This window comes from Emys orbicularis, chromosome 2 (genome assembly GCF_028017835.1).
Source record: "Emys orbicularis isolate rEmyOrb1 chromosome 2, rEmyOrb1.hap1, whole genome shotgun sequence".
Lineage (NCBI taxonomy): Eukaryota > Metazoa > Chordata > Testudines > Emydidae > Emys > Emys orbicularis.
In genome coordinates, this window is record NC_088684.1 from 81,586,760 (window position 1) to 81,827,622 (window position 240,863).

At 42.9% G+C, this 240,863-nt stretch overlaps 4 protein-coding genes across 8 annotated transcripts in view; 1 reads left to right on the forward strand and 3 right to left on the reverse strand.

Moving 5' to 3' along the window:
- The window catches only part of HRH4 (histamine receptor H4), an 11,150-nt gene extending 8,202 nt beyond the window's left edge, over positions 1 to 2,948 (reverse strand). Inside the window, exon 1 of the mRNA XM_065399617.1 lies at positions 2,711 to 2,948. Within this exon, the coding sequence (XP_065255689.1) occupies positions 2,711 to 2,948 (238 nt within the window). The remainder of the gene's footprint in view (positions 1 to 2,710) is intronic.
- Positions 2,949 to 14,677: 11,729 nt separating this feature from the next.
- IMPACT (impact RWD domain protein) lies at positions 14,678 to 60,219 on the reverse strand. Of its 3 annotated transcripts, none has more exons than XM_065398540.1 (11): positions 60,153 to 60,219; positions 56,462 to 56,590; positions 55,514 to 55,566; positions 54,829 to 54,891; positions 47,186 to 47,271; positions 44,528 to 44,656; positions 44,092 to 44,186; positions 29,998 to 30,071; positions 24,810 to 24,900; positions 20,513 to 20,647; positions 14,678 to 15,453 (listed from the first exon to the last, which is right to left on the reverse strand). In XM_065398540.1, the coding sequence occupies exons 1-11, from the start codon at positions 60,186 to 60,188 to the stop codon at positions 15,385 to 15,387; spliced, it is 960 nt and encodes a 319-aa protein (XP_065254612.1). In that variant the 5' UTR covers positions 60,189 to 60,219; the 3' UTR covers positions 14,678 to 15,384. The 3 variants fall into 3 exon arrangements, with proteins under 3 accessions (XP_065254612.1, XP_065254611.1, XP_065254614.1); XM_065398539.1 differs by having other exon boundaries at positions 44,528 to 44,659; XM_065398542.1 differs by lacking the exon at positions 20,513 to 20,647 and having other exon boundaries at positions 44,528 to 44,659.
- Positions 60,220 to 72,516: 12,297 nt separating this feature from the next.
- Positions 72,517 to 214,001, forward strand: OSBPL1A (oxysterol binding protein like 1A). 2 transcript variants are annotated; one of them, XM_065397957.1, is made up of 28 exons: positions 72,517 to 72,583; positions 80,878 to 81,000; positions 93,258 to 93,343; positions 101,557 to 101,631; positions 105,756 to 105,867; positions 110,266 to 110,351; positions 113,049 to 113,193; positions 114,881 to 114,948; positions 115,037 to 115,081; positions 116,490 to 116,563; positions 116,664 to 116,727; positions 120,687 to 120,785; positions 122,301 to 122,423; positions 129,113 to 129,194; positions 132,386 to 132,492; positions 165,784 to 165,946; positions 181,349 to 181,526; positions 188,261 to 188,336; positions 191,774 to 191,908; positions 192,645 to 192,742; positions 195,186 to 195,368; positions 196,166 to 196,273; positions 196,358 to 196,447; positions 196,741 to 196,867; positions 202,768 to 202,884; positions 204,107 to 204,230; positions 206,013 to 206,103; positions 212,860 to 214,001. In XM_065397957.1, the coding sequence occupies exons 2-28, from the start codon at positions 80,880 to 80,882 to the stop codon at positions 212,960 to 212,962; spliced, it is 2,880 nt and encodes a 959-aa protein (XP_065254029.1). In that variant the 5' UTR covers positions 72,517 to 72,583; positions 80,878 to 80,879; the 3' UTR covers positions 212,963 to 214,001. The 2 variants fall into 2 exon arrangements, with proteins under 2 accessions (XP_065254029.1, XP_065254028.1); XM_065397956.1 differs by lacking the exons at positions 72,517 to 72,583; positions 80,878 to 81,000; positions 93,258 to 93,343; ... (11 more) ...; positions 132,386 to 132,492; positions 165,784 to 165,946 and adding an exon at positions 137,076 to 137,419.
- A 1,550-nt stretch (positions 214,002 to 215,551) lies between these two features.
- On the reverse strand, positions 215,552 to 223,598 carry CABYR (calcium binding tyrosine phosphorylation regulated). Of its 2 annotated transcripts, none has more exons than XM_065398987.1 (6): positions 223,543 to 223,598; positions 222,462 to 222,643; positions 222,300 to 222,353; positions 219,373 to 219,666; positions 216,449 to 217,093; positions 215,552 to 215,694 (listed from the first exon to the last, which is right to left on the reverse strand). In XM_065398987.1, the coding sequence occupies exons 2-5, from the start codon at positions 222,607 to 222,609 to the stop codon at positions 216,453 to 216,455; spliced, it is 1,137 nt and encodes a 378-aa protein (XP_065255059.1). In that variant the 5' UTR covers positions 222,610 to 222,643; positions 223,543 to 223,598; the 3' UTR covers positions 215,552 to 215,694; positions 216,449 to 216,452. The 2 variants fall into 2 exon arrangements, with proteins under 2 accessions (XP_065255059.1, XP_065255058.1); XM_065398986.1 differs by having other exon boundaries at positions 218,710 to 219,666.
- Positions 223,599 to 240,863: the final 17,265 nt, after the last annotated feature.

Here is a 240,863-nt window from a genome sequence, read left to right on the forward strand (position 1 = left end):
TATGGCCAGTGGGGTTACTGTTGAAAGCTGAGAAGTGTTCCCTGCTCTTCAGTGGATTGAGTACACACTATCTACAGCATTCCCAGCCTGATAGCTCCAGGGCCTGAAGTCTGGGTGGGACCAGAACCAGAACCCCATTAATGGGAGCTCTTCAGCTAATTCCCAGCACTGAAAATGCACCCCTTCCCAAACAGTGCATATTATAGGAGTATATATTGTGTATGTCTTAAATCTAACATTTAAATTATCCCCATTAATGCTGTTATGTTCTGAGGAGCAAAGACTAGTTCCTTTTAAAATGTATTACAGCAACTGTGCATTCCTAGGGCTCCTTTACTTATCAGTACAGTACAGTACACTAGAGCACTAGGGTCTAGATCAGGGGTGTGCAAACTATGGCCCGGGGGCCACATCCAACCCTCCAGCCAGTTTAATCCTGCCCTCTATCTCCTGCTGGGGAACGGGGTCTGGGGCTTGCCCTGCTCCCGCGCTCCAGCCGGGGACCGGGGTCGGAGGCCGCTCCACACACGCGTGCCGAGGCTCCTGGAAGCAGCAGCATGTCCCCCCTCCGGGTCCTATGTTTAGGGGCAGCCAGGGGGCTCCGTGCACTGCCCCCACCCCAAGCACCACCCCCGCAGCTCCCATTGGCCAGAGGGGGGACATGCTGCTGCTTCCAGGAGCTGCTTGAGGTAAGCCCAGAGCCTGCACCCCTTCCCCAGCCCTGATCTCGCTCCCACACCCCAGCCCCGTACCCTGAACTCCTCATTTCTGGCCCCACCACAGAGCCCGCACCCACAGCTAGAGCCCTCACCCCCTCCTGCACCCCAACCCCAATTTCGTGAGCATTCATGGCCTGCAATACAATTTCCATACCCAGATGTGGCCCTCGGCCAAAAAGTTTGCCAACCCCTGGTCTAGATCCACAAAGGGATTTAAGGTGCCTAAATTCCTGAGGTGCCTAAGTTTCCATGAGCAAAGTCCCCATGGCAACTACATTTCTACTGGTACGCATGTGCAAAGCTACCTAAGTTCTGATGCCCAGCTCACACCTAAGCCACGTTGGGATCCTGAAACTGCATTCCCCTGCCTACCTCACCTATGGGGCCTGATCCAGTAGGCAGTGTGAGAGGCTGCCTACAAGCAAGCCTACTGCATCAGGCCCTGTCCAAAACAGAGGAGGAACTATCACCCTCAATTATACACAATAGGCCAGTGGTTAGAGCACTCATGGGATATGGGAGACTGCAACTCAGATCCTTACTCTGCCTGATTCAGAGCAAGGACTTGAACCTCAGTTTCCTACCTCTGTGCCCTAACCACTGGGCTATACAGCATTCTGAGATTCTGAGTTTCTCTCAATCTCTGACCTGGTTTAGGTGCCTAACTCCAGGAGGGGTTCACAGCTGTGAATCTCAAGTGGAGTTAGGTGCCTGCCTCTGATCCAGACTTAGGTGCCTAATTCCCTTTGAGGGATGGAATTTAAAGCACACACCTCTCTTCAGCATTTCACTCCTCATTAGCTTAAGTGGTTTCTTGCTCAGAATGCTGGCTTCTGAGAATCCCATTCCTAGGCACCCATCTCACCCCGTGCATTGTATAGGGAGCCTAGACACCTAACTCGGGGCTGAGGATCCAGTGGGCAGCAGGACACCTAAAGACAGGCATTGCAGCGAGGAGCTTATATCCTTTTTGTGGCTGTAGCCTTAGGTCTTCAGCCTCATGCCTCTGAATACCACCTGAGGCATACAACAATCACCCAGAACTTCATTGCTGATCTTGTGTTATTGCTTAAGTAAAATAAGCAGGATGTAAATATGTTAATGACAGAAAATTCAGTTGTGCCTTCAAAAAATATTTAACATTCTTGAAATATTAACGCTTGTTAAAAACTATTGTTCTGCGTTTACAATGATTTAATTCTCTTCTACCAATGATAACTCTTCTACATATTTGTTTAAATGCTATAGTGGAATAATTTTGGATTCCAACAATCAATTTTAATTTATTTCAAGCATAGTTTTTTAAAAGGGGCATATGTGTGTGTGTGTGTGTGTGTGTGTGTGTAGCATCAACCCGCTGAAATGATTAATAATTGATTATTTATTCTTTTCATATGTCCTTAAGCCTGCAGCCAGATACAGAGATGAACAGTAGAATACTTGCAAAAACTGCCTAGCGCTAGTCAGTTGGCTGAATCAGTAAATGGAATGATGTTGTGTATGTACTCCTGGAAAAAATAACTCATAATTCTTAAACTTTTGGCTACTAGTTAATTTCAACCGAATACAGAAAAACTGAATGGAATTTGCAATATATACAAGATCTACTGGTTAACATATACTGTGCTCCATCTGACAATCTATGATGAAAAGCAAAAATTCCAAGTTTTAAAGATGAGTGGAAGTTAATTAAAACCAGTTACAAACAATAACCCCTAGGCAGGAATGGTTTCACATCCATTCTACATAGAATAGTTGCTCTCTTTTCTGGAGCAAACATCTTTCACATTGCTAAAAGATCAGTTTCTCTTTCTAATACATTTCTGAGAACTAATAGCCTGCTAAAGTACTTTATGCAGCTTCCACCCCGTTATCTGATCTTAGCTATATGTTCAGGAAATTTGCTTAAGAGAAACAACATAATGAAATAAATCTTTCTTTGCCGTAAACTATAAAATGAATATTACATTTGCTTCATTATTGTAACTTACCCACTAAAAAGTCTGAAATAGCAAGATTAAGAAATAAATAATTACTCCGATGCCGAAGATCTTTGTTCACCAAAAAAGCCAGGATGACCAAGCCATTTCCAAGCACTGTAATAAGAGCTATCAAACCCATAAGAATTCCCAGAAATACCATTACAACCAATGTAAATTTTGAATCCAAGTCCGATGTGATTGAAGTCATGTTTCGCTCTTCAGCACATTTGTCATACATATTGCCCATCTACTTCAGGCTCTTTTCTGAAGAAACAATACAGTAACTGTTTCTGTTAATGAAGATTTAAAAAAAAATAAGATACTGTATACTGAAAAGCAAATATTGAGCATCCAAAATGATTTCATAAAGTAAAAAAAAAATGATTGCAAGATTCTGATGCTTGGTAAATCTAGATTTTGCACAGCCTCCTTGTTTTCAAAAGCATGGTCCATATAGCTGAAATATCCTGAAAAATGAATCTGCAGAAGTAGCACCAGTAAACAGGAAGTAGAGTTTTCAAATGCTAGTTTTAAAATGCAGTGACTGTGTGACGTTCCCCTCTGGTGTTGTGTGGACTGGTGATCTGGTAGGTCACTCCAGTCCTTGACTCTGGGAGTCAGCCTTACCCTGCTCTGCTGTGAGAACCCCCACTCCTGGGCTGTTCATGCACAGCCTCTGGCTTGTAAGCTGCTCCCAGCTACTTGCAACCGAATGACACTAGTCAATATCTCTGGTCCCAGACACACCCCTAGGAACCTCCGTCTTGCAGTGTCCAGTTATGCCCGCTGGACGCTGCAAGCTTATATGAGTTCATCAATTTAACAAAGAAATTGATATGTACCAGGCTTGTTATCTCAAGGGGAGTCTCTGACATGCTTCAAACCAAACGCACTGCTTCAGGTAGAATAAACAGATTTATTAACTATAAAGATTGATTTTAAGTTATTATAAATCAAAGCAATAAGTCAGATTTGGTCAAATGAAATAAAAGCAAAACGCATTGTAAGCTGATCTTAACACTTTCAATGCCCTTACAAACTTAGATGCTTCTCACCACAGGCTGTCTGGTTGCCCTTCAGCCAGGCTCTCCCCTTTGATCAGTGCTTCAGTCGCTTGGTGGTGGTGTCTGTGGATGGAGGTGGAAGAGAGAGGAAGAGCATGGCAAGTATCTCTCCCTTTTATCATGTTCTTTCTTCCCTCTTGGCTTTGCGCCCCCCTTCAGAGTCAGGTGAGCATTACCTCATCGTAGTCCCAAACTGACCAAAGGAAAGGGGGTGACTCACTTGAGAGTTCAAGAGATCCTTTGTTGCTGCCTAGGCCAGTGTCCTTTGTTCCTGCCGCTCTGCTCTTGGAGAGTTTTTGCCTGGTCTCGTTTTAAAACATGAGGACACATTTTCAGCCTCATAACTATATACATGAAATTACAACCTATCATAGGTGCTGACTCTGTGGGTGCTCTGGGGCTGGAGCACCAACAGGGAAAAATTAGCGGGTGCACCGCACCCACCGGCAACCAAGCTCCCCGCTCCTATCCTCCTTTTTCTCCCCTCCCAGCGTGCCGCATCCCCGCTCCTCCCCCTCCCTCCCAGCACTTCCTGCCCCCCTGCCGCCTAACAGCTGTTTGGTGGTGCTTAGGACTTTCTGGGAGGGAAGGGGAGGAGCGGGGACGTGGTTCGCTCGAGGGAGGAGGCGGAGAAGAGGCAGGGCAGGGATGGGGACTTGGAGGAAGGGGGTGGAATGGGGGTGGGGTGAGGGCAATGCAGGGACAGGAAGAGGCAGGGCCAGGGGCGTGGGGGGTATCGAGCACCCACCAGGCAGAGGGGAAGTTGGTGCCTATGCAACCTATAACATTATTATAACAACAATCACTATAACATCACTATAACAACAATGCTCAGTGCATTATGAGCCTTCCAAAGACACCCAACATGACAGACTTTGCATTGGATACCACGCAATCATATTATAAGGATGAACATGGGGGTGCTGGGTGTTCCCTCGAGGTACAGAGTGTCACACTGTGTTTCCTTCAGGCTGATCCTTATCAATGGAAGTCGGAAAAGCTGGCTTGAAAAATTGCTTTCTTGCTCACTCTTTCTTATTATACGCAAGAATTTTTGATGTTTAGCATAGTGTGTGCACCAGATTTTCTCTGGAATTTGTTTCCCATTTACATGTATTTGCAGGGACTTAATTCTAGGGAAGAAAAATAGGTTTAATTTTGAATTTCTTCAGTATTTATTTAGCAACAACAAATTATTATTTCTATTGCTGTAGGACTGAGGTCCCATTTGCTTGATGATGTACAACCATATAAAATGATGTTGTCCATGTCGTGGAGATCAGAATTTTTTTATTTTTTTATTTTCCTGTTTATGCAGTCTATTGTTCAAAGCTCACATACAGCAAAATTATATCTGAGATCTCTTGGACTGATGTTAACCAATACGGGTCTAATCCTGCACCCACTGACAGGCATTGACTTCCGTGAACTAGAAGCTAACTTCCTAAAAACAGGGGAGAAATCCTGGCCCCGTTGAAGTCAGTGGGAGCTTTGCTTTTGGCTTCAATGGGGCCATGACTTCGTAGGGCTGGAGATAGAAATGGAGTGCCAATTGTGTGCACACATTCGATTTTTATTTGTATATAAGCCACTCATTAGAAGCTGTGAAACAACTCTGAAAAATCAAGCCACTTTTATTCAGAAGCTTAAAAATGGTTTATAGGGTCTAACTTTAAGTACCCAAGTTTGCAAATGCTGGTCTCAAGCTTTGACTCTAGTGACCCATCTTCAAAATGGGAATACAAAGATTTACTCTATAGGGTGTTGGAGTAAATTCATTATTGCTTGCAAAATGCTTTCAGATAATCATTGGATAGAAGGCACTATAGCAGGGTTGGCAAACTATGGCCTACGGGCCAGATCTGGCCCGTCAGGGGTTTGGATCTGGCCCGCGGGATTGCCAGCCCCGTGGTGCCACAGACCCTGCGCCGCTCCCTGAAGTGGCCAGCACCACGTCCCTGCAGCCCCTGGGGGAGGGGGGACAGAGGGCTCCGGGAACGGGGAACCATGGCCAATGGGAGCTTCAGGGGAGGTACCCGCAAGCGAGGGCAGCGCATGGAGCCCTCTGCCCCCCCCCCCCCCCGTCCACAGGGACGTGGTGCCGGCCACTTCCGGGAGTGGCGTGGGGCTAGGGGCAGGCTGGAAGCCTGCCCTAGCCCCACTGTGCACCGCTGCCACCCAGGAGCCGCTCCAGGTAAGTGGTGCCAGGCTGGAGCCCGCACCCCGAACCCCTCCTGCACCCCGCACCCCAATCCCCTGCCGCACCCCTCCTGCACCGAGCCCCCTGCTGCACCCCAACCCCCTGCCTTGATCCCCCTCCTGCACCCCGAACCCCTGCCCTGAGCCCCTGCCACACCCCACACTCCTCCTGCACCCCAACCCCCTGCCCTGAGCCCCCTGTTGTGCCTTGCACCCCTGCTGCACCCCAACTCCCTGCCCTGAGCCCCCTCCCACACTCCTCCCTGCACCCCTGCCCTGAGCCCCCTCCTGCACCCCAACCCCTTCCCTGAGCCCACTCATACACCCCGCACCCCTCCTCTGCACCTACCCCTTCCTCTGAGCCCCTTCCTGCACACTGCACCCCCTCCCACACCCCCTCCCACACCCCAACCCCCTGCCCCAGCCCTACATTCATGGCCCTGCATGCAATTTCCCCACCCAGATGTGGCCCTCAGGCCAAAAAGTTTGCCCACCCCTGCACTATAGACATGCAAAACATTATTATTCATACAAAATCTGCACACTATGTAAGTAATATCAGAATGTAAACTATATACGATACTCACTTCTGTTTTGAGCATTATCTCATTTCCAGGCATCATTGTGCAAACCACAGATCTTAACAGCTGCTAAGCAGTGCTGCAAACTGTTTTCTTCACCTTGCTACCATATACTGAAGTTTGATCTAAACTAAGCTAACTGGATCTAATTCAACATGGGATTATCTGGTTGAAAATGAAAAGGAATAGCATCCCACTATTTCCATATATAGTAATAGAAATGACAGCTTTCATTTAGACATGTGAAAATGTAAGAGACCTGCTTACCACTAGAATTTTTCTTCCTTTTATGCGTACATTAGCAAAGAAATCCATTAACTTAGACACCCAGGTTAACCTTGTCAGGAGTGTGGAAACATCTTTTTGTTGGATGTTTGCCGATTATAAGACTCAAGCAATGCTTAATAGGACAGAAAAGTACCAAATACAGAGCTAGTTCTGCCTTCTAACTGCTCCCTTTTCAGATCAGTCTTTAAAGGCAAAAACATTACAATAACTCCTCACTTAGTGTTGTAGTTATGTTCCTGAAAAATGCAACTTTAAGTGAAACAATGTTAAGCAAATCCAATTTCCCCATAAGAATTAATGTAAATGGGGAAGTGGAGTTAGGTTCCAGGGAAATTTTTTTGGCCAGACAAAAGACTATAGATAGATAGATACACACACGCGCACACATATACACAGTATGAGTTTTAAACAAACAATTTAATACTGTACACATCAGGGCCGGCTTTAGGCCGATTCAACCAATTCCCCTGAATCGGGCCCCGCGCCTAAGAGGGCCCCGCGCTGGAGCCCCAGGCCCTTTAAATTGCCACCAGAGCCCCAATGCTGGAGCCCTGGGGTAGGGCTGCAGGGCTCTGGGGGCTATTTTAAAAGTCCGGGGCTCCCGTTGCTTCTGCCGCTCCGGTCCTTTAAATAGCCGCCGGAGCCCCGCCGTTCCCCAGGGCTCCCACGGCTATTTAAAGGGCCGGGGCAGTAGAAGCAGGGGAGCCCCGGGCCCTTTAAATAGCCCCCAGAGCCCTGGGGTAGCGGGGGGCTCTGGGGGCTATTTAAGGGGCCGGGGCTCCAGCTGCCTCTACTGCACCCCCGACCCCCTGCCCGCATCAGCCCCGCACCCCCTGCCCTGCCCGCACCAGCCCCACCCCCCCGCCCTGCCTGCAGCCAGCCCTGCACTCCCTACCCGCAGCCAGCCCCTGCTGCACCCCCTGCCCTGCCTCCAGCCAACCCCTGCCGCACCCCCCTGCACCCCCTGCCCTGCCTCCAGCCCTGCACCCCCTGCCCTGCCTGCACCAGCCCGTCTCCAGCCAGCCCCGCACCCCCTGCCCACAGCCAGCCCTGCCGGGGCCCCGCCGAAAATGTTCGAATTGGGCCCCGCATTTCCTAAATCCGGCCCTGGTACATGATTGTGAAGCTTGGTTGAGGTGGTGAAGTCAGAGGGTGGAAGAGGGTGGGATATGATGAACTAGCACTTGGCTAAGCCCTCAAGGGATAACACATTGTTATTAATATAGCCTCACACTCTACAAGGCAGCACGAATGGAGGGAGGGGAGACAGCATGGCAGATAGAGACTGAGACACACACCGTGTGGGCATGTGTGTGTGTGTGTGTGTGTGAGAGAGAGCGAGACAGACATACACACACACTGCGTGTGTGAGATGCGCATTGCCCCTTTAAGCACGCTGACACCACTCTATGTACATTGCCCTTTTAAGTAGATCAACAAGTTGAGACAGCAGCTGCTGCTAGCAAGCTCCCTCTCTCCTGAACACCCCTCTTCTTCCCCCTCCTCCCGCACAGCAAGCAGGAGGCTCCTGGGAGCAGCTCCAAGGCAGAGGGCAGGAGCAGCACACAGCAGTGTGGGGAGGGACAGCTGAACTGCCGGCAATTGATAGCCTGCTGGACAGCTACCACACAGGGAACTTAGGGGCGCGGGGAGCTGATTGGGGGGCTGCTGGTCCACCCTGGTTCCAAGCCCCCACCAGCTAGCTCCAACCGGCTGCTCTTTCTGCACACAGTGGACAAAGCAGGTGGCTGCCAAACCATGTTATAAGGTAGCATTGCACAACTTTAAATGAGCATGTTCTCTAATTGATCAGCAACGGAACAACGTTAACCAGGACAACGTTAAGTGAGGAGTTACTGTATTAGCTTCATAGCTATTATTTATATTATCACGGAGCCTCGCAGTCATGGCCCAACAACCCATTGTGCTAGGTGCTATACAAACACGGATGGTTTCTGCCCCAAAAGAGTTTACAATCTAAAAGTAGGAGACAATAACTTCTTCATTTCTAGTAATGCCCTTATGGAAGAGTCTGCTGCAGGTTGAAAGGAAATTGTATAAAGACCCCAATCTTGCAACAAGACCTATCAATGGAACACTATGCTAAGCAGTTTACACAATATGAGAATCTGGACCTATTAATTTGAATATCTCTAGTATTGTTAGAAATGAAGCAGGGTCTTGGGTCCTGAATACCAATTTTAGGAGGGAGAATGTAGTTCAGTGTGTATGGTACCTCAAATCCATGGCTATAAGGAAGCTAGTTAGTGCCAATTATCATACAGGTTTTAGTGGTATGATAAATAGACCAAGCTCACAAACTTATTTCACATAGGCCAGTAAGCAGCCATCAGATGGATCAGCAGAGTGCTGGAAAAGGTATTGGGAGCAACAGGCTGTCTATACTAGGGCTCCCAATACTGTTAGCAACACTGAGAAATGTTTCAAAAATATTCCTAATGTAGTCACAATTTAACCGGGGATCCATCCCATTAGTTATTAGAAGAGTTCTGCTGCAGCATTGTAACTATGATGAAACTGGGAGAGAAAATTAGTAGCTAGACAATTACTAACTATACTTGAAAGCTTAGAATTAAATAAAATTGTAAATAACTAGGAGAATTTCTAAGGCAGCTAACTGGTGCCTAATAGATTGCTGAACATGTGCCTCCAGCAGGATATTGTGTGAAAATTCTATAAAAGTGACAATTCTATAAAAAGAGTAACTTTCATTCAATTCAACATGCTAGATAGTAGATGTGAAAATCTAATATGCTCAAGTGAGCACAGTCAGTTATGTATATTTTTTCCTTGTAGGCATTCTTAGTGAAATTATTCCTGGGGGAATTCTGCACCACTGCTCACGCACAGAATTCATATCCCCTGCAGAATTTTTTCACCCACCAGGGCTACTGTGGTGCCAGAAAAGAGGGAAGCCGCTCCTGGTAGGGAGCAGCCAGCTGCAGAGAGGGAAGTGGGAGGAGAAGAGGCTGCGTTCCTCAAAGTGCCTTGCTGATGGGGCCAGGTGAGGAGGCATGGGATAAGGTGGGGACAGACAGCGTGGGGCACATTGGGCTGCTGCAGGGGGTCGCAGACTGGGGCTCAGAATGGCTATAGCAGTGACAGACAGGGGTGCGGGCTGAATATCGGTGCAGGGCCACATGGGGACAGGGCAGATGTGTCTGACTGAATGATAGGCTAGGGTTAGCCAGGGTCTGCATGGGGGAGGCTCCGCAACTCCCTAATAATCCCTTCCTCCTCCCCCAAAAAACTGTTCCATACTTCTCCCACCCACATCCAACGACCTTGCAGATTCACTCCAAGGCTTCTTCCCAGCAATTACTTCCCTCTCCCTCAGCTCCTCCATTAGCCCTGATTCCCCCAAGCCTTTGCACTGCAGGAAATACATTTCTATATTGTAGTTTAAATGAATTGTTACTCAAAGTTCTGTATTAATATGCCTACTAAGGAATCTATTTGTCAAAAAACATTTCCTGAATCTTTTTTTGTTGTCTGTATAATTACAGACATACTTGCTGACAGGTATTTTGAAATAAATTACCAAAATAATTGAAACTGGTGTGATTATATTGTGGTGTTTTGACAAATAAAATATGCAGAATTTTACAGAATTTTAAAATAGTGTGCAGAATTTTTAATTTTTTGGTGTAGAATTCCCCCAGAAGTATGAACTGCAAACATAAAACTGTACAGTAATAGGTAACAGAACTGCACTGAACGCCTTTTCAAAGTATTAAGACACTACAAGACCAAACTATTACTACAATTCACAATTTAAAATTGCCATGTTGGGATAATAAAATGATTTTATCTCCTGTAAAAAATAAAAATGGTTTAAGAACTAATCCTTTTTAGATTTATGTACTGAAAAATTCTGAGTACATGGTAGGAGTGTTGAATTAAATGTTTTATGCTTTTTTTTCCCCAACCTAAATAACTTTGCACTGAGGGTAATCAAAGCGCATCCTGCAAACCATCTGGCCGTTTATAAGACTAGCAGGAACTAGCTCTCAGTATTCTGTCATTCCTTTTGAATTCACCTTGGCTCATGGAGAACCCAGCATTTTGATAGAAAAGTCTTTTCTAACAACGTTGGGTTTGTTTGTTTGTTTGTTTGTTTTAAAATCCTTATCAGAGGGGCTGTTGGCAGAATGACAGCATTTAAATTTTCAATTTAAACACCTAGAAAAAGGAATGCAGATACTGTTTCTAGGCACTTCGGGGTCCTAGAGTGGTCAATTGGGTTTCAGGTGCAGTCTGATTTGCTTCCAATACAGCAAAGTCATTGCAATCAAAATAATAAAAACATATTAAAGCACCCTTCTCCCCCTCTGTTCTCCAACTGCTGTTTGCACCCTTTTATGGGCATATTGATATGGAGGAGGCGGCTGTATTTAATGACTTAAGTAGTGATTAATGCCATATTAATTTCTCTCTCTGAATTTTCTTCTGATAAACAGATCACTCAATTTTTCCAGCCTGCTGGAAAATCCTTTCACGTTTATTAGAGGAAATATGTATTTACTCCATAATTTGGTATCTGAATTACAGTGGTAGGGGACATTTAACAGCATTTAGTTTCTTTGCTTATTTAAAAGCACCATTATATTTTATTAGAAGTATAAAATATATTTGGATAATGGGTTTTAATGTAAAGGAATTAGAATGACTTTTGCACATTTCTTCTTGTTTGATCCTATTTTCCAGTTAAAGTCCTACAAGATTTGTTTAAATCTAGGTGATCCCATAGTAAATGAAGCATCGTTGTGTTCAGAGGGGGAGCATTGTGCTGTATTTAAATTTTGTTTTGTTAATTTTTAAATGCATCCATCCAAACCCTTACGAAAATACTGTAATATTTTGCAGCTAAGTTCCAAAGCACTACAGCTTGCAATATTAAATAATACTACTGCAATGTTTTGGGCTATTACTTTAGGATATTGAAATTCACCTAATTAAGATAATAAAATGTTTCACTATTAAACGTTCATTTATGGAACGTCCATTTATCTTGGACTAGATTGTGTCTTTGCCAAAAGCCCCGATGACTTAAGGGGCAGACCAGGGACCAAATTTTGACTCAGTCTCAACATACTGCCTTTTTCATCCCGTGCTCCATGGTGGGAGATTACACTGTGCCAACCCTATCCCTGACCCAGAGTGTTTCCCCACATGCTGGCTGGCACAGCTAAACTGGCATGGAAAGAGTAGGGTGAAATCTTCATCCATTCCCTGCCAATCTGCATGGGATGGGGGGAAATCAGTCTTGCAGAGGCTGCTGTTCCCTGAGATATCCTTATCTCACACAGAAGAGACAGAGGGTGTGTCTTACTCCCCTGTACATCTCTGAACGGGCGCATACTACAGACCACAACTTTGCCTTTTATTGCCCATAGCCATATCTCAAAATCACAAGAAGTTGGATTGCATCAGAGCTGTAAAAACTAACAGACTATCACGGCTAGAGAGATTAAAGCTAGAAAGGTTCCCTATAATTTATTGATCAGAACAAAACTGACATCCATCTAGAATTTACTAGCACATTAAACAGCACATTCTCAGAGTTACATAACTTGTACTCCAGCAGAGTATCATTGAACACCATGCACATCTTCACTGTCAGATTTCAATAAACATCTCACTTGTCTTGATATCTACATCAATCCTAATCCTTTTGACATCTGACCTAGGCTGCCCTTCTATGCTTTAAAGGACAATGAAGAGACAATTGTATGCAATCAAATGATTGAGCCCAATCCCCTTGAAGGTCTGTCAGCAGTCCAAAGTATCACAGGGAACACAAGTTCTTTGTCTGGAAGATACATTGGAGCATTTCTCACAATGTTTGGAACAAAAATCTACTCTCATGCTATGTTGCAAAACAAGCGTTTTGTGGAAAGCTACAAGTAAAACTTTGTTCTCAATCAAGGCAGCTTTACATTAGAAAAATACTTTTTAAAAAAGAGGATATAACTTCTCTTATCTTATCAGTCCAGAAGAGGTAGTTTGCCAGCAGCTAACATTCTTGCAGAAGAAACAAATGCAAGCATGATGGCCACCCTCCTGGAGGGGACACAAAGGGGACTGAACTGGGAACGTCCAGAGCTAAAAGCAGGAGCTGCTTGAGCTAAAGAGACAAGGCTCAGTAGCTGGCTGCTGTAACAAGTCGTCTATTCTCTGGACTGGCACAGAAGGGGATTTACACACCAGTGGTTACACAAACACATACATACTGTCATTTTGACTATTTGCTCTCAGAGATGTTATTTGCTACCTCAATTAAATGGGATTGTTTTTGCTCACTGATTCGTTGACAAACTTTTGTAATGGGAAAATAAACGGCAACCAACACTTATCTGAATTTTCAGCTGAATAATTATTTGGGCAAAAATTAATGGAGCTTTTGGGATTCTCTAACATCTTCATAAATAAATTGGCATTGGTCAAGGTATTCAAACTACAAACCATATGACACCATGAATAAGAGCTTAGCAAAGTTACCACATTTATTCACTAAAATATCTGCAAATCATTTTTAGTATTATTTGAACAGCTCTAACGTAGAGACTTCCATGTCAACCTTTCCTAAGGATTCTCAAGTCTCTTAGCTTTGCTAGTCTGCTTTCCAATCTCCTTCAACTTGAGGGTTGATTTGTTATAGTTTATTTTAGGAGGAATATAGACCTAATTTTTAGAAGTGACCAAGGATTATGAGTTCCTCAATTCTGGAGTGCCTGACTTGACACTCCAGAAAGGGACTTGCTTTTTAGGGGGTACGGGCTCAGCATTTTCTGAAAATCAGACCCCTTTAAGGTATCTCAACTTGGGCATCTAAAAACTTAGACGCTTAAAATCACTAGTCACTTTTGAAAACATAAGCTAAAGTGTGCATTTTGGAAGGAGTGAATGAAACATACATATCATCATGGGACTGGAATCGATAGTGTTTGTAAAATATCTGAAGCCCAACCTATTTTTACATAAAATAATTGGAGCGATTTCTACCTCTGAGGAAAACACTGGAATATTGGGAATATTTGTCAACAGTTTACCAGAAGTAAAGGACAGTATTTTTGGCTTTAAATGAATCCATCTGTAAGATAACAGAACAGCTGCAAAGGGATCTGTGGGTGGTCTGTTCTTTCGGAAATCGGGCCACTAAATGACTTATGCATAAATTTAGTATGCCTAAACAGGTTATGAGATTTCTCCATTGCTGTGTGACACTCTGGTGTAGCTAGTTTAATCAGCCCAGGTCTATGGTAGAAAATGTTTGTGGATATAACTGTACCAGCAACTTAAGGGCAGATTCAAGTTATACTAGCAAAAAAGTGCTTTTGCTGGTATATTTTATATCAGTTTGGTGAGCAAAATAAACTATGCTGTCAAAGCACTTTTTTTTCCTGATACAACTACATCTACACTAAGGTTTTTGCTGATATATAAATGCTATTAAAAAAAAGCATACCTCTCACTGACAGTGCTATACCACTAAAATTTTCTAATGTGGACCAAGCCTATGAAAGTGGCTTTATTGTTAGAACTCAAATAGAAATTATCAACCCTAGCAATTAAAGATCATAAAAGTTAGAGATGAAAAAGACCTTCAGCTAATTGAGTACATCCCTGCAAGTGAGAGATACAGGAAAAAAAACCTCAGGATCCACATGGCAGGTCCTTAATGCATAAGAGGAATCCCATTGACTCCCTTTGCAGGATCAAGACCTAAATTTTCAGTATAGTAGAGAGAAATCTGGAAGTTCTATGAGAGAGGAAAAATTATTGGCATGAAAGATTCTACACAATTAACAAAACAGAACCACTTGTACAGATACTTGATATTTAATATTCATTATTAGGTGCAATACATGATGATTTCAAAATTGCTGTTTCCTGTTTCAAAAACATTGGTTCTTCCAATTTTAGGGCGCCTCACCTACACAGGTTTCAGCCTGACACACATGCAACAAAATTCTCAATGGATTGACAAAGTGACTTTTATAGTCTGTGGATTGCCACCTTTTCTTTTGTTTTCTTCGTGATAGCTCTTGAGACTCCATCAAGCAGACTCCAAATTGTATGCTCAAGGACTAGATACACCAGAGAGCCTATCTGCTTTTTTTCTTAGGTACAGAAAGCTTTAAAAGACAATATTCTTTACCAAAGTTTTCATGTCTTCATCCCAATGTTGAAGAACCCTGCTGACTGAGTCCCAGTACAAGACAGGCACTTGACTAGTGACCTGATGGTATGGAGGCCAGTTAATCCATGTTCTGCCTGAATCAACTGTAGTTGACAAAAAAAAATGGCTCTGGTTATGCACAGGACCCAGTTTAAAAGTATGAGAGTATGGAAAACTCATTTGTTTAAGCTCTCCATTCCAGAGCAGCTGAGGCAACCATAGAACAGAAAGAAAATATTGCTAAGTCCTTGTTGAATTTTCTTCTGAATAAAAATATATATTTCTGAGGATCATGTTTAATTTTATATAAATATGTGTAAACTAAACTTTTTGTTATTTTTAAATGAATTAATGTTCAGTTCTCTTCTTGTCCTTTCTTACTCTTTTGTTCTTTCCCAATTGCTTAGATGATTCTTCCTGAAAGAAAAAAAATCACACAAGTATGATTTCAGTAATCTCTTGCCTTCTAGTAAAGTCCACCTTGCTTTTCTGTGCATTGCTAACATTCTTTTGAGGTGACTCACTACACTACACTTAATAGTGTAATCAGTTTAAAATATTCATAATTCAGAGATTTTGTGATCATTCAGACTTGGATATTTAATAAGCTAACTTGCTTATTTAGTAAATGTTTGTCTTGAGCAACTCTAAAACCTATATTCATAGTTACAAAAGGAATTATCGCCCTGGCTCTGACCTCGCTTACAACAGCTAAGCTCTTCAGGGCAAGGATCTTATCCTCCTCTGTTTGTACATCAACTAACAGAATGGACCACTGAACCTAACTGGGGGCTCTGGGCACCACCCCAATAAGCACTCAGATACTAAGGAAGAGAGCTGAATGAACAGATAAGATAGATATAATAAATAACTTCACACTGGTGTGACTTCATTGAAGTTACACTGTGTTAATCGGGAGTGGATCAACATGTGTGCTTCACTCACTATCTTGCACTTCGGGACCAAAAAAGAAAGGAAGTGCTCACCCCAATGGCCAGCTGGGGTTTTGGTAGAGGCAGGAGCAGTGGAGACAGTTCTCAACCAGAAGCAGCTAATGCAGTGTTCCACATGCCCCCTTGCTTCCCACACTCCCCCTCATCTCTGGTGGGTGAGGGATGATGCTTCACTCTTCTCCTTTTTTCCCTTTCCCCAAGCTGCCTCTCCCAAAGGTGGAGGACTTACATGTTGCATCTGTGTCCAAGCTGTGGGGCATGACAGGTTCACTCCTGCTGCCACTGGGTAGGTGGACGGAGGAAGGGTGCAGGGTTGGATGATTGGCTCCCACCTGGTGCAGTGGGGGAAAGGGAGTGACAAGATTTGCTTCCCAGGTGGGGAAGCCTTGCAGGCTCTCTGTTTCAGCCCCACGTTTAAGCTACTAATGCTGGACCTCCTCTGATGCCAGGGGCTAACCTGACTGCCCGTTCTGGAGGGGATATTTTTCCCCATCTGGTGAAATTAGCAAGTTGCTGTGTGAGTTTTTTCACCTTCCACATGGCATCCAGGAGGTTTGGCTGTGGCAGATTTAATTACAATTGTTATAACTTTGGTGTGATCTTGAGTGGCTGGTGGATTAGGAAGGGTACAATTAAAGGCCCTAAGCCCAGCAGGCTGCCTGGGCATTGGTCCTGAGCACTTTCATGGAATAGCCAGGGGGTATGCCTATCTGTCTCATGGAGCTTGTGACTTCCCTCATCTCGTGTCTCCTACCTCCAGCATGGAGGAAAGGAGGGGGCCAGGACTCTAGCTTCCAGTCTGGGGTGCCTGGCAGACCTAAGGGTGGCCTTCACTCTCATGTTCAGGTTTATAATACATTGGGGTGTGGGGTGGCTTACCCTAGTATGGTGTGAGTTGTTAATAAAAATACAGCATCCACATTTAATCACATTATGGTGTCTGTGTCTCACTGTTTCCGTGTTCAAATCAACACACACTGTTTACAAGCTGACCACTATGCAGGGCCTCCTGTTTCTCATGTCTGGCATAAGTATCAAACACATCTGAACCTGTTGTAAAAACCTGTTGCCTTCCTACTGGCATGCAATTCTCACATTTTATGCATAATTTACAAAATGCCTTTGATCCTTTACTGGAAACTAGCTTTTAAAATGAAACAGAAAAGTTCATTAGTGGAACACATTAAAGAGTACTTTTGCATCCTGATTACTACGCTGAAGACAATTAGCAAAAAAAGAACACTTTTCCAAGAACCACAATTGCTATCTACAGTACTAGTATCTTTAGCATTCATTTGATAAACATTTCACTGAATGATGTTAACCTCTACAAAGCAGATCAAATTACACATGCCTTAAAAGGAACAGAGTCAATCTGAAATGAAGTCATTAAAAAAAACGCACCAAAAGTAAATCCTGACTCCCTGAGGACAATTTTTTGTTTTACAATCACATTTTCCTATTTAAAAAAAATATTTTTCTCTCCCCTGCTGCTGTGTGAACAATCCACAACCCACGCAAAAGAGAGGAAATGGACTGACTATACGTATAAGGAAACAGTGAAATTCAAGATACACAAAGTTCTGTGAAATGCAAAAACAAACAGAAAAGGGGGAAAGAAAATTCTTATCTCTTTCAGTTATAACCATCTTAGATGTACTTTGTATCAGAAATAAGAGAAAAGTTTCATGCAAAAAGTGTGATTTTTGAAGTATCCCTTAAACAATTGGTTCCAAGTGTCTGGATCCTTTTAGAGTCGGCAATTACATATCATATACATACATGCATATATACAAACATGATTTATATCTTCTAGAGTGAAAAGGAGGAAGGGAACAGAAACATTAAGAGACAGGAGAAGCTGGCATGGATGGTAAGGTGCCGGAGGTAGGGAACTTGAAGTTTCAATATTTGAACTGTTTGGGAAAATTAGAGAAGGATATAATTTTGATACTTAGTACTTATACACATAGGTGCCGACTCCGTGGTTGCTCAAAAATGGTGGGTGCAGCCAGATTCCCCCCCCAGCTCCTCCCACCCGCTGGAAGCCCCGCCAATCAACTCCTCCCCCTCCCTCGCCGCGCATCCTGCTCACGTGATCAGCTGTTCCGCGGTGTGCAGGGGGCACTGGGAGGGAGGGGGAGGAGTAGCGGTACACGCTCAGGGGAGAGGGCAGAACGGGGCAGGAAGAGGCAGGGTGGGGTGGAGCGGGGCGGGGTGGAGGTGAGGTGAGGAGAGGCGAGGCGGGGTGGGGGCTTGAGGGAAGGGGTGGAGTGGGGGCTGGGGGTGGGGCAGAGCCGGGGGGTGGGGCAGAGCCAGGGAGTCGAGCACCTCCCCTCCCCCCCCCCCCCCCGGCACATTAGAAAGTCGGCGCCTCTGTTTATACATAACTTCTATTTCAGTACTTTGCAAATATTAATTCATCCTGTATGAGCAAATACTATTGCTTACCACAATGTATTACATAAGTAAGAATTATTATCTGAACTTTACAGATCAGGAAACAAAACCCAGAAAAGTTTAAGAGACTTTCCTATGGTCACACAGGGAGTCTGCGCAGAGGTAGGACCAGAACTCAGATCACCAGACTTCAAATTAGTAGAGCCCTGCAAATCCAGAGGTATCTGCTTTATATCCGTGGACCATTTTTGCGGATAGCAGCATGGATGAGGATACAAATTTTGTATCTGTGCAGGGCTCTGACGGTAAGAGACGGGCAGGCAGCTGTGAGGAACCGCGACACAGATCCTCCACCTGCCCTGGGCGGGGGGCTGGGACACAGGTCGGAGGCTGCTCGGGGCTCCCCACCCAGGGCAGGTGGAGGGTCCGCAGCAGCTCCCCACAGCTGCCAGCGCAACTCTACCCAACCCAACTCCAGCTGGGGAGGGGAGTGGCTCGAAGCCGCTGCCTGGCCACAGTAAGAGCCTCCCCTGGGCAGGAGGCCCGAGCAGCCCCCGGGCAGCTCCACAGGTCTTCCCCCTTCCCCTGGCCAGGCCAGCATGGAGCCCAACCGGGGAGCCGTGGGGAGTCGCAGTGGACCCCCACCTGCCCATGGTGCAGGGGTGGGGGGCTGAAAGCAGCCCACGGCCATGTCCCCGCCCCCCAGACTCTCTGCCCGGCCGAGGGCAGGTGGAGGGTCCGGGACTCCGCGCGGGCTCCCCACAGCTGCCCACGTGGCTCTCCCCAACCAGGCTCTGGTGGGGGGGATGCCTTGGAGCCTTAGCCTGGCCCCTGGTGTAGAGCCCTGCTAATCCGTGGATATGTGCAGATATCCGCATGCGCGGATGCGGATATCCACAGATAATTTTTGCGGATCGGATGCGGATACACATTTGTGTATCCTCGCAGGGCTCTACAAATTAGAGACATTAACCATAAGCCCAACCTTACTCTTTTTCATGGCCCTGTTAAGAGTAATGCCCAAATTGGAATGTTACTCTGGAAGACTATTTAAAATCATATACATTTTATTGCTGGGATTCTGTGCTAAGCAGGAGTGTGGGCAGTTAAGGGAAGATATAGGAGAGGGAATACAGTTTCACCCTGGACTTGAGAGCAACACCACCAGGTGGTTTGTTATCAAGCTGTAAAATGTTTATATCAGTATTGTATAGTGCGGAAAGGTAAACATTTTCAAAAGCAACTAAGTGATGTAGGAGGCTAAGTCCCATTCAAAGTCAATCCACTTAGGTGCTTGTGAAAAATTTTACCCTTAGTCTTTTCTTTGATCTTGATTTCCATTCTTCTAATCTAGTTTTAAAAAGGGGAAAGTTTGGTGTTTTATTGTTTATGAATTGTTTACATGTTTTTCTGTCCATATACATTTCTTCTGAGAGCTGCTTTCTCTTTGATAAAGCATCAAAAATGTTGAATTGTACAATCATCGTACAGTGAACTGTATCATTTCTGAAAAACAGCTCACTGTAGTTAAATAACCTGAGATTCATACAGTGTATCAGAACAAATTAGGTGTTTAAAAAAAACAGATATAAATATCAGACCAAATCCTGACCTCTTTGAAATTAATGTGAAAGCTTCCATTGATTTCAGTGGGACTAGAACTTGGCCTCACTCAATCTCAGGGTCATTTGAGGATATGTCCCATGATAGTGCCTATCATGAATTTGGTTATCAGGCACGTACTCTAACTTGGGGATCTTTAACGCCATAGTCTTTACCCATGTAAGTCAGTCAGGTATTTACAAATAAACGTTTTTTCTTTTTTTACTTTTACATTTAACAAGCAATAAAACCAAAATTACACAACACAAGGGAAAATTCCAAAGAAGTAGGAAAACAAAGGGGAGTCTATGGAATCTTAATAAGGAGAAAAGTAGTGACGGAATCTTTTTAACTGAGCTCTTAAGTTTAGCATAAGCACTCAAAAATTACCATGGGGCAGATCCTCAGTAAACTGTCATAGCTCCATTGACTTCAGCTGAACTATGACAATTTACACGAATTGAGTACATGGCCCTATATGTTCAGATATTGACATTGTCAATCTACCAGTAATAACTTACAGCTGAATTTGTATAGCTGTATTCCACTAGTATATTTCTGGCACAATTGTTGATGTGTTTAAAGCGATCTGGTCCTAGCAGGATACCTCCATACCAGCGGGAGACCACAACCAAAACATTACGGACATTCAAAATCTGTTTAAAAAAAAAACCCAGAACATTATTTTAAATAGATAAACACATAAGTCAACAGTGAAACTAGTTTCTTTTGTATAATGAAAGCTTTTTCTTTCCCAAAGGAACTTGCAAGGGATATTTTTAAAGGGATACTTGTTGATTCACATTTATTATTTTTTAATATTATGCATTTTTAGTTACTATTTGTATTGAGGTCTGAATCCCTGCCCCATGAGCAGAGCTTCTATCTGCATTTTTAACTTTATCCTGAAACACTGTGGGGGTTAGGGTAGGTAATTGTCTTGGGCTGGTTCTCAGAACATGCATGTGGGGCATAGTCCAGGTGAATGCTTTTCAGAAATGCTCCAGGCCTGGGCTGCTGCCACTTGCAGGGCAGCAACAATAGCACATGGAGAAGACATTAAAGGTAAGGAGGACTTCACGTCTGAGTTAGGTTCTCTTCGCACCCTGAAAAAATAATTCTGGTGAGGAGGACTTGACTCTCATCTCTCCACTCAAACAGAAAGATAAGGCAAATATTGGCCATTTGCCTCTTTTTGTCCCTCAAAAATACCCTTTCCCAGTCCCTATGTTTTTCAGTTAAGTTAAATGTATCTTTCCGCTTTACTCCCCCCCCACCCCCATTCTCTTTTTATAAGTGCACTGGAGCCAGAGAATTTTGCCTAGCAGTACTTGTAGGAGGCAGTGCTTGTGCCTCCTGCTCATAGCCCCTCCCCTGGCTTTATGGGGCTGTGCCGCCTCGATCCCCCTCAGTTCCTTAGCACTGAAAGCCCAGACACTAGACTCGGATGAAGAGGGGATGGAGGATGGGTTGTGGAATACACGTCTGCATCACATCTTGAAGAACCAGTGACAGTAAGTAACCACTTCTTTTTTAAGTAGATGCAGCCATTTATTCCACTTAGGTGACTCACAAGCAGTACCCATAGGAGGCAGAGTCTATCTAAATAAGGATTCCAGGATTGCCCTTCCAAAGTTTGCATCAGCTCTGGAAGATGCGGTAATGGCATAATGGTTCATAAATGTATGTATGGACGACTATATGGCAGCCCTGCAAATGTCCAATATTGAAACATCATCAAGGACCACTATTGACGTTGCTTGCGCTCTCGTAGAATTAGCTCACACCCACTCAGCGGGGTAGTTGAAGCTATTTCATATGAAGACTTGATACAGGAGGTTATCCATCTAAAGATCGTTTGTGAAGAGACTGCTCGATCCTTCATACGATCCCCGTACAACACAAACAGGTGAGGCAAAGCACGAAATGGTTTAGTCCTGTCAAGATAGAAGGCTAGACATCACCTGACATCTAATGTATGGAGATGCTGCTCCTCTAGAGATGAATGCGGCTTAGGAAAAAACACAGGTAAATATACTGCCTGGTTCAAATGAAACCAAGAGGCCACTTTCAATAAAAATGTTGGGTGCGGCTGTAAAGTCAATTTGTCCTTGGAGAACTGTGTATAAGGTGCTACTGCAATCAGAGCCTGCAACTTGCAGACTCTACTTGCAGATTTTCTCACAACCAGTAACACAGTTTTCTCGCACAAAAGCGGAAAGGAACAAGATGCCAGAGGCTCCCAGAGGTCCCACTACGGCTGCCAGAACTGTGTGAAGGTCCTACAGAGGAACCAGCTCTCAGACTGGAGGATGGAGACGAAGAAGCCCTTTTAAGAATCTTGCTACCATTGCATTGGAAAAGACTGATCTTCCAGGAATGGAGGGATGAAATGCTGAAATTGCCGCCAGGTGCATTCTCAATGAGCTACGCACAAGGCCCAGCGACCAATGATGCAGGAAGTACTGGATAGAAACCAGCATCAGTTGAGCTCTGCAGGCCGACAACCACATAGAAAATCATTTCCATTTCACCAAATAGGCAATTCTGGTAGAGGACTTTACACTGTTGAATAGAACCTGTTGAAAGCCGCTGAACAATGCTCTTTCTCCTAATTCAGCCATGAAGCAGCCACGCAGTGAGATGGAAGAGAACTGACTACGGGGTGCAAGCTGTGACCGTGATTCTGCATGAGGAGGTCAGGAGGGAGAGGAAGGGATATGGGAGGCTGAATCAGGAAGGTCATACAACCAAACACTGCTTGGCCATGCCAGGGCAATGAGGATGAGCTTGACCTGATCCACTTTCAGCTTGAAGATGACCTATGGAATGATCGGGATCAGAGGAAACGTGTACAGAAGAGCCAATTGCCAGCGGAGATGGAAAGCATCAGTCAGGGAGCCTGGACCAAATTGCACGTAATGATCAATATAATGAACCCAATTCACCCCTGGGTGTAACTCCATGAACTTCAGTAGTTACAGTATTGCAACTCAGGCATAAAATTGGAAGTTGTCCAATGGAAAACATATATGGATACAAGCAATCCAACACAAATTCACCTGCAATGGCTCAACTATCGCTACCTAGCCCAGATAGATATGTTTTATATGGCAATTTATACAGAGAAACCTTATTTATGTAATTGTAAAAATATTGTCAAATTGTTCTGCCTTTGTATGTGGAAACAAGAATTCAATAAAAATTCCAGAATAAAAATGAATAAAGGGGCTATCTACAAAAGAAGTGTTGAGACAATTTCAATACAGTTCATGTTTCACAATATACTTATACAACACTTGTGAGCTCAGTGAATTAACTCTAGCAAAGCAACTCCGGATATCAATTCTTCATAGTAAGCAGGATGCCAAATAGCATTAGGAAATTTTTGAGCTCTCTATCATTTTAAATCTAAAAAGTGTGTCTAAAATATTGTTTCTTCTAACTGGAAAGTACTATCTTGATTGAAGTGGTTTTAGTTTATCTTAGACAAGATAAGAATCCTACAGAAGAGAAGACCACATCTTCACCGATCATATCACTAGAACACAGTGATATGATCATAGCACTAGAACCTCAGTGATAAAGAACTATGCTCAAGTTGTGCAAGAGCTGGGGTTGTTGTTTTTTAAAAAATGGTGCAATACACACCAGACTTTCCTCAAAACTATTTTTATTCATTCTTCATGAGAATGGGGAAGGAAGGATGAGCCATAGTATAGTTACTGCATAGAGTCCAATCCTCCTCCTGAGGCATGAAGTATAATACTTTGTTCAGTTCTATTAGTGGTAGAGGTTAATTTAGTCTACCTTGTCATTTTGGGTGGAGTATCCTATAGAGCAGCTATAAGAATATGGAAGAGTTAAAAAAAAGATAGGTAGAATTTATGAAAAAAGACGAGGAGTACTTGTGGCACCTTAGAGACTAACAAATGTATTTGGGCATAAGCTTTCGTGGGCTAAAACCCACTTCATCCAATGGGTTTTAGCTCACAGAAGCTTATGCTCAAATCATCCGATGAAGTGGGTTTTAGCCCACGAAAGCTTATGCCCAAATAAATTTGTTAGTCTCTAAGGTGCCACAAGTACTCCTCGTTCTTTTTGCCGATACAAACTAACACGGCTACTACTCTGAAACCTGGCACCATGCAAAGTAGAATTTATGGTTTAACTTCTTGCCTCATCAAGTTTCAGTAGAATAGAGACTGCTTAGACTGCAAATGATATACTAACCTGCAAAAACTGCAAACCCCCAAATGAAGATTAAAACAACAGAAAGCGCAGAAGTGGGTGAATTTCCCAATTTACATGATCAGTCATAAGTGTGTTTAAGCAGGAAGTCAAGAGATCTCACTGAAGAGCTACAAATAAACTTATGAACTGCTACTACTCAAGTGCTCATACACTTTTCTTTCCTCTGGGAACTATGCTTTCCTCATCTACACAGAATAACTCTCTCAAATATCTAATTGATGTGGTGTTAAGCAAAGTGATGGTCCTAAGTAGAATCTTACAAGCTGGTTTGTACTGTTCCTTTGGGAACAGCAGGCCTGATAATTCAATGAGTATTCAGTGGATAAGGGGCTGGACACTGCAGGGAATGCTCTGAGAACCTGGGAGTTGGTGTGTGTCTACCATTACCTAATAGAACTACTTTTTTTAAAGCCAGGTAATATACAGAATACTAAATCTACAGGGCTATTTGCAGAGCAAGAATTAGAATCAGCTTAAGTGCGTAAAGCTGTGAGCCTTATTTATGATCTATGATTTTTAAAACACATTTAAAACTATCTAAAGACAAAGTTTGTTTCCTTTAACCTGCATAAGATGGAGGAGGCGTCCACCTGCTGCTGTCTCCCCATCATCTTCACAATCCTGTAAGTACGTCTGTTTGTCCTCACAGTATATTCTGAAAACAAGCAACAGTATTAGAACCTAATCCAAAAATATCAATCACTTAATATTTTTACAGTATGACACCCTGGCACACCCCAATATTCACCACTGTCATGTAATTAGGATATGTTTTGTACAAAGTATGCCTTGTGAGGTATCATTCTAAAAGTCTTGATCTGCTAGACAGTAATATCTCGTTGGATTGTATATGCTATCATCGTATGTGAAGTTATGAAGTTTGGCTATGTATGTGTTACTGAAACATGTTGTGAAGTTGAAAACACCCACAAGCAGCCTTTCAGGTTCAACAGTAAAAAGGCCAATTTTAATGGCTTGTTGAGGAAATGCACACAAGCACAAGTATTACCCCAGAAACCTCTCAGAAATAGCACTATACAATGGGAACTATTTGAGCCAGGTCACAGCAAAAGAGCTTTCAAGCAAGTGGGAAGAAGATATAAAAGGGGGACAATGACATCATGATGGTACCTCACTCTCCCTGGAAACACCTCAGGGGCAAGGACTGAGTTGTGGAAAGTGATGGTCCCAGGTTCGAGGGGTTTTTAGCCTGTGTATGAAAACCTGGGAAAGCCAAGGCAGCTTGTGCCTTAAGAATCTACCAGCCTGTTTATCATCAGGGTGAGAATTTGCTAATTCATATCCTACCTATCTAGTGTGTTAAGCTCAGTTTGCAGTTTTGTTTATTTACGAAGGTAATATGCTTTGATCTGTTTGCTATCACTTATAATCACTTAAAATCTATCCTTGTGCAGTTAATACATTTGTTTTGTCTAAAACCAGCGTGTGGAAATTATAACTTGGGGCAGAAAACTGTTGCATCTCTCTCTCCCCACACTGAGAGAGGGGGCGAATTTTATGAGCTTACGCTCTACAGTTCCCTGTGCAGCACAAGACGGTATAATTTTGGGTTTACACTCCAGAGGGGAGTGTGTGCCTTAGCAACAGGAAGGTGCCTTAGCTAAGCCTTCTCATGCAGAGCTAATCTCGGCATGTGTGTGTGAAGCTGCAGCTGGGTGTGTCCCTATCTGTGTGTATGCTGATGAAAGAGCAAGCTTGAAGAGCTTGGCAACTTATCACAGCACCACAGTGAAAAAGGAAGCCCAGGCTGGTTGGTCAGGCAGGCTCAGTGGTACCCTAGTTCCAAGTGCCACCCCAGGGGGAACCTATCACATACAGAATTACTGATATCTTCGAAAACTTTCATAAACACTGTGTAATCAACAACTTTGTTTACCAAGGACATCTGCATGAAAACAGGATTGCTGTTTCTTAAGACCCCATCTGTAGGGACTGACTGTCTCAGGAGGTTGGTAATGGAAAGCATAGTTTTTCACTTCTTGGACACTGGCTCACATCATCCAGGTCAGTAGAGAGTTATTAGCATTTGATGACTTTTCTGTCTGATAGGACTAGGACTCACATGGACAGAAACTCATCTGAAGTCCCAAGCTAAGCAAAGAAAACCCTCACCAGAGTTCTGAATTTATTTACAACTTTTTTAATGTGACCAAAATAAAACAAACTAATAGAATCTGTGGCCACATTCTCTATATACAGCACAACAGATTTTAAACACTAAATCAAATAATACAAACAAACCAGCTCTTATCTCTCCCGTGATCCCTGCCTTGGCTCTCAAATGCCCACCCCAGCACCTGGAAGGAGCCTAAGACTTACATCTTGTCTTTACTGTGAAAACGGTGGGGTTTCTACCATGTGTTAGCTAACAAATAGCAACTAATGTGATACAATTCTAGTGTGGACAAGGCCGTTGTAATTTTCACACATTAGCCGGTTGAGGTAAACCCTAGGCCCCCCACCATAATGTTTACCTCAACCTGCAAACACATGTGAGAACTACGAACTGCCTTGTCCATGCTAAGAGTTTTCCATGTGTTAATTACCCAGTGTTAGCTAATACAGAATAAAAACACACCTTTTTTCCTATGGGTCCCCTGCAGAATGTCAAAATGTTATTTTGAGAATACAAATGTTTGTGGTTTACCTTAGTCTAGCATTAGAGTACATCACAAACATTTATCTGTACCACAGAACAAACATTTGGGGAGTGTCTACCCTTGTTTCTACAAAAGCATTAACCACATCAGGTTAACAAGCAACCAATTAGCCTGAGATAAAAACTCTAGTTTAAACAAATCCTTAGGTTCTGAGCCTAACTAGGTTTAGCTGAACCGAGTTACATGACAGTGCAGGTAGAAGTTATAGATCAGAAAGGGAGTCTCAAGTCTGGTCTACACGGAAAACATACATTGGCATAGCTACATCTCTCAGCAGTGTGAAAAATCCACGTACAGATGTAGCTATGCTAACCTAATCCCTGGTGTAGACAGCACTAGGTCGACAGAAGAATTCTTCCGTCAACCTACCTACCAGCTCTCAGGGAGGTGGATTAACTACAGTGATGGGAGAACCCCTCCTGTCGCAGTAGTGAGTATCTACACTGAAGCACTACAGTGGTGCAGATGCAGTGCTGCTGCTGCGTTGTAAGTGTAGACAGAACCTCCAGAACTCTAGTAAAACTATTTTTGACATCAGTGGAGTCATGATTTCACTGTCAATCTGAAAGTACGACTGAGTTTTAACTCAGATTCCCCAGGCCACTCTTTGGCTCTGTGGGGCTTCCCTCGCATCCAGGAACAGCTCTGGGGCAGGTTGTGTCATGAGTAATGCTCAGATTTTGTCACGGATACAAAATGGGGAGGGAGGATGGTCCAAATGGGCCACCGTGACTTCCATGACATAATCGTTGCCTTAGTCATGCGTGAGAGGCTTGCACATCAGGCACTGTAGGAGCTGTACACCCTGGAACAGGTGATTTATCTTGATAGGACTATGGCCTCAGTCTAGTTCCAAACAATTATCCACACAATTGGCATCATGCCACTTGTTACCCAAACTATTATAGAAGCAATGTAATCACGAAAAGAGAATTGTGTCATCGGGTGAAGAATATGAAGTAAAAATAAGATATTTTTGGTTTTGTTTAAAGTGTATGTAGCTAGTGACGGAGAGAGGTGTCATATTGGCAATAGTAAAAACTGAAATCTTCTGTTCACAGACAGATATAGCATGGGTGGTATTCAAGCCTCCTCTTCCTACCATTTTGCTCTTTGGTAGTACCACCAATAGATATAACTGTCTGGGTCAGTTTCCTTGCATGGTGTTTCAGATCACTGGCTTCTTTGCTAAGACTGCCAACAAGGGATAACTGTTAGTATCAGTTGTAGTGATGGTGGTTTTTGTGATGTGGATCTGGACTGAGATCAAGTCATCTATGAAGCCTATGTGAAATGAGTTTATGATAGGTAGGGCTACTGGTAGCACTCTTTATTAAGGTTGCCCAAAACTTCCCATATTAAGACCCCATTTTCAGTTACTTATAACTTTGCCAAATTTTTACCATTTGGGTGAAAGTTTCCATGGCAGGTGTCTGCCTCTGGCTGAATTTTTGGGGAAAATTTCAGCCAAAATGCTTCATCTGCTTCCAAGACCGAGGCTAAGGAATAATACTTTTTGCCCATATTCAAAAATTCTGGCGACCTTTTTTTGAGACGCTCCAGTGTCCTCATGTTTTGGAGAACGGACTTGAAATTTGACTTTTACATCAAGGGCGTACTTTTTGTCATCCTCATTAAAATATGCCCAAATTTGGTCAAGATATAAGCCTTTTAGAAAATCACAATTGGCACATGTTCAGCCTTAGACCTTCTCAGCAAAACCTCTGAAGATTCCATTCACACTGGGCATACTCCAGCCCAGGGATGAGCAGAAATGTAATGTGCAACCTTAATTCATCCCTCTGGTGCATATGAATTATGATATAGTTCTTAATAAAAAGATGACATCATTTCCACAGGACCCGTTTTATTCAGTGCACAGGATGGACAGTACTCAATGACTAGCTGTTCAATATTTTGTTTCATCCTCATTGTTCAGTGTGTGACGCTAGGCCTTATTTACTGCACACTATTCAGACCCCGCTATGAAGACAGGCAACCTAAATTCTGGTATTTCCTAATTTTTCAGTGCTTGACTTTGCAACCTTAAAAATGGTTCTTTTAATGTCATTTTTTTGCAAGTAGTATACATAAAATGTATGTTTGTGTATATGTGTTTCTCTCTCACACACACACACAAACACACAGTTTAACAAACACACACAAATCCACTGGAGTGTCTTTTTGGAAAACTGGAAATAACCTTCCTCAGCCGAAACCCTGCATGCAAATATTCAGCCTAGAATATTTTATCATCAAAATAAAATAAATGGAAGTGAGGACACATTTAAATGTAGGCCAGGAAAACAGTTTATGGGATGTTTTACTTTATATTTTATTTATATGTACAATACAGTAATTGCACATTATCTTCAAAGCAGTGTGTCTCTAATGGATTTTGACCATGGAAATGTGGCTGAGATAAAACATTGTTGTCCGAGTACCATCCACACAAACTGATTTTAGACATTTCCTGAGTAGCTTTTAAATATACTGTCCTCTATGTCCCTCTTCACCATGCTTTGTCCACATGTATGTGGTGTGTGCGAGTGTGCATGTGTGTGTATATATTTATTTCTCTTCCCACTCTATTTCCGGTACCATACTTATTTATTATTTGTATTGCAATAGTGCCTTGGGACTTCAGTCAGGGATGTGGGTCTCATACAGATACATAAAACAAAAAAGAGGTTTCTGTCCCAAAATGTTTACTATCTATTTTTCTTTCTATTTTCATGATGAATTAGTGGACTCTGCTGGAAGGACTGTTTTCATCCAATAGCATTCCAAAGGTGTATGAGTAGATTCAGAATGATCAGTAATGTTCAGACCATATGGAATCAATGTGTACACTTTTGACTTGTAGTTGTAGATCACTCTTAGGCATTGTTTGAATCCAAATGCATTGTAAGAAGATTATACGATCCTATAACACAATTTCTGATTTTTATTTTATATCTGTGATCTTCATGGGTTCTATGAGTATGTTTATCCATAACAAAACTTAATACTCTTAATGTATAGTTAGGGTCAAAGTTACTGAGGCTGAAAATTCTCTACTCTTCACTCACCTGTATGCATATATGTTGTGGGTAGCACTCGCTATTTTCTTATTCTCATACAATTTGGCAAGAACCATTTTCACCTTGAAAAACAACAACAGGGTTTGTAGGCATCATTTGTAAAGGATCTGTATACAGATGTTAAAATAAACAATTATCTAACATTAATCTTGAATTGTTTTAATGTATCAAAAGAAATTGGTATTTAAAAAAAGTAAGTAAACTATCCAACATAGAAGAACAGATACTTCTATCCCTATATCCTCTCCATCGCCCTGATTCAGCAAGGTACTTAAGTATATGCTTAACTTTAAGCACAAGATGGGACTATTCAGATGTTTATGTAACTTGCAAAATCAGGGCCTATAAGCATTTCTAGAGCCCTCATCATCCTAGAATTTAAGCGCTATACAGTCTACTGCATACTCCCTTGACATGCAGGTGTAACTACCTAAAGCAAGCAGTGGTGATTATACAGAGCATGATGTAAAGAAGATACAATAATTTCTATAACATCAAAGGTGTTTACTTCTGGAAGTTAAGAATGAATTTGCTGATATGTCTCTCCTATATCAATATGCAATGCATCTGTTGTTCACACTGTTCATGCGAAACAGTCACATAACATATGGGATGGTCTTTAGAGTTGCACATTACACAAGTTGCACAAGCATAAATTTTGCAAAGTCAGCAGATAACTAGAATTCTATGATGTATTCTGGGGACAACGTGAGGAACAGTACTAATGTTTTCTTAAAAGGTGATGACCAGTTCATTCAGTAGAGCTTCATTTATTCATAGAGCTTCACTCTATGAGTCGAAAGCATTTAAAATTGCTTTTGTAAATGTGGAGGAAGCAGATTTCTCTCTTTTAACACATATAACACAGTATGTGAATAGCGGAGCCAGGCCATCTCATTGACTATTGTTCCAATTGAGCATACTGTTCACATTGTAAGAAATTGATAGACTGAAAAGGATAGACCTATTTAAATATATAGCATTGATGACTTTGTAATGTTCTTGTTTTACTATGCAGAAAAATAATCTCTTAACAAGTTGCTATCTCTGTTTTTAACAAATAGCACTTTTTAAAACATCATTTAGTAAATCAATATTAGTTCCTCTTCTGTGTCTAATTAAACAAACTTGCAATTGTTCTGCCCTTATCAACTGGGTCTAGCAAAGAAAAGAGCTTTGCTAAAGACACTGTTTTAATAAACAATGCATAATTAATACTACTTTAATCAAAATATTATTAAAGTTGTGAGAGCTTAAGAAAGCATCCCTGGCAAGCAAATTGTTTTTCATTCAAAAGAAAAAATGTCTGTTTGGAGTAATCAATATACATCTTCAATATTAATCTTTGCAGTATAGTGCTATTCCCATTTTTTTCCCACAGTGAAATCAGTACATGCGCTGCAAAAATAGATCTAATACATCTCAACAAACCACTTACTGCATCTCGGAAGAAAACGCTGCTTCAAAAACCTATTTTCCCTCAACAATTTTGTTCCTTTTTAAAAAAATATATGTTGAAGTACTATTTATATCACTTTACACACTTTCAGAGCTTTGTCTGAATGGATGCAATTAAATTATATAATGCACAGAATCACCAGTTTTGAGACTGCTTACCTAAAATAGTTCATTATTTATTATCCATCAGGTTCCCAAAAGCATGTTATAAAGGTTCATTCTAAAGAACCTTCAAGACATGCACATAAAACTAAGCAATCACATTTTTTTTTGTAACCCATGTCCTCTCTCTATTTCCCCTCCCCACTGATCCTACTTGTTGCATTTTTTGTATATTTAAAACTGTAAGCTACAAGAAGCAGAGAACTTAACTCTGTATATGTCCATCAGGCACCTAGCAGAGTTTTAGAGAACTTGATAAATAGTAAACAGTAACAAGGTGAGGGTAAAAAGAGGGAAAATAGGAGCATTCAGTTATCACAAAGTCAAGATGTTGAAAACAAAATTAATCAAAGAACTAAAGGACATGAAGAGAAGAAATTCTTTTGAATTGCTCACACTCCAATGCTAGGAGCCCGGGTAATAAATCAGAGGAATTGAAATAGCTAATTTATGAACATAAATTCAATCCCATTGATATTACTGAAACCTGGTGGGATGATCTGCACAACTGAATGTTAAAATCAATGGTTATAAGCTATTTAGGAAGGATCGAGTGAGCAAAAGGGAAGAGAGAGTGGCACTCTGTCAAAAATAGCATTACCTGTTTCCGAGTCACTGATAACTCTGAAGAAAATGATCTTAAATGCATTTGGATCAATGTCCTAACAGATAAAGCACAAGACAGGGTACTAGTTAGTGTCTGCTACAGATCACCAAATCACACTAGAGACAGAATGACTGACTCCTTATGTGTCTATCTACACTGTGTAGGAAAAAAAGCAGCATGATCATGAGGGACTTTGATGTGAATGACATATGTTGGAGGTCTTATGCTGCCAATATTAAAACATCCTTGGAATTTCTAAACATTATAGATGAGAATTTCCTAACTCAAAAAGTGTTGCAACCAACACAGGGGAATTCTATATTAGACCTTGCCCTAACAGATAAATAGGAACTGATCACAGAAGAGAAGGTTACTCATCTTGCAGTAACTGAGGTTCTTCGAGATGTGTGTCCCTGTGGATGCTCCACTCCAGCTGTCCCTGTGGGTGCTCCACTCCAGGTGTCAGTGCATCCTGGCGCCGTTGATCGGGATCTTCAGTAGCAGTGCCTGGTTGGGACGCACGCGCCCAGCTGTTGTCTCGTGGCATCGTTAGGGTGCATGCACGTCCTGCACCCCTTCAATTCCTTCTCTACCATAGAGTCATCTGATTCATACTCCAAAGTAGAGGGGAGAAGGGTGGGTAGTGGAGCACCCACAGGGGGACACATCTTAAAGAACCTCAGTTACTGCAAGGTGAGTAACCTTCTCTTCTTCTTCGAGTGCTGTCCCTGTGGGTGTTCCACTCCAGGTGAATGTGAAGCAGTACCCACTACGGTTGGTGGGACTTTGGAGTTGCATCGTTGATAACGGTGGACAGTACTGTGTGGCCTACTATGGCGTCTGCCATATTGTCCTGTGTGATAGCATAATGTTTGGTGAATGTGTGGTCTGATGCCCATGTGGCCACCTTGCATATGTCGGTAATAGGTACGTTTTGCAGGAATGCAACCGATGTTGACATCGCTCTAGTAGAGTGTGTTCTGATGCCCTCTGGGGGTTGAGCATTCTGGGTCTGGTAGCAGGACCTAATGCATTCAGAAATCCACTTGGAGAGTCATTGCTTGGAAATAGCAGCACCCTTCGATCATTTGGTAGTGGACACAAATAGTCTAGGAGATTTTACGGAATGCCTTAGTTCTGTCTAAATAAAAGGCAATTACACGTCTGACATCAAGAATATGTAATGCCGCTTCCTGTGGGTTCTTATGAGGTTTGGGGTAGAATGCAGGTAGGTGTATTGGGTGATTGAGATGGAAGGTGGACGCCACCTTGAGAAGAAATTTGGGGTGGGGTCGCATTGTAATCTTGTCTTTGAAGAAAATCGTGTACAGAGGGTAGGCCATTAGTGCGCTTGTTTCCCATACCCTTCTTGCCGATGTTATGGAGACCAAGAATGCTACTTTCATGGACATGTGTAGTTTGGAGGAGGTAGCCAATGGTTCAAAGGGAGGTTTCATAAGACCCCGAAGAACTAGGTTCAGATTCCAGGTAGCTGCAGGTAGATGAATCTCAGGGTAAAGGTCTTGAAGGCCCGTGAGGAAGCGTTTTTATGGTGGGGTGGGTGAAAACTGAAAATCCATCCAGCGTGTCATGGAAGGTATTAACTTCCGCAAGGTGTACTCTGATAGAGCTGAGTGATAGTCCGTCTTTTTTTAGTTGTAAGAGGTAGTTCAAGATATCAGGGAGAGGCGTGGTATGGTGTGGCAAGTTTCTGTGGGAGCACCATATGGAGTTTTATTTTATTTTAATTTTGCAGTTAAAATTTAACGCAGTAATCGTTAAAAAATGTATAATGTTTTCACTTTTGAAGGTAAGTCTTACGAGTGGCGTCTCGTCGACTGTGCAGGACGACGTGTTGGACCTGCTCCGAACAAGCTAGGTCGTGTGTTTGGAATCATGAAGGAACCATGCCGTCAGATGGAGCTTCTGCAGTTGCGGATGAAGAATCCGACCGTTGCCCTGGGAGAGCAGATCCAGTCTGTTGGGAAGAGTTCTTGGAGGGTGGATGGACATGTACAGCAGGTAAAGATACTACATTTGTCTTGGCCAGGCTGGGGCAATACGTATGACACTGGCCTTGTCCTCTTTGATCTTGCGTAAGATTCTGCATATCAGTGGGATGGGCGGAAAAGCGTACGTGTGTCTTGTTCCACGGAATGAGGAATCCGTCTGGGGGGGACGCGGTTCCGAGTCCCACTCTGGAGCAGAATAGATGGCATTTGCGGTTTTGTGATGTGGCAAACAGGTCTACCGACGGGGTGCCCCAGTGGGAGAAGAGCTGTCACAGTATCATGGGGTGCAATTCCCATTCGTGTTCTTGTGAGAAGTGTGTGCTGAGTGTGTTGGCGGTAGTGTTCTGACACCCAGGCAGACAGGAAAGCAGTGATCTCTATGCGATGTTGTATGCACCAATTCCATAGTTGGATGGATTCTGTGCATAGGGAGTGCTATTGCACCCCTCCTTCCCCCCACCCCCATCTGTTGACGTAGAACATGCATGCTATATTGTCTGTCAAGACCCAAATAGATTTGTTCCTTATGATAGGGAGAAAGTGAAGGCAGGCATATCTGACTGCTCTAAGCTCTAGAAGATTTATGTGCAGATGCATCTATGACAGGGACCATCAGCCCTGTGTTGTGTGAGCTCCCAGGTGCGCTCCCCAGCCTATCAGGGAAGCATCTGTCGTGAGCATGAGCACAGGGGAATTTTGATAGAAGGGGATGCCCATGCATACATTTCCCAGTTTTGTCCACCATTGTAGGGAGACCAATACCTTTGCTGGAGGAGTCAGCATCATGCAAAGGCTGTGCCTGCTGGGTTTGTATATGGAGCTGAACTAACCCTGAAGGCACCTCATATGTAGTCTGGCATATTTGACCACGAAGGTGGTGGCTGCCATGTGACCAAGAAGCTGCAGGCATGTTCTTGCCTCTACTCTGGGGCAAACAAATAACACATGTATGAGGTGTATGATGGCAAGGAATCTGGTGTGTGGGAGTGAGGCTCTGGTCAAAATTGAGTCCAGATGAGCCCCAATGAACTCGATTTGCTGTGTGGGTATCAGGGTGGATTTTTGGAAGTTTATTTGCAGGCCTAGACTGTGGAAGAGGGAGATGGTAAAACCAGTGGCCTCTAATGTCTCATTGTATGAATGGCCTTTGATAAGGCAGTCGTCTAGGTAGGGGAAAAGTATAATTCCGGGTTTGCGTAAGTGGGCCACCACTACTGCGAGAGTCTTGGAGAACACTCTCGGTGCTGTGGAGAGTCCGAATGGTAGCACTCTGTATTGGAAGTGTTTGTGCCCTACTATGAATCACAGAAAGCGTCTGTGCTGGGTGAATAGATATATGAAAATAGGCATCCTGTAGGTTGAGGGCTGAGAACCAGTTCCCTTGTTCCAGCACAGGTATTATTGTGCCCAATGTGACCATCTTGAATTTCTGTACGCGTACGAATTTGTTCAGTCTGCGTAGGTCTAGTATAGGCCTCCATCCCCCACCTTTCTTCTGGGTCAGAAAATAGTGAGAGTAAAACCCTTTTCCCCGATGTTGTGGCAGTACAGGTAACACTGCACCGAGCTGTAGAAAATGAGTCACCTCTGCTTGAAGTACGTGCTTTTTGAGAGGGGTCCCTGAAGAGGGACAGGGAAGGGGGAAAGGTGGGTGGGCATGAAGTGAAAGGGATGGAGTAGCCCAATTGTACTATTTCCAGGCCCAGCGGTCCTGTGTTACCTGTTGCCAGACATAGTGGAAAAACTGGAGGCAGTGGCCAAATGGGCAAGTAAGCGGTGGTGCCAAGGGATGGTCACTCTGACCCCCGACCAAGGCTTCAAAATTGTTGTTTGTTTCCTGATGTGTGGGATGTAGTCAGTTGCGCTTGGCTGTGTCTGCGCCTGGGGAGGTCTGTTGCGGTTCCTCCCATTATCATATGTTCTCGACTGGGGCCTGCACTTCCTCTAAAGCAGTGGTTCTTAACCTTTACTGCAGCCTGCACCTCTTTGGTTCTCAAAAATATGTTCTCGCACCTCTTATCAAAAATCGTTGAAGTAGGTCAGTTCTTTAAACCTAGATATATCACAACTATAGAATGAAAGAGATATAATTATATATTTATTTTAATTTTGCAGTTAAAATTTAACGCAGTAATCGTTAAAAAATGTATAATGTTAACAAATACATAGGTTTGATGAAACAAAGTAGCTGTACTTACGTGACTGTGCTTAATTTGAGTTTTCGATGATTTACCTTCTAAAAAAATTTGGCATGTTTTGCACCCCCGGAAAGGGCATCTCGTACCCCCAGGGGGTGCGTGCGTGAACCCCAGGTTAAGAACCACTGCTCTAAAGGATTGCCACTCTCTTAAAAAGTTCCTGGAACTGCTTAAAATCATCCACGTTCTGTGGTGGTGGTGGCATGAGAGCTTCATCTGCAGCTGATGGAGAATTATGATCAGATGATTCAGGGAAAGGTTCGTAGCCCACTTCTTTGAGGGGGGGCTCAGGAGCTCTAAATGTAGATGGAGCTGGAGATAGAGATGCAGAGCGGGTCTGAGGTCTGGTAGAGGGTCCACAAGGAGGACTGGCATCATGGGCAGACCAAGGGTACCACTGTGGCCACTGCATAGGGTATGAAAAGTGGGGCCCTGCCCATGGGGGGACAAAGCAGGGAAATTGAGGCTCATTCTTGTGGGGTGCCGTGCCTTGAAATAGGTATGGCTCCGGAGGGGGAGGAGAGACAGGTGGGGAAAACTCTTCCTGCTGCGGCATGTCATTCTCACTGTCAGTGAGTGCAGCTGATCAAAGAGTGAGTGCTCGGTGCCTAGGAGAGGAGAGTCAGGCTCTGGGGCCACGGAGATGTCAGCATGATTTAAGAATTGTTGCTGCTCCATGGGCTGCAGTGCCACGGGTCTCGGAGCGTGAGCCGACGTCCACAGCGATTTCTGTTTAGCCGGCAGCCGCCTATAGGTGCCCTCCGGCGGTGGCGCGTCTGCAGCGGGGGTTATTGTCAGTCTCGGTACCAACGGTCTTGTCGGCGCCGGGGTGGACCGCGCAGCCAGTCCCGAGTCCGTTCGCGGTGCCGGCAGGGTCGGTGCCGAGGAAAGCTGACCGCAGTGGGGGGTCAAATCCTTGTTTCTGTGCCCTGTGTGAGCCATGTTTGAGGTGCTGGGGCAGTCGGCTGTGCCGGTTTTTGGTGCTGTCAACACCGGGGGAAGTGACTTCACCGGAGACCTTTTTCGTTTCTGTAGGTCTCTGTGTGGAGAGGTTGGGGCTTCCTGCCTCTTTGCATGAGAGGGTGAAACCGCACTCCTGGTCGGTTCCGACCTGGCAGGGGAGCATGCGAAAGAGTGTTTACTTGTGCCTGTCTCTGCTGATGGCTGCAGGGATTTCTCCATAAGGAGCATTTTCAGCCACAGGTCTCTGTCGCGGTGAGCCCTCGTTTCCAGGCTATTACAATGCACACACTTTGTGGGGACATGTGTCTTGCCTAGACACTTCACACACAGTGAGTGTCCATCAGACCACGGCATAGATTCATTGCAGGAGCCGCATTTTTTTAATCCAGGGTACCCCGCCATCATGAAGCGATGATTGCCTGGGGGGGAAGTCTCAGTGGGAGATGAATGTGAGAGAAAAAAAAAGTTTTTTGAGGGGTTTTTTTGGGTTTTTAATTTTTAAACTAACGAACAATGAATAACTATTCTAAAGGAAGGGAAAGAACTGGGATATTTCTAGCTAACTATTTCTACTTGTTTCCTTCAGTGACCGGGGAAGAGGTTCAGCACTGCCCCGAGTCCCAACTTCAGCCGAGGACGGTTGAGAAGGAACTGAGGGGGTGCAGGACGCCACCGCGAGACAACAGCTAGGCGCGTGCGTCCCAACCAGGCACTGCTACCGAAGATCTCCAATCAACGGCACCAGGGTGCACCGACAGCTGGAGTGGAGCACCCACAGGGACAGCTGGAGTGGAGCACCCACAGGGACAGAACTCGAAGAAGAACTAAAAATTAATGGTATCTTAGATATAAATGATCATGACTTCATCACATTTACAATGTGCAAGCAGAATAAAGCCCAGAACAGTAATATATCTACTTGGTACTTCAAAAGGGCCAATTTCACAAAGATCAAAACAATTGTATGGCACATCAGCTGGGAGGAACAATTTAATCAGAAAAATGTGAATGATAATTGGGAATCATTTAAGAACACCTTATTAGATCTCCCAAAAAAACAGAATCCCACAATCAAAGAAGAAGGCTGTGCTGATTAAAAAACCAGCCTCGGTTAGCAGGGAGATGATGGCAGCTGTAAAAAACAAAAAAATACTATATAACAAATGGAAGAAAGTTGAAGCAATGAATGTAAATCAGAAGTTAGAAATTGTAGAATACTGATAAGGGAAGCCAAGAGACACAAGAAATATATGACCAGCAGAGTTAAGGACAATAAGAAGGAGTTTTAAAAATATATTGGGAACAAAAAGAATCTTGACACTGGTATTAGTCCATTACTAGATGGAAATAGTACAACTATCAATAATATAATGCAGAAAAGGCAGAAGTGTTCAGTAAACATTTCTGTTCTATATCTGAGGGAAAAAAAGATGTCATAGTCTTATCATATAGTGATAACACTCTTTCCATTCCACTAGTATCTTGGAAGGATATTGAACAAATTAGACATTTTTAAAATCAGCAAATCTAAATAACTTGCATCCAAGAGTTTTAAAAGAGCTGCCTGAGGAGCTTGCTGGAATGTTAATGCTGATTTTCAATATGTCTCAGATTACTGGGGATGTTCCAGGAGACTGAAAGAAAGCTAATGTTGTGCCAGTTTTTTAAAAGGGTAAACAGGATGACCCAGATAATTATAGGCCTGTCAGCCTGACATCAATCCTAGGCAAGATAATGGAGAAGCTGATACAGGACTTGATTAATAAAGGAGGGTAATGTAATTAATGTAAATTGACATGGGTTTATGGAAAATAGGTCCAGTTAAACTAACTTAATATCTTTTTTTCTTATGAGGTTACAAGTTTGGTTAATAAAGGCCACAGTGTTGATGTAATATACTTAGATTTCTGTAGGGCTTTTGACTTGATATCATATAACATTTTTATTAAAAACTGGAACAATATAAAATTCACATGGCACACTGCAAATGGCTTAAAAATTGGCTAATTGTAAATTGGGAATTGTCATCAAGAGGATCCATTTCCAGTGGGATTGGTTCTTGGTTCTACACCACTTAACAATTTTATTAATATCCAGGAACAAAATTATTACTGATAAAGTTTGCAGATGACACAAAACCTGGGGGAATGGTAAACAACGAAAAAGATAGGTCACTGATTCAGAACAATCTGGATTGCTTGGTAAACAGGTCACAAGCAAACAATATACATTTTAATAGGGCTAAATGTAAATGTATACATCTACGAAAAAAGAATGGAGGCTATACTTACAGGATGGGAGATTCTATCCTGGGAAGCAGCGATTGAAAAAGATTTGAGGGTCATGGTGGATAGTCTGCTGAACATAATCTCCCAATGTGATGCTCTGGCCAAAAGAGCTAATGAGATATTGGAATGCATAAACAGGGGAATCTCAAGAAGCAGAGAGGTTATTTTACCTCTGTATTTGGCACTGGTGCGACTGGGCTGGAACAGTGTGTCCAGTTCAGATGCTCACAATTCAAGACGAATGTTGATAAATTGGAGAGGGTTCAGAGAAGAGCCATGAGAATGATTAAAGAATTAGAAAGCATGCCTTATAGCAATATCCTCAAGGAGCTCGATTTCTTTAGCTTTATAAAGAGAAGGTTAAGGGTGATTTGATTACAGTCTAAACGTATTTACAGGGGGAACAAATATTTAATAATGGGCTCTTCAATCTCACAGAGAAAGGTATAACACGATCCAATGGCTGGAAGTTGAAGCTAGACAAATTCAGACTGGACATGAGGCATACATTTTTAATGGAAAGAGTAGTTAACCATTGGAACAATTTACCAAAGGTTGTGGTGGATTCTCCATCTCTGACAATTTTTAAACCAAAATTGGATGCTTTTCTAAAAAGTATGTTCTAGGAATTATTTTAGGGAAGTTCTATGGCCTGTGTTATACAGAAGGTCAGACTAGATGATCATAATGGTCCCTTCTCCCCTTAGAATCTATGATGTACTATTTTAGGTGATATTACACATAACAGAGTTTCATTCCGTCCATTCAGATGAATCTTTGCAAACGTGTTATGGCACAGTTTTAAACTGTGATCCAACATATTCAAACTGAGAGTGAGTGCAGTTATTTCTAGTACAAGTTTTCCAGGATGCTCCATGAATTTTATTTACAGGAGATTGTGAACAAAAGCGTGGGGGATTTTTTATTTTTAATCTCTAGACCATTATTTGGGCAGATCTCATCTGTTATTTCAAACAGATGTATCTGGAATGTTTTATATTTCTAAATGATTTAATTTTCCATACTCGTTACTAGGATACAAAATTAGAGGCCTGAAGTTCTGTTTATTTCAAATTTTGTATGCTCCTCTCATAATAAATTCTAAAGAATTTCCATTAAAAATGTTGGGTTTTTTTTCCCACACATATTTCCCTCCTCTGCTTTTTCAACTTTTTAACTCTGCAATAGAGTTAAATACATACACATCTTTTTCATAACAGATTTAAATCAATTTCTCCCTTATAAAGGCATATTCAGTAGCATACAGTGTGATTTTACTAAATCAGCTTAATCTGATTTCACACTAGTGGCTAAATTGTTCCCCACACTTCTGTGGGCAAAGGAATGGAACCCAGTAGCTCTCTCAGTTGGGACATACAGGGAGATAAGTAGCCACTGCTTGGCATTTTTTTACCTGGTGTCACCCTAGGATCCCACAAAAGCTCTAGTGGAGCTCTGAAGGGTCCTCCTTCCACATTATTTTGGAGGTGGGACCAAAGGAGGTGGAACAGCACCAGTCTTCTGATGCATCATCCCTAGCTGACCATGCAGATATCTAAGTGGATATCCAATTGAGAGTTAATACAGCATTAACTCCTTAAGAGCTTGGCTTCTCTGTAACTGCTACTGCACAACTCCAGAGGGACTCAACCAATGGATGCATGGGACCTGAAGGAAACATACTGCCAGGGCTGGGATGGAAGACAATGGAGAACCATGGGGAGAAGCCAGCCCTCCAAGTGGACACCTCTGAAACCACAGCAAGAGGGTTCTCTTTCACTGTGAACCATCGGAATCTGCGAGATTAGGAGCCCAAACACTCAGCCCAATCCTTACTTCCTAAACTCCTCCCAGTAGAAGGGACAATCATCTGACAATCTGGAGGGTAAGCACATATTTTCCTGGCCTTTTGCCCTCCTCCTGTAGGTAAGCACAAACTGGCTTAGGGAATTCATTATTGCTTTTTCATCTCACCAGTAAGAATTTATGAATAATTTTTTCAGTGTATCTTGTATGAATTAATTTGTTTGGTGGAGGAAACGAGGATACTCAAAGGTAGAGAACACTTTCAAACTGGATTAGTATTTTATACTTTCAAGTATATTTGTGGAAAAGATGCCAAGTAAAGATACCTTCCAGAATGATCGAACAATCCAGTTGCATAGACTATATATGCAATGTGCACGTTTTGGTTTTTTAAATTTCAAAAGAATAAAGTTAACACAAAATATTAAATCAGAATAATAACTAACGCCCAATGAACGTAGACCCAGGGAGGGTAAGGAAGCCCCTTTGCAAACTCAAAACATAAAAGACCAAAAGTTATCTTCCAAACACCAGGTCAACTCTTTTTAGCATCTTTCAAAAATTTAAATACCAACCATGGAAGCTTTTTGGATTTTAAACACCTAATCCCTTCAGCAAAAGAAGAGTAGAAAAAGTAATGCTACAAAACATGTTAAATTGCAGCCATTACCTTTGTTTTCAGTTTTAAAATAATAATTACTATACCAATTAAAAGTACCGGTAATATTATTTAAAACCATATTAAAAGTTAATTGAAGCTGTTAAAAAAATGTTAAATACTGAACAATAATTAGAAGTTACATAGCACTTTACATTTTCATAGTGCTTTACAAATATTAATTAATATTATGAAGTAGGCAAAGTGTTGTGAATAGATGCTACTCCCTCCATAGTTACTGATGAAGCTAGTTTTTGTTATGATCCCAGTTTTAACCACACATACCATCACTTTAACTTTGCCCAATCAAAACCCTGTCTGTCTGAAATTTCCTAAGTATTTCGAGAGGAGGAATGAAGGGAGGAAAGGAGAAGAATTATTTAATTTTCTGCACAGGTAGCTTTAAAAACCTGTTCAGATGAGTACATCTCTGTGGAGATACTACTGTGCACATCACAAATATATGCTTTAGGAAGCGCACACCCACTGGTTATGGGCTTCCTGTAATCAGTATCTGTGCTATGCATAGCTTAAGAACTGTGACCAATAGGTGCAAGTATCCTAAAGCAAGAAGAGGAAATAACATTGGTGGTACTGATTCCCTCCTTTCCTGAAGCCATATTATCCAGAGGGATTGAATTTTAATGCCCCTCTAGCCACCATAGTCAAAATAATATGTATATGTCAAGTGATAAAGATTCTGTAGCTCACATTATGCCTGCCATAACAACCATACAACTCTATTACCTCCAACAGGTTTGTTCTATATATCTTAAGTACTCATATGGCCCCCGTTGCCACAGAATCTGAGCACTTCACAATCTTTAATGCATTTTATGCTCAACATGCCTGAGAGGTAGGGAAGTACTATTAGCCCCATTTTACAGGTGGGAAACAGAAACATTGACTAAGTGATTTGCCCAAGATCACACAAACTTCTTGTGGTGGAGCAGGGATTTGAACTCCCAAGTCCTTGGCTAATGCCCTAACCATCATTCCCCTCTTTGTAGCAGCTGTCAAAAACGTAAATGCCAACCACAAAAGTGTTGTGCATTTTAAACAACTAATCCCCTTATGAGCAGCCAAAGAAGAGCAGAAAAGGTAATGCTACAGAACAGACTAAATTGCACCCATTACTCTTGTTTTCTGTTTTTGTTCAGGTATAATAGACACAATTTTGTTAATGATGCACAAGACTCCAGATCACTTTGCCATAGTTGTATTGGCTACATAGTACCAAAGAGACTGAAAAATAATTATTATTTGCATCACTAAAACGAGAAAATGTGACTAAGAATACAAAAAGATTACAGACGAGCTAGGAATTTAATGTGTATACAGTCCCTTTTCAGAGTAGAAACACACTTTAACTGATTTGCCCAAGGTTACACAATATGTCAGTGTCACAACTAGGACTAGAACAGGGGTTCTCAAACTGGGGGTCAGGACACCTTGGGGTCATGAGGTTATTACATGGGGGGTCACGAGCTGTCAACCTCCACCCCAAACCCTGCTTTGCCTCCAACATTTATAATAGTGTTAAATATATAAAAAAGTATTTTTAATTTATAAGGGGGGGTCGCACTCAGAGCCTTGCTATGTGAAAGGGGTCACCAGTAAAAAAGTTTGAGAGCCACTGGACTAGAAACCAAATCTCCTCACTCCCAATCCCATGCCTAGTCCACTTGAAAGCAAGTGATAATAATACTTACCTTCTTCAACAGTGAGATGGGACAACTGCATTAATGGGAAGTATCACAGGGAATAGATTCAGCAAATAGTGAATGATAATGACTGGTTCTTATCAGAACAGTATTAGCATACATTTCACAAAATAGAGATGCATTCAGATAGTTCCAAGTACATCAGTGGTATTTATTCAGGCACAAAACTGTAGGATACAAATCTGTCTTTTACAAGCTTTACTAACCTGTTTGGGGCTCGCTACAGGAGCCAGATGTGCCTGAAAAGTACTCCTTCGGTCCGAGATTGGGTTCCCATGATTAATTGGTGGCAGTTCTTCATCTACCGATTTAAAATTAAGACCTCTTTGTTTATATTTTTATTTTGGGGAGAAATATGTCTACAACTTCCTAACAGTGTATTTAGCTAGCTAGGAAATAAGGCATACCTCCAAATTCTAAAGAGCAACTCAGAAAAAGCTGAAATGACAATATCTCACACACCACAAAAAAAGGATGTTTTATAGTTACTATACAGTCTATAAGCTAGGGAAACAAAATACTTTTTTTAAACCAAATATTACATAATTATTTGATAAAATATAAAGGATGGTAATAAAAAGTAGAAATATAAAGGTTTTCTCTTCTAAATTTTTACATCAAAATTAGCAGAGATTCTTTTACCTTCTTGGCTTTCAGATATAACAAAATTCAGTGTTTTAATTGTATCTTCTTGAACTGGTTGATACTCGAGGGAATAATCATCTTCATTATCTTCATCAATCTCTTCAGTAATTTTCTCAATGCTTGGTCCTGCTGGTGTAGACAAATAGAATTTGTAACAAATTTTATCAGGGTTGTCTGGCGCAAAGTATAAACTCCAATCACTTTGCTCAAAAGTCTCTAAAACCAACAGTATCAATCAGTTTTATGACTGTGATTAAACTATTAAATGTATTTGACAATAACATTAATTAAATTACAACTGGCATTTTTAGCGCAATATTTGTGATTGCAATCTTGCTAAAAAGTATTATTGTAATACTGGCAGTATGGTAGACATATGCAATAGATTATAAAATATGTTCTGTTTTAATATTGGTTTTAAAAAACTGAAGAAAATCATTGTCTACTATTTAGATCAAAAGATTAAAATGTTATTGTTGTTAAATGAATAGTAAGATCAGAATGAAAACTGAAGTTTAGTCATCCAAGTGTGATCCACATTAGACAGGGTTCCATACCACAAAAACAGTCCACATAATTTGGCAAAAATTATATGCTTTGGTCAAGAAAGTGTGAAGACTGACTTACTCATAGAATCAGAAATGAGATGAAAATGTCCTGGTAGGTTATTAAACCTATCCCCCCTGCTAAAGTAGGATTGTTCCCTACAGTGCACTTTTAGTATTTTGTCTACTCTATTTTTAAGTATAAAGATTAAGCTTTTTAGACCTAGTGACTGTTAGTGTTAGTGACTTTTCCTTCCAGCTCAGGTGATTTTTTGAGCATTGTAGGAAAGATCTGAACCTAATGCCCAACTCTAACTAGTATGGGGTAATAAAATCCTTCAGTTTTTACTATTCCCAATTCCTTTCTGGTCACGTTTAAGTTCCATGTTGGTGAAACATGCTACACTGACAGTGTTGGAGATTGAAGTCTTTTATTCACTGGAAAGATAGAGTCTCTTATGGTTGGTGGCAGTGCCAGTTTCCTCAGTAGCATAGCTACAATGGTGTGAGAGGTGCTGTCATAGCAAGGCCCATAAGGTTATGGGGGCCCAACCAGCAGAAGCTGCTCTACCTTAGGGATCGCTGTACTTACACCATAGTCTACCTACAGGCTGACTTGGCAGCTGCCAACCAGCTGGGGCTCCAAGGAGCAGGAAGCAGCCCCTAGCTGGGCTTCCGAGAAAAATGCTCCCAGGGGCTCTGAGGACCAGGAAGCGGCACCCAGGCAGGCTGTCAGAGAAGCACTCCTGCCCTCTCCACAGCCACTTCCTGCTCCCAGCATGGTACGATCATGGCTGTGGTTCAGGCACCGAGCAGCTTGGAGCTGCTAATGGAGGTACCACGAATGCTGCTGGGCCTTCACGTTAGCGTCCCAATGCACATGCCACTCCGAAGCCAGCCCCCATGGGCCCTGCTGCTTGGCAGTCCGCAGCCCCTGCCCTAGTTGCTGCCTTGGGTTTGCACTATGGTCACCAGTGAGAAGCTCATCTGGAAAGTTGTGTAGGGAGGACTGGTGGTTCAGGGAACCAGACAGGGAGTATGATCTGGAAGAGGCAGAGGGTATTTGGGGGTGTGGGCTGGTGGTGTGAAGTGCAGGAGGCCAGGCAGAAGATGCATGCTGGGATAACCTGTGGGAGTGGAGTGTTGGGAGGCGAGTTGGGGGTACATGGTGCAAGTATGAAGAGCCAGGCAGAGGCTGGGATGGGCTTGGGGTGCAGGGGGCCAGGCTGGGGGCTCTGGGGGTCAGAAAGGGGATATAGAATAGGAGCCAGGCTGGTGGTGTCCAGGTCCCATTGTGGTTGAGCTGAGTGGCTCCAGGGGCACGGATTGGAAGCAGCCCCTGATTAGAATTAATCTCTTAACTCTGTTAGAATGTGTTTCTCCTAACTAAGCTATTTTCACTGGTGTTAGGTTTTATAACATGGTAACCTGTTGAGAAGAAAATTGACTGAGCCAACTAACGTTTTTTAAAAAGCCAAAAAAATGTTGTCATATGAGAGTAAGTAATGACCAGAGGTTGTTGCCAACACTCTTGGAGTCATTAAAGCCTTAATATCTCATTATTTATTTCTACATTATTTATTCCTACATTATTTGGAGTCATTAAAGCCTTAATATCTCATTATTTATTCCTACATTATTTATTCCTACAGACATCCAGTTGCCTTTTTAGTTCTTACACCCAAATATTCAAAAATTTCACTTTTCAGTTTATTGTGGGCTACTGAAAATTAATACTAGATTTTTAATGAAAAAAAAGAGTGGAACTATATACAATTAGGAACAATGAAGCACAGAAGAGAACTCCTATTGCAGTTGCAGACATAAGACGCAGATGCAAGAGGACAGGCGCTCCGACCAACCGTCACGGGCAGTAAGAAGGAATGGAGGGCACAGGGCCGGTAGCGCCTCATGTACCGGCGTGACGTGGGACTCGAGAGCATCAGAGCCAGCCCTATGGATATCACTATGGCAAAAAATTCCAACAATGGGTGCACGTGGACGCGCACACATCTAGAATGGAATCGACATGAGCAAGCGCTCGAAGAAGAATCTTACTTTAAAATTAAAACAAGAGTAAACCGAAAACACCACATATTTTCTACATTACCTGCATCAGATGACTGAGATTTTTCTATCAGAACTTCTCGTATCTTCTCCACCCAGAGGTAAAGGATGCTTTCACCAAGATTCTTCCTGGAAGTTATACAAAATTCACAGTAAGTAAAAGGGCCTTTTCGGAGGCTTCACTTGGGAAATTATTTACATTCAATAAATAATATGAACAAATTTTAGAAGTACATTGTAGAAACATTATAGATTGAAATGCTGAAGGATTTAGACATGCATGTGGGAGTAGAGTTCTTTTCTGAGTGGTGGTTTACAGTTTGAAATTCTTGATCACTTCCATTACAAGGTGCTGCAACTTAGGCTTTCTTCAGCTCCAAGGGTACCACTCAGATTTCCCTTAGCATCCTAGGGATTTATGTACGTTCATGACTCCCATTACCACATTGTACATGAAGCCTCTTTAAATGTCTCAAAATATTGTGCAATTCTATAGTATAAAACCTCAGTAGAATATTGTCCCTACTCAGAAGGTGATGGTCCTATTTTTGACTCCCATGTTTTTTCCTAAGCCTCATGATCTTCAAGGTAAAGCAAGATTGCACAGATTGCAATCTATAAGAACACTCAGACCCTGATCCTGCAAACGCTTTGAACATGCTTAACTTTAAATCAGTAGTTCATATCGACTCCAATGGAATTATTCATGTGCTTACAGTTAAGTCTGTGCATAAGTGTCTGCAGGATTGGACAGTTAATAGTTACTACACCTCTACCTCGATATAACGCTGTCCTCGGGAGCCAAAAAATCTTACCGTATTATAGGTGAAACCGCGTTATATTGAACTTGCTTTGATCCACCGGAGTGCGCAGCCCCCCTCCTCCCCCCCGGAGCGCTGCTTTACCACGTTGTATCCGAATTCGTGTTATATCGGGTTGCGTTATATCGAGGTAGTGGTGTATTTGGAAAGAACAAAACCTTTCCCAACTCTTTACAGACTAAGGGGAGAAATCCCAGGGAAAAGCCCTTCAACATAAACTTTTATTAAAATGGATCATTGACGGTGTACCTGTACTGGATGGGTTGAAATTAAATTCTAGGAGATTTATTATTATAATCAGCTACTACTTCTATGAAAAATCTCTACATTCTTGAAATAAGGCTGCCCTGTACTTGAGACTTGGAGTTCAATTCCTACTTTAATGAAATATTACTCTCAATTCTAGAGCTAGATCAGATTCTTGGTTTCTGAAGCTAATCCTTTAATATCTGTTTTAACTAAGCACTCCTCAACCCACCTCCTGGACTGTGATACTTCTAGGTAATCTCCTATAGTGTGGATCTGCAGAGGCAATTCAGGATGAAGAAAGAAAGATTACCCATCAGTAAATGGAGTTCCGGCTGTACTGCTTCTGCAGATCCACAGTGATGATTCTTCCTTACTCTATTTTTGAAGGCCTTCGGTGAATATTTGAAGGTAGAGAAGAACTGAGAACTGCTATAAAGACTGCATTTAGCGTTTCCTGGTTCTTGCACTTTCAGATCTTAGACAGACACAAATAGCTTCAAACAACTTTATAACTATCAATGGTTCCATTGCTCACAAGACATGGCACAAAACTTCTATGATGTGGATCTGCAGAGGCAATAAATTCGGAAAATTCCAATTATTGGTTATGAATCGTGTTACTTGTTTTATTTACAGGTGAACAGACTTGCTGACAGTACAGTTATTCTTTCATAAGCAATAAAGGAGAACATGACATATGTACAAAAAAGTAGATTGAATGCTGCAGCAAACAAATACTATTATAAAAAGTTAAATCAATTATTTGTTTTTAATTATTTTGTAATAGTTGATCCATCTTTCCTCCAAACAATTCAGGAGATCCAACACATGGAATAAGTCCCTCAATTTCTCTCAGTTTTTTCTTGTGAGTCACAATTCTATAGTGTAAATTTATTTTTATAATCATGTTGATTAAATATGGAGTTATTTCAAGGAGTCATACCTTAAATGCTTTTTATTATATATGAAAATATCCTAATTTATTAAGATTATACAAAGTCAGACACAGAAATCAAGAAAGTGTATTGATAAGGGTGAAACTTACTTCCAATAATGAAAGTTAAATAATCAATTAGAAATAAGTTTATAAATGTACCTCAGTGTCTCTGGGTGTTACAGACATGGTACTGCATGTTTACCTTTACCTGTATATATTCTTCCTTTTCCTTCACATAATCATATTTTTCCTTGAAGTAGTTAAACTAATAACATGTAAAATTGTACTTGTAATTTACACAGAAAGGAAAATACTTATTAGGAACACGTTTGTATTTTGCACAGAATTCAAAATCTATTACAAGCTGAAACCGCATGTAGTAGAAAATGAAAATTTAGAACACTGTCAAAAAAATTTCCAATTATGATTTTTTTAAAAGATGCTTAAAATTCATGTTTGCCAGGGTCACAAGACCAAAATGCATCAAATGTGCAAGCTCAGGCTTCACTTTCAATAACTTTTTTCAAGCTACTGCCACCTTCAAGCTACCCCACCTTCTTTGGGGGGAGGGATAGCTCAGTGGTTTGAGCATTGGCCTGCTAAACCCAGGGTTGTGAGTTCAATCCTTGAGGGGGCCACTTAGGGATCTGGGGCAAAATCAGTACTTGGTCCTGCTAGAGAAGGCAGAGGGCTGGACTCGATGACCTTTCAAGGTCCCTTCCAGTTCTAGGAGATGGGATATCTCCATTAATTAATTAATTCTGGAATAATAATGCATAAGTAGAATTCTGTGGCAGAAAAATAGGTTTAAAAATGTAAACTTTCAGTAAATCTGTATATTACTACTGAACATAATCAAAATATTTAGGCACTAATATTATTAAGAAAAGACTCAAACAAAGAATCAGGAAAGTATAGACTTGTAACTGTGACCTCAGAATCCAGACATACTCTAGAATGAGTTAAGTACCCTATTTCATGCTCCTTTCTGACTAGTATGTATACCAGTACCATTTTTTAATACTTGCAATTTATTACATTCTGTATAATGAAGAGCAAGAATTTTAACTATAGAGTCATGAATAATTTTGTTCAGCAGCTCTATTCATTATATTCATTATATTTAATGTTTCCCACTTCATAGCAGATTTCATATTACTGAACACTCATTAGGAAATGTTTTGGAATGGATGAGATCAGACAAATCTCATGCAGTGTCACCGATGAGTCCAGGGAACTCCCTGAGGACTTCTGGAATATTAGACACACCTTAAACCCTGCCTATATCTATGCTACTCCCATTCTGGTTGTTCCTGTTCCCAGCCTATGATTTTCTTAGCATTTGTACCAAAGATGTTAAATTAAACTGTTCATTTAACACAGTAGTTCCCAAATTTTAACAACCTGCAAACCCCTTTCACTAAAATGTTAAATCTCACAAACCCCCTCCTAAAAATGAATATTTCCAGGAATTTTCTCCCTTACCCGAGCATAAATTATAACAGCAGTGATCTTGGAAATATAAAATTTGTTTTTATGACATGCTTATTACACACTATTTATTATTATTCATAATTACAGTATTAATTTTATTACATTATGAAAATGGCAACACTCTTCCAAGATCTCACTTTTGTAGCTTGTATCACTTTGATTAAGCCTGTTATAAGACAAGACTCCTATGTTTCACCAAGGAGTATCAGATATGAAACAGCATGAAAGATGTAACCAACTCAAATAAAGTGTTCCTACACAAGCATTCGGGTCTTGAGTAGTCCAGGCAAACAACGCACATTACAACAAAGCTTAAACTTGTTCTTCATAATAATTTAAAAAAAAAAAAAAAAACACTAGCAGACTATTTAATTTTAAAAACAGAAAAAAATATCCATCTTCCTTTCCATTTCTTATAAGGAGTCTTGAAGTTTAAATCTCCTCAGTGTGATGGATGCGCTTGCTTTGATCTGCATAGCTCTTAGAAGTCCCCAGGACTCTGGGCTGCCCTAGGAACGGCTCTGTCCGCCATTAGGGAATTTTTTCCCGAGAACCTCCTGTAACATTTAGTGAACCCCCAGGGGTTCACAAACCCCAGTTTGGGAACTACTGATTTAACAGAAGTCTGATACTGAGGGTACGTCTTCACTTACATCCGGGTCCGGATGTAAGCAATCGGTTTTCTGAGTTCGATTTATCGCGTCTGGTTAAGACGCGATAAATCGATCCCGGATCGATCCCGGAAGTGCCCCGGATCGATCCCGGAAGTGCTCGCCTTCGACGCTGGTACTCCAGCTCGGCGAGCGGAGTACGCAGCATCGACGGGGGAGCCTTCCTGCCGCGTCTGGACCGCGGTAACTTCGGACTAAGGTACTTCGAATTCAGCTACGTTATTAACGTAGCTGAATTTGCGTACCTTAGTCCGAAGTGGGGGGGTTAGTGTAGACCAGGCCTGAGAGTCTCTAGGAAAGGAATAAGTATCTACACTTGTTGAATGTGTAACTTTTAATATATTAAGGGACCCAGCGTTCTGTTTGTGGTTTGTAATTCTTCAATCTAAAACCAACATTATGCATATCTGTATTGTCAATGACTAAAACTTTTTAATGAGATAGGAAAAAGCACTTAAACTGCAATGTTCATGGGCAGGATAGCATAGGGACCAGTTTAAGAAAAGGTACACGTACACTTACGGCAGTGTGCAAAGGAGACACTGCACCCCAGCTAGCACAGGTATAAACAACAGTGTAGATGGCAAGGCATGGCTTAGGTGAGTAGAGTGCCTCACGCCCCTGAAATCCCAGGGATGCTCTTACACGCCCAAGCAGCATTTCCGTCTACACAGATATTTTTAGCAGTGTGCTCTCCTACTGCCCCCTCCCCACCGGAGCCTTTCCCTGGCACTGCTTCCTGGCTGCCAGAGCCTTTCATTGCCGCACATAGTTACACACCGCAGTGACAAGTGTGGACGCTGCTTGCCTTCCACTGCAGCGCGTAGGTACATGTGTAGAGCCTGTACTCTACATATTGCTATACCTGTAGACATAGTCAAATACAGAGCCTTTCACCTCTAGATCTCTGATTGAATCAGACACAGGTTGGCAGTGACCAAAAGTCAGACAGATCACTTAAAATAATTAGTGAAAGATTTGAGAATAATATAAGTTATTTATGTTTAACAGAAGATTATCCAAGGTTTGGATAAGTCAGAGCTCAGAGCCCTCCAGAAATAAGTAAGTGCTGTAGAGCTATGGTAGTCAATCCTCCTGCCACCAACTTAAAACTGAACCAGGGCAGGCCCAGCATGTTAGAGACCACCACTGCTTTTAATACAGACTGCCGAATAAGCTAGAAGGACAGATTTGTTGCTGCAATCAGTTTCTCCTAAGCAAAACAAAGAGGGGGGTGGAAATGTCAAGTAGCCAGTTACATTTCCCACATTCCCAGCCTGGGGATAGTTCTAACTTGCACCAGCTAACTATCATCCACAAGGGTCCATGCACCAGCTAGGAACAGTCAGAGTATATCACACTCTGGCCACTGCACCCCAAACCCTGATATGGCCCCTGTTCCAAATGCTGTGGGTCAAAAGGTGCAGAAGCCAGCTACTGTGTATCTACACATGCTGGAGACTCCCCCATGCCAAGCATCACCCTGGCTGGGGAATCTCTGTTCCATCTGCACTGCTGGGGAATGTATGGCCATTAAAGGTCCCTATAGCACTTTTCATAGGAATAGAGCTGTTAACCCACATGCTCTGTTCAAATTTTAACTTTGGTAATTACATTCTGCCTGCCTAGATTCTCCAGGGCTTAGTTAGATAAGGTATCTGCTTCCAGTCCCAAACTAACTACGGTGTTGTTTCGTGCCATTTAAAAGCTACCATAGTCCCCACCAAAGGTGTTTGTATTTCAGTACTCAATGACATGACTTCTGTGCTTAATGTGTATTTCACTTTTGTTAGGTTCATATCACGCTTTAGGATCTGATTGGATAAATAAACTATATAAAACTGTTTCTATTATCCCATGCTAACACCAATAAAACCCGCAAAAACACAGTCTGAGCATTTCTAAATATTTAGTTATTTATTCTCACACATTATGAGAAGTTCTGTTATCTGCACATTACGTTAACAAGCCTCTTCTAGCTACTGAGTGGCTTTATAGTTCATATTTTCTAAAGCTACTTTTATTTAAAATTCACTTTTTCTTTAGCTGAAACATTTGCTTTTAATAAAAACTGGTTTTCTGCCTGCGTTCAAAGGTCTGAGTAGGTATTTTCAGATCCTGCAGTTTAATATATGGATATAGATTGGACATAAGGAATTTGACTTCCTGGGACCAAACGCTAAAAGTAACCTAACATATATTAGAAGTCAAAATAAAGAATTCTATATCAATGGTACAAAGGGTTTAAAGAATATAATTATAATACAAATTATCCATCAAGATTAATGCTTGTAACTTTATATAATGCCCTGTTCTCAACATAATTTAAGATACGTACAAAATGTACAGTAAGTATCTATTATATTAGACTGTTTTATTTATGCACAAGTCTTACTTCATTTCAGCTGTTGCAGCAATCACCTCAGTCCTTCCGATTCATGCATCTAGTACTCCTGGGGGGAATTTTGCGTCACTGCGTGTGTGCAGAATTCATGGCCCCCACAGATTTCTTTGCTTACCCGCAGAAAAATGACTTCTGACGGTGAAGCAAAGGGAAGTCGCAAGAGTGGTCATGCACCCACTCCCTGGCAGTGCAGACAGGTCAGTTTGGGCACCCAGAGCAGCCGGTAGAGACATAAATCACTGCCTGGGAGGCGTGAGGGTTGGGTAGTCGTGTGTGTGAGAGAGAGAGAGAGAGAGAGACACGGTCCCTCTCGCTCGCTATTGCAGCACGCTCGCTGTGGAGGGGCAGGACTTCGGGGTATTTCTGAAGAAGTAGGCGTGGTGCAGGCTCTGTTCCTTCAGGCAGAGGAGAATGTGGCAGCCTGCCTGCTTAGTGAATTATTCCCATTGTTCTTAAAGTGAATTCCCCCAGAAGTATAAAACAGGTGTAAAAATTTTAAGGGTCCTTTACATTGCCAGAGTGGTGTAAAGGAGCCTTATTGTAAAGGACAGTATGACCTTATAAATGCTTATGGTGCTTTAGTGATTAGATCTGGTCGAAATTTTTGGACTGAAAAAAATTCCTATCAGAATGTGCTCCATGAATTGTTTGCTACTGACCTTTTTGGAGATGGTCAGTAGCCAGTATAAATTGTGAGTTTGTGTCCCCAGCTCTCCCTTGCTCTTCAGTTACCTATGATGTAACACTGAGCATATGGCTGCATATATTTGTTGACTAATAATTAGAAGTAAAGGGTCAATACTATCTATATTACTATTAGACAGAGGGGGGTTGGAGATTTCCTCCAATGTTCCCCACTCCCATTCTCCATCCATTGTATTGTAGTTTAAATAAATTACCAAAATAATTGAAACTAGACAGATTATATTGCTTTTTTTTGACAAAAAAATACAGAATTTTGAAGAATTTTAAAATATTGTGCGCATAATTTTTAATTTTTTGGCACAGAATTCCCCCAGGAGTAATTTAGTTAACATGATAGGTTTAGCGAGATGTGCAACTAAAAATACAATAAGTAATTTTTAGAATTTTCCATCTTCTGCCACTTACACATAGATTTCTTCCAGGCTATTTGTTAGTTCGATATAATCCTGTCCTCGAAGCCAAGGGGCACTAGAATGACAAAAAAAAAAAAAATACAATGAAGTTAGTGCCTACAAACTGTGAGTTTTGGTGTCTTTGTTTAGCTTGAAAAATGACTGATTTAAAAAAATTACACTCAAAAGTAAAACCTTTAAGACAAAATATTGTCAACTGTTCCCACTGATAAAGATTTTCGTTTTCTAACATCTCAGGGTAAGCAGTCTTCCAAGATATTCTACTGCTCCCCTCGAACACCCTACTTTGGGATTACCCCATCACTCCATTTGAAGAAGGCTCAACACACTTGCCATTAGCATGGTTCCAGAGTTGCTCTGAGCATAACGTAAGCTCTCTCCACTGCCTCCCCAACAGCTGTGCACGCTGCTGCTTTTGTTCTCTCTGTCCCTGCTGCCATCCTGGCCTAACACACTTGCCCAGTGATCCTTTAACCCTGTAGTGCTAACATTTCAATCCCAAATTAAACTGTAAATTTTACAAAAGTTTGTTAACATCTCTAATTCCCAGGATGTATATTCAATTCAACCAGAAAGCTACCTTAAACTTCTACAAGCAGCTGCAATAATAATAATTTGAAAAAAAAATGCAGTAAATGTTTAAAATAAAAATCTGTTGACAAAGAGACATCACTTACTTCAGTTGATAAATAGGTGGGGCTGAAGCTGGATATTCAGAAGGCAGAATCACCTAAAAAGAATGTTAAATATAAATATTCATCAAGTTGGACCTCCAAAACTAGCTAAATTAAAAATGGACCATGACAGAACCAATTAGAGTATTTGGGTGGTAAGCAGTGCTATAAAAAAGAAGAAATAGGTTGCTCCATTATTATGTGATGATACAGAGGCTGTATTTCTATCGTGAGTGTATAATTCAGGCTTTTGCCCATCTGCGATACAAACAAAGTGTCATATGGTCTACTCTCTGTGCACAGATAAAGTGGCATACGATATATCCTTTACTATAAAGAAAAAAGGTTAGAAGAAATGTAACTGTTTAGGTGGCTATTTGATTTATTAAGAAATATACATAGATACTTCAGCCCTCTCTACACTAAACAAAGAAGTATTGCAACAAACTATTGTTTGGAGTTCTCTTGGCTTGTAATACTGTACAAAGCCATATAGGACAGATATCCTAAACATTTTACAAACACTGATTGCAACACCTAGTAGAAAAATCTTTCAGTCAGGTCAGGCTGAACTGTAATGCAGTCTAAAATGGTTTCTTTCTAATTCTGGAATAAAGCAATAAGAGAACCAGCTGCACCAATTCAGCCTGTCCTTCTATGCAAAATACAGTATATAAATAGATAAATAGTGAAAGGACTATCTGGGAAAGACACTTAATTAAAATATTTAAGGGTGTGGAATAAGCAAAAATAATTACTGAAAAAGTTAGCAGATAGTGATATTTTAAAGAGACAATAACTGAACAGATTGTGAAAAGCCTTTATCCTACGACTGGATCCATAGAAACAGACCCTTGAGCCTATATGGAGCCCCATTAAAAAAGGCACAAAGATCCACCCTGCATGATTCCGATAGCAGAATCAGGGCCAAACTCTGTACCAACACCATACCTGCAAACAGAGAGTCCATTTTGGCTGCTCCAAACAATCACCAATCTTAATGCAAAATATCCTTTCATCTTCATCAACAACACACCAGTCATCACCATATATAGATGAGAGAGCGTCAATTTCATCAATCTACAAAAAAAGAATGTTAAAAGACAAAAAAACCAACCCTCTAAGGTGCTGAGCACTCTTGATTCCCAATCACCAGAATCGTGCCCCTATCTGTACATGAAATGAAAGTTGTCAAACACATAACTTTCTGCACTGATATGATTTTTGCATCTTTTCAGTGTTACACATCAAACATTTTAAATGGACACCATCAACTTGAAAAATCACATCTGAAAATGTCATACTATAGGTTTCCATCTGCATGGAGCCCAGTTAAAGTCAATGGAGCTGGCTCTATGCAGTCACTGGAGTCTGCAAAGAACTCATTGCAGGATTGGGGCCCATGTGAACACATTACTCTGAATTTACCAATTATATTGACAGGACAAATGGTTCTTTAAAAATGATACAGCGGACAAAACATTTATATTAGATCAGGGGTCTCAAACACGCAGCCCGCAGGCCGCATGTTATTTCTTGCAGCCCGCCAAGCTCCCCTCCCCCGCATTCCCCCTGTGCCCTCCCAGCACGCCGCGTCCCCGCTCCCCCGCCTACCTCCCAGCATTTCCCGCTGCCAAACAGCTTTAACAGAAGTAATTCTAAAAGTAAGTGCGTGTTTTGTCCTTTGAGGGAGGTGCATTACTGAGTGTTTATATTTTATTAAAACCCCTCAGAAATGACTTCGGCATCCAAAAAAAGAACACTCATGGAAGAAAAAGAGTTTTCCAAGACAAATGGGAGAATTTATATTTTTTCACAGAGGTAAAAGATAAAATTCAATGTCTTATTTGTCAGCAAATGATTGCTGTTCCCAAGGAGTATAACGTGCGTTGGCACTACGACACGATGCACCATGAAAAATATGATGCATTCACCGGAAAAATCTGAGAGGAAAAATTTAAAGCAGCATTTGCCAAGCAAAGAAATTTCTTTTTGGAGATTAACAAGTCTAGCAAAGATTCAGTAAGAGCAAGTTTTGTGATAAGCAAAATGATAGCTAAATCATCATGACCTTTTACGGAAGGCCTATTCGTAAAAGAATGTCTTGTGAAGGCCAGTGAAATTTGATGTCCTGATAGGAAGAAAGTTTTTGAAGATATAAGCTTGTCTGCCAATACAGTGTCTGCAGGATAACGGATTTAGCAGATAATGTGCAAAAACAATTGATTCAAATGGCAAAAGACTTTGAAGCATTTTCAAGTGCAGTTGATGAGAGTACAGATGTATCAGATACCGCACAATGTGCGGTGTTCATTAGAGGTGTGGATTGCAATTTGAATATAACTGAAGAATTGCTAGACTTAATGCCACTGAAGGGTACCACAACGGGATGTGACATATTTCAAGGACTGCAAGAGTGCATTGAAAAAGCTGCGCTGCCACGGAACAAACTCGTATCTTTGGCTACGGATGGTGCACCATCAATGTGCTCTGAAAACGTTGGTGTGGCTGGATTATTGAAGACCAAACTGAACAGCCTCAATATATCAGGAATTAGCTTCACCATTGCATTTTGCACCAAGAAGCCCTGTGTTGTAAAAGTCTACAAATGAAGGAAGTTATGGATGTAGTTGTTAAAACTGTTAATGTTATACATGCACGAGGGCTGAATCACCGACAGTTCACTTCTTTTCTAGCAAGTATGGACAGCGAATATGGGGAACTTCTGTATCACACTCAAGTTAGATGTCTGAGTCGTGGAAATGTTTTGAAGCTTTTTTTTTTTTGCACTTAGAGAGGAGATTGATTCCTTCATGAAAATGAAAAACAAGGAGATTCCACAGCTTCCTGATTCCACTGTTATCTGCAACCTTGCTTTTCTAACAGATATAACTGATCACCTGAATGCACTGAACTTGAAGCTTCAGGGTAGAAAACAGGTGATAACACAGATGTATGACAGTGTTAAGTCATTCAAAGTCAAGCTTGCTTTGTGGGGGGGAAAACAGCTTACTGCTGGCAATTTGGTCCATTTCTCTACTCTGAATTCCTTAGGAAAAGTTGAACCCAAATCCTTGAAAGAATATGCAGATATCATTTCTAACTTACACAAACAGTTTGATGTGTGGTTTAAAGAAGATTTCAAGGCACTTGAACACCATTTGCTATGGAAATTGACAATGTTGCAGAGGAAATGCAGATGGAGTTAGTGGAGCTTCAGTGTGATACCATTTTGAAGCAGAAGTATACAGATGTTGGAATTCCAGAATTCTACCGTTTTCTTTCACAAGAAAGATTTCCCATGTTATTCTCTGCTTCCGCAAGGGTAATGGCAATGTTTGGAAGTACATATATATGTGAACAGTTTTTCTCTTCCATGAAGATTAACAAATCTGTGTTAAGGTCAAGGCTCACTGATGAACATTTGAAAGCAACACTGAGATTGGTTTCATCTCAGGATATCAAACCTAATATTGATGCTCTGGTTGATGCAAAACACAGCCAGCTAAGTGGCCAAAAATGAAATGACTGTCAAAATTAGAACTGACTTTTTGCATTACAGTTTTAAAAAAGTTAATACACTGACTTTTAATAGCATACTATATAACTCTTCATTTTTTTCATTTTTGACAATACTTTTGTATCATTGTATGAAAAGGTTTCAGTGATGTGGCCCTCGGGCCAACATACTAGTCCTCATGTGATCCTCGTGTTGATTTGAGATCCCTGGATTAGATGCTGGTGTCTTGGGAAATAGTAACAGTTCGACGGCTTAATTTAATGACTTTTCTGCTTTTAAACTCTCAACAACAAAACTTCCTTTATTGTAGCTTTATGCATTTGATTTCCCTGATTGTACATATTTTTAACGGACAAAAACAAAGGTGGTGCCTACTACAGTAGTGTGTTTGGTAAATTTCCCATTGCCCCACCTGTGGTAACAAATCGTGCCATTCCTAGCATAGATGAGGCTCCTGCAGCCACTGGCGTTTTTAATACACAGTGGCTCTACATAGCATAGGATTGAACACACAGACATGCAAAGGTGAAACTGCACCAGTGGTAACAGCCATGCTGGGAAACGTTCCAGTGGTTCTCAAGCTTTCTGAATTGGGAACCCCTTTCACACAGCAAGACTCTGAGTACAACCCGCCCTTATACAGCTCACGACCCCCCAGGTAATAACCTTGTGACCCCCCTGAGGGGTTGCAACCCCCAGTTTGAGAACCCTGCTTAAGACAAAGCTTAGTGGAGCCAAGGACCTGGACCCAGCACCCCTGGAGCAGGCTGCCAGGCCTTACAACAATACACATGATAACAATGTGAATAGGGACTGGCCAGGCCCCCGGTCCCATATAACTGCGTGGGTGGGGCGCAGGGGGAAGAGGCTGGCGATGGAGGGGCAGGGCCAGGCCTCTCAGGCACTGGGGGGGGGGGTGAGGCTGGATGAGGGGCAGGGCTCGCAGGGGGCTATAGCCTGGCAGAGCTCGCAGGGGGCTGGGGAGCTGGACAGGGTGGGGCTCGCAGGAGGCGCCGAGCCCCGGGCGCCACCCCCGGCGGCGGGGTCACCGCGCCCAGCCCGGCCGGAGCAGGCTCCGGAGCCGAGCCCTGTGGGTTTAACTCCCGCGCCCCCGTCACTCACTTGTCTCTGGGCCGTTTCCGGGTCACTCGCCGCCATTGGGCCCCGGGGCGGGGCGCGGGGCACCCCCCCCACGGAGGTGCACGGTGCGAAGGCGCATGCGCGGCTGGACTGACAGGTGGCGGCGGAGGCCTTGATCCGGGTGTTCTGCTCCGCTCCTGGGCCGCGCAGCGTCCCGCGGGCAGTGGCGGGAGGGTGGCCCCGGGCCGGGGAAGGGGATCAGTGACCCGAACAGATGGAGCCGCCCTAGAACAGCTGCAATCGGATCTGCCAATTAGTAACCCGGCCGCGTGCGTGACTGGGCAGGCTGCGCTGTTCGCTTTGAAACGTACCTAACCCCGCTTAAATCCATCTATCGCCTTCGGGGCCAGCCTGTGTGCACGCGGTCTTGTAGCTATTTCCCTGCCTGCCCGCCCAATGTTTGCAACACCAGCCTCTCTTAATTCAGTTGTAAACTCTTCAAGGCATGAACTCTTTTAAGGTGATCTACCAACACGCAGCACGATGGGCCCCGATCCTGATTTTAGCCTCTAGACTTAATATATGGTGAAAAACTCAAAATGTTTTAATTTCATTAAAGCTGCCACATAATTCTGAGTCTGCCATAGCAGAAGGCAGGGAACTGGTGTCACAGTTACAGGGCCAGCTGCACCTCTGTCCCCTTCCTGGTCTCTCCACAGTTGTCTGGCCTTGTGCCCTTACCTTTTCTGGGATGGAATTGTGCAATTCTCCCACTCCTAGACCAGGCTCGGGGCTTCAGTACCCGTTATCAACCATGCTTACGCAATGATGAGGGTTTGGGACATGTAGTTCTTTTCAGGAGTCTGTGACCAGTAGAATGCAGTGATCAGGCAACCTTTTTAAACAAAAGTACTGTTTATTTTAACAGTAGGAAAAAGCATCTATTCTTATATTACTGTAGCAGAGCTAGTCATTGACTAGGACCCGGTGCCCAGCAGTGCTCAAGCACAACGAAAAGACAATCTCTGCCCCCAAAGAGCTTACAAACTAAGTAGAACACAAGAGACAACAGACAGAGACAAACAGATGAGGGAGTACAAGGAGTCAGCATTATAGGCAATGCTCTCAATCCATCAGCAGCCTAACTTGTCAAGTTTCTTGTAGGCATCACAGCAGAGGAGAGTTCTGAGAAGGGGTTCAGAGGAGGATAATTAGGCAGCTTTGAGAATGTTTATGGGGAACATCTCCGAAGCATGAGGGGCAGCATGGGAGAAACCATGAAGGTGCTTATTTGAAAATGTAACAAGTGGGTGATGGAGGCTGGCATGGGCTGATTGGAGGTAAGCATCAACTTCTTGATAGTGAATGAGAGATGATAGGTAAGGTGGGGATTACTCATGAAGGACCTTGAAAATGAAGACAAGCAGCTTATGTTTAATGCGATAGAGAAGGGGAAGCCAGTGGAGGGATGCAAAGAGAGGAGTGACATGCTTAAAGCTACAGCCTAGGAAAATGATCTTTGCCAAAGTATGCTGAATGGCTATGAGAAAAGCAAGATGGCATTTGTTATGTCCAGAAAGATGTTGCAGTAATTGAGATGCAAGTTTATGAGAACTTGGATGAGAGTTTTAGCTGTGTGAATGGATAAGAAAGGCTGTTTTATAGACATTATGCAGAAAGAATTAGCAAGATTTAGATATAGTCTGGATATGGGGACCTAGAGAGAGAAAAAGGACTTTAAAGTAACAGTCTACACACATTTCTATTTTACCATCCTATGATAGTGACCAAGGCAGACCTAGCTTCTTCAGACACCATAGGTCAGGGGTGGGCAAACTACGGCCTGCTGGCCACATCTGGCCCTCAGGACTGTCCTGCCCGGTCCCCAAGCTCCTGGCCCGGGAAGCTAGCCCCCGGCCCCTCCCCCGCTGTTCCCCCTGGCCTGCAGCCTCAGCTCGCTTGCTCCGCCACCGGCGCAATGCTCTGGGCGGCGGGGCTGTGAGCTCCTGGGGCAGCTGCAGAGCCCAGCCTGACCTGGTGCTCTGTGCTGTGTGGTAGCAGCGGCGGCAGCGTGGCCCGGCTCCAGCCACCGATGCTCCTGATCTGATCTACGTGATCTGGCTTTTGGCCAATGTGCTGCCTCAGTTTCCCTCAATATCACACCTTATTTTCTCCTCAGATAGTTTTCTGGCTCTCAGTACCATTAGGTTGCAGAGGTAACTTAGCCCTCTGGCTAAGTCATGAAAGTCTACCTCTTCAGAGAGTTAATCCAGCCTCCCAACAGAAACACAATCCCCCACCGCCAAATGTTCTGCCCCAGCCTGTGCCAGGGGTTAATTTCAGAGATGCAGGTTCAGGCCATAACTATCTACCTAGCTATCTGGCCTCCATCACCACAGTTGAAAACAAAAATTAATTATTACATAAACACAGAATATAAAAATACTGTTAAAGCTTTTTTAGTTAATAGGACTACTCATGTTCTCTAAATTCCAGCACAAGCTTCATTGCTGAATCATGGTCTAAAGGCACAATTTGGCTGACTTTTTATATTTTAAAACCAACTTATGAAAAATAATAATATTGTCTTCAGTTTAATCTGAAATATCATTTATCTCTCTAATAGTAGGAATAAACAGCTCACTGCATACACTATACTTACAGCTTTAGTAACTGATAAAGACATATCATAGCTGTTGAGGTTGATGTGAAATGCTGAAGCTGTGCACATAAGATGGGCTACAACTTGCTGAAGTTTGTAGAGGTCTCTTCCAAATATCCACTTGTCTGTGAGGGCATAAGAGATACACCTCTACCCCGATATAACGCTGTCCTCGGGAGCCAAAAAATCTTACCGCGTTATAGGTGAAACCGCGTTATATCGAACTTGCTTTGATCCACTGGAGTGCGCTGCGCCCCCCCCCCCCCCGGAGCGCTGCTTTACCGCGTTCTATCCGAATTCGTGTTATATCGGGTCACGTTATATCGGGGTAGAGGTGTATACACAGGAATACAGAATGCTTCTATGGAAAGAAATCAAATACAAAATGCAGTTATTGTAGTCCAGGTTGCATGTGGTGCTAACAGAGAAACAGAACCATTAAAGATACATCAATACAAATTTCAGATTGGAATTTATACTGAAGTTCTTGTGTTCTCATGAAATCAGTGTGTGGTTTCCTACATATTAGGGGTAAATTCCTGGCTCTGTTGAAGTCAGTGGGAGTTTTGCCACTGATTTCAGTGGAGACAGAATTTCACTTTAGGTCTAAAAAACATTTTTTGTACTTTATTAATTTTCTATCAAATAAATGTCACTGCTTATTGGTTGTACTTTCCATACTATCACTGTTTAAGAGGAACAACTGAGCTATAGAAGTTGACATTTTTAACACAGTTTTGAAATGTTAGAACTAAAACAGGGTTTATTAATAATGTACCAGGTATTGGAATTAGATAGTCATTCTGTGGTTTGATTAAAAATTAGTCCTCCAAAATTAGTTTTCTAAAAATTAATTCCTATTACCAACTTTATGTCCGCTAAAAAGCATGATACAATATCTTATGTTATTCCAGAAGAAATAATTATATACTTGCACTGCAATACCTTGGTCTGTCTTAAGTATTATTCAAGTATTTTCGGATTGGTACTTAATTTCAAAGTAGAAAAAACAAGGAGGTAAATGATCTACAATATTTGCAAGGTTGACTAGTTAATCTCTACTGTGTGACAATCCACAGTGAAAAGTGAAATTCAAAATTTTAAAGATATATGATTCAATTCATGAGCAAAACTAGCTTCAAACAACAAATTCTAAACTGAGGTGATTTTAATATCTATACTACTACAATTGTTGCCTTTTTTTTACAAGGAAAATATTGCATGTTGTGATGTGATAAAAAAGATCATTAATGAGACACACCTAAGAACTTATATCCCTCTTAAGTGCAGTATGCAATTTCCTGCACATTAGTCTGCTAAGTATACCGTATACTTGGTAAACTTTCTTAAGTTGAGAAACAACTTAGTGACATAAACCTTTTTTATTTGCCTTAAAGATATCTTTAACATTGATATTATAAATAATACATTGCTTCATTATACTATTATAACTTACCCATTTCAAAACCCAAAATAGCCAAATTAAAAAATAAATAATTACTTCTTTGTCTAAGATTTTTGTCCACCACAATGGTCCAGATAACCAAGGCATTTCTAAGAACTGTAATAAGGACTAACAAAACCATAGGAACTGCCAATAATATCAAAACACCTAATGAAAAAGTTGTTCCTAGGGCCTTACTGAATGAAGTTAGATTTTTGATATGTGTTATATCCACACATAGAGCACTAGCACTGTTGTTATTCATATTTTGCATCTACTTCAGCTCACTTAACCAAGGAATTCAGCATAGTAAATTAACCCCATAAATTAATGCTGAAAAATATTTTTTTCAGTAAGATACATTAAAAAAGCAATTATTGGTATACCCAAAAAAATATGTCTAGTGCAAGAAAATGGATTGCAAGATTGTGATGCTTGACCATTAAAAAAATTGTATAAGTCTTCCAGGTTCTAAAAACATAAGTGTAGGTATAATTTCTTTTAAACTCAAATTGCAGAAGTGTCACCACTATTGTGTAGTTTTCACATCCCCTTTTAAAATTCAGTGTTTCTTTCTCCATTGTAGACCTATTTTCGGTATCTGTGATAGTAAAGATGTCTTGAAAATACATTTCTATTAGTAAATAATTTGATTATTAATTTCTCCATTTTTTGCAAAGTATGTGAGCCACCTTTTCTCTGCAATTTATAATTTGACTGTTTTCTTTTTGTATATTTTCATAGAGATTCAATAGTGAAGAATTAAGATAAGATACATTTTCCCTTTCCTCTAAATTTCTTTGGAAAGAAAGCAAATAAATATACTTTGTTAATATGTTTCTGTTTATATTGTTATAGTTGAAAGCTCAGATATAGCAAAATTAGATCTGACTACTTTTTTGTTCTGACACTAACCAATGACTCCTCAAAAGAAGGGGTTGATGATAGAAATAGTTTTGCATTGGCAAATGTGTGATTTGTGTATGCAGTTTGGGGGAGGGGGGAATTTGCTGTGTTGAGAAAGTGAGTATGAACTAATTCAGCAGCTGGTCATCTGCTTGAAAACAAAATAGAGGAGCCCAACTGCTTCTATACACAGTAACAGAAATTAAAGTTAACTGTGTGGCAATATTTTTTTTCAACTAGCCTTCAAAAAATTATTACTTTGTTACATGGCCATGTTGTCCTCAAATTTTTTGCTTCCTCTCTAAGCATTAGTGACAGCAAGAAAATCAGCTGGCTTGGGAACCATGTCAAGATTTTAGAATACCTTTTTGACTTTGACGATTAATTATAAGGTTTGAGCCATATTTGACAGAAGAGGTGGGGAACAGTACCAAAGACAGAGCAAGTTCTGATCTCTGCTCCGATTGCTCCCATTTTAGTTCAATCTTTGTGTAAATAGACATCTTGCCCAACTCTTGACCTATTTAAGAATGACCTCTTGATTTACACTGGCAAAGTCATATCTGCTTGCTTTAGCACCAGAATAAAGTTGAACTATTTTTTGTTCCTTTTAGCAATGTAGGCAATGGTTTGAGACATAAAACTGGGTTCTGTTCTGGATCATGCATCATTAGAATGATTGTTAAGTAAGTTCTCATTGCAGGGCCAAATCTTGCCCCAAGTTATCTCCATGAATCCATACTGAAGAGAATGAGATTGCAAGGGTGTATCTCCTCATGACTTGAAGACAATGGGTTGACACAGATATAATTAAGGAAGAATTTGGATCGGCATTTAGAACTTACTGAACAATTCTGCTGAGGTTTCCTGAGTCAAAAAGAACAAAACTGGATCTCAGATCCTAGGCTCAGTTTGCAAGGATGGCAGTTTGAAAAAATATGTTTTCATCTGTAAACAATCAAATCTGATTTGAAAGCAACCGAGATACGAAAAATGTAGAACCTTATATGTATGGAGAAGTGGGTTTTTTACCCACGAAAGCTTATGCCCAAATAAATCTGTTAGTCTTTAAGGTGCCACCGGACTCCTCGTTGTTTTTGTGGATATAGACTAACACGGCTACTCCTCTGATACTTCTAAGCAGTCGCTTTTTTGAGTAGAAATGCACTGTAATGTACATAAATACTAAACAGTAGAAGCTCACAATTACAAACACCTCAGGAATGGAGGTTCATAACTCTGAAATGTTTGTAACTGAACAAAATGTTATGGTTGTTCTTTCAAAAGTTGACAACTGAACACTGATTTAATATAGCTTTGAAACTTTACTATGCAGAACAAAAATGCTACTTTTAACCATCTTAATTTAAACGAAACAAGCACAGAAACAGTTTCTGTATCTTGTCAAATCTTTTTTGAAACTTTCCATTTATTTTTTTAGTGGTTTACATTTAACACAGTACTGTACTGTATTTGCCTTTTTTTTTTTTTTTTGGTTTCTGCTGCTGCCTGATTGCGTACTGCCAGTTCCAAATGAGGTGTGTGGTTGACGGGTCAGTTTGTAACTCTGAGGTTCTACTGTATTCAGCTTTCTCATCCTAGATTATATATATAAAATATCTTCAATACTTGGTCATTGGGAAGCTAATTTTCCCAAGATGGGCAAGGCTTCAGATTCGAGCTATGACCTCAGTGCCACGATTGTTTGGCCACAGTTAATATAACTGTTCTTTGAACTGTTCTTTTCATTTTTGTTACGTTCTGTGTTTGTATACAGTTAAAGGACCAAAACATTCTTTCAGTGGCCTAAATTACCACAAGGAATGCAAGCTCTTTGTTCAGTGTGGTAAGGGTAAGATAATACATTGGGTCAAAGCTGATGCTGTTTGGAACAGGTTTATTCAAATTTTTTAATCCTAAACTTAGAACACACAAAAATCACCCAAACCTTAAATTGGATACAATTAATATTTCTTAGTTATAAATAAAATATTTACATACAGGTGCTTAATCTATGGATTGACCACTTAAAAGGCAAATTGGTGTTATGAAACAACACCCTTTTGTGGAAAACCGCATGTAAAACCTACCAGAATAAAAATTATTATTTAGGGGAGAATAGGAGAAATTTTTTAATTTATTTTTTTAGTTCTTAATTTCTATTACCAAACATACACAAAGGAACATGTAATTAGCCATCTCCTTATATTCTTGCAAAAGAAAAGGAACACTCAGGGACTAGATAGATAGATATCTTTGCATCACATAATTTTACTCTCCAAATGTCTTTGATCTTTGGTAGACAGTTTCCTAATATGGTATAACTCATGTTAGGAGAACCATATTTCAGTTTGTGAAGTCAACGTTTGTGCAAAATGAATGCAAAGTGGATGTAAAATGCTACAGCTGGTGTGAGCGGAGAATTCTGATTTGGTAGTGTTTATGAACAATTTGCACAGGTATAAAAAAGTTACACAAGGTGAAAGGCAGTAAAAATCAAGTGCAGAATATCCAGTTTTGTCATTGACTTCAATGGGGCCAGGATTTTACCCCTAGTACCGGGGTGGCCAAACTTACCGACCCTTTGAGCTGCATACAATAATCTTCAGTTGTTTGAGAACTGCAAGACACACACAACCTGCCCCCCCATGGCAACGCCTGCCGGGAAGTGGGGCTCCTCCCCTTTGGGGCGGCACCTGCCAGGGCATGGGGCTTCTGCCCCGACACCCCCACCCCCGACTTAGGGGCCGCCGCAGGTCCTAGGGGCCGCAGGGACCTGGCGGCCGCTTCCGGGAGCCACGCAGAGCTAGGGCAGACACGGAACCTGCATTAGCCCTGGGCCCCCACTGCGCCGCCGACTGGACTTTTAACAGTCCAGTCGACGGTGCCGACTGGAGCAGCCAGGATCCCCTTTTGAAAACCGGACACCTGGCAACCCTAATAGGGGAGGAGAGTTAAAATGGAAACAAGAGACTAATACATATGTATAAGAAAAGATAACAAAAAGTTATAAATAAGTTTGTGTAAGAAAGGGAGATTGAAGCTGTATTGTCCAGTGCTAGAAGCGACTGTGATGGCATCGTCCTAATGAGCTTCCCACTTGTAAGTAATGGATCACTACTTGCTGAGTGTTTTTGCCCTAATACGTATTTGTTAGACCTATCTGTTGATTAACTGAATCTCAGTCCAACTTCAGTACATGGTTAAGTACTTTGGTGGATTAGGGGCTAAATCACTGTGAAACTGCTGTAACACCATTGTATGCACACCTTATTCACTATCTTGTATTTAAGACCAAACCAAAACTGCTTCTGTTATTTTAGCAAAAAGACACAATAAACAGGCCCAGATCCTGGGCTGTGGCCAAGGACCATTTGATGCATCTCAGGAGAATTGTGTGTAAAGGTGGCTTTAAGCCACCTTTTTGATCCACCCCCCCTCTCTGATCTTGGGGCCATCTGTGTGCCAGTCCAATCTTCTGTGTAACTTAGAGAAACCTGAAAGCTTTTCTAAATTGTGGTGGCTGTCAATGGGCCCCAGGGGCCACCCCAGCAACTGAGCATTAGTAAGTACGGGAGCCTTGGCCATGCACGCTTTCCTCTGGCCATGCCCATATGTCTTTTGGGAAGGGCATGGCATAATAGCCAATCCAACAGCTCTATATCACCTGATTCACCTCTTCAGGAGGCCTCCTCTAGCAGCTGGCTAAGCTTGCTTTAGTACTGTTTTGCGCAGTACAAACTAGTCCTACCCCATCAGTAAGTTGGGCTCACAGTGTTCACAAATAGACCATGCAGCAGGCCTTTCCATTTTGTCTTCCTGTTGGCATGCATTCAGATCTACTTTACTAAGGTTCATAGAGGGTTCTGTTGGAGAACGTGGGCCTGACTCTTCACTCTGTTATGCCAGTGTAAATCCCTACACTGGTATAAAATGTGTGTATTGGAGTAGAGGACCAGACCTCATGTTTGTATCCTCACTACTATGCTTTCCAAGCAAAGGGGAACTAGAAAAAAGGAATAACTTTCCCAGGAAACATACGCACAATGGCTACATACTAGCTATTAGAGCACAATTTGTCACACTACCATTTGACAGTTCATTTAGAAAACATTTTACTGAAGGATAGCATCTGTACAACAGATCAAATTACAATATTTCAATAGTGAATTACTAGTGTCCAGTTCCTTGTAGAGTTGGCAATAGTGAATATATGTGACATACATTTTTTCTAGTTTGAATATGAAAAAGAGAACAAGATCTGGAGAAGTGCACAAAGAAGATGAGGTTTCGGAGGCAGAACTGCGGACGTTTTGTGGAGAATACAGGGGGATATAATACTTAGTAAATCTTAACCCTTTTCAGTTCAAAACACTTTCCAAATATTATTCCTCACTTCATCCCTGTATAAGTAAATATTAGTACACTTAGTCAATTGTGCAATGCTATAAAGGGTGTACATGCTTCTTCCTTGCCTGTCTAAGCTATCATTGGTGCCCTGAAGCATGATAAATTATCACCCTTACACCATCTTGCCTTGTATGGCTCCTATTTTCAAACCATATCCAAATTAACTAGTAATTAACACTATTATTTTAAATTGTCCAACCCTTTTATAAGTCTTGTAACAGGATTTGACCTCCTGCGGCAGTGAATTCAACAGATTGATTATGTGCTGCATGAAGTAGAAGTTCCTTTTATTGATTCTGCATTTACAACCCATTTAGCCAAGGCTCTCTTTGGTCTTGTATTCTGGAGCAGGATGAAGAGGTGGCTTGATCCTTCAAAACTTTGAATTCTGCAGTCAAGTTGCCCCCAGTGCTTTACCTTTCCAGGATAAATAATCCCGGCAGAGGAGATGGTGTAAAATATATTCTGCTACAAGAAAATCATTGACAAAACCAATTCACATCATACACATTAATTTTATCTAAAGGTGGTTGCCAACACACGCAACCCCAACACTCAACCCCAACATAACTAACTGCAGTAGGCCACCTGAAAAAGAAAGAAAAAGATGTGCCTAAATCATGGGAAACCCATGGTCATGGCAACACTGCTTCCAAACTTTAAAGAGCAAAACTCAATAGATTATTATTCTTTATACAATGCTGGGAGTGTACAACAAGGGGCTGTAAAACTGGTAAACTATGATGAAGAAATAACAGGACTCTGCCTTGAAGAATTTGGAAACATGAGATAGTCTAGTTGGCTGCACTACAGACACTGTGTTGTGTGGTAATTATAGCTGGGAAGAGGTAGATTATTGACTTTTTTTTGAAGAAAGAGAATGTGGGGGCTTGGCTTTAATGGGAGGCTGTTCCAGGCAGTCAGGGTGTTGTGAAAGATGGCACAGAGCCATGAGTGGGCTAAGGAGACAAAGTGAGAGAAGCTTAGGTGGAGCCAAAGGTGTGGCTGGATGTGTGGGAGAGAGGTACAGGCAGAGCAGTTATGGAGTGCTCTGAAAATGAGAAAAAGGCTGGAGTTAGTATGGAAGAAAAAGAGGCCAGTGTGAGCATGCAAATAAGTGAACCCCTTCAGATAGTATATACTAGAGCTAGGCAGGAAATGGGTATACTGTCCTGGGAAAATGTAGATTTTTTTTTTTAATTTCCATCCGAATCAGGACAAAAATCGCAATCTCAAAAATGTTCACAAACTAAAAAATTTTTTTTAAAAAAGGTTAGGTCAATTTAACTGTTTCCTTTTGATTTCAACCTTTTTATTTAATTTTTTTTACTGTAAATTAAATTTCAAAATGAAAAAAATTGTTTTGAAGCAAAAAATTGAACTTTCTGTTTAGAAAATGTTAAAATGTGTAGAAATCAAACCTTTCCCATGAAGTTTTGGTTTTGACAAATCAGCATTTTTTGACATTTAGTTGTAAAATTCCTGACCAACTCTATTGCATACCCATTGCTAAAGCCCATCTGCAGAATGATGCCTTACTTAAGATCAGAAAGAACTCATTCACTAGAGACAACACAAACCGGAACACAAGACCAGCAAATTCTGATTATTCAGCTGTATAGATAGGGAACTACTATATTTCTTCTTTTTATATGTTGCAATTTCATTTTTAGAATTATCATATTTTAATATATAGAAAATAAGTTAAGCAGAGACAGTAATCTACAATAATACATGCTTTATTACACCCTCTTTATGTCATCTTGGTTTCACAATAATTGCTAAGGTTTAAATTTGCCCATTCCTGGAACCCGATGATCCACCCTATTGGGTTGAATGGTTTTCTGACTGCACTTGTAGCTCCTGACCTTTCACCAAATGCAATACAGAGTCACTAATGTCTCAACACTGTATACTACTATTTAACGATTTAACGATTTCACATGCTCCTGCAAGGCTTCAAGCAGCATCATGGGACCATTCTCCAGTGCTGAGGCAGAACTGCAAGTTGCCAGATATTACGGGGATTAAATATGGGCAAAAAAGTGGAACAGATCTGGGAAGAGAGTGGTGGATGTAAGGCTCTTGAACCAAAGTAGTACTTCAGCCCCTATGGCTGTAGTCACTCAGAATTTCCTTTCGGTGGTATTGTATTTGTATATAAACTGAAGTAACTGCAAAAAAAAAAAAAAAAGCGTATTTTTTCTGATGACTTTATATTCTTTTTTGAGGGGTTACATTTGTCAGAGTTCTTGTATCTTCAGTTTTATTCATATCTGGATCTGACATATTGTGCCCTCTTTGTAAGATAATAGATGGTTGGGTCCGCGACTGATAGATGGGAAACGTAACTCTGTTCCCCACGGTGTGTGGCCTTAGGCTAATGACTTAACATCTTTGTGCCCCCGTTTTCCCCCCTCTATAAAATGGGAATACTCATAATTTTAAATGGCTTTGAGCTCATCAAATGAACGATCCTATATAAGTATTATTTATTATTAAGGTCACTAGGCCGTTTAATGTCAGTATGCCGAGCCTCCCTCACACATCAAGGTCTCTTATTAGTTCATTCCCTGCAGTACTCCCAGGGTGTTCACATGCAGAGCTTTTGGAGAGGGCTCAGATGCAGATCAGACCCCCTGTTACCCAGTCTGCCAGGATCTGCAGCAGAACCACCCTTTGGGGCATTACCCATCTCTCTCTCTCTCTCTCTCTCTCTCTGTGTGCGCGCGCGCGGATGCCTGGCTCAATAGAACCCATGGCCCAGCTGCTGCGGCTCCGAGCACGCGCAAGGGACACACACGGGAGGGGCTGCGGCGCCGAGCGCGTTGCGAGGAGCTTTGCCCCCTCTAGCTTCCCGTTGGGAGTGTCCGTCAGCCGGCCGGGGCGGGGGCAGGGAGTGGGAATCCTCCCGGCTGGGGAGGGCGAGCCCCGCGGTCGGTCACGTGCGGGGTGGTTGAGTATAAAATAATCGGGAGGGCGGCCCGGCGCTTGAGGCCGGCCGGGAGCGAGACGCGGTGGCTGCGCGAGGGAGCCCGCCTGCTTGCAGCGGTGAGGCGGCGGCCCGGGACCGGGGAGGGGAGCTTGCTGCCCCAGCGGCGTTGTTACCCCACATGCGTCCCAGCCTGCGGTGGGTGGCCCTCCCCGGGGGGCGCGGCAGCAGCGGTTACAAGCCAGCGATGAGCCGCATTGTGCAAGGGGCTGCGGAGCTTTCCCGCCACGGCCCCGCTGAGAGCCGCTGTGAGGAGCGCAATGAAAGCGGAGGGGCGGGTTAGATCTCCGCGCCGCTTGCTGCCACCCGAGGGACTGCTTTAGTGACCCGTCCCGGGGCTGAGGGATCTTCGCAGAGCAAGCGCCTGTTCCTTGCGGAGCACAGCTGTGTGCTTGGCTGGGTTTCCAGGACTGCTTACTCCTGTAGTGCCCAGCGCGTCCCCCAGTCAGCCTTAGGCGTCTCAAGTGCCCAGTTTCCCTAGTTAGGTCAGAAGTGTTGGAACTATTTGTATAGTGGGGCTGCTGAAAGCCGTTGACCCAAGCTGTAAACCCTGTACCTAATGGAAACCACTTCCAGCCAGAGGGTGCTGCAGCACCCCTAGTTCCAGCACCTGAGTTACATGTTTCAGAGTAGTAGCCGTGTTAGTCTGTAACTGCAAAAAGAATGAGGAGTACTTGTGGCACCTTAAGTACTCCTCGGTTTTTTTTATGACCTACCTGAACATCATCTTTACAAGCTGCAGAGCTGTCCCCAGAGGCTGAGCCCTGTTCCTTTGCAATAGGAAACATACCCTCCCCTATGACTGATTACAACATACTGCTGGTTAAATGTTCGTTTATAGTTGCAGGAGAGGATGCCGGCACAACGTGATGCGGTATTGGTCTGTCAAATCATAAGACTCGCTATCAGTAAAAAAAATCTAAACTGGCTGCTTGATGCTCAGGCCCTCAGGAAGTATCTGGCTGTGTTAGGCTAGCCCCTGCACATGCACATACAAAAGAAAGTGAATGTACAGTTCAAGTGATCCCTCCTCCCATCACTGTATAGCTCAAACAATAGGAGTTATGCACCTGTTGAGTGGAGAACTGTCAGGGTGGAGGTGTGTCCAGTATTTCTGGTGTTTAGGGCATGACAGTCCATTGTCTTGTCTTGAACGTGCTTGTGTGTGTTGCAGCTAATGTGATCTGTAAACTTGTTAATCTTCCAAAGATCACTATAAATCTTTCCAAAATGACCGAAACACCACTACCAAAGTAAGGCTTAAAGTCAGTTTGCTACTGATAGAAGATCTTTACATCCTCAACTCTGAACTTCCTTGCAAACTGTACTACCTTCTGCTCTGCTATTAGCTTGCTGGGTGACCTCAGGCAAATCACTTTACTTTTCTGTGCCTCAGTGTCCCCATCTGTAAAATGTGATCATGGTACTGACCTCCTTTCTAAAGCTCTGAGATCTGCTAATGAAAAAAGCACAATGTAAGAGCTAGGTATTTTGCTGTGATCATGATTGATCTTGTTAACTGTAGTACAGTTGGTCAGATTCTTGGCTATTCTTTAGAGGTATATACGGTTCTGCATGGATTAGTGCTGGTGGCTTCAGTAGATAGCACTCTTCCCATGGCATGGAAGTGAACTAGTACCTTAGAGTGGTCAGCTCACTGGCCTGAGTGAGGAACAGTCTTCCTGCAGAGAGGTGAAGCATCCTGGCTATTTGTGGAAAGAGCCAGTAGATCTTTAAGAGTATAGGGATTAACCTAAATATCTGGGCCAAAGTCAGTGAGATTGCTGTCAAAGAGGTGGATTGTTTTCACCCAGGTTACTTATGCTTCAGATGTGGGTGAAATGATTTCTATATAGTCTGACATTGAATACTCTGAGACTGTGCTATGAAAGGGCACATCTCTGGATTTTAGCCTCTTTAATTTGAGACTGAACACAATATAGTTGGACACTTCCAGAGGCGTAGCGAGCGCCCTCCGACCGGAGGGGGCCCCGCAAGGAAGGGGACCCCTAAAAGTGGCACAATAAATACCGCATTCCAGTTTCTGCATTGTAAGGGGCCCCGCCCGGACATATGTTCGGAGGGGGCCACGTTCTTTGTTGCTACGGCCCTGGACACTTCAAACTTCTCTCCATTGCATACCTAGTAGCAGCTGCAGCAGCCCTAGAGTATCTGTGTTAGTAGACTACTTCTGTTTGTCCTTTTTTAAAGCAGGGGTAGTAGCTGAGTGCCATCAAAATCTATAGAACTTTAACTTTCACTTAACTCTCTGTTTGAAATATCAGGTCCTCATGGTGCTGTGTGTGTTAATCTACCAGAGTGTAAATCAGTGTAGTGTTATTTTAGGGTTATTGTTCATTGATGTAAATGGAAAGCTTCCTATAACATCAGTGGTTACTGGGTCAGATCCTTTGTGTGATAATGGCCAGTTTCAGGGCCACTGTTGCTCATAGTCTTGTCAAGCTGCAGCAGAGTGAAAAGCAACTAGATTCTTGTCAGCTTCTAGTGCTGTCCACAGAGTTGTGAACAGTAGCTGTGAAACAGAAGAATCTAGTTGGTGTTCAAATTAGGGCTGTCAAGCAATTTAAATTTTTTTTTGCAATTAATCATATGATTAAAATTAATTGTGATTAATCATCTGGTTAATTGTGCTGTTAATAATAAAATACCATTTATTTAAATATTTTTGAATGTTTTCTACATTTTCAAATATATTGATTTCAATTACAACACAGAAACCAAGTGTACAGTGCTCACTTTATATATATTTTTGATTACAAATATTTGCACTGTAAAAAGAAACAAAAGAAATAGTATTTTTCAGTTCACCTAATACAAGAAGTTTAGTGCAATCTCTTTATCATGAAAATTGAACTTGCAAATGTAGAATTATATACAAAAAATAACTGCACTCAGAAATAGAACAATGTAAAACTTTAGAGCCTACAAGTCCACTCAGTCCTACTTCTTGTTTAGCCAATCGCTCAGTCAAACAAGTTTTTCATTTGCAGGAGATAATGCTGCCCGCTTCCTGCTTACAATGTCACCTGAAAGTGAGAAGAGGCATTTGCATGGCACTGTTGTTGTAGCCAGTGTCGCAAGATATTTACGTGCCAGAGCACTAAAGATTAATATGTCCCTTCATGCTTTGACCACCATTCCAGAGGACATGTGTCCATGCTGATGACGGGTTCTGCTTGATAATACAAAGCAGTGCAGACAGATGCATGTTTATTTTCATTATCTGAGTCAGATGCCACCAGTAGAATGTTGACTTTCATTTTTGGTGGTTGTGTCCATAAAGAGACTTTTGTGTGGGAGAAGAACACACACTTCTAATAAGGTGAGAGAAATACAATAAGGAGATGTAGGAGCAAGAGTAGGAAATGGGCATTGAAGACAACACATGGAAAAGAAGCCATCCTCTATCTTAAGAAGAATTCCAAAAGCAAGAGGCTTAAGTAGGAGTGTCTTGAGTAGTATTAGATATAACATTTGACATATGCCACTGATCTGTTAAATTTATTCTGACAAATACTTTCTTGTAATATTAACATATAAAACTATTGCATTACTATTTGGCAAATATCTTTATGCCTTTATAGCTACTAGCATTCAAATACTTTTTTGCATCGATGGGCAATATTACACTGAAAGATAGTACACACTTGCCTTAATCCTTTAAATTGTTGGTAGTATGATGGAGTTGTGGGTAAGCATGGTTGTCCATACATATTTTACCCTGGCTAGTCAGTTTGGTTCTCAAGTTGGTAGGTGTTGGAGGGGGGAGTTATAGGGGGATGACTAATTAAAAGTTATAACTTACAAATTATTCTTGCTGTATTGATCCACATTTAAATAAACTATGAATCAGTCCTTCAGCTTCAGTTGGATTGTACAGCCTTCAGGTGGCTGGATGGTTCAAGGAATATGGAGCTTTTTCACCATTAAACCACCTGGTTTAGGAATTGCAGCCTCACCTACAATGGAGAGTTTTGGGTGTGATTAAATAAAAGTATTGACCTGTGCAACTCCTAAATGTTATCCTTACCCAGTGCTCTTGTAATGAGTTACTAGCGTAGATAAGAAGCATTGGCTGTCTACTAGGAGTATTACAAATGTCCTGCAGCACACCAGTCATTCAAGGGCATATTAATTTCCCCCAAGCCAATGCACATAGTGCCAAGAAATGTTGGATAAGTTTCCAGAAGGCAATGCACTTGCAGTGTCTGTGGGGATAAATGCAAGCAAAATAGGATTGGTGGTGTGAACTCCCTGTAATGTGCCAGGTACACATGGGCCAGTAATAACACTTCACTTTCATGTGGCACAATTCTCCAGTGTAAACAAGACTTAAGCTGCCACCATTCAAAGACTCTCTCTGTATGTGAATGGTCTCAGCCTTCATGTTAGTAAGTGCGCACGTTAAACACCCACCACTGGCTGGCATTTTGGTAGTTTCAAAAGAGGATTGAATGCAATACATATTCCCCTTTTTCCCTTAAAGGTGGCCTCTTCAAGAAAGGGATAAGGCAGTCTGGTGGAGGACTATAAGGAGATCTTTAGTACTCCTGCCAGGCTGTACCTGATCTGTAGATGAAGAGAACTTCAGTAACCAGGACTGTCAATGTGGCACCTTCTCACAACTGCTAAACTTGGTGAAAAGGGTTTGGGAAGCACAACTTTTTCTCTCTCCTTGCATGCCTCCCCTTGCCCTAGGAATTTCAGGGTTGCCTTTAAACTCATAATAACTGTAACTTGTATTGACTGTTACTCTTTGCTCTCTGTTAAAACTAGATAGACTTTCATACCCTATCTTCAGTCCCTTGTCATAAACTATGCTTTGTGGGCATGCATACTAAACTGAATAAATGTCTTTAGTTCAAATGTAGCTCAAATCTTAAACTGGAAGAGTGACCACAGGCAGATTCACTTAAATGTGTAAAATTTTCCATATAAATAATCCCTGAAGTGGCTATGATGATTAGCCAGTCAGCATTCTTCTGCACCAGTTCATATTTTACACTGTGGCTCTAGGTGCTTCAATAATACAAATAAATAATAAAGCTCATTCTAGGAGGAGAAAAAAACCAATTAGGGAAGTTCCTGAGTAAACAAACCTTGTTTAATTTTAGCACAATATTTTTATTACTCTTCCAGTGTATACAGTTGCAAGAGCAGAAATTGTTTACCTTGAGATAGTAAATCTTGATTTAAACAAACTCTGAATTCTAATGTCTGTTTCTCCTAGGCAAGTGATGCTTGCCCAGTGACTCCACAGCCTTGCTGGTTCTCAGTAGGTCTTGTAACACAGGTTTTTAGCAGAGTGCTGATCAAAAAGCACCAATTTTTGCTGCTGCATAAGCACGGAGGAGTTCTGAGCAAATGGACCATTTACAGGGTTCCCTTCCCAACTGTCCGAAGGCAGGGGAAGGGAAGACATAGTGCCAAACGGAACGGCAGAATTGCAACAATTTGTTGAAAGTGTACTGCAATGTTTGCACATTGTCAACATCCCTTGTTGACAAATGATGCAATGTTGTGATATAAACATTACAATGGAATGTCCCTCTGACTTTAAATGGATTGAGAGTATACCTGAAGAACTGACTTTGTTTGGACAGGTGGCTTTCCTGCTTTTTCATTCTGCTGACCTCTCCATAAGAGATTTCCCTCCTCATGGCCGCCTCCTCTTAGGCTCTCACTGCGTTCTGGGGGCCATCAGGAAAGGCATCATGCTTCATAGCTTGAGAAGCAGTGTTCCAGACTATTCACTGATCACACTTCGCTCATATTTTCTTGGCTTAAAATAAGGCTTTTGTTCCATGACCTCTGTCACGGTTTGGGTATTCCTAATATACCTGTCCATTATTCCTTGTGTGTATCTGTTCTCAATGTGTGGCAGACTTGTCTGTGGAAGAACTCCTAGTCTGGTATGATGGTATTGTTAAATTGTCTGTATTTGACTGGCATGTGCTTATGAGTTCCTTCCCTTTAGGAAGTGAGTTTTGTAACGTAGTTTCTAGTAGTATGGGTGTTACACAACTAGCATGTGTTTAATGGATACAGAAACTCTGCAGCTATATTAGTTCTCAAAGACAAAGTAAAGAATGGTACCTTACTGAAGAGGGCTCATTCAAGAAAGGCTAGTTCCAGGGCCTGAAGATTACCAGAAACCTGTTAGTCAGAGATAGACATAAAAGATGAGTGGCAAAGCCCCGCCAGCAAAGTCCAGTGGCAGTGCCTTCTGAGAAGACAAGTTGTGTGCACGACGTCCCCCTTACAATTCCAGTCTGCTGGGATTTAAATCAGGTTACTCTTCCTGGACCCTGCTTGGGGGAGAGGGGTTGCTCAATCTTCCATGCTGGCTTCTGGCAAGGAGGCTTTTGATTCAACCTGAAGATTCCTCTTTTCCCCCGTCTCAGCTGCTAATCTATCTTCTTCAGAACCAGTGTCTTTAGAAGGCTTGCCTCTGCTACTGTACATTTCCCCAGCCTCTTAGGGTGCTGCAACATGTGTGGTTTTATGTGACTTTCACAGTTTACCCCCAACTCTACTAGCCTTCCTCTTTCTGGGTCCTTCCCATGAGTAGCTCCCAGGCAAAGGGAGTCCCTTCTCTGGCTATGGTCCCCCATTGCTGTCCCTCCTCTTTGGCTGGTGCAGTGAGAGCTCCCTCCTATTTCAATCTACTGTAAACACTGCTCACCGAACTCTGAATAAAGTGTTGCGTAACTGATCAGTCTTGTTAGCTTTCCCAAGCAGCCAAGTGAAATTATGAGAAGCAGCAGAACTACTGGAGATCTTTGCTGGCAGGAAAACTATGCAGAATAGTAAACTCAGTTAACACTTGGTAGTCTCTTTGCAACCATAGGGGCAAAAAGTTAACTTTCACTTACTGGAGATTTTGCTTCTGCAGGATTCAGTGTAGGCAATCCTTGCATGTCTAGTGCAGGGGTCAGCAACCTTTCAGAAGTGGTGTGCCGAGTCTTCAGTTATTCACTCTAATTTAAGGTTTTGCGTGCCGGTAATGCATTTTAACATTTTTTAGAAGGTCTCTTTCTATAAGTCTATAATATATAACTAAACTATTGTTGTATGTAAAATAAGGTTTTTAAAATGTTTAAGAAGCTTTATTTAAAATTAAATTAAAATGCAGAGCCCCCCCCCCGGACCGGTGGCCAGGACCCAGGCAGTGTGAGTGCCACTGAAAATCAGCTTGCGTGCCGCCTTTGGCACGCGTGCCATAGGTTGCCTATCCCTGGTCTAGTGGTCTTGTCAAGACCTGGTTTCTATCGTCTGCCAACTTGCTAGTCTGCTGATGCTCTTGGCAACAGTAGCTTACTGCATATTGCAGAAGGACACTCTTTGCAGGCTATTGCATAAAAGCGGCTCCCTGACTCTTTTCAAAGAGGTCACACTTCACTTATGATTTGAGGATTTCTTGCAGGTAGTTTTGAGTTGTGCTGTATCTTGAGGCAGTTTTGTTGTAGTAAGCAGCAAGCCAGGAATACATTTTCTGGTGTATAATTCATGGGACATGTGCATGTGTGAGGATAACAAATGGACTCAGTCTTGTTTATATAAGAAAAAAATGCAACATTTAAGAGAAGAATTTGAGTAAATGGTACTGTTGCCCACCCAGTTGCTTAAATTTTTCCATTGGGCTAGCATTGTGCTATTGTCCCTTTTTATGAGGTCCTAAGAGTACAACAATCATACAATCTTGGTAATACAAGACCCTGTAAAAGAGCTCCCAACAGTGCTGAGCAGGGCCAGTTCTAGTTCACCACATACTGATGGGCCTTTTTAAAATAAAGGATTAAGTCTCTTGTGGATGCTTATTTCAATGGCTCATCCTTCCTGTCACCTCAGGTAGCCAGTGGACAATTGGAATTTCCATGCATTCTCACCCCACAAACGCTAACTGGCTCTGTTCTCCAGTTGATTTCTGTTGCTAAAAGGACTCCGATTAATCCCCAGCCACGCACTCAGACTAAACAGTATAAACTACTTATGTTGTCTCAAAGCTTTAAGAGGTGGATGGAGGAAAAGGGGAAAAGTCATTGATTATATATAAATGACATCTGTAGCAATAGTGTTGTTTGCTCATTAGGTATCTGAACTGAAAGTGGCCAGTAAGTAGAACATCTTTTTCATCTAAGCCATATCCGTGCAGTCTTTAGTATTCTAAATATTCATATCCCAAGCAGAATGAGCCTAAGTGAGCACATAGCCAAAAGTTATAGTATAGTCTGTTTTATCTTGGCATGAAGTTATGCTATAACTTTTGTCCTGGGGTGGAGAGGAGGAATGAAGCTATAACAACTAATAGTCTGTATTTATAATCTATTAGATATGATCACTGAAGCAGAACAGCAGCTTCTCCATGATGCTAGAAATGGAAACTGTGAAGAGGTTAGACAACTACTGGAAACCATGGACAAACAAGAAGTAGTTGTTGACATCAACTGCAAAGGTTAGTATGATTAACTTTTAGCCATTAAGGTTATAAACCTTAAGTGATGCAGTGCCCCCTCATTTTCCTCTAAAAGGTACAACATCAAACTATAACATACCAGGCATGTATTTTTGTGTGGATGTATGTACGTACAGAGCAGCGTGTATACAAGCTTCACATAGTGGGTACGGTACAATGCTTTCATAGATTCTAGGACTGGAAGGGACCTCGAGAGGTCATTGAGTCCAGTCCCCCGCCCTCAGGGCAGGACTAAATACTGTCTAGACCATCCCTGACAGACATTTATCTAACCTACTCTTAAATATCTCCAGAGATGGAGATTCCACAACCTCCCTAGGCAGTTTATTCCAATGTTTAACCACCCTGACAGGAACTTTTTCCTAATGTCCAACCTAAACCTCCCTTGCTGCAGTTTAAGCCCATTGCTTCTTGTTCTATCCTTAGAGGCTAAGGTGAACAAGTTTTCTCCCTCCTCCTTATGACACCCTTTTAGATACCGGAAAACTGCTATCATGTCCCCCTCTCAGTCTTCTCTTTTCCAAACTAAACAAACCCAATTCTTTCAGCCTTCCTTCATAGGTCATGTTCTCAAGACCTTTAATCATTCTTGTTGCTCTTCTCTGGACCCTCTCCAGTTTCTCCACATCTTTCTTGAAATGCGGTGCCCAGAACTGGACACAATACTCCAGCTAAGGCCTAACCAGCGCAGAGTAGACCGGAAGAATGACTTCTCGTGTCTTGCTCACAACACACCTGTTAATGCATCCCAGAATCATGTTTGCTTTTTTTGCAGTAGCATCACACGGACTCATATTTAGCTTGTGGTCCACTATAACCCCTAGATCCCTTTCTGCCGTACTCCTTCCTAGACAATCTCTTCCCATTCTGTATGTGTGAAACTGATTGTTCCTTCCTAAGTGGCGCACTTTGCATTTGTCTTTGTTAAACTTCATCCTGTTTACCTCAGACCATTTCTCCAATTTGTCCAGATCATTTTGAATTATGACCCTATCCTCCAAAGCAGTTGCAATCCCTCCCAGTTTGGTATCATCTGCAAACTTAATAAGCGTACTTTCTATGCCAATATCTAAGTCGTTGCTGAAGATATTGAACAGAGGCGGTCCCAAAACAGACCCCTGCGGAACCCAACTTGTTATACCTTTCCAGGAGGATTGGGAACCATTAATAACTATTGTCTGAGTACAGTTATCCAGCCAGTTATGCACCCACCTTATAGTAGCCCCATCTAAGTTGTATTTGCCTAGTTTATCGATAAGAATATCATGCGAGACCGTATCAAATGCCTTACTAAAGTCTAGGTATACCACATCCACCGCTTCGCCCTGATCCACAAGACTCATTATCCTATCAAAGAAAGCTATCAGATTGGTTTGACATGATTTGTTCTTTACAAATCTATGCTGGCTATTCCCTATCACCTTACCACCTTCCAAGTGTTTGCAGATTTCCTTAATTACTTGCCCTGGCACAGAAGTTAAACTAACTGGTCTGTAGTTTCCTGGGTTGTTTTTATTTCCCTTTTTATAGATGGACACTATATTTGCCCTTTTCCAGTCTTCTGGAATATCTCCTGTCTCCCATGATTTTCCAAAGATAATAGCTAGAGGCTCAGATACCTCCTCTATTAGCTCTTTGAGTATTCTAGGATGCATTTCATCAGGCCCTGGTGACTTGCAGGCATCTAACTTTTCTAAGTGATTTTTAACTTTTTTTATTTTATCTTCTAAACCTACCCCCTTCCCATTAGCATTCACTATGTTAGGCATTCCTTCAGACTGCTCGGTGAAGACCGAAACAAAGAAGTCATTAAGCATCTCTGCCATTTCCAAGTTTCCTCTTACTGTTTCTCCCTCCTCACTGAGCAGTAGGCCTACCCTGTCCTTGGTCTTCCTCTTGCTTCTAATGTATTGATAAAAAGTCGTCTTGTTTCCCTTTATTCCTGTAGCTAGTTTGAGCTCATTTTGTGCCTTTGCCTTTCTAATCTTGCCCCTGCATTCCTATGTTGTTTGCCTATATTCGTCCTTTGTAATCTGTCCTAGTTTCCATTTTTTATGTCTCCTTTTTATTTTTTAGATCATGCAAGATCTCGTGGTTAAGCCAAGGTGGTCTTTTGCCACATTTTCTATCTTTCCTACCCAGCGGAATAGCTTGCTTTTGGGCCCTTAATAGTGTCCCTTTGAAAAACTGCCAACTCTCCTCAGTTCTTTTTCCCTTCAGGCTTGATTCCCATGGGACCTTACCTATCAGCTCTCTGAAGTTACCAAAATCTGCCTTCCTGAAATCCATTGTCTCTATTTTGCTGTACTCGCTTCTACCCTTCCTTAGAATTGTGAACTCTGATTTCATGATCACTTTCACCCAAGCTGCCTTCTACTTTCAAATTCTCAATGAGTTCCTCCCTATTTGTTAAAATCAAGTCTAGAACAGCTTCCCCCCAGTAGCTTTTTCAACCTTCTGAAATAAAAAGTTGTCTGCAATGCAGTCCAAGAGCTTATTGGATAGTCTGTGCCCTGCTGTGTTATTTTCCCAACATATATCTGGATAGTTGAAGTCCCACATCCTTTCCAGCAGGATGGGGCTTTGGATGATTTTGTTAGTTGTTTAAAAAAAGCCTCATCCACCTCTTCCACCTGGTTAGGTGGCCTGTAGTAGACTCCTAACATGACATCACCCTTGTTTTTTACCCCTTTTTAGCCTAACCCAGAGACTCTCAACACTTCCGTCTCCTATATCCATCTCCACCTCAGTCCAAGTGTGTGCATTTTTAATATATAAGGCAACATCTCCTCCCTTTTTCCCCTGTCTGAGCAAGCTGTACCCATCCGCACCAACATTCCAATCACATGTATTATCCCACCAAGTTTTGGTGATGCCAACAATGTCATAGTTGTATGTATTTATTTATTAGCACTTCCAGTTCTTCCTGCTTATTACCCATACGTCTCGCATTTGTATATAGGCATTTAAGATACTGATTTGATCTTGCCTCCCAGTTTTGCCCTGACCCTCCTTTCTCTCTGTCATTATAGCCCACGCTCCCTCCTATTTCCAACCCATCTCCCAGGTCTCCATATTCCCCACTTACCTGTGGGCTTTGCTCACCTGTCCCCGTCGAACCTAGTTTAAAGCCCTCCTCACTAGGTTAGCCAGTCTGTGTCCAAATAGGGCCTTCCCCTCCTCGAAAGGTGAACGCCATCTCTGCCTAGCAGTCCTTCCTGGAATAGCATCCTGTGGTCGAGGAAGCCAAAGCCTATCTTCGCAGCCAGGCATTCACCTCCATGATGCACCTGTCTCTGCCCGGGCCCCTACCTTTGACAGGAAGAATCGAAGAGAATATCACCTGCGCTCCAAACTCCTTCTTTGAAAGTTCTCTTGTAAAAGTGGAGTGAACTACTATATAAAGGACCAGAAAGACTACAGGAATCCAATATGTTGGACTGCATATAGTTTCTTGGCTTCAGTGAGTAAGTGGTGCCATTTGCAAAGAATACTGATGCTATCTGCCAGCATTTCCAGTGATGGACATGCCCTAATAAGTCTTGAACGTGTTCTGCTTGTCTGTATCTTGCATCTCAGTCTTTGTAGTACAGCACGCCCCCAGTCAATACTTCATTTATAACTCACTGGAGACAGAAGTCTACATATCTGATATCTGTAGAAGTTTGAGATAAGTGTAGAACTATAGACCTTGGGCAGAGGAAGAGGGACTCTAGAAAGGGAGGGGATGGGAAGAGATAAATAGCTGATAATGTAGTGTTAACATTACAGTAGGGCCTGGAGACCCCAACTGGGACTAGGTACCCCATTGTGTTATACACTGTACAGACACATGACAGTTGCTATCCCAGCAGCTTCTGGTCTACTTGGATGAGACACAGGGTGGAAGAGTAAATGGAGGTTTCAGGGAGGTGAAGTGACTGACTTGACCAAAGTCGCACAGCATGTCACTGGCAGCAATGGCAATAAAAGCCAGATACCTTGAGTCCAGTCCAGTGCTTTGTCCCCTGCACCATGTTGTCTCTCCTGTCCATTAATAGGCCATGGATGCTTCACTTATTAATGCCTCCACCTGTAAAATATCTAACTAGCTAATCTCCAGAAAGAGAATATGCATTTGTTCCACTCTTCTCGCTGGGAAGTGGGGAACAAATGGCTTAAATAGCAGGGTGTTTTGTTTAAGGCTGATGGCAGGATAAAAGCAAAGCCCTCTTAAAGAAGAATCTTGTGTATGACTCAAGCCAACAGTATGTACAGTGAAAACTTACACCTATAAACAAATGGACTAAAAAGATTCTTGCCTCAGCTGGATTTGTCATAACAAAAAGGTACAGATATATCACCATTCAGCTACCCGTTATGAATTAACTTCCTCTGTTATACACATGTATCTATCCACTATTGACATGGTATTCTCATTTCTTTTGAGGTGTGAACATTGAGACTAATGCTATAATATTGTTAGAGAAAAATGTACATGCTTACCCCATTTTGGGAGTTAAAATTTGGGACAAAAACAAAGTAAGCCCTGCAAAGTCCACTGCAAACTCCACCTTGGGGGAAGAGCTGGATCTCTTATAGAAAATAGTCTTTATAGTCTCCTCCTCCTCTCCCCCTCCCCCCCCCCCCCAAAACAGAGGCTGCAGTAGTTGGGCCAACAACCCCAATTTGATCTTCCAATGCATCTCAGCCCTTCTCTTGAAGGGCCCTCTGAGGTGTGGTTCAGGTACCATGCTAGTTCAGTTCCTGGTCTCTGCAGAGATTGTCAGTAGCATAATTCCACGTGGTGCTGCTTTTATGAAGTGCCTACTTGTCCATTGGAAATGGACTGAAAGATCAGCTTATTTTTTCCTTAGGCTAATAAACATATTAGCCAGTAAAAACCCTGGCATCTATATTTAATACGAATCTCAAGATTGTACTAGGCACTGTAGAGTTAATAACTTCCCTGCCCTATATAACTTCCTGCCTAAAACAAAGGAGGTGGAGAAGGGATACAACTTTAACTTTTGATCCTATGCTCTCTTTTTTTTTTTTTTTTTTTTCCCCTATCCACTTTCGTGGTCTGACTCCTTAAACTTCTTCCACACTCCCTCCCAGTACTCCTTGCCTCCGTTTATTCCAACAAAATGAGTTCAGTGTAAATGAAAAATAGTGCTGCTGACACTGGTGGGCTGTACATAAATTCACTGTCCAGTTATTGCCTTTCCAATTTCATATGTTTCTGCTTTCCATTTAGCTACTGTGTAGCGGATATAGTGACTTGCACAAAATGTAAACAGGAAGGATGATCTCTTTTGAGTGGTGGCTAATGAGAACTTCCTGAAAGTAATGTTTCTATTTGAACATCAAAGGATTTGATGACCAAGAGAGCTTGGGGTTTTCAGTTCTAGGGTTTTCCCCTTGACACCTTCTTGTATTGTCTGCTCTTCTTGTTAAACACAAAGGTTTAATGTGCAAGTGTGACAGCCAACTTCATTCTTGGCTACCTGTGTGCGCCCCTAAGCCTTCTCCTAACAGATGGTTTACACCAGGGGTCGGCAACCTTTCAGAAGTGGTGTGCAGAGTCTTCATTTATTCACTCTAATTTAAGGTTTTGCATGCCAGTAATACATTTTAATGTTTTTAGAAGGTCTATTTCTATAAGTCTATAATATATAACTAAACTATTGTTGTATGTAAAGTAAATAAGGTTTTTAAAATGTTTAAGAAGCTTCATTTAAAATTAAATTAAAATTGCAGAGCCCCCGGACCAGTGGCCAGGACCTGGGCAGTGTGAGTGCCACTGAAAATCAGCTTGCACGCCGCCTTCAGCACACGTGCCATAGGTTTCCTACGCATGGTTTACACCTTACTACACAGTTTGAGATGTCTGATGAAAAACATTGCTGACCCACTTCAGTTTGGGTATAAGAATTCAGACTTCACTGGAGTTACAACAGCTTGCACCCGCTGAATTTGGCTCACTCTTCTGTGAAGCAGTTTTTGCCATGCTACAATGGCATAACCCTTCAGATGACTGCAGCATGATACTTCAAGGCCATTTGTGCTAGCTTCCTTCTCATTTTACATACAAGCACTACAATAGAGCAAACTACAGTAACTTGCAGCAAGAGCTTTCAGACCCTAACCTTAAAGGGCTTCAAAAATGCTATACAATTGCTGTGGGCTTTTAATAAGCTTACTTATAGGAGGCTTATTTGGTAGAGAAGTGACAAATTACTTACTTTTTATAGTAGTGATTTAATGCTTCACTTTGCTAAGAATTCCCTTCCTTTATTCTGTACAAATGCCTCAGTGGCATGTCAATATTCCATAAAGCTACATTTAAAAACTACCTGAGCGACAAGCTCCCTTCCGTGCCCCCTCCCCCCCCCAGCAGTTCTTCAAAAGATGCACAAAACAAGGAGCCTGTTGAGTCTAACCAAAGGGTTCTGCATGAGGTTGAGCTGGGCAAATAATCTCAAATCACTTTCATTTGAGAGGAGATTGCACAATGCTCTACTTTTCTCCTGGATGGCAATAGGAGCTGTAGAGATACAAGGAGGAGAGTGTGAATTCCTGGTTCATCTGTTTCAGGGGCTTGTCGCAGGAGTCGTAACTCAGTTTGACTTGAAGCACCCGGTTGCTGCTGTGGCATCACAGCCTCTTGGATAAAGGGGTTGATGATCCAACTTTCTTGGATGAGTGAGTTAAACTGTGCCAAGATAGTTTATAGAGGAATGGCTTTTCAGTAGGAACATATCTAACAAATGCTAGAAGCTGACAGCACCAGACGCCTAATTTGAATTGCTAGTAAAAGTTAGTGGTTCGGTGTTTGAAAGTAGTTGGTCTGATACCTTTGGTCATATCATTAATGTGGGTTGTTTAACAAAAATACAACTTTTCACTCTAGCTCGGGGGTCGGCAACCTGCAGCATGCATGCCAAAGATGGCACGCAAGCCAATTTTTTTGATGGCACGCTGCTGCCTGCCTGCCAGGGTCCTGGCCCCACTCAGCCCTGCCCACTGTTTTCTCCTGCAGGGGCAAGAGGCAGAAGCTTGGTCCTACTGGCAGCCAAGCTCCCCCCTCCCCTGCTGCTTCCCCCAGCGTGGTGCTTTCTTGCCCCTCCCACTCCCTCTCCCTCTCCCTGCCGCCGATCAGCTGATCGCCCTTGCGAGGGGGAGGGGAAGCAGAACCACAGCGTGCTCGCTGCTCCAGGGAGGAGGCAGAGAAGAGGTGGGGATGGGGCCCTGGGGAAAGGGGTGGGGATGGGGCATATCCCTTCCAGCCCCCTGCCGTGAGCACCCTCACAAGCTGAGCACCCCAGCTCTCTGCCCTGACCCCTGCACCCCCTCACACCTCCAGCCCCTGTTGTGACTCCTGCACCCCCACACATACCCAGCCCCCCCACACCCCATGCCCTTACTCTTTCCTCCCACATCCCCACCCCCACCCTGAGCACCAAATGGGAGCTCCTGCACCCCCTCCACATTCCCACCTGCACCCCTGTTCTGGGGTCCCAGCTGCCGGCCCCTTGCTAGCCAGAGTCCCGCAGGCCCCGCTCAGCTCGCTGCTGAACTAGGTGAACGGAACCCCAGGCCGGCAGCGGGCTGAGTGGGCCGGTGGCGTAAGATCAGCATTTTAATTTAATTTTAAATTAAGCTTCTTAAAAATTTTGAAAACCTTGTTGTATGTAAACTAAACAATAGTTTAGTTATATAATATAGACCTATAGAGAGAGACCTTCTAAAAAACGTTAAAATTTAACGCAAAACCTTAAGTTAAAATGAATAAGTGAAGACTCGGCACACCACTTCTGAAAGGTTGCCGGACCCTGCTCTAGCTGCTGCTTGCCCTTGAACTCCTGAAACTCTCTCTTGTGCAGAGAAGAAAAACTTTCCGGGTTAACACAATACTGTTGGGTGACTTGTAGAAGTACGTGAGATTGGGGTGTGTTTTGTATTACTCAGACTGGCAGTGAAGTCTTGGGTTTTTCTCCCAGGCTTTAAATTTAAATGAAGGCTTCATACTATTGTCATCTGGGACTTTAGAATATGCTCCTTTCAAAACAATACATTGTAACTATATTTCCGCATTTGAGTTATTGCAGCACAATTTGCTGCTACCCTTTTAAAAAAAATAAACATGCTGGATCACTCTTGATGAGTGTCAAACTCTGGTAAAGGCTGACCAACATGTGCAGTTCAATTGAGATTCTGCCCTTGGGCCTTAGCAATGACTGCTCTCTCATGCATGGCATTCCAATTCTGTCACATGGATGTCATGTTTTGTGTGTTGGGGTTTATAATAAAGGGTGCTGGGTACAGGTTTAATGCTGTCTTAATAGAGGTTGTAACGGTCCATTTACTTACATTCTACACTGAACATACCAACAAGTGATTAGATGGAAACAGTACAAGTCCTGCCTGAAGAGGACATTGTTACTATGCTACTTCTGGCAACCTTTATGCTTTTTCTTCTTCCTACCTCCTCAATGATTATGATCCTGCTTTAGATAGTGAAAATGGAACATTAAAAAAATAAAACCCTACAGACCTTGCACTTCCGTTCAGTAGGCTCCTGTTGTGGCTGATAGTTGTTGCTCCAGATCTAATATACAACCTGCTGGTGGCATTCAACATGGAATCCAGTATATCGTGGTACTAAAGGAACAAATACTTTTCCCTTAGAGAAGCACAATGTCAAATTGTAACTGACAAAAATCAGTAGTAAGGGAGAACAAGCAGAAAGGCAAACGTGCAGCAGAATGCACAAGTCCTAGTAATGCAAGATGGTTACCATGCCTTCTTAAAGCTTACATATAGCATTGTGTTCCAACAGAACATAAAAAGGTAGACTTAACAATTGTGCTTGCTTTTGTGGGTTTATATTGGGGACCCCAATGTTACATATAACTTATTTCTGCTGGGCTGTCACTTTAGTGGAGGATAGCTGATCACTACCCAGTCTGCTTCTACCCTTGACTGAGGATGTTGCCTCTTTTTAAAGCATGAAGCAGGGAAATGCCTTTCTGCCACATCAGTCTGGTATGAAAACACGAACAAATTTTAACTAGCCTAAATCTGAACTGAAACTAAAGTTGTAAGCAAAACTGGCCACATGGGAGTCCCATCAAAACTTTCTTCTGAAACGACTTGCTTTTTTAACATGTTACTCAGACTTTCAGTGTAACTTACTGATGTGCAGTAATGTTTAGCAGAGATATTAAATTTAATCAGATATACGCTTCAATCACTAGGCCTCTCATTTGAATGTTTGTCCACTTCTAACTAGGATCTTGAGTGCGTTTGACACTCTAGTCATATTCTTGTTTGGAAACTTTACATAAAGTAAGACACTGAAAGGTGAGACTCCTAAAGAAACAATTCCATTACAGTAGACCAAAACCAAAAATTGGTCTAGTTGTGGCCCAAACCGTGTGCTGAACTTCCTGATCTCCACAAGGGTTATTTCAAAGCTCTCTGCATGCAGGCTAGAGAACATCTGTTAGGTCTTTCCAGCTTCTAATATCTTTAAAAGATGTAGGCATGGGGATGTAAAGCTAGAAGGCCCGAAGTATATGTGAGGGGGTCTTGGAGGAGGGGAGGCAGCATACTGGCACCTCTGGTTTACTGTAGACCTTGAAATGCTGCATACCTAGACTGTTATCTTACACACTGTTATCTTAACCAAGAAGTCTGCCAGTATGGTTACCACTGTTGGAAGGGACCATAAGGAGCTCATTTGCTTCACTGTCTTACAAGCAAATGTGTAAATAATAGGAAGGCCTCCATGTAATGCAGCTGTTGATAGCTGAGAAGCAGTGATGACTGCATGGACACTTAAAAGTGAAAAGGACAAACTAAGGTTGTCACAAAAAAAGTGGCATGGCCTAGTCTAACGTTAGAATCCTGAAGTTCTGAACAACTGATAATCCCATTAGAGGATGCACAATGAGGTAGCTTTGAATCTTTCTGCCAATAACTTGCTATCCTTGTACTTGCCAAATAGTGGTTCACATGGCATTTATTTGTGCTGAGGTAATACTGCATAACATTCAAGGCTCAGCTGCCATTTTGCAGGCATGCAGTAAAGAGTCCTTTCCTAAGGAGCTAACAGTTGAGGCTACGGCAAACTGCAGCTGGTCCATGAGATAGACTGGAGGTGGGGACAAAAATGGAAAGGAGAAGACAAGGTAACAAAGTAAGCCAATATCTACAATAAGAGGGCTCATCTTGACACTTGAAATGAAGGTGCAGCTGGGCCTGGGATGGGGGTCAGCAATCTTCAAAGCTCTAAAAGTGAGAACATTTGGGTAGGGGTGAAAACTTCTTAGTTTAATATAAGACCTCCTTATGGTTAAAAGGCCCTTAATGGTGTTTATCTATGCTGAAAATTGTTAATAGGGCAACTACAGGAAAATAACTGATAATTCAGTTAATGCTTTGAGCCCCATCTTAAACACTCATTTTTTTAAGAAAGGTGTAGGGTTCTGTGGTAGTGTTTGTCTTCTCGTTGGCAAACTTGCATGGGCTGCAGAGGCCTACTTGTAAGGCATACATGAGATGAAGGAGAACTTGATGATGGTACTACAACTTATGCATTAAACCACTAATCTGTGTCCCCTCAATACCCCCACAAGTAAAAAGCTTTGTGGCTGGTACTTAAAAGCATCTTTAATATACAGTTTTTGTGAGAACAGCTCTGCTTATTGTTTACATGTAGCAAGTAGAGAAACTAAACTCAGTTACCAGCTCAGTGGAATTTATTTCACTGTAATGTACATAATTTTAACCTAGAAATCTACCAGTCAACATTCACTGCTATTTAACAAAAGCTGAAATTTCAGGGACTGTCTAATACAGCTAGTCACCACTTCTGGGTAAACTATTCTGAATCTGAATAAATAGTGGTTATCCAAGAGCTTTGCTCTGTCTTTCCAGCTGACTGTTCTATTAGCTCCACCACCCTGCCAGTGAGATCTGAACATACAAGCCTTGTGGATTGCAAACGCAGTTGGTAACTGCTTAACCTAGAAAGCCTTGCCAATGACAAGGCTGTTGCCAGTGCATAGTATTCCTAAACATAAAGATAATTCGGGTTATAAACCAACTTGCTTCTCATGTGTCCTATGCTCTTAAGTGAAAGGGTTAGCCCTGACTCTCTAAGGGTTGTGTAAGAGGAATGGACCCAGTTAAACCGGAATTGGCTTTTTAGACTCTCAGATTTAAAAAAAAATCTAGTTCTTAGAATGCTCTTTTCATCCACGTGTCAAAGCACAAGAGATAAGAAATATGGAAGCAACAATGTAATGCTAGGTTGTTGCCCTGTTAGAGATGCTCTAGTTCAGGGCTTCTCATGACAAATTTTTTGGCGGCCTCAGAGTGCTCTGACAATTTTAGGAAAAACAAATATGCATATTTACATGATCAAATCATTGTTATTTTTTTGTAGACTCAATAGTAAAAATAATGTACAGTTACATTTTGGTGCCCCTGGCCCCCACTGCCTCCCCAGGCTCCACTGCTTCCTCCCCATTGCCTTGGGCGCCCTTCCATGGCCTTGGACCCCAGGCTCACCCCACTTCTTGTCTCTGGACCACAGTGCTTGGTAAGGCTGGCCCTTCAGAAGCCCAGAGCCCCAGGGCTGGAGTTGGGGGTGGGCTGAAGCCCCGGCCCACAGGCGGAGCCCTGCTACTGCGAGGGGGCTGAAAACCAAAGTCCTGAAGTTGGGGGGGGGGAAGGGGAAGAGATGCTGAAGCCCACCTCAGGAGGCCTGCAGCTGCAGCTTGATGAGGGGGGACTATAGCCTGTCGCCAGAGCCTCTGGCTGAACCGGGGGTGGTGGGAGGCTGAAGCCTGCCCCTGAGTGCTGCAGGGAGGGGCCACTGCTTTGCTCCCTCCTCCATCTCTGCACAAGAGGCTGTTGTGGCTGCAGGAAAAACCCCTGGTGGCCACATGCGGCCACAGTGGCTGCATTTGAGAAACGTTGCTCTAGTTCTGCCACAAGCTACGGGCTTGGTGCAGTAATTAATGGGTGGAAATTTTTATTTTATTATCCTGCAGGAGGTCTGACTAGATATTCATAGTCCTTTTTGGCCTGAAATCTATAAATGGCTGCTCTCACTGTAGAGACTAACTATGCCTGTTATTTGTGTGAGAGTTGGCAAGATGTTACAGTTTACACTGAACTGTTCCTACTGTCTTGTATTACAAAAGCATTTGTTTACCTGATGTTCTGTTTCATATTTTTAGGCAGAAGTAAATCTAATTTGGGTTGGACGCCTCTTCACCTTGCATGCTATTTTGGACATGGCAATGTGGTCAAGGATTTGCTGAAGGTATACTTAATGTTGTCTATATTTCTAAATGAGTCTGAAGATCCTACATAATGTTTTTCATGATACCACCTTATTTTAATACTGGTTTTTTTTTGTTTTTTTTCATGATACCACAAGTTGTTGTTCAGGTGACCAATAGCTAGTTGTCTTTTTCTGAAACCTCAAAATAAACAGGAAAAGTGGTTTTTCTACTAAAGTGCAAACCGTTTGCTTGAAGAGAAGCAATGCAATTCTAAGTGAAGGCAATGAACTATCCTTCCCACTAGTCATGTGCATGCTTGTATTTAATTACATGCTTGCACATGTACATATTTGCATGGGAAAATAGCAGGGTACAGATTATCTAACATTCTTGGAATGCATGGGAGACAACTCTGTTACAGAGGGTACGGAAAGCAACTAGAAGAGGCTATTCTGGTTTTGATACTGACAAACGGAGGAACTAGTTGAGAATCTGAAGTGGGTGAAAGTGATCATGAAATGCAATAGAATTTGATTCTAATGAATGGTAGGAGGGAAAACAGCAGAATAAAGACGATGGGCTTTAAGAAGGCAGACTTTAGCAAACTCCAAGAATTGGTAGGAAAGATCCTATAGGAGGAAGCAAGTCTAAAGAGAAAAAGGTTCAGGAGAATTGGCAATTTTTTAAAGAAACATTATTAAAGGCACAAGAGCAAAAGATCCCAATGTGGTAGGATAGATAGGAAGTATAAAAGACATCTTTAATGACCTGAAACTCAGTGTCATACGAAAAGTGGAAACTACATCAAATTACAAAGGACAAATATTAAAAAAAAAAAACACCCACAAGCATATAGGGACAAAATTAGAAAGGCAAATGCACAAAACAAGATTAAACTAGCTAGGGACATAAAGGATAACAAACATTTTACAAATCCATGAGAAGCAAGGGGAAGACCAAGACCAGGTAGCACATTACTCAATGTGGAGGGAAAGACAATAACAGAAAATGCATCAATGGCTGAAGTGTTAAATGGCATTTTTTGTTTGCTTTCACCGAAAAAGTTAATTAGCTGTGATTGGATAACTAACACAGTGAACATCACTGTAAATGGGGTAGGATCTGAGGCTCAAATAGGAAAAGAACAACTTAAGAATTACTTAGACAAGTTGTGTCTTCAAGTCTGCAGGGGTGGATGAAATACTTCCTAGAATATTTAAGGAACTAGCTGAAGAGAGCTCTGATCCATTAGCAATTAAGACTACATTTTAGTCATGGGTATTTTTAGTAAAAGTCCTGGACAGGTCATGGGTCATAAACAAAAATTCATGGCCCATGACCTGTTCATGACTTGCACTATATACCCCTAACTAAAACTTGAGCTGGGGGTGCTGGGGGAGGGGAATGGCCAGGGAGGGTGGGGGAGGGAGGGAGTGCTGCCCCTGCCACGAGCGCCGGCTCCGCAGCTCCCGTTGGCCAGGAACTGCAGCCAATGGGAGCTGCAGGGGCGGTGCCTGGAGGCAGGGGCAGCACACAAAGCCCCCTGGCCCCTCCGCCTAGGAGCTTCAGGGACATGCCGGCTGCTTCCAGGGAGTCCCCCGAGGTAAGCGCTGCCCCAACCCCATCCCTGAGCCCCCTCCCATACCCAAGCTGCTGCTGCTGGGGGGGAAAGGGCACAGTGGCCCAAGACTGCCCCAGCAGCAACTGGCCCAGGGGCTATCCAAGAAGCTGCATTGGCTGCTGCAGAACTCACGGCTATCATGGAAAGTCATGGAATCCATGACCTCCATGACAGACATGCAGCCTTAGCAATTATCTTTGAGAACTCATGGAAGTTGGGGGAGAGGACTGAAAAAGGCAAATATACAGTAGCACCTGTTTATAAAAAGCAAATCTAGACAACCCAGGGAATTATAGACTTGTCAGCTTAACTTCAGTACCTGGAAAGATAATGATGCAAATCAATCAATTTGTAAGTACCTAGAAGAAAGTAAGGTGATAAGTAATAGTCAGCATGGATTTGTCAAGAGCAAATCATGTCAAAGCAACCTAATATCCTTCTTTGGTGGAATAGGGGAGACAGTAGAGATGATATATCTTGACTTTAGTAAGGCTTTGCTTCTGTCTCAATGACTTTCTCATAAACTAGAGAAATATAGCTTAAACAAACCTCCTGCAAGGTGGGTGCACAACTGGTTGGAAAATTATTCTAAGACTAGTTATCAAATGGTTCACAATTGAGCTGGAAGGGCATATCAAGTGGGGTCACTCAGGAGTCTGTCCTGGATCCATTTCTATTTAATACCGTCATAAATAATTTTGATAATGGCATAGAGTGCACTTATGAAGTTTGTGGATGATGCAAACCTGGAGGGGTTGCAGTTGCTTTGGAGGACAGGATTAGAATCCAAAATGATATAATCAAACGGGAGAAATGGTATGAAGTAAATAGGATGGAATTCCATAAGGACAAATGCAAAGTACTATGCTTAGGAAGGAATAATCAATTGCATAAATACAAAATGGGAAATGACTGTCTAGAAAGGAGTACTGCAAAAATGGATCTGGGGTTTATAGTGGATCACAAACTAAATAAGTCAATTACATAATACTGTTGCCAAAAAAGCGCACATCATTCTAGATGTATTAGCAAGAGTGTTGTAAGCAAGACACGAAAAATAATTCTTCTACTCAACACCGATAAGGCCTCAACTGGAGTATTGTGTCCAGTTCTGGATACTACACTTTGGGAAAGATGTGGACAAATGGGAGAAAGTTCAGAGAACAAATTATTGAAGATCAAGACAACATTGTGGAAAAATTGGGTTTGTTTAGTCTGGAGAAGAGAAGACTGAGAGGAGACAAGTCTTCAGATACATGAGAGGTTGATATAAAGAGGGTAATAAATTCTCCTTCTCCGCTGAAGACTGGAGAAGAAATAATGGGCTTAAATTGCAGCAAGAGAGACTTAGGTTAGACATTAGGAAGTTTTTCCTAACTGGAATAAATTGCCTAGGGAGGTTGTAGAAGCTCCATCATTTGGAGGTTTTTCAGAACAGGTTAGACCAACATCTGTCAGGGATGATCTAGATCAGGGAGTCCCAAACTTCACTGCACCAGGACCCACTTCTGACAACAAAAATTACTTCATGACCCCAGGAGCGGGGACCGAAGCCTGAGCCCGCCCAAGCCCCACTGCCCTGGATGGCAGGACCAAAGCCCAAGCCCCAACAGTCCAGGCGGTGGGGCCAAAGCTGAAGCTCAAGGTCTCCAGCCTCAGGCAGGGGGCCTGCAACCGGGGGCCTGCAACCGGAGTCCTGCCACCCAGGGCTGAAGCCCTTGGGCTTTGGCTTCAGCCCTGGGTAGTAGGGCTAGAGCTCCAGCAAGTCTAAGCCAGCCCTGGTGACCCCATTCAAAGGGGGTTGCAACCTACTTTGGGGTTCCGACCCACAGTTTGAGAACCGCTGGTCTAGACCAGCAGTTCTCAAACTGGGGCAGGCCTCCCAAGGGAGGCGCTGGAATGTGTCCGGAGGTGTGAGATGTGCGCTCTTTTATTTTTAAGAGCTCTGGCTCTCAGCCCCAGGTACAGCCTGGGCTTGGGTCTCCATCCCCACCCCCTGGGAGGTGGCTCAGACTCTCCTTGCCACCCCTCCTTCAATCCCTCACTGGGAAGTGCACATGGGTTCAGGCTCTCCTTCCCCCAATCTCTCACTTTCCACAGCAGACTTAGCGCCCCTTGCAACCCTTACTTCTGCGCTGCTACTGCCACCCTGAGGCTGACAGCCAGATCCCTGCCGCCTTCAGGTGAGAGATGGGGGGGGGGGGGGAAGGAGAGCCTGAACCCATGCTGCACTTAGTGCCCCTTGCAACCCTTACTTCTCCTATTCATCAGTATCACTTTTCACATTGCCTCCCTTGCTTCTGCACTGCTGCTGGTGCAGCGCTGCCTTCAGAGCTGGGTGCCCGGCCAGCAGCCACTGCTCTCCACTCTGCCTTCAGAGCCGGGTGGCAGTATGTATGTGGAGGGAGGGGGCCATAAACTACTGCAGACACAAAGAAGGGGTACCTGGTCAAATAAGTTTGAGAACCACTGGTCTAGATAATACTTAGTCCTGCCTTAGTGCAGGGGATTGGACTAGATGACCTGTCAAGGTCCATTCCAGTCCTACTCTTCTATGATTCTATGTGCTTATGTACTATTGCACTTGAAGGCAGCTAACTACATACTTCTGAATGTGTGGCTTGTTCATGGACACCAGATGTTTGCACACACCTAATCTTGAAAATTTGGCACAAGAAATCTAAAGTCTAGTTTAGACAAAACCTTGAAGTAGTTGAAGGATGGTATTGGCAGGTGTGTGACATTCTGAAGCCTAATGTAAACAAGCTGGTTCAGCTAAAGCCTAGGATAATGTACTTGTTTACACTAAACCACTTTTAAAATGTTGGCTAACAGACTAATGCAACTTTAAATTCAAGCATTAGGAAACAAAATATGCCTTCAGGTAGACCGATCAAAACAATGATGCTCTGATCAAGTATAGTAACTGGAGTTTTATATTCACCAGCTTGTTGAGTTCAGGTACATCAGCATAAAACTCAGGTAATACAGTGAGTTAGGCCTTGAGTCTTTTCAAGAAACTTAGTACCTGCAGTATTTGTCACAGTATTTCAGACATATGGGATGCAAAAGTCTGCGCTACCTTAACACTTAATTTTAAATTCCAAATAGTCGAGACTGGCATGTGTGCCATTAATAAAATAAAAAAATAGTCAATGATACTACTATGTCAGCAGAGGAAGCACGTAAGCATGTGTATAAATTTTCAAAGAAGGATCAGTGTATGTTTGTTACTTCAGGCACAAGTAATAAGGCTTAAACGAGTCTTTGCTCAAACTTCTTAGAAACATCAGGTTAGTGGAGGAGACCCTCCTTTTTTTCTTTAATCTGTTAATGCTAACATAAAATAAAGCTTTGTCTATGCTGGCAAGTGAACAACAAAACTTTTGTTGTTCAGAAGGGTTAGAAGAAGAAGAAAAACCCGCGCTGAAAGACACAAATTTTGACGAGGAAAAGGGCAGGTGTGAACAGTGCTTTGCTGGCTGGAGCGCTCTCCTGCTGAGAAAGCTACCACCGCTTGTGGTGGGTGGAAGTTTTTTGTCGGCGGGAGAGCTCTCAGCGGCACCGTCATGTCACTAAAAGCTGCGTGGTGTGGATAAAGCCTAAAGCTAACTTGGCTGCTTCTGGCATAACTAAGGTTACGTTTTCATAGAATCCTAGAATTCTACGTTTTTGACTAAGGTTACGTTTTTGTCATGGAACTTTTACTAAAAGTCATGGACAGGTCATGGGCTGTAAACAAATTCATGGGCCCATGACCTGTCCATGACTTATACTAAAAATACCCAGCCTGACTAAAACTTGGGCGGGGGGCTGTGGTGGGCTGGTGGTCCAGGGGGGCTGTGGGTGCTGGGAGGGGAGGGGAAGGGACCCCCCCAGTACTGCAGGAGGGGGAGGGCCAGGCCACGGTGCATGGCCTGGGACCCCTGCTGATACTGGGGATGGGGGTGGGGTTGGGGTTGGCAGGGCTGGCAGGGGCTTCCTACCCGGCTCTGTCCCAGCAGCTCCTAGGCGGCTGGGGTGGGGGCTCCATTGCTCCAGCCACAAGCGCTGGCTGCCGCAACTCCCATTGGCCAGGAACTGCAGTCAATGGCAGCTGCAGGGGCGGGGCCTGTGGGGGCAGGCAGCGGGCTGTGCGGAGACCTTCACCTAGGAGCTTCAGGGGGGGCATGCCAGTGGGATCCTGAGGTCAGCGCCCCCCACACTCCCCAACCCCCTGTCCCTAGCCCTGAGCCCCCTCCCATACACCCAAACTGCTGCTGCTGGCCGTGTGACCTCTGTGACAGACTTGCAGTGTTAGGCATAACCAATGTTGGCAATTGAGCTCCATAAAAGCTAACCAACTATCTGCAAAGTATAGCTAATTACAGCATTCAGATACATGCACCAAAAACAAATGTGGCTTTTTTTTGCTTTTTCCTGAAAGCCACAGTGAATGGGAGGGGTGACTTCTTTTAAACTGATTGGAAATAAAAAGAATAAATCCAGGTAAACTTGGACCTGGTTCAACATGGAAAAACTAATTATCAGGAGATTCTGGTCTGGAAAACAGACTGAGATTTTTCTACAAGGATTCCATCAAAGAAAGCTAGTATCAACAAATGATACGGTCCCTGACCCAAAGACTTTGCTTACAACATAGCGTAAACAAATGGCAAGCCTTCAGGGTGGGAAGGGGGGAGATAGCAAAAGTATGTTTATATTGTCAAATGCTCTTCATCCATAGATCAGTGTTTTACAAAAGTGGGTGAGTGCTAGTGCCCTTCTTACAGATGGAGTGATGAATGGAGGTTAAATAGATTGACTTGTCCTAGGGCAGTGGTTCTCAACCAGGGGTCCTGCGGGGGGCCCATGAGCAGGATCCGTGGGGGGCCCATGAGCAGGATCCAAGGGGGGCTGCCAAGCAGGATCAGTGTTAAACTCGCTGGGGCCCAGGGCAGAAAGATGAAGCCCCGCCACCCGAGGCTGAAGCCAAACTTAGCTTTGCGGGGGGTCCCTGTGTCATGGGGCCCCAGGCAATTGCCCTGCTTGCTGCCCCTTAATGCTGGCTCTGGCTTTTATATGCAGAAAACCAGTTGTTGTGGCACAGGTGGGCCGTGGAGTTTTTTATAGCATGTTGGAGGGGCCTCAGAAAGAAAAGGTTGAGATCCCCTGTCCTAGGGTACTCTGTGGCAGTCAGGAATAGACCTAATCCCCTGACTCTAGTCCTCATGAGCTCAATCACTAGATCAGTTTCCCAGCTATAGTAAAACCACATAGTCCCATTAATTCTGTTGCATATGCAGCTTGTCCTGATCTTTCTGACCATTTTAACAGTAGGGTTCAGCAGGAGCAGTGTTTGAAGTGGGATTTGAAAGAAGAGTGAGAGCAAGGATCTCGGGTGCAGGAAAGGAATGGGGGGAAATGGAGCTGAGATTCAGACAGGAATACAGTGGTACATTCCTTTATGGTGTACAAAGGAGTTTCCACTTGATGTGGAAAGGGGCAGGGAGCCAGTGAAGAGATCACGAAACCTGCTAGTCATGGCCCGTTTAATCTCTTGAAGAGGAGACTGCACTACAGTGTGTATATATAGTACTACTGTGTGAAGTCTTTCAACTAGAGTGAAATTACAGCTTTAATGGCTGTTGTATGCAATTTGTGTGTGGAGATGAGTGACAGCAAAACAAAGGCCATGTCTACACCTAAAAAGTTAGGTCGACCCAGCTACGTCACTCAGGAGTGTGAAAAATTCACACCCCTGAGCAAAGTGGTTAAGCCAACCTAACTGCTGGTATAGACAGCTCTAGGGCTGTGTCTACACTACCACTTATGTCATATGACTTGTATTGCTTGGGGGTGAATAAACTCCCCCACCCCCAGCGACATAAGTTACACCGACATAAGTGCCAGTGTGGACAGCGCTATGTCGGCGGGAGAGCTTCTCCTGCCAACATGGCTACCGCTACTCGTTGGCGGTGGTTTAATTATGTCGATGGGAGAGCTCTCTCCCATAGAGCGACTCCACTAGAGGTCTTATAGCAGTGCAGCTGCATTGATACAGCGGTGTCACTGTAAACTCTAGTGTAGACATAGCCTAGGTTGACTGAAAGTCTTCTGTTGACCTAGCTACTCCCTCTCAGGGAAGTAGCTACTCCCTCTCAGGGAAGTAGCTACTCCCTCTCAGGGAAGTAGCTACTCCCTCTCAGGGAAGTAGCTACTCCCTCTCAGGGAAGTAGCTACTCCCTCTCAGGGAAGTAGCTACTCCCTCTCAGGGAAGTAGCTACTCCCTCTCAGGGAAGTAGCTACTCCCTCTCAGGGAAGTAGCAGTGTCTATGCTGAAGCGGTAGAACAGTGCTGCTGTAGCTGTTTAAGTGTAGACATAGCCCAATTTGAATTTGCTCCCTTTCACAAGGGCTCCTTGTTGTAGATTTCCTCCCCTCTAAATCTTCACACGTTATCACTGATTAGGCTTTACAACTATACTGGGACACACAGCCTCCTAATTCATGTAATTCATTCTTGACAAATAGATTATAAACAAAGAGGTGTCAGTAACACTGAGTTGTTTCTGGAAGGAATATTTTTGTAGAGGTAGCCTATTGACCTGCCTGTGTTTCCAGCATTACTTAACCGTCTCTGTCTTGGCAGGCTGGTGCAGAAGTGAACGTGTTAAACGATATGGGGGACACTCCACTGCATCGTGCAGCCTTCACTGGACGCAAGGTAAAAATACACTATTTTCTAACTACTTGTATTCCACCCTGTGTGGTTCACAGAATGCGTAAGGCAACCCCAGCATAAGATTGTGTCCCCTAAAGGGTGCTATAAGGTGTCAATGGCGTCTAAAAATGTTAAGTGGTTTTAAAATAGTAACACATTGAAGCCAAAGCACTTGAGGTAGGAAAAATCCTTGTAGCAGTGCATTTCAGAAAGCTACCAAAGAGCAAATTTTAATGTGCCTAAAATCTAGACTGTCTAATCCTCAGATTTGGTTTTGGCTTTTTTGGCAGAGAAAACTGCTTTTTTCCACCTGGGAGGGTAGGGGAAATATCAGTCTTCCTTCTCCATAGCTGCTTTTTCCTTTTTTGTTCTCCAGGATGTGGCTGGCAGCTGGAAAGGGGGAACATAGTCATTTTCCTCTGTTGAAGCACTTTACCTGCACGCCTGTCTGTGCAATCACTTCCTACGTCACTCTTGCAATGTGCCTGGGGTAAAGCTCTTTAGTGCAGGAGCATAGCACTAATCAGCCTCTCAGCTGTAAATGCTGGTTGTCAGATGGAAGCCAGTTTGGAGGGATGGGAAAAGTAGGTGTTTCTGCATACAACTTGACAGATCACTTATTAATCCCTCACAAACCATAGCAGAAAGCAGTGATGCTCAGACCTCAGTGGTTCAGAAGCCAAATTAGTGATCAACGTTACCCAAATGAGCCACAGTAGTGTGAATTCATTGTTTCTCTTACTATAGTACTATATATTCATATTTAAATAGTATGATGGAAAATATTTAGTTTACTTGTGTATATATTTACCTGTCTCATAGAACTGGAAGGGACCTTGAAAGGTCATTGAGTCTAGTCAGGACCGGCTTTAGGAAGTGCGGGGCCCGATTCGAATAGTTTCGATGGGGCTCCGGCAGGGATGACTCACCCGGCGGCACTCCGGGTCTTCGCTCCGGGTCTTCCGCGGCACTGAAGGACCCGCCGCCAAAAACCCGGAACGAGTGAAGGACCCGCCGCCGAAAACCCAGAGCCGAGTGAAGACCCGCCGCCGGGTGAGTAAAAATTAAAAAGGCACCTAAGTTAGGCACTCCTCTTTAGGGCTTGGGGTCTGATTCGGGGGAATCGGCCGAAAGCCGGCCCTGAGTCCAGTCCCCTGTCTTCACAGCAGGACCAAGTACTGCCCCTGACAGATTTTTGCCCCAGATCCCTAAATGGCCCCTCAAGGATTGAGCTCACAATCCTGGGTTTAGCAGGCCAATGCTCAAACCACTGAGCTATCCCTCTCCCCCCCCGTACTTTCCCATCATACTGTTTAAATAGACTATAATATATATATTCTCACAGCAAAATGAGTTAGGTTTACCAGCCTATAATTGCCAGGATTGCTTCTGGAGCCTTTTTAAAAAATCGGTGTTAGCAATCCTTCAGTCATGTGGTACAGAGGCTGATTTAAGTGATAGGTTCACAGTTGGTAGTTCTGCAACTTCATATCTGAGTTCCTTCCGAACTCTTGGGTGAATACCATCTGCTCTTAGTGACTTGTTACTAGGGCCCTACCAAATTCATGGTCCATTTCATGGTCATAAGAATTTAAAAATCCCAGATTTCATGATTTCAGCTATTTAAATCTGAATTTTTATGGTGGTGTTGTAATTGTAGGGGTCCTGACCCAAAAAGAAGTTGGGGTGTGTGTCACAAGGTTATTGTAGGGGGTGTTTTGGTACTGCTACCCTTACTTTTGCAGTACTGCCTTTAGAGCTGGGCAGCTGGAGAGCAGCAGCTGCTGGCCGGGAGCCAAGCTCTGAAGGCAGAGTGGCTGCCAGCAGCAGCGCAGAGGTAAGGATGGCATGGTAAGGTATTGCCACCCTTACTTCTGCACTGTTGCCTGCAGGGCTGGGCCCTCAGTCAGCAGCCACCTCTCTGGCCGCCCAGCTCTGAAGGCAGCGCAGACGTAAGGGTGTCAATACTGTGACCCCTCTAAAATAACCTTGTGACCCTGCTGCAACTTCCTTTTGGGTCAGGACCCCCAATTTGAGAAATTCTGGTCCTCTCCCCCTCCCCCCGTGAAATCTATACAGTATAGGGGGAAAAGCGCACAAAAGACCAGATTTCATGGGGGGAGATCAGATTTCATGCTCCATGACACACTTTTTTTTTTCATGGCTGTGCATTTGTTAGGGCACTACGTATTACTGTTTAACTTGTCAGTTTGTTCCAAATTTCCTCTGAGGCCTCAATCTGGGATAATTCCTCAGAAAAGTAACTTTTAAAAAGAGGCTCAGGTGTGGGAATCTCCCTGCAACATCCTCTGCAATGAAGACCGATGCAAAGAATTCATGGGTGGCGGGTATAATAGCCCAGGGAAGGCTTGGCTGTGTCTCGTGCTGCCGCTGACCCACCGCCAGACACCTGGGCTGCGGTGGCCCTGCCCCTTCCCTGAGGTCCCCACCGCCTGCTGCTGCCATGTCTCCTTGGGGGGGACAGGGGAGTGTGGAGTGACACAGAGAGCCAGCAGTGGGTGCGGGAGTGAGGAGGCTCCAGCTAGGGTGACCAGATGACAGGAAGAAAATATCGGGACACAAGGGGGGAGGTCACCAGCGGAGCAAAAAAACCCAAAAACCGAGTGCTGCCGGTGTAACGACACAAACAGCTCCCTCTCCCAATTCCCTACTGTGGCCCAGTGCTGCCAGCAGTCGGGGTGGGGGGGAGGGGGGGGAAGCCGAGAACAGCCGAGTGCTGCGGGCAGTCAGAGGAGATTATGCACCCTCCCTTAGCTACGCATACCTTCAGCGTATAGGTATTTACACCATGCTCATCACCATAATGACTGAGCAGAGAAGTAACAACCGCTGTAACTTTTCCTTTCACTCTGCATTCTGCCATGCAAGTCTATCTGGGTCCAGATTGGTAGCAATGTGTGGATCAGTTTAAAGTGGGGGAGCCTCTGGTTTTCAGGAGGGGGGGGGGGGAAAGCCGAGAACAGCCGAGTGCTGCCGGCGGAGGAGGAAAAAAAAAAAAAGGCCGAGTGCAGCGTCGAAGCTCGATCGGGACGCGGGACAAACACCTAAATATCGGGACGGTCCCGATTTTATCGGGACGTCTGGTCACCCTAGCTCCAGCTGGCAGGCCAGCCCAGCACTTTGGGGGGCGGAAGGCGCGGCTCGGCCCGGTGTGGGGGTGTGTGTAGGCTGGGGCTCCTCTGGTCGGGGGGGGCCTCTCAGGGTTCTGTTATGGGGAGGGGGGGCTGGGGCAGAAGGGGCGGGGCTGGTGGGCTAGCCTCCCCAAAGCAGGGTTTCACCTGGTGCCCATGAAAGAATTCATTTAGCTTTTCTGCAATGGTCTTGTTTTCCTTGAGTGCTTCTTTAGCACCTTGATCATTCAGTGGTCCCACTGATTGTTTAGCAGGCTTCCTACTTCTGATGTACTTAAACATTTTTTTTCCTGTTTGTGTCTTAATTCTTTTTTTGGCTTGCCTAATTATAGACTTTAAGGCTGAATTGTCTGGATTAGTTGGACACTAATGCATAGCTAAAGGGGATTGAAATCACTTGTTAAGTGCTCATTCATACGAAGCTCTACATCCAATAAGCATAGAAACAGTATTGTAAATACTGGTCTCCTATCCACTTGCTACATAGAATACTAGAATTAAGATGAGTCGATTCAGTAGCTAATTAATGTGAACAACTTGTTCTTTCAAACAGATGCCATTTGCCTCTTAATACTGTGTAGGCATAAGCATGTAAAATGTAGAACTGATTCTATGACCATATGGTTACACGACAGAATGTTGTCTCTGCTCAGATTTAAGTGATACTTAAAGTTCTCCAGTACAAGATTCCTTACTACAAGTGTTCATTGTCCCACTCTTTAGTAAGATGGCTTTATGCCTGACTTTACTGCTGTGTATCTTCAAGTCCAGTCCAGTATCTGTAGGCCCCTTAGTCAGAGTCCTGTTGTATTATTCAGACTATCTCTTCCCTTGCCACGTTTTAAGAATTCATTGTGGCAGTGAACCGTTACACGCTGCTAGGTTCAAAAGGGAGGGTTGCAGAACAGTGTACCAACCCAATTCTAGGAAAGTGCCATTGTGATAAAACATCATAACTTTGAACTTGTCTTCCAGGAGGTGGTGATGCTGCTCTTACAGTATGATGCTGATACTTCTATTGTTAATGGGGGTGGACAGACGGCAAGAGACGTTACACAAGATAAAGAGATCAAAAATATGTTGGAAGGTAACTTCCTGTGTCTTCACTGCCTTTCATAAGCATTTGTAGCTCTGAAGAGAGCTGCTTCACCTACAAGTTCACTTGATTTCAAAATAGCTTCTGGTTAAAAACTAATGTTCAGTCACTTCTATTGTAAAAGAACACTGACCAGTCAGTACAACAGGGCTGTTTGTTAGTGCCTTTGAAAGAAGCCTTAACCTGTTTGTAAATGCTGTTTCTGATCGAAGTTAGGGCCTTAAAGGCAACACAGGTTTTTTCTCTGAGCCCTTTAATGATGTGGACTTTATGCAGCAAGCTAGGGCTTTGAGTGCTACACAGGGGAAGTAATCCAAGCACATGCTGATAACAAAAGCTGCTTTGTGTGTAACAAGCTGGGATATAAACCACTTCACTTGGATGCAAACTGTAATTTCTAGCATTTTGCAAAGATGGTGGGCAAACTTGCTCAGACATCAGTGACTGTACTAGGTGTCACAGGAATTGGAAACCGAGCTGAGGATCTTTCCTGCAACTCCCCTTCTCTAACCACTAGATAATGCTTAGAGAATAATAAAATCTCTCCACTCTCAAATTCTAACATACAAAGAGGCCAAGTAGGTTGTAGGGGCATCTTTGCAGGAGAATAGAAAAGGGAAATCTGCCCAATTTAACTTTGAGTACAAAATGGTCAATGGGAGAAGACTCACTGAATCATTCACAAACTTACCAGGTCTTGCTCCAGACTGTTTCAGCTCTGAAAATGGAGACCCTGTCCAAGTGATTTTGGGTCTCCAGCCGGAGGTGAAGCAAAGGTGTGACTTCCAGAGAGTAGGTGCTTCAGATTTTTTTGAAAGTCTGACCTCCTTAAAGGTGTCCAAAGCTGAATACCCAAAATTGATTTACTTTTTAGAGTCTTGACCAATACTACTTTCAAAAAGCAAGTATGTTTTATGTATTGATTCACTACTTATGCTATCTGCAAACAAAGGGTAAGAAAGTAACTATCACTTAGCCCCAGTAGTGCCACCAGGAATACTTTTTTAGATGCGGGTTCTTGACAACATAACACTGAATAGACTTTATGAATAATCAATCTTAATTCAAATGTAATTCTTTTGTCTGAACAGATTGGTACATGTGGCTCTTCCATTCAGAAGTAAGGACTGGAAAACTAAAAATTTCCAAATGAAGTCATTCCAAGCAGTACTTTTCCAGAAAACGTGCTATTCCTTAATCTTACACGAGATTACGGGCAATTATCATAAACAGATGCACTAAAGATAAATTCTTAAAATGAGTGCACTTGTTAATTCTCATCAGGGTGAAGCATTTATTAAAGCCCTTATTAATCTGGCTAACAATGTCAGTTTCACAGTTGTTGCTATGGTTGCAATCTGACGGCACGTGTCTGAAAATCAAGACTTCCTAAAAGTCTGATTAACCTGCAGGGGGGATTTACTTTTTCCCTTAAATCCAGTTAAACTTCTTAAAACACTTGTTCCAATTTTGCTGTCCTCAGTAAATGAAAGCAACTTTACCAGTGGAATTTACCATGACACATTTATTAGGCAACAAGATGCATCTATGTGATGGCAAAAACTTCAGTTGTATACAGAGAGTGTAGAAACACTTACATATGTATGCACCAAGGGCCTGAAGTTTTTTTTTGAGAGGATCAAAGCACCCCATCTCCAACTGAAGTCAGTGAGTTGCTCAGCATTTCTGGAAAAAAGGTCCAAATGGTACAAATATGCCTAAACCTCTGGCTCCATAACTTCGAATCCCTGGAGTACATATCAATATGTAAATTGAGGAATCCCTGAGCTTTGTCCTCTACAGCATGGACAAGCTTGTCTACCTCCTTCTGTTATACAGATAAATCAGTTTTGGTATCTATGAATAACAGGAAGTTGAAACAATAGCATCATCTTAATTTGTCAAATGGTTATGCCAGTCACATGTCTTTTGACTTCATATGCATGTAAATAAATCACCTTAATAGTAATACCTAGCGCTCTTTTCACTGCTCCTTATAAGCAAACCATTCTTCTCGGAGCGTGCCTTAAAAATAAATCTGTGTGCAAAGCTTGAATATTTCAGTCCAGAGGAGAACTCTGTGTAGCCTGGATTGTGTTTAAAGCAAGACTTTTTTGCATAAGCTCTTATTAGACACTAACCCAGGGGTTGGCAACGTTTGGCACGCGGCTCGCCAGGGTAAGCACCCTGGCGGGCCAGGCCAGTTTATTTACCTGCTGACACGGCAGGTTCGGCTGATCGCGGCCCCCACTGGCCACGGTTCGCCGTCCCGGGCCAATGGGGGCAACAGAAAGCCGCGGCCAGCACATCCCTGGCTCAGGACGGCGAACTGCAGCCTGTGGGGGCCGCGATCGGCCAAACCTGCCGCGTCAGCAGGTAAATAAACTGGCCCGGCCCGCCAGGGTACTTACCCTGGTGAGCCACGTGCCAAACGTTGCCGACCCCAGCGCTAACCCATCAGGGCTTGAAAAATCCTAGCCCTCGTGGTTGGGAAGAGAACTTTCCAAATGTGACTAGTATAAACCAATGCTGTGTCATCATCTCAAGTCCGCAGTCAGCTCCAGTGCTGGTGCTCATAGCATTGACCAGCAACAGCAGAAGGAAAACAAGCCAGTATTAGTTTTCTCTATTACTGTTCAGAACACTAGGTAGCTGTGAAAAGGATACGGTTGCAACAACACTGCATACAAGAGTCCTGCAACAACAGATCACAGTTGATACTGCTTGATGTGGGAGAAGCTCTTTTTGTCAAAGAGCAGGATGCGAAATGCAGTCGAGAGGAGTAAACTAGCAAAGACTTCCCCACCTCACCCCTACCACCAGGAAGAAAGGAGGGGGAAATAGCAGAATCCCCCATGCAGCCACAGAACTTTATGATGGCATAGTAGAAAATGTGCACTTTTTTTTTTTTTTTTTATTAAAGAAGCCCTTTGATGGTAGGGGTCAGAGGGAGTAGGTTGTGTCGTGGGAAGCTTCAAATAGCTTATTTTTCATATCTGACTCTAGCTAATGGATGGAGCCCTCAAGCAGAGTTAAGGGTCAGCACCTTAGTAGTAATCCCAATAAGTGCTATGGCGGAGTTTTGGCTTCTTAAGTAGGCTGTTTTAATAGAGTAGGCCCCCGGTCTTATGCTGTACCTAGTAAGTTTGTTGCTAGTTATTGGGTGTCTGATTAAAATCTTTTAGTGCTGTATGTGGGTGTAGTTTGTTGTAGAAGGCTGCGAGAGATTGACCGGTTAAACTGGAGAAGGATGAGACTTTTGTGGGGCAGAAGTTAGTGGTAAGATAGAGAAGGGGAATAGAGGGGAGAGAAGATCTTTTATGGGAAGGGAAAGAAAGTATAATATCCAAGATGTAAGTAGGGCTGGTTAAATAGTGTTGGTCAACTATTACCATTGAACTTCCCCGGTATTCATTGGGAAAAAAAACTTGGGACAAATACTTCTTGCACTATTGAACCTCTACTACTTGATAAATGTTTGAGTACTTGCCATGTACATTGGCCAAACTGGATAGTCTCTACACAAGAATAAATGGACACAAATCAGACATCATGAATTATAACATTCCAAAACCAGTAGAAGAACATTTCAATCTCCCCTGGACACTCAATAACTGACTTAAAAGTGGCCATTCTTCAACAAAACTTCAAAAACAGACTCCAGTGAGAAACTGCAGAACTGGAATTAGTTTGCAAACTGGACGCCATCAAATTAGGCCTGAATAAAGACTGGGAGTGGCTGGGTCACTACAAAAACTAATTTCCCCTGCTGATACTCACACCTTCTTGTCAACTGTTTGAAATGGGCCACCTTGATTACATTGGCCTCATTAGCACTACAAAAGTGATTTTTTCCCCTCCCTTGTCAATTGTTGAGAATAGCCCACTTCCACCTTAATTGAATTGGCTCGTTAGCACTTGGTAAGGCAACTCCCATCTTTTCATATGCTGTGTATTTATACCTCCCTCTGTATTTTCCACTCCATGCATCTGATGAAGTGGGTTTTAGCCCACGAAAGCTTATGCCCAAATAAATTTGTTAGTCTCTAAGGAGCCATAAGGACTCCTCATTTGTTTTGCTGATGCAGACTAACACGGCTACCACCCTGAAACCTGTGAAACTTGAGTAACTTCAGAATTTTTCTGCAGTGATTTGTCACCTTTTAGACTTGTGCACTGTATTTAATTGACTCTGAAGAACATGGCTCTAAGTGTATTCACCCTGTCTGGTAGGCATAGCCCTCAAGTTAACAAGTATTGGGGAAACTGTAGGCCCTGTATACAGTGCTTGAACATTTTTCATTAGACAAATATCACTTTGCTGATGTTACATGTGTTCCTCTGAGAATACTACTGTGGTTGCTAAAGCAATTTTCACTTTGAAAACAGCAGTGGAAAGGACACAAGAAAGGAAACTGGAAGAACTGCTTTTAGGAGCAGCAAGAGAAGGGGAGACTGCAAAACTCTCAGCACTGGTAAGAATTTGAGATGTTCGCTACATATGCTACCTTCACACCCAGCACCCTATTGCAGGCAACAGTTCAAACTACAGTGCTTCCTTACCGTCAGAACTCTCCTTTTATTACAGCAGATTAGGATGCAAAATTTTCAAGTGTTTTCTAATATCTTCCTGAGTTAGCTAAAGGATACTGTGAAGTGCTGCTTGTTAAACTTCTACAGTACCTCAGTCATAGGGCTTACCGTGAGAAATATTATCTGCTGCAGCTGAAATTAGTATAGTACACGACGAACATTAGTGAGTAAAAAATGCATTAATGCAACACTAAGTCTGAGACTTCAAAAACACCTCAGATTCATTGTGTACATCTTCAACCACAAAACAAATTCAGCCCCTTAAGTATATTGCAATACACCAGACCCACGCTAGAACGCGGGGTTTTGGATCCATGCACGGTCCTGCATTATAACTGAATTTGCACTATAAAGATGCGCATTCTAGCGAGGGTCTGCTGTACTTGCAGCCAACAACAGATACTGATTCTGTGTCTCCAAGAGAAACTGGTCTGGCCATGCTCCTCCTCTGTGACCTCCAAGGAACACTTTAGTGCTAGTGGACATAACATCTATACTGAACCAATGCCCCTAAGGTTAACAGCCACTTTACTGCTGGAGGTGCTTGCCCTTGGATGAGATAGCAAACTAAAATTGATTACAAAACAAAAACTTTAATCACTATGTGTAATGTGAAACTTGTACTACTTGTAGTACTCATTCACTACATATAGAAAGTTTGCAGATTGAGTAAATCGAAATGTCTTAAATATGTGGCTAGGAAATATGAATTTTTCACCTGTTTTTCTGAAATGGTTGGGAGAATGAGTTTCTGAAACAACTCTCCCAAAGTAATATCAAACATGAAACTTAGTTCAAATGGTATCTTTCTGGGAAAGTTGTAAGTCCATCTTGTTTTAAAACTTTGAACTAGTCACATTTCATGACATCTGAAATCCAGAAACCCCATCAAATATGTTGCAATAAATTGACAATCTATGGAGGTGTGACCTCCACCAATAAGGTTACCAACAGAATTGTATTAAAGATAAATTGACTGCATACTTTGAAGCTTCTCAAGGAGCTTTCCAACCACTACCTGAATGAGGAAATGGTTCTACCACTTGTATTTTTCTTGACCATGTACCCTTTTCAGTCCAGTTATAAATCAGTTCCCTTCCAGCTCTACCTGGGGCTGCTAATTACTTAGAATATTCCTGCCCTTAGTCTTGATGGACTTCTATGGCCTGTGTATATACAGGATGTCTGAGCTGATCACTGTTCCCCTCTGGCCTTATAATCTAACACAGTGGTTCTCAGACTATGTGGTGGGCTCTCAAAGGAGGCACAGGAATGTGTCAAGGGAGGTGTGAGCTGTGTGCTTTGTTTTGGAAGAGCTCTGGCTGTCCGCCTTGGGTGCCTGGGGTTTGTGCAGAAGGACTGTGCACACCCAGAAGGTGGGGATAAAAGAGGACAGCCAGAGCCCTGCCATCTGGACTCAGGCTCTCCTCCCCCAACCAATCCCTCACCAGGAGAGGCATCTTGGGCTCTCCTTCCCCCATTCCTCACTGGGAGGCGGCAGGGCTCCAGCTGTCAGCCCTGGGGTGGCAGTAGCAGCGCAGAAGTAAGGGTTGCAATGGGGTACTAAGTCTGCTGCAAAAAGTGATATTGATGAATATCACTTCTGTGCTGCTGCTGGTGGGGAGCTGCCTTCAGAGCTGGGTGCCCAGCTAGCAGCTGCTGCTCTCCACTCTGCCTTCAGAGCTGGCTGGCGATATATGTATGGGGGCTAGGGGAGAAGCATAAATAACTACAGACCCAAAGCAGGGGGGCCTGATCAAATACATTTTTGAGAGCCACTGTATTACCACAAATAGCTTCAAAAGAGTAGGGAACTCTCATGGCAGCAGTTTCTCTACTAGCCATGTTACAGAAGCCATATCGGTTTTCTCTTGAATCTGCTAAAATCGTTTTTGTATATTTGTTACTCTGCTGCCCAAGGGACAGAATAATCCCTTCCCTAATGAGTTAAGGTTTTCCTGTAAATCTTGTCTTTTATGCACTGGGTTTTTATTAGCAACTGCTTCAGAGTTTTCCCATTGAGTTTTTATACTCCTTCCAGACATGCTTCTGAACAAAATGAGGATATCTTGGACATAAGTGATGGGTACACACTATATTGAATTAGATACAGTGAACTGAACACTGAATTTTTTGTGTGTGTTAGTACTGTCCTTATTAACTTCAGAAGCCTTGTTGGTTAAAGGTTCTCTATTTTAGAATTCTCTAAACTCAATTTCTGTTGTCTTCCTGTTCTCAAAGGAACCCAAAATATTTAAACTATTAAGAGTACCATAGAAATGCAGCCAGTTCTGTGCTATATTGCGCATCGGAGATGGGATGGGGACACTTAAGCCAAGAACACAGGGAAGTAGTTACTTTTAACTGAACCTCTCACTTCGCTGCTGTAGCCCTCGCGCTTCCCAGAGCATGACCCCCTTTCGTCACCCTACTTTTCAGTGCCTAGTCTATATTTCAAGATTTCGGGGCAGGGAGCAGATACTTGACCCTAAATCGCTCAGGCTATATGTAGTGCAATAGGAAAACTAAATTAACCTGTACATATAACACTCTGGTTTTTTTGTTTTGGATTTTTTTAGTTGAACAGGCCAAAGCCTCCTGATATTAACTGTACTGATCAGATGGGAAATACACCATTACATTGTGCAGCATACCGTGCTCACAAGCACTGTGCCTTAAAACTTTTAAAAAATGGTGCAGACTCTAAAATCAGAAACAAAAATGGTAAGTAAAGTTCTTACAGTTTAAATATGAAGCAAAGGAACTAAACTGGTGTCATTTTATGGAAGTACTTGTTAGTCACTGCTTAACTATTACGTGTGAGGGCTGGTCTGCATGGTGCAGCAATGCGAACTGCAGGCTATGAATTCTAATGCAGTGGTTCTCAAACTTTTTTTGCGGACCACTTGAAAATTGCTGAGGGTCTCAGCGGACCACTTAATGATCTTTCCAAATGTTGTTTATTCCATTAGCTAAAACTATTGTAAAGCGCTTTGGATAAAAGCACTATATTAAAAACAAAAAACCCTCAACCTTTTAATAATCTTTTTTTATTCTACAAATAAAAGCACACAACTTGTATTTTAATATTCGTAGTCTTACCTTTCTAATGCGATGGATGTGCCCTCTCTCCCCCGCTGTGGCAGCCCCCAAGCTGGGGCTGGGAAGGGTGGGGGGGGCCCTCTCCCCGGCAGCCGCAGCCCTGGAGCTGGGGAAATCGCCTCTTTCTCTGGCCACCACAGCCCTGCACATCCCAAATTCCACCCACCCCCTCTTCTCACCCCACTGCCCCCTCCCACCTGGCCCCTATTCCCCCCCCCCCAAGCCCACCACCTCACCTTACATGTGTGTCTTCTCCAGGGTCCAGGCACCTAATTAGTGGAGCCATGCCTGTGCGGCTCCACTAATTAGGTGGCTGGCCCTACATTCTCTCATGTGCGGCTGCTCAGGTGTGCACCTTAGAGGGAACTATCCGTGGGCCACCTGAATGGAGCTCGCGGACCACAGTTTGAGAACTTCTGTTCTAATGCACAACAATGTGTTGGATCATAACTGGCTTGTGTACCTCAACAGGGTCTTCACTAAAAGTTCCCTATTACACTCTAACTCGTGTACTAAATTAAAATGCAGTAGGTAGCTCTTAGTGCTCACCAGCGGTGTCTGCAGGGGCCAGTTAGTGTGCAACATGTTGGTGTGCATTAGAATTCACACCCTTGCAGTCTGTGTTGCTGCACCACGTAGACAGGTACTGAGTCACTTTTTGTTGACTCTGCCAGAGATGAGCATAGCAGTGTAAAAGCAGAGGATAGAATTTTCAGTTCATGGAAAGTCATTGGGACTGATGCTCCTGTGTCACTTCAGGTTCTCCTGAAAATCCCACCTGTAAAGTTTATCTTGTCACTTTTTTATTAAATTGACTGTAACACTCTGGTTAAATTACAAGTAAATAACTGGCAGATGTTGACTGGAGTAAAATTAGGCTTCTGTAATCCTAGCAAAACTCTTCCTTACCAATTCTAGCAAAATTCAACTTGCCCACAGTTTTAGCATAACAAATATAATACAATTTATCGGTCAATTAAGAATTGCTCTTGTCTGGCAAGTGAGCAAATCTTGTAAGGTAGGAGTATTGGTGTAGAAACATAGGAAGTTCAGAAGGTGTCTTACTGTAGGAAGTGAATCATAGCTAGTATACCGCTCTCCTGCTAGCTCTTCTTCCTATCAGTAATGTTCAAACAAGCAAATGATTGCCATTGCTTTCCCTCAGAGCTGAATAGAAACCTTATGCCATATTAAATGCAACCAGTATAATTACTACATAATACCTATCCACAGCATTAAATGTCCTGCAACAGATCTAACTCCTAATTAAAGCTAAACTCTTCTGGATTTTATTTTGGTTATTAAACAGACCAGACACCGTTTGATCTAGCCCAAGGTGCAGAAATGAAACAGATACTTGCAGGAAGCATTGGAAAGGTGGGTACAAAAGATCCTATATTAAACTGTTCAAGAAACAATCAGTTGGTTAAATATTATTGTTTTTTAAATATTTTATTTTATATAGGTGATCAACAAACGCCTGAAACGATATGAAGGTCTCTTGTGGAAGGTATGTTTTCTTTTACTTTCCCTTTTCATAATACGTAAAACAACCCAAACATTGTTTTCAAAGTCTATCCCAGAAGATTGTATTCTCTGTTCTTGAGAGGGGGCTGATGGATGGTGGCTTTTCTGTGATATCTTGACTGGTATATCACAACATATTTCCAAAACTAATCCTAGGATAGGAAGGCTGGTGCTGGATTCAGGACATTTAGGTGCAATACCTGGCTCAGCCACAGGCTCCCTCTGATCTTGGACAAGGCTTGCTTCATCTACCCTGTGCCACAGTTCCCATCTGTACAGTGGGGATAGTACTTCTCTACCTTTTAAAGAGCCAACTCCATTAATAATTGGGCTGTGTTTCTACTACAGTTTTGAAGGCCACATAAAGATCTAGGTAATCTGACTACTGGCTCACTGCTATTCAGCATTATCCATAGGATAGAGCCCATTCCTAAAAGCCTTGAAAACTGAATTATAGGGAAGATGGTAATAAAAGCTTACAAACATTTCTGTTCTGTACAGTCCCCAAAAGATGTTCTAGCTCTCATGATTTATTATAGGGAAAATCCTTTATGCAACTTCTCTCAATCCTATAAAGATGTGTTTAAGTACAATACATGAAGCAACTTTCTCTCAAGAACTTTTGAAGAATATATATTTTTAAAAATCCTACAAATACTTTGGCTTAAACCAAAGTTCAGTGTAATAATTCACAAAGTTGGTTAACTGCTGATATAAAAGCATTTATTTACATCCTAAAAACCAAAATATTAAGCTGCAGCTTGTAAAGCACACTCTCCTCATGCTATCTAATGGCGATTTAAGACTTGATTTTTAGGCATCTCTTAACATTGCTATAAACTCTTAAAAGCAGACCCTACTGTGCATCTGGCAACCCTTCAGGTCACTTCCCACTATCTGCATTCTATCTTCAGTTTTTTTGTTGCACGTGTCTGGTTAGATGAGTTACTTTGATTATAGTAATATGTAAGAAACCTTTATGGTAGGTACTAACAGCCATTCCAGTATAAGGGATCAGATATGTGGATGGCCATATTGAGTGCTGAACTACAACAAAGCTAAACTTAATTGACCAGGAAGTTTCCTATTGAGTAACAATGCTTATTAAAACTCCATAAATGTTGTTGTCTTTGTGGATACAACCAAACTTGTACTTGGTTTTTATAAATGTTCTCCCACTTCTTGGGGAAGGAAATAGAATGGTTGAAAAAACAGATGCTGATTTAATGTTGAGAGTTTTAATAGATGTAACTCTTGGATCACATTTGAAATGTTTAAAAAAAAAAAAAAAAAAAGCAAGCTATAAGTAATGTAGACTGTTAGCCACCAAGTACTGCTATCAGTTATCAGGAGTAGCAATGGGCTTTGAAATGACTAACGTTCTCTTTTAGAGTTTAAGGTTTTTTGGCTGGAAACTTTACTGGGTAGTACTAGAACATGGAGTCCTTTCCTGGTATCGCAAACAGTAAGTGTCACACTTAATTTCTTGATAATTAGAATCTTAATGACTCCTACCTTTCCACTTTAAAATCTTCTTTTTTTTTTTTTTTTTAAATCTTCCAAAGGGCTGATGCAGTAAATAATGATCATCGCCAAGGATGCAAGCACCTAACACAAGCTGTCTGCACGGTAGGATGTGAAGCAGGGCTTCTAAAATACCAGTCAGACACTGGTATTGTGCACATAAAGACTATGAATTCCTTGGCTAAGTCACTACATATGGCTTCTGGCTCAGTTCCTTCAACTTTTTTCCAGATCACTGTGGCTTAAATGACTTCCCATATTTCATGCCTTATGTGATGCCTCTCTGTAATATATAGTACAGAATCCTTATTTTGTTTGTAATATGTGGCATGAAATAACACTTTTTATAAAGAATTTTACCCTTTTGTATCTATAAATCTACATCTATACTTACAGCAGTTGTGTAGAGTACAGGGACTACAGGTGTGTGTACATGCCGCAGTGCAAGGCAGGCTGCATCCATATTTATCATTGCACAGTGCTACTATATGCTGCTAAAGGCTCTGGCAGAGGGAGGCAGTAGGACACTACGCAGCTTAAAAGTAGCAAGATAGATATGGGAGGCACTATTTGGACATGTAGAAAGCCATGTGTAGTGGGTATACTCTGGGGGCTCAGGTAATAAGCAATAAGTGTAAGGAGTTGGGACGGGGACTAATCCAGTTGCTTTGAGCCTACATCTCAAGTCTGCAATATCAGGTTTTTTTTAAAAAATCCTCCCCTCTTTAGCGCTTAATAATCTTAATAAGCAATCTTAAAAAACAAACTATAACCTAGTTATACCTGCTATCTAAAAAGAATGTGAAAAACTGTTAGACTTCTCTTCACTGTAAATTTTTTGCCAGGAGCTACCTGTGATTTATTTTTTAATTAAGCATAAATGATTGGCTTTTGGTTTGGTTTTTTTACTAAGTGGAATTTCAGAAATATGGTGCTCAATATATGCCTCTAGCAAAATTTAATCTATTTGCAGTAATGACGTTACTGCTTTGAGTGCTCATATATGTACATTACGGTGTGGGTGTGGGTGTGGGTGGGTGTGTCCTGTGCTGTGGTGCTGGAGAACTTTCTCTAGTGCTACACATAGAGGTGAGAGTATAAAGGACAGACAGCACTGCCTCTATAGTTCCTTCTTACATCCGTAGCTGGAGCATTGAGTCGTTCACAAGAATGCCAATCTACCTAGTATTACTCCGAAAAAAAGTCTTGATCCTTTTTCATTTTGATTTAGCCCTTCTTTTGGGGTCCTTCCAGTCTGGTGGGTTTTTGGACCCTGCCTGGTACCAGGGAACCTATGCCGAGGTCCCAGAGGTTGAAATTTTGCCCAGGCTGTGGGAAGCCTATACTTGTTAGTGACACCCCCCGCCCCCCAACCCAACTGCCTCAAGTGTTTGGGTGAAGGCTACATCAGAGATGTAGATCACCTATCTGTTAATCTTCAAGACTTACTCAAAGTTGAGGGAGGAGTGCCTCCATTATAGTCTTATGGAAGCTCCAGCGTTGGAGCCACTATCATCTAAGGGAAGCTCTTCAAAGACTCCTTCCCAAAGTGCTTCCCCGGTCATGTCAGCTGAAAGAGGCTGCAGAAGATCCCAGTCTCCAGGACTGTCCTTTTCAAGGCCACAGAATCTAAGTCCTCGCCTTGAAGCACAAGCCTATGTCCACTTCTGGCTCCTTGAAGTATAGGGTATGGGACTTTTTCACAAAGGATCCTTCAGGTACTGATGGTAGAGTGCATCCTTCGACCTGCTGCTTGCTGGCACAGACTCACTTAGACCTGAGACATCGACCCTAGTCCCCTATCAGGGACCATTGTGACAGGCTACTTCTCCAGTGGTGACAGAGCAGTCTTGGCTGATTGCTGTGGGTCAGCAGCCTGTTGGTACAGACTCAGATGGAGGCTGATGCTGCAGCTAGACTTACTATGCCTGTCAGTATCGCTGTCGTCTCTGCTTCAATGTGAGCACCCTCACCTGGCTCTGACGTAGCCTTTTAGAGGCACCGGGTCGCTTGTCCTTGGCATCGCTTGTCTTAGGCTCAGCACTGCAACGTTCCATGGGGACAGCTCAAGATCCCCTGCGCCAAGTACTACTGGCTTGGAAGCTGTCCATGCTGCTCCGGTTCTGTGCTTCAGGCATAGGTCCCGACTGAGGTCATGGAGAACCTCTGCCAGCACCTTACCTCGCCAGATTCTCCAACACTTCTCCAGACTCTCGGGTTTCCCAGTACCAAGAGCGTAGAGACCACTGTTTCTCATGGCTGGGGCTCGGAGATGGTCTGTCCAGGGATTGGGACACTTGCCCCAGGCAAGCCTGGGGCCTAGTACCATACTAGCCCCTCACAATGGCCCTATTGGTTGCGGATGTCTCCAGTTTCCAGAACCAATTCCTCTCATATGAGTATTCCCCCAGGTGGGACACTTCTACCAGCTCTGAGGGAGAGTCTATCTACACTGCAGTTAGACAACCCTGCCTGGCCCATGCCAGCTGACTCTGGCTCCCACCTCACAGGGTCCCAGAGCCCAGGCTGCAGCCTGAGTCTGAATGTCTATACTGCAATTAAACAGCCCCTTTGCCAGAGCCCTGTGAGCCTGGGTCAGCCAGGGTTTTTTTAATTGCAGTGTAGATGTACCCTGAGACCGGTGATGGTACTGAACAGCCACCTGACAACCCATGCATTTGACTTACCATTGCTAGCTCTGGAATAACCACTGGTACTGCAGCCTGTACTGGTACTGCAAGACCATCTCCTTTGCCTCCGCTGTAAACCGCTTCCTCTTCTCTGGTACCAGGGCCTCACTGGAGATGTCATTCCCCCAGTACCAGATGACTTTAAAGGATACCAGTAGTTACTCAGGTCAGTGGCTGCCTCTCCAGACATGCAGGTATATTGCAATGGCTTACACTGTTAAGAGGAGTAACTCCTCCTGATAGGCTCACAGTGCTGCTCACCAGAGCACATTCAACTTCAGTGACGTTTCTGGCACATGTCCCAGTTGTGGACATTTGTAGACCAGTGATGTGGTCCTTGATTCATACTTTTACCAAACATTATGCACCATCTGCAGCTTCAAGGGATATAATGTAAATGCAGGCAACGTGGCCATACATCCCTCTTCCAGTGAGCGTGAGCTCCGCCTCCTGGGGTAACAGCTTTGGCGTCACCTACAGTGTAGTGGACATATGCAAGCACCCGAAGGAACAACAGTTATGTAACTAGTTTTTCAGGATGGTTCCATACATCCATTACATGACCACCCTTCTTCCCTGATGCATCAGAGTCTACCATTGGGTTCTGGTACAAAGGAACTGGAGGAGGGGTGGGGCGTCTCTGCTCACAGCACAGGGAGCTGAGCGTGGCTTCCCCTATGGGTACTGCTAGGAAAAGCTCTCCAGCACTGGTGCATGAAGCGCATGCATACCGCCAATATTCTGGACATATGCAATACATCTTGTACAACAGTGAAGCGAAGGTAAGTACCAGTTTCTTACTGCTTGTGTTTAAAACTATATTAAACTGTTTCTTCAAAGTGAGTTTCTAGTCTGATAAATGACTCGCATTACTTTATGCAGGTCTGCTTCTTGTGGATGGTCATAGCAGCCTTTTTTACTACTCCCTAGTCCAGCTGAATGACTGTTTTTATGCATCCATAAGCTTGCTAAGTTCCAACTGGCTGCACCTGTGCAAACCATTGAAAGCAGTAGTTGCACAGGGGTTGCTGAGGACTTAAATTTGAAGATATTGGGGATGTGCAGATTTAATAGTTTAGTAGTCTGCACAGCCTTTACTTGTGATGCATGAGATAAGGGCAAGGAACAGCTTTGCTTAGACAAAGCTCCCTTTGTGTGGCAGGTGGCTAGTTTGTCATCTTTGCTTGTAAACTGAGCACATTTGAATTGAAAACCAGGGCAAACATAACCCATATTACCATTTGTAGGTACTTTAGAGTAGTACTATGCTCTAATATTTTATAACTGCCGATAAAACTTTTTTTTTTTTTTTTTTAAACCTTAGTTGCCTGTTTCTGGAATCTGTAAACTCATGATCTTTTTTTTTAATCAAAGGTAAAATCTACAGACAGCTGCCTTTTCTCTGTCAAATGCTTCGATGACAGTGTTCACAGTTTTAAAGTGCCTAAAAACTCTCCTCCTAAGGCTAGAGAGGTAACTACCAATTTAATTAAGTCTCTAATCTTGTAACTTTTGTGTAGATGGAAGAGAGAATCTAATTTTGGTTGCATAGAGCTAACTCTGAATCCTTGAGCTGTGTATATTAATACTATACTTTTGGATTCACTAGTAGCATAGAGACCTGGCTCATGGACACACGGCATTCAGAATAGTTGTATGTTTGTTGCTGTTCCACCGCTGAAACAGCTGGTTATAGGAAAACCTGTTCAGCCTTTTGGCATTGCCTAAATAGTGAGAGGTTGTTTGTTTGTTTGAGCTCCTAAACTTCTGTTGCAACTTACTCGTCCCTCATCCCAAACCAAGAAAGGTAGTTAATTAGTGTATTTTTGCAAATAGGTTCAAAGCTGTGGTTAGGGCCATGCGTTCTAAACAAGGGATAATGCCCTACAGGGAGCTGGGAGAAATAAGAGCACTATCGTGACTAGGGCTCCTAGGTGCTACAGTAATAAATGTATTGAACATACTATTTATCTTTCACCTATAAGGCATGATTAAAGGCTTCTGGAGGTGAAGAAATCTGGGGACAAAAACACCTTTTATCTGGCAGTAGTGCCTAAAAGCCCAACTTGGACTTAAGCAGCCCTATTGTGCCAGGCATTGTACAAACAAAATGGCAAAGCAGTCCTTGCCCCAGAGAGCTTGTCATCTAAATAGACAAGACACAGGATGAGAGAAGTATAATCTCCATTTTTGGAGATTGGGAACAGAGGCAGAGACTTCTTGTATGACCTCCAGCAAGTCACTTGGAGTCTAGCAAAACAAGGAAGCTAACCCAGATCAAGAGTCCCTGTCATAAGAACAGCCATGCTGGGTCAGACCAAATCTAGCCCAGCATCCTGCCTTCTGGCTGCAGCCAATGTCAGATGCCCCAGAGGGAATGAACAGAACTGACAATCCCCAAGTGATCCATCCCCTGCTGCCCACTCCCAGCCTCTGGCAAACAGAGGCTAGGGACACCATCCCTTCCCATCTTGGTTAAAAGCCATTGATGAACCTATCCTCCATGAATTTATCGTGTGTGTTTGTGTGTTTTGGGGGGGGGTGGGTGGGTGGGTTGGTTGGTTGTTTTTTGTTATAGTCTTGGCCTTCACAACATCCTCTGGTAAAGAGTTCCACAGACTGACCGTGTTGTGTGAAGAAATGCTTCCTTTTGTTTGTTTTTAAACCTACTGCCTGTTAATTTCATTTGGTGACCCCTAGTTCTTGTGTCATAAGAAGGAATAAATAACAGCTGTCCAGCAACTTAATAACCAAGCCATTATCCTTTGTGTATTATACACTTTTTGAAAATGGAATAACTGTCTAAAAACACTAGGCATTTTCTAACAATGTCAAGGAGTCTTTAAGGAAAAAAAATAACTGAGCTGTTGCTTTCTTCTGAGGCACCAGTTGGCTCTTACATGTGCCAGTGTTCAGCTGCTGCTGAAGTAGAGGTGTGCTCTTTAAAATGAGTGTGCTGAATTCTTGCGGTGGCTGCTTTATTTTCAGAACTGGCTGGAGGCCATAGAAGACCACTCTGCGTACAGCACTCACTATTGTACCCAAGAACAGCTGAGTGACGAGGAAGATGATGATACAGTATCTGTTGCAGAATTGCAAGAAACGTTGAAAGTATGTATGGGAATACATGGCTTTTACATCTGGCAAACTATAAATTGGTGCTTGCTATTCTTTAACTATAGAATACTAGAGATATATTAGAGCAGCTTTACCATTTCTAGTTTGGGTAATATTTACTTGGATGTTCTCAGTGGACACACACACTGATGGCGTTTAGAATAAAGTCTGTGATATCTCATTCATGCTCAATACTGTGCATATAATAGTGAATGTATACTACTACTACTTGTCTTTAGTAATTTAAGAACATTCACACAAATGAACCGTTACAAGTTAAACTGTTTTGAGCACTTTTGGCCAGAAGAGGGAGCTTGAAGTACTTGACTTAGTGTCCTCTGAGACTTAAGTCTTCACTAAGGTATTCCAGACTTTATAGTATGTAACCCTCAGCAATATACTGTTCTGATATAATATGGTTTTGATTTATATACTGCTTAGAAACAAGAGTTAATGTATAGGGCCCTCATCTGAATTGACTTAATGCAAGGCACTTCACATAACTTCAAAATTGCTTACGAGAGAGTCTTCCGTTTACTGTGAAACTGAGTTCTTGCTGTGGTGCGCCACAGAGGTGGGCAAATTACAGCCTGCGGGACCGTCCTGCCCAGCCCCCGAGCTCCTGGCCCAGGAGGCTAGCCCCCGGCCCCTCCCCTGCTGTCCTCCCTCTCCCGCAGCCTCAGCTTGCTTGCTCGCTCCAGCGCAATGCTCCGGGCGGTGGGGCTGTGAGCTCCTGGGGCAGTGCAGCTGCAGAGCCCAGCCTGATCCGGTGCTCTGTGCTGCTTGGTGGTGGCGGCGGAGTGGCCCGGCTCTAGCTGGGCGGCGTGACTGTAGCACTGCCAGCCACCAGTGCTCCAGACAGCGCGGTAAGGGGGCAGGGAGTAGGGTGGGTTGGATAGAGGGCAGGGGAGTTCGGTGGGTGGTCAGGGGGCGGGAGTGTGGATAGGGGTCGGGGTGGTCGTGGGAGGAACAGGGGGTTGAATGGGGGCAGGAGTCCTTGGGGCGGGGGGGCAGTCAGGAAGGACGGGGGGGGTGGATGGGGCGGCAGGGGTCTGGGGGCGGTCAGGGAGTGGGTGTGTGTGGATGGGGCAGGGGTCCCAGAGGGGCAGTCAGGGAACAGGTGGGGTTGGATGGGGAAGGAATCCTGCGGGTGGGGGGCAGATAAGAGGTGGGGGCTGGGCCACGACCCCCTCCCTTAACCGGCCCTCCATACAATTTACAAAACCCGATGTGGCCCTCGGGCCAAAAAGTTTGCCCGCCCTGCTCTACCATCAAGTTTTCTGAAGGCAGAAGTTTGTCTAGTGTATTAAAGGAAAGTAGTAGGGTACAGAAAAGTTCAAGGTTACTAGACAGGAAACTCTGAAGGCTACACTAATGCAAAGCAAACCTTTCTTTCAGGATAACTTGACCATGTATATCTGGAATTCTAAATTCTATTCCTGCAATTTACTGCAATAGTTTAAATACTGACTAGAGCTGATTGGGGGGGACTTTTCAATTTGGAAATGGTGGCTCATGCCCTGTTCTTCACTGTGGGCTGCACTCCCTAACCAAATTACATGTCCTTTGATGTACCACAGTGTTTGCTTTTTGTTGAGTTGCTGTGGTGCATCATGGGAGATAGTCCCCTCAGCCAGACTGGCCCAGAGAGGAAGATGGGATGCATGACACCTCAACTATAGCTCCCCAGAGCAGGGTGGATTTGATTTAAATCGCTAGTCAGGAATTCTCTTATGTAGAAATCCATGATTAAATAAAGTGCATTCTTGTTGGTTGTTATAACCTTAATACATATTTTTCACAACTCAGATGTAGGTTTCATTTTTAAAATGATTTATTTTGAAACTTTTCAGATCATTTTTTGATATAACTGTAAAACTAAATGATTGTTTGGTTATTTCATTTACCAAAGGTAATTGAAGCAGATATTTATGAAGTCATTGGGAGGTGAACAATCTCCAGTTCAACAGGTTAATTAATACTTGGAGGATTTTCTTGCCATGCTGTATTAGAAGGAGAACATCACCAGACAGACATTTAAATTGTTTTTTTAACTAAAACAACGTTATATATTCTGGATTTTTTTCTTCAACAGCAAACATATAATATTTTAACAAAACAAGCATATGAATTTTTGAATTTAGTTAAACATTCAAGCTTTTTAAAATCAGGTTTGTTTTTTGTTTAAATTGTTTTCAACTAAAATAGTTAAATGAAATATTTTTTCAAAAAAAAACCCCAAAATTAAATCAACTATGTCAGCCAGGTCAACATGAGAAACTTCAAATACTGTTTGTTCATAATCTGGAAAAGAAAAACAAGCTTTCCTACTTTTTCAGGTCCCAAACGATTTCTCAATTTGGAATGAATTAGTCCAAAGGAAGAAAATATTCTTTCTACACCGGCAGAAGAAGCTACTGCTGTTAAAAGTGAGATTATCACTTCAACAGTCTCTGAATCCAAGTACTTAAGTCACTTCCACCAGTTCACTGGTGTGACTTTCTTTAAAACATCAGCAAACATTTCTTGAATGGTTCTTATTCCCAAATTGGGTCTCTTTTAGGGCCTACTGCCATTATAGGTTTTCCCTTCTAGTGAGAGAATGGTATGGTTGATCTCAAATCAATAAAGGCTACACTCAGAAAGACCTCAAGACTTCTGGAATATGCTGCTCAAAAAGTTTCACTTTTGTTTCTACTGCCTGTCCCTGTCTCATATTTATCTCCAGACTTCTTCTCCTTGTCCAGATCTATTCTGCCCCCAACAATCTTCTATTCATTGAACTTTTTGAAACTTTGCACTTTTAGAGAGAGGTAAGGGATTGACTGTGTACACAAATTTGCAGACGGACAATAGGGTTGAGAGCTGTTATTTCTCACCTCTATATATTTATTTTAAAACATTTTTGCTGTTAACAAGCATGTTATCTCTGGAGACACAAATCCACAGTTTGAAAACTGCAAAACTAAGCATCTGATATCTTCTAGACTGAGCACTGAGTCCCATTGGGTAGACAGAAAGATTAACCTAAATAATCTATACAGAAGCCCCTGGAACCCCATAAAATTGGGTCCCTAATCCATGAACTATTGGAATTAATTTACAAAACTTTTCTTAAACATTACATGAATATATTGTCTCGTACTATAAAATTAGAATTTATAATCCCTATTCCATGATGAGATACATTATAGCTCAAAGAGTTTTAATTAAGATATATCTTTAGATAGGTTTTTTCCTCAAAACGTTTGATCAAAAAAATCCGTTTTTTTTTTTAATTTTATTTTAAATCATTGATTTTTATCCACCCTACCCAAGAGGCACTGTGGATGCAATCCCAAATCTTAGTTTATTTTTGACAAAGGTCTAAATTTTTCTGTGGGGAAGCAGAAACTTCCTCTCTCCCACCCCCCCCCCCCCCAAAATAACTAGTTAAAAACCCAGTTTGCTGTTAAAACAGTCTTTTGATGGAAAATTTTTAACTATCCTTAATATTGATACACTCCTAATTCTGTAGAAAAACTACATGAAATGCACATGCTTTTTGGTAAAACGTAACCTTATTTGTGTTCTGGTAATGTCCACGAAGGAAGAAAATAGTGCCTCCTCTCAAGACCTTATAAAAGAATAATCTGAAGAGAAGCAACATGCAGAGGATGAAAGGGGGTGGAGAGGACAACTATATACATGCTGATATTTAATTTTATAAAGTTGTACATAATCATAGTTGAAACTCCTCATTCCTTGAAGACTTTTCAGCAAGGGCTCTGAAGAGTCTTTAAACAAGTCCCAGGGCTTTTTACCATGTAGTTTTCAGTCTTGGATTTGACATCTGAGTGGAAGAAACCCCCTGAAACTAATCTCCTCACAGCTTGCTCCACTACAACTTCATTTTTCTAATGAGACAGGGTCACCATTGTTCCTTGGCTACCCCCAGCACTTTATTTCAAACCTCCACGCTGTCTTGCTGCCACCAATGAGAATGCTAGTCTAGAAAGTCTGCTGGAATTCTATCATTGTCTAAATCTTCTTTGAGCAGGGTAGCTAAAATGTCAGAGGCCACTGTACTGGAGGATTCCCACATAAAACAGAGCCAGCAGCAGGTGGTGCAGTGTCTTGCCCCACAGAGTTGGAAAGAAGATGACCAGCCCAAACCAGTTAATGTCCTAGTCATGCTGCAAAAATAAGTTACATGAAGACAACACTGTGCCAGCCTAGCCCTCTGTTAGAGTTGACACACTGTTAGTTGACCAGATTACTAACCTTTTTAACCTGTTTGAACACACCACATTTAGAGCCACCATGCCAGTAGTGTATACGTCTCCTAGTTAAAGTAACTTGAGTGAATTGGTAACTAACACCTTTTGTAAATGCTCATGTGGACCCTCTCTGTTCCAGGCTACCAACAGATTCTTTACCTTAAGTTGATCCCTCTTTACTTTGAGCAAATATGGGTTTAGGGTTTTTTTAGGTGGGTATTTTTCTTTTCTTAAAAAAGGAGTAGAAGTGCTGGGTTAGAGTTCTAGAGTAGCCTTTCCCTCCTAGACATGTAGGCCCAAACTGGCTTTCTTTTAAAGAGTATATTTGACTGATGTGCCTCTTCTCACCCCTGCTCTCCCTCCTCCCCCGACAACCTCTTGTCACAAAGGGTAATACATGAAATGTTGTCTAGAACAATGTGATGCTTTTTAGCTTTGAAGTGACTTATGACATTCAGACTGTAATATTATGTAGTCTTATGACCAGTTCATGCCAAATAACTTGTAGAATGCAACAGCACTAGAGCACTGTTCTCTTTACTGGAGAAACAGCATCATATGTCACTTACATGATTAATGAATAATTCTGCTCTAGTTAAACTAAACTTACTTCATTAGTGCTTAAATTTATGCTGTGAAATCTGAGAGTTCTTAGCTGTGTCAACTTGACAGACTTGTACTCCCAGAGACTGATGCATCTCTGGCAGTAGAATGCTTTGTTTAGCTATAAATTTCATGAGTGGTCTTTATATTCCCTCTACAAAGGGAGTTTACAGAGGCTATTTCTTTTCTTTAACATGTTAAATCAAATCTGAAGTGATGCCAAGTGTCCTAGTTACTCTGCAAATACAGCAATGCATGCTGTAATCACTATTCATAAGCAAAGTTTATTTGGGACTTCACTGGAATGGGGATGTTTTGTGTAAGTAGTAGATGCCTCCAAACTACAATGGAGCCGAAGGACCTGATCCTGAGAGGCAGTGCCTGCCCCTTCCTGTGTGTTTGGATATCCAAAAATGAAGCTCTGGGTTTAACTCTTCACTTGCCAGCATTTGTCCACTCTAATCAGCTAAAGCGCTGAAGGAGGCTGCCTGTGATAAGGGTATGTTTTCACTGCATGCTAAGGCATGGCTTGGACTCTGATTTGAGCCCAAACCCCCTTTCCATCCCCACATAAATCAGTCTGACTCAGGTCAGCAGCACTCAGGACCCATGTTGTAGGGCGTGGATTAGAGCCAGAGTACCACTATGATTCAGGTCCAAGCCCTGTCATTTTGCAGTGTGGATACAGGTCAAGGTGCAGACCCATGTCAAATGTCTACGTAGTGCAATATGGTCATGTTAGCACAGCTGTGAGAACTGGGTCCAGCAACTGCAAACCCAGGCTTCTGTTGCAGCGTGGATGCTCAGTCACAGGCTCAGAAACAGAGTCCATGTTCTACAGGCCTGGGCTTAGAGTACAGGGTAGACATACCCTAAGTGGCAAAACTAAATTGGGAGGAAAATAGCTTATGTAACTGTTGGTCTCTGAACAAAACTTGATTGTTTCTAAAAAGTTTATTGGAATTTATATACTGCAATTAAAGTGGTTTTGGATATAGCCATTTAAATGTGCAGTGATGCTTCTTGAGAGAGAAATACATGAAGCTTTTTTACACACTTCCGAGGACACTCCAGATTGAGCGACTCGTTGGGGGGGCGGGGCATGGAGGGTCCAGTGGCCCCCCCCATCAGTAGCCACCTGGGTGGGGAACAGAAGGGGTGGGGCCAGAATCCCTCCAGCCATGCTGGGACGCTGCCCGGTGCAGCCCACTGGTGCCTGGGAGAGGGTCTCGCTATGGTGGTGGCAGGCTGCCCCCTACCTAGGCTCAGCTTCCACGGACATCAGCCAAGCGAGCCAGAGGCGCCCCCTTCTCCCTGGCATGCTCGGCCCCCATCCCCAGAAGCTGAGCCTGGGCAGGGAGTGGGCTGCCACTGCCGCCCCTCCCCAGTAGGGCTCCCTCCCAGGCAGCTGGCGATGCTGCAAGGAGCAGTGACCAGGAGCAGCTCCGTCCCGCTCCCCACCTGGGCCTGGCTGCCAGGGAGAGCAGCCGAATGTGCTGGGGGGAACCAGCGCAGCGGGAGGACAGAGCCCCTCCCCCTTGCAAGTAATGTGGGGTTGGGGGGGGAAGAGCATGGGGGCAGGGCAGAGATACGTGGGGAGGTTGTCCTCCCATTTAGCTGGTGCCCCCCAATATGGGGAGGCACCAGTCATCTATTGATTTACTGTATAAAATCACATTTTTCTTACCTAACAATTTGAAATTTTTCATTTTTCTGATATCTCTAACTTGTATATAAGCAAACTTTAGTATGTTTAATAGAATGTGAACTTTTTCCATTTAGAAGTACATGTTTTAAATAGCTTTTGATCTTTGTTTGCAGAAGGCACAAACATGTCAACAAAGGCTAGATAAAGAGATTTCCAACTTCCTCACAATGATTAAATCGTGCAACACCACTAAAGGTAACACTGTTGGCAATTGCAATTCTTTCTGCAGTTTCATGATGTGCTCTGTGTTGGATAAGCCACTTGGTAAAAAATCAGGAAGTCCATCCTTTTGTCAAATAAAACTTCAAAAAAAATGGAAAAATAAGATGCCTGTGAGTATAGGACCACTGCTTTTCAATTAGAAATTGAGACTGAATACTTCAGTTTTCAAATAACTGTCAACTTCTTACTTACAATAGCTAGTGGTTCTGCTGATGCTTTACATCAATTGAGGCGGTTAATACAACTTCCTAGAGGATTAAACTATGGTGAAATTGATCATAAATAGTATTTTCAGGATAATTGAGTGTATAGGTGAGCTCCTTCTGATTTGGAATCACTTGTAGAACCACATAAATAACACAAGAGCAGTAGCTTTTATTGTCCCCTTAAAGGTACCAAAAGCCCTCTTGCTACTCTCCCTACTGCCAAGAGATCAGCTGCTGCTTCTAGTTTCTCTCCTCCCTCGATTTGTATGATGTATTTGCTCATTGTAGTAAAAAAGCTGTGGTGCACTGAACTTGTGGAATAGGGATGCATTAAATGTAATAAAAAAGAAACTAATGGGTCAGTGAGATGGCATATATTCCAGTGTCCTTGTATAAAGGTGCCAAAAAGGGGGGACAGTGGGTTGGAGAGAGCTTACAAATTTTTGTATATCACACACTGTTTCCATTGGACACTTGCATACAACAGCAGAGTTCCAGTTTATTGGCTATTATGTACAGGCATCAAACTTCTTAAGAGATACTGACTTGCACTTGTTTCGGGCTAGTGCCTTGTATATACATATATGCATAATATGAAATTGAAATCAATGGATTTTTAACTTCTAAAACTGGTAATTTTGAGAATTCAAATTATATTATAATCTGAAAAGTGGGGGCTTTAAAAACAAAAATCTTTAATCAACAGATCTGGCCTTTGTGTATATTTGTGTCCTTACTACTTTTAACAGTGGTTAAAATTTACTAAGCTCAAATTAGAGTGCTAGTTGTTAATCATAGAATTGTAGGACTGAAAGGGACCTCGAGAGGTCATCTAGTCGAGGGGTTCTCAACCTTTCTCTTGCTGAGGCCCCCCTCAACATGCTATAAAGATGCCAGGGCCCAGCAGGGGTGGGGTGGGGGGGAACTTGAGGATCCAGGCTGGGGGCACCATTGGGCATAGGCATAGTTTTACTTCTATGGGGGGGAGAGGAGAAGAGCTGGTGGGGCTTGAACCGGCTCCACATAGTGGGGTCCAGGGAGGGAGCGCCACCCCACCCCCTGACTCACGCAGGAGGCCACCCAGTCTGTCTGGGCTGTGGTGGGATGCAACCAAAAAATATAACTCAAGGGGGGGACTTGGTTCAAAAATTTATATTAAATTATATATATATATCAAGCCAAAAACTTTCTTGCAATGTATCAAAGTACAAACATTCACGTAATATCTAGGGTAGTTTCTAGCATGTTGAGTAAAAGTGCTCTTGTGTGGCTTGTAAAAGACACTGGAGGGTGTCATACAACTGGCACCACTGAATTTTCAGACTCTTGTATTTAAACCAGGACAGTACTTACATTTTTAGTGAGACTGATTGTGGTACTTGTAATCTGTGTAGTCACTATCAAGGCCATCTGACCTCTTCGAAATGCTGCAAACTCAGACACCTAGTTCAAACTTACCTCTACTTTCTTTCCTCCTTTTGTAGCAGTAGTGCAATGAATATAATGCTTGTAGATGGTTTTTGTGACAGACACAGAAGCCAGGCTTGCCACAGACCCAGGGCCGGCTCTAGGCACCAGCAAAACAAGCTGGTGCTTGGGGCGGCACATTTTTAGGGGCGGCATGGCCGGCGCCAGAATGCCGCCCCTAAAAATGTGCCCCGGCCGCCCTAGCTCACCTCCGCTGCTGCTGCCGCTCGCGCGCGAAACAGCTGATTCGCACGCCGCTACTCGCCCTCCCTCCCAGGCTTGAGAGCCTGGGAGGGAGGGGGAGACTCCGAGTGGCCGCGGCGCGGGCGCCGCTTCTCCCCCTCCCTCCCTCCTAGGCTTGAGGCTGGGGATTTGGGGAAGGGGCGGAGTTGAGGCGGGGCCGGGGGTGGGGTAATTAAAAACGGGGGGGGTGGGGTGGCCAAAATTGTTTTTGCTTTGGGCGGCAAAAATCCTAGAGCCGGCCCTGCACAAACCACTATATAGCCTTGAACATGGTCTTCTTTCAACTTGGTACGTAAAGGGTATATCAGTTTTTGCCAGCAGATGCATGGATGGGTGTTTAATTTGCTGTTGCCCAAATGTACAACATAGTTGCTGCTGGTGGTGGTTTTTAAATGAACCCTATTATTTTTTAGGATGAAATAAACCTATTTCTTCTAATTTGGAATGAGTAATTCCATTTTTAATATGCAGGAATAAGGGGATTACAGCAAGGACAAAGGGAAACTTGAGTCTTGAGTTATATCCTGCATAACAGGCTGATAGTTATAGTTACAAAATGACCTGAGTGCTAATGATTCCACCCCCTGTTACATATCCATTTGAGGATATGTATTATATTTAGGGTGTGAAGTGGGGATATTTTTGTGCTGTTTGTACCATTTACTCCATCAGGTATTGTCTTAGCCTTCATTCAAAGATTTTCCCCTTCCCCTTGATATTTACTACCAGTCTCTCTTCTGATTTCTGTTTTTGGTAACTCAGTTGTCCAACTTTTGTGGCTTCTTGGTTTTTCTTCAGCTTCCTGGTGTGACATGATGGCAGTAACTGCACACCATCCTTCGACTATGGATCATGCAATACTTTTACAGGAGAGGTCTTCACACTTTACTCCAAGGGAAGGGGTAAAAAGGAGGGATCCAGGTTAAGGCTGGGTAATCTTGTCATGAAGGCCAGAGTTCTCCCATCTTGTGTCCCTAGCCATGCTGTGTGGTGGAACTGTATCCAACTCTATGAATAAATTACCTTTTGCAACCTTTCCTAAGCTCAGGACAAGGGGAAGAAACTTTCCCCTAATATTAACTTGTGCACTGTATTGTAGACAGAGTATTTTCTACTGTTCTGGTATTGATGTAGCACATAAAATTCAGTTAGGATTTTTAGTTGACAATTTGGGAGTAAACAATTGTGCAAAATCAGTCATTACGATATCTCCTAAAACAGCTAACCTTTGGTACTCTTGACTTTCAGGAATGCCTCCTTCATTTCTTCAGAAAATTGAAGTGGTCTCTGAAGTATCAAAAGAAACGTGTGAGGCTCTGGGTAACTACCTTAAGCTCTTCACAAAGCAGGAAGGGGTATGTATTGCTGTACTTCACATCCTTATTGCATAAACTATTTTGAGAGCATCACTGAAGCCAGAACTAATGGGAGGCAGGGGAAAGGGGGACAATTGTACTGGGGCCCCCAAAGTGTCTTCAACATCGGTATAAATAAAGAAATGAGCAGGGCAGAGACCCCAGCAAACATGATGTGCCAAGGCCCCAAATTTCTCTTCAGGCCTGCAGCTTAATGCACTGAACCAAATACACCTCGAAGGCTTCTGCCTTTACTAGACGGGTTGTCTTTCATTTTGCTAACCTCCTAGTGCAGGGGTGGACAAACTTTTTGACCCGAGGGCCACATCTGGGTGGGGAAATTGCATGCAGGGCCGTGAATGTAGGGCTGGGGTAGGGGGTTGGGGTGCAGGAGGGGGCTCAGGGCAGGGGGTTGGGGTGCGGCAGGAGGTTGAGGTGCAGGGTGTAGGAGGGGTTTGGGGTGCAGGCTCGGGCCCAGCGCCACTTACCTGGAGCGGCTCCGGGGTGGCAGTGGCACGCAGCGGGACGTCCCTGCGACCCCTCTGGGGGTGGGGGGAGAGTAGAGGGCTCTGTGCGCTGCCCTCGCCTGCGGGTACCTCCCCCGAAGCTCCCATTGGCTGCGGTTCCCCCTTCCCAGCCAATGGGAGCTGCAGGGGGCAGCGCCTGCAGGCGAGGGCAGCGCACAGAGCCCTCTTCGCACCCCACCCACCCCCCAGGGCTGCAGGGATGTGGTGCCAGCCATTTCCTGGAGCAACACGGGGGCCGGATCCAAAGCCCTGACGGGCTGGACCCGGCCCGTGGGCCATAGTTTGCCCACCTTAATGGAATCTGGTATGTCAAAGAATCATTTTCCTCTGCAGCTAGGAATCAACACAAAAGAGAATCTTGGGTTTGTTTGTGTATAGTACAGATTAATTGATAGTCTTTTTTCAGCTGTTCTGCCTTCTTCCACATGTGTTTGGACAGGTCTCTTTTTTGATTTAGATAAGCAGTTGTTTTCATGGACAGTTTTAAAAAAAGCTGTGTCCCTTTTATTGCACTTATTGTTACTAATGTGCAGGGCCCGATGCAGATGGTTCTTCCCTCTATCTGGAATTGGTTAAATCCAAGGTATTAACAGCACCTTTATTATTCCAGGGAATTCCTCTTATGTGTATTTCTAGTTTAGATCTCTTCTCCCCTCCCCCCCCCCCTTCATTGGACTTACCATAATAGTGCCCTGTTTGTTTATACTGTTGAGTGCAATTCCAATACTTCAGTGGAAATGTACTGCATGTTTGTTTTTTCATATTGATCTCTGGAGGGTGCTTCATAACCAAGTTACCATAGATAGACTTGTTCTCCTAACCTCTGATGACACTCTTTAGTTCAGCTTTGTCTTCATCAGCCATTTGTATTTCAAAATGAGGAAGATTGTGTTGGTGTTGTGAGTCGCTTCCAGTTCCTTAGCAATGAGCCACACACACTGGATCCATTGTTAAGGCTTGGATAGGAATGAAAAGTCTTAATGCAAACCTACTTCTCTACTCACAAGCCTGCTATACTTGCATGAGTGAAAATACAACATAATGGAGTGAGTGGTAAAAGATCTGTTTATCTTGTCATAGATCTAGTTTAATTTTCCTTTACCCAATACCTACTTGTCAAAACTCCATTTGTGAATGAGGGAGATGGTTCTATGTGGTGGTTCTTATTCTGTGATTATATTTGGTAGGTATGCTGCTTTGTGAAGCCAAATTCATTCCTCTATTTTTATTTTAATGAGCAAAGTAGTGTTATAAATACCATGTGACGCTAAGAAAAGGGTACCAGACTTTAAATTGTTGGTATTTGTAACATTTATAGTTTGATACAAATAAGGGCTTGATAGCATAATTGTTTCCATGAAAGAGGTGGCAGTAGCTTTTTTTATGACAGTAGTTGTCATTATTGCACTATAACTACTTCATGTTGGTAATCTATTTCCCCCCCTTTGTGTTTGAATAGTTTTGGTAATCATAATAAAGAATCTTAAAATGCCCAGGCAATGAAAATTCTAGTTCAGTTTCATAGCATTGCTCTAACCATCTCAGATCTTAATATAGAAAGCTCTTGAAATATTGAAAAGGAGATATGAGCTTTGTGCATTACAGGAGCACTTTCAGTTGACAGCTCCTGTCCCTGATGAGCTCAACTTAAACTAATATTGCTACTAAAAAACAGAACTTAGCTTTCTATTGGAAATTCCATTCAACAAAAGCAACATTAATGCTACATGAATAGTCTTCTTCCTGTTCCTGCTGATCTCTCCAGTGCAAATGCCATATACTTGGGCTCTGCCCTGGAAAAAGGATTTGGCCCTAGCCATATATTTCTAGCTTCTGCCAGCAGGTGTTGAATACTCACACTACTTTTGTGTAAACAATGGAGTTCTTCTCATGTAAGGTTTATATGTGGAACACACACATCTAGACCAGGGGTCGGCAACCTTTCAGAAGTGGTGTGCCGAGTCTTCATTTATTCACTCTGATTTAAGGTTTCGTGTGCCAGTAATACATTTAAACGTTTTTAGAAGGTCTCTTTCTATAAGTCTATAATATATAACTAAACTATTGTTGTATGTAAAGTAAATAAGGTTTTTAAAATGTTTTAAAAGCTTCATTTAAAATTAAATTAAAATGCAGAGCCCCCCAGACTGGTGGCCAGGACCCGGGCAGTGTGAGTGCCACTGAAAATCAGCTCGCGTGCCGCCTTCGTGCTATCATGAAATCAAGATACTTATTTTCAAAGATTCCTCTCCTGACACACACACCTCTCTGCTAACAGGGCACTCAAAAGCAAAGTTAACTTAGACTGTCAAACTCCTTTCATGAAGGATCGTTTTCAAAGGGTCTTGCAATCTCTTTCAGATGTGTTGTGGGCTTCTTTGACACTCATGTCTGCTGCAATCTCTGGGCCTCTTTTCCTAATCACTACCTGTTTTCATTGCCTCTCTAGATCCAAGTTCCTTGCCCTTTTTTAGGGCTCTTTGATCAGACTTCTTCCTTGCCTAATGTCCACTGTCTCACTCATTTTACTGGGTCTACTGCACTAATTTTGTTGAATTTTGCAGCCAGTAATCTATTTAATGCCACCTGCCAAACAACAAATTTGTAGATGTGAAAGAAATGCCTTATCTCATGCTCAATAGTTTATCTAGTTTTTATCAAAAATTGATTTTTGCTATTGTATCATAATTTAACCTCTTCCGGTACTAAAAAGTGCAGCTTGCAAACTTGTTAGAATGCAAAGTTAACTTTTAGAATGCTGCTGTGTATAAGTCATATTGGGTCCAGTTTTTGACCTTTGAAAAAATGTTAACTAGTAAGAAGGAATGTCCTCTTCTCCATAGCCCACCCCTTCTTGGGTGAAGTTGTAGCATAATTATACAGTACATACACAAATGGTACTCCTGTGTCTGAGAGTCCTTACTAATGCATGATAAATCATATGCCTTCTATCTTTGAATTTTTAAACTAGTGTGGGAGTTCAGCTTCCAACTCCTGGTTGTATTGTGAGAACTTCAGCCTGCCCCTATACCCCCCCTCCCCCCCACACAAATCACATCAAGTTGGGCAACGGTGACTTATGAAGGGTAAAGCTGATTTGGAGGAAAGCCTTAATCTCTTTTTACAAACGTTGCATGTTCTGGGTGAATTGGTTAAAGGTCGGTCAGTGCCTGGCTGCAGCTTGTCAGAAAGCTAAGGCGGCACTTAGGAATGAGCCAGGGGCAGTGCGGTGAGGAGAAGGTTATGCATGTGGAACTGATGCACAAAGTGTGGCGGGACCTTAAGAGGGACTGTTGTGGAGGAAAATGACTAGACTAAACCTTTTAAGCACACCCCATTTTGCCCTACGAGTGCTTTAGGGAGAAGGGCTGCAGCTCCCGGCCGGGCTGGCTCTGAACACCGCGCTCGCTAGGGCCCTGTGGGAACTTGCACTAAGCATAGCAGCATGGCCGAGCCCGCGCCGTTAGCCTCTGCAGCGCTTTGGGGATCACCTTCCCCGACCCGTCCGGCCGCGGGTCTCTGGCTCTCGCCCGCAGCTACAAGGGGCCGCATGGCGGGTGGGGGCGGGAGCCGCCCCGGGAGCCCTGTCCCTCCCCACTCGCCCCGCGTGCTGGCGGCTGCAGCGCAGGGCCGGGGCACTTCGGAGTGGTGCAATGACCCCGTGCTCCGCGGCCGGGCGGGGAACCGGCTTGTCTCCTGCGCCCCGGCGAGTCTGCGGCGGGCCCCGCTCGGCTCTCGCGATACCGCCCCGCGGAGGGCCGGGTGCCGCTGCAGCAGCTGGCTGGGATTTGGAGCCGGGAGCTGGCAGCGCTGCGCACGGGTGTCAGGCATGCCCCCGCCAGCTGCAGAGAGCCCCGCCTGGGCAGCGCCCCGCTGGGTGTTGTGAGAGCCGCGCCAGGGCACTGCAGGACCCGGCAGCCAGGGCACGAGGTACCTCTGAGGCGCTCGCGGGGAGGAGCAGCTGCAGCAGCCTGTGAGGCGGCCGGAGGTGATGGGAGGGACTGCTCTTATCCCTGCACACTAGGAGACTGGCCCTCCGCGTAAGGCCGGGACACGGGGCAAAGTGAACAGGCTGGACCCTCCGGCTTTCGAGTTGCTTAGCCGCTAACAGTCACTTCATTCAGAGTTTTGCAACTACAAACCTGTCAACGTGCCTGCCTTGGCGTCCACCCTCTGAAAGTTAATGGGTTTATTGCTCTCCTTGTTGACGTTGGGATGAAACCCTCAACATAGAGTGTCTAAAACGTATTCACTAAACCGTTAAAAAGACGAAAGAGTGATTTAGGAAGCTGTTCAATTATCTTCAGGCTGAATTTTTACTGAAGCTTAGTTTGTCATTGAAGCTCCATCGTCAGAACAGGTGTAACTTGGAATGTTTCCGGTGGTGACTTTGGCACAAGGTTAGTAAATCTTGTTGAAAGCAAGCTTTTTCCTCTTGCTGGATCTAGTATCCTAGCTGAACTTGCGTTCTAACTACAATCTAGGGACAAGTATCAGGGGGTAGCCGTGTTAGTCTGTATCTACAAAAACAACAAGGAATCTGGTGGCACCTTAAAGACTAAGATTTATTTGGGCATAAGCTTTCGTGGGTAAAAACCTCACTTCTTAAGATGCTTCACTTCTAGGGGCAGTTTAACCTGGTGTTGACAATGACGTTAGTAACATAAATTACTGTATCACTGTAGCAATAGCACAGTTAAAGGGACTCTATTTAAATGTCCCCAAAATTATAAAACTGCAGGATGATATCTAAATTCAATATAAACAGATTTTAAAATCTATTTTCTACAGTATTAGAACTTCATTCGTTGCAGCACCAAGAATCTGAAAGAGAAGCTTGATTAAACAAAAGCAAAGCTGATTTAATTTCTTTTCATCCTCTAGCACTATAGAAATACAAAAAGTATGCTGAATAGTAATTTAGATCTTTGTAAAACTCACTTATGATCAAAGGTGGCATTAGTAACAGAGGTAGTAACCTCTTTAAACAACATGATTTTAAAATTGACATTGTTCCTTTTTAAAGATTGAGATATTACTTGCACTCTGCCTATTTTCAGTTTCAACAATTTTCTCCTTAGTTAACTTGGCTGAATCTTTCTCACTGCCTGTGGTAAACGTTCCAAAAGATGATTGATTAACTGATAAATGGCTGAAAGATTTTATTAAAGATGGTAAATGGGGAAATGCAAGTTTATTTTTGCAGATTATTTTAGTCAGTATTAAATATTAGGCTTGGTGTGTACATAATCCAGAATAATACATTCCTTATTTGCATTCTCTGCACTAACTTTTGTCAGGAACCATTCACAGTATATTTAACTTGGGTAAATATATCAAGGTGTGATACTTCACTAGTCAATTGCATAATTAGCATAATATATTCAGATAAATGCATTTGCAATTTGAATGATCATAGTGCTTATACCAGTTGTTAGTGTAATGTCTATGTAGAAGGCCAGTGGAGAGGTGATTGCTTTTTATTTGTTTCATGTTGCTTTAAATAGCTTGGAAACCTCAAGCTGTGTGCAAGGCTAGCTGTGTAAATGTTGGTTGATGTTGCCTCACTCTGTTCTCATTTTACACTCCTATATTTAAATTGGATTCATGTACTGGCAGAGCATGCAAACTTTCTGTCCTGTACAGCTCCTCGCGCAGGTGTCCATGTTGTGACTCAGGAGCCCGTTGTGAAAATCAGAGCTCTAAATTATCCTTCAGGGTGACTGGTAACTGACTTGATTGTGAATTGAAAACTGAACTTCTCCCAGTTTGATTTGTATTGTGTATTGAATCAGCCCCCCTGCTTCCTATGGGGAGAAAGTATGGGTGCCTCCCCTACAGCCTCAAATGCCCTGGGCATGAGCACTGTGAGCAACTGCAGCAAAGGGACAGCAGCTCCCCCCCACTGCCTGCCCAGTGTATTGCAGGAAAGTAAGGAGAGCAGCTCTGGTTGCTATATTGCCTGACAGACTTGTGGGACCCTTGGGACAGAAGGATAAAAGCTCAACTGGCTCTCTGAGCCTAGGAGAGCACCTAGTGAAGGATGCCTCACAGCCATCCAGGACATCTGGGAGACAGAATAAAGGTGAGAACCAGCAACCAGTTGATTCCATGATTCCCTTTTCCAGCTGACTCTCAGGTTAGAGCAGTCTGGATGCTGATGTACTTAAACCGGCTGGTTGTGATCCCCAAGGGACCTCTGGGGATAGCCAGAATACAGTGTGCTGTGGCCATGCCCTCTTCCCAACCTCTGATTTGCCACCTTGCATGAAGGAGGCATGGAAGCTGGCTCTGGAGCACTGGGGATGCTCCCTTCTTCCTTGCACCCAGTGGGAAACTTGCAGGTCACTTCTGCTCTCTTTCCACCACCTGAGCACAGCAAAAGGGATAGAACAGGACTAAAAATCTGCTGCAAAGTAAATATTGTGCCTCCTGTGCCCCTTTAGAGTAGTGTTTTTCTTTGGGCTGAAAACATTTGACACTGACTGGGACCTGTGGTACAACTAAAATGTTCTGATATACAGCTGGCTTCTCTGCTGTTGTCTGTCAGGTCTGAAGGTGCTTCCTATCATAGTCCATGTCATACAGTGAACTTTGCATTCAGCGTGGTGATAGGTCCCTACCATTAGGGTTTGCAGTCTGAATTAGGGCCGGTCTGCTTCAGCAAGTTTTACTAGTAATACTAATCTAGTTACACCAGTGTAAAGATACTGAGATAACATTCCCTGCCACATCCCAGTCTGGACACTTTTCTAGAGGAATAGCTCTTTTCAGTAAGTAGGTAAACCCCTTTTCTCAAGTGACAAACTGAACCAAAGAACAATATTTTTTTATACCAGAATGTGTGTCAACATAAGCAGTTAACGTGGTTAACCATATTGGTTTAAATTCACACCTTGGGTTATACCAAAAAAGTAACTACATACATCAAAGAATGACACACCCATATGGTATGGGAGGACAGTTACTGATGAGATAAGCCTTACTATAACCTTATCACTAACATATTATATTAGTGCCCAGAGGCTCCAGGCATGGGAGATGCTCCTTGTGCTGAGGAGCTGAGGCTATGCATACTTGCAAGAACACCTGGTCCTCCCTACCCAAGAGTTTAGTCTGAAAAGACAGATGAGTGGGAGGGAGAGGAAATGGACTACTGCATGTGAGAAGAGGCGTAAAGGTGAAGTTGAGCACACATCTTTTGGCTCCAAGTTTTTATAAAGTCTGTCCTGACAGCATGGTATGTAATATTCTTTTCCACCCCTGCAGGAGAGCTTAAAATTTTTTTCTTCCCACGGATGTCCTGAGAGAGGGAAAACTAGCCATGTTAGAGGGATCCTCTTTCACATAATTAAGGGGAGAGAGCTGCTGAAGTCCAGTAAGCCCAAGGCCTTAAGCTGCCAACTCTTGAGTAGGGCAGTTGAGGAATGTTCTTCTGATCCCAAGCCAGTCTGCCTGGACCAGGTTTAAAGTATGTCAGCTGTGTGCAGAACAGCTGATAGACCGTGTATCCTAGTGGACAGACCAACCTGTTCAGTATGCAATTGCACAGTCAAAGCCTGGTACCATTATATTTTTTTTGTTTTTCTGTTGGTGCCATTATGCATGTTGTTTGTTTCTTTACTGCCTTGTTTTTAACATTGTATAAAGTTAATTTAAAAAAAAAACACTGTATAGCTACCAGCAGTACTTGGCCCAACAAGATAATTTCAAATTTCCATCAGGTAAATAGGGCATTAGCATAGGAAAGTTCCTTTTTTTCACTTGAAGAGGCTAAAGACTTACACTTACAGTGCACTATTGCTGTTGTAAGTTCTTTGGAGCAGAGATCCTTCTTTTATATGGGTGCCTAGCACAATGGGGTTCTGACCTAAGTTCTGCTGTCATACAAATAACTGAGATGCTTCTGTTTTGATAGTTGAAATGCAAACTCTGATTGTTACCCCCTTGCGAAAAGCTCAATTGATGCTACATTTTTTCATTATGCTTTTTTGAAGAATGAATTTTGATTTAAGGGGGGGGGGGAGAAGAGTCTTGTCGTCTCTCAGCAATTTGATTTTTAACTGTAATCGGTAGTGTGTTTGCATATAGTTTGTATCAACAAGATTCAGCATCTCTAGCTGTGTAACCGCAGTGGAATTCTGTGGGTGAGTTAAACTAGCCTGTGTGAAAGTTTGTATCTGGCTTTGATCAACTTGAGATATGAGACTGAAGGGAAAATGCCTTCAGCCACTCCAGTGCGTTAGTTGCTTACTAATGCACATAGTGGAGTGGCTTATTGCTGATGGAGTATGGCTTGTTAGTTTTATTCCATTATTAAACAGTCCCATGGAATTCATGCAGCAGTTTCACTAGGAACTGCTTTACACGGGACTCTGGAGTTTGAGGGATGGTTGAAAACTGTCCTTTTTCTTTAATATAGCCTTTCATTCTTCTGCTCCTTGCTTCACCTCTGTTCCCCACAGGCTGCCCCAGGTAAAATATCTTCCCTCTCCCCACATTAACAAACAACAAAATATCCCCACAGCACTTCATGGCTAGAACCTCAGAACGAAATCTTGGAGTTGGTGTACAGCTGTGACATCATAAAGGCCCAAACAGCTTAAGGAATGTGGCTTTGGAGAATCTGGTTCCGCAAGCAGAGACTAAACAAACTGTAGAATACAGAACCCCTCTCCTCTGGAGTGAACAGAACTATTTTTAGCTCTAGATGGGAAGAATGGAGGCCAAAGACACACAATATATTAACACTTAGGCCTACACTACAAACTTTGGTTGACTCGTGTTACGTTGACATAAAGCAGCCTCAGTTGGTATGTTGTTTGTGCACATCCATACCTGGCTCCTTGCATTGGTGCTGCACATATTCATCAGGAGTGTTTGTCGATGCAGAGTGGCACACCATGGAAAGTGTGCTGCTTCTTTGAGTGCTTGTTCACGTCAGTTTCAATCAGGTGTGCGCGCACCGCATGCACAGTTGCTGGAAATTTTCCCCCAGCAACTGCTATCGGGTCAGCTGTGGCGCCTTCATGGCGCTCAATATATGACCCTGCCAACCCAGCCCCTCCTCAGTTCCTTCTTGCTGCCTGTGACAGTTGTAACTGCAAGTGGCTTGCGTACAAGTTCTACTTGCTTCCCCAACTTTCTAGTGTAGTTTATCTCAGTAGTTTATAGTTCTAGTTTTATTAGTAGTAGTTCTGTTAAGAGTGGGGGGGTTTCCACTCTGACCTTTCCCCTTGGAGACCTGAGGGCATGCCTCAATCCCCAGGATTGAAGTCCTGCAATAAGCCCATGTCAATGGGCTATCCCCACGATGCTTGTTTAAAGTGTGTGGGGGAGGCTCACCAAGCGGATAGATGCAGGATTTGCAAGGGTTTTTGACCCAGGACCAAAAAGGAGTGGGATTTCAGGTTGAAACAGCTCCTTGTGGAGGCAGCTCTTAAACCACAGTCCGCCTCGGCACAGCAGGACCCAGCACCGAGCTCCTCAGTGGCAGAATTGGCACAGGAGAAGCTCTCGGAGAACAGACACTCACGGCACCGCCAATCCCCTGTACCTAAGCTTGTGGGAACTGCCCGGTGCTGCTCCAACTCTCCGCTGCCGCAGAGGAGGCGCGCCAAGCAGAGTAGAGGCGGATCTCCTGTGAGACCCTCCCCTGCGGTCTCAGCCAATGGGGCACATCCCAGAGAGGAACACCCGGTCCCGAGACACTTGGAGTCGGCACCGGGAACTTCAGACCCACAAAGAGTACCATTGAGCCCAGGACCATTGGACTCCCCAATCCATATGGTGGAGGAGGCGGGGCTACCATCTGCCCCAGACATGTTTGAGGCCGTGCTGGACCTCATTGCCCCGATGGCACCACGGTCCCCGACTCTGCACGACAAGCCGGCGGCACTACCGTCCTGCAGCAAGCCTACAATGATGCGCCTGCCCGTATTGCCAGGTCACTGATCCCTGGCACCGGAAAGGGGGCACCATCCTGAGTCCTCGAGGTACTGGTCCCTGGATCGTCGGAGGTCCTGCTCCCGGCGCTGATCATCATGTCGCCGATCCCCTCAGTACAGATCGAGGTCTCGGCTCTGCTCCCCTTCTTTGTGGCCCTGGCCCTCTAGATCCTGGTCCCCATCCTCAGAATCAGGCGCGGTTTCTAGAGACTCACACCGGAGCTGGCACCAGTCGGCGCATCGACAGCCCGACGCGGGTACAGTGGCAAGGACTAGCACAATGGCCTTTTTTTGACTCCCTGGGCATATCACCAGTCCCAGGGTACCTTGTCCAAGAGCTCCTGGTCAGCGGCATCTGAGCCCAGGCTGCCGATGGCCTCGGCCAGTCGCCCCGTGCCCAGAGGTGTGGAAGGGATTCTGGCTATAGCACCTTCACCGGCACAGACCCCTGCCCCTACGGTGGAAGAGGTGGTCACCGACCCAGAACAGCAGGTTGAGCAGGAGGTCCCTGTGGACCAACAGGCCCAGGATGACCCAGTTCCCCTGCTTGTGTCCTCGTCCTCTTCCCCAGACGAGGCAGTAGCAGGACCTTCAGTCTCAGGACCACTACCCATAGATAGTCATGCCAACCAGGACCTACTCCGCAGGCTGGTGTGCAATATCGGCTTACAAGCAGAGGAGGTGGTGGAACAGGAGGACCCAATGGTAGATATTTTGGCCCCAGAAGGTCCATCCCAAGTGGCGCTGCCACTCATTAGGACCATTCAGAATAACACCAAAATTGTGTAGCAGATCCCGGTCTCTATTCCCCGACGGCCAAGGGAGTAGAACGCAAGTAGTTCGTTCCCTCCAAGGGTTACAAGTATCTATAATCCCACCCACAACCCTGCTCCTTGGTGGTGTCTACGGTTAATGAATGTGAAAGGTAGGGGCAGCAGGGACTCACACCTAAGTCCAAGGACTCTAAAAAAAAAAAACTTGACCTTTCCACCAAATAGGTCTCTTCCACAGGGGGCCTACAGCTCAGGATTGCTTATCAGCAGGTAGTCCTGAGCAGATGTAATTTTAACTCATGGAACTCCATGCTCAAATTTAAGGAGTTAATACCATCTGAGTCCAGGGACAAGTTTGGGGTCATTTGTGGAGGAGGGTAGCCCCCTGAGTGTTCACCAAGTGTATGTCGGTCGTAGCAGCCTTCCTCTGCAGGTGCAGGAGGCAGGTGCAGGTATATCCCTACCTCGATGACTGGTTACTCAGGGGGTGCACCAGGGAGCAGGTGGAGTCTCAAGTCTGATTAGTCAGAGCTACTTTCCAGAGGCTGGGACAACTCCTCAGCGGGAACAAGTCAACCTTGTCACAGACTGAAAGAATAGAATTCATCGGTGCGGTGCTGGACTCGGTGCAGGCAAGGGTGCTCCTGACAGACCCAATTTCAGACCATGACAGACATTATCTAGAGCCTCAGGCGGTACCCCAACCCTCTACCACAAGGGGATGCCTGAGTCCTCAGCCACATGGCAGCCTGCGCTTATGTGGTCTGGCATGCCAGACTGAGGCTCAGACCACTTCAAGCATGGCTCGCGTTTGTATACCGCCCGGGGCGCGAGAGCCTGGAATCTGTCGTCACGGTGCCAGACCAAGTACTTGAGTTCCTCCAGTGGTGGCTCGACCCTCGCACAGTGTGTAAGAGAGTCCCCTTCAACAGCCCCCAGCCCTCCTTGTCCCTAGTAATAGACGTGTCAGCTCTGGATTGGGGGGCACATTTGGGAGAGCTCCAGACACAAGGATTATGGTTGCAGGATGAGCTCTCCCTGCACATCAATATCAGAGAGCTCAGAGCAGTACAGCTAGCATGCCAAACCTTCCTATCTCGGCTCCAGGGCCAGTGTGTACAGGTAATGATGGACAACACCACGGCCCTGTTTTAAATCAACAAGCAAGGTGGAGCCCGCTCTTCCACCTTATGTCAAGAGGCCCTGCAGCTATGGGAGTTCTGCATAGAATGCCTCCTGGTGAATGCAGTGGGCTATCTCCCAGGTGTGCAGAACAAACTAGAAGACCACCTTAACAGATCATTTCGCAATCACGAGTGGGTCATCTGTCTGGATGTCATATATTCCATCTTTCAAAAGTGGGGGTTTCCCCAGGTCGATCTGTTTGCCACCCAGAGCAACAGGAGGTGCCCAATATTCTCTCTCCTTTCAGAAATACAGCCCGGGTTTGATCTCGGATGCGTTCCTGCTTCCCTGGGGAGACCGTCTCATTTATGCTTTTCCATCATTCGCACTCGTGCACAGAGTACTGCTGAAAATCTGCAGAGAGAGCGAAAGTAATTCTGCTGGCCCTGGCATGGCCCCACCAACATCGGTACACCACGCTTCTGGAGCTGTCAGTGAAAACTCCTGTTGTGTTACCACTCTACCCCGATCTGATCACACAGGACCACGGTCGCCTTCACCACCCGGACCTCCAGTCCCTCCATCTCATGGCTTGGAAGCTTCATAGCTAAACCCAATGAAGCTCCTGTGCTCAGAACCAGTAAGGAAGATCCTGCTCGGCAGCAGAAAACCATCCACCAGGGCAATTTATCTGGCCAAGTGGAAGAGGTTCACTTGCTGGTGTGCCCAGCATCACACTTCTCCACTCCAGGAGTCTATACCACTCATCCTGGAGTACCTTCTGCACCTCAACCAACAAGGCCAGGCAGCGTCCTCCATAAAGGTACACCTTGCTGCTATCTCGGCCTTCCATCCGGGCACCTCTGGACGCTCCATGTTCGCTAACCCTATGGTCGGATGTTTCCTTAAGGGCCTGGAATGCCTATATCCTCAGGTTAGATAGCCTCTTCCGGCATGGGATCTTAACCTGGTCCTCTCCAGACTAATGGGACCCCCATTCGAACTGCTGGCAACTTGCTCTCTTCTCTACCTGTCATGGAAGGTAGCTGTGACCAGGGTCCTAGTGGGGAGCCGCCTGTGGTCATTCAATTAGGGTGAACTGCAAAGAATGGGGCAGACAATCCCCATAAAGCTGGTGGATATTCCAATACTTATATTTACCAAGCCAGCATAAAACAGGCCATTTGCTTGTTCCTCCACCATTCAGAGTACATTTCAAAGAGAGATGAATACTGAGATATCCCATGTGTTCTATTCATTTACATGATAGGATGTTCTTTTGACCTCTGAATTCAGAATACAACATAGACAGGGACTGATTACGTTGTCCACCCTACTTATACATATGTTTGTGTTTTTGTGTATTTACATATCTCCCTACGTGTCTTTTGAGGGTTATTTATTTTGCAGGATGTTTAACCCTTTCTAGCCATGCGTCACACCCCCAACGTGAGACTGGTGTGGAAGGGTGAAATTTGAACTCCTGGATACACCGTAAGGTCCTTACAACATTGATATGAGCTGTTTATATTGAATTCTTTGTAAGGCCAAATTATTGATGCATGCTTTGGCCCCAGCCAAAAATTTAGCCCATACTTTGTGAAACACTTTTTAGTGATTCCAGGGTTTGGTCTGTGTTAACTTAACATAGCCATTCATGTTTTTTAAAGAGCACTTACTCTGGCATTCAGCCATGAAGGCTGTGAGGTGTTGTACCTCAATTTCCCTTTGTGCACAGTAGTTCAAGCTTGTAGTGGTTTTTCTGCTGTGTACAGTTTCAAGATTAGATACAGGCACTAACTGTGAAATATCAGTATTACCAGGCCTTTTAACATAGCGTGTGTTGTCATGTAATGAAACAGTATAACCAAGAAGGCTTTTACAACATAATGAGTTCTTATGTATCACCCGAACATGTTCAAGGGTTTTTCCAAAAAACCATGCACATTGTACATTTTTACAGTTCTTGGTATCAGCAACAAGTTAGTTACAATCATTAGCAATAATATCAGTTTTATCACAAGTGTAGATTTACAATTATTTTTGTCATGCCAAGCCTTTGGTTTAGACAAATCATTCTTTAGGTCAGCTTGTTCAATATCCCTTTCGAATCTTTGTAGCATTTTCTTGACCTCAGGATCTTCCTTAACATAGGCTTTCAGTTTAACCACTTCCTTGGTGTTTTGGTATTTTAGGGTTAACCTGTGGCTTTTATTTGCAAGGTTTAGTCCTTTCCTTCCTCCCTGTCCAGTAGGGTCAAAATCTGAACTCTTTTTTTGTGTAACGGAATCCATTGGCTAGCTGGGTACATCCTCTTTGCTAATGGCTATGGGCAAGTCTTTCTCCCGCCCCCAGTCAGTCAGGTAATTTGCATCAACACAGACATTAGCTTTTTTACTAGTTTTCAGATCCTCAAGCTTTAAGACAGAGTCAAGCCTTGGAACTGGTAAAGAGATACCATCCATTTTCACTAGCATGTTAGACTCAAGGTTCTTTTGTCCTTCCCTTACCAACCTCTGCTTCCACATGGAATCAGATGTCAAGTCCACTAAGACTACAAGTCATATCCAAAATATCTAGAGATGAGTTTGCCTGCTCTCCCCTTCATCTTTGTAACCCGATTTTTTTCCTCAGTACCTGAGTCAGACTGCTTAACATGGAGACATTCATGTTCCAACAACCTTGTCTCCCCAACAAGCTGGTTAAGCTTGTAGGGCTGTTTAAATTCCCTAACAATTTTTATTTCATGTGAGACCTTTTCAAAGCTATCCACACTGGGTCTTTCTAAAGCAAAGTCAGTGGATCTATACACCTCAGAAAGACTCTGGTAATTAGGAACTGGAACAAGTCTCCCAAACAAACTGTTGCTTTCTTCTATACAGTGATTCACTGAGTTAATGCAATCAAATCACTTCCACACCCATCAGTTGCAGCAAACTGCTTGCAAAAACTACCCTAAAGATTTTCCTCTTCAGAAATCTTTCTAAGCAATAACCCATTTTTCACAGAAATTCTGCCCTTACCCTTTTCACCTAGGGCTTACTCTAAAGGAACATTTTCCTGAGCAACAAGAAGTTCTTTCTGGGTTTCACTTAAATCCAGAATCACCTCTGTCCCATCAGGAAGATTTTCGCAAACCCCCCTTTCATATAAACTGCTATACTTCGTAGTCACAAGATTAGAAGCATTCTCTTCCCTGTTACAAGTTTCCACACTGTCAGTGGGTAAGATAGTCAAATCACCTTCATGCTTTCCTTGTGCCCTGGCTATATCATCACCCTGATCAGACAAGGTTATCTTTACTCACTAGCAACAGGCAAAATAGAAGCACCAGAATTGCTTGGTCTCTGGGGGTTATTTATGACATCAACTGGATGCAACCTAGTTGCAATGTCATCATCCCTAGCAGACACAAATTTAGGATTACTTCCTTCCTGGGTTTTAGTTGTATTCAAAACCAACTTTGGCTCAACTGATAAATTTTCAACCATCATAGGCTGACAGGCTTTTTCCGTCTGCTCTACAAACAGAAAAGAGCTGGAGAAACATTCCCCTTTAACAGACAAATAGCTTGGGATATCCTTTCCTTTGTCCCAGCACACCTGGCTGTTCATGGACAATTGCTTGCCTATGAAGGGAGCTACCCCAATCTCCAAGTCACTACCCCTAGCAGACAGAGGAACATTTCCTTCACTGTCTCAATTCTCCACACTGGTAACAGGTAAGGTATAGGGATACTCATGTTCCACTAACCTTGCCTTCCCAAACTGCTCATTCGACAAAGCCATCAGCTCAGAAGGCTACCTATGCTCATCTAAACTTTGTTTGCCTTTCCCTCCCTTAACAGATAAACTGCTGTTTTCCACAAATAGTGTCTTATTACACTGAGCTACTTTAAGCACAACACTTTTACCTGGGTCAGGCTGACTCTCTCAAGCTTTACTAGCCAACATTCCATCACCCATAAAAAATTTACCCTTTTCTTCCTCAGGGCTTTACCTGATCGCCAACTTTAATTTGCTCTAGAGAAACATCTTCCTGAGCCTTATCTAATGCCGGATTCACTTCTGAGATACCAGACAGACAATTAGGAATTTTTTCCACATATGCGCTGCTTCTTTGCACAGATAAACAGCTATCTTTCTCATACAAACATTTGGAGAAACCCTCCATAGGCAAATCCTTGCCCCTAGCAGACACAGGCTCAGGATTATTTCTTTCATGTGACTGTTCAGTCAAGTTGATGACTTAAATCAAAGTTTTAATATCATCCCCAATCAAAAGATCCTTCGGCAGTAACTTCCTTACACCAGCTATAACTTCATGTTTAACGCCATTCCATTCAAGAAAGATTCTGGCTAAAGGCACACTTACAGTAAACTCATGGAGGATTACAATATTCACACTCTGGTAAATCTTCCTCTTTGACAAAATCTGTTTTAACGAGTGTGATGTTAGAAGCTGTAATTTGCCCTAAACAGGTTTTACCATTGACTTTTACATTCTCTTCACAAGTTATGGGGTTACCTTCACCTGAGCTCACGGTAAAAGCATTTACATAAAAGGTGGCAGTGTTGGGGTAAATTTGGTTACACACAGGCAACTGCTATGTTAACATACCAACATTGTTACAAACTGGATAGATTCTATCCCTATCTTTGTTGAGAGGAACTGTTTTTTCAATATGATACAGTTCCTGTTTCTTTATTCTCTTGAGTTGGCTCTTATGTCTGTCCACTTTTGCCTTAGCTTCTAGTTCCTGCAATCGAATATATGCCACTTTTTGTTCATGTTCAAAACAGGCATTCTTTTTCACCAGCTTCTCCTTCCATATCAGCTATTTTTTGCTTTTGTTCAAGTTCTAGCTGCTGGTTTCTCACTGCAAGCATTTTCACTGGGTCTGCTTCCTTATCACTGGCAATTAACAGATCTTTCAGTTCCTGCTCTGGGGCCTTTTGCTTAAAATACAACCCTCTCTGTAATCACAATTCTCCCCGGCTTTTTCTGTCAGGCTCTTGATCATGGGTCACTCACTGTAACTGATTTTTAACCCTTAAACTCTCCAATATCAATTAAATTTTGACAAATGTGTGGTTCTGATCCAAAAATCCAATTAACTTGTGGTAATGTGTATCCTGCCGACTACGCCACTGTGACTGGGGCCCTAGTGGGGAGCCAGCTGTGGTCACTCAATTAGGGTGAATTGCAAAGAATGCGGCAGACAATCCCCATAAAGCTGGTGGATATTCCAGTACTTGGTAAATGTAAGCCAGCATAAAACAGCTTCTTTATTACCTTACTGGTTACTCAGAAGTCCAAACAATGCAGTTCCCCTAAAGTGATCCAGCCTCAGGCCTCCATCCAGGTACACACGTCAAATATGCTGAAAATGTCTGTAAATCTTATTTCATCATATAAAAGGAAAGGTTCTACCAATCCCAAAGGATCAGACACATTACCTCCCAGGTTAATGAATGTTTCAGGTCTTACCCAAATACACACTACAGCCAATTCTTATTGACTAAACTAAAATTTTATTAAAAAATGAGAGAGTATCGTTAAACGATCAATATACATACAGACAAGAGTTCAATTCATTTGGGTGCAGATTCATAGCAGAGATGGTGAGCTTTGTAGTTGCAAAGAGTTCTTTCAGAAATAATTCATAGTTTATAGTCCAATGTCCAAATATCACGTTCAGGGCATACCAGCATAACTAGGACCTCAATCTTGCAAATCAAACTTCTCCTGAAGAAGCTTAAGCAGATCTGAGATGACAGAATCAGGACCCAAGGATCTTTTATACAATTTCATGTCTTTTGACAAGTTGGAATGCCTCAGGGAGCAAAAGGTAATTAGGATGACTTTGAAGGAGGTCCATCACTGGTACTTAGCTATTACGAATTAACAGAAGGCCATTTGCCTGTTCCTTCACCATTCATAGTACATTTCAAAGAGAGATGAATACTGAGAGATCCCATGTTTACAATTCATTTACAGTAACTCCTCACTTAACATTGTAGTTATGTTCCTGAAAAATGCAACTTTAAGTGAAACGATGGTAAACAAATCCAATTTTCCCATAAGATTTAATGTAAATGTGGGGGGTTAGGTTCCAAGGAAATTTTTTTTCCCCTTTTTCTTTTTTCTTCTCCCCCCCCCCCTTCCCCTCCCTCCTCATCTGGCTCAGGGATTTGATGGTGTGGAGTGGGAGCCCCTCACGGCTGCTGCAGCAGCAGCTACAGATAACGGATATCATTGTCCATCTAGTTACGATGGAAAGTGAAAGTTAAGAGTCAGAATTCCCTTCCCTTGCTCCCCTGAAGTTTTAACAAGACACGTTTACTGTCACCTCTGTTTTGGAGTGCTTGTGCATGGCGCCCCTCACAGCTCTAGCCATGGTGAGTGTGGCCCACTGGGATGAGGGAAATAGGGAGGGAATTGCTCAGTGAACATAAGAATGACCAAACTGGGTCAGACCAATGGGCCATCTAATCCAGTATCCTATCTTCCAACAGTGACAAATGCCAGGTGCTTCAGAGTGAATGAACAGAACAGGCAATCAAGTGATCTGTCCACTGTCGTCCATTGGCAGTCAGAGGCTGGGGATGCTCAGAGCATGGGGGTGCATCCTGGCCCTTCTTGGCTAACAGCCATTGATGGAGCTATCCTCCATGAACTTATCTAGGCCAGGTCTGCACTACAAACCTACATCTGAATAACTGTCACTCAAGAGTGTGAAAAATCCATACCTGAGTGGTGCAGTTATACCACCCTAACTCTACATGTAGACCGTGCTATATCAACGGGAGAGCTTCTCCCACTGACATAGGTAGCGCTTCTCATGGAGGTGGATTAACTGCACTGCCAGGAGAGCTTTTCCCATTGGCATAGCAGCGTCTTCACTAAATCGCTACAATAGAGCTGTACGTGAAGAAAAGCCCCTAGTTGCTATAGTCTTGGCCTTCACATCATCACCTGACAATGAGGGCCACAGTTTGACTGTGTTGTGTGAAGAAATACTGCCTTTTGTTTGTGTTAAATCTACTGCCTATTAATTTCATTGGGTGGTTCCTGGTTCTTGTTATGTGAAGGAGTAAATAACACTTACTTTCTCCACACCAGTCATGATTTTAGACTTCTGTCATATCCCCTCTTAGTCATCTCTTTTTCCAAGCTGAAAAGTCCCAGTCTTGTTAATCTCTCCTCATACGGAAGCTGTTCCATACCCTTAATCACTTTTGTTGCCTTTGTGTACCTTTTCCAATTCCAATATATCTTTCTGGAGATGAAAACTTTTGTCACAGCTGGAATACTACTAAACTTGAAGGCTTATGTATCTTAAAATGTAGTTCTAAATATTACTGTTAATTGTGCCTTTCCAACTTATTACCTTGTCTTCTGAGAACTTTATTTTAATTCTGATTGCATTATTGCAGCTATTATTAAAGAAATAGCTGGTGAATACTAGATTACTCACAAATGATATAACTGGAAATTCTGAAAATCACTATTCTAGTTTGTACACATCACCCTCATAAAACATTTTTATATATTTCTAACAGCCAGTTATCTTTCAGTAAATTGTAAAACCTGTGTCTGTAAAGGGCACTTATGCCACTGTTTATTTGACTTGCTTGTTAAAAGTTTTAAACTAAGTCATACACTTCTGTGAATAAATGTTTTTTGGCCTTGCACCAAAAGGATAGATGACGGCATTGTCGTTACGTGGGCAGAGCCAATCAGCACTCTACAAACAAAATGTCACTTGTGTTGTGTGAAACTTGAGGGCAGAATATGGCTGCAAATGAGCAATGACCTGAACGTCTTGTCTTAAAATAGTAGCGTATTCACGTTTTGTCACGAATATCCTGAATAGCAAGGATAAGAGGAGCATTGCCACTGTAAATTTAGCTTTATCTGAGGTATTTGAGTACTCACCAATGCAGCTGGCTCTTTTTACTCAGTATAATGCTGATGACAACTGCTGGCTTGACAGCTCTGGAGATAGAATTTCTCCATCACAAACAGATATACCAGTGCAGGCTTCCTCACACCGTTCTGCTCATGTGCTCCACCCTGACCTTGCAAGGGCCACCTCTTTAGCTAAAGGGTAATTCAGTCTCCATGCCCACCCACCGTTTCCTGTCTGAGACTGCCAATAGACATGACTTTTGTGGAGGTAGTTGTATGGCGTGGCACTTGTCCAGTAGAAATTCTTCTGTTAAAATTGCAGCTAGTCTCTAATTGAAGCTTCTTGGGTGTTTGTTCAAATATATCTACTAGGTGAAACTGACTAGAAACTAAAGTGAAAATTGATTATCTGAAGGGCTCAAACAAAATATCACAGCAGGGATACAACTATAAATGTTCTTTCTTTGAATGCTATTATGTCTTCCCGATCTAACGGCCTCACCTAAGCTAAGGGCCAAACTTTGCCCTCCGCCATATGCTCTGCCTAGTGGCTTCAATGGAAATTTCATGCAAGTAATGAGCTGACTGTTTGGGCTGTGAAAAAACATCCCAGAGCTGTCCCTCCTCCCCCCCAAAAAACACCATCTCCACACAGAGTTCACAGGGAACAACTCCATCCTACAGAGTAGCTATAGGATGGACTATTCGGAGTATCTGAAATTATGATAAATGGTCAGTTGGCTCGTGGTACATGATCTTTCTTCAGAGACTTCCCCACTTACCAAAGATACATAATAAAACCAAGTTGTACCATGGAAATAAAGCCTCAAACTAAATGTTTTCAAACACACACTTTTATAAAAGATTAAGAAACATGCAGCATTGGCTATGGAACAGTTTTTTATAACATTGGCCAGCCTTCATAAGTAACTAATGATAGGTTCGGAATCTGGAACTTGTAGTGTTGAGAACTAAACTTACAGGCAGGATATCATTGAAAGCAGCCAGTCTTGCTCCGTTTACTCTAAAACTTTAAACACATCTGCGGTAATGATGCTCAAATACCTGTGCAGCAGCATTTTTTTTTCTTTGTGGGCAGAGAAGTTTGTCAAAATAAGCAAAAAAACCTGATAGTTGCCTGGACAGGAAAAGCACCAACAAGTAATGTTGAAATAAGTGGACATAACTATTTCATATTCATCAGGGATGAAAGGGGAAAATGCAGTTATTAGAAACACAATCATTGGTATTTTGAAAACTTAAATGTATTAAGGGAAATCTAGCTTATCCTAAACTCTCCTTTTATTTCATTAAATTTATAAAATCTTAAAATCAAAAAGGAAATGTTACCAGTTTAAAAGGTGCCGGGTCAAGGGATTTTGTTTAGATCTTACACCTTGGTGGGTAAAAGTTAACATTTCATTCTCACGGGCATCCCTTTCATTCACCTGACCATCGCTGAAAATCTTCTAGACCTTATGGCCTTGACCTGGTTTAATGCTTAACATGTAATCTTATGTATGCAAACAGTTCCATTGATGCTACTGTTTGATGCATGAGGTTATTCATGGGTGTAGTGTTTTGAAGGAAGGGGGCCTCATTTTGTAAGGGCTACTTTTTTTTTTTTTTTTTAACTTGCTTCTGGCTCTGCAGCAAGTTACACTAAAACAAAGCACTACTTCCCAAAGATGTGCTGACATAAGTGATGTACAAAGACTTTTGGCATAAGGTACTGTGTAGTTGCACTAACCTTATTGATTTCAGTTCAACTCAAAATAGCATAGCAATAAAATACTAAAAGGAAATGGACAAAATTGATTCATTTGAATGAGTCTGTGTTTTGGCTAATCAGTATGTGACTAAAAAGACTGGAGTAAATAGAATGGGGGCAGAATGCACTATTTTGGCATCTTCTATCTCTGGTTTTAACCCCGGATTAGAGTTTTTGTATATTGCTGAACCTCTCCTCTCACAACTCAGTCATCTAAATAAAAGGCAAGTGCAAAAATACTCTGAAGGGGGACATGGCTACATGTGTACCCACTGCAAATCTCTATTTTAAAAAAAACCTTCTGAAAAGGGTCTGTGTGGTTATTTATTTGACTTTAATAAGCATGCAAGAGTTCCTATCCCAGACTTGACACCCATACCATTGGTTAGAAATACAATGCAAAAACCATTGTAGAATCAAAACAATAGCAGTTTTCCCCCTAAATACAACTACAAGGCAGGAAAACACGAAACAAATCACTGTCCTAACCCTAGCTACTTTAGCCTTTCCCAGAGGCTTTCTGGAAAAGATGGACTTTGCCTCGCCCTGGCTCTCAACAACCTATGGGGTGTATTGCTCCTGCAGGGGTGGTTGGGGTGAATTTCAGTCATAGGACCTTCTTGGACAACAGCTCCCTCTTGTATACCAGAGACATTCCAGTACTCTTGCTGATATTAACTGAAATAGGATCTTGCAAGGAGAGAATGGTCCCAGGTCCGGGGGGAGGGATAGCTCAGTGGTTTGAGCATTGGCCTGCTAAACCCAGGGTTGTGAGCTCAATCCTTGAGGGGGCCACTTAGGGATCTGGGGCAAAATCAGTACTTGGTCCTGCTAGTGAAGGCAGGGGGCTGGACTCGATGACCTTTCAAGGTCCCTTCCAGTTCTAGGAGATAGGATATCTCCATTAATTTATTTATTTATTTATTTATGACTTTTTAGTTCAAAACAAATACATGAATTGCAGCCAGTTCAGATCGTGGAGCAGTGTGGTCACATGCTCCCAGAGGACTACGTAGTTCAAAACAGTTAGTACAGAATACAAACTTAAACCTATTCAGAAGTTGCAGTAGAACATATTGCAGTAGTCAAGTGTAAATGTGAAAGGTGGGGATTATGATAGCAAGGTCCATGTCCAAGAGGAATGGTCACAGTCTCCTTTCCGGAGATAAATTGAGGGGGGGGGGGAAATCTTGGTTGCTGAAATATTGATAATCTAGAAACTAGGAATACACCAGTCCCCTAAGTGGCGAATTTTGGCCATAAATGTGGCCTCAGTTGAAGGAGGGGTGCTAACTAACCTCAGCCAAATCTTCTAGGTGCCTCCGTAAACCCCACCGTTGTCACCTCAAGTTTATTCAGATTGAGACCAAGCTGACTGAGATACATCCTAGCCCCAGTCTGAGCCTCTTGCAATTTCTGGGCAAAAGTGGTTTATCAGCATAATGGTAAGTGCAGTGATCAATAGCAGTCTGGTGTCTTGTGGACTTTTTCTATAAACTTTAGGATTTAGTAGGGCTACTTTAAACTGCTGGGGTGGGCTATGCTGGTGGCTTGTTTACAATGGGAGAGACCTTATCCACCTGGGAATGGAAGTGGACCCCACAAGGGAAAGGGTTGGTTCTTGAATTCTAGGTCACAGTATGGCAGACTGTGTATGGATAGACAGTGTTTGCAAGGCTGTGGAGAGTTCCTGCAGGAAGCTTTGGGGCGTTGTTTCAGAAGTGTCAGCTGCATGGTGGGGTAAATCTCCAGTGTGAGTCTTGTGAAATTGACCATCTGTGTGTTTCTATCACCACCTCAGCGAAGCCTGTGGTGTCTTCAGTGAGTTTTGGATCAGGCTGAGGTGATACAGATTGTCAGGATGCCTGGATTAGTTTCTGGATTTACAGATTAGGTGGATGTAATGAAGAAACTTTCGATTTGAAGTGAGTATTTCCTGCATTTGAGCCAGGAAGGGAAAGGAGTATCATCTTTGCCTAATGAGTTTTCTGGGTCTGGTTGACTAAAGCATCCTGGGCACGATGTGGTGAGCTGAGCCTATGGTATCGATCAGCCATATTTCCATGATGTAGACCAAGATGTGCTTTTGTAATACAGTCTGTAACATTTTACCTGTCAACAATTTGCTCAGCTTACCTCCTTGATTAGTCACAACATCTTGTTTTGTGTGTTCGAAGTGTACCCATTAGTAGCAGCATAAGTCACTTGTTAGTGACACAACTATTCCTTCTATAAATTTCTCTCTGAAATGAATAAACAGTAAATGTTATCAGAGCTGAGCAGGCATCTCGCTGAGCAAGAAATGATTGTTGCAACAAAGCATGATGGATTTAAAAAAAAAATTGGCTCAGTGTTTCAATGCACTGGCTTACACTAACATGACAGTAATGGTTTGAAGAAAAAAATGTTTACTAAAAGCTACAAGGAGGACTTACTGGAGTCAGTAAAGGCTCTTGCTGTCTTGCTTTGACAGAGTGAGGCCACGTGATGGGTTGTAATCTTCCTTACTGTTAGTGGGTTAGCTTATGAGAAAGCTACCGTTTAAAGAAATAAGTTGATGAAAGCTTTCTCAAAGTGTATTTTTCTGTATTGGAAAACTCTTAATACTCCAGGAATTCTGCTATGCCATCTAAACTTTTACACTGATAAGTCTTCATTCTATGATTCTATTATCTTCCAGAATAATTGCTTTTACTGAAACTCAAACGTATGCTTAAAACCAGGAGTACCTGCAGTATAAACTTATAATTGCATTCTGCTGTATATGAACCAACTGGCTTCAGCTTTCATTTCAGCACACACCAAGACCAAACTTTCTCAGTCATGTACTTATGCAGTGGTAAATCTAAAAGCACATCATCATGCCACTGACTTTGCTGGGCACCTTTATGTGACTATTAATGTTCAGAAACGTTAGTTAATAAGAAAGGACTCTGTGCCATCTTTGAAATCTCCACATATTTACAGTTGTGCTGCTCAGAGGATGTTGGGAAGGTTCCTATAATCTTATCAATGGGGAAGGTACTGAAAGATGTCAGTCACTAGATGTAACTGAACTCTTTAGGTTTGAACAGACAGCTAGAACTGTATAGATGCAAGTAACACCAAATATTAAACGTGGAAGCTGTAAGTAGTAGAATGATAAATTACTCAGCACTAGTTCAAACTGGTAGTGACCAAAAGAATTCAACTACGTGGGAAGAAACTGGTACTAGGGAAACAATGAGCTGCATTGTAGCAATTGTGTGGGTTTGTTTTTGTACTGGAATATACAGTTGTATTCATGTTTCAGACTTCTCTCTATAGTTGAAGGCTGACTTAAACTGTTACTCTTAAACTTTCCTTGGTGGTCGTCTTGTATTTAATGCTAAATATCACAAGTCAGAGAATCCCCTATTTTGATTCCTACTGCTCCCTGTATTGGTAGCTTTACATAAGTTCATGATGCATATTAGGACTGGAGCTGGCTGCAACACTTTTTTTTTTTTTTTTTTTTTTAAATAAAGACTAGCTTTGTAGATCAAAATAAAAATTCTCTGCAAGAACTTTCATTCTAGAAGATGGTTCTGATTTTGGTAAACTTCTACAAAAACTCTTTGGCTTTTCATGGGAAACTAAAGCTAGAAGTTTATCTTAAAAAGCCTATATGAGCAGTTCTAAATATGGTGAAATACTCATGCTACAAATGACTTCAATAATTTCCATCCCACCATCAACCTCAGCCTAGATCAATCCACACAAGCGGTCCATTTCCTGGACACTACTGTGCTAATAAGCGATGGTCACATAAATACCACCCTATACCAGAAACCTACTGACCGCTACACTTACCTGCATGCCTCCAGCTTCCATCCAGGACACACCACACGATCCATTGTCTACAGCCAAGCTCTAAGATACAACCGCATTTGCTCCAATCCCTCAGATAGAGACAAGCACCTACAAGATCTCTATCAAGCATTCTTAAAACTACAATACCCACCTGCTGAAGTGAAAAAACAGATTGACAGAGCCAGACGAGTACCCAGAAGTCACCTCCTACAAGACAGGGCCAACAAAGAAAATAACAGAACACCACTAGCTGTCACCTTCAGCCCCCAACTAAAACCTCTCCAGCGCATCATCAGAGATCTACAACCGATCCTGAAAGATAATCCCTCGCTCTCACAGATCTTGGGAGACAGACCTGTCCTCGCTTACAGACAACCCCCCAACCTAAAGCAAATACTCACCAGCAACCACACATCACTGAACAAAAACACTGACCCAGGAACCTATCCTTGTAACAAAGCCCGATGCCAACTCTGTCCACATATCTATTCAAGTGACATCATCATAGGACCTAATCACATCAGCCATACCATCAGGGGCTCGTTCACCTGCACATCTACCAATGCGATATATGCCATCATGTGCCAGCAATGCCCCTCTGCCATGTACATGGGCCAAACCGGACAGTCTCTACGCAAAAGAATTAATGGACAAATCTGACATCAGGAATCATAATACTCAAAAACCAGTGGGAGAACACTTTAACCTGTCTGGTCATTCAATGACAGACCTGTGGGTGGCTATTTTACAACAGAAAAACTTCAAAAACAGACTCCAACGAGAGATTGCTGAGCTGGAATTGATATGCAAACCAGATACAATCAATTTAGGATTGAATAAGGACTGGGAATGGCTGAGCCTATCTCCCCTTGTAAGTATTCTCACACTTCTTATCAAACTGTCTGTACTGGGCTATCTTGATTATCACTTCAAAAGTTTTTTTTCTCTTACTTAATTGGCCTCTCAGAGATGGTAAGACAACTCCCACCTGTTCATGCTCTCTGTATGTGTGTGTATATATCTCCTCAATATATGTTCCATTCTATATGCATCCGAAGAAGTGGGCTGTAGCCCACGAAAGCTTATGCTCTAATAAATTTGTTAGTCTCTAAGGTGTTCTGTTCTTCATGCTACAAATTCATTTTAAATGTTATAACAAAAGAATATTAATCTTTGTTATAAAAAATTGAAACTAGAGAGACATTTCACCTTACATTGCAATACTATAAATGTGTCCAAAGGGTTGGTCTTATCCATGATAGCATGCAGTCTATTGGAATACTTGTTTTTTGGTAAATTAATAGTATTCCTCATACAGCAGTAAGGTGAAATGCAGAACTTGCAAGTTGAAGGGCTGGTAATCAGAACTAGTCTTGAAGTGGACAACAGAGCAAAATTGATTAAAGGTAGGAAGATTGAGGAAAGGGAGGTTTTAAAAAAAACTTTTTTTCTAAAGCCTGGTGGGTGGACATGAATTCATCACTGTGGTTCCAACCTCTGAGATTTGCCATAAAGCCTGGGTCTTGTACCAGAAATAACTGCTGGCCCAAAGAACAAGCAACCTGTTTTAAAGACCAGAACTTCTCCAGAACTAGAAACTAATTCTGTACCTCCATCGGAAAGCTGGTAATCTACTGGTGTGTAACATTGATTCTAGTCATGGTGCTTAATGATATCAAACCTTAATTGTGCCATTCCATCACCATTTTTCAGCCTATCTTTTTTTTTTTCTTCAGTTGTGACCTGACTCTAATAAGTAGCATTTGAGCAGCGATCAAAAATTCATGCTTTGTGTTTGCTACAGAGCATTTGCTGAGTGGGCAGTGATTTTTCCTGTGCTCATGGGTTATCTACCCTCTATAGTAAGTAAGTATTCCAAAAAGACACTAGATTTCTTACTGCTAGATCTTTGAGATCTCAGGAGAAACTGAAGACACAATTACCTTGATGGCTCAATTTATTTTTTCTGGCTAATGGAGGCTTATTAGTGAAATGGTACTCTTGCCTAAGGGGTTGTTTGAAGAAATACTATCTGGCTGTGGAGCTTCTTCAGTCATTCTGTTAATACTAATATGCCATTCTGTAGTGCCTTTTAATGTGTGTTACAGACACGAAGGGCTCAACTATTCTCTGATATAGGATGGGTATTTTTACACAGTCTCTGAAAGAAAAGTTGAAAGACTTCCCCCCCCCCCCGCCCCCCAAGCTAGCACAATGAGTAAGTGGAGAACCTACTTGATTTAGTTGGGGACTCGTCCTGCTTTGAGCAGGGGGTTGGACTAGATGACCTCCTGAGGTCCCTTCCAACCCTGATATTCTATGATTCTATGAATCTAGAAGTGGAGAACCTAGAAGTTTTGTCATGGTAGACTATGCTACTTTAGGTAGACTGTTAAACAAGATTGGACAATGAATTCCTGGAAAAGTGCAATATTATAATGTGCTTTTTGAAGCTGGGCATTACTGCAGATAATTCCAGGGAAATATTATGTTTGAGAAGGAAGAAGATCCTTCTTCACAATTCAGAATGTCCAAATGTAGAGCTTCTATTAACTCGTCTAAGATTGTGTTCTTTCAGAAAGCGAAATGAAATGAGCCATGTTGCCCTCTTGACTCCATAAAGACAGGTAATGCCATTTCAGAAATGCCAAAAAAATTAAGTCTTGCTCTATTTCAAACTTTATTTTACTCATCTCCATCTTTAATAGCTGCTGACCTAGTTCTCTTTCCTGACAAGTCTAGATTTCTTCCTTCCCATCTCTGTCCATCCTCTCCAGCTGCCTCCAGACCTTGGTTGATATGCAGTACTTCCATAGGGCTGCTTGCAGCTGCGCTAGCATGCCACATAATGATCCCATGTATTTGTGGCACTGAAGTCTCAAACATCAATGGTATGATGCTGCCTGTTTTTTGGAATATGCCATTGTTAATGGACCTCAGTTTAAATTAACTTGGAAAATAAAATACCATAGAAGGCATTGGCTCTATTGAATTGGGATATATGATATGAATTGGAAGATGGGTACTGGATTACAGCTGTCTGTAATCCAAACTGCTCTAAATACCAGCAGGTTTCAGGGAAAATGTCTGTGGCAGCTTTCCTTTTCACACTTACAGCTGTAATTTGAACTCAGTCCAATGAAGGCTGCAGAATTTTCTGTTTAGTAACTGGAGTTCTTATGCTGTCCCACTGGGTAGGGTGTATATATTTATTATTTGTATTCCTGTAGCACCTAGGAGCCCAGTCATGGATGAGGAACGTGCTGTACTAGGCACTGTACAAACACAGAATAAAAAGATGGTCCCTGCCTTATTGACCCATGTAACTGAAGACTGTGTAGGTATTAAACTTTAACAACAATTGCAGTGACAGAGTAGTACAGTTCATAGTCTCGCAGGTAAAATCATTGTCATTCTTTCTGAGATAAAACTAGATGGATCGATAGTTTCAACTAGTAACAATCAGATTTACAAACTGTTACTGTAATCGTGTACTCCATATCATGATACTGAAAGCCTAACTGAAATAGTTAACTTGTCTTAAACCATCTCCCTGATCTCAAAACTCGCATAATTCAACAGTGGAAATAGTTGAGATCTGTATTCTTGACCCGCTACAAGTCTAGCACAAACTGCACTTTACAGAGACTATGACTGGAATGCATGGTAGGGTACATTACTCTAGTACTTGGACTGGGTTTCCAGAGCTGTGCACACACTGAGATCGATAACATTTCAATCCCAATGTGAGATTACATTAAAAGCAGCTACTGAGCTGCTTTTAAAAGCAGCATCAGGGATGGTCTAGACAGTATTTGGTCCTGCCATGCGGGCAGGGGACTGGACTCGATGACCTCTCGAGGTCCCTTCCAGTCCTAGAATCTATGAATCTATGAACTTGTTCTTATTGCTGTAAAACAAAAAGTGGAAGGGAAGCAAATGAATGAGACAAATAAATACAAGGAAACTCCTCTGGAAACTGTATCATGCTGAGTATGTTCCCTTGTCTGTCTGCAAAGTCTAATTGACAGAAATGCCAGTAATATCCAATAGAATCTTATTTATAAATGGTGGGGAGGCGGGGCCCTGAAGATACTGTAGTGGGGAAGTAACTCTAAATTGCAGTGGAGGTTCTGCCTTGTTTTTCTACTGCTTCATCAGTACTTATTTGGACATTTCTTCAGACTGTTTTTTGAAGACTTTGATGGGGAAAGGGATGGTCATTAGTGCCAATTTACTTTTGTCGATCCTCAGCCAGTATTTTGTATTAGCATTCAGCTCAAAATGTGAATTTTGGACTGAGTTTTGTGAACCAACATAGCAAATGGGCAGTTTTGTAAGACTCGAGCAGAAGTGGTCTTTCTTTACAGAAGGCTGTAGTTCAAAATGATTTAAAAATCAGTTGCTTTATGTATTTTTGCTCTTTTCTTGCATATTTAAAAAAAAAAAAAAAAACTTAATGAATGTAGTGGAAGGAGTGGCTTGCCTTGGAGCAATGCTCTAACTCCTGCTGGTAGAATCATTTCACTCTGAAGAAAAGTGACCCGTCTCTGTAAGCAGCTTATTGCAAGGTGGGTTTGTGAATGTTGGAGAACTGGAAACGCTCTTGTAGAGGAGAAGTAAATAATATGCCTGGTCATTAGCAAGTAGGAAGAAAATAAAATAGCACTGAGCATGAATGGTCCAATAAATACATTGCATTTTTTACTTGGGGGAGGGCTGTTAGGTTTCAAAGAAGTTTCTTTCAGCGGTGGTTGCATTTATATCGATTATGTGGAGGCTGTGCAAGGGAACAACGATTAGAGTAAAAAAATCAGAGGCTAAAAGTGGAAGGAGAACCAATTTTTTTCACTTTAAAGGCATTTCACTCTTTAAAATAGGATGTAGGTTGTATGGAATTTCAGCTGCTTTTTGGAATTTTCTTTCATTGAAAGTCATTCTTCCTCTTTAAGACTTGCTCACTTAAGCTCCTGTCCTGCATTGAGCTCCAAACTGGTGGACTTCTTTAAATTCTGGGGCTCTGCGTGGGCTTAGGTATCTACACACTTTATTAAACTTATAAGATCAGGGCCCGTATTTTATCTTAAACTTGATTTTTTTTTTTCTTCCCTTTCCCTCTGGTTAACTTTTAAAACAAGGGAATTCAATTTTCAACTTCTAGTCACATTGACTTGACTAGTCTAATTTTTTCCTCACTCTGTTTACTTATTTATCTTTAGCTGCTGTCTAATGCTATAAGGATCACAGGGGAGAAACTTTTTATTTAGGTATTAGGAGCTTTACGTATTTGTTTGGATAAGCGTTCAGCAGCTGTGAAGCCTGGCAATTTACTGCTGCAAAGCTGGCTATTTTTGAGAAAGGAGAATTCACTTTTGGGGCATGGTACTCATTACACAATTATGAGTAACATTCCATGAATGACCAAGCAGACAAAAGGATTGTAGAAGAGCTGTTTTAAGATTCTGACTCTACCAGTGAAATAAAAGAAACTCCATTACTGGGCTTGGTATTGGAGCACATATGGCATGTAAGCTTCACCTACTGTTCCTCAAACTGTCATCCTTTGGTGCTGCGGGAATCTTCTCACAATAAAACATTTAGTTGAGACTTCCTGGATTTTATTCGCTTTAGTTAATTACTTTTGGTACAGTTTTCAAAAGTGCATAAGTTCTATTTGACACAGGCACTTAGGAGCCGAAATCACTTTTGAAAATGGGACGTAGGTGCATTTTGAAATTTTTACCCTTTATCACTATGTTGTGGTAAAGCCAGGAGGCTACATTTTAGTTTGCTATCTTTTATAATAAAAATTCAGATGTCTTTCTAATATTTTTTTTCATGGGTAAAGTTGCAACTTTAGCATTTCACCTACCTAAGAAGTCAACATTCTTGCTATTCAACTGGCAAAATGTCTAACGTACATTTTGTTAAAATATCCCCAAGTGAAGTGTTGCATTGAATCTTTTTATAAATTGTGGGCACAGATGGCTTTAAACAAACATGCTACCTTGTTTGAGACCCAGAGATTGTAGCACAAAGAAGCTGAAAGTGGACTTGGGTATAAACAAAAGTGAAACTGACCTAATCAACTTTCATTGTTCAAGCGGAGATTGATGCAAAAGGTCTGCAAAAAGCACAGAGGCAAGTAAAATACATGTCTAAAATTATGATTATTTATAATCTTAGGTAATGTTGGTACATAAGCAGTTCTTGCTTACAAAATAAGCTGAAATTGAGTCACTATAACTCTCTAATATTGTTTCAGTTAACTACGTGTGAGAACTGGGAAGTCTGCAAAGGGGGATACAAAGGGTACTCTGAGAAGGAAATGAGGGAAAAGCGGTAGCAGGGGAAGCTGAATGCCTTTACACTGCGTGTCTGGAGGAAAAACAGAGTGTGGGGAGAAAGTCGAAGATTGAAGCAGTCTTTGGATTGGAGGGAAGGCAGCAGGTGGAGGGCTTGTGGGGGAGGCTCTCTGGGAGAGGTCCAAGTGTAAATCTTCCCCTAAAAGGAAAGAAAAGGAGGGAGTAGCACAAGGAAGAGGAGGAGGGTTAGTAGGGATATGTTACTGCTTTCATGTTAGTAGTTCTTGGAGTTCAGAAGAGATTGACACTTGTAGCACCACAGGACAATAACAAAGGTTTAATATGTGTGGGAGGTTTTTAAATACAAAACCCATCTGCTGGCCAGTCTCCTTTTGTCCTCTTCCCTCCCCCAGCCTACCTTCTCATGTCAGTTTGTGGCTGTTCTATGAACAGTTTACAATAGGGTGGTAGGAGCATTACATCAGAGACAAATCAGCCAGTCAGACTTTCCCCTCCTTTCTTCTCACCTCTTTCACTTCCTTAACTTACGTGCAAACAGTAATCTTAGGGGTTAACATGCTCCAATTTTTAAAATGTTCATTTAAATATTAGCACCTATGTAACTCACACCTGCTGAGAAATGCAATTCAAATTATACTAGTTGGCCCAAATTAGAGCAGAACAGTAGAAGTGGCTTGCTGCATGTGGATCCAGGTTAAACACTAGAACAGGCTTTTTTATTCTGACTACCAACAAATCAGGGAAACATTGTTTAAAAAGTAGTAATTGTTTGGAATGTTAGCCAATCAGAAGCTGTGTGTTGAATTCAGTTGCAGAATTCCGATATATAAAACTTTAATCTTTTTTTCGAGAGACTTTTCAATAGTTTAAAAAAACGTTGAGACAAAAAAAAATCATGTGATGGGAACAGAATTATCCTGTAATATCGCTCATATAATCCACAAATAACTCAGCTACTTCAGTTTCTGTTGTAAATAAATGGTTCAAAGACCAACTAAAAATCTCATCTCTCCCAAGAATGTGTGGCTCAAAGCTATTTAGAGGATAGATTCTATTCATACATGTGTCTACTTATAGGTGAGGAATTTGAAACTGGAGCATGAGCAGGAGAAAAACAAGATCTTGTCAGAAGCACTAGAGACACTAGCCACCGAACACCATGAATTAGAGCAGTCTCTAGTTAAAGGATCACCACCTCTAAGCATCCTTAGTGAGGAACAGTTCTATGATGCTGTTTCAGGTAAGTAAATAACATCCAGAACTTGAACATGTGGCAAATGTCTATATATTTTGTTTGTTTAAAAATGGGAGGGGCCCAAATCTAGTTGTGCCATCTAGGGCACCTGTCTGGAAAGGTACTTCTGCAGTAAAGCAAATGTTGCATGACTTCTCATGTACTTAGTTAAACAAGTGCTTAAGTACCTCCTGAATCTGGGCGTAGAACAGTGGCATGTTCCCGTCTACCAGTTTGCAAAACTTGGATCGTGGCAGGGCTGATCACCAGAATAGCTACTTTCCTCAACTTTTTTCTATCAAAGATATTCTGTAAAGACACAAGCCAAGAAACTTTCAATTACAGCTGACATTATGACTCTCAGAAACCGTTTGCTTTCTTTACGTTTCATTATGGATTGAGCTAGAGATTGTCCCCAGTCACAGGCTGGGGGATGGATGAGTGTTTGTGAGGTGCCAGTTCCCCCTCTCCTTCCCATAACTTAAATGTCAATATTGCAGCTGAAATTTTAATGCAATTTTTTACTTAAAAGCACCTGAGCACCATGGCATCTGTGCCTCCATAGGTCTGTTTCTCTGAAGATTAAAGAATGGTTGTTTTTGTCTGGGGCGTAAGGGTCTAGGATGTATTTTTATATATTTTAAGGTGTTCTTAGGGAAAGACTTGATCAAAAAGGTGTCTAGATTCTTATCTGAACATAGTTAGGGTTTGAACTCAGTCTAAGCCCCAGCCCACTTACCCCTGTCCGTGCCTCCCCTCCCCCCAAGGAGCTGCAGCCCCACTCCTGGCTCCGAGGGGGGTGTAAGGTAAAAAGTTTGGGGACCACATGGCTAGAGCCTGAGCTCTGGGACCCTGTGAGAGTAGAGGGTCCCAGAGCTTGGGCTCCAGCCTGAGCCCAAATGTGTCTACACATCAGTTTTTAGCCCCACGGCTTGAGTCAGCTGACCTGGGCCAACCATGCTGTGATCTCTTATGCTTGTGTGGACATACCTGTAGTGGTACCTTATAAGCATGCAGGAGTCTGGTTCTGAGTCTAGTGTCATAACATCTTATTCCTTGGCCCTAAAGAACTTCACACTGTCCTGGAAACTGTTCTGTGACACACACAAGAAATAAAAAGCAGTGGTATTGATATTTCACCAGATCCATATTGGTTAATCAAGGAGTCTCCTAAGTAATGTATATCATAAGCCCCCAACCATCCAGCACCCACACACTAAACCCAACAACCAAAATTAGACCAAACTATTAGTCTTTAGGAGATTAAAACTATATTCCAGAGGCAGAGAATAGGAGGGACCAAAGTGCACCAATGCCTGAGGCCCCTGCAGTGGCAGGGAATTGATCAAGTGAGGTGTTCCCAGATGATCATGGCAAGCAACCTGAATCCCATGCTACAGAGGTAGGTGGAAAACCTCTACGGCCACTGTCAATGTAACCTGGGGGGATCAGTTAGATGCTGAGCTTGTGATCAAGAACTAACCAGCCAAGCACCAGTGAAGGGGATATTGGATGAGGTGGGCCAGTCTCTAGCTGTGGCCATCTCTAATCCTTCAGAGGAAGGAGACCAAAAAAACCCACAACCCAGTACGTTGTATGTGTGCGCATGCATACCTGAGCATGGGGAAATCCCTTCCTGACCCCTGCAGATTACCGGTTGAAGCATGAGATTTTTAGAAACTCCAAATATGAACCAGAAGATACCCACAAGGCTGCCGAGCCCTGCCCCTCACCATCATAATCAACCCCATCATACAATCCCACTCATAAATTTGTCCAGCTGTCAAAACTGTTTGTCCCCAAAGCACCTATTGGAAGGCTGGTCCAGAACCTCACTCCTCTGATGGATAGAAACCCTCTTCCAGTTTCCAGCATGGATTTGTTCGTGGTCGGTGTATACCCATTTGTTCTTGTACTGACATTGAAAAGATATTCAGGCTAATGGACAGACTTTATCTCCCTGATGTATTTACAGAACGCAATCCTATCCCCCCCTCAACCTGCCTTTTGCTAGGCTGAACAAGTCAGGCTCTTCCATTCTCCTTTAAGATAGGCATTCCATTCCTCTGGTCATCTTTTGAGTTTGTCTCTGTTCCCGATCTATAAAATGCCTTCATTAATAACTAATGTCAGTCAGACAATTATTGGAATTAGGAGGATAGCTGGTCAGGAGTTCATCATTTTTCCAGTTGAAAAATGCTCTTTTCTCAAACAGAACTTTTTAATGGGGAAAAAACTCGCCTTTCCTGAAAATTTTTTCAACTTTTGTCAGGAAAAATGAAATGACATTTCCTAGGCTGCTTGCCTGAAAGCCTTGAGGAAAGGGAAATTGACAAGAGCTTTCCAGATGGGTAGTTGAGAAACTGAGATTCAGTTTTGTTTGTCAGAAACATTCTTTCCCCCCTGTAATCCCCTTAGTAGAAGGGGAGCCCATGTTTTCTGACACTTCAAGACACTTTTTTTTCCAAAATGTGGACTTTTCTACAGGAAGGGACTCCAAATTAGAGCTGGCTGGAAAGTTGGAGTGGTAGCCATAGAGCACCACCACTGCTGCTTATGAGGATAAGAGTTCTCTGAATGAACCCAGCTTTCAGCCCTAAAGTAAACCCCATATCTCACTACTCCTCCTGTCCCAAACTCTTGCCCTGAAAGAAAAAGCAATGGCTTGGAATCCCATGCACAATAAAATTATATATAGCCAAAAAATAAACATTCAGGAATTGGAGGAGGAGGTTTGAGACACACTTCTTAGGAAGAAATCTGCAAGCTGGCTGCTTGGTCCTCCATGTGTTTCTTCATTTAAAAAAAAAAAAAAGGCAGCAAAGCTGACATGGAGCCGTGGCAGTGGGATACGTGTGGGTGACATGGTGACCTCCAGTTTGAATTTGGAATCCATTGTGTGTTAAGTTCTTGCCTCATTGACCCTGAAGGGACTAAATTAGCAGTCCAGAGTGACCACCACAGCCTAAGAGTCGGACAGTAAGCAACTAGGGAGGCTCAAGAAGCCTGAGGCCCTGGTTCCAGGGTTTGGGGTGGCAGGATTGCATAGTCCCATGGGCCAGGGAAGGGCTCAGGCTCAGACAAGAAGTGTAAGAGCATGCCTTACAGATCCAGAGGTGGAACCAGTGACTTGTCCCTGTCCAGACCCATTTGGCTTAGAAGTACGTGGGATCCAGCAGTTGGGTGCACTCACAACAGACTGGTGGATTGGGCCAGGCTGTGACACAGGCATCATTAGCATTCTTTGAGAGGGTGGTGTGGCACACTGTAGTGCCTCAATCAGGAAATGGCTGATATGCACGGCTACTTCAGCTGTGACTTGTTTATTAGGCCAAATTCTCTTCCTCTCTGAGCTGCGAACAGCCAATTTAAAATCCTGCTGTAGGAGCTGTTTTTATGCAAGTACTTTTGCCAACAAGTGAGCTAGTAGAAGCTTACACTTCAAGTAATAGAATTCACAGATCTGACTTGCCCTGTGGAAAGGTAAGGGACCAGTATTGGTTTTTAAATTAATAACACAGTTCTCATTCTTCTTCGAGTGCTTGCTCATATCTATTCGAAAGAGGTGGGGGGGGGGGTGTGCGCGCGCCGCATGCACAGTTCGCTGGAAGGTATTTCCCCTAGAAGCACCTGGGGTGTCAGCTCTGGAGCTCCCTGGAGTCATGCCTTCATGGTGCCGCATATAGGGCCCTGCAGACTCTCCAGTTTCTTCTTACTGTCCAGTGGTGGTCGTCGGAGCGTTTTGTGTCTCGTATTCAACAAGCGATCCTCTAGTGTATTTTTTGTAAATAGTTTAAATATAGTTTTAAAAAATTGTTGTAGTTAGACATCTGGACTTGGGGTACTGTGGGGTTTCTCTCTCCCCCACATCCCGGGCCCGGGGCATGCCTCGGACCCAGGGGTTTAAGCCGTGTGGGGTTTGCCAGAAGCCTATGCCCAAGGGCGACCTGCACTTAGCTTATCTTAAGTGCTTGCGGGAGTCCCATCAAGCGGACAGGTGCAAGATCTGTAGGAGCTTTTGCCCCCGCACGAAGGAGAGGGATCACAGACTAAAGTTGCTGCTAATGGAAGTAGCTCTCTGCCCCCAGTCTGAGTCAAGCCCCATGGACGCGGCACTGGGCTCCTCAGCGTAGGTGCGCAGTGCGCCAGTTTTGGTCCAGGAGGTGCTGAGGAGGACCCTCTGCACCAGCATTCCCCTGCGCCAAGCACGGCGCAGGATCAATCTTGGCACTGCTCGGTCTCCTGTCCCAAAGAAGCAGCACAGTAAGACTGATAGAGGGCGCTCCCCTTCCCGCGCATGGGAACGTGAACCCAAGGGAGGGAGACCGGGTGCAAGACCACTCCTCCCCTCCAGCTCAACAGCCAGCACCGTCAACTCCAGGCCCACGGGAGGGACCATTGAGTCCGGTGACACCAGAGGTGACCCAGGTGAAGGATTTGGATCTCCCTTCCACATCAGAGACTTATGAGGCGGCGCAGGACCTGATAACATTGACAGGTCCGCACTCCCCCGACCACGGTGTCACGGCACCGGTCTTGAGGCCCCAAACGACTCAGAGGCCACTGGTGAAGTCCAGGGGCAATCTGGCTATGATGCAGCTAAGGACGGAAAGAAGCTGGACCTCTTCGGGAGGAAGATATGCTCCACCGGAGCATCGCAAACCAGCAAGCGATCCTTAGCCATTATAACTTCAAGTCATGGGACGCAATGTCCAGATTCTAAGCCAGAATTCTCAGCTCTCATGGATGAGGGCAAGACAGTCGCCAGGAGGTCACTGCAAGCAGTGTTAGACTTGGCGGACTCTGCAACGAGGACAATGTCTTCGGGCATCGCAGTGCGCCGTTGCTCATGGCTGCAGGCCTCGGGCCTCCCCGCGGAGATCCAACAGACAATTCAGGACCTACCGTTCGAGGGGACCACGTTATTTTTTTGGAGAAAACGGACTCGAGACTCCACAGTCTGAAAGACTCCCAAGCCACTGTAAGATCGCTGGGTCTGCACACCCCTGCCACCCAGCATAGACAATTTAGGCCTCAACCCATGACACGACCATACCAGGGGCAGTTTAGGCAGGACCAGAATCGTAGGCGTCCCAGAAACCAGAATCGTCATCGCCAACCCCAACCCCCAAATAACAGGCAGCCACCAGGCTCTAGGCAGACCTTTTGAGGATGCGCCCGAGGGCGTTATACCAACCTCTCAATGGGATCCTTCTTTCCTGTTTTTGGAACATCTATCCCATTTCTACCGAGCATGGTCCCAAATCATCTCAGACCATTTGGGTCCTCCGCACAGTAGAGATGGGATATTCTCTCCAATTTTCTCTCTCCCCCACTCCCCTTCCCTGTCCCTCTTCAGGGACCCCTCTCACAAGCAACTTCTTGTCCAGAAGGTACAAAACCTCCTATCGGTGGGCTGCGGAGGAGGTTCCGCCAGAGCTCAGGGGAAAGGGGTTATACTCCCAGTATTAGGAAATACTGGAAAGTAAAAGGGGGCTTCAGACCCATCTTGGACCTGCGCAATCTCAACAGGTTCATGAAAAAACTACAGTTTCGAATGGTCTCTTTGGCCACTCTCATCCCATCCAGGAGATTGGTATGCCACCCTCAACTTGAAGGACGCATACTTCCACATTTCTATAATCCTGCCCCACAGGCGCTTCTTAAGGTTTACAGTCGGGAGTTCCCACTATCAATTCATAGTACTACTGTTCGGCCTATCATCGGCACCTCGGGTGTTTACCAAATGTATGTCAGTCGGAAAAGGCAGGTTCAGGTATTTCCTTACCTAGCCGACTGGCTAGTCAAGGGCTGGTCCAGAACACAAGTGGATCAACAGGCTCCCTCATAAGCTCCACCTTCAATGCATTGGGCCTCCTCCTAAACACTCAAAAGTCAATGCTCACCCCTACTCAGAATAGAGTTCATAGGGGCAGTGCTAGACTCAACACAGTCCAGAGCGTTCCAGGCCATTCACGACATCATACAGGACCTCAAACGATTCCCTATAACCACAGTAAGGAGTTGCTTAAAACTCCTAGGTCACATGGCATCTTGCACATATGTAGTGCAGCACGCGAGGCTGACTCAGACCTCTCCAAGCTTGGCTAGCATTGGTGTATTGACCAAGCAGGCACAGTCTAGACATGGTGGTTACCCTTCCACCAGACGTTTTCAAGTCTCTTCACTGGTGGCTCGACCCACACTTGATGTGCGCAGGGGTCGCATTTTCCAAACCTCGTCCATCCCTATGTCTGACCACTGACGCCTCAGCCATGGGGTGGGGGGCACACCTGGGGAGCACAGAACTCAGAGCCTCTGGTCTCAGGAGGAATTGATGCTTCAAATCAATTTAAGGGAGCTCAGGGCGGTCCGGCTGGCATGTCAGGCCTTTCAGCCTCTCCTGGAGGGCAAGTGCATATTGGTCCTGACAGATAATACAACAGCGATGTTTTATATCAACAGACGGGGAGAGCACACTCCTCTCGCCCTCACGCTCTGGGAGTTCTGCATAGCACAGTCCATACTTTTGGAAGCGTCCTAACAGACCACCTCAGCAGGTCTTTTCATAACCATGAATCATCTATCCACCTGGATGTAATAAACAATATCTTCCAGCGGTGGGGAGTTCCCCAGATTGATCTGTTAGCCGCAAGGGCCAACAGGAAGTGCCTACAATTCTGCTCCTTCCTAAACCACAGCCCAGATTTGTTGGCAGATGCGTTTCTCCTTCCATGGAAGGACTGCCTGTTCTATGCGTTCCCTCCCATACCGCTGATTCACAAGGTGGTCCTCAAAATCCGGAGCGACGGAACTTCAGTGATCCTAGTGGCACCGGCCTGGCCATGTCACCATTGGTACACCATGCTATTGGAGCTATCAGTGGACACTCCAATCACTGTACCACTAGTTCCGGATCTCATCACTCAACTTCACGGAAGGCTTCAACACCCCAATCTCAAGTCTCTCCACCTCACGGCTTTGAAGCTGCGTGATTGAACCCGTTAGAGCTTATATGCTCAGACCCCCTGAGCGAGGTTCATCTGGGTAGCAGAAAGCCTTCAACCAGAGCGACTTATCTAGCCAAGTGGAAGAGATTCATGATTTGGTGCTTGTAGAATCGTATCCTTCCAACACAATCGTCGGTCCCCTTTATCTTGGACTACCTCCTAAAGCTGAAACAGCATGGCTTGTCTCACTACTCAATAAAGGTTCACCTGTCTGCCATCTCAGCTTTTCACCCAGGAGAGCATGGATGCACCATCTTCACTAACAAAATGGTGCGGTAGTTCAAGGGGTTGGACAGATTATATCCTCATATTCGGCAGCCACCCCCACTTGGGGCCTTAACTTGGTACTCTCAAGGCTGATTGGGGGGGGACGGGACCCGTTCGAGCCCCTAGCAATGTGCTCACTCCTCTACCTTTCCTATAAGGTGGCCTTTTTGTTTGCAATAACATCAGCCAGAAGGGTGTCTGAGCTCAAGGCTCTCACATCCGACCCTCCGTGTACTATTTTCTACAAAGAGAAGGTGCAACTGTGACCCCACCCGGCATTCCTCCTGAAGGTGGTCTCAAATTTCCACACCAATCAAGACCTATTCCTTCTAGTCTTTTTCCCAAAACCCCATGCCAGTAGCCACAAGCAGAGGCTCCATTCCCTGGATGTGCGGCATGCAATGGGCTTTTATATTGAACGAACTAAGCTGTTAGCTGAACCAGTTGTTTGTTGCTGTGGTGGACAGGATGAAAGGCCTCCCAGTGTCCACGCAAAGGATATCGTCACGGATCACATCCTGTATCAGGGTTTGTTATGACCTCGCTAAGGTCCCTGCCCCTGCTCTGACTGCACACTCCACCAGAGCTCAGGCGTCTTCGGTGGCCTTTCTGGCCCAGGTACCGATCCAGGAGATATGCAGAGCAGCTACGTGGTCTTCGTTCCACACCTTCACTTCACATTACGCCATCACCTGGCACGCCAGGGATGATGCAGTGTTCGGCAGGGCTGTGCTTCAATCAGCTATTCCATAAACTCTGACCCCCACCTCCTAGGTAAGGCTTCCAAACCCACTCGCCTTCCCCTCTGTCGGACTATCCGGCAAGAAGCAGTGTGCCCTTGTTGCCAGGAAGGCTAACGGCATATTGGGCTGCATTACTAGGACCATTGCCAGCGGATTGAGGAAAGTGATTATTCCCCTCTATTCAGCACTGGTGAGGCCACATCTGGAGTATTGCATCCAATTTTGGGCTCCCCATTACAGAAAGGATGTGGACAAATTGGAGAGAGTCCAGTGGAAGGCAACGAAAATGATCAGGGGGCTGGGGCACATGACTTATGAGGAGAGGCTGAGGGAACTGGGCTTATTTAGTCTACAGAAGAGAAGAGTAAGGGGGGATTTGATAGCGGCTTTCAACTACCTGAAGGCGGGTTCCAAAGAGGATGGAGCTCGGCTGTTCTCAGTTGTGCAGATGACAGAACAAGGAGCAATGGTCTCAAGTTGCAGTGGGGGAGGTCTAAGTTGGATATTAGGAAATGCTGTTTCACTAAGAGGGTGGTGAAGCACTGGAATGGGTTACTAAGGAGGTGGTGGAATCTTCATCGTTAGAGGTTTTTAAGGCCCGGCTTGACAAAGCCCTGGCTGGGATGATTTGGTTGGTGTTGGTCCTGCTTTGAGCAGGGGGTTGTACTAGATGACCTCCTGAGGTCTCTTCAACCCTAATCTTCTATGATTCTAAGAAGGAACTGGAGAGGTGGCGAGACGGCAGGGCCCTATATGCAGCGCCATGAAGGCACAACTCCAGGGGACTCCAGAACCAACTGGATGGGTGCTGCTAGGGGAAAAGCCTTCTGGCGAACTGTGCACGCAGCGCGCACACACCTAATTGGAATGGATATGAGCAACACATCTCGAAGAACAACAGTTATGAGAAGGTGAGTAACTGCTTTTTCTAGACACTAGGCATATTTTTTTTAACTTACTTAGCTACAACACAGTCTTGTCCTATCTGTAGAAGCCATCTCAATTCACTCTTCTGCATGAAGAATGTGTTCCTGAGCCAGTAACTGACAGGTCTCCGTTTTGCCCCCCAAAGCTTTAAGCAGGCTGGAGACCCATGTTAGAATCTGTGGCCCTCACTACTTAAACACTTTCCAATTCACAGCATTCTTGCATTTTACAAATGAAAGTCACTGTTATAATCTTGTTTGCATATTTACTATGTACTGCTTTTAGAAATATGTTGGTTAGTTACTGAAGAAATGCCATTTTGGTAAGGCTTTTCTCTTAATGCGATTTTTGGTTTATGTGCTTATGTATAGTTCATCATAACATCCAGTGGTACAGCAGGGAAGGCCAGTAAATATTGGGTGTTATGTCAGATTCTGAAAGGAACTCTGACCTACACAAGTCTAACTCTTTTTATGGTAAAACTGACATTCCTCATTTAGTATGCCTTGACATTGGAGTGTATTAAATGGTGCTTATTGTAAATCTGAACACTCTGCTGACAGAGGCTGACTCTGAGGGGGGGAAGGGATAGCTCAGTGGTTTGAGCATTGGCCTGCTAAACCCAGGGTTGTGAGTTCAATCCTTGAGGGGGCCATTTAGGGATCGGGGGGGAGACGGTCAGGGACAATACTTGGTTCTGCTAGTGAAGGCAGCGGACTGGACTCGATGACCTTCCAGTTCTATGAGATAGGTATATCTCCATATATATTCTAGTAGTTAAAGACTCAGGCCTTGTTTACACAGGGTTGTCCAGAAAACTAACCCAAACTAACAGAGAGTGAATTTGAAGTGGGTTAAACTGCATCGAACCCATGTGTGAACACCCTTGTTCAGATTTAAAGTGGCCTCAATTAAATTTCACTTTATTCACTTACTTCCAGAATGAATGAAGTGAAATTTAGTTGAGGCCACTTTAATGCTGAAAAACGGAATCCACATAAGTATTGAATGTGATTTAACTATCCACTTCATATTCACACTTTTAGTTAATTGGGATTAATTTTCCTGGATGTCCCTGTGTAGACAAGCTCTCAGACTGAGCTCACATTTCCAGGTATCTAACCTCCCATACTGGAAAACATGCAGAAACTACTAAGATTCATAAAAACCAAGTTAAATAGCAGCAGTGTGGCTTTTCATCCCAGAGTCCGATATTAAACATAGACTCCCCCAAACCTGGCTAGTGTGCTTGAATGGGGAAGAAGTATTGTGTGGGGACAAAATTTTCCAAGGCTTAATGGTATCCTCTAGCGAGATGAATTATCCAGATAAGCGTTGGGTAACCATACAGACTTCAGGAGGCATATCCAAACTGAGTCCAAATTTGGAGGTTCTGCAATCACAAATTAGTGTCTGCAGTGCAGAAACTGGCTAAACAGGTGTAAATTGTGGGGTGAGGAGTGATGTACCTCATTCTGAAAGTTACAAGTAAGCAGGGAAACATGGCCTCTAAATCACAAAGCAAAACTATCTAAAACTGGTAAAAACAAAATGTCAAGCCTGATTTTGGTAAAAACTAAAACTGCCCTGATTTGGCTCATCTTTTCATGTAGTGCTTAATCTCTAGGTCTGAGCTAAATATGTGTGCAAACGGCTAGTGTGGCTGCAGTTACACTGTTTAAAGATGCCCATGGCACTATACAGCTAGCTATAAACACCTTTAAGTTGTAACTATATTCACACTGTTTTTAAACAGATATAGTTAAATCAGTATTAAAAACTGTGTACACTAACCCCTCCATTTGCAGCTTTCATTATCTTGAAGAATTGATCTTTGGTTAACAGCTTCCTGCTTAGACGATATGTTCTACCCCAAACTAATGTTTTTTGTTACTTGCCTTGGTGTTGGTCTAGTATCTGGTCTCAGTTTAATCCTTTCCTTGTGCATTGTTGTGTGTTGCCACTTCTCTTTATTCAGGCATATTTATTATCTGAATTCCCCTTTCTAGAAATTAGCACTCTTGTTCAGCCTAGGCTGTCAGGGTTAGTCTGCCTGTTATGGCAGGGGAGTATCTTCCCTTGATTAACGTCTTCGTGACTTTCACCACGCCCGCTGTCAGTGTACTTTTTGATATAACTGTCACATAGCTACAGTTCCATGCCCTAGAAGGGCCTCCTGCTGCCTGGTCAGTCCTCTTGTACTTGTGAATTTTGGCTTCCACTATGTGGACTGGCTTTTTTTTCAGCTAGTTAGATATTCCCCTTCCTCTCTAATGATCGATCTGTTTGTGACAGAACATATAATATTCAAAGGTCTTACAGAAGAACACTAGAGCAGCTCCAAATCTGACTGCTGTAAGGGAGGGGTTACTGTATGAATACAAGGGATTAATTCAAGAGGGGTTGGCAACAGTTACGCAATAAAAAGGACAATAGCTTTCCATGCAGGCGGGAGAATAGTAGACCCATTTGGTGTGTCCCATCACTGACCCCCTATTGAGCTCAGCGGACTAGCTTGTTAAGATGAATTCCAGTTTAACACAGGAGAACTAAAAGTCCTGGAAGCTGAGACAAAACTTTGTGGGAAGGGGGGATAAAAGGAGAGGGGGTGAATGGTTGAGGAGAGTTGCTGAGAAGAAGTGGCTCTCACAGACCCTAGAAGTCAGGGGTTTTGAGTAAAGAGGGACTTGCCTAGAATCTGTGCTGAGGGATAGCAAGCCTCCAGGTAAGATAGATAAGCATATTTTCTTTTATTCTTATGATGGTAAATAGACTTCTCCAAACAAAGCATTGTCTATCTGGTCACTGTTTACCACTGGTCACAGGTTCCAAACCTAGTTGGGCCTACAGAGTAGTCATGGCTGATAGATTGTTCCCTGGGTTACAGCCCCCTGTGGGAGAATCACAAGATTGCACCCTAGACAAGGTAAGGGCATGAGACCCTAGCACCTGAGGGGCTGTATTCAGACCAGAGAGGGGTCAAAGGTTAAAATAGCCTTGTAAGTGACCAACAGTGCAAACTGTGTATATATGATAAGCAAGTCTACCTCTTCCTTTTCCTCTCTGGGGTCTTATGGCATATCACAAGTGTATTGTATAGTGGAATGTATTTGAGACCATTTTTTATTTCAGAAGGTGGAGGAAGCTACTAGGGGAGAGGCTGTTCTAGATTTGGTTTTGACAAATAGGGAGAAACTGGTTGAGAATTTGAAAGTGGAAGGTAGCTTAGGTGAAAGTGATCATGAAATGGTAGAGTTCATGATTCTAAGGCAGGGGTCGGCAACCTTTCAGAAGTGGTGTGCCGAGTCTTCATTTATTCACTTTAATTTAAGGTTTCGCGTGCCGGTAATACATTTTAACGTTTTTTTAGAAGGGGTCTCTCTCTAAGTGTATATTATATAACTAAACTATTGTTGTATGTAAAGTAAACAAGGTTTTCAAAATGTTTAAGAAGCTTCATTTAAAATTAAATTAAAATGCTGATCTTACGCCACCAGCCTGCTCAGCCCGCTGGGTGGGGGGTTCAGGGCAGAGGGCTGGGTGTTGGGGCGGGGGGGGGGGAGACTCGAGGTCAGGGCAGAAGGCTGGGTGTGGGGGGGTTCAGGGCAGAGGGCTGGGTGTTGGGGGGGACTCAAGGTCAGGGCAGAGGGCTGGGGTGTGTGTGGAGGTGCAGGGCACAAGGCTGGGTGTGGGGGGGGTTCAGGGCAGAGGGCTGGGTGGGGGGGGACTCGAGGTCAGGGCAAAGGGCTGGGGTGTGTGTGGAGGTGCAGGGCACAAGGCTGGGTGGGGGGGTTCAGGGCAGAGGGCTGGGTGTTGGGGGGGGGTTCAGGGCAGAGGGCTGGGGTGTGTGTGGAGGTGCAGGGCAGAAGGCTGGGTGTTGGGGGCAACTCGAGGTCAGGGCAGAGGGATGGGGCTGTGGGGGTGCAGGGCAGAGGGATGGGTGTGGGGGGGGTTCAGGGCACAGGGCTGGGGTGTGTGTGGAGATGCAGGGCAGAAGGCTGGGTGTTGGGGGCAACTCGAGGTCAGGGCAGAGGGATGGGGCTGTGGGGGTGCAGGGCAGAGGGATGGGTGTGGGGGGGGTTCAGGGCACAGGGCTGGGGTGTGTGTGGAGATGCAGGGCAGAAGGCTGGGTGTTGGGGGCAACTCGAGGTCAGGGCAGAGGGATGGGGCTGTGGGGGTGCAGGGCAGAGGGATGGGTGTGTGTTGGGGTGGGGAGGTCAGGGCAGAAAGCTGGGGTGCTCGGCTCGTGGAGGTGCTCCCAGCCCCCTGCCCTGAGCGGGCATTATTAAGGTCACGAGAGCAAACTATCCCACTGCGTAGGAAAGATAGGAACTATGGCAAAAGACCACCCTGGCTTAACTAGGAGATCTGCAATGATCTGACACTCAAAAAAGAGTCCTACAAAAAATGGAAACTAGATCAAATTACAAAGGATGAATATAAACAAATATATTACAAATATGTAGGGACAAAATTAGAAAAGCCAAGGCACAAAATGAGATCAAACTAGCTAGAGATATAAAGGGTAACAACATTCTATAAATACATTAGAAGCAAGAGGTAGACCAAGGACAGAGTAGGCCCATTACTTAATGGACGGGGGAGGAACAATTACAGAAAACGTGGAACTGGCAGACGTGTTAAATGACTTTTTTGTTTCCGTTTTCATCAAAAAGATTAGTAGCAATTGGACATCTAACATAGTGAAAGCCAGTGAAAATGAGGTAGCAGCAGAGGCTAAAATAGGGAAAGAACAAGTTTAAAAATTACTTAGACAAGCTAGATGTCTTCAAGACACCAGGGCCTGATGAAATACATCCTAGAATATTCAAGGAGCTGACTGAGGAGGTATCTGAGCCATTAGCAATTATCTTCAAAAAGTCATGGAAGATGGGAGAGATGCCAGAGGATTGCAAAATGGCACTATATTTGCCCATCTATAAAAAGGGGAATAATGACAACCCAAGGAATTAGACCAGTCAGCTTAACTTCAGTATCTGGAAAGATAATGGAACAAATAATTAAGCAATAATTTGCAAACGCCTAGAATATAATGTGATAAGTAACAGCATGGATTTGTCAAGAACAAATCACATCAAACCAGCCTAATAGCTTTCTTTGAGAGGGTAACAAGCCTTGTGGATGGGGCAAAGTGGTAGATATGGTATATCTTGACTTTAGTAAGGCTTTTGATACTGTCTCGCATGACCGTTTCATAAACAAACTAGGGAAATACGACCTAGATGGAGCTACTATAAGGTGGGGTGCATAACTGGTTGGAAAACCATTCCCAGAGAGTAGTTATCAGTGGTTCGCAGTCAAGCTGGAAGGGCATATCAAGTGGAGTCCCTCAGGGATCAGTTCTGGGTCCGGTTCTGTTCAGTATCTTAATCAATGATTTAGATAATGGCATAGAGAGTGCACTTATAAAGCTTGCAGATGATACCAAGCTGGGAGGGGTTGCAAGTGCTTTGGAGGATAGGATTAAAATTCAAAATGATCTGGACAAACAGTCTGAAGTAAACAGAATGAAATTCAGTAAGGAAAAATGCAAAGTACTTCATGTAGGAAGGAACAATCAGTTGCACGCATACGAAATGGGAAATGACTGCCTAGGAAAGAGTACTGCAAAAAGAGATCTGGGAGTCCTAGTGGATCACAAGCTGAATATGAGTCAACAGTGTAACACTGTTGCACAAAAAAAAAAAAAATAGGACTGTCGATTTAATCTCAGTTAACTCACATGATTAACTAAAAAAAATTAATTGCAATTAATCGTGATTTTAATCGCACTGTTAAACAATAGAATACCAGTTGAAATTTATTAAATATTTTGGATGTCTTTCTACATTTTTCATATATGTAATTGAAATCAGTGTACATTATTTTTGATTATCATTTTTACAGTGCAAATATTTGTTACCAAAATAAATTGTATTTTTCAATTCACCTCATACAAGTTAGAACAAATAAATTTAACACGTACTTCATGTGCAGTCTGAGTAGGGGAAGAACAAGAAATTGTTCATTTAAAATGAAACTCTGAAATACAGATTTTATTAACTAGCACTAGTTTCTGGTTGGCTGAGCCAATAGTTTTAATATGACACTGGTGCTGAGTTTTAAACAAGAGCTAAAATGGATTAACTTTAACTAAAAACTGACAACTTCAATTGTGTGTTAGGAAAGATACTGAAATCCACTATCTTCTTTTCTCCCCTTTCTTTCTCTCCCTCCCCCCCCTCCCCCCACCTCTCAAAAGATCCAGGATCCTTTAATCTATCTCTAGGTATGGCGTATCGGCAGTCTTGAGGTACTAGTAGTTACCAGACGGCTGCTGTCATCAGAACAAATTAACCTACTTAGGTTTCAGAGTTTTGTATGAGGAAGAAGGTGTCTGTTAATCTGTGAAGTCTATCATTGAAGTTTATATTCATTAACATGCACCTGCTCTCTTGCAGATTCAGAATCTGAAAAATCATTAAGTGGATTTGAAACAGTAACCACGTACTCATTAGAGGACAGTGTGGAGTCAAACAATACAATAACCTCCAGCATGTCCGAAGAAAAGGTCTGTGGTGGAGGTGGAAAGGTCTGTGGTGGTGGAGAGTCTCTGACTAACGGCATCAAAAAACACAGGTAGGATGTTGCCTATTCTTTTTAAAGATATACTGTAAACTTTATTGCCATGTAGGCAAAAACCATGAGACTCCTGTGAAAGATAATTGTAGATATTTTTCCCTTGGGTATGAGAACTGAAAAGCAGAAAGTCGCTCTGTGCTTTTAATAAGGAATCCTTTCTCCTACATTAACAGACTGTCACCATTGTCAAGTAAACTATTATATACCATTCCATTTTGACTAGTAAGCAAGGGTATACATTTTTTTTATATATATATGTAGATAGCGAATGCTTTAAAATGGACATGTTTTAACTCATTTAAACAAGTCTTGCTGAAATCGATGCTGGCTCTTATTTCTTATTTCATCATGTATTTTTAATGATTTGTGTATCCTATTGCTTTTTAAGTTTCCAGTCACTCGATCTCCCTAGTTGTATTAAGAATGAATGGCAATATTGCTAGCTTGACATCACAATAAACCTAAGTCTAAACACAACAGTTTTATTTTAAAACTTATGTACATTGCATAGGTTCATTTTATGCTGTCAAATTAATCCATTTTTGTTTGTTCATGTCTTTGCCGGTAAAGGAGGACAGTAGGTCCAGAGTTAATGAGTTGTAATAGATACCACTATTCTCAAGTTTCAGTGCAGAGGCAATTTAATGTGTACATTACAGTCCAGTCCCAACATTGACATGTTTTTAAAGTACCAATCTATAACTGGCCCTTTGGAAATAAGCAAGATCACAATTACTAACAGATGAGCAAAAATGCTATTTTAATGCCTGCATTAAAAAGTATTATCCCAAGTGCATTAAGAGGTACCTTAGTTACTGGACATCTGCATTTTATAACTAAATCTCAGAGGCCATTGCAGTGCATGGTAATGTAGGAGACTTGATGTCAGGTTCCACCTCTAAACATCAGCTCCTCCCAGACCAAGCAAAGACCAAGGAGTGATGAGTACTAGGGTCAGGCAAAGATGCTGACTGACTATATTGTTCCTTTAAGACCCCTTACTGATAAAGTATTATTGGTGATCTCTTCTCTACACCTTTCCAGTTACAGGTGAAAGTCCTGTAGTGGCAGCTGGAGGCAGGGAGGAAAATGCTAGGTGAAAGTGGATGTTTCAGAATGGAGACTTGTAATCCCCCTTTGTTGCCTGAGAAATTGGGAAAGGAAAGTTAAGATCCTCTGTAAAAATGAAAGCTGTATTTGTTCGCTACAGAATATAAATACAATCCATTGGAAAAATTTTTAAATGAAAGCCAGTTTTCTCAAAGTACAGGAAGCAATAGCTTTGCTAGTTTCCACAAGTCTTGTTATAAAATTACATTGTCAGAATAGTAAACAAGAGGTGACTAGAGCCTCTAAGCTCCATTATTCATTCTTCAGTCCCCTGACGCTACTCCACTTTCCACCTACAAATGTCTCTCATTAGACTTTTTGATCACTAGGCTCCCTTTCCATCCCTTAGCTGCATGTCTTGCCCTGTATCCTTTAATGTTTAGTGCTCTTTCTAAAACTGGTACAGCTGTGACCATTTTTGTAACAATTTCTAATTTGCTGTGGCACATTGCTTGAAGAAAGGCTCAGATAACGAATATATCTTGTATATTGCATAGTAACATCAGCTCTTTACCTGGCACCTTGGCGACGCTTTGGGATTTGGTGTCTGCAAATATAGTGATGCAAATCGGTTTCCCCCGCAGAGCTCTGCCAATCTAAATTTTGCCTAGAAGAGAACTTTCCATGGGGGAAGAAGTTGTTCAATGTTTTGATCTCTGTCTTGGGATTCTTGGTCAATGCTAATGCGTTTAGCTGCATGACATACCGTATATACTCGTTCATTAGCCCGTTGGTTTATAAGCTGACCCCCCAAGATGGTTAGGTAAAAACAGCAAAAACGGTATGACCCTTTCATAAGCCGACCCTATATTTCAGAGGTTGGCAAACTTTGGCTCCCGGCCGTCAGGGTAAGCCGCTGGTGGGTCGGGGCGTTTTGTTTGCCTGGAGCGTCTGCAGGCATGGCGCCCCTCAGCTCCCTGTGGCTGCGGTTCACCGTTCCCAGCCAATGGGAGCTGCGGGAAGTGGCGCCACTTCCCGCAGCTCCCATTGGCTGGGAACGGTGAACCGCGGCCACAGGGAGCTGAGGGGTGCCATGCCTGCAGACGCTCCAGGCAAACAAAACGACAATGTATTAGATATTCAATGATTCCATAGAGTTTAAAATAATCAAATTTTTGTGTAGACCCGTTTATAAGCCGACCCCCGCTCTTTGATGCGTCACCTTTTTACCAAAAATATTCGGCTTATGAACGAGTGTGTGTGTGTATGTGTATATGTGTGTGTGTATGTGTAGATATATATAGTAATTACACCACAACTGAACTGCTGTTCTGTTCATATTATGTAACTGGACCTGTAGGCACACTTTTTTTTACAAAATGTTGTTTAAATGCAGACTACTTGGATGCTTATTTTAGAATATATCCTTTAGATACAGTCTGTCCTCAAAGTGCAAAAGCTTATTTGGTGATCACCAAACTAACACACAAAGCTTAGAATGCTTTGAGGAGATATATGTAGCACCTAATAACCTCTGTTAGCTTCTCCTCTTGCATACTTAAAAGAGAAGTGAACTGAATTGGGCTCTAAAAGGCTTAAACAGATTCATCTTCATAGTTTGACATAACTACTGGCACTTGTTACTTATCTGATTTCCTTTATATTGGACACCGTACAGACTAGTATATCTCGGTGGCCTCAATTTTTTTTTTTTACTATTTTAACTCTTGCTTGCTTTCTGGTTTGCTTTTCCACTTAAGTCTTGCTGGAGATCCTTGAACAAACATTGCATATCCAGCCTGCTAACATTTTTACCAGCCCATTCTCCAATGTCACATTTGTTTGCTGTCAAAAGCATTCTGGGCTCTCATCTGCCTTTGTTTCGGTTTTGGAGCAATACAAATAAATTTGGTGAGCCGAGGAAATGGAAAAACAAAGCTAGTTCGTATGAGGAATATTCCTTGTTGTGATCACTCTGTTACTCCTTGATACAATCAGGTTATTAATATTAACTGTTGGGAAACACTTCAGTGTTGTGCGCCAGCTGTTGAAATTTGCATTGTCATTGACTCCTACTAGAAAGGTGGTAGCATATTACTTGAAAATACCAAAGATAACATTGAATGTACTAATAATTTGCTATAAGATGCTGCTCAGTGACATTGCATCCATCTGATTTGCATATGGGTGATGTAGCAAATACTGATATAGAGCAGGGAACACCTGCTCAATAATTGTAATTGGGAACTTAATGTGGTGTGGTGCCAGTTTGATCTATCAGTGGACTTCATCAAGCTAAAACGTATTCAAAGCCTTTTTTCACTTATTTCAGCCCAGAAGATTGAAAAATAGCAAAAAGACTGGTACCGAAATATAACTAGCCTGGAAATGTTCATTGTCTAATCTGTCACTTAAATTTAAAGGGAGAGCTTGAAATCAAGCCAATTTAATAAATTAAAAAAAAAAAAGTGAAAAGTAGCTTGTTGTTACAGCTGCCACTGAGCGTCCCTGCCATGTTTTGTTTTTTTCTTATGATTAAAAATGTTTTCTTTTTTTCATGGGTCTCACACACACACACACACACACACACACACACACACACACACACACACACCACTGTCTCCCCATAGACAAACTAACAGTGTCAAATGCATAAAGTAAACAAGCTGAAAAAATAAATTTACTGTAACTACAATAGTAATCTTGTGTTACCTACTAGTAATCTTGTGTTACCTACTAGTAATGCTTTTCAGACAGAAGTGATTTTTTGAGGTGCGACCCTTTAAAATCATGCCACTTTCATTGCTGCTAGTTATCCTTTACATTAGAACAAATATTTTCATTATGCAAAGCTAAAGTTAACTTTCTGAAACTTTCTTGATCTGTTTGCCTTCTATAAATGACTTCTGAAAGGAAATCTGCTTACAGATACTGAAGGTAATCTTCTAGTTTACAACACTTCTCGTATTTAGTGGGACACTGTCAATATGGGTAGGTCTAATATTTGACTATCTTTATTTTTCCATATCTATAGGTCTGTAATTTTTACCCCCTGAAAACATTTTGAGCCATTCAAAATTGGTATTCTAGCAACAAAATAAATGTGAGCACATTATGGAGAAAAGAGCAGACATCACTTTCAAATTTAGCTGATGTAATTATAAGCAATGAAGGAAATGGGCTTAATCTATGAAAGATTACTTTCACACACAAGAATGATTTCCCCCCCTCTCCCCCCCCGGCTTGGTGATTTATATATGAGGGTGGGTTTAAGAAAGGAATATTTGGGTTCTTTTATTGAAAAACAATCCCTTGCTGATTACACGTTGCTAGCAGCCAGTGATTGTTTTTCAATAAAAGTACCCAAATATTCCTCTTAAACCCACCCTCATATATAAATTGGCAAGCTAGAAAAATATATTCATAGCTTTCTGTGCAGAAGTGCTCATTGCTAAATACTATGTACGCTTCACAGATTGCCTCTGTTCCAGTCTATTCTTAAATTAAATACTACAAATAGATCAAAGTTAATTACTTGGTGGACACTGTCCTCTTCTGGACACACACATAAAAGCATCAACAAAGGAAATGTTTACACTTAGTAGTCTTCAGGACGACCAGTTCACTTCACTTCAGATTACTGAAGTTTAGAATAGCAGATCTATTAAAATATAAGGATATGTGATTCCTTTCATGTTTGATCCAAAAGGAGCTTTCTATTCTTTAACACCAATTTTCTTTCACTGAACTCCCACACTTCAAAAGGTGAATAAATGTGTTTGGATAGTTGTAGCAAATTAGTACAAAATTTAATGTGTTTTCCACAGATTCCTTTATACCAGGGATCAGCAGCCTTTGGCACGCGTCCGCAGGTTCGGCCGATCGCGGCTCCCACTGGCCGCGGTTCGCCGCTCCAGGTCAATGGGGGCTGCAGGAAGCGGCACGGGCCAAGGGATGTGCTGGCCGCGGCTTCCTGCAGCCCCCATTGGCCTGGAGCGGCAAACCACAGCCAGTGGGAACTGCGATCGGCCGAACCTGCGGACGCGGCAGGTAAACAAATTGGCCTGGCCCGCCAGGGGGCTTACCCTGGCGGGCCGCGGGCCAAAGGTTGCTGATCCCTGCTATATACTGTAGGAACCAATATATTTGTAGAAGACTGGGCATTTCTTTGCTTTAAGCCAGACTTTGTTCAATATGTTTTCATGCATGTATAGCTACTGGTTTTGAGAACAGTATTTCACATTTTGAAATTTTAAAGTATCAGCCCTTGTATGGCTTTTCTGTTATGGAAGTACCGGTGAAAGATGCATGCAAAAGAGAGGTAAGTGACCCAACAAATGAAATTTCATAGAAATTAACGCTTTTGCCATTGCGAAGGAAGATGATTCACTTAAACCTCTACCAAAGAACAAAAAAATTGCTGCACTAAAAATTTCTGAAAACACTTAATTCCTTAATTTGGGGGGAAGAGAGAACCTTTTTGTTCAGGAGCATGGCACGTGCTTAAATATTTGGCCAAAGTTAATAACATAAATTTGAGACTTAAGAGAGACTGTAGAGTGAAATGTTGTGGTGTTGTTAGCACTATGTGGTTTGAGAGTGCCTTGGATAAGATTTCTGATTTGTTATCTTCCTGATATGGGTAATTGTTTCATGGTACCAGGTTTCTGATTTGGATTATCTGGACTAAAGCCCCTTTTACACAGGACATAGGATATAAAACTGTGCTTAACGTTCATGTTGTAGTTTAGCTGTCCATTGTGGATGTGGTCTTAGCAGCTTAAAGAACTAAGCTTTTGCCCCTGTGAGGATCTAGGTTAAGGCCACATGACCCACCAGGCACCAAACCATGCTAGAGCCATTTGGTCTAAAACTATGAATAAACCTTGCTTAAGCATGTAAATTGTACATTCATCTGTTCCATTAGTTTTCTGTTGTCTTTCTGTGACTGTTTTCCAGTCCAGGTAATAAATGTCATTTATTGGCTAAATGTAACTTTTTAAATAGCCTTTTTGCTAATAACACTACAAAACTGAAACCTGTTCACGTGTAACTGGATTATCTTCAGCATCTTTCATGAATATACATTTTTCAAAGTAGAGGCAGATTTTACCAGCATGGTGACAGCATCATATTTAAACACTGTTCTGGAAACTGATGTACAGAATTTTCCACTCCTTTAACACCAGCATTTGATAGGTTTGTTTGAACTATTGCTTTCTTTAGAGAGAAACAATTTTCTTTGACTAAAACGACTAATATTTGGGGTATTTACATCATGTTGCATGTGTCCTCTAGGGCAGTGGTTCTCAAACTAGGGCCGCTGCTTGTTCAGGGAAAGTGGGAGCTGCGATCAGCCAAACCTGTGGACACGGCAGGTAAACAAACCGGCTCTGCCCACCAGGGGCTTTCCCTGAACAAGCGGCGTCCCTAGTTTGAGAACCACTGCTCTAGGGGGACTAATTGAAAGTCACCTAACAATTTTTTCATGAAAGCTCCCAAAAGTTACCTATTGTAACATAAAGAACACTTAACTTGTGTAGGCCTGTCTTATCAATAAGTCAGTTCTGAGCGCCTTAAAACTAGAACAGTTTTAATACATTCTGCAGCCTTGTTAACAACTGAGATTATTTTGATAAGAGATTAATAAAATAAATGTGGTTTGCTTTTTTCCCCCCTAGAACAAGCTTGCCATCTCCAATGTTTTCCAGGAATGACTTCAGTATTTGGAGTATCTTAAGAAAATGTATTGGAATGGTAAGTAAAATATATAAGTTGTGATAAGTTATGGTTGTGGCTATCTCTAAAGAGGACCAAAATGTGAACTGAGAAGTCTGGTTTTTGTTGTTGTTTTTTTTAACTTGTTGATTATACTGTGCTCACAACCAAAAAGACCAAGGGTGACTCCAAGAGCCAATTTATTCAATAGAGCAAAGGCATTTTCTCTTATTAGTCCTCCAAGGATCCTGTAGCATCCAGAGCTCTCCCCAGTCTCATTTTATACTTGTAGTAGAAAACTTTCCAGATTCACCACAGTACTTCAGATGGGTTAGTGACTAGGTCTGTTTAATCAAATCTGGGAAGCTCAGTGACAGGTCAGCCACAATCATTCTAGTAGATCAAGGTATAACACAATCCAGTGGTTGGAAATTGAAGTTTGATAAATTTAGACTAGAACGAAGGGCTTGTCTTCACTACTGGGGAGATCGACACTGCTGCAATCAATGCAGTGGGTGTCAATTTAGCAGGTCTAATGAAGACCCACTAAATCGATGGCAGAGTGCTCTCCGGTCGACTCCAGCTCCCAGAGAAGAGTAAGGTAAGTCGACGGGAGAGTGTCTCCCATTAACGTAGCACAGTGAAGACACCGGGGTAAGTTGACCTAAGCTACATCGACTCCAGCTATGTTATTCACTTACCTGGAGTAGCGTAACTGAGGTCGACTTACCCCCATAGTGAAGACAAGCCCCAAGTCACAAATATTTAATATACATTCAGAAAAGTTCTTTGGCCTCTGTTATACAAGAAGTCAGACTAGATGATCGCAGTGGTCCCTTCTGGCCTTATCTATGAATCTTAAGTCTGCTCCCAGTTAATGGTTAATTGAGAAGGCTTCTTTTCTTTCCATTATGTAACCCCACCGCGTAGGCAGGTTCATCTTGGCCACAATGATTAGGTTTCACTCTCTAAAGTGCAATGTGCCAAACTGAAAGTTACACTGTTGCCTTACTAAGAGAATCTGCATAGCCACAAGGTGAAAGCTCTTTCTGGGAGTAAGTTTCCTGTGTATCGGTATTACATTAACTTCAAAAACTTGTTCCCCTCTCACTGCAATCAGAAAACAGACACAATATGCAAGAAACCTACTGAAAGTCCATACAGGAGATAAGATTGCTCAGGAATGTTGTTTTGAACTCCAGAGCACATGGACTTTCACAGAAGCTTTTCAACTTAAGAAGCATTATGATTCTTATCAGATAAGAGTGTAACCTGAAAGCTACAAAAAGGGCTGTTGGCAGCAGGTCTAGCTTGCTCTGCAATGAGCTCCTCTGTGCTGTGCACAGAAAGACACCTGAAAAGGCCTCAGTGTAATCTGGAAGAAGGAACCAGTTAAAATGAAGCCAGTGCTTTCTTAGGCTTCAGCTCTGCTCTGTCAAATTGATGACCAAGATCCTTGAGATATCGGTTTGTCCTGGTCATGGATAGGCAGATTTCTCCCTATTCTGTGTTTCCCAAAGAGTAGGAACACCATATTGGAAATAGAACAGGAGTACTTGTGGCACCTTAGAGACTAACAAATTTATTAGAGCATAAGCTTTCGTGGGCTACAGCTATATGCATATGCATCCGAAGAAGTGGGCTGTAGCCCACGAAAGCTTATGCTCTAATAAATTTGTTAGTCTCTAAGGTGCCACAAGTACTCCTGTTCTTTTTGCGGATACAGACTAACACGGCTGCTACTCTGAAACCTGTCATATTGGAAATAGGTGTAGTGTTGGGCAATTTCACAAGTGGTGCATGAGGCTGAGAGGAAATTGAAGGGCAGGAAAAACTGCATTTGGGCATAAATGACCATGTACTAAAATGTTACAACACTAAAGGTTTATATTTAAATCTGTCAAAGTATAGGTCGTCTGACTTTTTTACTCTATTCTTTCTACTTTTATTAGACTTAAATACTCTTTGCCAGTTTCTTATCTCCATACTTAATGGGGCCCACTCTTACTTGTGAAACATGGTATTCTAGATAAGACTTAGTAGTAAACAAACTTTGAGAGAGGGGGGTTTTAACTTGGATGTTAAGTTTACTATTGTAGCAACTGCGCAAAATTTTATTGTATGTTTATAAATTAATGATTTAATTTAAAAAATTTAAAAGCTTGACTAGTTTAGAAATCAATCGTTAGAACTTGGAAGGTATTCCTTATTCATTTGGGCCCAAATTTAAACTAAATTTTTAGGTTTTATTCATTTTCATGCTGGCTGCCTCAAAACATGTTTTTGTTTTTTGTTTTGTTTTGTTTTTTTCCCCCTCTCTTTTTTGGGAGTTGAAGGTTAGTCATTTCGTAGGCCTTGTCTACACTGCCACTTTACAGCGCTGCAACTTTCTTGCTCAGGGGTGTGAAAAAACACACCCCTGAGCGCTGCAAGTTTCAGCACTGTAAAGTGGCAGTGTAGACAGTCCACCAGCGCTGGGAGAGCTCTCTCCCAGTGCTGGTGCCACCACTACACAGAGCGCTTTAACGTTGCTAGTGAAAACATACCCTTAGGTTGCTATTGGAACTGTCTTGATTTACAAACAAAAAACCTTCAGATGTTAATTTACATAGGTTAATCTGTTGGCAGCTAACATAAAGATTATCTAGCACAACCATTATACTGATCCATTAGTGAAAGTAAACACCTTTCTTCTTGCTGAAGCTTGACTGCATGCTCTCAGAACTGTCCTAAGAATGAGTCTTAGATTGTTCTACAGTGCTATTGCATTAAAGCAAAGTTAAATAAATCCCTTAATTTTTAACCTTATAGTTGAGTTTTATCTAATCATACCAGTCTGCCCAATGGATGTAACTAATTATGTAAAATAAATTGTCTGAACTGGAGATTAAATATTCCAGCTTCATTAGTTTGGTCAGTTTTTAAGGCAAGAATGTATAGATTTCTTTCAAGACTTTACATAACTTATTCATATTACACACCATACTTTATTAGCCTTTTTGACCTGGATTCTTGTGACAATATTTGATAGATCAAGTACGGTTCATTTCAGAAGCTTACTCCTATCGCTTCTCGTGCCCGCCTGCCCTCCCTCTCCCCCCAAGGTTGCCTGTTTGACTAATCAGATGGCCAGTACCTGTTCTAAAAATAGTGTTTCTGAATCTTGGTGTACAAAGCCTTTCAAAAGAGAAGTCCTGAGAATCTCCTCTCTTCTATGCCCACCATCTTCCTAGTCCTCCTCCCCATTAGGGATTTAGATACACTTCTCTTTTTAGCCATCTTTTCACCAATGCAAGGGAGAGGCTTAGCTTGAGAGATGTGGGTCTTTCTTTCGAATTTGCTGGCCAGGTCAAGGGATGTTGCATTGCCACTAGGCTAACCTGACTTATTTCTCTAATAAGCCAATTAAATTCTTGTTACTTAGTTCATTTTGTTTAATCTCTTCAGTTTTAATACAACTTTCTATCCTGTGTCAGGAGCTGTCCAAGATCACTATGCCGGTTATTTTCAACGAGCCACTGAGCTTCCTACAGCGACTTACAGAATATATGGAACATACATACCTCATCCACCAGGCCAGTTCACTTTCTGGCACAGTTGAGAGGATGCAGGTACTTTACTCTGTAGTCGTGTCTTAAAATGCTTGTGGTGGTCTGTTTGAACAGGTTGGACTGTGGTACAACTTTCTTTCAGCTAAGGACATAAGAATGGCCATATTGGGTCAGATCAATGATCTATCTAGCCCATATCCTGTCTCTAACAGTGGCCAGTGCCGCATGCTTCAGAAGGAATGAACAGAATGGCAATTCTGAGTGATCCATCCCCTGTCATCCAGTCCCAGCTTCTGCAGTCAGAGGTTTAAGGACACCCAGAGCATGGGGTTTCATCCCTGACCATCTTGGCTATTTCTCTTTTTAACCCTGTTGTACTTTTTGCCCTCACAACATCCACCGGCAATGAGTTCTGAAGGCTGAGTATGCATTGCGTGAAGAAGTTACTGAAATTTGTGATAAATCTGCTGCCTGCTAAACATTCTGTTGGAGAGGAGAGATGCTGTAATCTGCTACACATGGAACTGCTTTACTAGTTCTGTTAAGTTAACTCAATGTGTATTCAATTTTTAAAGGCTTTAATATTTCTTAGCTTTTTGCAAAACTATTAAGGTCTGTTGCACTCTTTCCAAAACTTGCCAGGCCCACCTGGGAGGCAATTTTTATGCCAAAGACAGAACTAAAGTAAAGTAACAGAGAAAGATGAAGTGCAGTAGAAGAATTTTATATTTAAAGTAGAAGTATCAAAGGGAAATCCAACAAGGTGAATGATGTATGTTAATATTCTGTTGAACAGTGTGTAGCTGCATTTGCTGTGTCCGCTGTTGCCTCACAGTGGGAACGTACCGGAAAACCATTCAACCCACTTCTTGGAGAGACGTACGAATTAGTCAGGTAACAAATAGAAACTGCATTTAAGACCAAAGTGTATTTTATGGAATTTGCGGGTTTATGTAAACACATTGTATGGCTTGTGAATTGCTTTGTGTGTTTGAAAATTGGCTGCATTTTAGGAGCAACTGTTACAAGTGCTCACACTGCAGGTTGTTAGCATTTCTGTTGTTACTTCCCCTTTATGGGAGTCAAACTTGCCTGTAAAAATTGCTCCGGGTTGAAAAGTTGTGAAAGTGTCTTTTACTTGAAAGCAGCCTTAATATAATCTAAGTGATCAGAAAAATATCAGGTTTTTTTTAGTGTATAAACCTAGGTTTCAGATCTATACTAAACAAAGACTTACCGTGTAAACACACATTGCCTGAAAAGCAATTACTGTTGTGCAAATGTCCTTTAAACTATTACACAAACTTAGATAATATATACAAACAGATCTTTTTCGTTAAGAACTAAAAAATAAACTAAGCCCCTTCTGTTTTGGGCCACTCTTTCCTACTTGTTACGTCGGGGTCTCATCAGTCAGATACACATATGTGGATGCTGCAATGTGTAGTCAAAAATTTGTCATTTTAAAATAGTTAAGCCTGTTAGTATTTCTGTTGAACTTGTCTGGTGTGAGAGAGAGAGACCATGTCATAGCTACAATGGTACAAGTGGTGCAGTCACACCAGAGCCCTGGAAATTATGAGGGCCCAACCACTATCAGATGCTGCTGCTGGTGGCAGTATTGAGGTAGGTGGCACTGCCCAAGGTGCTGTTCTGCTGCCCACCCCGCACTGTGGAGTGACTGGCTGCTGATACCCCTGTCCCAAGCTTGTTCAGGAGCCTGATTGCACTTGCCTGGAGGCTGAGTCATGTGGGGTGTATGCACTGTGCTGCAAGGGTGCACAGCTACCCGCACTGAGCTGCCCCTGCTGGCACTAATGCAGGGCCGGGACATAGAGTGCAGGGTGCAGGTGAGGAGGAGCCCAAGGGAATGGGTGAGGGAGAGGCTGGTGATGGGAACAGGAAGCCAGGAGGAGTGGGGTGGGGTTCAGGGTTGAAGGTGAGGGAGCTGTCAGAGTGGCAGTAGGGACTCGCAGGGGTGTGGGAGCAGAACACCCAGTGGTAGGGAAGAGGAAACAGGCAGCAGCAGGGCACAGGGATGTGGTGGGGTGAACCTAGGCAAGGCAGCACATAGTGGGGGCTGGGGCTGTGGCTGTGGGGGGCAGTGGAGACAAAGCTGCCAGCACAGGAAGAATTGGGGGTGGGGGTCTTAGCTGCAGTGTTAGAGGTGCGGGAACCCTTTTCCTGTGACTTGCATCCCAAAAGAACCCTCCTTGTGTGTATTGAATCCCTGCCCCCTGGGGAAGCACCAGGTACCAGCACCTAGTACAGTGCAAGGAACAGAAAGTGTCTAAAGCAGGGGTAGGCAACCTATGGCACGTGTACCAAACGTGGCACGCGAGCTGATTTTCAGTGGCACTCTCACTACTGGGGTCCTGGCCACTGGTCCGGGGGGCGCTGCATTTTAATTTAATTTTAAATGAAGCTTCTTAAACATTTTAAAAACCTTATTTACTTTACATACAACAATAGTTTAGTTATATATCAGGTCTCTTATATAGAAAGAGACCGTCTAAAAACGTTAAAATGTATTACTAGCACGCGAAACCTTAAATTAGAGTGAATAAATGAAGACTCGGCACACCACTTCTGAAAGGTTGCCAACCCCTGGGCTAAAGGCTCCTTGACCTGCTGCTCTAATGGTCGTGGGAGGATAATATGCTGGAGATGCTAATATATTTTTCCATTTAAAACCACCTCTCTTGATTCTTCAGAAGCTTTCTCCCTCTAATTCAGATCCTTAAAATTTCCAGACCACGTATTCAAGGTGGGAACAAACATTCCCCATTGCCAACATTCTTCCTTGACTTTTGGACTTTTGGGGATTAGGGGTCATAGTAGAAACATCTTTTATTCCTGTAACTTTTTATCTTGTTTGCATAACTAGTTTAGGATTCAATTTGAAGTTCCTTTCTCCCTCTCTTCCTGAAACTTAATTTAAAACTAAGCAGAAGCTGTGGGATGGGAGGACAGGATTGGAGCTATGAGAGAGTTAGAAAGGCGTTCGAGAGCTGAATTGGGGCTGTGTGAGAGCAGGACGGGGTGGATTTCAGAATCAGGAAGAGATCCCCTAACTTATTCTTGCACCAGGGCCCTCTGGAGTCTTGCAGCATCACAGAGAGAGATCTATATTGCAGTGAGTGTTTTTAAACTAATTGGTGGCTTAAATATCTAGATCCATACATAATTGCTATAACTTTACGCATTCTGAAACATAAAATTAAAGGAAATTCTTTCACTACAGTACCAGTTGTATCAGTGAAACTCACAAAATTTGCATTTCAGAGAACTGTGGAGAACAGTGATCCTGAAAACTTTTATTTTTTTTTATTTTTAGAGATGATCTTGGGTTTAGACTCCTTTCAGAACAAGTTAGTCATCACCCACCAATCAGTGCTTTCTATGCTGAAGGCTTGAATAACGATTTTGTGTTTCATGGCTCAATCTATCCTAAACTCAAGTTCTGGGGCAAGAGTGTGGAAGCAGAACCTAAAGGGACTATAACTCTGGAACTCCTTGAGTAAGTTGGTCAGATTGCTGTATTAGACTTTCGTTTTGAGGCTGTGCAGAATAAAGGCTTGAATAATGGTCTCCAGTGCTGCAAGATGACTTTTAATATAGCCACTATTTCATATAGATGAAGCAGACAGTCTTTTTTTTTTTAATGCAGTTTGCATATTTCCTGCTTTTATGGCTCCTTACAATAATTTATAACACACCCTACTGCCTGTTAACCCTTATTGCCCACTTCATTTTTAGTGGTCTCATACAGCATGTGTGACCACTTATGCTTAACAATGTGTCCTGCCTTATATTTACCTTGGACACTCCAGTTGCCTTCTCCAGACCTGAGGAAATGCTCTGTGAAGCTGAAAAGCTTGTCCCTTCCATTGGAAATTGGTCCAATAAGATATTACCTCACTTATCTTGTCACTCTCATTCTGGGACTAAAATGGCTTGAACACCACTGCAAACAGAATTGTACAGTTCACTGGCACCCCTGAGTTGTATAGGCTTCAGATAATTAAGGCTTTAATCCTGCAAATACTTACGTGTGCTTAACTTGACTACTGTAAGTAGTCCCAGTGATTTAATGCCAGTAGTAGATGCACTGAAGCTGCCATGCTAAGCAGTTAACAAAATCAGGCAGCATCTTCTATTTTTGCCACACCATGCATGGCTGGTGCATCTTGTTTCCTTGATTTGCTGCCAGTAACAAATAAAGTTCCAGAGCCAGATACTTGCTGTAAAGTCATTCAGGTATATTGTTGAAAGGTGTGATTATGCCAGCAGTTGTTGTCCCTCTTTTTTTTTCAGACACGATGAAGCCTACACATGGACAAATCCTACTTGCTGTGTGCATAATATTATTGTGGGTAAACTTTGGATTGAGCAGTATGGAAATGTAGAAATAACTAATCACAAGTAAGCTGGAATATGACTTGTTAATTTGTTTTAAAATTTAGTAAATTATTGCAAAGTAATTTGAGCTAAATGTTTCTTCCTTAGAACTGGTGAGAAGTGTGTATTAAACTTCAAACCATGTGGGCTTTTTGGAAAGGAGTTACACAAAGTTGAAGGCTACATTCAAGACAAAAGGTAAAAGTCCTGTCTTAGTTAGATCTACTGTTCAATAAAATACTACTTAAATATCTAATACAGATATATGTGGGAACTATTGGAATTAAATACTGTTATAATATACTTTGCCAAGGACCTTTATGTATGTATGTGTGAGGGTAACTTGTTAGTAACTGTAATGTATAGTAAGATGGGGATTCAGTGTTAAATCTGTTCTTAGAATCCTTTTCATAATATTAAAATCTGAAAACACTAAAACTAACTTCATAACTTGTTTAAGCTCTTCCTAAAATTAGTCCTTTTTCTGACAGCAAAAAGAAAGTTTGTGCACTCTATGGGAAATGGACTGAGTGCTTGTACAGTGTTGACCCAGCTACATTCGAAGCTTACAAAAAAAATGACAAGAAAAATACAGAAGAGAAGAAAAACAGTAAACAGGTATTAGACATGTAAAGAGGTGGTGTGTTAAAGGCACAGTAGAACACTTAGCAGTCTAAGGTGCCTTTAGGCTTGTTACTGTTTTATACAGTAACAAGGGGGAGGGATAGCTCAGTGGTTTAGCTCATTGGCCTGCTAAACCCAGGGTTGTGAGTTCAATCCTTGAGGGGGCCACTTAGGGATCTGGGGCAAAAATCAGTACTTGGTCCTGCTAGTGAAGGCAGGGGGCTGGACTCGATGACCTTTCAAGGTCCCTTCCAGTTCTAGGAGATAGGATATCTCCATTAATTTATTTTTTTAATTTATACTTTTTCCTTAGACTTTTTCTTAGTAGGAACTTAGTAAGATTCAAAAAGGGTTTAGACATGTATTATATGGATTAATTATAATCTGGCTATTATCCAAACAGTTTTGGAAGGGTTAAAATCCTTGTGCTTCAGGGTTTAAGCCAATATCTAATTATTAAGGATTAGCATGAAACTTTAGTGAGAGCAGATTTCCCCACATCTGCCTACTATCCGGTTCTTTCACCCTCCTCCGGAGTAACCAGGTGGGATAGTGGACTAGAGGGACCATGGATCTGATCTAGTATATAAACTCCAACCTGATGCTTTCCAGGCCTGTAAGCAGGATAGATAAGGGTCTGTTTAGAAGGATTTCATAACTTGGAGGAATGTCATATTCTGAAGGTTTTGCAAGGATTTTTACAGTCCGCACTGTCACAGGAAATCTTACTCTTCGCGTTTCTGTAACCCATTATGTTACTCCTTAACAATTCTTTCAATAGAAAACCGCTCTTTTAAACCAATGACGGTGAAGGTTCTTATAGTAATTATACATACTTGCCATCATTCATCTTAAATGACTAGATAAAACATTTTTACTAAAAATCTGAGAACCCCTCCATGCCACTGAAGATCACCATGCTTGCTTTACTCCTTTGCCCTGTTAGATTCTAACCTTTCTAAAGGCAAGTATGCCTGTGTAGATTTACATTATTGCTGTACAGGAGAGCTCTAAAGCTCAGGGGATTACCACCCTCTCTTTGAGGCTGCATCTCTGAGCCTTTGGGAGGAGGAGGAGAAAAGAAAAATATACCCTGCACGCTTGTTATCATCCATCTGCTTGTTTGTTTTCCCTTGCAATACTGAAGATTACTCTGAATGAAATACTTTTGTGTACAAAGCTCAAACTTCAGGTTACTTTTGGCTTCTCATGGGCTTTTAGTTAGTAAAATATACTTGCCTACTTTGCCTTTTCACCATTTAATTCTTAAGAGAATTTTGTACACCATTTCACTGAATCTGCTACTCAGAATTTTATTCCGTTCTCTATAGCTAAATTTTGAGTGTCTTTTTCCCTCCACTTCTCTGACTGGAAGAGACTCTTTGACATCCAGATCAGGTGTCCAGTCTGTCTGATCTTGGGAGTTGGCATAATAACTTAAAATGTAAAATCTGCTGAAGAATGTTAATTATAACTAGAACTGCTTTGAAAATTGGCAAATGAAACTAAACAAAGAATCTAGTGAAACCGTGTTTTTTCGGACAGTGTCTTAGAGCTGTCAGGACTCTGAGAGAAGCACGGTCTTTCTCTTTGTTTAAATAAAAAAAAAAACATAAACAGCAGCCTGGAAGGTGCCACTGAGAACCCCCCACTCAGTCACTGCCTAACTCTGTAGGTGCCTAAATTCCCTAGGTGCTGAAGTTTCCACTAATAGAGTCCCCTAAACACCTGTGTTTCTGCCAGTGGCATTCATAAAGTCAACTAAGTCCTGATGCTGCCAAGCAGTTCAGTGCCCTATCTCATGTCTAAGACCTGGCAGGGTTGTCAAACTGGGCTTTCCCCCATTATCTCACCTGCAGGGCCCAATCCAGTAGGTGTGCTCGGGGCACTCCTAAACCACACACAAGATAGTCAAGAATGAGCAGATTCATGGTGAACCTTGTTATATTCGATAGTTTATAGTCTTTCACACACCAAGTGAGTGCCTAAATCACCAGTTTATGGGATATTCTGATGTGGGATTCCATCTCTCCTGTTGAAGCTGTTCCATTTTCTATAAATTGAATATTTGTTGGGCCAGAGAGAGTGACCATATAGGGCACACTCCTGGAAGAAAGGAGATCTGGGTTGCAGTCCTTCCCCAAATCAGGGAGAGTAGAGATTTGAAAACAGGTCTCCCATATCCCAAGTGAGTTCCCTAACCATTGGGCTACTAGCTAAAATGGAGTAGGGGGGGGTCTCTGCTGGTTTTTTGCAAGAGGACTAACCTTGCTTAGTCTCCTAATTCCAGAAGTGGGCTTGGTACTAGTCAATATATTCATTAATGACTTGGATAATGAATGGAGAGTGTGCTTATAAAACTTGCAGATGAAGCCAAGCTGGGATGGTTTGCCAACACATTGGAGGACCGGATTAAAATTCAAAATAACCTTGACAAACTGGAGAACTGGTCTGAGACCAACAGGATGAAATTCAATAAGACAAGTGCAAAGTACTTCATTTAGGAAGGAAAACTCAAATGCACAAATACAAAATGGGGAATAACTGGCTAGATGGTAGTATTGCTGAAAAGGATTGGTGGGCGGTAGTGGATCACAAATTGAATAAGTCACCAATGTCATGCAGTTGCAAAAAAGGCTAATATAATTCTAGGGTGTATTAACAGGAGTGTTTTACGCAAGATATGGGCAGTAACTCTCCCACTCTACTCGGCAGTGGGGAGGCCTCAGCTGGCGTGCTGTGTCCAGTTCCGGGCACTAGACTTCAGGAATGATGTGGACAAATTGAAGGGCATCTAAAGGAAAGCAACAAAAATGTTAAAAGGCTCAGAAAACCTGACCTATCACCCTTAAAAAAAAAATTAAAAAAAATAAAAAATAAAAAGGGGGTGGGGGGCAAGTTCAGTCTTAAGAAAAGACGATGGCGGGGGGTGGGTCTTAAGATATGTTAAGGGCTGTTATAAAGAGGATGGCGATCGGATTTTTTGTTTTTGTTTTTTTCCCCCTCCATGTCCACTGAAGATCGGGCAAGAAGTAATGGGCTTAATCTGCAGCAAGGGATATTTAGGTTAGATATTAGGAAAAACTTTCTAACACTAAGGATAGTTAAACTCTGGAATAGGCTTCCAAGGGAGGTTGTGGAACCTCCCATCACTGGAGGTTTTTAGGAACAGGCTGGACAAACACCTGTCTGGGATGGTCTAGGTTTACTTGGTCCTGCCTCAGGGCAGGGAGCTGGACTTGAAGACTTCTTGAGATCCCTTCCAGGCCTACATTTCTATGATGGCTGTGAATCCTGACTAGAGATAGGTGCCTCCCTTGGGCCAAAAGTTGGGTGTCTGGCTACCTTTCAGTTTAGGCCCCTCCCCTCTCCTCAGCATTTCTTACTAGCTAGCTTAGGCAGCTTGCTGATTTCTGTGAATCCCATGCTTAGGCATCTCATTCTCCCTATGCATTGCATAGAGAGCCTGGGTGCCTGGCTGAGGGTTCCTCCAAGTGGCAAGCTGCCTAAAAGGTATGTGTTGCAATGCCTAGGTCTGACCATGGATCTAGCCCCTTGGTTCTTAAGGCCCACAAAGGATTTCAGTTCCTCTTAGTTTCTAAAACTCCACTGCAGCCCACTTTTCACCTTCTAATGGTGGTGATGCAGTGTTAGTGCTTCAAGGAATTGAGGTTGCTTTAAGCACACTCTGAGCTTCCAAGTGATGTAAGGGTTACACTAAGATGTCTCACCACTTCATGCTCAAGTGATTTGCTTCAGTACCTTGAAAATATATAGCCTATGGGAAGCCTCACCTAGCCAGTGTTTCCAAAATCTCATGGCTTCCTGCTACTTCTGCTCTTAGTACTGCCATCATGTAGGTTCGCTTCCCTTTTCTTTAGGGGACCTACTTGGATGTGCTGCTGGGGGCCAATGTCTCATCGGCAGATTATCCTGGACCTTCCCATAAAGCCTTTGATTGTATAGGGATAAAATATTTTTGTGGAAAAACTTGCTATCCTTTTCATCAAAAAAGATGTTGAGACATTAGACCTGTCTCTATACGTGCAGAGATGGATATCCTATTAACATACAGACAGATTGAATGAAATGAATACTGCTCCTTCATTGTATTAAGGCTGTAACACCATTAAACCAGGGTGACCAGTTGTGATCCTGAAAACTCAAGAGATTTCTCTGATCAAGTGAGAGCATTCCATGCTGCAGCCTGCACCTCTGCATTAAAGAGGAGGGCAGTTGCAGTCAGCTCTCTTGTGCATGCTGGGTGCAGTCCTCAGATAAGATAAGTGAAGTCTGGACACTCCTGAATTTAGGGGTCCTAGAATCCTACACAGAGTGAAGCTAGAGGGGTATTTAACAATCAGGAAAGATGATGTCATTAATATACAGAGTAGTGACGGGTATGTTATTTCAGTGGTTTTCAACCTTTCCAGACTACTGTACCCCTTTCAGGCGTCTGATTTGTCTTACGTGCCCAGAGTTTCACCTCACTTAAAAACTATTTGCTTACAAAATCAAACATAAAAATACAAAAGTGTCACAGCACACTATTACAGACAAATTGCTGACTTTCTCATTTTTATCATATAATTATAAAATACATGGATTGAAATGTAAGTACAGTATTTATACTCCAGTTTGATACTTGAGTCTGTTTTTCAGTTGTGAGCCTTGTCTGAAGCCGGAGCCCTGAGTGGTGTGGCTGAAATGCAAGCCCTGCCACCTAGGGCTGTAGCATGTAATTTAGCTTTGCGGGGCCCCCTGCGGCATGGGACTCTGGGCAACCCCCCCCTAAACCCATCTCTCAATCCCCAGATTGAGAAGCACTGATCTAGATGAGTTGAGTACCCCTGGAAAGACTTCTGCATACCCCCAGGGATATGCGTCCTTCTGGTTGAAAAACAGTGTGTTGTTCAGTGCTATGCATCAATTGAGATGATGTCCAGGGAACTGCTGAGAATGGCTAAAATGTGCTTCTAGTTTGTAGTCACTCTTCATTGTAACTTCAGTGATGTTTGTTTACATATTGAAACACAATCTGAAACACACAACCAACTATTTGCAAGCTTCCATTGAACAGTATAAAAAAAGAAAAGTTGGTCTGCACTTTCAGCATAAATAAAACCAAAATTGATTTATATTTTAAATGGGAAAGGGGAACCCCTAACGTTAGTGTTCTCTCTGGTGGTGAGAAACAAATAGTAACTTCAAAATGTGGATTTGAAAGCACCTATTTCTCAGTAGCTGCACGCTGAATGAATGAATAAATGTAAAAAAACTATTGGCAGAACTGTCTAAATAGAATGGCTTTTGTTTTTAATTTCTCTGAGGAGTTGATGGCTCTTCTAATCTTGACATGCATCTAGAAAAGCCAGTGGGTGTTAAAATCATTACTTAAGCCAAGGGGGCAAAATAAGTACTGGGGCAGTGAATGTGTGTTCTCTGATGGTATGTTTCATGCATTTTTATGGGTTCATGTCTTAGGGCACGTCTTCACTACCCGCCAGATCGGCGGGTAGCAATCGGTCTATCAGGGATCGACTTATCGCGTCTAGTGAAGACGCAATAAAATCGATCCCTGATGGCTCTGCCGTCGACTCCGGAAATCCACCGCGGGAAGAGGCGGTAGCGGAGTCGACGGCGGCGCGGCAGCGGTCGACTTGCCGCCGTCCTCACAGCCAGGTAAGTCGACCTAAAATACGCCACTTCAGCTACGCTATTCACGTAGCTGAAGTTGCGTATCTTAGGTCGACCCCCCGCTGTAGTGTAGACCTAGCCTTAGTCTCATTTCACTGTAGCTTCTGTGTAGGACTGTTCTATGGTTTGTGTTTAAGGTTGTTTAAACAAACAGCCTGTGACTCAGATACATTTTCGTGTATTTGTGCTTCTTATAGGTGGGCAATTCTGAAGAACCAGATGAGATGCCTTTGCCAGATTCTGAAAGTGTGCATGTTATTCCTGGAAGTATCCTACTCTGGAGGATAGCTCCAAGACCTCCAAATTCAGTACAGGTTAGCCAGGGCTCTGGTTAAATGTTTGGTGCTTTGACAATTTGTTGTTAAACTAAAATGTACAGTGAACATCTTAATCACTGATTTCCCTTGCTCATGATGCAGTGGTTAAAATAACTTTTTTACAGTAAAATCAATTTTTGCTGCAATGATCTTGAACTTCCCCAACACAAACTGTAATGAGCTATGTAATGTGGAACTGAATATGTAGGCCTTGTATTGTAAGATGGACAGACCAGCGTGCACGCTTGGCTTGTTTCTAGCTTAGCTTAACTTCTCTACAGAATCACTGATTACGATGAGTTAGGCAATTGCTCTACTTAGCGGTGGCCTGGAGAATTCACTAACCCACTCTGTTGCCACTTATGTACTGCCATCCATTTGGGAGGCGGGTTTAGTGCAGGACAGCCAGTGCATGAGACAACTCATCAGAGGTGTCCATAGAGGAGCAGAGTCTGCAAAAGCTATGTAAGACAAACCATGGAGTACAAGAACCTATAAGTCAGAGGAAGGCTACATAACATTAGTGGGTGTATCAAGATCTACTGAGCTGGATAGACAGCTGAGCAGCACAGATGAGTAGATGTGTGGCTGAGAGATCTGGAAGCAGCAAAAGAAAATCGGGCAGGGTGGTCATGTAGGTGCATATAGAGAGACAGGTAGGTTGCTTTAGTAGAGGTGGTAAGAAAAGCCCCGGGAGGCTGAATAAGGACAAAGAGAGGGAGGGAGAAACAACCCTATTTGGCTAATCAGATCTCATTCTAATTAGACATGAGCATAAAGCAGGGATTCTCAAACTGGGGGTCGGGACCCCTCCAGGGGTCGCAAGGTTATTACACGGGAGTCGTGAGCTGTCCGCCTCCAGCCCAAACCCCACTTTGCCCCCAGCATTTATAATGGTGTTAAATATATAAAAAAGTTATTTTAATTTAAAGGGGGGGGGTCACACTCAGGGGCTTGCTATGTGAAAGGGGTCACCAGTACAAAAGTTTGAGAACGGCTGGCATAAAGATTCACCCACGTATACCTGGCACGCTTTCACCTTGCTAGCATCTTAACATTGCTACTATATAATAGTTCAGCAATTAGAAAGTTGCTACAATTATACGTTACTACATATCAGTGCTCTTTCAATTTTTTAAAAGCTCTCTTTTTATATGTGAAGATTCTTAGCAGCCAAAACTTTCATAAAGTGATCCTTTAATTTTTGTTTCTCTTTCAGATGTACAATTTCACTAGCTTTGCTATGGCTTTGAATGAATTAGATAAAGAAATGGAGAGTGTTGTTCCTAAAACTGACTGCCGGTTACGGCCAGATATAAGAGCGATGGAAAATGGTGAAATAGGTAACTTTTAAAAATAAAAATACAAAATAACTTGTCAAAGTTGAAAGACTCGTGGGAACTCCAACTGAAAGGTTACAGATACTACCTTAAGTTTATAGTCTTGTTTATAGTGGAACATATCTTTGAAATATGTCCTTGTAGGGGTGAATGAAAATGTTTAAATGTATAAGCTCTATGCCAGGCATGTTACCAATACCTCCATTTTAAGCATTAATTTTTTTTATTGTTAAATTAGAGTGAAGAGACTGAGGCCAGATAGAAGGCACAGAGTGCTGCCTTGTCAAGCTTTTTAATTGGACCTTTTATGAAGGGCAATAGCAAAGTTGTGAAGTTTGCCATGATTAGAACTTGCCGCTGTACAAAGTCTTTCTTTATTCCACTCAAAAATATTCTTTCATTACATCAACCAATCCAAAATACCAATTTCAGTAATGTGATTGAAACTACTGAAGTTAAGTTTCCGCCCCTCAAAAGAAGTGCATGCTCACTTTAAAATTATTCACAGCAAAAGGGTGAGGAAAAAAAATAGACTTTATTAGGAAGAAATAAGCAATTCCTCTAAAAGTCTATGTTTAACTAGTACAAATTGCATGTCTCTCTTAATCTAGAAGTGTATAAGATGCCTGTCGCCATGGTGTCAGTGCAGTGTTTACTGACGTTTGTATAGTGGGTTTGGTGCTCGATGCTCTGATTTGTAACACTTGTTTGTATGAAAGTAGCGTGGCCTGGAGGGTGGAACTCAGGGACTAAAGACTTGGGTTATATTCCCAGCTGTGTCACTGGCCTGAAGGGTGACCATGGGAAAGTTACTTCACCTCTGTGCCTCTATCTGTGCACCTGTAAAATGGGGATAACACTTTTTCACCTGCTTTAAGCACTTCGAAATCAATGGGTTAAAGAGTAGCTGGGCATTATGATGTGGTACTGAGGAGTTCTCAAAGATTGGTAATGAGATCTTTTGAGACTTTTTAAAATACACTGTAGACAAGTTGCTTCCTTTGACCAGTCTGATCAGTCTCTACCTTTCCCTGTAAATTGGATTATTCTGTGACTAGTGAAAGTGACTCATACTGTGTTGCATCCTTATTTACCCAAAGTATTTAGTATTACATTCTTAATGTACAGAATGCACTAACATTCAGTGATCTATCAATATCTACAAGCTGTGTAGTGGTGGTATATCTCTTTCTGCCCAGCAGTCATACTGCCACATGCTCAGTGCTGCGATAAGCCAGTGGAGCTGGAGAAATTAGAGAGGCTGTAAATCAGCCTTTGGTAACAATTTTAAACTCTGATCATTTTGAAGATTGTCTCTGTCATGGGGAGTTGATGCCCAAATATGAAGCAACTTGAGAGGTCACACAAACTTGTGTCATAGGTGGGGATTGAATCCAGGTCTTAATCCAGTCCAGTAATGTAACCATTTTCTCTTCTGAAGGGAATCTTAAAGCCCCTCTTCTCAAGAACTGCAACAAATTCTCAGGTTCCTTAGGTCTTGGCTCAACCCACAGTTTGGGTGTACACTGAGACCTGTCTTTGATTAATCAATCTGACTGGTAGAGCTTGTCCTTTAGTTGGCCTTACTTCTAAAACAGAAATGCTTCTCGTAATCTTGCCTCTCTGCTTTGCTGGGTCTGCTCTTTAAAGGAGGCTTTTAAAACTGGCATGATCTGACAAAATTAGTGTTGGAAACAAGTTGAGTCTTCAGTATAACAGGGGCTTCAATAAAAGTAATCAGGAAACTAAGATTTTTTTTTCCCCCCAACTTCTGTTCCTTTTCAGATATAGCCAGTGAAGAGAAAAAAAGGCTAGAAGAGAAACAAAGGGCTGTCCGCAAAAACCGGTCCAAGTCAGAGGAAGACTGGAAAACAAGGTCAGTGCATTTGATAAAGTTCTTGGCTGTTCAGATTAGGTGTCTGTCCACGCACAGGTTATTCTCAATCACCAGAAGAGTTGATGACCTCTTCAGCTCTGCTGTTACTATCCTATTTGAGCTTTTGGTCAGAGTATTTGTCATGCTTGGTTTAGTGAGGAATGTACTGGGCTTACTATAACATCAGCCCTGTTTCATTTTCCCACTTAACCCCCCTCTCCCCCCCCAGTCGCTAAACAGCCTGTCATGCCTGCTGAGCATCACTTGTTCTGTCAAGAACAAAGCTGTTGCCACTGACGCCCGCTCACTGTGACACGTGCAGCCTGTGATGCTGTACAACTGACCAATACACATGTGCTCTGCCATACAATAGAAGAGATTCTGGTTTGATCTGATCTCCCTACACTATCAGTAGATGGAAACTAGCAGAGGAGACAATGTGCTTGGCCCCAGAGAGAAGAGAGTTCCTATCTTTTTAATGATTCTTCCAGTTAACTATTGAGTTATGTATCTTCACATCCATGACTCCCTAAAGCCACCCACTTTTATTCCTGTGGGTGCACATCGGTGCCAAAAACTAACCAAAGGATTGTTCCTTTTGGACTATATTGGAAAGCAATCAAGCATATTTATTTAAAACACTACTCACATTATACATGATGATCGGTTTTGCTTCCTGCAAGTTGGCGCAATATGCTGCCGGTCCATATACCTGACTGTTGCAGCTGTTTATGATCTAGCTAACTTCACAACTAGAAGGGCTGGGAAAAAATTCTAAATGAGAGCTGAGATTTCGTCACACTTTTTTCCCTCCCACCACCTCAAGAAACACTTTGCAACCCATCGTGGCCATGATTCCTAGGTGTTGAACTGTTTGTGTGACTTTAAAGTTTTCTTGTTTACAGTCTCGCCCGACCTCGTGTGTCCTCCCGGAAAGCCAAGCATTTTGAAGGCATAAGCCTGTGTCAATAGTAGATGCGTGACCATAAAACCTTATCACAATTTGTGAGCCAATTATGCAGACTATATAAACAAAGCTTTGAGACTGTGTCAAGATCTGTCATTCTGCTAGATTTTTTCTAACTTTGCTTAAAATCCACCTCAGTAACCTATCTAACTCCATATACATGTGCTCTTGAATTCCTCACTGAATAAAGAACAGCTTTAGAAAGTGTTCTGCTGGTTCTCCTTGCTCTCCCAGTGTCTTTTAGGTTCTGTTATACAGACAGATTGTAATAATTGAAATCTTAAACTATTAAAATTTAAATTTAGAAACAGAAGGCTTAACTTAATATAATACATAGGTCCCTCATAAGGATACTTGGGCTCCCAGCATTTGACATTTATTGGACCAAAGGGTTTTACTTACCACCACCCTGCTGTAGGTAGGTGATGTGGGAAAGCAGAAGGACATTGGAGCATTTATTTATCCATTTGACTTTCCCTTATCTTTTTGGGGTTGCACATTAACCATAATGTAGTAGAGAACATGGAGTCTAAGTGCCACCCACAGACTCACTCTTCTCTTCAGAGTTTCACGTAGGCTTCCTGTTACCCTATTGCCAACTAAACCTAGTTGCAAGTCATTAGAATCTTTTTATAAATTAGTAAAATGGGGCTCCAGTTCTGCAGACCCCCTAAATTCCTTCCCCCTCCAGGACTGAGAATGTATCCTACTCTTCATCTGGATATTTAGAGCCGATAATAAAAATAATAATAATAAATAAAAAAAAAGCTGCATGGCGCTGTATGGAACACCCTTTTAATGGAGGGATTACAGCTGCCATCTAGAATAAGATGAGTCTACTAATGGCTGAGCAAGATAAGAATTTAAACCCACATAAGATGTCTTCAAAGCAAAAAATAAAAGCACATTTTTATCTCTGGACTCAGTCAACACATGTTACAAAGTCGTAGTGTTGTGCACTGTCTCCTGTTTCTCCTAAATTCATCAGCATTTTTTTAAAAAATACACATTGTAGTAAGGATGTAAGTGCTATTCCATATTCTTCATGCATGAGTCTAGGAAGCCATTAAAAAGCTTTGGCAATGCCATGCAGTTCCCTGAAATGCTTCAGCTTTGTTTGATAGTGCTTCAGGAGAGTAACTTCCACTAAGTGCTGTGATAACTCAAGGCCACTTTACAAATAATTTGAAGGGGCACCTGCTGTGCTGTGCCAACACTTCATCACCAGTCAGGTGACTGTATAGTCTTATCAGGCTTTGAGCAGCTCCCTTCCTTCTGGATTAGAAGATTAAAGTGCCTGTCACCCCCTGGAATTGGAAAACTAATGCCAGCTTCAAAAGCACTGCAGCATGAAGTGTAATGAGGCTCCTCAGTATCTGCAATTCACCTCTACTTCCAGACTTGAAGACCTGGGATAGTAAACCTGCTGGTTATTTGTTGCAGAGAACTACGTGCCTGTTTATATAAACCGGAAATACTCTGGCAGCGGGGAGGAATTTCCTCTCTGTGCTAGGATTCCTATACACTAACAACCTTGTTGTCCTCCCTGTACTTTCTCCTCTCCACCCTCCCCCACAACCCCTCCAGTGTCCAATAGCATGCCACCTTTGATGCAATGACTGGAATTTGAAGCTCCGTGGCCCTCCATGGTCCACAGCCACTATTCTAGCCTTTCTTCTGATGTCAAGGAAGGTATATCTAAGGCCTTGGCTACACTCGGGACTTCCCAGCGCTGAGAGCTGCAGCGCTGTATGTACTCCACCTCTCCAAGGGGAATAGCTTGCAGCGCTGCGAGCGAGCGTGCAGCACTGCAGGCTCTGATTACACTGTCACTTTACAGCGCTGTACTCGCTGCGCTCGGGGGGGGGGGGGGGGGGGTTCACACCCCTGAGCGCAGCAAGTTGCAGCGCTGTACAGCGCCAGTGTAGCCAAGGCCTAAGGTGTGGAGTGGACAGCCGAAGTCCAGCTGCAGGAATATGAAGCCTAAAACTAAGCCCACTGCAAACTTTCCCTATTCCTCATTTCAGTCAGCTTATTTTATTTCCAGTCCTTCCCTGCCATTGAACCCCCATTTGCCTTGTGCATGAACAACTTATTTTGCAGTTGTTTTCGAATCTCTCATTAGTTTTGCACTCAATACTGGGATTTATTTGACAGTAGTGCAAAAGAGCACAGCAAAAGAAACGTGAGTGAGGGAACCTGGGAAGCAATAGGATGAGAGGATTTAAATCCCCACCCTGTGGGGGAAAAGGGAATTAAGAGAGTAAGGAATTTGCAACATGATTCAGAAAAGTCAGTGGGGAATGGGCCTTCCCGAGTATATCTTTGCTGAACCTCTTACTGTCATTCCTACCTGACACAGGCAATTGTGCTTTGGAATTTAGACTAGAAAAATCTAGCTGAAGGTTTCCAGTGGGCTCTGCATCAGACTTGTGAGGCACATCATCCTATTTCTCTTTACCAGAAATTGAGCTCTACTAACTAGCACACAGTTGGGTGTGCTGGGCTGTATTCCATCCTTTGAGAAATGTTTAATGATCTTATTCCAAGACAAGCGTAATGGTGCTGCTCCGTATTTCTGGAGTGCCACGTAGCCTCTGGGGTTGGGTCTAGAAATAGTACCTTTTTGAGAACTCTCCACTGGTAAGCAAACCCAATGCTTCCGCACCCCCACATTCTGAGTGGTAAAGCCACTTAATCATGCTGTTTGTTTTACACAGAATGTCTAGTTGTAACTTTGAGTTGCATTTTTTTCCCTTTTCCAACTGAAGTCATCTGACAGCCCAGGGTCCCAGGTTTGGACTTGTCTGATTTCCTTCTCTCCCCCACCCCACCCCCACTTTTTGCTTGCTTTCTCGAAGTGCTTGGCTTGGTTTGCCCTAAGACAAGCATAGAACAATGTTTTTGTAATTCTTCTGAGTTAATATATGGTGAAGTTCTGGACACACTTGGTCTCCTCTCCCTTGTCAGAATGCCAGGGCTTATTTGTTTCAGTGATTGTGAATAATCCAGTGTGTATTCTAGGTTTCCTTACCTTAACAATTACTATAAGTATACAAATTGCAATAGGTAGGCACTGCATGCATTCCAGACCCTTCCTATCACTTTCCCCATTCTCATTCTATATCAGGAATTCGTTAGTTTACTTGAAATAAAAAACAGAGGGGAAAATTTTTCAAAGATTGCTAGGATCTAGAAACCATCTGTTGGACAATGGCATTCACATTTGGCACTTCTGATGAGATCAAGGTATGGTCATGGAAAGCTAGATTGCTTTATGGTCTCTCCATTTAAGAAAATTATGCAGAAAACAATTCATATTTTGAGATGAACCCTTCTACATATTTCCAGAAATGTTAGCTCCTCTGTTTAGGGAATACATAGCTTAATGTCTGCAATCATCATTAACTACGCACTGTAGAGAAGTGCACTTCTTAGGGCAAGATCCCTATCCTTTTAATCTACTACTTTTCATAATGGGCAGGATTTTCATAGGGTCTAGTGATTTTTGGGTGCCCAGTTTGAGACACCTTAAAGGGGCCTGACATCACAGAGGGTTGGTTGGTTTGTTTCTGGAAAATCAGGAAATAGAGCACCCAAAGTCACTAGTCCGCTTTTGAAAATCTTGGCAAATGGTCTAAAGACTGTGTTAAGCTCCTTGGCGCAGGGACCTTGTCTTTCACTAAAACACAATGAACACCTATGCTGTTGCAAGCAATATTCGTGCTCTCCTCTCCCCTCTCCTCCAATCACTCCAAGGTAGTGGTTGATCTAGTATACCCTATATCCTTCACAACCTTAGCCGCCCCCTCCATGCTAACTTCATTGGGTGCATGAACTCTAACAACACTATTCCCAGTAAGCTAAATTTTGCTTCTGCAGCACCACCAACTGGAAATAAGGTGTACATTTTTAACAGGAAGGGTAATTAACCATTGGAACAGCTTAACAAGGGCCATGGTGAATTCTCCATCATTGGCAATTTTTAAATTGAGTGAATGTCTTTCTAAAAGATCTGCTCTAGGTATTATATTGGGGCATTTCTATGGCCTGTGCTATACAGGAGATCAGACTAAAGGAACACAGTAGTCCCTTGTGGTCTTGAAATGTGTGAACTAGTAGCAGTAGATCAGATACAAGTCATGCAACAGTTTTGCTGCATCTTCCACAGTCCTTCCTCTCACCTTAACTAGTACTTGGCACAGGATAAGAATGATTTAAATACTTGGACAGGTTTTTGCAAAAATGTTGTACAAGGTATAGTAGATGTATGTCACCACATTTTTTTAATCCATGCTACAGTTCGCAACCTCATTTTATTATGTAACAGACTATATTACATAATAGAATGCACTGTATTTATATAAATATAAAACACTATCACCTTTCTGTTTTTTAAAAGGCAACATTTAATTACCAAACGACCCCAATATGCTAAACGTCCATTTTATTAAATCTTTCTGAAACCTTACGGGGATCCTGAATAGCCTCTCCTGCTTGAGACAGTGTTAATTGCAGTGGCGTATACAAAGCAAGGATTGTTTGGTGGTGAATTAAGCTCCAAAAGAAAGCTGAGGTGTTAACCATACAGCAATTTACAGCCGGTGCACTCAGATGCCATGATCATTGTTTATTTGGCAAATACAGCACCAGATTTAAAAAAAAAAAAAAATCTAGTTCACCTTTCTGAGGGCTGGTGCTGTGTAATGTGTTATTGGTGTGAGGCAGAGATGACTAACTGGACACAGATTTAAAAATGAATAAAGACTGGGGAGAAGGTTGACATATTGCATGTTATGTTAGTAGGGGTGTTTGTATTGGAGGGAATACCTTTTGAGACTTATCTGGGCTGTGGTAAGATGTGCTTCTTGACGTATAATGTACAAAGGAACATATACCATTGGGTATCTTATGATGTAGTATTGCTGGGGTGAGGGGAGCAGAGTTGCTGACACTCAGTCCATAAAAGGGGACTCCATGCTACATCAGAAGTGTTCTTACCAATAGTATGGCTCCTTAATACATCTTACCTTACAAATGTGTAACTATCACTATGTTTGTGTATATACTGTAGAGCTGGAAACATTTGTAGACTTGAACAATAAGTGAAATTATAGTATTTCTGGCAACAGGCAAGCAGAATCTACCAGGAAGCACGAAAATAACTTGATGCAAATGGGACCGATCTCATGCCCTAGAATGGCTCTACAGTGTATGCCTCACATAAATACATGTATTTTATAACTATGCAAAAAACTTGCTGGAACTGTTGTGTGTGATGTGTTCCCTCAAGAGCTCTGTATTGCTGTTGGGAAACAAATCACCGATCCCCATTATTGTGAGCTGTGGTATTTGACACTTATCCAAATAATGGTTTCAAAATCTTGGGGAAATCAGAATGCTGGTGAAATAATAGACTTCTGCTTTCAGGAATGCAGTGTTTGCAGTGTATTCGTGTCCTTGTGTAATAAATTGTTCTTAAATGCATGTCAAAAATGGCTTATTCAAAACTGCTTTGAAGTAAATAGTTTATTGTACAACAATCTCTACTACCTACTCATCACAACATATCCGCATGGATTTCAGGCAGAAACTATTCTGGGATTGTAAGGGAGAAGTGTAGCAAATCAAGACAGTCTGAACTGACTTAAAACAGTGCGGGATGCAGCACTGAATTCTCAGTAGACTGGTTTGAAAACCAACATGAAAGATGCACCAAAGCAGCTTTGAACTTTGTTACACTGAAATGTGTTCTAGTCTCCTCACAGCCATCCTGTCCTCTTTTACAGGTGGTTCCATCAAGGTCCCAATCCCTACACTGGTGCACAGGACTGGCTTTACTCTGGCAACTACTGGGACAGAAACTACTTTAATTTACCTGACATTTATTAAAATGTCAAAGGGAGCTCATGACTAATGCAAATTAAGTCTTAATCTTTTTAATTTTCCTTGTTTCTACTCCTATCTTGGAAAAACTGACAAGTTACTGAACAGTATATTAAGCATCTCCTGCAGTAAATATGGTGGTACAGATCTGAAAGTCTATGGAGAGGGGAACGTGGACAAAACTGCTCAGAGCTGTCATTTTTCTGATGGGTTAGTGCTATCATATTTGCTGAATACATCTATGTTAAGTCTCGGTGAATAGCAAATAGAACATTTGAAGGTGTTCTATGAATCCTTTCTTTTAATGATTATGCTGGCACAACAGCCCTTTGGGGTGGATTTATTGTGGCACAGACATGTTTAAAAGCACAGGTATGAATTGCACTATTCTGTGCTTGAAGCTAGGAGAGGGCAAGTTATTTTTGTAAAGATTTACTTAACTTTCATAAGATGGCTTTCTATGAACATAACTCAAGAATCTTGGATTCTGGTCAGTGATTCCAGAACTATTATCCCCGAAATGGTCATGATGTAGGTTACACTGGTAACATTACTCAAAGTATTTATTCCATGTTTAGTGCAGTGTTTTGAATTTGTTCTTTCATGTTTTGTTACCAGCCTCATTTAAAAGTTAAATCTGAACTGAACACTAGTAAGAGGTTTAAAAAAATCTGTTTACTGCACTAGAAACTATAGGTGCTTGGCACCATCGTTGTACAATTGCAGAAACTTTTTAAAAATCAGGACCCAGTAGAACATAACTACTGGAGAAATTAAACTGCACCTGTGTATGCACTGTACAAATGCACAAGACTTCCTCCTAGAAAGTGTGGTTTGAAGTAAGTAAGGCACCTGTATGGAGACTGCTGTACACACCAGCTTTACCCCTTTAATTGGGGTGCATTAAATCTTATGGAAATACATATTTATACAGACCTGGGCTACAGAGCTTCCAGCTGCTCTTTGTATACTATTTTAATTGCTGTCTGGAGGTTAGTGTTAATTACATTAATTGCTACTAAATAAAGGCTTTCAAATGTTCCAATGCTCTGATTTCTCAGATTCATTTTTTTAATACTAGGGGTTGCATCAGCTGATCCAGGTAGATGCCTTTACTCTATAAAGTCATCCTGCTGAGTGTCCTAGGGCACCTTATAGACTAACAGACGTATTGGAGCATGAGCTTTTGTTGGTGAATACCCACTTCGTCTGATGCCACGAAAGCTCATGCTCCAATACGTCTGTTAGTCTATAAGGTGCCACGGGCCTCTCTGCTGCTTTTACAGATCCAGACTAACACGGCTACTCCTCTGATACTTGACATCCTGCTGAGTCTGGTTTTCGGCTGGCGTGTCTGAAACCTTGCAGTTCTGGGTTCATAAAGTATGTCATGTCAGTGGTTTCCCTGGAAGAACTGTGCTCAGCAAACAAGGAAGAAGCTTTCTAACTCCAGAGGCTGAATCACACTGGCCTCTTATGCATCACTACAAGTAATCTGTTCTACTAAAGTTGATGTCTCAAACTTTGAAGGGTTTTGCTATCCTGAAATGAGTCTAGAAACTTTTTCTTTGCTTCATTTGGGAGATATTAAAGTTTTATTGCAATCATCCCCCACCCCACCAGCCTCATGTGACACCCTTAGTGTTTGAGCCAGTGGGGTTGCAACCTGACCTAATGGATTTTGAAACCCATTAAGTTCCAGGGAAAGGACTCTGTTCCAAATGTTTGTTTGAAGAGATTACTGGATAGAAATAGAGAGAAGCATTGAGTGGCATATGCCTCCCAGGTAAGTTTCTTCTCCAGAAGTAGATATCTACTCAAAATCCAATCTCCTAGTGATTTCCTTTATTTTCAAGCTGCGACAGAGGAGATGGTACGTGCTCTTTTTTTAAAAGTAGGAAGCAGGTCAAGAGAAGGAGCAAGCACTAGGGAACTCACAAGGAGTAAAGACTAGGGCTCTTAAGAGAATAGATGCAGACACTAAGCAATTTTCACTGGATAATTAAAATCAGCATCTTCTCTAAACATTTGAAATCCCCCAGAAATGAGACACACACCCCACCCCAGTGACCACTGACAGACTGAAATAAACTTGAGACTCCAAAGCTATAGCAAAACTAGACAGTGTCTTCCATAGCAACTCTAAGGTCTGTTATAATGGGTTTTAACTGAGCACTGGCTTCTTGTGTGGCACAGGGCAGCATCTGCAAGCAGTCTAGTGAAATTTTTTTACCCTTCATCTCATTGACCATCTCACTTATAATTTCTTTGTTTTGGGACATTTCAAGTATAAGGCCATTGCTTACAGAGTCAAAGCTGTGCACTTAAACTCATTGCCAGGAACAGATCTGTTGCATAAGATGTGACCTACTCTGGAAAGGGATTGTGTGGAACTAATTTGAAATTTTTGATGGATGTATGTTTACACAATACTACATGATCAACTTGTCTATTAGCTAAACATCTCTAAGGGGGCTTGGACACAACCAAATGCCTCTGCTACAGCGGGGAAGCATTCTTTTCGGTTATTGCCTGTGCTGCTGGTGGGGTTCCCCCCCCCCATGGACGCTTCATTATATACTTATCTTCAATAATCTGTGTTCTGCCAACACTCTGGAAATGCAAAAAGGCATTCTAACGGATTGCATTAGTTTTGAGTGCTTGTATTAAGTTAATTTATTATTTTAAGATGCAGATTTCCATCCTGGGGTGTTCACATGACATCATCTCCTCTCAACCTGTTAAAGAAAAAGAATTCGGTTAAGTACAGAGAGCATTATGTTCTTTCTTCCTCCTAACCCCCAACACACACAGTCATTTCCAGAAGGGGGGATGTTGACTACCAGTCCCCAGCAGGCAGTTGTGAAATAGGCATGAGCAGTGTCTAGGATGGTGGGAGGGCTATGTCTTCAAGCTACAATTTATACTTTTGTGCACATGCATGTACCATGCACAGTAACCTGGGGTATAAATCTACAGTGCGTGTGCCTGCTGCTTTGATTTCCCATTTCAAACATCTGGCAGAGGATGAAAATAGCAATTCAAACCTAACTACCAATTTACAGGATTTGCAAATGCCAGGTACAGAGGAGAAACCAGCTCCAAGCCTTTCTGGAGCAAGCAGTTTTATCTAAAATTAGAAGTCGTACTGAACCTCCATCCCCTAAATGAAAGTAGCGAGTGTTTGCTCTGTATGCTAGGTGTAGTCGCTCTACACGAGTGCATCGGAATGGGAGGAGGAATTAGGCTGTCCCAACCACTGTCAAACCAGCTTCAAGTCAAATACACTGGTTAGCCAAAGCCAAGCAAGCTTAGGTTCAGTGGAAGTTATGGCCTCAGCAACTCTGAAATCCAGGCTACAGGTTAGGCGCCTAATGTTAAGCATCCAAGTTCAAAAACTTTAACTCTGACTTTAAAGCAAAACTTTATAACCAGAGGCTGAAGTTGTAAACGTCTCCCTTGCAGACACGAGCACAATATGAAACAGCCTACCTTCTCACGAGTCTGCTCTGCGGACCGGGGCAGAAGTAAATGTAATCTCTCCTGCTATACCATAGCTTCCTGCAAAGGGATTTATGCCTGCTTTATCACCAGCTGCTGAGCCCCTCTTTGCAGACATTACCTCATCTAAGGGTATGGCAACTGAAAGAAAAAGTGGGGTTGGTGGTCTAGCAGTTTCTTGTGCAGAATTAGAATTTGGGTTTGGAGTGGCCATTTTCAGATCTGCTGGCCTGGCAACTGGTACAGGTACTGTAGTGAATCTCCTCACAGCACTTGTGTCATGCTGTGTAAGGACAGCATGGCCAGGAATAGACTTCCAGTCCTGTACATTCTGAACTGTAGAGCCCACTAAAATGAAAGGTGGTGCATTTCCCCTCTTGCCTTCTTCCATCATCACATAAGTTGGAGAGGATACTTGTGGTGGTGGACCTTGTGGTGTCAGCTGCTGTTGTAGGAATGGTTGTTGCTCCTTCCCACTAGATATATAGAGGGTTGCTTGGGGATAAGGAGCACCAGTTCCAGCAGGAGGAAGGGGTGGTGGTGACTTTCGACCTTGTTGGCTCAAATCAGTTAGACAATAGAGAGTCCACACATTAGAATATGGTGGTGGTTGTCCTGCTTCGGTTGTTGCCATTGCTATAAAATAAAAATTTAAAAAATTGCTGGTATCAGGAGCTATGAATTGCAATCATATTGCAAACTCTTACATATAACATGCCTATACGTACGTATGCCATAAGAAAGCATGTTAGAGAAGATAGATGGGGATTTTTGCATAGCTGAAGTGCAAAGAACAGCAGCAGAATTGGTGCTGGAGTTATGACCAAAGAGACCATAACTCTTCCTGTTCTAAGTCCCTCTTTTCAGTTGCTTATAACGTTAGACATTTTCCTTTTGGGCTGCCAAGCCTGAGAGATTCTGAATTACCAGCACAAGGGGAATTGCAAGAGTCTGCCCCCCCCCTAAAAAAAAAGTCAGTTTTGTCAAAACTTACTTAAATGTTTTGGTTTATTAAAACCAAACAGAAAAATGCATCTGGACCCAGGGTACTATTTTTTTTTATTTTTTTTTACAGCTGGACATCCAAAGTTAGACAGCAATTTCTATTTAGCTGCCAATGTTTTCAAGGAATAGTTTTATAAAGAAAGTTTATCAACACCTGAACAGGGATCAGAACAAGTGTGCTGCCTCCATAACTACAGCACCACTGCCACATGCTACAACATTTATTCCTTCATTTCAGCCATGCAAATCCCTTGGTGTTGCTTAACAAAATAGTTCGGTAACGTGCTTTGATATGTCTTAACACCTCTACCTTTCCTGGGGCCTGGAAGGGGCTCAGGAGGGGTTCTGCAGTAGCAGGGGGAGTCAGGCAGGCACTTCTCACTGGAGAAGGGGACACGGGGGGGGGGGGGATTCTCCAGCTGGGAGCAGGGGGTGGGCTTGGCACTTGTCACAGAGGATGGAAAGAGGGTTTGCAGCTGGGAGGAGAGTCTGCGTAGGGTACTTGTCAGGTGAGGAGTTTGTTCCAGGGGCACTTCACCAGGAAGACAAGTGCCAGACCCTCTTCCCATCTGCAGAACCCCCTGCTAAGTGCCTCATCCACCCACCTCAACCCATCTGCAGAACAGGACAGTGCAGGCAACCACCACCATTTCTTTTTTTAAATGCAAAAACTATGTTAATGCAATGGTTAGGATTTAAATCTTTCAAAGTGAGGCCGCAGTCAAAGTTCTGGCCTCCCCCCATCACCCTTCCTCAGCCACAAGGCACATGTATTACACCTTCAATCTCTGCCATTGCTTCAAACTGTGTGGCTCACTTTCAGCAAGACGCTTTCAGGGCTGTTCAAAGGCAAAACACCTCCAGATACCTTTTGTATGTGCCACATACCACTCTGGCCCTTGGAGTAAATGCTGTCTGCACCTCTGATGCCACAACAAATCAATTTGCAGGAACCTGTGAACACATGTTCCTCTGATGCAGGCAACACTAATCCAAGAGCAGTTATGGGTCTTACTCACAATTAGTCACACATTTTGGAACAAATTGGAGAGAGATCTAATACCTGTGCATTGGGGCCAGGCGATTGCAGAGGAAACCAAAGCTCCTTATGTGCCCTAAAGTAAGGAAGTTCAATCTCTCCCATAGCCTTGCACTGGCATAGGTTCTTGCATTTAATAATTTAGCTAGTGAGTTTCAGCACTGTTAACCTGGAATATGAAATTTTCATTAACATCCGACTTTCTTACCTGACATCATAAAACCTTGCTCAGCTGATGCCATTTGCGCTGTAGTTTCCATTCTTTCAGGGTCAAATTCTGCATCATCAATCAATGATGGATCTAAGAGCTTAGTGCATGTAAACTGACCTGCATTTAGTGAAGGCATTAGTGGCTGCTGAATCTCTATTAGACAAGCTACTTGTTCTAAAAAGGGAATGACTATTTGCTGCGGGAACTGCTCTATGTAAGGTGGAACCTCTCCTTCAGTAGCAGGCTCATCGTCAGTATGTATTGGCATAGCCTGAATGGTTGATGTAACCTCAATTTCGCTTTGGGAAGGCACAGCCTGTAATGGATCTTTAGGAGGTGGTGGTGGAGGAGGAGGTGGTGGAGGAGGAGCAGGTGGTGGTGGTTCATCCTGCAAGGGGGTTGAGGAAGCTTGATCTACATCACTTGTTGATTGTTCAGCCTGACTGCTGGAGGACCCTAGGACAATGGAGGCCTGACTCTGAACCGCTGGCTCCAACCTAACAGACTCTGCAGAACCCTCAGCAGCTGGGGTAAGTGTAGCTTCTTCAGCAGCACCCTCTACTGGTGCAACTGTTGTGTCCACTGAGCTCAGAGACAGTTCAGGAAAAGATTGCACACTTGTTGCCACATCCTTCATAGAATGAACAGAATCAATGTTACCTAACATCTGAGCAGCAAGCTGTGCAGGATCAGCTGGGACATAGGCAAGTTCAGGTCCCTTAGGGGATGCTTCAGGTCCCGTAGGGGATGGTTCATTTTCTGCAAGTTCACAGTGAGTTGATGGGTATTGTGTAGTTTTGCTGCTGTATTCAGGTTCAGGGCCTTCGTGCAACTGGTCCTCCTCTGTGTCTGTGGATTTTTCCTTTCGTTTTGGTTCCTCAGAAAGTGGAGACACCACACTTATGTCTCCAAGGTCAGCTCTCTTTTCTGGCAGTCTATCAGTCCAGCCCTCTACTAATTAAAAGAGCACGACAGTAAGTTAGCAGGTGCTTCCAACAATCTCTGCACAACCTGCCTGTTTAACACTTCATCAAGCCTTTAAAGCTCTGGAGTCTGGACCTTGACTACCCTTTGACCAAGACATTTGGACCAAAAAAAAAAAAAAAAAAAGACTACCTCTGCTTTAAAGTGAATTTGTCAGGTCATTCTAGATGCAAGAGGTACATCAGTTTAACATGGGATTTCTATTTGCCTGTTTATCCTGCTCCATGACTTTTAGCCTGTATGTTATGTAAAATTTTACTAGTGCTAAACCCTCTCTTTCCCCCATATCGTAGCAGCCATCTTCTTCCCCACAGCATCCAAAAAGTAAAAAAGTAGTGGGGGGAAAAAATAGAAGAGTCAATAGGAAAAAACAAATCAAATACTTAACTGAGAAATTCATCATTCCCTTTGGAACCTACCTAGAGCATCAAAGCATTTTGGATTCATACAAAATATGTTGAACACACACACACACACACACACACACACACACACACACACACACCCATCCCCACACCCATCCCAGTAACCTGGAGTGTTTGCATAAACCCTTCCCCACGGGTCTTACCTAAAGAAGTAGCGTGTATGTGTCAGTGGGAGGCTCGGAGCAAGGTTTGGGCAGTAGAGATGGAGGGGTGGATTTTGGAAAGAGAAACAGGAAAAACGGATGGGATTTTCATGGGTATCAAGGTTGAAAACATGAAAAAGAGAAGAGAAGGAGCTCTGTTTTTATTGTGTTTAGTCTGTTGGCCACTGCACATGCAAAAATGGCACAGATGTAGATATAGGACAAAATGGAGGAGCATGGGAGACTGCAGGAAAGAGGTAGCTCTTGAGTGCAGGGGGAAGGAGTCGGTGTTGAGATGGTACCTAATGTCATGTGTAGATAAGATCACCCAGAGAGGTTCCGGAGAAAGGAGCAGGAACGCAGAAGAGCTACAACAAATCTAGAACCCTCTATTCATGGCAAATTTAAACTCTAATAGCAGAAACTCTCTCTAAATTACATGCTTTGACTGGCAACCCAGTCTCTCTCAATGCACACACCATTTACAACCCAGCACCACAATCAGAAAGCTCCCTTCACAGCTGCAGAAACAATAGTAGAAGATCACTTACATGTGTTTATCTCCAGGCACAACAGCTGCCCTGTGTCCTTAGCACTTTCCTTCCTTCCCTCCCTCCCCCTTGCCTTCCAAGGAGCATTTGTTCTGTGCTGGGGCATAGCTGACTAATCCTCTCAAAGACAGTCACCAGTTTAGGGCACAGCATCAGAGTGTGGAGGATCATTCTCCCTGTACTTAATGCCCAGGTGTGCAGCACACTGCTTAATAAATTGCATTGTTCTTACCTTTCAGTCAGTCATTATTATTTGTTTTTACTGTAGCACCAAGAGGCTCCCACTGAGATTGGGGTCTGTGTGTTAGGCACAGTGTACAGACTGTGAAACAATCCCTGCCCCAAATTGCCTACAGTCTGAAAAGACAGACATAGAGCAGGACACAAAAACAGAGCCACAGAGGCAAAGTGACTTTCCCAAAGTTGTAGCAGATAAGGGGGTAGCACTCAAGTCTTCTGATTCCTACTCCGGTATCTAGCCACTGGACCACCTGGCCTCCTGTCAGTTCTTAGAAACTGAACCAGTAATAATTTATTCTCACAGAGCACCAGCCCAAGCTACCACAATAGCTTTAGAGTCCTTTTAGCTAGAGCCAGGTGCATTTTCAAACCTTACTTTCTGCACAGCTCTACCAGTGATGTCACAGAGACAACTTGCAAGTCTCAGAGACCTGGTCCAGGCCTGTGGCATCATGACAAAATACTGAAGGGGGATAGAGGGGGGGAAAGAGACCCTTAGCTTCTGAGAAGCACCCTTTCCCCTTCTCTTAACAGCTGGGAGGAGAAAAGTCTGCCATTTTTGTGGCCTATGATTGAATACCTTTCCAACAACCTTCACAACTCCAGTGAGGTCACATGCAACTGAATAGAGGGGAGGGGCAGAGATGAGCAAACTGAGACAGAAGACTGGGTCATAATGGAGTTGATGGGTGAGCAAAATGTCAGTTCAAGATGATGCAAGCAGATGATTGATGGGTCTCCAGGCCAATAAGACAGACTAAAATCTGATATGACATCACTAATGCAACACCTGCTAGTACCCTACAACTGAGATTTGGCCCCTTGTGACACAGTCATGTTACAATCTCTGCCAGAGAAATTCTTTGCTAAATGGAAATATGGCACGTCAAGTGCCAAAAACAAGCATTGTGTAGAGGAGAGCCTGTATTCCCCACTACCCCTCTGCAGCACCAAAGGCGACTGTCTGCAGGGATTCCTGTATGTACTTTAGAGTCCCAGCCTGTGAGGAGTCAAAGGAAGGCATTTGACATCTCATAGAATTAGGCCCATACTTCGTAAAGGCACATTGTGATGACAGGTGCTAAATAATGTTAAGTTACTATTCATAATGAAAATGGTCAAAAGATCATTTAAAGGGGAGTGTTCATGACCATGCAGGTTTGAATGCTTTATCTTATAATCATAATATACTGTATTTTAAAACATAGTATCATAATAAGAGCAGCATTTGACACCTTTCTTACCTCTAGTGAAATGAAATTCTCTAACCAGCTCTGTTATATCCAAATTAGGATTTTCTGGAGGTAGAAGTATAAATTAAGATGGACAGTTTGATTAGCATTCTGCAATAACACAGCTTTTCAAATGTACTGAATGTGTATCACAGTGTATAAGCAGGAACAAACCTTCTCTAAATGCAATTAGCTCTCTGAAGTAGAGAGCTGCAAACTCAGTGATATTGCTTGGACTGGTTTTGAGAACAGCTCTGCTCACTCCCTCGAGTAAAGTCTTGAGGCCATATGGAACAACAAGCCTGGGCTTTGAAGAATGCATCTTCGTCAATTGGAGACAAATTACACTCTCACAACTACAAGGAAAAATATCTGAGTAAGTACTGTGTGTAGCCCACTAGGGTTCCCATAATACACCTATTTCCAGGCTTTATCACTATGGCAGATGATGCTGATTTCTTCTGGGCCTTCTCAATCCCCAAGACACACTAACTACCAATGGGTTTTCTGTCCATTGTAACAACATATACTAGTTCAACAATGTCAATTTCCTCGCAGTTTTCAAATGCCCAGACGATCCCCCACTCCCCTTCCCACCCACAAACCCGAATGACCGTTCAAATGTGTGGCTCAAAAAAGTTCAGCCACTGCCCAAAATGAAGTCAGCGAGTTCCCACTAAAGCACCAGCTCTCAGGGACATCACCAGTTTCTTAAGCAATTTTGAATTCTTAAACTTCTGTTTGGGGTTATTTTACACATCATTCAGCCACTAACTGTATAAATCCAGATTTTACAAGACACTGAGCTAAAACCTTGTCCTCGGTTCCCCCGTCTGCAAGGTGGGACTAGCACAGACATCGCTGCAGCGCTGGGAGAGCCCTGGTGAAAGGGGCGGCGTTACACCCAATTATTAGCTAATCGCTTCCTCACAGTACCCGTGGGTGGCGTGGTCCGTCGCCACCCCCCGGCTCAGCTCGGCCAGGCAGCGCCCTGCACAGCCGGGACCGGCTCCGCCGCACCTCTGGCGCTGTGGGCTCACGGGCTGCCCCGGGGTTTGGTCTCCGGCTGGGACACGCACCCCCCCGGTCCCCGGGAATGGAATTGCACAAACTAGGGGCGAAATCGGGGCTGCCCGGCCCGTGCTCCCCCGCCCCCGGGCGCAGGTCTTGCCACCTGCGGAGAAGCCCTTTTCCTTCCACCCTTTAACCTGCCCCCCCATCAACCGGGGCGGGGGGCAGCGGCTGCAGCCCAGACCTTTGCGCTTCCAAGGCTGCGCGAGCGCTTCCTCCTCCGCCTCCCTTGCCGGAGCCTCCTCTACAGGGGTCCGCAGCAGGCGGGGCCTTTTATAGGTGGGGGGTCGTGGTGGGCGGGGCCGGGGGAGGTGACGGAGTTCCATTTGTGAAGTCACAACGTCTTCTCCGCACACACCTACCCAGGCAGGGTTGTCACCAATGGAGAGGGGCGTGGCCGCCACTGGCTCACAGCCAATGAGAAACGGGGATGCCCCACCGCTTTCCCTGGAGGCTTGGGTTGACCCTCCAGCTGTTAGCAGCTGGCTTCAGGGCACAGGTGACGGCTTGTTGGCCCGCTACTCCCAGAGCCAGGCTCCCTTACTCTCCGCACCTGGGAGAAACTGGCAAACTGGGGCGAGCTTCGTTTTTCCTTCGTTTCCACAATCGGTGTCAAGCTGGGTCTGGGTTACCTAAATACTGTCTGAAAACAAATGATTGATAGATAAATGACCTCCTCCAAACCAAACTAGAGGTCATAGAATAGATCAGGGTTGGAAGGCTCAAAGCAGGACCAATCCCCAGACAGATTTTTGCCCCAGAGCCCTCAATGGCCCCCTCAAGGATGAACTCACACCCCTGGGTTCAGCAGGCCAATGCTCAAACCACTGAGCTATCCCTAAGGTTTTCCTTGCATGAGGCGAGGTGGGAAACTTCTGTCGTCAGGAGCTTTTACATTTTTATGCCAGTATAAAAATGTCCCCACCAGTTTACTCTAATTTTTGAAAGTTTCAGAAATGCCAACATTTCAAAACTAGCAGCAAAACGCACCTCGACGAGGCTGCTGCCTTAGGCTTTTTCCTGATTCTAAATTGGAGCTTTTAGGCAGAGCGGTGCTAGCCCATTGGGGGCCCTAAGCCAGAATATTCCCCCCACACACACAATACAAAGCTGCGCAGGGCCCTAAGCAATAGCTTAGTCTGCTTATGCCTAGTGCCTGCTCTGCTTTTACAGTTTCATGTAAGCAGGAGGAAGTGCTGCAGAGAATGAATTGTAGTAGTGACTATTAACCAGGACTGTATTCAGAGTAGCAGCCGTGTTAGTCTGTATCCGCAAAAAGAACAGGAGTACTTGTGGCACCTTAGAGACTAACAAATTTATTAGAGCATAAGCTTTCGTGGGCTACAACCCACTTCTTCGGATGCTTGGCTCTTTCTTACAGAACTCAGGCTTCCACCTTTGAACAACATTAACTATTTATCTGAGAAACTAAACATACCAAGGTTTCTCATCCCCATTGTATATAAAGTAATAGGAGAGGAGAAAAGAGAGGGGAGTAGCCTGGGACCCCCTGCAACAAGCGTGTGCTGCGGACCTGCGGGATCAGTCGACGCTATGCACGTCTCATGCAGCGCCTCATGGTCTCAGACGCCATCCGATGGTCCAGGGACATCTACATCGAGCACATCACCGGCCACCGACAGTACCAGGAGGCGTGAGCCAGAGTGACATCGTTCTCCCACTACGAGAAAGGGACCAAGTGACCTTCTCCGTTGGATCATATGAACTGGAACCATAAACTCCCTGAACATTAAATCCCACCAAATGAGGGTCAATCCATCCTCATCGTCATATCCACTCATTATTATCCACACCCAAACATAGCCACTTTATGAACTTCATACCCTCATATCTCAATGTCTGTACTTTGACCCATCAACCTTTTACCCCCAATCGGGGATATTGCAGATTATGTATTCCTCACGCCACCTTACCTTAAACCAAACTTTGCATCCTCGATAATCTGTATGTTATTCCCTGATAACCAGAAACTTCTATGCTCAAACTCTGTTCACTATTTTTTTTTAACATCATCTTAATAAAACAGATTGGAGATTTTGCTACAGTAGATTTCGCTCTCCTTGACTATGAGACTGTCAAAGTCAGCGGTGTGCTAGCCTTCACTGCCCTCAGACTTTCCACTTTGTGCTGGGTCTAGGTGGGGCTCTGTCCATAATGTGACCCAGAATAGTGAGTTCAGATCTGACTTGCTTCAAGTTGGAGCCCAGACTGTCTCTAACATGACTGCCTCTGTACCAGGCTCCCAAACCAAATTTCCATGTCATAAAGGGCAACTTCTTTTCTGGTTTGTTTGTAGAAGCAGAAGACAATCCATTATATACAAGGGCTTTGCCAGCCTCTCTCAGTATCTTAGGGCTTGTCTTCATTGCAACAGTTAATTCTGGTTGAATTAGTCCAAGTTACTCCTTTGGCGCTAGTTCAAGTGAGCAGCCACATGGCCAGTGATTTGGTTAGCAGAGTAATTGGATTAGTAGTTGAGTTGTAACTCAGCTGCTATATCCCCACTGCATTACTAGCTTGAGCCCAGTGCTTAATTTGTAATGAAAGAGTTGCTGGGGCTCAAGCAATTAGGTGCCGGGCTCAAGCAATTTTTTTACTTTCATAACTGATGCGGCAAGCACAGAGGTGTCGGGGCTCTGAACTGCCAAGCCTGGAGGTGCTAGGGTGCTGCCCTGGCAAAAATTAAGCACTGCTTCAGCATCAGCAGCACTCAAGTCCACCCCATCCCTGAAGGGCCAGTTAGCTCAAAGCACCACTTAACTTGAGCAAGAAAGTTGTGCATGGATGGGGGTGGGCAAACTATGGTCCACAGGCCGGATCTGGCCCCTCAAGGCTTTGGATCCAGCTCGTGGGATTGCCCCCCGTGGTCCCGCGCCGCTCTCAGAAGTGGCCGGCACTGCGGCCCCTGGGTGGGGGGAGGGGGGGGAGGGGCAGAGGGCTCCGTGCTTTGCCTTTGCCTCCAGGCACCGTCCCCCACAGCTCCCATTGGCCGGGAACGGGGAACCGGGGCCAATGGGAGCTTCGGGGGAGGTACCTGGAGGTGCAGCAAGGGCAGCACACAGCGCCTTCCTTCCGCCTGCGGGTCCCAGCGCTTGAGGTAAGTGGTGCCAGGCCAGTGCCCGAACCCCTCCTGCACCCCACCCCCAACTCCCTGCCCTAAGGCCCCTGCCTGCACCTCACACCCCTCCTGCACCCCCAATCCCTTGCCCTGAGCCCCTTCCTGCACACCACACCACCTCCCACACTCCGCACCCCAACCCCCTTCCCCGGCCGTGGATCCAATTTCCCCACCCAGATGTGGCCCTCAGCCCAAAACGTTTGCCCACCCCTGGGCTAGGGACAAAACGTGAGTTATAGCTCAAGCTACCATGCAGTGAAGACAAACCCATGGAGCTTTATTTCATGTTCCTTCCTCCCCCACCCACCTCCATTCTGGGTGCTGAAGGAGTTCTGTAGTTTCAATATCCCATCTATATAAACTACAGATACATTTACACTATGTGGATTATAATGGCATAGCTACAGTACCATGGTTATGCCAGAGTAACTCTGTAGTGTAGACACAGCCTACAGCAATGGATGGGGTTTTTCTCTCTCTGTAGGAACGAACACCCACCCCCCCCCCCCGAGCGATGGTAGGTAGGCCAATAGAAGCTTCCTTCCCTCAACCAAGCTGCATTTACACCAGGGGTTAGATTGGCATAGCGATCATGCTCAGAGATTTTTCATACCCCCAGAGCACCATAGTATGTTGACCTACATTTTAAGTGTAGCACAGGCCTACATTTTCCTAACAGCACACACTGAATCGCGAGCAGGCACTTCCTCATTGCTCCTTTAGCAGAGAGTAAAACAGGAAGCCTTTGGATCACTGCTTACATCAAAACCGGCCTGTAGTGACAGGGTGGGTTTTTTTAAACCTATCATAGATTAGGATGCCCAAACATTGCTAGCAATTTAGTCTAAGTTGTATATTTCAGTTCAAAAACCTCAAAGTAGTTTAGTGCCATTAAGACAAACATTTGAAGCAGGTCATTATTTTGTTGCTTAAAGCTCTTTCTAAAAGTTTAAATACAATATATTAAACTCAGTAGGAATTCATTCACGTGTAACAGATCCAACCACATTCTGTAATTTTATTACTGTTGTCTCTGGTCATGACACCTACCCATAAGGGCCTGTGTTTTGAAACTTTACTGAATGTTAATAGCCTTGAAATTCATCGTATTTGTTTCAGACCATTTCTCCAGTTTGTCAAGATAATTTTGAATTCTAATTGCTTAATTTGAGCTTCTGAAATGGATTATTAAGGCACTGAAGGGGAAAATTCAACTACCTCATAAGCTAACTTCTGAAAAAGACCTACATAGATAAAATATATGCATGGCATACAAGATTCTTCATGAAAGCTGAAACGTAGTAATTACACACCTTCTGTTGTACTCTTGGGTCCTTATATCTGTGTTCAGGCTTGGCAAGAATTGCTATAGCTCTGAGGTTCTAAGCTGCTGGATGCAGTGGTGGTTGATTTGTGCCATCTCTGATGAAGTACTCAGGCTGCCTAACGCGATCAGTTCCTTTTGAATGAGAGGTAAAAATATTCCCCTAGCAAGAGCCAATAAAAAATTAATACGATGTCACAAAACTTACAAGTTGGTGTGTAGGAAGGTCCAGACGTGGTAATCCACTGAGAAGTGTACTGTCTGAAAAAAACCCTATCACATAACTAATTACCTCTTTACTAAAGAAACTCCTCTCAAAGGCTTCTCACTCTTGGACAATAAAGACCTGGACTACACAAAAATAACCATGTTAAAATATGAAGCACTGGAATAGTACAATTGTTGTAGGTTTTCTTGCCATGAACAGAAAAAAACCAAACCAACTAAGGTTGGGGCTATGTTTTAACCTTGGTAGATACCTAGGTTAGAACATGCTTTCCTGGCACAGTTATAGCTTGTTTATGTCCATTCAAACAAGAAACAAAAACACATCTGGGCCCACAATCATGTTTCACAGCTGTGTTTTAAACGTCGTTGTTGTAGTAAAGTGAGAGATTTTAAATTTCCAAGTATGTCTCTAAAAGAAAAAAGTCCAACTACTGAAACAGGCAGCGAGAAACAACGAATAAAGTGAACAGGCCATGACTAATAAGATTAACTAGATTTATTTTCACATATGGAGAAATAAGATATCTTAAAAGTCTAATAGAGGACCAAAATAATAGATAAATAAAATTCATGGGGGTGGGAGGTAGGACAATTAAGGTAATCCTCTGCCTGGCAAAGCAGTCTACATATGGATTCCAGTTTGGAAGCCAAATCTAAGCAATAGGATTTAGTATGCAGAAAAGACCACAATGGCTGCTTTACACGTGTCCTGGATGCACCTGCCTCCTACAGCAGAGGCTTTGACATAACTTTCAAGTTCCAGGTCTGCAAAGCTGTAACAGTGAAATTTGCAATCAACTGATGTTTAAACATAGTCCTCTTGGAAAAAGCAAATCTTATTAGTGTCAACTGAAACAAAAAGCTGGGTGGGTTTTCAAAGATCTTCAGTCCACACCAAAGACTCATCCGTATTGAGCTTGAGAAGATAGCTTTTCCAGGTTGAGAATGTGTAGTGAAGGGGAAAAAGTTGTCTGGATGACTGATTCATTTATGTAGAACTCCATTACCACCTTTGGAAGGAGCCTAGGATAAATCCACATCACTTTTAACTGAAGAGTTTAGTATAAATTGGACCAGACATTAGGGCCTGAAGTTCACTACTACATGATGAAGTTCCTGCCCCCAGAAAAATGAACTTCAGTGTAAGAAACTTGAACTCACAGGTGCAGAGAGATTCAAAAGTATCAGCTTAGTTAAGACAACATTAATAGCCTATAATACAGAGGCTATTTAATAGGAAGGGTTTCAGCTTATCAAGCCCTAATGAACCCGACAACTTGACACTGCAGAGAAACTGGTCTATTTTCAGTATATTAAATTAAAGAACAAAACAGCAGCCAAATGGATTTGAAGTTGTCTTTAACACTGACCCTAGCAAATGAAGAAGGCAAATGAGCAGTTTTTGTGGGGGGCATGAAAAGGATCCTCAGATACCTATTGCAACCTGTAACTAAACCTTTCTTACTTGTAACTTTTGACAGATTCCCTTGAGCAATTAGGATGAGATGAGACACCTTTTTCAAAAACACCACAGCTTTAGACTTCTACCTTGTCAGGAGTCATGCTCACAGGGAATGGTATCCTAAGTTGGAGTGTAAAGAGGTGTGTTGGGTCTGTGTGATCAGATTTGGCAAGTGTCTGAACCTAAAAGTGTCTGCCCCCCACCCCCTCTAAGTTGGGAACCATATTTGTCTTTGCTGGTAGAAGCATACAAGGATTTTCCCATTTGTGTCTCTTGTATTTGGTTTGGAATTTTATTACAAATGGCATCAGAGGATGGAAAAGGAATCTGTTTCCAATACAATATATTTAGGCTTGAAAGGATTAGATTTTTATCCAGAAATGTCGACAAATGTCAATTTCACTGTACACAAACAAACCAACTAAACATTATTTCCATTCATAATCAAAATTTACAGATAGTAAAAGTAGGAAAAGTGCTGCTTGAAAGCTTATTATTTAGGGATATTTACTTTGTATATTTTGACATATGCTGTTGACAATCTCAACATCTACAGTCATTAAATAATTAGTCTGACATCCCCATAATTTCCTGCAACTGTGAATGTTTACATTGATAAAAATAAAAAAAGCTTAAAAATAATCAATATTATCTGTTTAAATTATAAAAATAATCAAATTCTGCTAAGCCTAAATATATTGCTACTGACCAGTGTAGAGCACAAGCCGCTGATAATTGTCCAAAGGTGATATGACCAGGTCTCTCTCTCATATCCCACTCCTAAAGACCCAATTCACTACCTCCTCACTCCTTGATTCAGGAACGCTACAATGAGTCCATTACTGATCATCTCCACCTGTCAATAGCTGTCACAGAGGTAGCCATTAGGAATGTTTCATGGAACCCTGCACAATCCCACATCTATGGGGCTGTCACAGGATGCTTAATTGTATTTCTCTCTGCTAGCTTATATAAACCATGGTGGCCTGGTTGTCTGCCTGAATCATGATCACCCATTTTGGGATATCAGCAGTTAAGCAAGTGATCAGGGCCTCCTCACCAATTGCTGTACAGGTGCTGGGTTTGGGAGGGGAAAACCCTGACATGGCCTCTCCACCCTGGGCAGGCTGCATCTGTAATTACAACAATCTGAATTGGAGAATCCTAATTACAGTTAATGAAATACTTCTAGTCTAGCAGTAACTAATATTTTTAAATTAGCAAAAGGTTGGATAACTTATATCAATGAGTTTTAAAAGAATTAGCTAAAAAACTGGATTGGTGATATTTAAGAAATTTTACAACACTGGGGAAATTCCAGAGTACTGGGGAAAAAAATTGTGCCAATATTTAAAAAGGATAATCAGGATGACCTGGGTAACTATAAACCAGTTAATCTGACATCAGATTTGGGCAAAATCATGGAAAGGTTGATACAGGATGCAATCAGTAAGGAACAACGCCAATCAACATGGGTTTATGGAGATTAGATTTTATCAAACAAATGTGATAGTTTTTTAATGAGATTATGTGTTTGGTTGATAAAGGCAACTTGATATAATATACTTAAGACTTCTTAGTACTGCTGGATATTCTGATATAAAAAATTAGTAAAATCAATGTAGTACATAGTAAATGGATTAAACTGGCTAACTGATAGATCTCCAAAAAGTAACTGTAAATGGCAAATCACCATCCAATGGAATGTTTCTAGTGGGGGCTCACAGGGATCTGTTCTCAGCCCAAGGCTATCCAATATCTTCATCAATATCCTGGAAGAAAATATAAATTCAAAGCTGGTAAAGTTTGAACAGGACACAAAAACTGGTGGACTGGAAAATAATGATAGGTCATTTCTATAGAGCAATATGGATTGCTTGGTCAGGTGGGCTCACTTGAACATGTGTTTTAATACAGCCAAATGCAAAATCATACATATAGAAATAGAGAATATAAGTCACACTTTTAGTTCTTGTCCTATAGCTTGGAAAAGCAGTGACTCTGAAAGAGTTAGGGGTCATGGTGGACCAACTGAACATGTACTCCCAGTGTGAAGAGAAGTAATGTGATCGTTGGATATATAAGGAGACTTCACGCAGATGTAGAGAGATTGCATTGTGATGCAAATAGAATTAGTGAGACCATTACAGGAATGCTGCACCGAGTTTTGGTGTTCACACTTAAAAAAAAAAAAAAGACGACAAATTGAAAAAAGTGTTCAGAAAAGAGCTACAAAAATTATTACAGTTCTGGAAAATCCATCATACAAGTGAGACAACAAAGAAACAACCTATTTAGTTTATCCAAGATAAATTTAATAGGTGACTTAATCATGTTCTATAAGTAGTTACATAGGAAGATTTCTGATAGTAGAGGACCTCTAACACAGCAGACAAATGATGCAATGGCTGGAAGCTGAAGCTAGACCAAATTCAGACTAGAAATAATGTGTAATTTAATGGTGATGATAATTAATCATTGGGATAACTTATACCTAGGTATCTGGCAGATTTTCTATTACTTTAACTCTTTAAGTCAAGATTGGACATCTTTCTAAAAGATGCTTTGGCTCAGTCAGCGGTTATGGGCTTGATGCAGGAATCACTGGGCAAAATTCTATTACCTGTTCTGCGCAGATCAAACTAGATCACAATGGTCCTATCTGGCCTTAAAAATCCATGAATAATTGCAATTTGTCTCTGGTCTGCTGCCAAGCCAGGGAAGGCTCAGCAGCTGTCATCGGATGCAATAAGAGTCTGTACTGCTTGATACCACTTAGGCCTGGTCTACACGGGGAGGGGAGGAGAGAAATCGATCTAAGTTACGCAACTTCAGCTACATGAATAACGTAGCTGAAGTCGACGTACTTAGACCTCACCGCGGTGTCTTCACTGTGGTGAGTTGACTGCTGCTGCTCCCCCGTCGACTCCGCCTGCGCCTCTCGCGGCGGTGGAGTACAGGAGTCTACGGGAGAGCGCTCAGGAATTGATTTATCGCATCTAGACTAGACGCGATAAATCAACCCCTGCTGAATCGATCGCTGCCTGCCGATCCGGCGGGTAGTGTAGACATACCCTTAGACTACAAAGTCTACTGAGATTGTCACATGTGGAGCTATGCCATAGATACCACAATACACTGCTGAGCCTCAGGGTCTACATACACATCTTTAGTTGTGGCCCTTGCTGAACTCTGAAAAATCTTCTCTGTCAAGATCCATAATGTTTTCAGTCCTGACTTTGGGACAGAAAGGGTTTGAGTTTGAGCTATAGCTAGTACCGCTCTTTTGTATTTTGATGGTCTTTGAAGGTCAAACTGAGAATTTGGGTACTTTATTAGGAAACAGACTCCCGCGCCATAAGAGAGGAACATACTGATCCTCTACTTGTTCCACGGGATGAGGAATGCGTCTCCTAGGGATGCAGTCCCGAATCCCGCTCTGGAGCAAAATAGGTGGCATTTGCGATTCTGGGTTGTGGCAAAGAGGTCTGTTGATGGGGTGCCCCAGTGGGAGAAGAGCTGTTGTAGTATCGGTGCAATTCCCATTCGTGACCTGTGAAGAGGTGTCTGCTGAGTGCGTTGGCAGTAGTGTTGTGACAGCCGGGTAGGTAAGAAACAGTAATTTGTATGTGGTGTTTTATGCACAATTCCACATGCTCCCCCGTCTGTTGATGTAAAACATACATGCTATATGTCTGTTAGGACCCGGATAGATTTGTTCTTTATGAGGGGAAGAAAATGAAGGCAGGCGTGTCTCACTGCTCTGAGCTCTAGGAGATTTATGTGTAGACACATCTCTGGCGCAGACCAGCGGCCTTGTGCTGTGTCTCCCCCCAGATGTGCTCCCCAACCGACCAGGGAAACGTCTGTGGTGAGCATGAGTGCCAGGGAGCGTTGCTGGAAGGGAACGCCCATGCAGAGGTTCTTTGGTCTTGTCCACCATTGCAGGGAAGCTAGTACGTTCGCTGGAGGAGTTAGCAGCATGTAGAAGCTGTGCCTGCTGGGTTTGTAGTTGGAGTTGAGCCAACCCTGAAGACATCTCATGTGCAGCCTGGCGTACTTGACCACGAAGGTGGTGGCTGCCATGTGGCCAAGGAGCTGTAGGTAAATTCTTGCCTGTATCCTCGGACAAACAGAGAGCATGTGTATGAGATGTGTGATAGCGAGGAATCTGTTGTGTGGGAGTGAGGCTCTGGTTCGAATTGAGTCCAGGTGAGCTCCGATGAATTCCATCTGCTGTGTAGGTGTCAGGGTGGATTTTTGGACGTTTATTTGCAGGCCTAAGCTGTGGAAAAGGCAGATGGCGAAAAGGGTAGTTTGTAGCATCTCGTCGTATGAGTTGCCTTTGAGGAGGCAATCATCTAGGTAGGGGAAAAGTATGATTCCGTTTCTATGGAGGTGGGCCACAACTACGGCTACGGTCTTGGAGAATACTCTCGGTGCTGTGGAGAGTCTGAAAGGGAGTACCCCGTATTGAAAATGGTCGTGTCCGAGTGTGAATCGTAGGAAGCGTCTGTGGGCTGGGTGAATGGATATAGGTCGAGGGCTGTGAACCAGTCCCCTTGTTCCAGCGCAGGTATTATTGTGCCCAGTGTGACCATCTTGAATTTCTGTACCCTTACGAATTTTTCAGTCGGCGTAAGTCTAGTATAGGTCTCCATCCCCCAGTCTTTTTCTGGGTCAGAAAGTAGTGGGAGTAGAACCCTTTTCCTCGATGTTGTCGGCACAGGTTCCACTGCACCTAGCTGTAGAAGATGAGCCATTCTATGCGAAGTAGGTGCTCGTGAGAGGAGTCCCTGAAGATGGGCGGGGAAGGGTAGGAGGGTAGGGTATAAAAGGGATGGAGTAACCTGACTGAATATTTCCAGGACCTAACGGTCCTCTGTAATCTGCTGCTAGGCATGGTGGAAAATCTGGAGGCAGTGGCAAAATGGGCAAATAGGTGGTGGAGTCAAGGGGTGGTCATGCAGACCCTTGACCAACACTTCAAAATTGTTTATTTCCCAATGGGTGGAAGGTAGCTGTTTGTGCTTGGTTTTGTCTGCTCCTAGGAGGTCTAGTGTGATTCCTGGGTATATTGTATGATCTGGGCTGAGGCAGGGGATACTGTTGTGTGTGTGGCCTCTGATAAGGTTGATGCCGCTGTCTCCTGGGAAGAGATGGGTAAATGCCCAGGGTGCGCAGGGTTGCTCTAGAGTCTTTCATGGTGTGAAGGACTTCATCAGTTTTCTTGGAAAAGAGTTTATCTTTATTAAAGGGGAGGTCCTCCACTTTGGTCTGCAGGTCTTTGTGGATGCCGGATGCAGAGAGCCAGGAAGATCTGTGCATAACCACTGCAGTTGCGGTAGTCTGCAGTCTCCTCTCCTGTCCTCTGGGATATGGGAGGTAAAAATATTGTAGTTATCTAAGTTGTAGCTTGCAAGTAGGGCGGAATAGTTTGCAATTCTGAATTGCAGAGTGGAGGAGGTATAAACCTTGCATCCCAAGAGGTCAAGGCATTTGAGGTCCTTGTCTCGTGGGGTGGGCTGGTAGTGTGGCTGTTTCGTCCTGTGTGTCGCTACATCCACTACAAAAGAATTCAGTTGTGGATGAGAGAATAAGAAGTCTACGTCCTTAGCAGGAACATAATATTTACGTTCAGCCTTTTTGCAAGTCGGTAAGATAGAGGCTGGGGTCTGCCAGAGAGTGTCAGCTGGTTCTAGGAGTGCTTCATTTATGGGAAGCGCGATCTTTGAGGGCGGAGAGGGTTGGAGAATTTTGAGGAGTCTGTATTGTGTCTCCTGGACCTCCTCTAAATGGATGTCTTGGCTGAGTGTCACCCTCTTGAAAAGTTCTTGGAATTGTTTAAAGTCGTCCACATTCTGTGGAGGCAGAGGCATGAGGGCTCCGTCTGGAGCTGATGGAGAGTTAGCAGTCGGTGAATCAGGGTATGGTCCATAGCCCGCCTCTTGAGAAGCGCTCTAGAAGTTGATGGAGCTGGAGATAGAGGCACAGACGGAGCTTGTGGTCTGGTGGAAGAAGCATGAGGGTGAGTGGCAGTAGGAGCTGGCCAAGGGTACCACTGAGGCCAAGGCATAGGATAAGAAATGTTAAGTGCCGCCCAGGAAGGGGCAAAGTAGGGAAACTGAGGCTGGTGGTTGTGAGCCATGGCCTGAGGTGCAAAAGGTTCCGGTGGAGGAGAAGAGGCAGGTGAGGAAAACTCTGCCTGCTGCTGCATATCAGGCTCGCTGTCAGTAAAGGTAGCCAGGTCAGGTGGGGAGAGCGGCTGGTCAAAGAGTGAGCACTGTGTGTCCAGGAGCAGAGAGTTAGGCTCAGGTGCCACTGAGAGGTCATCCTGACTTAGGAACTGTTGTTGCTGCTCCCCGGGCTGTAATTCTGCTGAGCGCGATCTGTGCTCAGAAGTGTGCACGGACTTGTTTGGCTTTTCCCGGTGCTGCAGGTTGCTTGTAGGCATCCCGCAGGAGGTCCACTGCTGATATCGGAGCGGCACGCAGGCTCGGTGCCAATGTTCTTGTCGGCACTGGGGCAGAGCGCGCTGTCGGCACCGGGTCTATTTTCGGTGCCGAGGGGACCGGTGCCGAGGAGACCTTCCCAGCACGGGAAGTCGGGTCCCTGCCTCTGCGCTCCACGGGAGCCATGGCTGAGGTGCCGGCACAGTTGGAGGTGCCTGCCTTTGGCGCTGTCAGCACGGAGGATAAGGATCTCACAGGAGATCCCTTACCCTTGTGAAAGTCTCTGCCCAGAGACAGCTGGGCTTCCTGCCTCTTCGCCTGAGAGGTGAAGCCATGCTCCCAGTTGGTTCGGACCTGGCCGGGGAGCGTGAGGGAGAGAGTTTGCCATTGACTGTCTCCAGAGGTGGCTGTAAAGATTTCTGCATCAGAAGCATTTTCACCCGCAGGTCCCTGTCACAACGAGCCCTGGTTTTGAGGCTCGTACAATGGACACACTTAGCAGGGACGTGTGTCTCGCCGAGGCACTTCAGACAATGTGAGTGTCCATCGGACCTTGGCATAGAGTCTTGACAGGAAGCACATTTCTTGAATCCTGAAGACCCTGGCATTATTGCACTAGGAATGCCAGGGGAGAGTGTCTCAGCGGGAGACAAACTTGAGGAAATTTTTTTTTAAATTAAACTAAGTAACTATTCTAAAGGAAGGGAAACAACTGGGATGTTACTAACTATTTCTATGTTCTTTGTAACTGTTTCCTTCAAGGACCAGGGAAGAGGATAAGCACTGCCCTGAGTCCCTCTTCAGCTGAGGACGGTTGAGAAGGAACTGAGGGGGGCGCGGGATGCACGCGCTCAGGCAGACTCTAAAGCAGTGGCTCTCAAACTTTTTTTTACTGGTGACCCCTTTCACATAGCAAGCCTCTGAGTGCAACCCCCCCCCCTTATAAATTCAGAAAACTTTTTTATATATTTAATACCATTATAAATACTGGAGGCAAAGTGGGGTTTGGGGTGGAGGTTGACAGCTCGCGACCCCCCATGTAATAACCTCTTGACCCCTGAGGGGTTCCGACCCCCAGTTTGAGAACCCCTGCTCTAACGAGACTGCGAGACAGCAGCTGAGTGCGTGCGTCCCAACCAAGTACTGCTACCGAAGATCTCCAATCAACGGCGCCAGGACACACTGTCACCTGGAGTGGAGCACCCACAGGGACAGCACTCAAAGAAGAATTACCAGTTGCCTTTCCCTAAAAGCACTACTATTGGGTACAGTGGTTGAATTAACCTTCAGAGAGAATATAAATTCGTAAATATACTGTTACAGGATTTTGGTCTTTTTTAAAATGGTTGAATTGTTTTTCCAGCGTATCTTGTAAATGCGGTTCACAGATTCATAGATTCCAAGGCCAGAAAGGACCATTGTGGTCATCTAGTCTGACTTCCTGTATAACATGGGCCAGAGAACTTCTCCAAAATAATTGCTAGGGCAGATCTTTTAGAAAAACATCCAATATTGATTTTAAAATGGTCAGTGATGGAGAATCCACCAGAACCTTTAACATTGGAACAATTTACCAATCTACTCTTACCGTTAAAAATTTACATTTTATTTCCAGTCTGAATTTGTCTAGCTTCAACTTCCAGCTCTTGAATTATGTTATAACTTTCTCTGCTAAACTGAAAAGCCCATTATTAAATATTTGTTCTCCATATAAATACTTACAGATTGTAATCAAGTCACCCATTAACCTTCTCTTTGTTAAACTAAATAGACTGAGCTTGTTGAGTCTATCATCATAAGGCATGTTTTCTAATCCTTTAATCATTCTGATGGCTCTTCTCTGAACCCTCTCCAATTTATCAACATCTGTCTTGAATTGTGGGTACCAGAACTGAACACAGTTGTTCAGTGCAGAGTTATTTTTACTATTACATTTGTTTGCTTTGGCACAGATGAAAATTATATAGATACATGCAATTCAGTGGAACTTGGGCAAGTCCCTATGATTTATCAATCAATATACAGAGTACTTGTTTTGCAATGTTTTGATTGTGCATTGGACATAATGGGCTAGAATCAGACCTCTGTTATAAATGGAGTAATCCCATTGATTTAGAGATTTGCACTCTATTCATTTTGATGAGGCTCTGGCCCACAGAGTATACTTAGTTCTTGAAATGATTGATTGGATAACCTTGAAACATTACAATGTGAGGCACTATTGTACAGACTCCTGCTCAAGTTATAACTAAGATAGAAAGGCTGCAATCCCAGCTTTTTGTTTTGTTCAAAACCATTTAAATATTTATCAACAGTTTTCATTACATAATATCTGCTGCATGGAGAATTAGAGGCAAGGTACTGGTATCTTGCTTCTTACTGTTTAAGATTAGTGGAGTCTAGTACATAGGAGGTTCCCAAATTGTGGCCTATGGAGCACTTGGTGGTGGTTCAGGAATAGCTGGCTGGTCAGATGGCACTGGCTGCTGCTTATCTCCAGCTAATAAATCACACTAAAGGCATCTAAACATACATTTTCCTAATATTTTTCCTTGTAGGCAGCTACTACAGTTGCTATAGGGATGTTGTTTTGTGATCATTACTGGAAAGGGAGGTGGTTTGTGCAGTTATTTCATGGACAACCAACCCCTTCACAATCTCTGCATTAAAATATGTGTACTGTATGGTGCTACCAAAACACTGCTTCCCATTTGGAATCTGGAGTATCTACAGAGAGTCAATTTTGGACTAAAAAATGCCCAATAAGCTGTTTAGACAGGACTATGTTCGGAAAATGGGCAGGCAATTCAATACAAGGCTTTGCGAATTTTATTTAAGAACCAAACATGGCCAGAATACAAAACTAGCATCTCAAGTTAGCAAAAGAAGCAATTAATGTGCTCGTTTGAGAGAAAACTGGAGACATTTTTGGAAAATGGAGAAATACTGTGGGTACAGATTTTTTGGGGGGAATAAAATTAAGGTCTTTACAATGAGTGTCAAATCTTCATGTCCATGCCATGACTGAGCTCAATATGTAACCCATTTTCTAAATCAGAAGACTAAAACCATGATGGAAGAACAGAAATTGAGGTAACTGCTGTTAGACAATTCACTAACAGCCAGGAAGTTTATGAATACTTGGCATCTTTGTATTCAGGAAGCCACTGACTAAGGGTAATTTTAAAGAGCAAGAGAACAATCTGGTCCATGTTTTCTTTTAATTTTACTCAACAGAAATATAAAAGTGCAATTTCTGTAAATTAATGACATGTACAGTACACCACAATAAATATTCTTATTTTTGGTGACATCTAAAAATTCTAGTTATTTACTTGAAATGAGTCATAATGAGATAAAAACTGTGTCAACAACCAAAAAAATACCTGACCCAATGAAGATAAAATCTTAAACATATTCACCAGGAAGATGCATATTGCATTATTGCAATTAGACCATGCCTCCGAGCTCTAAAGTATAAAAACTTATTCAAGTTATGTAAAATACAGTTGAGATTGTTCTCATCACAGGCATAATCTAATATAAAAAATAACTGACATTTACAAATAAGGAGATTCTCCTACGAGGGGAGAAAAATACAGAAACAGTTCCACTTCAGTGATGATTTTCTGGACTTCATGGAGAAACTAAAACTTGCACAGAGCTGAGGTGTTGTATGAGTACATAGTGAGACAAGTCTGTTTCCATGCCACTCCAACTCAACAGGCCTGGTGAGAGGAGTAGGCCATTTGGTAAGCCTACTTTCACAATGTGTCTACTATTCATCTGGGGTAGTTGGACCCTTCACATCTCAACACAAAGTGAATGCAGGAGTTGTGTGTCCTGGACAGTATGTTCTTGCATTCAGTTCAAATGGTGTACTACAGGAAATCTGTGGGTAAAGTTGCCTATTTGCTACTTATCCAGAGTGGACTATATTCTTGGTTAAAAACAAAAAGTCAGAAATAAAAAGAAGTCAAGTATATTAAGCTCACTTTTAAACCACAATCAGGGTTCTAAGTAATATACAGTATAAGGTTTCTATCCAATACTTGTTTGAATTGACCAATTCAAATAAGGATTGAACTCACAAAGCCAGAATTTTGTGACTCAGTATTACTGAATCAAACCTAAGGAGAAACATGTTCACTACATGGACTGTAACTAGATCATAAAACAATAAAGCTACATTATAGCCTCTAGGATTCACAAAGTCTTTCTCCTCATCTTGGACTGCAATAAAAAGGGGAGATTGAACTGCTCCTAAGCAAATCCCTAATGGTGGGAATTCAGTATTTCTAGTTAGAAAGCAAAGATTGTTATCCTAATCTTTTCTCCCTGCCTAGTGAATATACAGCATTACTTCCCCCCCCTCCATATCAGGTCTCATTTGAGATGCAACTCCTGAAGCAAACCAGTGCAGGTTAGATGTGGGCAAAATACTACATTTTGGAAACATTCTGCAGAGACAAAATTAGAGAGAGAGAAAGAAATTGAGCTAGGAAACATTTAAAGCAACCTGGCTGGAGCAAAGATAAGGCTTTATGCTAACCATTTCCAAGGAAATCCAGTCATCCGTTATGCAAAGCAACAGAATTTACTACCATTCTGGCCAGGTTTCACATTTTTTGTAAGTAAAATGTATATCTCCATAAAATATTATACTAAAAAGAATGTAACAACATAAAAAGACAGTGACTATTACTGATTGTCAGGTAAACAGATTACAGTATTACTACACTTTTGGCCATGTTTTTAAAGTTATATGGTCGTGGCAAATATTCTTAAGCTGACTGAGGTACATGAATACTTTAAACACCTGAGGTTTAGGAGTACCATATATGGAAGTAAGGGAAGTGATACTATTCAGTAAGACAACCTTACTTAAAAATAAGGGGTT

Excerpts from the sequence above, each read along its gene's own strand:
- IMPACT (XM_065398539.1), bottom strand. The coding sequence starts at position 60,188 with ATGGCGGCGAGTGACCCGGAAACGGCCCAGAGACAA. Across the intron at positions 56,591-60,152 it reads CGGAAACGGCCCAGAGACAA|ATTGATGAAATTGACGCTCT; the intron begins GTGAGTGACGGG and ends CTTTTTTTGTAG. Across the intron at positions 24,901-29,997 it reads CACAACATATATGCATACAG|AATATACTGTGAGGACAAAC; the intron begins GTGAGTGAAGAG and ends GCTTGTTTTCAG.
- OSBPL1A (XM_065397957.1), top strand. The coding sequence starts at position 80,880 with ATGATCACTGAAGCAGAACAGCAGCTTCTCCATGATGCTAGAAATGGA. Across the intron at positions 202,885-204,106 it reads GACCTCCAAATTCAGTACAG|ATGTACAATTTCACTAGCTT; the intron begins GTTAGCCAGGGC and ends TTTCTCTTTCAG. Across the intron at positions 206,104-212,859 it reads GAGGAAGACTGGAAAACAAG|GTGGTTCCATCAAGGTCCCA; the intron begins GTCAGTGCATTT and ends CCTCTTTTACAG.
- CABYR (XM_065398986.1), bottom strand. The coding sequence starts at position 222,609 with ATGCATTCTTCAAAGCCCAGGCTTGTTGTTCCATATGGCCTCAAGACT. Across the intron at positions 222,354-222,461 it reads GCTAATTGCATTTAGAGAAG|AAAATCCTAATTTGGATATA; the intron begins GTTTGTTCCTGC and ends TTCTACCTCCAG. Across the intron at positions 219,667-222,299 it reads AGAATTTCATTTCACTAGAG|TAGAGGGCTGGACTGATAGA; the intron begins GTAAGAAAGGTG and ends TCTTTTAATTAG.